The sequence below is a fragment of the Apus apus genome, chromosome 4, assembly GCF_020740795.1.
Source record: "Apus apus isolate bApuApu2 chromosome 4, bApuApu2.pri.cur, whole genome shotgun sequence".
Lineage (NCBI taxonomy): Eukaryota > Metazoa > Chordata > Aves > Apodiformes > Apodidae > Apus > Apus apus.
The window spans coordinates 104598245-104886602 of NC_067285.1; the positions used below are offsets into that span (position 1 = coordinate 104598245).

The 288358-nt window shown below is 40.7% G+C and overlaps 2 protein-coding genes across 2 annotated transcripts; both read right to left on the reverse strand.

Moving 5' to 3' along the window:
- Window positions 1–121346: 121346 nt before the first annotated feature.
- Window positions 121347–122734, reverse strand: LOC127384333 (homeobox protein HMX2-like). The gene is made up of 2 exons (XM_051618573.1): window positions 122539–122734; window positions 121347–121955 (listed from the first exon to the last, which is right to left on the reverse strand). The coding sequence occupies exons 1-2, from the start codon at window positions 122732–122734 to the stop codon at window positions 121372–121374; spliced, it is 780 nt and encodes a 259-aa protein (XP_051474533.1). The 3' UTR covers window positions 121347–121371.
- A 7982-nt stretch (window positions 122735–130716) lies between these two features.
- LOC127384139 (homeobox protein HMX1) lies at window positions 130717–133709 on the reverse strand. The gene is made up of 2 exons (XM_051618194.1): window positions 133374–133709; window positions 130717–131575 (listed from the first exon to the last, which is right to left on the reverse strand). Exons 1-2 carry the CDS (start codon window positions 133633–133635, stop codon window positions 131001–131003), a joined length of 837 nt encoding a protein of 278 aa, XP_051474154.1. The 5' UTR covers window positions 133636–133709; the 3' UTR covers window positions 130717–131000.
- Window positions 133710–288358: the final 154649 nt, after the last annotated feature.

Sequence of the window (288358 nt, forward strand, 5' to 3'; positions counted from 1 at the left end):
CCCAGGAGCCTTGTGTGGAAACACTTCAGTGAGTGTAGGCAGGTGCCTGTAGACCCAAGGCTGGGAGGTGTTTAGTATTTCATGACATAAAACCTATGGTATAGGACCTTGTTGTATAAGGGCCTATGGCTTGGAAGGGATCCAAGGTCTGGTAAGTCCTGTGCAAATTCCCATACAGGCAGTACTGAGGTCAACACCACAGGCAACAGCTATGGACACATTCCCTCAGAAACTACTCTAGAATACCTCACATTTGCCAAACTGCCCTAATCCATGGAATGACAAATTTCTGCTCAAGAACCTTCTCACCCTGAGGAACTCCAAGTCCATTTTTTGACAGAAAGAGGCAAACCCCCAGGCTATTGGCTGGACTAGGCAGCTGGGCAGCTATTGTTAGCCCTCCTGCTGAAATCAAACCATTGTTTCCTCTCATGTCTAAAAGTCAAAGCACCAGCAGGAGGGAAAACAAAAAGGAATTGGACTGCACAGCCTCATGGTTTTGGTACTCAGCTGGAAAGATAGAAAGGGACTCTGATTCCCATTCACTCTAAAAGTGAAGTGTAGCTCTAAAATATAACAAGCATCACACAACAGCTAAGAAACCACCAAACAAACAAAGATCAAGATCAAGGAGGACAAAAGATCTACTGTTCCTTTTCCACATCTGATCCTTGCCACTACATTGTAGAAAAAGGCTCCTTCCCACTTACTTTTCTCTGGGTGTAGTGAGGGCTGCTTCTTGGCTACAGGGAGGAGTACCTTCAGGAGTGGGATGTAAAAACATAATTCTTGAAGGAGACAAGAGGTCTTCAACCCAAATGGTTAAACAGGGGTGGGAGGTTGAACAGGGATGGACACTGAGGGTTGTCTTTGTGAATTCAGATTACCTCTGGAGATGTAAGGAGTCCTACATATTTTCCATTTCCCAGGCACATATTCAAACACCTACATTCAAGTATCTGTATTCTTAGGCAAAATGCAAAGTTTTACTAATCTGAGTGGATCTTAGAAATGGTGATTCTTGCCCGGTTAAAAAGCTGCAATCACAGGCTGAGATGATGTTTTGAGTGGAAAGAGCTACATATTTACAGTCTTGAATCAAATTTCTGAACTCCCTCAAGTAAGAGATCAGAAGCACTCCTGCAGTTTTTTACTTTCTATAGACAAGCCCTTAGCCCTTTGGAGATATTTGACTATTAATCAATCATGCAGGAAAGAAAGATACCCAATTTAAACACTCTAATTCTTCATACTATATCCATGCTCCTACTAAACAGTCACATCTGCTGTGTTAATGCAAAGCAAACTACTTTCTGTAGTGCAGTGTCTACGAGCAAATCAGGGGGGAAATAACTTTGTTAACACACGTACAAGGTGCCACCACTCACCATCACATATGCAGCAGATATAATTGAAAAGTAGTTGAATATCTGTAACCTGTACTGTATTTAAAATCATAGAATGACTAAGGTTGGAAGGAACCTTAAATACCATCAGGTTCCAACCTCCCTGCTATGAGCAGGGACACCTCACACTAAGCCAGGCTGCACAAAGCTTTATCTAACCTGGCCTTGAACACCTCCAGGAAGGAGGCTTCCACAGCCTCCCTAGGCAACCTATTCTATGACCTCACCACCTTCATGGTGAATAATTTCTTCTGATGTCTAACCTAAATCTACCCTCTTTCAGTTTAAAATCATTACCCCATGTCCTGTCACTAAGCTCCCTGGTGAAAAGCCCCTCCCCAGCTTTCCTGTAGCCTCTTCACTACAATATGTTGATGTCTTATCATTTTCTTTAGAGAAAATCAAGTCTGCAATCCTCCGTGATGATAAATTTCTGCTATGCCACCAGAGTGATGTGGAAGGGAGACCTGGCATCTAAGAAGTCTTGCCATTGCCCACTATTCATGTGGATGCACTTAAAGAGCAGATCTGTTGCAATTGCACTTGCTTTGTAGGTCTAAATACACTGCATGCACAAGGCAGGGGCTGTAACACACTGTAAACTTCTCTTTTCTGCTGTATTTCAACAACCATGTATAACAGGCAGGCCTTTCAAGTGGTCCACTCTGTGTTCTGGTTTCAAGCCACTGTGTATGTAAAATTAGAAGTAAAAGATTGTTTACTGTTCTTTCCCCTTCAACATTAACTTAGTCTGCTGATTTCAGACAATCAGCTCATAGTAATGTGGTAGGCAGAAATTCACCTGTCAGAGCACAGTGTTTATTTATACAAACACTATCCTGGAGATCACTGGATCACTTCAGGTATTTTCTTAATTTAAAAAAAAATACAGTAAGCTATGGGCATATGGATATGAACTGATATGCAGTGAATAGATCACAGACAAAATTCTTCTCTCATCTGGAGTAGATTCATTGGCTTCAGTGGAACTATTCTGGATTTACAGTGATGTAATTTGGAACAGCATCTGGTTTTGGATATGTAAGAAGAGCTCATTGTAAGGGTTTATACCACTGACTACCACTTATTGCATGCTTTTGCTATGCTTTTCTTAGCTCTTATTAACTACATATTATTGTGGGGTTTAGATCTTTCTCTTGTATTTCACATAAGGTCTGTAAAAGCCTTGCAGAATGGGGAAAGTGCACGTTTCCTGCAGATCACCACTGTGTGGCACCTCTCATAACTTAGTTACAGAGTCTACAATCATCTTCTTTTTTTTATTTTGGATATTACAGTATGGAACACAGAGAAAGGAAAAGCCATCTCTGTTGTGGCTGCTTGTCACACAGAGCAGGTCAGTGCAGCAAGCCAGTGGCATTTACCTGGCAAACACCCTTTAATTCATATGACTTTTCCCATAAAGCTTCCTCTCCTCTTCAAGCAAAAATATACTGTGTTGACAGGTATCCATTCTAGTCACCTTAGCACAGGTTTGTTATTATTCTCATAAATAAGTACAGGGCAGAGCCTGCCTTCTCTCAAACCTGTGGCCAAACACTGCCTCTCTACACACACTCAACATCACTGCAGGGTAAAAAGGAGGGGTAGGATGAAAGTTACTTTTCCCTGTCACCCTATGGATGTCTTTAATATGTCCCTTTTTCTTGCAAGGCTTTCAAGATCATGTTGTTTGCGCACTGACCATGAGCTCTTCTCTGCCCTCAGAATCTGCTAATACGATGTTTTGAATTGCAATGGTGAGGGTTTAATAAAACTACAAGGCAATGGGGAATAAATATGTAAATACACCAAATATAATTAAGAAACCTTCTTTTGCTATTATACCACACGCGCAACAGTTGCTTTCTGTTATGTATTGCGAAACTAGAGAATCTAAGCTTTTAATGTCAAAGCTGTACTTTGCAATTATGTTCAGAAATATTCACAGATGTTTTTGTTTAATCTTACGACACTTGTTTCTCCAGCTTGAAAATTTGATTCAAAGATCATAATTTACTTAATTAAGATTAGATAGGTAATTAATATATTGGTTTAGTTCAAGTAGCTACATGGACAGTTATGGTAGCCAAAAGCAGTATTTCTATCATCTGCTTTTCTTTGAACTCTTAAGTAAGTGGCACTTGGTTCAACAAAAATTAACATTACAGTTTATTTATTTTATTTCATTACAGCTGGTTTCCTTTTTGATAATTTTTATTGCAAATCTACTCACAGAAAAAAAATAAATGATAAACAATTATATTTTATTTTTAAAGGCTGCTCCATACTTCAGAATGGATTACAAATTTGTCACCTTGAATCAATTTTTGTTCACAAGTTCAAAAGGAAATATAAGTGCTTGAGGGCCCAGAAATATTTATTGTACATGTGGATAATATTAAAGTTTATTGAAATCCTTCACCAATGAGAATTGTTTCTGTTTTGTTTTGCAACACATACAGCACTAATGTTAAAAAGCCAGTGCCTTTATTGTCTAGAAACTAAACTGGCAACACAGCGTTGACTTTGAGGACTACCAATTCTGACTAGGGATACTAACGTATTTATGCAAGAATTCATTTAATTAAGACATGACAACTTCAGCTTGCTTAATTTAGTAAAAATGTGTTTCAACATAGTTTCTTGTGTAGCATTTTCCCATGATGACGTCTATTTTCAAATAAAAACTGCTTCTGCTAACAACATCGACAGTAATTCACTTAGGCTCTTTTCCTTGTAACAGAGCAGAGAGAGAAGGAAACTTAAGATTCATGAGAGCCTTGGTTTAAGACTTAGTGACAAGACTACATCTGGTATCAATACAGTTCCTCGGGATCTTGACCACATCTTTCGTAAAGTGGTAAGTTCCGCCAGAAGGACACATCTTGCTGGCTGCTAACTACAACCTCTGAAATGCCGAGCCTGTGCCGGGGAGGAATGCAGAAAGACTCTGCTGGAGGGAGAAAATGAAACTACATTTCTAATTACATTTTTATTAGTGGTGTTAATGGGAAATTGAGCTCTTAAATCCCCTAGTAAGACATGCTTCTTTGAAATTGTATAGCGCAGTGTCAGGAGTTAACGTGAGAGGAGTTTTTGTTGGTTTGGGTGTTTTTTTTTTCTCCTCATTTTGGACTAATTTATTGTTATACTAAAGTAATTATGCCCTTGGAAATATCTCCCCTTTTAAAGGAAAAAAATTACAACCTAAAAAGGAAAAAAAAAAAAGCAGCTCAGTTGTTACAAGCAGAAATGCATACACCATACTGGCAGTCAGATGTGACTTTTGGGTGGGTGAGGAAGGCAGCTGGGAGCGCCGCAGGCAGGGCAGTGCGGGCAGTGGCCTGGGTGTAAATTTCACTGCTTCCCATATAACATTTATTTTGTTGAAGAGCTGGACATTTTGGTGTCTACTGAGTTTCCACTGGGAATTTAGAGCATGGTTTTGTATTTTTCTTTTTAATCTAGAGAAACCTAGGGAATATCTTCCACAAGGGCTGACATATTCCAGGAAAATGAGCATTTCATGCATTCACAGGTTTGGAAGTGGAGCTTTAGCAGGGCTACCTGTGAAAGCATTTTACTTGAAAGCAGAAATGTCTGAAAATGAGGAACAGATTTGTATGACTAATGAAGATTAAGCTGGGATTTCACACAGTCTTACCAGTGACTTTTTCTCTTTCCACATTAAAGAATCAGTGTCATGCCAGCTTTGCAAAAAAAATTTTCTTCTCAAATGTATATACCAACAAAAATGTTTTTGCTTTATTCTGAAGAACTTTAGACAGACGAATCCAATGTATGTGCTGTATAATGACATTTCATTTGGAGCTTTTAAGTTCCAGTAAGGATGTTTCATGTGGCTTTCTTAGCAATAGCAGACTTAAATCCAGTTTAACTGGCCAGGCTAGATTTCTTTCATCTGAAAGCATCTTTTGCTTCCATAAAGCTCCAATCCTAACTCCTGCTCCATTTGGCAAGGAACATTAGGATTTGACCATAAATAAATTTAAATGCATGGGTTAACAGGTGCCAGAATGTCCCTATGTCTTTGACACTTCAATTAAGATACAGGAGCCAATGGTTTGCTGTCTGTGATGCTGGGGGCATACTAACTCCTGACATTGCAAGGACTGGGGGAATATACTGGTCACACAAAGTTTTCTTTCCTCTCTTCACAAGAGTGTGACCCCGCTTATTTTATACCACTTTTGTGCTGTGAAATTTGTCAAAAATAGCTGTGTCTGAGCATGGAAAGCCCCTTATTATCGCTTCTCAGCCCAGCTCCTGGTGTAATAAGGCACTGGAAGGGGAAAGTGCCCAAGCCAGGGTCTGGCTGGAGGAGTCGTGGTTCCACTGGCAGAAAACTGCTCCTGCAAACACAGTGTGCCCCTATGAGGAGTGTCTGTCACTCAGTCAGCAAAGCTGAACAGCAGAGGCTTGGTAGTAAAGTCAAGACTTTGAGTCAACTGAATATTTTGGGGTTTGATCCCAGTCAAAGACGCCCTTTTGCTATTTCACACACTGTTTTATATCTGTTGCTTTGTTGGGATGGACACTTTGCTAGTTTTAGTTTTGTATTTATATTTGGTGTTACTGAGTATGTGAACACTGAAAAAAAATCCTCTTAGGTAGCTGACTAGGAAGGCTTACACTGAGTAATGCCTACTCCATATTTCATTCCATCAACATTAAGGATTCAGTCTACATATGGGTCGCTTCAGGGTTTTAATGATGTTTTAAGGAAACGTCAAAAAAAAGTGTGAATGTGTAGGTGTACACATATCATATGGCAAGAACCTCTGATGTTTAAAGGTCACAGTTTGGTCCAGCAAACTAAATATGTGCAGCATATTCAGATTTATTAAATAAATAGAATGCTACACAGGAGTGGGTGCCTATGTAGCTCCTCTGTAAACACACACACGGACTTGATGGATTTTCACATATTGGGAATGAAGCCTATTGTGTTAAAATCAGCAGTGCTGCAGTCCTAGCCAGCACCCATTATTTACATATATTATGCATCTGGAATGTTTGTAATGTTTATATACCAAGGGAAAGAAAATTATTGTTATTAACAAGGGGAAAAATAATAAAATTGTGAAGCTTATCCGAAGTTTCCACTAGCTGTTTTTTAATTGCTGTCAGCTGAGTTCAAAGTGTTAAAGGAGCCAAGATTTTCTCCTGTGGCATTTTTTTTCCTCGCATTTCTCGTGCGTTCCCTTTTCTGTGAAACTGCTTAGTAAATATTAATTTACCCTTCAATTACTAATGACAAGTGAAAGAAACTCTTGCATTCATCAGGGCCACAGCCTTAGGACATACGTTTGTCCTTCAAAGCGTTCAACCATTCAACAATTAGAACTAATAGTTACTCCAGGCTATCGGGGCTGAAACACGCAGCGCTCCCCGAATGCCGAGCTCTGAGCAGAGGCCGTCATGGTGGTCTTGCAACCTATTGACTTCATCAGGGAAAGTTGGGAAAGTGACTTGGAAAGTGGACAAATTAGACACAGCATGATTGTCTAAAATGTGAGAACACTTAGAGATCGGAGAGGGGAACTAGTCAATTAGTTCACTAATAAGTGTTAGCTGTGTAAAAGCTCCTTTGCTTCTCGCAAGGGCAGAACTTGAAAAGCTGGGGATTTTGCTAAACAAAAAGCAAACAAAACAAATAAATAGAAAATGCTAAATTTGGAGCATAAAGGAATGGCTGATATTTACACTCTGGTATGCTCCCATATACCACCAAGGAACTTTTAAAGTGCTGCTTCTACCCTTCAGCTTTCTTTCCTGGGAGCTTCACTTTTAAATAAAGAAAATCCTCCCCACAACTGCAGAATCAGCTGAGCCATTGTGCTTGGATGGGGCTGCAAATGCATAAACACACACACACACACAAATATTTCTAACGGCCACCTTGACTTCCTACTTCATTATACTCCCAATATAACATAAAGTCCAGTTTGCTTAGATAGCTCTGGTTGCTTTTCTTTGCAGAAACATAATATATAGTTTAGTTTCTTTTGGTTTCTGCTTTCATTATTTAACAATGAATAAATTATTTCACTACAGTAAGCAGGACAAAACCATGTAGTGAAACCAGATATTACTGCAGATAGGAGCTTTGTAGCCAAACAGTATATGATCTAAGGATTTCAGGAGAATACAGATTTTGTTCTTTAAAAGTGACTGAAAATGTTAATTGCATTTTCCTTCTCTGAGCAGCTTATACATATATAAAGGGCACATAATTTTTACATATTTTTAATTAATATAATTTAAATTGACAACAAATATATTAATTTTGGCCAGATTCTTTTCATCATCATATCATTGTAGCTGAATGGCTGTAGTGTGCTTATTTGTGTCACCAGTGTCATGTCCCACCTCCACAAAGCATATACAAACAGAGGAGTAAATAACAACTCCAGAAATATGTTTAACAGGAATAAAACCTGTCCAGATTGGATATTTGCACATAAACATACAACAGAATTGCTTTTAGTAGTTCTCTGCCACTCCACAGTGTTGGGCAGGGAGCAAAGATCAAGAATCTAGCCCTTGCCCAAAGTTATTTGCATTGTAAGTGAAAGACAAGAGACAACCAATACCTGGAGATGACAAACAGCAGGCCAGAAGGTGTTGGTATTTTGGTTAGTTTCTAAGGGAACAAAGCCAGATTTAAGCACTTGAGATGAAAAGTAAAGCCACATCTTTATTTCTAGGTAATTGTAACAAAAACAGAAGATGGCTGAACAGCAGTCCTGTTTTTTGAAGATAATTCCCAACAAACCATCTGTTAACTAGAGATATCTGAGCTGTAAATGGCTACACCAAGACAGTGTTCCTTGGACCCTCTCATTACCAACCACTGGTACTTAGAGGTCACAAAGTACCTTCTGTGAAGGCTCCAAGTCATACCAAGATACCACCATTGATGGAGTCTAGTGGTCACCAAGCTTCCACTTAATTAGGTAAAATGCCATTAAACAATGACAATGAATTTTTACTTATTTAAAAAATTCCAAGTGGTTAATACGAAGACCAGTGGTAATATCTATTGCTTGGGAAATAAATAAATAAATGAATCTAGGTTTTTTTTAATGTGCAGTGAACATAAGAAAACCTGAAAAATTGATTCACCACTATAATGAATATTTCAATATGTATTACTTCTACTTTCCCGTGTATTACACATAACTATATAATAATTTCACAGATGATAGAAGAAAATAAAAATAAACAAGATTTAAATAATACACTGTTGATTTGACAAACTGAAACTGATCTCTTGCATAAGGAAGACAGAAAGAGATTTCCAGCAGCTGAGTTTTTCTGACCTCTGTAGAATGGAAATTTATAGAATGTTGTAAAATTAAATTACAGCATATTACAACATAGAATCATAGAATCATAGAATCCTAGGGGTTGGAAGGGACCTCGAAAGATCATCTAGTCCAACCCCCCTGCCAGAGCAGGGTCACCTAGAGTACATCACACAGGAAGGCGTCCAGGCGGGTTTTGAATGTCTCCAGCGAAGGAGACTCCACAACCTCTCTGGGCAGCCTGTTCCAGTGCTCTGTCACTCTTACAGTAAAAAAATTTTTCCTGATATTCATCTTAAACCTCCTATGCTCCAACTTGTATCCATTACCCCTTGTCCTATCACTGGTCTTCACTGAAAAAAGCTTAACTCCATCGTCTTGACACTCACCCTTTACATATTTGTAAACATTGATGAGGTCCCCCCTCAGTCTCCTTTTCTCCAAACTAAAGAGACCCAGCTCCCTCAGCCTTTCCTCATAAAGAGCCTGACTATATGCCCATTTGAAGCATGGCAATAAAATACAGGATTAACAGGAGGCAAATGATATTAGAAAATGTAAACAGCTAGTAGCCATGGTCCAGTTATTGAGGGATATGATATGAAGAAAAAATTGGGGTAAGCTTCTTCCACATAAAGAAAATATTCCATGTTCTACACAAAGATGAGTTTAAAGGAACAACATGAGAATGTGTGGAGGGTTTTTTTAGGATTTTTCCAGAAGAAAGAATTTCACCGTAATGAAGAAATTAAGAAAAACCTTAGACTCTGAAGCAATCCCACTTTGACATTCAGCCCTGTTTCTACAAAGAAAGTGATGGTATTTCTGTGTCCCAGGCTGCATCAAAAGAAGTATGACCAGCAGGTCGAGGGACGCAATTCTAACCCTTTACTCAGCTCTCGTGAGACCCCACCTGAAGTACTGAGTCCTGTTCCAGTGTCCACTATATAAGAAGGACATGGAGCTCCTGGGGAAAATCCAGAGGCAGGCCACAAAGATTATCCAAGGGCTGGAGCACTTCTACAAGGACAGGCTGGGAGAACTGGGGCTGTTGAGCCTGGAGAAGAGAAGGCTCCAGGGACATTTCATAGCATAGTTACCTCCAGTAACTGAAGGGGGCCTACAGGAAATCCAGGGAGGGACTTTTTACAAGGGCTTGTAGTGAGAGGACAAGGGGTAATGGAGTAAAGCTGGAAGAGGGGAGATTTAGGTTAGGCATTAGGAAGAAATTCTTCAGTGTGAGGGTGGTGAGATGCTGGCACAGGTTGCCCAGGTAGGTTGTGGCTGCCCCATCCTTGGAAGTGTTCAAGGCCAGGCTGGATGGGGCTCTGAGCAACCTCATCTAGTGGGAAGTGTCCCTGCTTATGCAAGGGGGTTGGAAATAGGTGCTCTTTGAGGTCCTTTCCAACTCAAACCATTCTGTGATTCTGTGATTACTTCTGTCAGTTTTCTAGCAATTCATCACTTGGAGGAATTAGATTTTGGGAATCCAAGGTGGCAAGCAGAAAAGGTTGGATAATGGCAAGTTGTGGCAGGCTAGGGGAAAATAGACACAAAATAATGCAGAGAGAACAATAGTAAAAGAAGCCGAGGAAAGAAGGCAGAAAGAGAGCGATTTATGGTAGCTTTTACCAATTAACAATTCTTTATATAGTCAGAAGGAGATAAGAATGGTGCATCAGGTCTGAGAAGAAGAAGCAGCATTGCAAGGATGGGTTTGTGTCAAAGAGCTGGTAGGTTCAGGTAAAATATATTGTGTACCTCTAAACTGATACAGTGGTAAAGGGAAGTTAAGGAGGAGAACCTGAACACCATTAAATGTGTTTCCCAATTTTCTACACCATATGATTTGTGAAAAAACAATATAGCTTAAATTTGCCAAGTAAAATTTTATTCTTACTTGGCAGGTTTGCTTGGAATACTGTCATAAATATAGATAAAATCCTTATTCCATTTAAACTATCTCATTCCTAAAATGGATTTATGTTTGCAATCAGTCTTGAAAGATTTAAAATTAGTTTCCTCCATTCTTATCTTTCAATAAAATCCTCATAGAACTATTGTAGTACAGTCCTATTTTAACCTATCTTTTCTTACACTAATAGGGGGGGAAAATGAGATGCAGTCCTCCTGAGATTTTGTTTTCTAACAAAACCATTGCCTCTCGAATGATTCACCCTAACCTATTCATGCAGAGGAGAGCTTATTTTGTAAGTAATTCCCCTCATAGCAGTGGTATCTCTAAACAATAAAGTTTCTTACTGTTGCTGTGTCCCAAGACATTGACACAGTCATGGTCCTTCATCTGTTCTGCTCTCTTCCTGAATCACAGTATCACTACAGCTTTAGGTCTTCTACTGTAGATCTCAATCTTATTTGGAAGCCACAGAAACATGGTGCAAAGCTCCTAACCTAAGTATCTGTTGCGCTGCTTTATTGTATTATAACTTTTTACAATTTTATTTCCCTAAAATCACATATTGCAATATTCATTGACTCAAAGAAGAGTTATGATATCCAAAATTGAATTAGGATTCAGAATATTTAAGGAATGGCACCTCCAGAGTACATAAATGTTAAGTGTGTGGACATAAATACATAGTCTGTAAATCAAATACTTGTTTGTGTGTATGCCTGTAATTCACAGCATTTACTGACATGGATCATCTTTTGGTATCATCTGATCAGTGATGTAATAATAGACAGCTACACATTTCTCTAATGTAATCAGGGCTCTAAGGATCTCAGTAGATATGATTCAGATTAATTGGATATTCAGAATAAGATTAGCTGAAATGAATCATACGGAAGACATTTTGAGGAACATTTCTTCTGCCAGATATGGAAAGTTAATAAAGAGAACTGGGGAACAGGAAAGGCTGCATGTTTTTCTTCTTTTCAAAATACTATGAGGGAAACAAAAAATTACATCTTTTTTTACAAGGAAATGTCTGTTTTCACAAAATAGATACTTTTTCCCCAGCTTTAAAAAAGAAAAGAAATGAGCTCCATATGCTCTCCAGAGTGATCAGGAGTATTTTAGCAGGCACCAACTGTGGGCATATCATTCCCAATATACATGGGCCAGTAGAAATGGTACATGTATCCTTAGCAGCACAGACTTCTCAGGGATTTTTATATAAACTCAGATAGGTCAAAAAAATCACCTTTTACAGACAGGCATCTGGAACTTCAGACCACGTCATGGCTAATGGCTTTATTGTGAAATGTTTCCTCTCACTGGGATCATTCTCAGCAAGGCTGCTTGTGTTGTTAAGCAGACTGTAAACCAGCAGTTTGATGTGTACAGCATTGAGTTCTTTTTGCATGGAAAAAAAGGAAAAGGAAAAAAAAAAAAAAGAGAGGAGAGGAGATTACTGTAGAGTGTGACTGATGTGTCAGAAAAGGTCTTTAGGGAAATGAATACTATTGCAATGTATAGAACAATAATTGTGGCTCCCAAAAGTGTTAAAGGCACCTTGTTGAATATTAAGACAACACACCTTCTTCCCACAGAATGTGCAGTTTAATTACAGACTTGGCACAAGAAATACTTCAGTTCATAAATGAAAGGGTGAAAGCAAGGATTACGATTATGAGATTGTGCAATTCTGGCATGTGCCATGAATACTTTGTATGACCCCAGCACATTTCATCCCAGACTTTGGCTGGACTATTTATAAGTCAAAGAAAGTTCTGGCCTCATCTTACTATAGTCACCAATCACTTGTTTAGCCCTCTTGTCTCCTTTTTTCCTCAGCCCAACAACAGCAGGTAACTCTTTTTTGGAAAACAAAAATGTAGCTTTAAGTCCTGTTTCTAATAAGGCCATAACTGCTGATTCATTGGTCTCTTTGTACAACTAGTAAAGACTGATATTGCTTTAATCAGAATTATTTGTATGTATTAACTATCCTTTTAAAATCCCTACTTCTGTTTTATTGAACAGAGCTAGCGGCAAACTGTGTAGCCACAGAAAGCTCTCTCAGAGCTGAACTCCTTGATAGAGCCAAAGACAGACTAAGCAAACTCTGGTGCTGGAGAACAGGCAAACCCTCTGCTCCTCTTTCCAAGATCGGGTGCTCCTAAGCATTTCTAAGACTTGAAATCTTCAACTTCTAGTGCTTTGAGAGAGATAACCGGCATCATTCCTTCCAGGTTGGTCCACAAGGCTCTGTGGGACATCCCACCTGCAATTGCAGTGCACAAGTGAGGTTCATTGCCTAGTTGTAACATTGGCCAAGCCTCTGCATGAGGATACTTGGAAGCTTCTTGGGGATTCTAAACTTGCATGTCATTTATACCTTGTATATTCACAGGTGATTTACTTCTTCATGGCCTTGGTCCTCAAATCTGTTTACCATTTATTCTGCAGGCAATTTGTAATTACATATGTCCGCAAGAACATGTTTTTGTAACTCTTCATCTGGGGACCTCTATGTCTCCTAAAAAGGGTCACAAAAGTCTCCTCAGGAGTGGTGCAGAAATGTTATATTAAGTGAATATATAAGCTGCTAGCATTTATGAGGTGTGGCGCTATATTTAAATGCAGATCTTCTGCAGTGCTTCTCTAGGCTAAAGTTGCTATTGCTTCCTACTAACCATTAAAGTCAGAATTTTCCCCATTGACTCCCTTAGGAGATTTGATCAGGCTTTGGATGAGATCTTTCTTGTGCAATTCCTCCTCCTGCAAGAGGACCCAGCTGTCATTATGAGAAACTAAATGAAGGAGTCACTGGAAGTGCTCTGGAATTTAGAATAAATGCAGCAGAAGTGTATCTGCATTCAAAGATCATAAAATGGGGTTATAATTTATTCTTTTCCATCATTGTAAGTCCAGAGTGAGCAGTGGAATATTTGTCCAGGGCACTTGCTCACTTCATAGACATTTGTGTCCCTTAGCAACCACTGCTAAGACTAATTTGACAACTCATTCCTTTAACTCATTAGTAGTAGTCTTACCTCTGCTGTCACTCATTTTGGACATTATACATTCTTTTTTTAGACAACTGCAAAACTCTTTCCATTTGTTTTATTTTTATTTTCTCTTGTAAAAGAAAAAACAGGAAAGAGTAAAGTCAACATGTAAAAACACCCATTTCTTTGGTCAAGGCTTCCACAGGACCAGAAAAATCACAGGACAGCTTTCCCTGTGACAGCAACACTTCCCAGCCCTTCACAACTGGGAAGGACAGGCTGTGCTTCCAAACTACATATGCATTTCCTTGCATATGAATGCATTTGCATTCAAGTGTGTGTTCACAAGTACTAAATACAGCATATAGCTTAATCATTTCCAATTTTGTGGGAATTTTGGCTGAAATTCCAGTTTTAAGTATTTGGAACAGTTCTTACTTCATATTAAGTTAATGGGTTTGCCTGGTTTTAATGAGCATGTTTAGTGCAGCGAGACATTATGGTCACTCAGTAGAATGTAAGTTGTTTTCTCACACATTATGTTGCAGGCCAGATTCTGACTGATTAATACATTGCAGGTGTCAGCCAAAATACAAAGGACAAGGAAGAGATTAAGGGGGTGAAATTATTCCTTCTTTCTGGCTGGCTGCTCTTGGTGGGGGTTGCAGAAGCCACTCTGCGAGTGGCTTGGAAAGAGATCCCACTCAGAAACATGGCCCTAGAAACAACACTTCTGTCATCCTTTCCATCTGCACAGATTATTCCCACTCTTTGAGAAAATAGAAAAAAAAAAAGAAAAAAGTAGAGGGGCCTTTTATGGGGCTATTGCCAGCCAAAATACAGATGCCCATTAAAGCTAGGTTTGTACCTAGTATTGGGGGATCAGCTGAAACACTTCTTGTGTTTGCTTGCCCGTCTGTACAAACAAGCCTCAATCTGTGAAGACCTGCACAGTAGCTAAGATAAACGTTGTAAATTTTCATTGCTTGATTAAATCTTGTCTGAATTATCAGTTGTATAATGAGAAGAGCTGGCTTGCTCTGAGGTGCTAGCTGTCAATGGTTATTGTTAATCATAATCTAACAAATACCAGATACAGCTATTTGGCAATTCAGAACTAACATTTTTCTTCTTTAAGGTGATAGGAATGAAGGAAACATAAATCATAACGTACTCATTTTCCCATATCTGAAGGTGCTTTAATACTTAACATTTGTCTACATTTCAAGACAACCAATTCATTGTTATTAGCAGCAAAATGTACATTTTAAGTTGTTAATACAGTATTAATAGTTTCTCAGTCTTGGGATAATTCCACTGAAGACAGCCTGTTTACTCCTATGAAGAAAGGGCCAGTTCAGCCTCCCTAAGGAGATTTGCTAAAAACATTGTAGACAACCATAGAAATAATGTATACATTAGTATGAAGGGTTTAATGCCAATTTACACTTCTGAAGAATCCTTATGCTAATTTTTCAACTTTATGTGCATCTGTCAGTAGAACAAATTTTAGTTCTTTTAATAAAGCCTTTTTACTACAGCCTTTGGAAATATTTTATTGAACCAAGTCCTGATAATGTAAATCATGTCAAGCACCTAAAGAAGCCAGCTGATAACCATTAAATAAAAATGAAGACAAGCTCAGACCTTGAAAACTTAATTTCATTGGGACTACAAACATCCTGAAAATTAAGTACACAGGCTAAACTAAGTATATAGGCTCCCACTCACAAGGGGCTTCATCTGGGTTTTAAATCACAGCATGGTGCTGTAGGCTAGACAGAGCTGCCCTTCCCATCTGGAGATATTTTGACTGACTCACAGGGTTTTCTGAATAGATCTAATGACTCTTCTTAGCATGTAATATAACCACATGCTTGCATGTTAGCATGGACAGTGTAAAGGAAACTGACCTCTTTCTGTTCTCTTTGGGGATCTGAGTAAGCTATTTGAAGCATAGTTCTGGCCTGACACAACAAAATTTTCTTGATTAGATGTAGAAATTAGTTTTTTCTACTGTGGGTTTTTTGTTTTGGTTTGGGGTGGTTTTTTGTTTCTTTGTTAATTTATTTTGTTTTAGAACCAGCCCTACTTCATGCTCTTTAAAAGCAAGAAGCATTTTTCTGCCTAATACAGCCTAGAGAAAAATTAGATACTCAGCCACTACTGAAAAAACAGGAATTTCATAAAGATATCTAATTTGCTGCAATCAAAATTAAAATGCTAATACTTAGGTAACCAAAGAGGAAATCTGGGACCTGAGGTGTTCCTCAGTTCCTACTGATAACCTCAAACAATTAAATAATGCCTTTCTCTACTCTAGAACTTCTCTCAATATAGGTTTTTTTTTTTCTTTTCCATTACTGAGAATTACAAAAACTGCAGATATTATCTGCAGGTTCACAGACATGGCTTCCCACAAGGACAGTGGGAAGTGGCCCACCTACTTCAGGACTGACAAAGCTCCAACATTATAAACATGCCACTCGTCCACTGCATTGTGTTGTGCAATTTCTTTCACCAAGAGGTCACCAACTTGCTGATCATCAGCTACCTTCCCAGCATCTAGTCAGCATGATGGATCAGGACTTCAGCACCAGACCTGCCAGAGGGTGGAGTGGTTTGCTTGGAGGACAACCACAATAACAGTGATCAGTGTTTCTGAGGACGTTTAACTGAGACACCACAGCTGTAGGGAGGCAGCTCAGAAGGAAGCTACACTCTTTTCTGACAGCTTTAGCACCACTTCCCGTTGAAAGTCTCCTTCTGAAAGAATTTGCTTTCCAGCATTCTCTGTAAACTAGTATGCCCATCATGAAATAAGAAGTAGCAAGAAAGAAGCCAGGCAATGGCCATAACAGTCACCATAGTTCAGTATTTTGAGGGAAAGGCACTTCACTCTAACAAATCCATAGAAAAATGGGTTTTACCTACATTTTGGAGAGCTGTAGAACAAGTCCTCCAAATTTGCAATAAAGAACTTTTTCCTGATTTAAAGCCACATAAAAATAGTATGACTGATCTTTCAGGAAGTTTCTGAAGGTGGAAAGGACTCTAAAGACATATGATAATAATTTTTCCCCTAATAAAGGAATAAGTAATACGAAGGTTAATTTCAAACTCGTAGCTTTGATTAATAGTATCAATACCATTGAAGTCAATCAGTTAGTGGGTGAGACCAGATTAAATCAGTATAGCTGCACTGGCTTATTTTGCAGTGACTTTCACCAACTACATTACACAAGTATTAATCCAGTTTAAATTACATCAGAATGAACATCAAGGTCTGTTACTAATGTCCTTGTATATATCACCAGCATGTAGCATATAGCATACAGTGCCTTTATCAATAACATTAAAGGTAAATATAAATTAATAGATCTACTGGCTATAAGCCCAAGTTCCTGCCAATCACTTCTATTTGATTACTACATTTCAGTGTCTGGTCTCACTAAACTCTGGCATCCCTTGGACTTGACAGATTAACACATATATGACAAAATTTGCATATTTATTTTAAACCAGATGTTCTTCAAGCAGTCAAGCAGCCAACAGCCAAATTCCCATCATCACCATAATCATATTGTGTTTTGTTAACATAATGGAGCCATTAAAATTCCACAACATACTGCTTCGTTAGGAAGAAAGAGTTATTAAAGAATTTTCCAGGTGAATTCTAAGTGAATCCTAATTAAGAATAAAGAGCTGGATCCTTAGCTAATGTTAACTGTATCCATTTAAAACACTGAAAGATCTGGCTTATATCGGAGTAAGATTATTACTTTGTTTTGCTAATAGCTGCCACTTATTTTACAGACAAGATGGTCTTATTTTACAAACAAGAAGTTTTATTGTACTAATACCCATCAGCAAGCAGTGAATAACTGGTATTATAAAATAGAACCATGGAGTCATATAATAGTTAAGGTTAGAACAAACCTTAAAGATGACCAGGTTCCAACCTCCCTTCACACTAGACCAGGCTGCACAAGCCTCATACAACCTGGCCTTAAACACCTCCAGGGAGGGGGCATCAACAACTCCCTAGCCAACCTATTCTATGACCTCACCACCTTCATGGTGAATAATTTCTTCTGATGTCTAACCTAAATCTACCCTCTTTCAGTTTAAAACCATTACCCCATGTCCTGTCACTAAGCTCCCTGGTGAAAAGTCCCTCCCCAGCTTTCCTGTAGCCCCTTCAGGTACTGGAAGGTGCTCTAAGGTCTCCCTGGAGCCTTCTCATCTCAAGGCTGTAGAGCCCCAACTCTCCCAGCGTGTCTTCATAGCAGAGCTGCTCCAGCCCTTTGATCATCTTCATGGCTTTTCTCTGGACCCTCTTCAACAGCTCCATGTCTTTCCTGCACTGAGGGCTCCAGAGCTGGACACAGTACTCCAGGTGGTGTCTCACCAGAGCAGAGTAGAGGGGCAGAATCACCTCCCTCACCCTGCTGGCCACATTTCTTTTAATGCAGACAGGTCTTAATGCTTTTTCCTAGGTCTTCCTTTTCCCCCTTTTTAAAGACAGGGACTATGTTACCTTTTATCCAATTGGCAGGAGCCTCACCACACTACCAGGACCTCTCAAATATGATGGACAGAATCTCAGCAGCTGCATCTGCCTACTTCCTCAGGACCCGTGGATGGACCCCATTAGTCCCGTAGGCTTGTGCACCTTCAGGTTCTTTAGATGGTCACAAACCTATTCTTCTCCTACAGTGGAGGTGCTTGGTTCTCTGACTCCCTTCCTTCACCTACTGTGGCCTTTGTGATGAGGCTGGAGAGAAGGCTGATGCAAAGAAGTCCTTGAGAACCTCAGCCTTCTCAATGTCCTGCCTAGCTAGTTCTCCCGTTTCCTTCAGGAGAGGGCCTAGGTTTTCCTTGGTTGTCCTTTTATCCCCTGCATATCCATAGAAGCTTTTTGTATTGCTCTTTACATCCCTGGCAAGATTTAATTCCATCTGGGATTTGGCTCTCCTAACCTGATCCCTAGCTGCTTGGACAACCTCTCTGTAATCCTCCCAGGATACCTGCCCTAGCTTCCACCCCCTATATGTTTCCTTCTTCAGTTTGAGCTTTCCTAGGAGCTGCTTGCTCTTCCATGTCAGCCTCCTGAGATTTTTACCTGTCCTTCTCCTAGTCAGAATACATCACACTTGGGCTGGGAGAAGGTGATCCTAAAGTACCAGCCAGCTTATGTTGTGTATTTTTTTTTTATTATTAATAATCCTACACACTGGATTTGGGTTTCATAATAGAATCTCTGAAATGATAACATTTTCATTGCTGCACATCACATAGCAATTGCCTTTTTTATGTGAAGATCAATATTTGCTAACATTTAGTACAATTAATCACTAAGCAATCAACTAATCCAAAGTTCTGGAATGCAAAAAAATGAGTGACATTGTTTTGTTAAAACTATAAAGGAAAGTACCACTCGATGGAGTGATAAAGAAAGAAATGTCATGTGAAGAAGGAAAGATTTATTTTCTGAGAAAGAAGCCAAGAGAAAGAGGAACTGAGTGAGGTTCCAGACTATATTCAGATAGGACCTTCTGTTTCAATGTGGCATTGTTTTTCTAAAACAAAAATTCCAGGCAGTCAGAAAGCAGAGGGTATACCTGGGAAAAACATATATTTGGAAGTGCTACATTATATTAGAAAATAAGCAACGTCTAGAGGCCAGGAACTGCCCTTTGAATTGTGGCACTGAGAAGTGAGTACACAAGTTAAAAAATGACATACTTTTTCACTTAGCATTCCTTAAATGATTGAATCATCCTTTCCCAGCTGACTGGGAGAGCTGTAGGCAGCAAAAGGAATCTCACAGGAGCTGAGACCCTGAACGTCTTGTTACAGGTCTCGTAAGACACCCAGATGCCAAATCAAGAGATGAGATTTATTGAGTTTATTTAACTTTCAAATTTGCTTAGGGGCTACACACAGTATGAGGCAGCTCAGCCTGAAGAGTAACAGGTGAGACAGAGGGAAGGAGAGGAGTATATCTCAAGTAGTCTCAAGCATGGTAAGTGACAGAGTATCTGAATTTTTTATTCTGGCCAAAAGAAGCAAAGGACAAGATACCAAGACAACAGCTCAGAAATGAGGCAGGTCTCCTAGTGTGGCAGCCCATGAAGTAGGAAATGCAAAAATGAACACTGTCAGAGATCCATTCAAAAGTCAGTGAAAAAATGCACCAGATATAATGAAAAACCAGCTTTTAGCAATAGCATGAAGAGCTCTGCAGTGTCCAGGCTTGCACCACAGCACAAACCTCAGCTGCAGGCACGTAATCTGCTGTTGCAAAACATCACTGGACATTTCCGAGCAAATGCTTAGAAAATTGCAGTCTCAGGGAAGTGGACTGGATAAGATCTACAGCATTTCATTAAGATGTGTTTGTTCAGAAGCTGTGTCTGAAATGTTTGAAAAGGTCAGTATAGGAAAGCATGATCTACTGTAGTAAATATGAAGCTTTGGTTTTAATAAGCTCTGTTGAAGCCACCGAAAAATTGACTTGAGTGTGAGAACACTTAGAAACATCTAAACAGTCTAAATCTGAATGTGGCACAAGGCTGGTGACCAGGTAAGGAAACTGTAACCAAAATGTGGTTACAAATGTGCCTTTTAGGGGACATTCACACAATTTTACTATTCACATAATTTTGTAATTCAAAAGAATAATTTCTTGGAAAAACACTTTCTGCTCTCAATAAGAAGCATTATTTACACAAATACATTGGGGTTTTTTAAATTATTTTTTTAAAAAAAATGCAGTGTAAAGATAAATTCTAAGAAAGTTAGAAACATATTTTCTAAGAAAGTTAGAGACATCTTTTCTCAGTTATCTTTACACTTTTCACTGGGTTAGTGAACGCCTGTTACAAATGAATTCACTGACTGCTTTTGTGGTGCCACCATGGTTTAATTCATGATGGTGAGGAAATGATGCATAAAACTACTAGTTCACCAATGTTTTAATTATGAAGATTCCACTTGGGAAAGATCTTCCAGTAAAAACATCAGATAATTACTCAAAATCATTTGAACAGTTTCCCAGTTCAGCTTGCACTCAATTCACTAGTGAGTTGCTGAGGAAACCAATAAGTCAGAACAAAGAAATTACCATTTCTGATCACTAAGGTTACAAAAAAATAAGGAATGTGGACACTCCCTTCAGTATGAGTTTTCCTTCCTGTGCATCACTGACTCAGACATAGACATTTTTTTAAAAAAGTTTTGCTAACTTTTCTATTTCTCACAGTCTTCAGCACTTGCTTTTTCAAGTATCACCTACAAAATTTCTTCTAGTGGTTTCAAATCAGAAGTGAATCCATATCTGTAACTAGAAATGAAAAAGGTTAAAACAGAATGAAAGAGAGTGAGGAACAAATTTTTAGAAACTTGAACGGTCTTACTGGTTCATGCCATTTTGTTAGGATTGCAAAATTTTGGGGTTAAACTTTTATTTAACCTCAGCCTTCAACAACACTAATCATAATATCAAACTCTTACCAGGGAAGTAATAGCAACAATACATCATAAAATTTCAGTAACATATGCCTGTGCAAAATTTGGCAATGCTCTGAGGTTTGTAAACATTATGCTTGGGTGTGCTCAGTTATATCCCAAGTGCAAATGACCCACAGATTTGTTTGAGTAAACACAAGCAGTCATGAAAACGGCAAGCAGAACTCAAAAACTTGCAAAAAATTTTCCTCTTCAACCTTGTCTCTGTTTTTTATAATTCAAAATTTAACTAAAAAAAAAATAGGCTGAAATGCTTCTAGGGTGGAAATACAATTTCCTTTAATTGAACTGCACAGATTATTGAATTAAATCATATGAGTCACTACACCTAGTGAGCCCAATGAGTCCTCAAAGCCTCTGGGGGTCCTAGGAGAGCACAGCCTCTTCTGAGCTTGACACCTGGACACCAGCTCTATATCCAGCCCGGGTTAGTTATGAGCCAGGGACTTAAAATCCTGTGTTCTCAGGGCTGATGGTATGAGCCTGTTGGTTTATAGCTTAGCTCCTCAGGAGCTACGACAGCACACACATGGCACACAGACTTTGCACATGCCTTTAACACTGCATTGCTCTTCCCTTCATAACGCATAGATAGAAATCTCTCGGCAAAATCACCGTCCTGAAAACAGTTCAGTTTACCCTGGCTTGGCTGAGACAGCATCTAGAGCTGGTGAAGACCTTTTGTGTCTTACTCAAGATACAGTCCATTTCTCTTCAATGTCCTCTTTGACCTCTGAGACCACCTGACTGCTTTCTCCAACTTCTGTTTCTCAGGATCCCTCTTGAGAAGTCTGAAAAAAAAATTGCTTTTCCACTTCAAACCAAAGCACTGCTCAGTGTTTACCTGTAAAGTAAATGCTTGTCATGAGGGTATTAATAGAAGTCTTACTAGCAGTAGTATGTGTAGCTTCCCAAAGACTTCTGCTGTATGGCAACATCACAGTAATAGCTCCATAACATTAAAAAAGAATACTACAAAAACCCAAACAAAGAAGCAAAGAAACAAAAACAACCATAGGATGTTTAATTCATTCAGCAGCTGCCCAAATATTTGCACTGAATTTTGTTTCCAAATTTTGCATTTTTCTACTGCTCAATATTTTCTGACATCTTCGAAGTGACATGGATGCCTTGGAGGGGGGGATCCTGCTTGGCGCTTCCTATGTAAGCACATTGCACCATTCGCTCTTGTTTTGGTGCAGGTATCACAGGGTCTTCTGATATGTCTGTGCTGGGTATGGAGCACTAATTTCAGCCCTAGAGGTCTGTAGACCTCTTCTATTAGCAGTACCAGGGGTCTTCTACTGCTTGCCTTATAATGTCACTATTGAGAGATCCACAACCTTGGTGGAACTTGTGGGATCTGCAAGACAAAAAGATGACCCCAAGGAAATAACACCAAAGCCATCCACACTGGCAGAACTTTCACATCTGTCTTCCCTCTTCCCAAGAGGGAGTCATGTCACCTACAAAACAAAGTAAACACAAGTGGAGAGGCTGAGACAAAATGGACCACATCTACAGCTCTTGCATGTTGGTAATATGGTGGAGTAACTTGGTAATTTGCACCAGCTGAACATGAGGTCTTTTTCTAACTTAACTTCGTCTTCTATTTTCACATTAGGGGTTAGAGTGATTGCCAAGCATCCTTACAGGCAGGCACAGCACATGTGGGATACGTACAGGAATCTGTGTGGGTAAAAAGAGAAACTGTTCTCCCCAGTCCTAAAAAAATCTTCAGCAACATTCTACAAAAAATACATCCTTAAAGCAAAAGCAGCAACTCTGCAAGTAGAGGAAAGTACAGTGCTGTCAGAGAGGTCAGAATATGACCCTTTTTAGCAAAAGGATACTTCAGAAATTATTTCACAAGCTTTTACTCTCTGGAACACAAGAAGTTGACTCCAGAGCTCAAGCTGCAGAGAGCAATTGTTATAGCTGAAAGTATTTGTTTCAAAGCACTGTGGAAGTAAATGAAAGTGTCATTTTGCGCTAATGTGATAGGCAGCTACTCTGCCTTGTCAGAACAAGCAAAGTCCTGTAAGCTTTATCCCATTGCCACAGGCACTTGGGCACCTCTCTGGAAATCAATCACAGATTGGCCTGAAGAAGAGCAGAGCTGAAACAATGGCACCAGAGTAGAGGACCCTTAATGAAAGCCATTTGCTAGTCCACACCTAGGCTGTCTAGACAGCACCTCCTGTGCTTTGATCACTGATAAACCATTCTAAATGTTACCAGTGCCCCTTTTTTGTTTCTGTTTACAGGCAATCACTGGGCCTCTGGCCATTGCCTCTATTTCAAAGCAGTGCTTTTCATCTGACTGCAATCAAATAAAAAAGAACAAAGAGATGGACATTTTGGATATGAGATACTTATTTTCCTGTGATTTATACAATTTCAAATGAAGAGCGAAAACAAAAAAGCAATTGTGAGTGTACATGTGATAAATGTTTCTAATTAGGCCTGTCCCCTTAATCAATTTGAAAGCAGATTTCCTTCCCAAACCAGCAAAAATTTAGTGTAAGCTTGTGTGTGGGCATGTGTGTGTATGTGCAGCACAACACACCTCTAGATTTTAGAGCCCTTTTCATCTATGTTAGAGCCACACTTTGTGGTGTTCTTTTGTGCTGCTCCCTGGTACAACCATCAGCTCCACTCCAAAAACCCCACTTGCAATAACCAGGTATTTATCCAAGTGTCTGTTTTTTTATTTAACCGGAGTAAAATTAGAACCATAGAAACTTAAAAATCTACCCCCAAAAAAATTGTGTGAAGCTTATATACTATACTCATCCAGCATACACTGTCCCAGAAATAACTTAGACTTTTTAGCTATATATCTGAGCTGTTAGTTTTTAAAGATTTGTCTAAATATTGTTTTTCGTGTGGATTTAAACATGTTTTGCCCAAACACAAGTCCACAAATACCATGTGGTTGCCTTAGCTGGGTGTCAGTTTTTTAACTTTAAGTCCTTCTCATCTTTTATCTTCAGCAACTTGAAGTAGCCTACTTAAATTCAGCCTTTGAAACCTTTTCAGTCCCTCCTTAGATATGTCATGCCAGTTCAGGCAATTTAAGCCTCAATCACATACATTCTTTAAGAAAACCTAAAAGATTGTAAAGTCATGAAGAGGTTTAATCTGATTTAAATTTGGCTAAACCAGTATATAATTTTAAAACATTTTATTTCTCATGTAGAAATCCAAAAGCTATGTGGATGCAGCTTAACAATACTAAAAAAGTCTTGTAAGGCTTGCCAGTTTTCTTTTATATACTTAAAAATACTTCTGCTTTAAAAGTCAAGATGAAGACTGACTCTTCCTGGTTCATCTGTACTGTCCTAAAATAATGGACTTATTTTCTATTCCCTCTTTTTGTCTTGCTAAAGAGATAATGAAGACATTTAATTAGGTGCTCTCAAAATTGGCAGCCTTATGGGAAAGGAAACAGATACACCCTTCTGACAGCATGCTCTACTTAGGTTGTTGAAGCAGACCTACCCTATGGTTCTGTTTGGCCAAATTTTTCACTTCGGATGCTGTAGGATAAAGCAACATATATCTACCCTTGCCCCAGAGACAAGCACAGTATTTTCACTCCCTAATAAAAATCCCATCAAATTAATAAAGATTTACCATATAATGATAGTAGAAGTGATAATATATGTGGGTTTTTCCATAAAAATGTGGCAATGCATCAAAAACACTCTCCAAAATACCATACGTCATACCTTAGAGGACATTCAAAGTTTGCAGAGTGTAAGTCAAGTTCCTATATTGTATCATTGGTTACAATAGGAGGAGTACATTATAGAAACAACTTCTTTAGAGTCTTCATTTCATTCCTTTGACAAAGCATTATTTCAGACTGACCATCTGAGGTAAGAGTTCCCAAGGTCTCAGCAACGTGAAGGTATGGAGCCGCACAGGAAAATCAATGGATCAAAGCTTCACTTATTCACCTCCCATATTTCTTACCAAAGGTAGGACATGAGTTTTGTCTGACTGAAACAGGATTGGGGCTGCTGAAAATTACGTTTCACTCCTAGAGTAATTATAGCAGTTTTAGTGGTGACCCTTTAAGATGGAACTTAAATGATGCAGGAGAACGAAAAGCCAACTGCATCATTTATAAACACGCTGTGATTCTTACACATTGACACAATGGTACTGAAAACTGCACTCATGATCCTCTTATTATTAAGAATATTCTTATTTCAGTTTAATTCAGGATCCATTCCATCTCCTTGTAGTCAAAAGAGTTAACTGGGTATAAATCTCACAGGAATAAAGGGAAATGAAACAGTGCCCCTTGGAATAAGACCAAAACAGCTTTCCCAGAAAGAAAAAACTGAAATCCTATGAGTACCAAATAACTTTGTGAACACACTGCTGCTTTGAGCCAAAAGGACATTAAAACCAACAGAACTTCACCTGACTTCAGCTTGCTTTGAATGAAGTTTCTAATTATCCATGCCTTCAAATTATACATTTAAACACTCTATATAACTGGAAAAAATAAAGAAATAAGAGCAAAGTTGGGAATTTTTGTTCTGTAGCAGTCTTTCTTCTTCTAGCTGCAGTTAGCCATCAGATCTGTCATGTGTCATTTTTCAGCTCATTAGGTGGGATTTTGGCAATTTCTGTGTACAGTAAGAAGTACTGAGCAGTTGAAACTGGAAAGGTCAAATACTAAGAGCAATGTCATCATCCCTCATCACTTCCAATGAAAAATTCTTGCATAATTGTTTAATGCCATGAGCTGCCTGCCTTTAGTGGACATACTTTTTTTGCCAATTTCCATTAACTCTTGAAGCTCACAGGCAGAAGCCAGATGAGGAAAGAAAGATACTAAGATTGGATCAAGCTGTTGTTTTGTTAATATCATTGCTGCCCCACGATAACTTAATGAGACTCTCCAGTAATGAGGGAGAAGCCTCAGAGAGTGACAACATATGGTCCAGTAAGACACCAGAACATACATCCCTTTGCATCTACAGATTATGCAAATTGTGCACAGGGCAATGATCAATTAGCATTCAAATGCTTTGGCCCCAAACCAGCAAACAATTTGCATGTGCATTTTCCTCAAGCAAGTCCCCATGAGGTCAATAACATTGTTTATGGGTAAGAAGCACGTACGTCACTGTGAGCAGCATGGGGGCCTTTTTTTGACAAACATCTGTAATGGCAAACATGGGATCCAACCCTTCCCCACTGCAAATCAGTATTCTTCTAGTGCTGGCTGTGGGATGGCCTGGCACTGTGTGTATTATGCCAACAGCCAAGAAGAGGAAGTTTTTCACAACTCAGAATAATGCTTCTCAATCCTGATTTTTTCTTCTAACGTGCTATTTGGTGGTAAAGTTGTTTCAAGAAAACTTGTACTTCTAAGAATGTTTAGATGCTAAAGGCAGAACTGACTGACTTCAAGACTCGTCAGTACAACATAATTAACTGGAATAACTCAAGCAGAACAGATTGTCCCAAGAAAGCTCTCTGGTGTGTCTCTGTAGATGCTCTAGTCCAGAATAAGTAAGTTTTAGTCCAGATCACAGTGTGTTCAGAAGCCTAAGGGAAATTACTCTGCAATAACTTAGGCTCCATTTTAGCCTTGGCCTTAAACTGCTCTCATTAAATGAGTGCCAGAAAAAACAGCCTTTTTAGTAGAATGTTTAAATTCAAATAAGCCAAACTTTATGTCATAAGATAACTAGTTTTACTTCACATTGAATTACCAAATCATGGTTAAGGGAGACTGATTTCCAGCTGAAAGATAGAAATCAGCAGCACAAGAAAATTTTTTTTTTTTTTTAACCATGGAAAATAGATAGATGACAATGTCCTTTGTCTTGTACTTGCTAAATATATGTACACAGATTTTTACATGGGCTCAGCTGATGCACAGTGTCATCATTTGGTTGGAAGCTGGTGCCTCACAGTCCACCCAGACTTTTGCAATCATTTAAAACGAGCAGCATTAAATTAAGATTTGTATTGTAATAACACATCTCTCATTCTAGACTATATATTTCAGACCTAAGATACCTTATATTTTAAGAGTGGGTTTTTTAGATAAGAATATCTGTAAAATGTACATTAAAAAAATAGACAAATAAGATTAATTTTGCAAAAGTCCTGCCTCTTCCAAAAGGATGTTTTTACACCTTAGCCCAGAAATGGAATGTCTCTTTTTTGACTAGACTGTATTTTTTTCCATGAAAATACCATCAAACAGTCTAGGCAGAGAAATACTCAAGCCTGCCAAAATCTCCAAAGTTTTGAATTTGAAAACAAAATCCTACTCATTGGTAAGAGCAAAGAGGGAATTTTATGTGTGAGGTTTTATCTTTCCTAGAAGGTTTATTTCAGTACAATGTACACTAAGTTTTCTCAAGGTACTAGATATCCGTTTTAGGGTGTTCTGAGAGAATAATCTGTATAGCAGTTTATGAACTTGTATCATTGCTTTTCTGGTAAAAGAAGAGCCTGCATTCCTGGACAGGAGAGGGAAAATGCCTTATTAAAGTATAACTTCTGTAAACATACTTCAGTCCAATTTCCCGCCTCCAGAAGAAATGGAACTATACAAATGCTGGGTGAAATTCTAGCCAGCGGGAAGCCAACATAGAGTTCACTTGACTTCAGCGAGGACCAAGCTTTTACTTTGTCATTCTCTTGTTTGTCCAGTTTCTAGTAGATATCATGGGATTTTTATATTTTTCTATGTGGGACATAGACACTTTTCTATGTCGTGAAGACATACAAGAGGATGATGAGACTGATGGCCCTGAGGCCACAGCAGGAGCCATGTATACCTCAGAAGAGGGAACTGCAGAAGTAATGGCTGAAGAGAAAATAGGTGGTTAGAGTTCTTCATTTCCAAATCAGCTTTTGAAGCTGAGGTGCTAGCAAGTAGAGTTGACATTAGGGATATTTCTTCATATGTGGGTCAGATAATAAATTCAGAGCCGTGGGGAATGCATGGGTGCTTAACTACATGCACTTATCTGTATAGCCACACAGAGGCCATACTTCTGTGTCATAACACAGCTTTGAGGAAGAAAGTTTATATATATCACTTTGCATATTAAAACACCAAACAAATTTTAATGATCTCTTTCATGCAAAACTTTATAACTTTAGACACACTTAGTGCTACCATTATCGGAGGTACATTAGTTTAGCCGTCCCCACTGGAGGCAAGTCTGTAACTGAATGAAGAGCACTTCTCTGTTGTTTTGCTTGAAAAATGCTTTCTTTGTTGAAGAAGCTTAATTAAAAGCAGATAAAAATCAAGAAAATATTCCTTGCATTCTTTCAAAATAGAACAAAATGTGCCTGCAATTGTGAGCTGAAAAGGAGCTGTCTTTCTGTTTGTTAAAGAGAGACTGAAGATGCATTGTGCAACCTTATCTGTATCTACCCCATCTGTCACATAATCCTGTTAAAAACAGGGATGCTTATTCAGCTCAAGCCCTTTTCAACAAAACTGTACTATCTTATAGATTAATGAGCTAGTACTTTTGTACAGTCCGTTTTTATAGTTTAGGTAATAGCAGCATACAGCCCTAAATGATGGTGAAAATAAAACAATTTTAGCATGAAAGGATAACCATGCAATCCCAAAGGAATAAGATTTACAGGAAAAACTTGCCCTACATGACATTCATCTGCACAAGAGATGTACCCTGAAGATACTTAAGAGAAACAACAAAAAACCTGTGATATAAATTATGCACCAGCAATCACATTTCCAAGGTGTTCTAAAAGTATGAAGTTAAAGAGGAAGCTGCATCACTGAATTTATCTCTTCATATCTGTTCCCACAGTGTCAAGGCACAAATCTTGTAGACAAGCTTAGAAAGAAGTGGTTATAATGCCTAAAACTGCAATCATGGATTCTGAAGGTACTTGTTTTACACTTTTCTACACAGTGACTGCAGAGTATCTGATACAAGGAGACATTGCTCCCAGCTGTAATACACACAACCCTGCGTTCCACGGCACTACATGAAAATGCTTAGCGAGAGTAACAGGTTAACAAAGCACTGGCAAATGTCTTCTTTGTTCACACCGGTGCAAAAATAAGCAGACAGGGAAATTGGGGCAGGGGTTTAAATTCTGTAACATGCAAACCAATTTCTCTTTAATTAATTCAGTCATTAGTAGCAGTTTCCCTGAGGGTGGTGTAACCTGAACACGATATCACAATTACAGCACTCTTTCCTATTTCAGGCTTGTCGGCATTTGACATGAAGAATTTATCAAAAAAAGACATCTCTGTTCAGCAAACTCTTAAGGCAGCTCCTGCTGACTTCCTTCACACATTATTTCTCCCTTATCCTCCAGGTAGGCAAGATCTGTAAGAGCATCAAAAGTCACTGTACCTCTTCAGTACATATATGAACTCTGTCACTGTAGAAATTGCATGCTTACCAAAACATCAGATAGATACCCTCCCAACAACTTTTGGATTAAGGCATCTTGATTTAATGGCTAATTTTCAACAGTAGTTAGGGATTTGAAATACTTTCTAAAATCTGATTGCGTGATTGGGTAATCCAAGAAAGCAATAAGAAAGCAGGGACTGCAGCTACAAGGCAGGATTATTCTGTCATTACACTTGGTCTTCATGGGTGTGTTGAGTGCACAGGTGTTTGGAGCTTGGTTGCAGAGAATAGCTTGTGCAGAGACACTAGTCCCTATTTCACTCTCTCCACTAGCCCCAAGCCAAACCACCCCCCCATTGCTCTGCTCCTAAACTGGAATAACTGGAATTTAGATAATACTAGACTATATTCTTGAAAGGCAAGTAGCTTGAGATAGAAATTGGCAAGAGCTCGCCCCCCAAAAAAGCTGAAATGCTCAGTCCTGTACTTCAGGCTCTCAGTCCTTCAGAGACCAAAAAAGAGGAGGAAGAAAAGAAATAATAAGTTGAAGAGATCAACAGAATAGAAACCTCATAGTCCTAGTGAAGAATCACTGAATTTCTCTGAAGACTTGATGCATTCTGCCCTCCTTCACATGACTTACATGGAAACATATCTTGTAAACAGAACACGCCACCTCCATTACTGAATGGTTGCTGAAAGCTCTAGGTTTTACTTCAGTGTAATACATTTAATGGTATATCAGGCATCTTTTGGCATTTCTGTGCAAACAAATAAGTCACTGCCTTGTGAGATATGTCTTGGGTCCTATACGACACTACTCTGTGCGCAAAGGTTGCCACATACTTCCACTGTGTTGTAACATTAGGTAAGCAGCTAAATACTCACAGGAAAAATAGTTTCAGGAAACAGGTTACTGCACATGCAGAGTCCAGTTAGGGCTAAATTCCTTCCCACAGCTCTAGACTTTTATTTCTTTCCTGCTTCAGCAATGGGTCCTGCTTCAGAAGAGGTCTGAAGACCTCAGTCTGAGAACATGGCACCAGGAAAAAGCTTTAGAGGTGACTTAGTCTGCCCTTGAAATAGGGTGAGTGAAACACAAACTGTGTGTCAAATTCTTTATGCTTGGTAGTAGATGGTGACACATAAAAGGCAAAGGTGTTCAACCTGATATTTTAGGATATTATAGCAACCATTAGAAATTGTAATGTTCTGACTCAAAAAAGGCATAAGAAAACTTGTTCCTTTACAGTATCAGCTGGTTAAGGAGAAAATGGAAAAGGCATTTGTGATCTGTGATTTTGTGATTTGTTCCACATTTTTCAGCTTCTCTTTGATTTTCTCATCTCCCATGAACAGTAATTCTTATCACCCATATATGATCTTTAAATCTCTAAAAATATATCTTCCTTCATATAATTCCTTCAAGAAGAAATCAGGAATGTATATAGGCAGAACAAACCTCATCAGTCTTAACTGACCATTTCCTTCTGAATAAATTAGCAAGCTGTCAAGGCTGGAGCTCTCCTCAAATAGAAGGTCAAACCTTTTATGCACATGTATGAGGATTTTGTCTGAACTCTGTGAAAATGCTCATGTGAATTTTCACTAGGTCAGGCACTTAATCACAGAATCACAGACTCTTAGGGGTTGGAAGGGACTTTGAAAGATCATCTAATCCAGCCCCCCTGCCAGAGCAGGATCCCCTAGAGTAGGTTACACAGGAATGAGTCCAGGCAGGTTTCGAATGTCTCCAGAGAAGGAAACTCCAGAACCTCCCTGAGCAGCCTGTCCTGCTAGGGCAACATTACTCCTTATTAATTAAACAGAGGAAAGCCACTGATTGAAAGCCACAAACATAGACAATTTTGGGTCACGTTGACCTTTGGTAGGAATTCAGTAGCCGCTACCAGTTTCTGAAATGGTTTCTCAATGCTCTGAAAATGCCCATCATAAAGGTATGATAAACTGCGAAAGTTTGGAATTTCTTAGTAAGAAATCTTTAAGGTACCTTTTAGAGTCTTTGCACAGAAAGTGGTGGGAATGGTGGCATCCAGAAGCACAGTAAGTTTTTCAAAGTTAGGCCATTAATTTTGTTTTGATTACATGTAATATGATTCACAGAATTTGTACACTCATTAAAGAGCCTGTAACTCATTCCATTAATCAGTAGCATCATCACCTTCACAAGAGCAGTGACTATGGCACTTGCACATTGCATGTGACCCTCCCTGATGTTTTAAAGGGGTCTTTCTGAAAATATGTGTTTGAAACATCAATGAAAAACTTTCTGATCACATTTTATAACAATAATGACCAACACAGTCAGTCTGGATTATAGCTACAAATAACAATTTAACAAGAGAATTTTATCCAATGGAAAAATCAATATCGTTTACAAGGAGTGCATGTCTTAATAGCCACAGGGCAGCCGCTAATATTGTCATTAAAGACATTCTGGCCTTTATTAATTTATGTTTTTCCTCTTAAAGAAAAATCTATCTGAGTAATAATCTTAAGGGAACACCTCTACATTCATTTGCTTTTCAAATGTGTCTAAATTATTTAGTTTCTTTAATGAATTTGTCTTGTACTAAGATCTTAGCGACTGGTCCTTGCCCTGCAGCCCTGCCTGTTACTGCTGTTGGTGGCAGTGGTGGCTGAGTGTGAACTGAGTGTTTGGGGGTAACTTTAATGGGAAGATTCCAGAAGAGAACAACCCATCTAAACCTGTGTGTTGACTAAAAACACATTGAAGTGACAGAAAGCTAGCTATGTGTTTAATCAGGAAGAATTATTGTTAATGTCTCAAAACTTGAATGTCTGAGGTTTCTACCCTGGATAGAACTAGGGAACATACAACTCTGCAAACACTGTGCAAAAATTGGGAATATACTGACTTTCATTGTCATTAAACTTTCCTGAAAATTTTCCCTGTTTGAGTATAAATTGGCTAGTCTCTTTGATCTCAGTGATGTTAAAGTGATGTGTGTCTTTAGAAGATATATATCCTAAACTAAGGCCAAGTTGGCTTCATGCATCAGGTAGGCAAACTGAAGCTCTGGAGTCTACCAAAATTTGTACAGAACCACGCACTACAGAAATATTAAGGTATATTAGCTATATTATGCCTAGATTGACTCATACATCAAATGTTTTTGAACTATAAAATCACTCAAACTATACTTAGTAGAAATAGTAGTCCTAAGGCAAATGTTGAAGTGACAGGACACCAGCTACTTAAGAAGGAAGTAGTGGTCCTCATGCTTACTGTTCCATGGGGCTCCACTGGGTTTGCTTCTCAGAGTTATCAGGAAACAAATGAGACCGAGTAAGTTGCTGCAGAAGGATATTCTCAAGTGAGGTTTCTCCTGCTGCCCCATGTCATGATCTTTACAAACTTGTTCTAAAATCTCGTATTTCTGCTTTATTTTTTCCCCAATAAAATTCAAAACAGGCCCATGAGGATTTCAGGATGGTTCAAGTTTTGTATTATCTTGAAAATTCTGTTAATATTATCCCTTATCTCAGTGGTCCCAGTGTGAGCAGAACCATGCCTATATTCTCCATGGGAATGGAGGGTTTGGAAAAAGAACTGAGGTCAAAACAATTCCCAAGAAAAATCATTCAGATTGCTTCTTTCTTGCATAGCACGACAGATTTATCATGTACCCAACAGGGGAGGGATGGGTTGTGTTTTTTCCCTAACTACAGCCCAGCTGCATTCAGCCCTGGTACCACATTTGTTCTGGAGGCGATTTGTCTGAACAGGAGGTTTGCAAAACCAAAAATACATCAGACAGACAAACACAGCCAGGGAAATTCTGGTACATATATTACTCAGTTGTACAGAGACAGACTCTTTTCCTTCCAGATTTAAAAATAACCATCAGTTTGCCAGCCCAAGTATTTACAACATTTTTAATAGGAGCTGAATGAAAACTGAAGTGTAGAAAGAGCAATACCTCTCCAGAAAAGGTTATTTACAAAACCAGCACAGGGCACTGATGGTGACAATAAACTAACAAATTCTTTGAGCATGACATGCAGTGATAAAAGACAGAAGATACTCCTGGATGCAAAAACTACCTTATGCTTCCTATACTCTACAGAGCATCCCAGCACAAGTAGGACATTGAATAATTTAAACCAAATACATGTTCTCTGATCAAAAGAAATTATTTTTCTATTCACCTATGCTGTTGCAAGTTATCAATATAAAAATGTTCATAGAAGATCATGGGTTTAAGACATTTAATTGATTTGAAAAACCACATAAATGCTACTTATGAACTGCATTTGTATTGATTCCTTGTCTTGGTTGGGAGCTCAAAGAACAGGAAGGACATTCTGGTGGTGATTACTCATTTTATCAGCTCTAAACAACTCCACTTTATTAGACAGAGACAGCTTATTCTAAAGAACACAGAGAGGAACAGCTCTTCCCTCAGCACAAACTTCCTGCTCAAATTAATTCAGGCCAATTTGCAGCTTCGAAAGGCACCTGCTGACAGGAAGGCTTAGTGGGGCTAGGATGAATGAGCCTGGGCTGATACCTGCCAGGTGGCCTGCAACAAGATTAGCTGAAATAAAATTCTTAAATAAGCAGAAGAGTAGCCTCAACATTCATCTCTGTGTAGTTGGATTTTTTTGAGACTTCAACAGCACAAGGACAGTTTTTCTTAGCTGTTGCCTTTGCCACAGACAGCACCTTGGGAACTACTACTGTGAACTGCAGGTATCAACTGACTGAGTGCTGAAACTCCTAACCAGGTACTTTGGGCTCAGAAATAAAGTTTGATTTTGTGCCTTTAACCTGTGCTGAGTATTGAGTGTACACTCATGTCATGCTTTCTGTGCCTTTTCCTTCCCTACACAGTAAAATAGGGTTGCTTAGTTGTGTGGCAATGGGAAGGGTAGCAGTACCAACCCCCTTCCCCAAGCACATGCAAATTACAATGTGAATTATATGTCCCAAATTTCTGGGAAGTATGTTGGAAATATTCAGAGGATTTTGACCCAAATCTGCCTCTGAGCAGAAAACTGACTTGCTCAATCTCCTGTATCTCTCAGTGGAACAGCCCATGGTCCTGTATTTTTAGCATACTTAAGTAGATAGTGCATTAACAGAGCTGGAATTTTTTCCAGGCAAGATTGTGACACTAACACTGTGGTTATCCAAGACCCTTTTGTGAATATCTCCCCAAAACCCCACGATGTAGGTACACAAACAAAATGCCATTTGCAGCTTATACCTACCAAGTATCATCCTCCACAAAAAAATTCCTTGTTAAGTTTCATTACGTTATGGAAAAAAAGCTGGAGAAGGCAGATAAGAAACTTGCCCACTTAAACTCTTACTGTCAATGCTCTAAAATTCCTGAGTGATCATTGGGAAGAAAACAAGTTGTCATAAGGTTGCCTGGAGCTGGAGGTCCCAGTCATTGAAATTCTATTTAGCCTTTGGTTGTGTGGCTCCTGGAAGAGCAGGAGGCTGTGTAAAAGTGTGTAGGCATGGATAAAACACACGAAGCAGACGCTTTGCTGATACTTATGCTCTGGCAACTGAGAGCCTGCTTGATTGCTAGTCAGAGCTGCTGATTTTTTTTTTATGTTTGTTGTTTGGTTTTTTTCCCCACAAGGAACTGGTTAAGCATAATTTTGCCAGAAATAATGCTGTTATTTTTAAATAAAGAATTAGAGCAAGTATATTTCCTATTGAGACATAGAGGACATTTATTTTGGTCTGAAAGACTGCTGTTTAACTTAATTTTTAAACACATTTAAAAGAAAAAGAGAGAATTTGTCTCACTAGAAAGATGAGTAAGTACAATTGTTATGGATAAAGTTACAAGACAGAAATGGACAGTAAAATTTTTGAAAGGACCATTATTTATAATTTTTAATTGATGGAAGATGGGGTTTTTCTAAGAAAATTCAATTGTTTTGCACCATAAGAAGCAGAAGGGTTTTTTAAGGACTTCATTATGTTCAGTGATAATTAGAAGGGAGATTTTCTGGTGAATAAAGTTTTTTCATTTTTAAATTTTGTACTCTAAGTTGCATTGAAAACTCCAAAAAGAGTGTTTCTAGGTGGCCAGGTTAGCTCAGAGAGGCTGTGAGCCACAGAGCTGGCTGGTCAGGGAGCTCCTTCAGAGCTGAGCAGAGGTGAAAGAGGTGCTGTCATTTCCCATGATCTGTGATACCAGCCAGCAGGCCCACACATTTCTAGGAGTTTTGGGGAAATGGGTAGCCACACCATCTCCAAAAGTCTTTGCTTCTCCAGAGTGAGCTGGCGTGTTTTGGCTCCCAGATGGCCTTGCAGACTGGGAAGCCAAAGTGGAAGAACAAGATCTCAGGCAGGTTCCCATCACAAAACAGCCCCCTTTACATCAGAAGATGTAATAGAATTGACCCATCCAGACTAAATGTTTTGATTTCCAGCGAAACACTGTGATACCACAGACATGTCCATGTTCAGGAGCCCCAAACTCCCAAAAAGAGGAGCTGATGCCAAGCCCTGGGGAGGTACCAAGGAGAATTCTGAAGACATGGTGTCCAGAACCCAACCACAATTTCTGACTCCCAGCTGTTGCTTAAACTTGAGACTTGGCCACTGGCTTTCTCAACTTACCTAAACCTGAGGTGAGTTGTAATTCTTATATTCCCAAAATTTGGCTGCCAGTGAGATTTGGACAACCTATTTCTGATAATACTTTAAAAGTTACCCTACTTGCTTCAACCGGACCCATCCTGTTTATTGCCACAAAACCAGAAATTGAACCCAGATCTCCTAAGGAACAAATATTCTACTTCCTAAAGTCACATTTGTGGGTTTTGGCATAACATCTTTATAATTGGATTTTCTCCATTAACAGAATAGTTTTCCTTGAATCCCCAACCCCACTCTCAGAAAAAGCAAATTAAAAACTAGGAGTCCATTATAAATACATCAGCCAAACCCAGAGTTACGAAGCTATCCACTGGCCTACAAACAAGGGAAATATGTTTTCAAAGCTGCTGTATTTGTTTTCAGGATTCTTTGAAAAAAAATACTGCTGAGTGAGTAATTTATAATAACGAAAGTATGTAACAAATATTGCTTCTTTTACTGTTTGGATAATTTTGTGGAATACATAGGGGCTTTTTTCATGTGTTCATTTGGTCCTTGGACTTAGTTCACACAGCTTTTTTTTCAATTTTCATTTACCTCATACCTGAAATTTCAGCTGTGTTATTGACTTGTTGGCAAGAGTAATTTTTTACGTTTCCTGGTAGACGGAAAAAAAATTGCAGCCTTTTTTTTTTTATGATACCACAAACAAAGGGAAAGAAGAGAAATTTGTTTCTGTTTTCCATCTTCATTCTGTAATATTATTTAGTCACATTATTGTAGAATTTTAGCATTCATTTTAGCAAAGCACAGAAAAAGTATGGAGTAAAGCCAAGTCCTTAAAAGCTCATTTACAAAATTTTTTTCTCCTTGCTCTTTAATCAACTTCTTAAGGAGCAAATGCTATTAGATACACTGTTTAATGAAGGATTATATTTTACCATGGGCTAGCTTTTTCCACAGTGACATAAAGAAAGCTAAGGAAAATGACACAGCCTGTCAATGATTGCCATGTTTTAAGCCGGAGGCAGCTTCTCTGCAGCAGCAGAGTAGACTTGGGAACCAGTACAAAATTCAAACCTCCAAGTGAAACTTGAATTAGAGTGTAAGTTGTTCTCAGCACACATCCCTGTATGCCTTGATGGTGAAATTTGAAGTATATTCCCAGTGGCTGCTCTTACTAGTTTAAAAATTCAAGAGCCTCACTGCATTGTTCATGTCACTTTTTACCACAGGAGTCACATTATAGTTACTGTAATTGCTCTCTGGAAGCCAGATATAAACCTGTGTTTAAAGGAACACGTTTTTATGAAATTTTAATAATGGTATTGTTACAGATTGTTCTACCAAACTAAGTAACTCAGCTTGATGTCTTTTTCTTAAAGGAAAATGTGCTGGAATAACGTTTTCTAGCTTCTTTTCAAGGTGAACCGAATTTTCAGTACAGCCTTCTGGAAGTTTTCCACAAAAACTGCAAAAATTTTCCATGTGCAAAAGGGGCAAGTGTATGTTGAATGCTCAGAATCTACCTGATGCTTGTGTGAAGGTGCTTGGATCTTCATCTGGTGGGAATGGGCATGACATTAACATCTTATGCTTGGAGTTCCTCTCACTTTTGCTGATATTGGATATGACCCATTATCAAAGAACAATTGGAAGACTGTTTTGAAAGCTCTCCTGTGTACTCAAGCCAGAGTGATGAGAACGTGTGAATATTCTGAATACCCAAGACCTCCCATGGGGATGCACAAGGCTGCACAGCATCAGTGGCTTGTCCTGGTGGTTTCAAGGTTTTTTCCCAATGGAGACCGAACAACACTCACAAGCACTTTTCTTCTTTTGCCTTTGAGCCATTCCCAACATTTCCCCTCACCACCGTTTGCTGATCTGGTGAATCTGGCTGTCTGGCTGCCAGATGAAGAATTTTGAGGTGTCATTTATAGGCTAAGATGGTTTTAGGAACTCTAGTTCCTAAACCAGCAACTTTTTATACGAATCTAAGCCAGTTTGTTGGAAGAGAGCTGATGGTTAGGTTTACCTGCACTGACTTAACCATTCACACCTGAAGAGTCCAGAGCACCAGGTTGTGTTTCATACAGTCACTTCTGCCCAGACAATGAAAACACTTTGTTAGCAATAAAACTGTTTCATGGAAATATTAGCAGCTGCAGTCAACTGGGGATTTTCACAGTGGTCCGAGTTTTGAATCTAATTCTTTTTGACTAATAAAACTGAAAAGTGTTACTACTCTGAAATGCAGTTATTAACTCCATGAAGCCTTTTATTATTTCAAATGGTATGATTTTTAAAGGCAGGCAGATATATAAAACATACTTAATCCCAAGAGTGTATTTTTTTCTAGTGCTTGTTAGCCAGCAACAAGGGAAGCATGAAATTTAGGAATTGCAAATAGAATGTGAAATATTAACTAAATGTATTTGATGCAGAATCATGTATATTATTAATTACAATCCATGATTATGACACTTTTTTACTTCTCCCTACTCTAATGATTTCTTTACTGTCGTCATGAAGTAATTCCCAGAAATATTGATTCACCTGTAAACTGCAGAGCAAAGCCAAGCTCTGTGGTTTGGCAAGGCACCCCAATTAATGTCATCCCTTCTCTGCCAGCTGCTGGCTGTTGAGGAACTACATTGGCTTCATTGATGTGTCTCTTAGTCCCAAACAAAATTGAAACTGCAGTAAGGATGTGAAAAAGAGGCAAGTATCTGACAGAGATGAAATTAAATAAGGAGTCAGATTGTTCCCTTTCATGGACTTCAGCCAATCTCATTACACAGGGAAATGGACATTTAGAAACATGTAGAAGAACCTGAACAGTACATCTAGAAACAGCAGATATATCTAATAAATATCTAATATTTCTATTAGATGTATAATATACCTAATAGATGCATCTATATCTATCTATATATCTATTAAATATAGCTATATATATATATAATAATTATCATGTAATATTATATAAATCTATAAAATACAACTCTGTGCTCTGGTTACTTTCTCAGATGCTGAAGTATTTTAAGAATGAGAAATAACTCTTCCATAACTTTGAAATTAAAATATATATATATATTATATATATATATATTTACCCTATACATAACATTACAACATTTTAAGAGGAAAGAAATTACTTCCAAAATTCTACCGATCTATTTCAATATGAAAAATGAAGTGGTAGAGGCACACTCCAGCATGTCCATTGTTCTAGAGAAGGGCTGTGGTTCCTGAGCTGCACAAAGGGTGTTCCCCAGAAAGTCTCCCAGCATGTGGTAGAGAAGTATTTCCAATAAGGTAATAACATCTTCCTAAAGAATAAGACAGAGGCAGATGTTTAAAAATGATTGTTTTATTTACCTACTCAGACCATCACCCATCCAAGGAGGTAATCTGTTCTTTTCCTTTTCTGTTATTTGCACCTAAGTTGTTTCTGCTACTTAGGCTTACTCATGTACTCTCTCTGTTCCTGTCTGCACTACCCATCACTTTTACCTTCAACCACTTCATTTTTGCCTATTCTGTTAAACAGTCATACTTAGTCTTCCCCTTTCTATGGAACATACCACATAAAATGCAGAGTAATAAAACTTCCCCCCTTAATCACAAGCATAGCACTGTTACCATGCATGTAAACCATCACTCTTGTATCTTACTGTTCTTGCTTGGATTTTGTAGTTATGCAGAAAATAATTTGGAAATTAAAATATCTCATTTGTTATATTTGTAAAGTGCCAAATAACATGAGTCTTCAATACTAGTCATGAAAGCAATAAACAACACCAAACACAAATACACTCACTCTCCACAAATAATGATGACAGGACTCATCTATCCTGACCTAAAACATACCAAAGAGGCTGTGAGGCAACAGTCACTGCTCTCTGCTCTCTCTGGGACCTCTGTGGCCAAGACTCTCCACTACCTTTAGAGTCAAAGATGGGAAGAAGCAGTAAAAGAAAATATGAAAGTGATGATACCCTTGGGATTAATTTGGAAGCTGGGTTGTAGTGGTGAAAGCCCAAAGGTCATTTTCATTAAGAAGAACTCATGATCATATCTAGCAAAATATCTTTACCAATGGTGCTAGAGGTATGGTCTCCAAAACTCACCTGGACGCCTTCCTGTGTGATGTGCTCTAGGTGACCCTGCTCTGGCAGGGGGGTTGGACTAGATGATCTTTCGAGGTCCCTTCCAACCCCTAGGATTCTATGATTCTATGATTCTATCATTCTATGAATGTGGCTCTCAGATACCATGGCATGTAGGACCACATGAACATAAATATCTTTGATATACACGGAGTCAGGTAAAACAGATTCAGCTGATAGGACATTCCTGAAAGATCAGAACTCAGATCTCTTCTTTTCCTGAATCCTGCCTCCCATTTCATCACATAAGAGCCCATTTTTCTGCTATGTCTGATGAAGACACAGTGCAGTCAGACTTCTAGTTCCAGACAAAATCCTCAGTGCACATATACAATGCAAGTAGTGAATAATCACAATATGAAATGTCTATGTTTAATATTATTTTAATTTGATCTTGGTTTTATGTGATCTTGAAGGCTATGCTTTTCTACTTATTCCTCAGATGCACTGTGTATTCTTAGTATTGAACTATATTATGTAAAAAGAAATACGTTTTCCTTTTATTACATATTGAAAGAGAGTATAAAGATAATGGAAGCCCTCAGCAAAGTAATGCAATCTGATATACTGTCTCAGCTAAGCAGAACTCACCATTACCTTTCTTATCCACATTTTACAGTTTTCACTTCATGTCACTTCTTAATAACATTACCTACATTCAGTCTCTATTATAGAATGTACATTCAGAGATGTAGACATGACATATAATTAACACAGCTTTTCTTCCCTCTTTCAGATTATAGACCTAGATTTTGGACAAGTGTATAAATTTTGTATTATAGCATGAGAAGCAATTAATCCCATTAATAAGCAATAATTCATATCATTCAGATCATGGGCTGTCACTATGAATGACTTCATTAGCCAGCTTTTTACCCTAGGCTAGAAAGCCAGCTTCATTAATTCTGTAGAAGGCTTATTTTCTTCTCTTGAAAAAACACAGTTGAACCCATTTAAAGGAATACTCCTCTTAACGACAGATATTACCCAAGAAAATAATTATTCAGCAGCAAGTTCCCATAAATATAATTTTTCAAAAGATCAAACATTTAGATCACATTTATGTATGGAATGAGTGTCACCAGAAATGTAGTTGTTATGAGTAATGATTTTCTTCTTTGTGAAGGATCCCAGTCATAGTCTGGGCTTGATAATGAGCATATCGTATCCACGTGGAGTTGCATATACTTATTACAAATCATTTTAATGATGTATTATCTTTTAATTAGATATGATGCACTTCAAATTAAATATACAGTGAGGTGAGTATAACTGGATTGAGAAGGGAAACTTGGGCAGAGGTTTCCTGCATTCATTTTATTCCTTCTGAGCTGTGACATTAGCACACATTTTACCAAACATCTTCCCTACTGTATTACATCCTGGGAGTTGCAGCAAAAAAGTATCAGGGAAGAATATGGCTTTAAACACTTCCAGGATGATGGTTTTCAATGGTGTGCCCATATAGATCTCCAGGAATGTAAAGAGAATTCTGTAAATGCCCTAAAACACAACTTGAAGAATTCACTGCCATAACACGTAAGATACGGGCAGTACATCTCCTCCCTAATTTATAATACTAAAGCAAGGTATTTATTATTAACATGAAGGGAAAAAAAAAAAAATGAAAAAAAAATTCTTAATCTAGTTCATTGAATTAAGGGAAATGGGTCTGGGAGTGAAATGTTACTCTCCTTGAGTGAAGAAGGTCAAGTTATGAGGTTGATAAAAACTGTTACCCTCCAATAAAGAAGCTAATGAATAAAATACCACATTCTACTACAGAGCCTGAAAATGCAGCTACCCTTAAAACTGGTTTTTCACAAGACATGAGTGAAACATTGTGCTTTCCTCTTGTTTGTGCATACTCTGGTGCCTGCAAATTGTCCATGAGCTATAACACACAAAATAAATAATATGTCAATAAGCCAGAATTACTTTTGTGATTGAATTATTATAAAGAACTCTCTATACATTATATATATATATATATATATTTCCTTCACTATTTATAACAAGTTGAATAATGCCCTGCCAGGCATGACACTGAAAGCTTTCCATTATATGTCCTTAATACTCAACTCTTTCATTATTCAATATGTCTGAATATTCTAATCTGCTCCTGAACAAAAAAAAAAAAAATCAAAAAAAAAGTACAACAATATCAAGCCCAGGACAATTATGCCACGTTTTTATTAAATTAACTACGGGTTGTAAATTTACCTTAATGACCACAAACATTGCCAAATAAAACCAAGATTATTCGTTGCATGATTTCTTCCAGATGAAAGGTTTGTGGATTTTATTTTCAAAGGAAATTATTTTCATGCTGCTATATACTAACAAAGTGGTGAGAAATGCTTCCTTTTAGTGAGATGGCAATGGTGTAGCAGCTGTGATACAAACACCACGCTGGATGAGCAGCAAATCTTGCAGTGTAGAATTGTTCCAGTAAACGTTAAGTGATTTGAAAAGACCTGACAGGCGAGAACAGCAAGCCCTGGAGTCATGTAAAATGCAAGAGAAATACCACTTTATGGATGCTTTATGATGGCTTCAGAAACAGAAACAACAAACTAGCTATTAAAATATAATTTAGCAATAATATTCCTCCCAGTTTGAAAACTATCTGTGAGAAATAAATTCTTTTACATTCAAGAACAATCCAAAGTCTAAAAAGATGCTCTTATTTCTTATAGATGGCTACATTCAGCAGGAATGTATGGAAATAACATTCAATTATATGCTACATTGGTACCAGTCAGAATAGCTTATAGCTGGGGAAGATCTTCTCCGTCCCTCTCTCCTTGGTGGCATATTTGTGAGTATATTTTAATAAATCCCTTGGAAATGAACAAAGAAAATTACTCAACATCCTCCATACAGTGTGAAGAGTAAAGAATATGGATGTGCAGTAATAAGCCAATTAATCAATTAATTTAGTGATGCCTCTGGTTATAGAGTGCTGTTAATCCAGAAGGTTCTGCAAATGCTGGAGGCAGAGAGGAGACATTTCTGGTGTAGCCATTTTGTAGCAGCAATTCAAATCTCATTCTGAGGCTAAGAAGCAAGGAATAAAGTGTGTTAACCAAAATGCTAAGGGAATTTAAGGTAGGCTAGGTAGAATTTATATCCTTTCTTGGACTTTGGCCATGGTACTAAAGTTGTCGCTCTGCTAGCAAAGAGTGCCTGGGGATTCTTAATGACCAGACATGGTCACGACCCCTGTTTTGCAAGTAATCCAAAAAACAACACATCCTACGTAACAGTGATCCTTCCTGCCAAGCAGAAGCACTGATGAAGGAAGGGTTGCCATGTGGAGAGCATTGCTAGCATGCAGCCCTCTACAGCTGAAGCAGGGGCGGGGGGGAAGTCTTGTGCCTCAACCTTTCTGCATCACTGCTGCAAGGTTCAGTGTTGCAAATTGTCAGTGCCACTGACCCCACTTCAGAGAAGCACTTAAGCGTGTGCTTAGCTTGAAATTAATAAAGCAGTCAGAAAATGCCATAGAACTTTGCAAGCCTTCCCTTCCTGCCATTATATTTTTTACCTAAGTAACCACCAATTTGGCATGTAGCATTTTTTGCGTCAATGAGCTGGAAATAAATAAATAAATGAATGAATAAATCAAAGGTTCTGTGGTTGTGCTCTGTATTGATGAAAAACAGTTTAATGTGATTGTCCCATCCAGTCAGGTCCATTCAATAGAGTAACTCACACATCGCCAAGTAGGATACAAGTGGACACTGCCTACAAGTGCTGCTGAAAACTGACATTTTCCAAAGGCTCAGTTCAGAAGTTCTGGGCACCTGCAAAGCTCTAGGCACCTGCATCTGTTCCTTGAGTGCAGAGTGTCCCCCTCACATTTGTTGCACACATTTCCAGTGTGAGACTCGTATGAAATCGGCTGCACCCAGTATCTAGCGAACAAAGGCTCAAGAAACTCCTTTTCTCTAGCTACTTGGACATAAGAAGTTGGTGAGTTCTCTTATGACACAGTGCTTGGTGACAGCTCTGTGTGTCTCTATTACTTCAAGTCTGGATTTAGTGCATTTTACTCCAAGAAGAACTGTACTTGGAGTCCAGACTTCAAAGGGTAAATGAGGCAGTTGTGCATTTGCTTCATAGCACCTAATTCAAAGATCACCTGACAGCTTTATGGTCTGCTCCAGCTTATACTGTTAAGGGGCTGATCACCTGAAAATTCATAGTAATTGGATCACAGGAGTATATTTTCATTCTTGTCCAGAAGACTGAACAATTCCTGAGTTAAAATGAATGTGTCTGTAGCTATAGAAGCATCAAGAAGAGCATTTAACTGCAGGATTTGCTTCTCTTCTTCCTGTAGCAGTGCCTACTCTGTGGCCTGTCAAGGCTGGGTGATCACTGACAGCTGTGATGGATGAACTGAGAAAGAAATATTTATAGATATTCATATTGTTTTTATTTCCATCCCTCCATTCACTGCTATCTTTCCTTCATCCATCCCTGTAACATGCCTGTCTTCTTTTATACATTAATTCTGAATTCAAATTCTTCCCTCTTCTTTTTTTTCCTATAATGTTATGGTCTTTGAAGATAATGACCACATCTGTTCTTTACTTATCAAGTATGTTTCTCATTTTAATTATTTCCTTTGTCTTTTTATGTATCACCTACAACAGATCTAAAGTTTGGTTGGGCTGATATTTTTCCCCTCTTCAGTTTACAAACTCTGGCTTTGTCCTGAAGAGCATTTTGCTCTTTCTGCTCTCAAGGACTTCCACCTCTTTCTGTCAGTTGCTGTTAGACAGTTGCAGTTTGGGCAAAGCAGAGCAAACCCCAGTGCTTACCTATTTCTGCTACCTTTGTCCTTTTGATTATCTGAGAAGACAAATGGAATAAAACACAGTTCACTCTCCTTACTGTAACTCCAGTGTCTGGATTTTGGTTTGGGGTTTTGTTTGGATTTTAAGCAATTGAGAAGTTGAATCTACTAAAAGAATGTTTCTGTCTTTAATTAAAAAATATGGATTACATAAGAAATCTCAGGTAGACTCATACCACTTCAGAAACTCCTCTGAACAGAGTGGAACACTGAATTCACATTCTGAAATGTCTCAGTTTTCTTTTCATTTGTTGAGTTGATTCAGCCTGCAGCCCTGGCTGGTGGCAAGGGGATGTTCCAAGCCCTTGTGCCCTGATTTTCCATTCCCTTTCCACACCACAGTTCCCATCTGGGCTGCAAGTCCATGTCTCCTTCCTGTAGTAGTGAGAGCACCAAGAACAGTCCACTTAAGGTCAGGTCTCACCTTGGTGAAGACGTGGTGATGGAAAAAACACCTGAAGCTGAGGACACCAAAGCAATGTGATATACAGGTTTTTTCTTCTAAAGCATCTGTTCACCTCTACAGATCGTGATTGAAGAAAAGCTGTGAAATGTCCCATAATTTAGTGTAATTGCTTCACTTATCCTCCTCATCCATGGCTACTCTTCTGTGTGATGCCAGGGCAAGTCACAACAGAAGACATACATCTTCTGCTTACACTGAGCCAGCACTTGCCATGTCAGCCCAGTATGTGCCAGGGTCCCAGGCCAGGCTTTCCTCTGTAAGGCACTTAACTTGCCTAATACACTTACTTGAGTTGGGCACCTACTACCAGGCATTGAAATCCCAAAACTGGCCCCTCAGGTTTCACTTTTCACATTTACATAATTAGCCTAATCTAAAGTTTCTTATACGCAAAGAAAGGGTGCACGATGACTTTTGTAAGATGCAGGTCACTCTCTCCATTAAGCTGGTGTGGTCTGAGGTTTTTTAGTTTGTAAAATGAAAACAACTAAATTTCCCTATATGATGCAATTGTCAAGATCATGTATTTCCAGAATGTTATATAAACTCATCATGTTGCCTGGGCTGCTCTGCAAGCAGCCGTCGTTTCTGAGCAGAAACTAAGAAAATCCATCACTTTGTTTCTGAAACTCAGACCTAAGCATGTGCACTGCATAGCCCTGCTCAGAGGACAATTACTTGTCATCTGTTTTTTCAAGGGTTCTTCCAGCAGTTTCAGCCAGGCAACACATTGTTCTGCCATGCAGAAGCTAATCTCCTGAAAAAATATTTGTGCATTTAAAAAAATTAGAATATAGGCTTATATGTCCTTTCATTACAGTTTCATTCTGTATTCTCTGTAATAGCCCATATCATAATAAATTCATGATGCAGTCCTGTGAATGTCATTGTTATTTAGCATTAGTTAAGCACTACCTAATAGATGCTCACCATGTTGCTGCTCCACACATAATGTCACTGAATGGAGACTTGCTCTGAACATTTTACTGACCTCTAAAAGGCTAGTTTATTGCTCTGGTTAGCACTGTTAGTCATGCCAATCAAATTTCACTACTTCCAAGCATTTTTCCTTAGGATGAGTGACAATGGAATTTAGCTCTTATTTTTTAAGCTAATAAAAGCATTTGGGTTTACTTCTATTTCTTCAGAGATTGTTATTGCCATGTCCTACCTCATGACTCTTGACCACATCAAACAATAAACTGTAGATCACAACCCACAGGAACGTGGTCCTCCTGGGACTGCCAGATTCAATGTCAGTTGTCTAACGTCACAGTTATGCCACCTTGTAGGAACTCTGCTTGGCCCCTTTCTACCACAGGGGTCACTTATTTCCCCCATCTTTCTTTTCTACATCACTGGCACTGGTAAGAAATTTTCTGGCAGTTTGTTCCCTGGTCTCTCCCATCTGCCACTCTCCCCAAGGCAGAAGTGGGAGATGGACACAATGAGGAGTGACTAAGGCTCTCAGATGAGCTTTTAATATTCCAAGGTTTCTGCTTCTTTCTACCACTGAGGTTCAGGAACCTCTGTCTGACTCTAGACATCAGAAAACCATATTTATTTTCAAGAAAAGCCAAGATGTTTCATTATCAAGAGGTACAAGTAATTATCTAACTCATGGTTGCAGTCCAGCATATTACTTGCCAGGAAAATAGCTCACTTGACATTACTTGTAGACAGTGCTCAGCAAAACATAGTGAAAAATACCTAAAAAACACATTTGGCATTATTTTAGCCTGTTTCTGCTTAGTCCAGGAAATCCCTCATTCTTTTTCCTCGTGACTCCATTTAATTTCATCTCTATATATGGAAGTCATTAGCTCACAGAAAAATAAAAATACAAGAAAAGAGTAAACTCATGGCTTCATTGAAATAACATCTTTGTCTAAAATTAAATTTTCTGATCATGGCTACTCCTATGATGTTCTTAAAATTCAGAGTGTGTGTCTTTCTGCATTATTCCCAAGCCCAGCTCAGCCGAAGCCAAGAGGTCTAGTTCAAAATCTGGGTGATGCTCTCTGGGCAGTCAGATTTTTATCACTGCAAACCTCACAGCTATGAAAGGCCCTTTGGAGACATGCCTAAGAATATGCCACGTGCCCCTAATACATACTTTTTGTCTGCATTTTCAACCCATATTTGGACTCTCATAAGCAGTTCTGCTCCATATCCTCCTTTGACCTATGCCTGAGTAGGTTACTTTGATGTTTTCTTCAACACTCAGCTAGGCATTCAGATGAGAATCTGCTTTATTGATTGGTAAAGAAGAGTTCTGCTGCATTCATCTGTTCTTCCTGCAGACCACAGTGGGTCTGTAGGGCCAAGCTGGCACAAGTGGGTAGGAAACAGCTCAGGCTGGGTGCAAAAAAGAACATGCAGAATAAAACTACAATGCCCCTTACAAAGTAAGGGCTGTTTTTTTTCTGCTTTCCAATATAACAACTGTATATTCTTCTTCATAGTATCTTGAAAATTAATGACCTATAGCGTTCTTATTTTGTACAGTGTCATTCTCTTAAATCTCTGTTGTGCAATATGGGTGCCCACACTCATTTGTACACAAGTCTACTACTAATTTTCTTTTCAGGTCCACACCATCTTAAGAAGTATTAGACTTACTACTAATCCTTCCTATTCAGCAAGGCTTTATTTTGCACAGAAGGGAAATATGAGTCTTCTGCTCGGTATTTCTTTTGGTTTTCCTCTATGCCTTCTGCTTGATGAGCATAAAAACAGTCCAATTTTCAATTTTCAAAATCTTTCCTTGTGAATGTTTCAAGTAAGAGATACTCAAACTCTCAGAGTTCTCCCAGTGCTGCTCACAAAAGACTCATTGTTGCAGACATCAGTACTCTACCATGTGTCCAATTGTTCCTGAAAAAAATGTCCCCAGTCTAATCTCATCTAACTGCCATAGGAAAGATATTTCTCCCTGTGATAGAAAAGTGGATTCAGATTCTTTTGATTACTGAAGCCTAGAAGGAAGTTCAAACCTTCTGAGCCTGCAGCCTAAAGAACTGTTGTTTCTATCTGCACTGAGAAATTATTAAAATAAATATATAATTAAGCTTTAATTAATAAAATCATTAATAAGGATATACATTTTTAATTATACTAATACTAAGCAACACAATAAAAAGTTAATATAGTCATAATGCATTATAAATTAACCATTAATTACTATAATTAGGAGATGAAGCTGATGAGCTGAGGAAGCGGCTTAGTGCAGATTATTAAGGCAGAGCTTGATCTTCCTCTTATTATGTCCAGTGGTTTTAAAACTGAGTATGGACCAAGCTATGTTTTCAAAGCTACACAGATATAAATCCACAGGAGATAATTGATTATGTACTTCCATGCAGCTAATGTACATTTTTTGAGACAAAAGTACTGTCTGGTAGTGGAAATGACAGTGTTAATGAACTTCAACACAAGATGAGATTTATAAGAGCCCTTATGTTATATCTTCTTATGACTCTGAAGGGAGACAAAAGCCAAAAGCCTAGAATAGTAAATATTTCAGCTCTTCAGTTTATTTCATTTATTCTAAATAATTTTTACTAGTTCACTCTGTGAACATACAAATAAAAAACTCAGTATTTGGGAGCTGGCAGGTTTCCCACATTAACCAGTGAAAATATAAGGCCATAAAGAAAAACTGTGATAATCCAATCTGGTCTTTCCCATTACACAAACCATGGCATCCCATGCACTGAGCCCAGGAGCTCCTTAATGAACAAATGCCTCATTTTAAATAAAGACATTCAGTTTTGATTTAGAAATCTCTGTTAGTGAGGACTTCAACATGACCCTCATAAAATTGTGTCAGCGACTATCAAAGCCCCTCTAGCATGCTTCTAAAAGCAGAGATTCTATTCTAATTGAATTACAGGGGTATAAATCTGCTGAGATCCCAGTAAAGGAGAGGAGAGTGGGACTGCGTAAACTCAAATGGTGTCAGCCTCCTTCTCCTCCCCTCATTCTCTGTACTTCACAAATCCATCCACAACATCATCATCATTTCTGTGGTGGGTTTTCCTCTCATCTCCCTCTTTCCTCACTCATCCCACTTCCCATGTCTCTCTTCTGCTCAGCCTTGTCCTTAAATTTCAAGCAACCTTAGACATCCCTGGGGCAACTCTCACAACAGGGATTGCTACATTAATTTTCTGACATGGTAGTAAGTTAAGAAGTCAGAAGCTCCTCTTAAAAAGCTACATTTTCATCACTTTATACAGCTTCCCAGGGAAAAAAAAATAAATAAAACCGTCTTTTTCGAAGTCACTTAAGAGGAGAGATGTTTCTTCTCTTACATAGTTCACTTGCTTCATTCTACTAAACCTGGTAAACAGCTGCTAAAAGTTTATAGTACTTTTTTGAAGCATACCATTCACCTCTTCAGACGATTTTTAGTGTGCCTGTGGAACTGCCTGTGTTACCATTATACTATAATCTAACAGGTTATGGACACATTATTTATCTTGCGTTCAGGACCACTTAGTGCTCTTGAAGCCTATGGGCCATTCTCCATCTCTAAATGTGTAAGTCACACATCTTTCCTTCACCCACGACTACACAGGGAATTGAAATCACAAGCTGAGCATTCAAGTACCACAGGTATGAGTGGGGCTTAAGTATTCAGATCAGCTTTGGGTCCCTCAATTTCTCAAAATAAAAGCCTCCTCTTGGACAATTTCAAGAAATTGAATGTTATTCTCAGTTTTCGATCCTTCCATCAAAAACTTCTGCAGAGCACATTGCCCTTGTATTTCTTACAAAATTAGACTTTAAATCCTTATAAATTCTGGTTTTATAATTACTAAAATAACAGCCTTGTATTATTGCTTTCATCTGTCTATTGTGGACATAAACATGGCATAATCATAGCCACATTTCTTTTTCTTTCTCCAACACTTCATTTTTATTCATGATCTGTCCCATGTAGAGGGAGAAATTTGTTCTTGGTGTGAAAGCATATGGCCCTTGGAAGAGAAAGAAAATAATGCAATGTGGGTCCAATTCAGCCAGAAAAATTCTTCCATTATGATCAAGACTTTTAAAAAAAACCCAGCACTTCAACACCTTAAGCAATGGTAATACAATATCATATAAAACTTGTGGGATGCTTCAATCTAATTCCAATTTAAAACCTATATTAATAGTGTAGTTAGCCCTTTAAAAGCACAACAGGTTCCACAAACCTCTAAATCCTAGGTAATTAGGGTTTTCAATCATGACAGTGTTCTTATTCTAATGGCAATTTTGGCAAATAGCAGGTAATTATAGCTCATTGAGGAACCACATTCTCACTTGAGACCTGCTATCACCAGCCTAATTGCTTCCCAGTGAAACAATAGCATTTTTGTTCAGCTATCATCTTTTGTTATTCTGCCTTTGGGACTGAATACTGAGAAATTTAACTTATCTGCTCGAACCTACAAAACAGCTTTTTATGACATGTTTATAAAATAATAGCGTATGTGTTTTTCTCTTGTGCTTACATAGATAATAAGCATTTATTTACCACAAGAATAGGAGGTGGGGGTTCTTAAGCTGAAACCCCGTGAAAGTTTAAAAATACAACCCATACCTGTTGCTGGAAGCCTTGCAGAGTACAAGAACTAATGGAAGAGATACAGGATCTATTACTGCACTACTTATCATCCAAGAGCCTTTATATACACAACTGGTTCCACCAGATCTATACATGCAGACAAGCATGTGTGGGGTTTTAAAGTATTAGAACTCTCTTACTCAGTTGTAAGTTTTCATATATTATTAGTATTTAGCACTGCCACTTAAGATGAGCAACTCTAGGGTAGAAACATAAAGCATGTCTGAGATTTCCCGTCTGCACAGACAAGATTGGGCAGATGGGGAAGAGCAGTAGCCCTGCAAGAGACCACTGGTAGCCACTGCAATGTGAGGACCCCATCTTCTGAGTCCTCAGTCTGGTGGCATTCATCACCAATTCAAAATATTTACCTGTCCATGTCCAGTGACTTCACAGTGACCATCACAGTGCTACAGATACTCCATGAATAAATAAACTTGGTGCTCACACTTCTTGGCATTGAATGGTGCCTGAGCACCCTATAACATTCCTGTGATGCCAGTGCATTTCCTCATTTGTTCTGTCGCTTTCCAAAAGCACGTATTTAGGAAGATTTATACTGTTTTTAATTCGGGAAAGACTATCTGAAAATACTTTTGGCCTGAATATGCAAGTATTTTTGGTTTCAAGGCCAATTGACAATCATTACCTTAGGAAGGAGAGGAAGAAACTCTTCTGTAAGTGCATATTCTCATAATGTCTTTCCCTGTGCCTACATACACTGCTGTGGAGACAATACTTGGGTCTGGATGGAGTCTTCAAGTCATTAATTCTTGTGAGCTAGCTATTTAGCAAGGGAATTTCTTAAGCTGGCTGAGCAGTACTTTTCCCAAAGCTCTTGTTTGTGCTACAGTAGCCAAGTGTGAGATCAAAAAAGCACAAATTATTGTGTTCAGGTCTGCAGTCTGCAGAAGGGACAGCTGCAGATGAAAGAAGGCTTTGCCAGCAGCTTTTGCCATGTCAACTTTTGGTGGCACAGAACAAGGTAATAGGGTTTGGACGACTTGCTAATTTAGCTACTTTTGCTAATTTTTAGCTACTTTTCTTCCTTTACTTTGTGTATCAGCTAACATAAGCATGAACCTAACACTGGGGGTTGTTATGACTCTCTATAGACCTCAGAGAAGAGCCAGAAGATTCATTTACACTGATTTTTAAATTGCTTATTTTATCCTTTCTGAAGGGCATAAGATTATAATTTTATTTTAAATTTATTGCTTTAAGACAATAGCCAGCCTCTGCTATTGTCTAAGTTGATGTGTACTTAGTATATGCTAACTCACAAATGATCCAACCCAAACCATTCTATGATTCTATCATCCTGTGATCTGTGTTAGAGACAGCTCCACCAGACAGATTCAGGGCAGTCTAAATCCCAGGATAACAAGCCTCTATTGGTTGTGTCTGCCCAGTGCCAAGGGAATGCCAGAGCTCTCCTTCCTCACTGCAAGGGAAAGCTCCCTCCTCAGTCTCCACTAAGAAGAAAGACCTCAATTTCCAGGGGAGCTGGTTCAAGACGAGGTCTCAGAGCACAGCGAGAAAGTTTTGCCCATCTCAAGAGGGGAGCAAGTTCAGAGGAGGAATTTCTGACCATGGGAGGGATGAGAGGTGGATCCCAGAAGCAGTCTGAGTGGACTTGCTCTACCTGAGCAGAGGTGCAACAGCATAAACAGCACATTCCTGAAGCCAGCTGGGTTCCAGAATTATTCTGATTTCCACCACATGGATCCCAGAGTAGATATTCTCAGCCAATGCAATTGGTCACTGCACACTCACTTGTATGCCAGGATCAGGCCAAGTGAAAAGATCAAGTGGCCCAACAATCACCTTGTATAAACCCAGCATGTTTCTCCAGTAAGACCCCAGGGAACCTGTGGCAAATAGTCCAGCAGAGATCCATGTGCCAGGGAATGTGCCAACACTTCAGGATACAGGGGACCTGGAAGAGCTTCACCAGAGCGAGTAGAGAGAGTCTGTGGATGGAAATCAAGCAAACAGCATAGAGACAGGAGGACTTATGCCTCTCTCAAGTGAGGAAGGGGAAGATGGTCTGGGAAGGGGAACACAATCAGCAGGACATCTGCCATGGCTCTTTCTCTCCAGGGTACTTTCTTTTCCCAGAATATCTTGAGGCTCCCCAAGGAAACTTTCTCAGTCCACAACAGGGCAGAAGAATCCCCCCACGTAAACTTGGAGCAGTATTATTTAAATTCTTCAAATCACTGTGAGGATTCATCTTTTACTACATCAGTACCTGAAGAATTAATTATTTGCCAACAATCCCATTTGCAATGATGAGGGGTGAAAAGGAAGAAAGTTTGAAATGTATTCTGCATTGTAAATTGTCTGGTGCTGCTCTTCTCTAGCATTACTGGACTGATCCTCTATTTTTTTTAACTGATAGTGCTCTTGATTTCCACAGGAATGAAACCTGGCCCCTGCATTTTATGGAGTTGTTCATAACTTATACCTTGCTCAGCTCATTTGGATGAAATGAACTAGGACTCCAGCTCTGTAATGGCATCACACTCTCTGGATTTAATTTAACTTCAAAAAGTAAATAGCCTGTTTTGTTTTGACGTCAAAATAGTTCTGATGCTGGAGTGGCTGATATCTGAGGGACTTGGCCAGCAAAGCCCAGTTGCTGTCATCATGCCCATTATTAAAGCCAAGTTTTTAAACTACTTTCCAGAAATACATGACAAACTACCCTCTTTCACATATGCATAATTCTTAACATTCACACTGCTGGTGCAGAGCCAGAGCTGCTGTGTTAGATGTACTCATTAGGACCCCAACTGGCTCTGGTAAAATCCATGGAAGCTGGTTTGTTCTGTCTGTCATAGCAATAGAAATCTGGGATGTAGTGGCTTTGCTAAGCAGTGCAGTGCACATATCCTACCTGGACATACATCCTGAAGACTGCTCTGGGACCCATATGAAAGAGGAAGACGTGACCTTGGCAACAGTTTTTCTTGGAGCTCTGGGAAGCTGCTTTATGTCCTTCGGCTAGAGCTGTTCTATACTGAGGACAAAAATCTCCCCTTCCAACCAGCTAGCAGTGTTAATTCCTCAACTGAAGCCATAAGAGAGGACAATTTGATATTATACCACCCTCGTTCTCTGTTGACGACAGGGCCACATTTCACATCTCAGAGGGCTCGTGGCTGTTTAAGTCTCACTCGCACAGCAAGGTTCAGTGTTGTCTGTCTCTCCCTTTCATGGAGATATTTTCCTTGCATGAGGTTTCCTTCAGATGTGACCCCTTCCAGTGAGGCAGACTGGAACAGCCATGTTCTCTTTGGCAGAGCTGATTCTAAAACACAGTTTTGAGTGAAAAATCTATTAGAACAGTAATTTCTGGGGCCACGAGTTTGATGTGAAGCATTTCTGTTTATTGATCAGATTAGTTAGACACATTCTGATTTTGATTAGATAGGAAATTTTCTGCATTTTTTTTAAGTTAAAAAATGAGTTCTGTTTAAAAATACTGTGACGAAAAAGCCAAAATAGACTGAACATATTCTCTTTCTTCCTCATTTTATCACCAATGATTGACAACTAAATTTTACTGCAAAGTTTTATTTCTGGTGGTATTTCCAAATTCTCTATCCTTCTTTCCTCATGTAACTATAAGCAAGAGAAAGTGAGATTTATTCTTACTTCTTAGCCACATTTATCCAAGCTTTCCTTTGCAAAGAGAGTTTGATGCTTCAGAGACAGATGGAAAGAGCTCAGTGAGGTTGCCCAAACATCTCATGCCCCTAAATGCCCTAAGAGTATTTGGGACAGGCGATGTGCTGGCAGATGGGATGCAAGCCTATGGAGTCTTGGACTCTTTTGGACTGGCAGCTGGAGGGGGTGCAGAATACCTGAAGGTGCTTCAGCTGCAGCAGATGCCTTTGCTACAGGGGCTGAAGGGAGCCCTGGACTCCTGCAACCAACCTCTGCCTCATGCTGTTTGCCTCACCTCTCACCATCACTAAAGAAAAGCACTTAAAACATCTTGACCTTTATATAATTTCATGAATTTGAACTTGCTCCTGGCCACTGGTTCAGTGCACAGTGAAGAGTAAGCCTAAATATTTTGAATATCCTGATATATCTTTGTTATAAAGAGGAAACAGAAAATGATGTGCCAGCTACTTTACTGGGTTGTTGCAAAATCTCTGTCTCCCCCGTGCAGCAATCATTAATGCAATGGAATCCATAAGGTAACATTCAGTTCAAGATCTTTAGCATGATATCATACGCTGTGAGATTTATTTTGTCAGAGAGGAAGAGACTTGCAAAACCCAATCAGCTGAAAACACAAGCAGAGCAGAGAGAGGGAAACTGAGCTGAGTATCAACAAAACTGTTCCTTTCAAGCACCTTTACCTCCTGGAGCATAAAGGTAGATGAGAGAGAGGAGATGCATGAATTGTCCCAAAGAGCCCGTTTAAGTGCTTTTTGTCTTGATCATCAAAGGAATGAGGAAGCAGTGGGACTTGGGTCAAGGCCAAGAGTGTATTTTAAGTGCTTTTTTCCCCTCAGGAATCATTCTGGAAAAGGCAGATGAGAGAGAAATAAAACTAGACTGAGGCATTTGTAAGTGCTCCTTTTCCATTTAAATTTCATATTTAACTTGTTACACATGGAGGAAGAAGAGACTTTGAGGCCATGAAGTCATATAAAACAGCTCAGGAAGAGCTCTTTGACATTTCTGTCTTGTTGCTTGTCATTGTAAGAGATACAAAGAACTGGTGTGAGACTGAAAGAAAAAGCCCACAGGCCCACAGACTTACTAAGATATTTGTATGTGTAGTCCCTGAGCAGATTCCAAGCCAAATTCTTATATCATTACCAAAATGAATTGTTATTCCATGCCAGCAGCTCCCACGAGTTTAAATAAGGAAGGGCTGTGTCCCTAAGAATAACAAAATTGAGCTTCCTGGCAAGTCCATGACATTTTTATGTGTTTCAGACCCTCTCTGCATTGGTCTCCTTGGCCAGTGGTAGAAATGCCACTTATTGAAAGGCAGCTTGAGAGGAGAAACAGTGGAGCACTCAGATTTAACGACTCTAGACAATATTTAGTTTTCTTTTACTGTTGCCTGAATGGAAGCTTGAGAAGGCAATAATAGTCTTTAAAAGCCCTAGGAAAAAAATTAATTTCCTTTTAAATGAGATGGAATTTTATCCTCAGGGAGGTACATCACAAATCGCCCATTCATCTGATAAAATAAAACTTTCATTTGTGATTTTTCTGCAGAGCTCCCTAAGCTACAACACAAAACAGGAGGCACACAGAAGAAACAAAAATCCTCATGCACTTTTGTTCTGAAGTTTCAAATAGAATCTTCATATTCTTTGGTACCATTGATGATGTAAAGTTCACAGTGATCAGCACCACAAATTATTCCTTAAATCAAAAGTGCTCTCATTTTCATCTGAGTAACAGCCAAAAATGAAACTAGTCAGATTTAGTTCTTTAAACACCACATTTTGGCTAAAGTCAGATGAAGGATGTTGGTGGGGTATGTCTGTAGGGAGAGGGACTTGATTTTTCTTTTACCAAACACAGATTGAAAAAAAAAACAACAAAAAGTAAACAAAAAAAAACACGAACAAACAAACAAAAAAAAAACAGTCACAAAACATACTGTCTCTCTTTTAGATCCTAAAGGCTTGTCTTCAATTTCAACAAGCATCCTTTTCCCAATGATAGTAATTGGAATAATGAAAGAGAGAACTTTCCTTAAGTAACTGCTTTAATATATATTTAGACCTTCATGGTTAAAACACATTATCATGGCAGGAGCCCTAGTAGATACACCACCAAAATAATGTGATCTTGTTTGATTTTGTGGCCACTAAGCAGGTACTGGGAGGAGAATCTCTCTGTCCACCTCACACTGTTTAGTCAGGTCTCTGAGTATTTTTGAAGTTTCTTCACACAGGGATTTATTTTAGAGATTCATTTTTGTTACTTGAATGTGTCATGTTTTCAATACAAAAAAACTACTTTTTCTTGAGGGAAAATCAGTTTTAATTGTTTCCTAAAGTTTCCATTTCTTCCAAGGATCAGTCTTTGAAAGTGTCTACAAGAAACTGAAAGGCAGGATCACAGTCCATGCTCGTACAGGGTGAGCAGGTGGAGTATGAGGAGTGTACAACCTATCCAGTGGCCCAAGCATGTTGGAGATAATTAAAATTCAAAATAATTAACCACACTTTTTGTCTGGATGGCTTCAAAAAATATATGACTCAGAACTGTAACTGGGCTTTTGGAAAGATTCTTTAGTGTGCCTAAGTTGTCCGTTCATTGACAAGAACTGGAAACCAAAGCAGTGATGTACCCACAGGTCTCAAAGTCACATAAATTATGCTACAAACGGCATCCTTACATACCTGCCTATGGAGTTCCTCAAAAGTGATTTGCAGCCTGGAAAATATTGTGACATTTTTTGACAAGAGAATTCTACTTGCTTAAGTCAAAACACTGCCTGAAGTTGCATTAAATTCAGCAAAAGTCAATTTGAAGATGGGAAGAAGAAGGAAGACTATTTTTCAAGATCCCCAGAAGGAATGCTTTTCACCTTAGGAATGAAACATATTAATGATACTATATACCAAAACTTTTCCAGTGTAGCTGAAAAGGAGTGAATAAAGAATTTGAATGTTTAGATTTTGTCAAAATGAAACATTCCAATTGAGAGTAAATGATTTATTTTGTTTAGAGTGAAAATGTTGACATTTTAAAGTTCTGTTTGTAATCCACAGGAAGACAAATGTCAAAATTGCCCAATGCCCTATGAAATGGAACTCATGCTCTCGTTCCTGTTTGCTTGGAGAAATGAGATATTAAGTGTGAGAGGACGAATTGGTTTTCATGTCCATTCAGTCCTAGCTGTCTACATGCAAGAAAAGTTTCAGTTACTTCCAGTCATGATGACAACTCATGATTAGTTCCAGCTGCAATGTTGATATCCGTCTATGGCAAGCTGAAGACACAGTCACTTCACCCATTAGCAGCGATTTAGTTGGATTTGAATTCAGCATGGCAACTTATAAACCAAAACTAGTATTTCAATACCAGCTACAAAAGCTCATTAAGCTCTCTCTGTTCTCCTGAAGATGCCAATACAATGAAGGACTGTCCTTGATATTTTGAAAAGAAGCTTGGCCTTCTCCTCTTTCCCGAAATGAGGCAATTACAAACAGTTTCTTTGTGTCTTTTCAAATAGAAAATATCTGCTCTGAACTCTCCTTGGCTTTCAAGATTTTTACCCTGTTATTGAGCTATTACAGAATTTGAAATTAGAAAGGAATGCAAACTGCTTACCTTGGATTCACTTTGATTTTTCTCCACTTTTGCACCTTTTAAAAATAACTTGGGACTTAGGAGACTTTTGGCAAGGCTTCTGAGGACCTGCCTGCCACAGCAGAAAACAAAATTACTGATCTGGTGGGAAGCAGATGGATTATAAAAGGTACCTGGCATGGAATAGATGTGAAAATGAAGAGCAGGAGAATGGATCTCTGGTTGCAGTCTTTCAGAAAAGTATCCAATTGAACATGAGGATTACCAGAAAAAGGGTCATCTATTACTTATACATGCGGTAAATATTAAGGATTTCAGGAAATCACGTATGGGTTTTGCTAGTGGATGTGCACATAGGATTTCATACTGCTGCACAATGAAGTTTCTGCCCTCTCCTGGCTAGAGAGAATTATTTTCTATTTCTTGCATGCCTCCTGGTGCTTGTGGCAGCTCCAAGGCTGGGCTCACACCATGATCTCACCCCATGACTCCTTGCATCTCCTTCATGTTGGCCAGGCCCTGGATCAGGGCAGGAGCATGTCTGTTATCCAAAGAAACTCAGGAGCAGGGAAAGGAACCCAAATGCCACCAAGAGAATGGATGGACACAGTTGGACCAAGACACATAGTGCTGAAACTTGAGCTCATGCTCACACATGACCTATGGGACCACTACAGACAGCCATTACAGACAAAAACCTCTATTTTCTGTCTTCTTATGTGGGCCCCTCTTTGGAAAAGTTCTGAGATTATGTCCTGACAAGCGGCTTCCTTTCTTTGCATGCTTGTAGAGAAATAAGTACAGCATTATATACATGACAGAAGATTTAAGAAAAATTCATCAATCTATAAACAAAAGGCAATGCAGTATTCAGTTTATCAAGCTCTTCCTGCATATCCCTACTTAAATTCATGCTTCTCTTGGATTTTTCCAGAAGAAAAAAAATATTTTTCAATAAGTTTGATGGCATATTTGGCTAAAAATATGTACACATCCTTAAGAATTCTTTCTGTACCTTATTTCCTAGGCAATGCCATGCTTTGGCTCTGTGTCTACATGCCATACTGTTCTTGTGATAACTTGCATTTTCCAAGCATGCTCAGGTTGTATGTACACAGCTGTGCCACACCTAGGCGACTACTGCCATACATTGCTAAAGTATGTTTCATTCCCAGATGTGGTTTACATGTAAACATTTTCATTATCAGAAGCTTTGCTGTGAATTTCAAACCTGTTGGTTTTCATATCCACTCAGCACCCAATAGGGCTCTGGTCTTGAGAGCATGTCTAGAACTCCTGCAGGGCTGGGATCCCAGCTGAAACACTCAAGCCTTAATTGGAGCAACTTTGATGGGTGCACAGAAGACATTTTAAGGCACCCCTCTGAACCTGAGCTGTCCTTACAGACTTAGCTTTATGTTTCAAAGTAACCTGAAGGCAGGTACTAAAAATTTACTTATTGCACTCTGCTTGGTAAAGATGGGCTGATCTTAAATGCAATGGTCATAAATCAGACCTAGCCTCACTCTGTGGCTATTGTGATGGATAAGCACTGCAAAGAAATAAAGCCTCCTTCACCACAAAGATACCTATTAACAGTTAAGATCCTAATTCTGGTCTCGCATGCACCAGTTTTCTATCAGTGTGGTTTAATTTACATCAATGGCCTTAGTCCCTGCTTTTCTGGCACTGTATGCACCTCAATGAAGCAGGGCACAGAATAATTGAAAAGACACAAGGCAGGAATAATTGGAAAGGTCCTTAGGCATTGGGATACCAGTGCTACCAAGGTCAAACTTTCCTTATGCAAGCTTAATGTGGGTATTTTACAGTGAGTCAGAGCTGAGGCATGACAGAGCAGCACTGAGTGGAGGGAAGAGGCAGATTAAGGGCAGATACATGTTTTTTCTACAGGGCCATGAACAGAGCTGCTTTGCCTTACAAGAGAAAGAAGAGAGCAGAACATCTCCCTGGACTACTCAGTGCACACTTGTGACTTTAAGGACAAACCAGTCCTCAGTACTGTGCTGACCCTTTAGAACTATATGACCCACCTCTGAGGGTTATTTTCTCAGTGAACAAGGGACTGTTCTGGACAATTACTTAAGAAAAGAATGATTTCCCCCCACCCCACCCTCTCTTTCACCTGATTTTGTCTAACACCAGGAACTGTGAAAATGTAATGTTATTGTACTGCTAGAGGCTACCTGAGGATACAGGTGAGGAAAAGTCAGTACCTGCCTCCTACCAGCTCCACTCCAGTGTCACACAGAAAGGCAGAGTCTGAAAGCCAGGCATTGTCTTTTACTTCTGACCCTAGTCATTTTAGCACTGCAAAGAAATAAAGCCTCCTTCACCACAAAGATACCTATTAACAGTTAGGATCCTAATTCTGGTCTTACATGCACCAGTTTTCTATGTGTGGTCCCTAGTCATTTTAGGACTTCACCCTTAAGAGGAGGATTCTGTGGTGTTTTTTTTTAAAAAGCAAACCATAGAAATCCATGAATTGGATGCGAGATGGAGTGAAAATAAGTTTTGCCGAAACCAACAAGTTGTTCTCGCTTGATGGGTGTCACCAGAGCATCATGGGCTGTGCTAATTTCTCAGCTTGTGAATAGACATATTTGGGCTGACAGTTGAAAGTGGGCTGCAGATTCCATTTAAAACATGTTTTTCATGCCAAGTAATGAGGGCAAAACACAAACCAATTCTGGCAGTTAAACTACGCACTTAAACCTTTCATAGTGTTGTCAAACACTATAATCCTTCAAAAACCTGAGTTTGAATAGCCTCAATATTTTATTTAATGAATTTTAAATCCTGTAATTACCATAATTAAGACACTCCTTTTGGATCATTTTAGCATGCTTCTCAAAGAGAGAGAAAGCTCTATGTGATTTTCACTAAAGATTTTCCTGAGTGTAAATTATATCTAAAGCTCATTTTGAAGTCTTCATTATGTCATATGGGAGAGCATTTTTTTAAAATGCATCAGGCAGCTTTGGTGTGGAAAGTCTGTAACACCACCAGAGGAAAGACTTTAAAAGGGCCTCATTATCTCCATACCTTACTCTTCTGTGCTGGCAGTGCACCTAATATAGATGTTTCTGCTCCTTATTTGGTAAAGCAGGATAACTGGAAAGTAGTAGAAGATTTTAGGGTGATGTGAGACTAAAAATAAATGTTAGAGTAAGGTATGCATTGATTATTTAGAAATAAGATGCAATTTATGGGATTCATATTAGTAACTACTGATCTAAAAAGCTTCTAAATCAGTCTTAAGGTCTGGGAATAAATCTGAAGGAGGAAAATGGAGAAGATTTAGGGTGCTTTTGCACTTGATTCCCTAGTCCCCATCATCCACTGTCCCCATGCAGCACTAGACCTATACAGACTCCCTCTGAACCAGAAGTGCCCAGTGCCACAGGTGGCAGCACACAGACAGTAACTCCTTGAGCAGCTTGGAGCATCCCTGAGGTCTCCAGGGTTCCCTCTCACAGCCTTCTCCATGGTCCTGGGCTAGAAGCAGCAGCCCATTCTGCCTCTGTGGGAGAATATTGGCACCCTCTTCCCAGAACAGCCCAACTGAAAGCAGGGGCTCTGAACTTGAGACCAGTTAGTTCACAGCCAAAGTAACTGGTCAAGTCACCGCCATGTAGGACACTGCCAGACACACAACCTTCAGGTTGTGAATTTCAACAACCAGCCTCATTTTTCAGGGTGAGTGCTTAAAAGCAACCCTTCACACACAGATATTTTGGCCACAAACTACCCTGCAAGAAGGATAATGTGTTGAAAAATGATCAAATAAAGGTTGTGCTCTGCTCTATGGGGGAGTTGGAGAGAAAGAGATGCTGCAAGGCTAACTGAGGTGGCCTCTGCAATCTGATCTTCATAGGAACAGGTATTGACATATCAACAGGTAGAAAATTAGGGTTCCTTGTGGCTCTGTGGCCATGAGCACTTTGCATTTCGCAATTTAAAAGGTTACACAGCAAACAAATCAATATCTCTGAGAGAGAATTCTGCTTCACACCCAGATCTGCAATTCCCAGCACTGTCAAAGGAATCTCTGAGGACTGCACATGCAGCATGATGCTCATTTGTCCTAATAGCTGTCACTAGCTACTCCCCATGTAAATTAACGCCATGACAGTATTATTAAATATCCCAAGTTATTGGTATATTTAATTTAAAAGGTTACCAAGTATGAAATAAGAATCTGATACAGAATATAAAATAAAATAAAACAATTATGGAGAAGACCCTAGGGAAAGAAAAGATGGTTATATTTTATGAAAAAGGTTATATTCATGACTAAGAGTTGAAGGCAGAAGGTCAAGACCATAATAAAAAGGTTCTTTAGCAACAGGTGCCATGGAAAGCTTTAACTGGTATTCTTTCAAGCACCTTGAAAGACTACAGGTGAAATGAGTTGTGATTTCACACCATTCTCCAGATAGTGGTTTCTGAATTAAATATTCAATGCCTTTTTCCTGGGGTGAAGATTTTCAGTGAAGCCCAGATATGTAAGATGCCAAACCTTAATGAAGTCTTCAGGACTTAGATGCCCATCTAAGTTCTAAAGTATCATTAAAACTTTGTGCCCTAAATATTTCCTCTCAGCCCCTAGATGTTGGACTACACTTTTTTTTTTTTTTAGAATGGTAAACAGCATTAAAAATAAATAAATAAATAAATAAATAAATAAAAGTTAGGAAGTGGGTGCTGAAAACCTTTTGAGAAATATCCTTGGGATGTTTTTCAAAGGTATTCAGGAAAATTAAGATACAGATACCCAGAAAGTAGGTTGTTAAGGCAAGATAGGTGTCTCAGGCCTGTGGAGAAGAGTTTGTTAAGGTTCTTTCAAAATTCACAGATTTTGGTCATCTTGGGCAATTGGTCCCTTAAGCTAGGACATACAGAACTGCATTACTGAGTTGAGCTTTAACTCCAGGAGAAGATATTTGATCTTCATGTAAATTAATTTAAAACTCAGGACCAAAAGAGATTAATTTTCAGTTACCATTTTGGCTCCTTTCTTATGTGAAACCAACTTCAATGCATGAAAAAGCCAATCAAGGTTATAATCTGATGCAAACTGGCACAGTCTTACCTGTTTAAGTGAAGTTAAGCTGATTCGCAACCAAAGGAGCCTCTGACCTGAGAAGGAAGAAAATGTTTTCGTTTATCCCAAAGTAAGATTTTAAAAAGCATTGAATAATTTTGTTCACCTTTGATTTTGTTCAGAAAACTTATATTTTTTTCTGTGATTTAAAAACCTATACTTCAGGGCATGTTTCCTACTATATATCCCATTTCTCAGGTGCTGGAGGCATGCCCTGGAGAGTGTTATTCCTTACTTAGTGTGTGTCAGACCACATTTGACACAGTCCATTACACTGTCTCAAGATTTATCCTTCTGATAAAAAAGCAAAATCTTCAGCTGGGCAAATAAACCTCAGACTGAAGTTTGATAGCTGTTCAGAATGAAAAATAAACTGGCTTTTAAAACACTGCTAGTATTCACAAGCCCAGAAGTTGTGTTTGTGGTGCCTGTGCTAGCATTAAGATATCATTTAAAAACCAAAGAAAGGCTAATTATTCTATTAGCTCTACCTCCAGGCCAGTTAGAGAGGTACTGGTTACTTGCCACATCTTTTAAAGACAACAGGAACTTCACTCAGCAAATCAGATGCTCTAATTTAAGAGGAGTCTGTTTCCTTGGTTAAGAGATTACACTGTTGAAAGGAAGATGCTGGTAGAAAAAATATTTAATCTTAAAGTAATATAGCCCACAAGAATTTGGACACATAGCACTAGGTTCCCCACTATAAATGAAATAACTTCAATACTAATAACATGATCAATTTCAACTAATAGAAGAGATTAGAAATTTAATGTTAAGAATAAACACTGAAACAGGGTCCTTCACAAATATTCCCAGAGTATTTAAAATTTCACTGAAAATGGAAATCAGCATTTTTCTAAATTATCTTCTAAATTTATTCAGTTTCTAAATTTAAAAATCTATCTACTGTCACATTTAAGTAAAACAGTAACATTGCACTAGTACTTGTGCCAGAGATCAAAGCTGATAGAAGGACAAATTTTGGGCCACATATTACATACCACTTGATTCCGTGCAATTGGTTGCATTTGGTTACCCAATTTGCATTTAGTTACCCAATTATTTACATTTAGTTACAGAACTGAGCATTTTAAGACCGTTCACAACTTGAATACTCAGAGCTGTGGACTTCATCTTTTTGACATCGTCATTGCTTTCAGTGATCAGTTTGCTTCATGGTTTATTTTTCTTAACTTCTTAACTGTTAAAAAATATTCCTTAATGCTTTAGATTTGTCTGCTCCTGAACTGGTTACCAGGTAAGAAAATCACTTAGCAAGCAACAATATCAATTCATGTAGTTTCTCAGAAATTGTAGTCAGATCACTTCTAAGACTTTCATTGTAACACAATCCTTTCAGCCCTAGGAAAATTTTTATGGTCCTGATTGTTTTATTAAACATGCTTCTTCAATATCTTCTTTCAAGTTAGGGTCCTGGAGCAAGATGTGGAATTCCACTGGAAGTAGTCTCATTGAAATCACACTGAGAAGTCATCTCCCAGTCCCTGCTCACCATTTTTGGATCTCACCTCTTGATTCAGACTGACTTTTCTCTCTAATCTCAATAGTCATGCCTTTCTAGGACACGGTCTCCTGTTCTGAATCTTACATTCCAGTTCCTAGTTTTGCTTTTTGACTGTAACTAAAGGTCTTTCATGTAAGTCATTTTACCAAGTGATACCAGGCTGTATTTCTTTGTCCTAATAAATTTCTTTCCCGATTAGTCAATCTTTGCATGATCCAAAACAGTTTTCAACAATTATTCTATAATAAAAGTTTCTTCCAGCTTTAGAGACTCAATCTAGTAGTTCCTCCTTTTCAAATAGCACTTACTTTTTGTGACCTGTTACTGCACAGTCCATTTAGTTCACACTTTTTCATTTCTATAGACTATTTGGTCTTTAATCAGACTGCCACGCTTTACTAAATCAAATGCCTTTAAAAATCAGAGTATGCTCATTTTAACAGAGGTTGATCATGCATGTATATTTAAACTTGACCAAATGGTACATCTCTCAGGACCTATTTCCACAAAACAATAATTACTAGCATTGATTACACTCCTTATTCATTCATAGACTGCATTTTACATCAGCATTTTTATTGTTTTGCCTGAGACTAACGCTGGGCTAAATACATGTCAGCGATCAAGTTTCCCCACTTACTTTTCTAAAAATATTGGCTCAAAATTAACATTTTCCCATTTTCTGAAAATTTCAACAATATTCCAAGTTTAATCTAAAATTAGTGCCTACAACCAGAATTTCTTCAGTCAAATTTCAAAACCCTTTCAGTCAAAAGTCTCTGCTGTCCACTTGCAGTTGTGCAAAGTAATACATTTATTTGTGCTTTGAGTTTACATTTTTATGTTGCTATCCTTTCTCCCATGCTCTTTGTGTGTGTGCAATCACTCAAAACCAATGGATCTGCATCTAGATGTGTTTGTCTGTCATTCAGAAATGTGGGTGCTGGTGTTAGCTAACACTTCCATACACTCCTGAAATATTAAAAATTATAGTCACCTAGGCAAAGAACAGGCGTGTACAATTAAACTGCTTATTACTCTGTTTGAACAGACTTTAGAGTCAAGGGGTAATGGCCATCTGGCTATCTAGGAAGATAACTAGATGACATTAACTTATGAAAAAATATAGTAGCTGTTTGGGTTTGGTTTATAGAAGGAGGAAGAACTGGGATATGAAGAGGAAACCTCTTGTGTGGTTTGCCCATGAAAATAACTCCTTTTGGTTATTATTTTGGTTTAACAGGCCTAGCATCTTGATTATCAGCTTTGCCTACTGTTTCATTTATCTAAAGGCTCAAGGCAATCACAGCAAAAGCTTTTTTTGTGTTGTTCTTAATAACACCCTATACCCAATCCCTAGCTAATTCAGCTGTATGAAGAACAATCCAGATTAGACTGCAGTAGTGACAAATATTCTGTATCAGCTCTGGATGGTCTGAGCTCAGCTTCTTGAAACTGCTGTTATCCCTTTGTGGTACCTGTCACTGGGGTTGTGTAGCTGAGCAACAGTGTTTAGGACCTGTGGACTTTACAGTATGCATGGGCATGGTGTCTCATTGCCTGTATAGAGGCCCGGTTTACCTCCTTCAGGTATGGAAGGTCCCCTAAAAAGCCCCCCAAATATGTACAAGTTGTTAAATTACATTATTTTTTTGTCTTTTGCCCCACTCCTCTCATTATCAGGTTTTTCAAATGTTAGAATAAAACCAAGTAAATTCTCTAACACCAGGTACACAAGGCAAGCCTGGCAGAGCCCACTGCAGCCCTGTGCAGCTCTCAGGTAAGGTGAGCCTGAAAAACAGCTGATTCCCTTCCAAAAGATGTCATTGCCTTCCTATCATTCCTGCATACTGGGGACTTCCAGGACTTACATGATCACTGCCATATAATCTCTCTGCAACAAGACCTGCCAGAGTATATGAATGAAGTCAGGTAGCAGGTGACTGTTCATGATTTCACCTCCCTCCTCATTTTCTCCCTGACTTCCTGTCACTCCTCTCTGTATTTTTTCATAATCTTCTTTTTATTTCTGTAGTTCTTTCTGCCAGCCCAAATCAGCACCCACTGCCTCTCTGTGAGGCTGTCCTGGCAAGAGAACACTTTATTGTGTCTAACACTCAGCAGAAAGAAGAAACTTTCATTTTTAAAAGTAGAATTAAAGCACTGACCAAATGTAGCACTTAGGCACAACCCCAAACCATAAGCAAATCAATAGGTCTTCTCATTTGTTCACATGCTTACAACTAAGTATTACCCTTATTGCTTCCCTGGGTTGGAGCCAAAAGACAGCAGTAACTTGAGTTGAGATCCCAGAAATTACATTCCTTTCACTGAGGCATATTCACCCTTTGTATTAGGAGATGACACATTCTCTAGTGCAGAGAAAGACACATAATCAAGCCACTTACAGCTGGGGGTCTTTTGTTTCCATTTCTGCAAGCATAGTACTTCACCCTACAATTAAATAAAGAAAAGGAGGACAGTAATCAAAAATAAGCAATGGCTTGGCACCTTTTCTACAAAAAATTGTTTACCACTGAACATGCTCTCAGGTTACATAGCATAAACAAACGCTCTTTAACGAAAGACCTCAGCAGCATGAAGGTCTTAGCAAACCAAATAGAAGGGGAGAGACAAGAGATCACAAGTAAAAAATGAGAGGCAAACTGAGCTATGATAAAAAAGTTAAAATGAGAATAAATAGGTAAGCTTGTGAAACAACAATTCTACACCTTTCTTTGCTGCAGCATATAAGCACCTTCCAGAAGTGTATTAGATAATGTGAACAAAACCTTTCACAAGTCCTTCACCCTCCTCCTCATTCTCTCTTCAAGGAAGAAACACATATACTTTAATGTCCAGTTTGGCAAACTATACAGTTATGCTGCCTCATATTTCCAGCAGAAAGAACAGAATGACTAGGTGCTGATGCCTTGTTGTCCCAGGCAGTGACAAAACTCTGCTTGAGTGCTGGAGGCCTCATTCTCTGGTTTTGCCATAGTAAGGCTAGTCCTCTCCAACCCAGTCTGCCTTCATGAGGGCAAAGCAGCAGAATGGCTGGTTTCCACCACTCCAGCCTGACCTAAATATATGAAATATCTTCCCATTTGGGACTCTAAGAGATAAAAAAGGAACATGTGACTGGGCAGACCTAAGTGGTTCTGTATTTGTATTAAAGAAAGTCAGTTAAAGAAGGTTTTCTGGGACAGATCTGAAGGTGATACGGTATGTAAGTCTTGATGTCAAGGGCCATAACTGCTCTGGATCAGTCAAGAGAAGTCCTTTAGATCAGCCTTCCAATTCTCTGCAATATTGGCATTTCCTTCCCAATTTATTTTTTTTTTTCCTGCTGTGATTTTATGCTCCTTTACTACAACTTGCAATATGTATCATTTCACAGTTTCTCCCCTCTCAGCAACCTTTTATCCATTCTTCCCAAATCTAGACCAACATCTCTGGATGCCTTATCAAAATCTTGACAAAATGCTTTGCAAGAGCCTGGCAGACATTCAGCAAGTCCTGACACATTACTGTCCTGAGAGACATCTAGACTGTTAAAATCTCTTCTTCCTACCAACTCCTGGATTTGGGATGACACTTTCCAAAGAGCTCCATCCACCTGATCTCCCTGCTTGTTGCCTTATTATAAATCCTAACAAAGAGAGGTCACACCTTCCTCCATTCTCCCTTTATCCCTGCTTGCACACTGGCCCCAACATATTTTATGCGCATATATATTGAGAGAAAGAGATGTACAAGGCAACACCTTCATATTTCCCTGTCTAATATCTCAGGACAAGCTAAATCCCTTCCATGAGTATTCCATACATATGGACTATCTCACCACACCTGTTATTCCAATACTGCAGGACTTCATGTTTGAATTCCTTAACTTCCTTTTTTGGGGCTCTTAATTTCCCTTCTCAGTGGGTGTGAAAAATATGTCAGGAGACTGTTCAAAAATAAATCTATTTTGAGCTTTTTTCATATGCCATTCAGTAGAAATTATTTTTATTCTAGAATTTTATGTTATATTTTCATATTAAGTGAAAAGAACTACTGAATAATAGCATTTTTTTGAGCATTGTGGAGAAACACACAGGAGACTTGCATGTGGTTACACACACACAACTAAGAGTGTGGGCATTTTGCCTGTATACAGCAACATTTGAATGCCTCTATTCTTCTCTGGGCTAGCAAGTAAATCCATGGATTTCAGTATGTTACATGTGTAATAGCTGACAGCAGTGTCTGGCTAGAAGCATTCAACAATCAGAGACTCTCACTCACTGCTTCTTCTACCATCACTTACAGATGCCAAATACTGGGCCAGATCCTCAGCTGGACTCAGCACATGAGCCTCAGGTTCAGTAATTCAAAACATGACAGAAACGCTTTAAGTCAGATGAGCCCTCTAAACAAAACCCTTTTTTCTTTCTTTTTCCTTTTTGTTTGTTTGTTTGTTTATATGATGGAGTTCTCTGTGGCTCAGGTATATGAATAGACTCAGATTTGACCAAATCGGTAAGAATGTCTTTAGCCTTTAACCCCATGTCCCAGTTCTGTAAATAACTTCCATGCAATTTGTTATCTTTTGCAGGGTAATAACATTCTACCCTTTAAAGAAGTGGTCCATTTTCAATCAAACCTACAAGAAAAAACTTTCCTTCTTACCAGATAATTAAGAGCTTAGACCTCTTGCCAGTTATCCTAAAGAATGGGGAAAGCCTTTTTGTTTAACAAAAGGAAGAGCACGTCTGAAGAGTAACAACCTGAAAGGGCAGGACAGAGAACATGCCCAGAGTTTTGGACAAGGAGCCTGGTTAGCTTGTCCCAGGGTCAGAGACGGGTCCCTGGACCATTCCACCACTCAAACAAGTGTGGTGACCAGCACCCACTGCAGCTGGACTCCAGTAAAATATCCCCTTGGCAGGAAACACAGAACAAGAGACAAGAAGAGCTCAACCCATCTTGTCTGTAAAAACAGAAAACTCCAGCTGAGTCTGCCCTGCCAAGCAGAGCCCTGAGGTGCTCCCACAGTGCCAGACCATTTGCCTGGCCCCAGTATCAATCCAAACCCATTTGCTCCCTTAGATAACTGCACAGAACGGAACAAAACAAACAAACAACAAAAAACACACACACACAACAACAACCAACCAACAACAAAAAACACAAACTCACACAACACAAACAAACAAACAAAAACACAACAGAAAAACCCAATGGCTATATGGAGTATCTTCTCCCGTCGTAGGTCTTTGTTATTCCTCCATACTTCTCTCTGGTATTTCTTTTTTACTCTCTTGCTGTGGATTAACTCTTTCCCCTGCATCAGCAGTTCCTGGCAGGGCTGAGACCTTCCCAGGTTCGTCCCTGGTCTGAGAGCTAGATGTGGGATCTCCTGTTGTCATCCAGTGCAGAAGCAGTTGAGCACAGGTGGCAGCTTTCTCTTTGGCCTGTGACTCAGTGCAGATTATGACATGGCCTTGAAGAAGTTCTGCAAATCCTTCAGGCTTGCTGAGCCTCTACACCAACCCAAAGCAGTTGTGTTATTTGATCAACGCCAGATTTCCACTAGTGAATCCCACCCCCTAACCTTGGACATCCCTGTCTCAATGACAGGCACAAAAGGCTGATCAAAAATACATTTATTTTATTTGAGTTCTTTATCCTCTCAATATGCAGTACTGGATATTTTGATGTTCAAGCACATTCAGGTTCTTCAAACACATTTAGAGTTAAGTTATTTAGGTTAGGTAAGCTGAAGAAAAATCATTTAGATATGTCTGCTTTGAATTTGTAGTGGAGAAACTCTGTACTGTTAGACACAGCTGGTATCCCTGTACCATGAATCATCAGAAGGGCTGTAGAAAATGTGCTGCTTTCTGCATTACAGGCTGATGACGTTAAAGCAAAAATTAACAAGAATGCCCACAATGTTAGAAGTATCGTTCGGGTTCTTGTGGAACTACGTCTTTTTAAGATGCTGAGCTCAAAAGGATGCTTTTCTCCATCTGGAGTGCTTAAGAGCTAAAAATACATTACAAATGCTTTGTGGTTAGTGTTCCATCGTTATAACTGTAAAGAAGGACTTTTGTATAAACAATATAAGAAAAAGTGCTTGCATTTTTCCTCTCCCGTTTCACTATCGTGTCCTGCCCAAATAAACTTGGTGACAGTATTTCAGTGTTAGAAGGTAGAGGTACCATATAAAATTCCTTGTAAAATTAATTTAAATTCTAATCCAACAAATGACCTTATAGCAACTTTTCAATATCTGGAGGGGGCCTACAAGAAAGCTGGGGTAGGGCTTTTTACACGAGTGTGTAGTGAGAGGACAAGGAGCAATCACTTAAAGAGGAGAGATTCAGGTTGGACATTAGGAAAAAGTTCTTTTCTATTAGGGTGGTGAGATGCTGGAACAGGTTGCCCAGGGAAGCTGTGGATGCCCCCTCCCTGGAGGTCTTCAAGGCCAGGTTGGATGGGGCCTTGAGCAACCTGATCAAGTGGGAGGTGTCCCTGCCCATGCAGGGGGGTTGGAACTAGATAATCTTTAAGGTCCCTTCCAACACAAACCATTCTATGATTCTATGAAAAACTGAATAGTTCCAGCACCAGAGCTAAGCATGTGTTTCATTGATAGATCAGGTTTCTAATGAAGAACAGTTGTTTATAATATATTGTCATATATGCCACTTTCTGTTGGTAATAAATAAATATCCTCTAAAAAGCTCCCAAAGTGCACTTGGGTAACAGAGTTATTTCACATATGCATCCAACTCTCAATTTGGGAAATTCACAAAGGTGCATTCATGTTTTCACTTGAGAGCAAATAATATTTAAAGACCTCGCCAAGATACCTTTCAACAAACAACCTTGATTAGCAGTCACCTCTACAGGTAAAAAGCATGGTTAAAGTGGTTGGTCTGGCAACATAATTTGGCACTCTATATCTATTAACTCCTATTTCTGCTTTTGCACAAACAAGATTTGCCACAGATCACTGGTTCAAACAAGAAGTCTAAATGAAGTATCTCAAATTAAATTTGAATTGATTTACATCATGAATCAATGAACCAGCAAATTTTCTTGTGTGCGTTTGCGTGTGCAGAACTAAAATACTTACAGGAGATACTGTCATCCTGGCAATTAAGGCCATTGGATGAGGAAGACCAATTTTCTCGTTTGTTTTCCCTTCTCATTTTGCAGGAGAGACAGTTGACATCCCCCCTCTTTACTTTCTGCTAAACTCATCCAGGTAAAAAGCACTCAGTCTCACAACATCTCCAAATAAAACAGCTATATAGGAAAAAAAAAATCCATGCTAAGGAAAGGGCAAACATCCAGCTTCAGTATGAAACATGCACCACTATAATGTTTTTGGAGAGAAGCATGTTCCTGCTTACTCTTTTTAATGGCATCATCAGCCTATTATCAATTCTGTTACTGAAAGGAGCACAGTGAATTTAGCAGACAGAAGTATGGTGGAACTACATAAACTGAAAATGTTGATGTGTTGCTTTGAAGCTTTCTTCTGTGATATTTGGAGAGTACCTGTACATGCCAGATAAGAGTCCAAATGGTGTTTCATAGAGATGTTTGAACTCTTTACTGCATAATAAACAAAAACAGAGACAGGCAGATGTTGAGACTTTTATGCTGAGTATGTATTTGTATGTAAGCACGGGTGTGTTTGCATGTGTGTTTCTTTCTTCAGGAGAGATTATGAGCCGTGTAGGAATAGAGTGCTTAATTGAAAAGATAACAAATGATGAAGCAGCTGTTAAATATGGCACAAAAATTGCTCCAAGCAGTTAAGGCTGATCATCATGATGGAAATAGCTTTTTGACAAGCCTAGCATTCCTGTGACAATAATTAAGAATCAAGTTTCCACCAAAAGGCTTTATAGCCAGAAGGGGTTGTAAATCGATGGGCAACATTTTTATCTTGGAATGAAAATTAATTATTCAGTGTCGAACATGCTTTCTCACACTTAACTGCCTGTAATGTCTCCTTTATTCTCCATCTTAATTCAATTAACATACCATTGTTAAAGGGGTGTTTGTCGGTAGTAATTTACTTTTGTTAAAAATTGCCATAAGGAAATATGACAAAATTGAATGGTTCTTAAATTAAGCCATAGTTCAGATTTCTTTGGCAGAGGGTTGTTAGCTGTTAAGTACTCTTTGACAAGGGTGTGGATATGAGCATTTTGTATTGCACCCTTTGAGCTTGCATAAGCACATAAAGGCCTTGAATAATGCATGAAAATGAAGTGTAGGATTTTCCAACATGCTCTATATGGCCTTAACTTCTTTCTTCCATTTAATCTAGTCAGAAAATACCTTGAATTTAATTGGAGCAGTTTCAGGACACCAAAGACTTTTGAAAATCTCATGCTCATTGAGAAGAAATGAAAATGTTCTTGCCTTTTTTACTATTACATGAAAATGAAGGCGTCTACCACAAAGCTGTCATGACACTTACAGGAAAATGATGCGTCTTTGGGGAATTACTCAGACTGTTTTGACAAGCTCTGCCATCTGAAAGTGGGGCTGGAAATGTCCTCTTGGCAAGGAATATTAGACAACATAAGCCTCCACAAAGGCAGCTCTTGTCTCATTATTGCCACTGGTATTTTCATCTTCACCACTAACAGAGTTCATAGAGAACAAAATAGTACTGAAATTGGTGTTTCATTTCGTGAAGTACTCCAGTATTCTTCCCTCATTGCCTGTATCTTCTGCTGCCCTGAGTGGTGCATCTCGATTTTCTGCTAAATCTTTCTTTATTTAAGCTCTTACTTCATAAATTACCAGAAGCCTGAAACTGAAAGTTGCTTTCTTGAAGGAGTCTGATAGTGTTTTTCTCACTCAATGTAGGTTCATTATGGTGCTTACCCTCTGAAGCAGAGAATACAATCACCCAGCAGTTTAAGAAAAGTTATTAGAATTGCAAGAGATGCAATTCCTTCAATCCTTTTTTATTATCTCATGGGTGTTTCTGCTACAGCAAAGCACTACTCAGGGAAGTCCTGGTGAGTCACAAAAAGAATGTTCTCTCTGCATATTAGGGATTTAATTCCTTTGTAAACCTTCTTAACATTATATTGGCTTTAGCTATTGCAGACTCTACTCACAGCATATGAAGCTATGGAGGATGAGCAGGGCCTTGGATTCTTGTTCTTGGCCAAACAAATGCTCCTGCTTTACTGCCTCGTAATATGTCTCTTGCAAGAGGAGAATGCTCACTTGCCCAAGATGGAGGGAAGAGGTCCACATCCACTTTTGTTTCTGGAAGCTTGTTGGTAAGCCTAGCACCAACATCAACCTTTGAGTTACTCCTCTTTGCAATCAGGAGTCTGCAACTATACGTGTTGTAAAAGTCAAGAGAGTACATCCACAGCAAACTGCTACCATGGAAGAAGAGTAAAGCTACCATGCCATGTTCTAAGAATGCTGCTGGTGAAACGAAGTCCAAAATTATTTTGTTTTCCATATTTCAACTAGTGCGTAATTTCAACCGCCTTAGGAAATTTGAGTATTGCCTCCACTCAGTCTGACTCAAGTTATCTGCACATCCTCCCCAAGCAGACCTATCACTTGCAATTCAAGAGATCAAGTTCAGGTAATTAAAGACAAACACACACGTAGTTCACACCCATAGTTCACATTTCGTCTCTGAAGACCTCTGGATGAGGTTTCTGTGTTAAATTACATGTTTTAATTGGAGAAACTTATGGTACAATTGAAATAGTAATGCCAGCTATTGATCCAGGAATTTTCTTTCTGCGTAAATTTGGAATTTAAAAATCCTTTTGTCCTTTCCTATCCTGTTTTCCACCTCACTGACCACTGATGTTTCTTCTACATTGACTATTCTAAACAATTATCTGAGAAGCATTCCTTGCAAATACCTCACTGGCCAAACACCTTTACTCAATTAGGATATTGCTTCCTCTTCAATCAACATGACTTGTTTCTGTAGGACTACCCAAAAGGAAGATGCCCTCCAAGAGAAGTGAGGCTGCCAGAAGCTGGCCCTGAGATAATCCCCTTTTGTTAATTAGATGCTTCCCCCATTTTGAAGAGAGGTAAGGGAAGGAAGCAAAGAGAGGATGCACACAGATCAACACATCTTTTAAAACACAGGCAGAAATGTCAGGATTTGACTGTATGCTGAAATTGATAAAAATCTTTAACTTCCTTTGCCAGTTCATGCACTTGCCAATACTGCAGATTAAGGGCTTCTGCACTGACTCACTGGTTTTGTTCTGTGTCAGGCCAGAAAATGAACGAGAAATAAACCACCCAAAAACCCTCATATATTTTCTGGTCAGAAAAAATTCCACAAACATGTGAAATTCAAAGAAAATGCATCTATTGTTAGTACAGACTATCAGAGCCTGCTACCATTAGTCCTGTTGGAGGGAGCAGAAGTCTTGCATGAATCACATATTAGGACAATATGTTTAATACAGAGCCAGAGTAAAATGTTGCTGGCATATTTTAATAGATATAATAATTTTGCATCACAAATCTGTCCTTGAGTTTTTCTTTCAAGGGAACTGCCCTGGAGTTAGTTGCAAAAAAATCAGTGGTCTGGAAATTATGTAATTTAACCATGTTTACCTCAGTGCATGCCAGTATTTGCAGCTGTCAAAGTGAGCAGAGCCTTGTCCTACTGAAGCTAATTCTCCTAAATTAAAAACTGCTTCTGTTCCATGCAACCCCACACATATTTAGCCTTTGTAGACCAACCTCGGGAATTTGGAACCTTTTATAAATACTTCCAAGCAAAGAGAGGCAAAAATATTCAGCAGAAGAGTCCTTTACCAAAACTGTGTTTGAATTTAACATCACTTCCAGGAATGTAGTGCAATTTTGAATAGGGAGAAGTGGAAGCATTTCATTGTCTTTCACTATTACGGTATAGCAAAACAAGTAACATACTTAAAATATGTATTTTAAAATAATTAAAATTAATTATATAAATAAGCTGTAAATTTTACATGAAACATTTCAGTTACTTCACTTGGTCTGTTGATGTTTAATGGGTCATTATGGTTATTCAAATGTTCTTAGTTTGGCTGGTTTAAAAGCTGAAAAATTTAAAATAAAATCACATCAGAAATTCCAAGTTTCCAGCTGCTTACAGTGAATCTGCACAAAAGTGTAGAGTTAAGAGGTAAGTTCCTGCACATCTAAATGGTAAAAGTAGGGAAGATAACATAATATTCTGGTCTGTTATTTAATCATTCCTGTGACCATTCTTTCACCAAAGGATTTTTCTTTAATGCTATAGAATCATAGAATCATAGAATCATAGAATCCTAGGGGTTGGAAGGGACCTCAAAAGATCATCTAGTCCAACCCCCCCTGCCAGAGCAGGGTCACCTAGAGTACATCACACAGGAAGGCGTCCAGGTGGGTTTTGAATGTCTCCAGTGAAGGAGACTCCACAACCTCTCTGGGCAGCCTATTCCAGTGCTCTGTCACTATATTTGTGCAATATGTGAAATCAGGGACACCATGTCCTAACTGTGGAAACCTATTGTGATATTTATATAAAACTGCTATATATCTCTTGTGCCTGTCTACCTTTTACCATGAAAGTTCACCAGCAGAGATGAACTGTTGGTGGTTTGTGTATCACCAAACACAGGGTGCTAATGCGTGAAAAAATAACAGACTGCAGTGTGCAAAAGCACTGGATGCAGCCAAGTAATATATTGATGGGGTGGGATGGCAGCAATTGCCAATTGCACTGAAACATGCTGCCCAGGCAGGTGGTTGAGTCACCATCCCTGGATGTGTTTAAAACTTGTCTAGATGTGGCTCTTGGGAATATGGCTTAGGACTGGACTTGGTAGAGTAGGGTTAATGGTTCGACGTGATGATCTTAAAGGTCTTTTCCAACCTACGTGATGCTATGATTCTATGATTCAATGGAAAGTTTCCCTGGACAAGGTTTGGAGCTACATTTTGTACTGTTACAGATGCAGCTCCTCACTGGGCTGACTTATGGGAGGTCCTACAGAGGCAGTTTCATGATCATGATTCTCTTTCTTTAGAAAGAGAAAAACCTCCTAATCTCTAAGACTGGAAAATATACTGAGATTCTTGTACTAGGAGTTTATTAAGAGGCCACATTGATTCAAAAAAATAAAAAGAAGGGGATTCAAAAAAGATTTTTCACTCTTGTTGATGAAAGAGAAATCCATAAGTGCAGCTTTTCCATATGACAAAGTGATATGCAATATTCACTGTGGTTTCACACAGTTGGGTCAATAAACTTCCATTAACTATGAACAAACTGTCAAAGTGACCCGCTGCCCTCACTTCTGCAGAATGACTTGGCCTTGGCTGTCCATATTAATATGAATTTTAACCCTTTGGTTTGGCATTTTAATTCTTCATCCATTAGTCTCACATTTCTGTATTATCATCTGGTGCTATTGATTTTAAAGAATACGTACAGCCAATTTGCACACATGTATTTGCAAAGGTCAGCAGAGGACACTAACGTGATTTCTGCTAGAGGTCCAGACGTTAGGCTTCCTGATGATTTTTATTATCTTTCCTTCTGGCTAAGATTATTTTAATGCAAATGGAAGTAGTACTTAACATAACTGAAGAATCGCTAGATGTCCTTGAAATCTGATTTTTAAAAGGTTAATTTGTGGGGTTTTTTACAAGAGAAATCTAAACAGGGGCAGTGCAATCCCAGAAAGATCTGTCTCCAGGCTGTGCTTCTCCTGATGTGATTGCCAGACATCCCAGCCACCTGTGCTTTATTGGAAGGAAAATACTGTGAGTTGGCACACAAAAATGAGTGGAAGCAAAGCAAGTCTGAGCCTCGGCCCTCACAGATTTGCTTATACTTTATGTTTAAAACGTACAAATCACCCCAACGACAGAAATATAAGGTTTTGCACAATTGAGATAACTTCTGCCCACACTTTTCTTCTTTTTTTTTTTTCCTCCTAATTATTATTATTAAGTGGAAGCCAGACAGTACAGATGGGTTGTACATTTGACTGAAATATTGTGGTCTGTAGCTGCAGTGTTCCCTGGAAGGAGGTTTCACAGCCAGAGCGTCTGTCTGGCTGGTATGAAACCTTTACACTGATCTTCCTCCTTTTTTACCCTTTTGGTGGAAAACTCTAATGTTCCCAGTATACAACTTTTCTGTCTGTGATCTTACTTATGGGAAGAGAAGGAACTTCTCCAACACTTAATATTTCAGCTTCAAGAGATGTTTCCTACTCAGAGGGAGTATATTGTGTTACATCTTTTGTGGTGTTACCTGAGACAGACTTTGCTACTTGGAAACTTCAAAGAAATCTCTTAAGGAGTGCCTACTACAAGTGTTTTCCTCTTACTAATTTTGGTCAGTGCTCATTTCCTCCCTGTTTTAGAGTTTTTGTTTGCACTCTATCAGGACAAGTAAATCTTCGATCACTAGCAATGGCACATTATCTACATATGTGATGGACTTGCCTAGGGATCAGTCATCCAAGGACTCACGACTATTCATGCTTCCTAGTTCTCTAATCCTCCTAAGTACCTTCTTTCCATGGTCCAGGTTTATCTATAGGTCAGATAGAGAAATAGCATTTCTTTAAACTTCCTGCAGTTCCATCTCTATTCTCATAAAAAGCAGCAAGAAGTTGTCACTGAGTGCAAGATCAAAGTCTTCTCTGGATCTGTCAATATTCCAGCCACTGCTGTAGTTAGTGTTCTGCTGGTTATGACAGTGGCAGTGTCAGGAGTGACACTTGGTGGCAAAATGGCACTAAGATGATGAAATTCTGAAGTGCCCCAGAACAAGACAGAGATTCTATCATGGGCCTTTGCTCCATTCATAAATAATCCACACCAGACATCAAGAGAAGCAAACCAGATAGAGATGTCCCCTGCTCTGTGTCTGGTTGCAGATCTAGCCATTTGTTGTTAGAAACAGAAGTAATCATTTAAATTTCACCACTGTGATTTAAAATGTAAGAGTAACACAGCACCATTCCAAATAGTGCTTTAATTTCATTTTGGATCAGGAATCAACAATGTTTCTGTCTCACTGTTGGAGTTCCTACCACAAAGATCCCTCTGGTCTATGTTATGATCCTTACAGAATGGACTTATCTGGCATCTGCCACTTCTTGCAATAAAATAGTAACTCAGTCTTCTCTGTAGGGAGAACAGAGTTTTTACTTAAATGGAAAATGAACAGAAAGCATAAAGACCAAATACTCACTGTGGGGCAAGGGGGCAACTTTAATGGAGCTACATCATATTATACTCATGCCACAGCTTCAAAGTAAAAGCAAGCCCAACTTGCTTTTCCTTGAGCAACCCTTTTGTGGGCTTTTGCAAGTAAGACAAAGGTTGGAGAGGAAGAAATTTAATAAATAGGTAGCATCGTTCTGGGACCTGTTTTAAAAACACTTTTTCATGTGCCTAGATTGTCACAAGTGAGTTTCATATGTCTGAAGTCTCTTGAGCTATTGGTATGCGTAAGTTAAACTCATACAGATGTATTTGCAAGAAGAGGCAGTTTCTGAAGAACAAATCATCTTTTCTGCATCAGCAGGAAAGCGACTGATAGCCCTCCAGTGTGCTTTAGATTTCATACTCCGTTTGTAACAAGAGCTCCATAACACTCCCCATTACAACCCAAACAACAACACAATCATTTAGTTCTGCAATCTGAGAGGCACAACGGCTATTTCAACATTCCCAAGGGGGTTTCAAATGACTTATTGATCAATTGATTAATAAATGTCAGTGGCCAGAGGAGAGAGCAGCTCTGTTCCAGAAATAGCTGTCAAAGAGCCCATAAGTGCATGAGCTATTAGGAGAGAAAAAATTAATCTGACAGAAAAATACAGCAATGATTGCTTTACATTAAATGTGAGAGAATGCATGATCTGTGTTTCCAAAACTTGTCAGATATAATAATGAGAAATAGAAGCTTCATTTCTGGAATAAAGATGCTTATGCACATATTTTGATAGGCCACATATGAAAGTTTGGAATTGATTAACTTTTCATAAAATAGCTGCCTTGAGTTATTTCTACCACAAGTTAGCAACTGATGCTCTAATCATGCTTAAGAATCTTTTTAGCTTTAATGAATAAGGCCCAATACTTTTCCTAGTTAAGTTTTAAATTGTTATTTTTGGCACAGGCACAGGTAAATTTAGTAAGTTTTTGGAAGTTTGCTTATTGGTGCTTTCTGCTGAAGATTACATTGAAATGAAGTTGTGATGTGGAACATGCGTTCCTGAAATATTTGCTGCTGTTTAGTATTAACTTTCATTTTCAGTTAAGGGGCATCATTATTGTATTTAAGATTTGTTTGACAAGAGGCATTCGCATGGGTGGGAATGGTTGTTTTTGTAGCACTATTGCACTGAGGGTATAAATGAGGGGCTGGGAGGCAGATGCTTATCTATATTAAAAATCCTTACTCACCTGAGGTGCTTAACTATAGGCAACTGAGCCATAAAAGTAAGTAAATCTATACAATCCCTTTATTTTCCCTTTAGAGTGTTTGTGTTTGTAATGATTTATCATCTGAATTTGCGAGATTGCTCTTATGGATGGATACCTTAAAGATTAACTTTCCACTAATCTCATGGGTTGAGGCTTCATTTGGAGAATTCTCTTCGTTCTCTTCCTATGCAAGACTCTACATTCTCAGCAGATCTGATGGACAGATTCAATGTGGTAAGAGGTATTACTGACTTCTAGCACCGGTGGGGGTTCATACCTGATTAAATTATTTATTTAGAGTCACACAGGGAAGGTGTGAATCAGGATTTGAGCTAATTCTCCCCAGTTGCCAGTCACCTCATGTGACAAAATCATCCTACTGTTGTCACATCAGCTGTGGTGGTAAAGCACCTATTTCATCCAGGAGATGTTCAAGGCCAGGACAGATGAGGCTTGTGCAACCTGGTCTAGTGTGAGGTGTCCCTGCTCACGGCAGGCAGATTGGAACCTGATGATCTTTAGGGTCCCTTCCAACCTTAACTGTTCTATGATTCTATGATCTAGCCTTAAAATATCACTGCTCTGTGCTATTGTACTTTCCCTTCCCTCTGGCCATCTAAGAATTTGTCTAGAATAAGAATAAATCTTCATTTTTTAACATGTTGTGAAATGGTAGTAAACATGACAGAGCGTGATGGTGTTAATATACAAAATAATCATGTGTTAGCAAATGAACACCAATGGCATTTTAAAAAAATCAGATGCTTTATTTCACTTTCCTGGATGTTCTGCTTTAAACAGTATCAACTAGATAATTTGCTATAAAAGGCACTGTGATCAAACCAGGACATCTGTTCACCAAGCTAATTAAAAGTACTGTTAGTTTGTTTGTTTTTCTGAATAGCCGTCCAGGTCCCTCTGGATGGCATCCCTTCCCTCTAGGGTGTGAACTACTCCCCATGGCTTGGTATGGTCAGCAAACTTGTTGAGGGTACACTCAATCCCACTGTCCATGTCTCCAGCAAAGATGTTAAACAGCACTGGTCCCAATACTGATCCCAGAGGAGCACCATTCATCACTTGCCTCCACTGGGACATGGAGCCATTGACCACAACTCTCTAAGTGCAGCCAATTACTCATCCACTGAGTGGTCCGTATGTCTAATCCATGTCTTCTTAGTTTGCAGACTAGGATGTCACATGAGACAGTGTCAAATGCCTTGCACAAATGCAGGTAAATGACATCAGTTGCTCTGCCACCATCCACCATCTCTGTAGCTTTGTCATAGAAGGCCACCAAAATATCATGATTTGCCCTTAGTGAAGCCATGTTGGTTGCCACCAATCACCTCCTTGTTTTCCATGTGCCTTAGCAGATTTTCCAGGAGGATCTCTTCCATGATCTTGTAGGACACAGAGGTGAGACTGATAAGCCTGCAGTTCCCCAGGTCTTTTTTTTCCCCCTTTTTAAAAATAGGGGCTATGTTACCTTTTCTCCAATTGGCAGGAACCTCATCAGAGCACCAGGACTCCTCATACATGATGGACACAGGCTCAGTAACTGCATCCATCAGTTTCCTCAGGACCCATGGATGGATCACATCACGTTCCATAGATTTATGCACGTTCAGGTTCTTTAGATGGTCATAAACCTGTTCTTTTCCTACAGTGGGGGGTGCTTCATTCTCCCATTCCCTGCTTTCACCTACTGTGGCCTTTGTGATGAGGCTGGAGAGAAGGCTGATGCAAAGAAGTCATTGAGAACCTCAGCCTTCTCAATATCCTGCCTAGCTAGGTCTCCTGTTTCCTTCAGAAGAGGGCCTACATTTTCCTTGGTTGTTCTTTTATCCCCAACATACCTATAAAAGCTTATCTTACTGCTCTTTACATCCCTGGCAAGATTTAACTCCATCTGGGATTTGGCTCTCCTAACCTGATCCCTAGCTGCTTGGACAACCTCTCTGTAATCCTCCCAGGATACCTGCCCTAGCTTCCACCCCCTGTATGTTTCCTTCTTAAGTTTTGAGTTTTTTCTAGGAGCTGCTCATCCAGGCTGGTCTCCTGGGTTTTTTTTACCTGACTTCCTCTTAGTTGGGATGCATGGCTCTTTGGCGTGGAGAAGGTGATCATTAAATATCAGCCAGTTTTCATGGGCCCCTCTTCCCTCCAGGATGTTATCCCATGACACTCTCTTTAGATGTTCTCTGAAGAGGCTGAAATCTGCCCTTCTGAAGTCAAGGGTAGTAAGCTTGTTGTGAGCCCTCCTTGCCGTCCTAAGGATCTTGAACTCCACCATTTCACAGTCACTACAACCAAGGCTGCCCTTGAGCTTAGCATCCCTCACCAGCCCTTCCTTGTTGGTGAGAACAAGGTCCAGCATCACACCTCTCCTTGCTGGTTGGCAAGATACTTGCTTATGTATTACCTAAGTTACAAAAAATAGCAATTTATAGCATTGGTAACAACTTTCAAAGTCTTCTTACTTGCACTTCCATTGTTTTGAATAATTTTTTTTAAATTAACCAATAATCTACACAAAAAATCAGAATAGTTCCGTTGTTTCCTGTACAATTTAATAATATTTAAACTTGAATTTATTGTTTTTTGTAGAAATTTAAAATTCAAAGGTTAAATTTATGGTGATTTTGATATTTAAAAAGCAACAGACAATGGTAATATTTTAATTCTCTTCTACCTGACCTCCTCCCATGACCACCCCAAAAGAAATAAAATCTAAGTCAGGAGAGTGACGAAGCTTGGCATAATTTCTCTCATACTGACTTGTAATTTTTTATTAACAAATATGGCCTGGGCTTACAGCTGAGGACCTTGCAACAGTAGCTAGGCTCAGAAACCCCTGATTCCTCTCTTTCAGCAACTTGAAGGCATTCCTTTGAAATATTACTTCACCTTCCACATGTGCCAGACAAAACTTCTTCCTTAATCCTACACCTGGCATAAGAGTACCACAAGCTGAGAGCCACAGACTGGCCACTGCTGGCCTGGCAAGATGAGAACCTGCTCTCAGCTCAAATCTCACTGCAGCTAAAGAAATAATACATAACACAAAGAGGGTAAATGTAGTGCAAATTGTTTATTGTTATTGTCATTAAAAGGTGTATAATTAATTTTTTTATCTTGAAAAAGAGTTTAGGATAAAAGTTTTGCTCATTGTATGGTGCCAAAATAGGCTGCACACAATGCTTAATAAGTTGATTATTTTTTTTTTTTAATGTTATTATTAATGAGATCACTTAAGAATCTGGGCATGTAGGTCTGTGAGAGGCTATGCACAAAAACCTATTCCCAATCTACAAGCCAAAAAACAATCAGTGAAGTTAAAACATGCTTAACATCGTTCTCTTTAAAATAAATATAAAACAATGTCATATAATCTGTGGAAGCATATTTTTGAGATGAAAGACTGTGTTCTAGGTCCCCCAGTGGGGTAGATAAGCACAGCACCAGGAAAAGAGTCAGCTCACACAAGTTAGCATCCATATTCAGCCAGAAGGTAGAGTAATACTGTTGGGATTTCCCTGGTCAAACTGGTTATTTTAACAACAGAGCTGATCAAAATAATGCTCAATTAAGCACTGAGGCATTGCCCAAAATATCTTCTAAGATATTTACTAAAGAATTCCAAAGCAAAATTACCTATAATCCAGTTTATTCTCAGTCCTTTGGTAAAGTCTTCTCAGAAGCTTTAGTGTATAAAATGCTAAGAAAACTTCTCAATTCTGAAAGAAATCTTACTATACACACATTCCTGCATTCAGTGTTTTGTTCTTTATGTGAGCTCTGTGCAAGGATTTTTGGTATTTTTTTATAAAATACCTAACTTTAAAAATATTATGTAAATAGTTACATCTATAGATGTAAATAAGTGTATTGAGGGTAGAAGCTGGGAATACCACTGACTATTGTTGTCACCTATTCCAAGACTTTGCTTTTGTTTATTTACAGCTTGAACAAGTTTCAGTGCCTAAAGCCAAATTTTCCATGTCAGATGTCATCAAAAGGCTGAAAATTTTAGGAAAAAAAAATTAACCAGAGCAGTTAAGACAACTCTGAGGAGGCTAATGGAAAAGAGGTATCAGCAAAATTAGCATTGTTCTTCAATAAATTGTTGTGATCTATTCTTTGAAGAGGTTCAATACCTGTTTTGGACCGTGGTCATGAGATTAGTAGGATGTCTGTATATGCACTGAAGTTAGGGTTTTTTTCCAAATATCAGAATTTTCTAAATATTGTTACTTTCCCTGGGAAGATTTAAAACAATTACAAATTAAAATAAATCTTAAACTAAAAATAATACTCTGATGAGGGTGGTTCATATACATTTAGTGTAGAGTGAATGGCAAACAAAAATATCCAGCATCATGAAGTTTCATTCCTGCTGTTAAAGGAAATTTCATCATGCGGATAATAGATGCAAGAAGTCCTTCTCTGAAATGAATCAGACTCTTGGCTGAGGCTCTTCTACTGGATGCCACTCCTAGGACATCACCGCTCCAGGCCTTAGAAACTGTCTCCTATTTCCAGTTTGAACTTACTAGTAGTCATTTTATTCCTACTTCTTCATGTTCTAAGATGGGTTTTCAGTTGTCCCTCTGCTCCATTTTGGCTGTGCTTCATAGAATCATAGAATCCTAGGGGTTGGAAGGGACCTCGAAAGATCATCTAGTCCAACCCCCCTGCCAGAGCAGGATCACCTAGAGCACATCACACAGGAAGGCGTCCAGGCGGGTTTTGAATGTCTCCAGAGAAGGAGACTCCACAACCTCTCTGGGCAGCCTGTTCCAGTGCTCTGTCACTCTCACAGTAAAAAAATTTTTTCTGATATTCACCTATGCTCCAATTTGTATCCATTACTCCTTGTCCTATCACTGGTCATCACTGAAAAAAGCTTAACTCCATCTTCTTGACACTCACCCTTTACGTATTTGTAAACATTGATGAGGTCACCCCTCAGTCTCCTTTTCTCCAAACTAAAGAGACCCAGCTCCCTCAGCCTGTCCTCATAAGGGAGATGTTCCACTCCCTTAAAGTGTGAAGTTGCTCAGAACAAGCACATCCTTTCTCAACCTTTGTTTCATGATGGGAAATAAGCCAAGCAACTCTCCCATGTCCACCTTGATAGCCCCTTTATGAACATGATTCAGAGGAACAAAGGTAACTGTGCACAATAAGCCAGATGAAGTATTCAAACAACTTTGTAGAAATGTTGTAAAATGTCCTCAATTCTGTGAAAAACACCTTAATTGATGTTGCATATGTCCTTTCCTTAGCCCATCCTGTTTCCTGTTCATAAGTGACTCTCTAATCAGCTAATTGAGAAAAATCTTACCCCACTTCTGCCACTTTCAGCTGATAAGTTACTTTGGGATAGAAAAGTAAACTTCATATATCCTTAAGACTACAGAATTTGTACTACTTCATCTATTTTTTTTTCTACAGTTCCCATTGTTATTCCATTCATCTTGTTCTCCATCAGGTTTGGTAAAAACTTCCAACTTTTGATTACAAGCAATTTTCATTTAGTATCAGCAAAGTTAATTAAACTGTTTTAATCAATAAAAAATCAAAAAGACCATTTCAAGAACATTATCTGAGAAAGACCAGGGCTTAAACAGAGTTGTCTGTAATCATCTTAGTTTTAGCAAGTTTTTCCCAGCTTACTCTTTTTTGTTAGTACCACTTGCCTCCTACTTGGATAGTTTCGTGCATAAGCATTGTATTAGTCTGACTAAATAAGATCTACTGCATTAATCATCTCTAAAAATGAAGTTACCTGGTAATCTAGGCAACTAATCTTGTAAAACCATGTTGTATTTAAATTGCCTTCCATTTGGCTTCCCACTTCTGCAGTTCTTTAAAATGCTTTCCAAAATTTGCATGCTATTGAGATCATACAAAATTTACCTTTTTGACTTTATGTTTGTGCACTTCCAGTCATTCCATTCAATAGATTCAGTTACTAACCTTCTTACTGGACCTGTAATTTAATATTCCAGTCCCTTCTATATTCTGAAATGGAGATTGTTTCCTTCCATATGGATATATTTACTGAAGGCTGTTCATATCTCAAAAAAAGAGTAATTTCCACATCTATTCCTCTATTTTAGTTACCCGGTAACCTCCCCCTCATGCTCATTATCTTCAATAAAATCTGAGAAATAACATTAATCTAATTCTCAGAAAAATTTTGGCAAAAATTTTATTTATGTCTATAAGAAAATTTGGACAAGAATAAGTTCAATTCTGAAAGAAATCGATCTGATTTATTATTGTATATTCAAGCCATGTAAAAACATTTAGCTTTTCAGAGGTTTCCAAGAGAAACTAGAGATTTTCAACTGAGAAACATATTTGGGAGATTTATTTGAGTCCAAAAGTCCAAAACAGAGCTTGAGAAGCAGCAGCAGAAGTTGAAAAGAAAAAGAACTAGTATCAGGTTGGTCTGGATGTCATCAGTTTTGGTTCTGGCATTAAGTTTACTACCCATATCTAAAGCCATCAACATTTGAAAACATTATTCAACCCAGATTGGTGGAGCATCTATTCCCTAGTAAGTGTAATTTCCATCAACGTCAGTCAAGAGCCTCATCGTCTGTGATTGCCCAGTCAACACTTCTGGTCTGGGATCAAAATGCTGAAGCCCTAGTCCTGTTGGTTCTCCAGATAATTGTGAACTGACCATTTCCGTCACTTTCCAAAGGGTACAGGGACAGTTTCCTGAACCACCCTTAGCACTACACTATAAACTCAGTGCTGGTATCACCAGTCATTCTTGTATTACCCTTCATTTTGACATATCCAGACTTTCTGTAACACTATACCAACTATAGCAGAGATAATAAGTGCAGCTCTCTGAAGAAATAAAATAATCTCCCTCCACTACTCTGCATGTCACCTGAGGGACCTGGAGCTGGATCTTCAGGGGGATACAGCAGGCCCAAACAGTTACAGGAAATGCTGACAAGACACTTGAGCCTCTCACCTACACTTAAGTGTCTATCTGTAATCAGTGTTGGAAGCCAGAGGAACCCGATTTTAAACTCATCTTGATTTAAAAAAAAATATGTATTTATGTACAGATATGCTGGCACTGAAAGCACGTGCCCAGGGAGTGGAATGGGCCATTTTAACAACTTCTTAACCTAAATTTGCATTCTGGTGCCCAGATGCCCATCCCAGGGCATGCTTAAATTTATTTGCTTTCAGTAAATACAGCACAGTCACAGGACCACTAGCTTTTAATTCATAGATTTACTAATGTTAAGATCTACATAATACTTCACAAGCATAATCTGCTGTGGCAGGTTATCTGAAGGAAGCTTTTCCCTTTATTTAGCCTATTATAACAGAGACTTTAACTCCTCAGTTTCTAAATCGCCAAACCAATTCCTTGACCCTGTCATCAAAGCTATCTGTGTATGTTTGAGGACCATGAAACATATGCCCTGTACTTCAGAGAACCAGGAGGAGGCACACGGTGCCACTGCAGGCTGCAGCTGAGCTGAGGCGCTGCTGTGTCCCATGGCAGCCTCATGAGGAATACCAGAAATTTTTACCTCCCCAGTTCTCATGGAGAAACGTTTCCACAAAGATGTGAATACCTGGAGGGTAAAAGAAAACCCAGTGGCCTCCCAATCTGGTTTTGTCTGGGTCACATTATACATTCTGGCACAGAAGTTGTTGCAAACTGTTTGCACACCACATACAGTTCAACCCACAATCTGGCTGCCTTGATGCCATTTATCAGCAAAATTATCAGTTATTACTAGTGTCAGCAATAACAACCTAAGACAGACAAGTCTTCAATAATACATAGCAATCATCCATAATTCAAATGAGGCCATCTACAAAATAATACTGCTAAGTCACATACATAGCTGATTTGACAAAGGAAGAGACCATAGTAATTCATTGCAAATCTGTCAGGAATCCCTGGGTAAGTAACCAGCATGAACATCAACTAACATATCCAAAAAGCATGGCTGGCTGTAACCCATCCTTTTATTTAAGAGGAGAGTGGTTCGTGCTCTAGAACAGCCTTCACACCTGGGGAAAGCTATAAAGTTTCTCAGTTTCTTGGCCATATGTAGAAAAGCAGAATTTGGCTTGCTAAGATTGCCTTGAAGGCTCAGCCTGCAAGAACAGACACATTTAAATCATTGGAAAGCTCAGCCACAAACTGAGATCACACTGGTTTTACATTTGTGACTAAAGGATACAAATGTCTTCAGTATCCTGAAGAGATAACTTGCTGAAGAGACCACTGAGACATTTATGGAAGATCATGGGAAGAAACAGTCTCACCACATCAGTCACCTACTCAATGGCAGTGTTCTACCTGAACGCATTACTGAAAATACGTATTTCAAGGAAAGTTGATATGGAGGATAGTAACTAGGCACTTATTTTACAGAAGGACCCTGGAATCAGAAAGAGGTTCAATGTTTGCCCTCATGTCCTTTGCTATCAAAAATGCATAGCGTGTTCAGGAAATTCAAAATACATGCCAAAGAAAGAAAACTGGGACTGGGGAAAAAGTGTGGAGATGAGAACATGTCTTGCAAATTGTCAGCTCAGACTACAGGGCTTGGAGACCATAACAGTGGGGATCCTGAAAGGATTAAGTTTCCATAAAAATAATATACAACAAATTTAATTTATAATAAGACATTTAGAAATGTGGCATAACTGTTCTGAGGAAAAGTATAAACAGGTTCTTTGTAAGTAACTACCACTTACTCAGTGCCCTGCAGAGGATTCATTTGGCAAATATATCCTTTCAAGTATTATTTTATTATTGAAGTCTCAAAACCGTGAAGAAGTGATTTCTAATTCTGAAAATATTTGAAATATCTGAAGTTTTTTGTGAAGGTACAATAACAACGGTCCGTAAGCAGTGCATCATCATTTGTGACTAATCAGCAAACTCAGCTGGCACATAAATTGACAAGAAATGTCATCAATGTAAATTAACGTTTTCAACCCATTAGAAAAGAGCACCAGCTTCATGTTACAACTGAAAGAATGGCTCCGTTTTGGAAAGTCATTCACTATCATGCTATAGACAATGACTCCTGTCAAAAGATTTAACAAAGTTCACAGGTCAATGCAGTGGGAGGATCTCTGCTGTCCTGACTCTTAGTAATAATCTAATCATGCAGAAGAAGTTTTAAGTGTTGATAATTTAGTGAATGAAATTCATGCCTTTTGACCCTGAATGAAGAGACAAGAGAGATTCATCTTGTCTTCAATTAAGTTTAAAGCTATTTTTAAACACCTTGTCTGAGCCAAGCGTCACAGGATCCCAATATTTTTAATGCAGTTTTCAGGCTCTCTCATAAATTAAATCTGCAGATACTGGGTGTTGGGAAAACTTTTTCACACAACAGCCGTGAAATTCTGATCCTGCTGAAGTCAATGGGAGTGCTGCCATTTCTTCAAGAGGGGCTGGATTTCAGCCATATTGTTTAAAGTCTCTGAGCGCTGTCTTGGCTACGCTACCCACATGCTGTTCCCAATGGCTTCACTGGCAAGAAAAAAACATACTGCATAAATGCTGAATGTTGCAGCTGAAGAGAGGGCAGTATCACAATCTGAAGAATGTGTCTGACTTCAGTTATGAAAATTCTAAGAAGCAGAAACCATTTCAATAGGTAAGTTGATACGTGGCACAGAACTCATCATCACAGAAATCAATGTCATTTTGTGCTAAGATACTACCTGGGGGGTTGATAACACAATGTAAGGACCCACATGGGTTAGCAGTTAACACAGCAGAAAACTGACATTGGTACTCCACCAAGGCTGTGTCCGCAGAAAATGAGCTCTGTCAAGCCAGTGATTTTGTTTTCCTGTCCAGTAAAGCATTCTTAGTGCAGTCAAAATCTGACCCACAGGCTTGTTTTAAACACCTCCCCAAGTTTCAGTGGAAGTACTTTATCTATGTAAAATCATATGTCAAGTGTTTGCAGAAAAGAGCATAAAGGTAGAAGAAAATTTACACTAAAAATAGATAAGACATAAATTGTTTATATTTTGCCTTTATCTAGGGTATTTATTTTTTTCTCTTAATTTAACCACTTAAGATTTAAGGCATCTTACCTATTAATTATATTATTACCTTACTCTGTGGTTCTGAGTGAGGCCCAGGTTTGCCCTGCTGGAGGTCACAGCCCTCCACCTACCATTGAGCTTCCAGTCACCATACGCAGAGTACCAGCAGGCTGCCTGTCCTGCTCACTGTCACCCACTGTGCCACAACGAGCCTCCTGACCCCAGATGTCGGAGAACTATGAGGTCTAGCTCATACTATTCCTTCCCTGAGACCAGCAAACATCTCTGGGCCAAAGCCCAGCCACATGTTAGCTGTTAGCTCAGGCTGCTTATAAATAACATGTTAATAGCTGTAAAGTTTTCCTGGGCTAAGAGTTCTGCTTTCTGCTTTGATACGAGCATGTTTTTGCTTGGGGAGGGTTCTTCAAGTCCGTGTTGGGATCTACCAGCTGAGTCAAACTAAAGCAACCTCACGATGTGTGTCCATGTGTGTGTGCAACAGGCAGCAGCAATTTAAAGCCCCAATCTGGCACACCCTGTTCAGATCACTTTCCCGTTGAAGTCTGCCTCCTCTTTGTATCCTGTCTTCTTTATTTCTCACACAGAAAAAAGATCTCTTCCTGACTTGATTTTTGACAAGGGAAATTAATTAGAAGTGGCTGTTGGTTCCCCCCAGAGTGCATATAACATGGAACAAACTCTGAATACTATGTTAAAGACCAAAAAGTAAAGTATTTCAAAGGCTTTTTGAAACCCCAGTTTTTAAGACTATTGACACAGACTGTCCAATCTTGCCCCATAAATATTGGAAGGGATGTACCAGAAGTGTCCACACTCTCAGCTCCTCAAGGCCCATCTGCATGGACTAAGGTGTGCTCTGTAGCCATGTCCTGGGTGCAGCCAGCAGAGCACAGCTGGTAGGGTCTACATCCTTCACCTCTTCTCCTGATAATGCCTCCAGTTTAGAAGGACAAGAAGCTTTGATCCGCATACCTGGCTGTGAAGAAGTCATTGCCTCCTGGCAGTGTGGGGCTGACCCCAGTGACTGTGCACATCAGAGCAAAAGCCCACGTGGGATCATTTCCAAAGCTGTTTCCAGAACGCACCTTTCTGAGACCATGAACTGGGCTGTAGAAGCACCACATGCAACCATTAAGCCCTAAAAACTTACAAATGTGTGACTTCCTCACTGAGGTTTCCCAGTGGCCCAGCATCATCCTGGGGAGGTTCACTGCCTGTGAGGACAGTTACTCTTCTGTTATGCTTTGAGAGGAGAGAATTTGGGTATGGCTGTTCCTTAGGGGCTCAAACAAACAGAGTGCCAAGAGGTAAAGGCAGGAAGCCATGGCCAGCAGAGCTCCATTGAATGTTGCCTGCCACACAGCCAGGAGACAGTGCTGCCATGGAGACACAGCTTTGCGAGGGATTTTGGGGCTGTGGAAGTGGAGCAGGGCACTGTGTCCTATGGAACACTGAGCTTTCCCGGCTCCCTAGCCTGCTTCCATGGGAAGTGCCCTGCCTATCCCACAGTCCCATGGGCCAACAGACCTGCCGTGCCCTACAAGCTGCTCCACGTTACAACAGCACCACTGCCCTGGCAGCTGCACCACAACAGGGGCAGAAAAGCCAGCACCCCACTGGTCCAAAGACATGGGGAGAGCAGCCAGACTCACCAGTGTGCCAGTGTCACACAGAAATGAGTCACTTGCACTGGGGCCAATGGGAGCAGCATCCATCTCCTTAGAGAACAGCCTCTCTCCTGCTGGTGAAACGCTTCCCTTCCTGAATATATCTGGCTTCTAGTAAAGAGCTCCTCAGCAAAAGTTAAGAAACATGCCATGGTCTTCAGGCTCCTCCTTGGGCTTCATCATTAGCCAGTGACAAGCAACTCATTAAGAAATATTCTGTATTTTTTCTGTAGGTTCCTGTCTTGGCACTTATAAGCTTACAGCATGTGACAGAGTGGATGGGCGTTAGCCTTTTCAGCCTGACAGCTACGAGTACAGATTGCTGCTTGAGCCACGGGGCATCTTCCGAAAGAAATCATCCTCGCAGAGCGTGATAGATGGACAGAAACTTGAAACATCTGCGAAGGCTATAAAAATCCCATGTTAGAAGCCCTTTCAGAGTGATGGAACACAGTGTCTGTGAGACAGTGATCTATAGGGGCTGCCCTCAACATGCTGCTCTGCCACAGTGAGCTGGGGTTCAGCTGTCCCTCTCCACACTTACTTGTTTCTTTTCATTAGTGTGACTGAGATAAACTGGAAACTACAAGTGGAAGTTTATTGTGTCCTTCGCTGTGGCCCAGGCAAATTCAAAACGCCAGCTGATTTCAGAGGAGACTTTCCTTCTAGGGCCTTGTCTTCCATTTAATATATTTATTATTATTAAAAAAAAAACACCAAAAAACAAACAAACAAAAAAACACCAAAAAAAAACCACCTTGATCACAGCTGTGGGAGCTTAATAGATGTCTGCCATGTAGATTTCTACTGCCCTTCCATATTTGTAGTGCTTTAAAATATGTTTGCCATCTGTTCCTGCCACAGTGTTACAAACAATCACAGTGACTCTTTACACAGAGGCCTTAGGATGAAAGTTGAATGGAGCCCACCAGATCACAAGTGACATGATGCCAAGTACAGTGAATATAATGAGTGTGTGACCAGATTTAGAGAGCTCTGTTTGTCACCCCCTTCCTTCCAGTGCTAAGGGTCATTTATATCCCTGTGTCAGTACAAAAAAAGTGCCTCGAACCAGGCTCAGAATGCAAATAGTTGAAGCAACTGGTGAAAAGGCCTGAAGTTCAATGATGTGTTTTACCCTACTGCACACATCTGAATTCCTAACCAGTCAATAGGCGAAAAGATGGAAAACAGATCAGAAACCAAGGACGCGTTGTGGCAATGTAGAAATGAACTCACATCCTGAGAGGAATTCTTTCCTTCCCCCAGCCCCACAGAGGATAACAGCTGATAACTCTTCAGGTCTTTGCCAAAAGCGCTGCACTGAACTAATGTTGATGAAGTGGCTTTTTATCTCTTCCAAGTTAAATATCATGCTCCTGGCCAAAATATTTTTTGTAACTCAAAGGCAAGGTTCTCAATTTCCTTTTGATTTTTAACATACAGGCAATCATCTGCTTCTATTTTTTAATTGCTCTCATTTCTCATTTTGTTGGAAAACCGGCTCTCAGCCAGATCCTTAAAGATGCCTCAATGTTGACAAACAAGTAATAGTGAAGTAAAAGCAGATGACCTCTTTCCATTATCCGAACAGTATCAGATGGCAGATTAATGCTATTTTCTTTGAGGTGGGTTTTTTTTCAGGTTATTTTTTCCTACTGCTAGGTGCAACTACATTTTCAGTTAGGTCCATAACATTGAACTAACTTGTTTAACCCAGAGGTTACCTTTAGTCTTCACCCCTGTTGTCTTCCCAGAGTTAAACATGAGCATTTCCATCCATTTTAACTGCTAATATATTTAAACATCTGCCACTCCCTCTTGTAGACTGGATGATGAAGCATGTAATCATACTGTTCATTTCTGGGCACACTCCAAAGAATTTCTCCTTAATTTGACATTAATGTGAATGTAGAGTGATTATAATCACAGCACTGAAGTTTCACTGTGGGAACTAGACAAATACGAGGATCAGACTCAGAGTCAAGATATTTCAAGACAAAAACTACCCTCCCCAGTTGATTTTGCTGTTCCAAGAGGTGATAAGCTCTTACAGGTTCAGGCTCTGTTCCTCACACTGCACAAATGTTTTATAGGAACATACAGGAACCATGGGGGACAGAGACTTGCTATTTGTCTAGTACTTTAATATCTACTCACATATCTCTCAAAACCACAGGAACAGAGAAATACCACATCTTACCATAACAAAGTATCTACTACAATACAGGAAGCACTTGTGGCCCAATTCCATCTCTCTTAAGAACCATGTAAAATCCATTGTAAACAAGACCATTAGGTTTTACCGCTGAGGACGAGAAGACTTGGGTCTGACTCCAAGGCCAAGCCCCTCAGCTGATATCAAGAGAATTACAGAACATTAACTAGCCCTCCAGATTTTAACAAAACTACATCATTTCCAGCATTTTTTTTTCTCCAGCCTTAATTCTCTCAGATGTTGGTATTTTTTAAAGAAATGTATCATAATCACATAATATACAATGTATCTGCTTCATTCATATTACACGTTATTTATTTGACATTTTATCAGTCACTTTGCATATCCTCTGGAAAACACTCCTGAGAACAGTTCCCCGCCTTTGAAGTCTTGCAAACACCATCCCATGATTGGAGATACGTTGAACATGACCTTCGAACCATCCTTTCCTGGGCATTTAAACTACTCTGACATTGCACTGGAAGCATACAGGCCACGGATATAATTTTTAAAGTCCCCCCGAAATTTTTTTCATTACAAACTTTTGATGTCAGTAATTTCTTTAGATGCAAGGTTTGAGGAATGTAAAAGTACTGAACAAATCTGCAGCTAAAAGCCTCAGACCAAGAAACACATTCATTCTCCAGAATTCACCAGCATGATGTTACATGGCATCACTCCTGACCACAGACTGCAGTCTGTGCCATTGTGGAATTCTAACCACCCAGTGGTACACACAACTCATTCCACAAATAACTTTCATGTGCAATTCCTTTTATTTTTTTTTAAAGTTGTTCACAAGCCATTTCCTATTTTTTTTTCCATGCTTAAAAAAAAAAAAAAAGTTTGTTAATGTCATCTCTTTTTTCTGCCAGAAGTCACAGTCCTTTAACACACAGACTGAGATTGTAGAAGTTGGCAGATGAGCTTATATGCTTTGTTTTCCCATATCTCTTGCAGAAGTGAGGTTTTAGTTCTTCCTCTTGCTCCGTGTCACTGCCCAGATCTTACTCATGATAGGTAAGCCAACCAGTATACCCTTCTTATGAGAAAACTGAGCAATTACACTGCCATAAGCCAGACTTCTGTTCAGCAAAGCAGTGATGTTCGCGAGATGGCCCAGAGCCTATTTTCTTATAAGATAAATTTCCTAATGTGTTCATGTCCTCCATTTTGCTGAATGAATCAGCCATTTCTTTTCAATGCTTTTTAAGTGGCCTTTTCCTGGTGGTTACCAGAGGGAAAGTATGAGTCCAAGTAGTGTGCAATCATATTATTATTTCTGTACTCTCCTGCATACAGGAATAGTGGTTGTGCCAGGGTTTGTATGGACAGAAAACAGAACTCTTGTAGCCATATGCTAGACACAACATGTTTGGAACTGAGTGATGGGCCTTTGATACAAATACCTACACTGACGGACAAGTCCTCTTCTCTGCATGGGCATCTTTGTGTAGGGTTTTTTTTCTCCCAGGCATTTACTACCAACTCCTCCAGATGTTTTCCTAGAAGTTTTACTCTGATGCAAAGCATCACTTAACAGAAACATAGGTTTATTTATTTGGGATAAAAAGGAAAAAAAACTGAAGACATAAATAGAGGCTAGTTTCACAGCTGTCTATGGTTTGTTTGAAGCCAAAAGACATCGGTATCACTACCGAATCCCCCCAGTAAGTTATATGTAGCATGATTCAGTCTTTCAGTGTCAGGCAACTTGTTGAGTGCTATTTTTAGTTGAAGCACAAGTCTGGAGTCTTATCTGTTCAGGAAAACTTCCACAGTTCTGCAATAAGTTAAGCCTTGTGTAAATCAGCAGTAACAAAATAGATGTTTGACTGTCCATGGCCATTCCTTGACAAATTTTATCTTTTTGCAGAGAATAATCTCTTGTAAACCTTTTTTATGCATTTTGTTCTTTAAAGAATGATTCAGCACACCTACAGGAAAAAAATAATCTTTCCATTGGTATTTGAAGATCTGTTTCTTGGTTTTGTCATTAAAGGTTATTACATGACTTATTGCTGTAAAGTCACCCTCCCACTACTCACCCCCCTTTAAAGAGCAGCAGTGAGAACAAAATCTGTTCTCCGTTATGTAGATACGGCTTTTACCCAAAGAGCTTACCCAGCTGAAGCATCTGGTTGCTGCCTGCACTAAATTTCATTTTATAGGCCAGGTGCCTGATAATTAATAAATCAAATCTTCACTAAATCTTTCAGCTGAATTTTCATTATTTCTATTTTTTTTTTCTGAAAATTAAGCTGTTTAAATCTGAAGTTCATTCAAGCCATTAAAACTGAGAACTTGCCATTTCTACTTCATACTCCAGTGGGTTTTTAATCAGCCATGAATGGCAGTGAGGAGCCAGTGCTAGAAGCAGACTTTCTGAACTGCATTCACTGCTCTTTTTTTTTTTTTTTTGTGGGGTCTTCTACAGATGTTCCAGATGTGACTGCCCAGAGTCGCATCAGAGGCAGCAGATTTACAGGCATGGCTGTTCTCTCACTTCTGCTGAAAACTGGAGAGACAGACACCTTCCACTCCAGTTACCTCAAAAAAACCCCAACCTATTGGATACATCAGTGTGCAAGTTCACCATTGTCAGAGTTTTCTGAACTGTTCTCTCTTCCCTGCCTCATTCCCTGCCTCCAAACTCCAGATACAAAGCACTGCACTGTGTGATGTGCATGCAGGTACACAAGCATAATGAGAGGAAGGTGAAAAAAAAGCTGCTCCCCCAAATTAAGACTAGAGAGGTGGCTGGACATATGTATTATTTTGCTAGTTTGGAAGGGCAAAGTTGATAATGTTGTGAAGTGCACTGAGGATATTCACTCACTTCTTCTTTTTTAACAATTCGTACCAAACCCATTTGGTTTCAGCTTCTTAGGCTTAACCATGAAAACAGCTCACATTTTTAGCTGATGTGCTCAAGTGCAAAATCCATGCTTGCTGAAAATACCTCATATATCATCTATTATCTTTTCCTTTACCTCTGACAGATATTTCCACAATCAGAACTCATCTAAACACATATAAGTTAGACTGGCTTCGAGCCCCTGCTAATACCAAGATGCAAGTAGACAGGTCTGTGACTGTGCTACCAACTCTGAAGCAGAAACTGAACAAGAGCAGAAGAAAAATACAGTGGTAGCCTAATAGAGATCTGCTCCCCAACAACATTCTACAGTGATGCAAAATGTACAGCTAAACAGATTCATCTGGAAGATGCGAATAAAATGACACATGTAAACACCTTTCCTCCACTGGGGGTGCGGGGACACTTAACCAGTATAACAATGTATGAAACAGTGAGAAGATAACTCCAATGTATAACATGTAATACTATTTCTATCATTGTAAAGGAACCTTGTTCAAAAAGAGCCTTTGAAAGCTACTGTGGAAGCAGGGGGGTGGGAAGAGACTGCCTGGAGATTGCAGAGGGGAAATCTGATGCTCAGGTTTAAAAGTGAAGTGTCTGGTGTCTATAATAGCTACAAATGAAGGCAATCAATACTATGTGCGAAATACCACTGTAATGCTCTACAGTCTTAGATATCACTAAATGAATATAGATGGCTTGTCTTCATCTGAAGTACTTTGATCAGATGGAATAGAACATAGATTTTTGTGCCTCACAAGCTCCACTCAAAACAAGAACCCAAAATGGAATGGTCCAGAAGGTCGTGTTAACCTTGTGGTTTTATAGCAAAGTGCAGTGCGGACAAAAATGGTCTGATGTTTAGAAGTTTTGCACATGAGCAGAGCCAGAAAGTCTGGCTGCTAGCTGTTATCCTAGCATTAGCAGGCAAAGGAAGAAGCGTTAATGGGGGTTTAAGGCAAAGACTGGTAACCTAATATTAGTGAACCAATCTGTCTGTCACTTTTGTGTTCATTAGTTTGATCAAGCTGTCAAAACTTTAGGAGACTGAATGATGACAATAAATCTAGCAATTCCCATTTAATAGCCAGGACTATTTCTATGTGTGTACAGTCTACTCCAGTGTTCTCCACTGCTGTGGGACCATGGCAGTGTGTCAGATGTTGCAGCATTTCATATACAGACCAGGACAGGCTGTTGAATGCTTTGAAGATGGCAGAAACAGGCTAATCAGTAGGTTGTATGTTATGCAGGGAAAATACTGAGAATTCAGATATATCTTCTGAAAACATCACTAGGTTTAATAGAAGTGGTTTTGCTCGATGCAAGCCACAGCTGTAACATAGCTGCTTCAGTTTCATATCATTTGACAAACATCAGTGGATGCGCTTTCCCAGCAGCCTTTCAGGATAAATCAGATATACATTAACAACTCTTTGGCAAACACAAACAGGATTCATTTTGCCAAAGACAGCAACCTGCATTTGAGCTTATGGCACCCCTTGTTTTTGTACCAATCAAAAAGTGAAGTGCCCGGCAGAGCCAGCTGTCTGCTTGCAGGCACAAGGCTGAGGCTCTGGGACTCCTCAGATCCTAATGTTCATTTTTTAATCAGGACACTCTACAAACGGAAACAACTGTTTGAAATGAGTGGCCAACCTTTGCTGGAGGATATCTGTATCATCCCCTGCAGCCCTGATATTCAGGTCTGCCATGTGTATCAGATGATCCTGTCCCTAAGTGGGATCGAGTAAGGGATTTCTGTAGAAATTCCAGCATTATTCTCCTGTGAAAATCCAGCTCCTGCCCTCCATACCTTGATGACCTTTGAAAACGTTTTTCCTTATTTTTTTGCAGAAACCAATAGATGTCAACAAGCCCTGCGGCTTCCACAGAGTGTCATTATCACTGCTACAATAAACAATCTTTATGGCCTCAAGCTAAATGTAATATTTCAAAGTTAAAGAGCCTCAATCAATACTTTCATTATCTGCATTATAAATTATCCATTAATGGAAACTCATTAGGAAAGGCTCCGTCTTTTTCTCCCTTCACCTCCAAGTGTTGCTGTGGGCTCACAGCTGGCAGTGCAGACTGCACAGTTTTATGGAGAGTGTTTTCCTTAGGAATGGCTGGGAAGCCTTGCTGGCCCAGACCTTTGGAAAGCAGGAAGGGAATAAAGCTAGGGATCAGCCAGAGCTCTTCTCCTCTTTCCTTTATGCACAGCAGGAAGATAAGAAATAGGTCGTAGGAGACTACTCACCTGCTTTGCAAGATTCTTGCAGGGATGAAGCTGATCTGGACATTTCTCCTTGAAAAGTGGAAAGTGAAACAAGAGCACATTCTTCCTCCTCATTCAGACAAGTACTTAAGTCAGTTGCCCCCAAGAAACAGAATTTGGAGTCTGAAATCCACAAAGTGGTCACCACGGCTAGATTAAAATACCAGAGGATATTTAATTCTGCTGATTTTACTGAGTCCTTTCTCAGATCTCTGAGGTACCCACTAATTGCACCAGAAAAGCAAACAATAACCAGAGTTGGTAGACTCAAGTATTAGATGACTTTTTTACGTCCATTGGGCCAATTAAGGTAAAAAGGGAAGTAGATTACCTTAATCAGCTATTTTCCTAACATGAAGAACCCGAATATTTCATCCACATCAATAATTCAGCTGAATTAAAAAAAAAAAACACCAAAAAAAAAAACCCAACCCAAAACACACAAACCCCACAACTAAACTTTACATTAAAGTTGATTGGGATTAAACTAATTTATTGAGAAAAGGAAGATAAATCCAAGATATAATTATGTTTGTTCAAACCACAGTATTGCAGGGAACCCTTGCTTCCTGCTCTTTGCTGGTACCCATTGGCACATTATTTTGAGATTTCAAACCCTTCATAGCTCTGGCACACTCAAGAAAACTGGAAGCTAGTAACACCATGTTAACCGTATAATTGAGAATTTTGCATTTCCTTCATCTCTGCTTGAACTCATCCTGCCTGACCACTTACCAGCTAAATAATAAAAAAACACGTCAAAGGAAAAAGCAGCAGATAACACAAAGCTGGAGAAGTGACAGGAAAACTCACTTCACCAAGCTATGTTACCTGGTTAAGACACAATGTGAAAATGTGGGAGCAACCCTGCATTTTTCACTACCCATGTGCTGCCCAGACAGCATACCAGTGTGCAAGTTCATGGTCAGTAAAAATGTTCCTAACAAGCATTTGTATTTGGGTTGGGTTTTTTTTCCAACTTTCTATCCATGCATGTGCCTTTTTGCATATTTCTAGTGAAGGAGAAACTGCAAAAAATTGTATTAAAGGTTTCTCTAACCCCAGAGCACCCCAAAGGATAGATAGGTTGTAGGGCTGCCAAAAGGAGCAGCACAGCAATGGACATTCCACTGAGTGGATGCCCCTTTCCCCTTCAGAGCCAGCATGGGCTGCATGGAAGAGGTTGTTTGAACCCCAAGGACTTGGAGAAGCATGAAAACTATCTATAATTGTTCAGCATTTGACTGCAAGTCAGAGATGCAGCAGGTTTTTTTCAGCTGTTCTAGTAGAGCAAGGGGGGTGAGAGACACTCCTGCTGCCACCTCCTGTCATAGCTACCCCAGGGACAGCTTCCAGCTGTACAAACCTCCAGACTATGCAAAAAATAATTGGTGAGGGATCAACTTCTGATTACAAACCCAAGTTTTCTTTTACATAACTAAAATCCTGGGTGGCTTTGTTCTTTTCTCATGTTATTAATAAACCATTTTACTTTCTTAAATTGCTGCATCATCCAAGGCAACTCAGACTTTTCAAAAGTCTCCTGATTCTCAGCAAACCCTTCAGCCTAGATTTGATGCCAAATGCCTTGATTGTCTAGAGGCAGATTTCCTAACTATGGCATTACAAATCTACGATTTAATTTATGTCATCATAGCACTTACAATTACACCTTTTGTGCCAAACAAAGAAAGAAACAAAGGTGTCACAGAAGATTTTAATTTGGATGTGGAAAATCAGCTGAATGACCTTCTGAAATTGAGTTTCTAAAATAACAGTTCCTAGGTTTATGCAAGAGACATACCAACTTTCAATCTGTTTTCTCAATTGAAGCAAGTGTTCCTCAGGGGGGGAAAAAAAAAAAAAAAAGAAAAAAAAGTACTAAAATACTTTTGTCTCTTTCTGCAGAAATCCAGGTTGGATGGAAAAATACTTTTCTTTAAGTTGTACACCCCAAACTTCCTAATTTTACTTTTATCAAAAATCAAAAGGAATTACAGATCACTTTCTTCTTTATAGTGCAGAAAACTCACTTTTTTGAGGTACAGAGAATAATAATTCAGTTTCAAGCTGTTTAATATTTTCAACTAGAAATAACTGTGTCATTGAATAGAATCTATTTTGGTCTATCTCTGAACTTTTTTACCTCAGTTTCTAACCTCCAGGTTACACCTGTGTGCTCCTGCCTTTCTTTCTCCCCTGCAGCTCCACAACTGTATCCTATGTTCTGAATCACTGTTTGCAGAGGTGACAATGGAGACACAGCTGAGCATTGGGGTGAGCTGTTACCACACCTGCCCTGGTTTGAAAGGACCAGGATAAAAATTGTTCATGGTTATACTGAGATATTTGTTTGTTATTGCTCCCACTGCTGCTCCTACATCTCATCTCCTCACTAGAGAAAATCATCATTTATTGAGACATGTTGCCTTCTTCTGCCTTCCCAAGGAGGACCAGCTTGGCTGCTCCAAGGCTTTTGCCAACTGTTACTGGGATGCTGGACTCCAGCATCCCCATCTGCTGCTGAGTCCAGTATAGGACTTTTGTGGTCAGGAAGTAATTTCCAACTGAGGAACATGGGTTCCATATTTATACATTTGTATACATATATTTAATTTGCCATAAGTATTACTACTTCATTAAATCTTTATTAGGGTTTTTCCAACCTTATAGCCTCTATCCCTTATTGCCCTTTTTATCTTCCTTTAGGAAGGTAGCGGGGGAAATACAGAGAGCATCTGTCACCTAGTTATTGACTGGAACTGGGACAACATCCTATGGGTCCAGGGTAGTGGTAACTCCTTTCAAAATACTCCAAACAAAGTTGTACACATCTTCCATGCATAATTTCACACTTCAGCTTTCAACAAGCAGGCCAAATTGTAAAGAAAACCCTTGAGGAGAAAGATAACATGACTGTTTTGTAGTGCATGGCCTCTCCATTTCTATTTTAACAATTCCCTTTTCATAAATCTACCAATATCAATGCATTTTAGACAGATTGTCATATAATTGTCAACTGTAAAATTCTGTTACCCCAAAACAGTGTGTCCTACACTTAACCAAGGTAAAAACATACTTCTTGACCAACACAAACCAAATCCAAGAATGAAAGTCATAAAATTATGCTTAAGAAAGCAAGGGGCATGTCAGACAGCTGACGTAATTAAATTCAGGGACAAACAATCTGCAGTTGCTGAAAGCAACCAAAATATGCAATATTCACTGTCTTGCAGCTGCTCAAATGTGCCTTTCCTTTCTGTGGCCTGTTTTTCATCACAGCTTTCAACTTAACATAGATCAAAGGCAATCAGAAGCAAACGCGGTCACTTTGTGGTATATTTGGGCAATTATTGTCCAGCCATGATGGATATAAGAGATACTTCCCACCACATATTCAGGCTGAAATGAGAAAGGTAAGGTGTGTAGATGCCCAAGCTCTTTAGAAAGCTTGTCCCTAGTGACTGAGGGGCACTTCAGAGGACTGCCATGGGGTCCCATGATGGGCACCCCATGGGGACACCCATGGACAGGCGGGTGAGGAGCTGAGCAATTCTTCTCCCACAGCAGACATCAACTCTGAATATTCATATTCTTTGTATCTGTGTGCTGATCTGTTTACTTCCTTTCTGCTTGGTTTTATATTTCCTTTCCTTGTTGATAATATTTCACCATTTTTGTCCTATTGTTTCCTTTGGTTCTGAATGGGCTTAAAGTTCACAGGGGTACCAGTATGATCAAAAGATTTGGGTCTAGCTACCATCTCACCAGCAGCAATGTTTCCTCTGCAGGTGATCACCCAAGCTGGATCTTCATCGTTTTGACTCCAGTCAGTGCACTGAATTCACTCACATTTTGGGTAATTCATATATACTTATGTCCAGCTATTTCAGAATCCATCTATTCCTTGATGAGCAGAGACACTCTGAGGAAACTAATGCTGAGACTCACCATGAGTGCTTGTGGGAGCCAGGTTTTCTCTTCGCATTCATAAATCTTCTTTGAGGTACACGACCATGGGTTCAGTATTACTCACCTGAGCAATTACCACTGATCAGCACAGATCCTGTGGAGTTTTACAGTGTTCAGGTGGACTGAATATGCAACCCAAACCAGCAGATATCTTAGAACAAATATTGAGGAAATCATGGTCTCTTTCTAGACATTTCTCTTTAAGGAAAAGGATTGTAAACCCTCTTGAGTTATTTGTGAGTTGCTCTCTGTTACAATTGGAAGTACTTCAAGAGGACCTTGTGGCACAAGCACATGGCATCTTCATTCTGTAATTCAAACCTGCAGAAGCAAAGCCAGATGGGAAAAAAATCTCCATCATGCACTGCTAAATTGTGCAAACTCAATATTAGCAGAATAAAATGGAACATTATAAAAAGGAAGTAGCAATAGCAGCTACAAGTGGCATCAACCCACAAGCCTTGTTTATTTTATGACTTCCTTAGCGTGACACAGTAAGAAATACATATTTCATTCACTGCTGCTATTGCTACTGCAGTCAGTTTTACAGATGAGGAGTCTGTTGTTGAGAGAAGTTGATGAAGCTGGTAAAATACCAGTCTTGGCTGGCAAACGTGAGAAAAAGCAGGCCTCTTAGTGAATAACTCTGGTAATAGCTTGATTCATCTATCCCCAGTGAAAAACTAGCAGGAGGAAAAGCTGTTAGGTGGATAAGGCCATGATAATTTGAGACACAGACTATAACTTTTATGTTATGAATAAATTATCTTGTGTTCCTTCACACTGTTATCTTCTCCTTGACTCAAAGTGCGACATTGTGAGGGGTCAGAACAAAGTCAGCTGGCATGTGCATTGTGCAGACCATCACAGCCTTGAGCTTTCTGGCAAATAATAAATTACAGCAAAAGGTAGAGAAGAGAGGATGGGGAATCCAAATAATGAGTATTCTCCTGCACACATGAAGAGTAAATGGCCACCTACAAATGACAGTATAAGGATGAGGATGGGCTGAAGATCAAGACACAGCCTGGTATTCACAGGGATTGTTTCAGCTCTTAGTTTTGGCAGAAAAAGAAATTTGCTTAATTCCACACACCCCTAAAAATGAAGGAGAATACACTGTTTGTCTCATTTATTTAAATCAACAGTGATGAGCAGTAAAATCTGACTTATACTGTGAGCACAAAGCCACAAAATGTATCCTTTGGGCTGGCAAGTGCCTTTACATATGCTACAAATACATTGCTATGTTTTAAAAACCAATTAAAAAATAAAAATAATTTAAAAGTCAATCTCTAGTATTCAGTTGTGGGAGAAAACAAAACAAAACAAAACAAAACATAACTCAACAATAGTTGCTGTTGATTGTCACATCTTCCATGAGCAATAGCAGGTCTGCAAGCCATAGCAACCATTTTGCTGGTTTGGGTTTTATTAGTTATTTACATTATTTTTGTTGCACAAAGAACAAAATATTACCAGAGAGTTAGACAGAAGCAGTGTCTGTCACCAAGCTATCACTTCATTGACATCACCACAGAAGGCAAATTAACCAAACAAAACACACTTTATTGTGGAAGGTTGAGTTTTGAGTCAATTTTCCAGTTGAAACACTTGTATGGAAGCAACTACTGGCCTGTCTCAGAGGGCACAGTCCAGTGCGCACGGAGGGAGGGTGAGCTCAGGACTAACAGGACTGCACTGAATAGACTGAGAGCAAAACCAGGGAATCCTGTAAACTGCACTCTGCTTTCAGCATTGGGAGAAAAAAGAACTTTCTCCAGGAAGCTAAACTGGGAGTCAATATGGAGAGCATCTAGCAGGTTTAAGGCACAGGTAGAGCAGAGCAACACAAAATTAAATGTTTAGTCAGAGGATAAATGTGTGAACCAGATCAGAGAGAAAACAGAAAGAGAAGGGGAAATTACCATCTAAGTCATAGCAAGATCTCTAAAGAGTCTGTGCAATTTCTTGGAGCATCGCAGATGTTCCAGATCCCATGTGAGACTGTCAGGATTTGTCTCATTAGCTACCACTGAGTTGTGACCATTAAAGTAATGCCTGAAATGGTTCCAGGACTGATCATGCTATGCAGAGGAAAATGACAAAATGGCACAAAATTATTTCAGTGCCACGCAGAAATTAAGGGGCTTCTAAAAGTTATCTGAATGGAAGTTGTTTAGGACTTGATCCCATCCTTTATGTGTCAAGAGGGGAAAAAAATATGCCTACACATTCTGCCATGTCTTTAAGGAGACATCAGGGCTTTAACTGGTGGATGGACAACAGTGATGTAGCATCACATTTCTCATTCAGTTTTAACATAAGACAAATGCAAGTTATTTTGGTTTGTTTTGGACTGGCAGATGCATCCATTTGAAAAAATGTGCAATGGGAAGCTTGCTAGACAGTGACGCAACAGAATGTGCAATGCCAAAGCAAACGTGCCTGTTTCTTTTCACAATGGCATTAAATGAATTGGAAATAAATCCACGGAAGTTACTGGAATTACACTCATCAAGAAACCAAGCTCAAGTGAGACTCCCACATAGTGTCTTCACATCAGAAGGGAAGATAAGAGATCCTTGTTCTGCAGATCTCCTTTACCCCTGTCTCATTAGGAGTTTTGGGCAGTGCTACGCCACTAAGCGTGGCCAAAGTGTATTCTTCCAAGGGGATTTCTCCTCTCCTACCTTTGAGCACCCTGAGTTTCATAAGAAGGAGATGACATGTTTCACTAGTCTCTTAGAATGGTGTTTACCCAAAGCCATGTAGAGTAAAGCAACATAGAACAAAGCCCACAAACTTTCTGAGTCTTATGCAAGAAACCTAAAGAAGTAAAGCACCTTCAGACTCCTTGTTTAGTCACAGACGTTTTCCCTCACCCCCACAAGCTTCTACATTAGCAAAATTCCCCTGCACCCACAACCTGGCTTTGCTCACCTCTCAAAAACAACACGTCTGTACAGTCCTATGTTTCCTACCTGGGAAGCTTCCCTGCAGGGGCCCCTGTTAGCAAAGGCCTTTATACTTCACTAAAAAGTACACAAAATCCTTTTCCCCTTCTCTAAATCTCAGAACAAGAGTTTTTGTTCTATGGCTTCTATAAATGCTGTTCATTCCCTGGAGAGGTTAAGATTATTTAGATTTATAACAAATTTGTAGGGGCTTTGCCTTTCTTGCAGACATTTAGCAATTTTGGTTGCTGCTTCTTTCAGGAAGCCTGCACAGATGATCCATGTGAAGCTTGATCTTGGGCAGCTTGTGGCTTTTTCTGCGATTGCCAGTCAGAACACTGAGCTAAAGTCAAAAAACCATGAACAGGTCTGACATTTTTATTAGAATAACTCATGCTAAGAATCTCCTGGATTCATCTGTTTCTTCAGGATGAAACTCATTTATAAAATCTGTAAAATCTTTTTGGAGACTTTTTCCAAGCCAATTTCAGGCTGCAAATCTAAAAAAACTTATCCATATATTTAACTTGATACACACGAGCAGTTCTATTGATTTCTCTGTATATTGAGTTCAGTGGAGCTACTCACATGTGTCAGGGTAACCAAAAGCATAAGTGTTTGTGGGACAGTGATTTAATTGCTCTGATCCCAATTTTTTTAGCCTTTCATGAAGGATTGACTGCTAGAGGAAACCACCAAAGGAGATAGTAAGTTTTCCAGCTCTGGTGTCTTCAAATTAAGTTTGCAAATGACTCCTGGAACCATGCGTTAACTAGCCCAAGGTTCTATAACTGGGAAGTAACTGAGTGAAGTATAACAGCCTGGATCAGGCTATATTATATATCGGAAAATCAGACTGTCAGAGTACTCATTTTCACCTTAAACATAGTGATGCTGTGCAAGATGTCTTCAGCACTAAATAGCTATCTCTAGCATCCTTTTCAGTCTATCTAATATCTCTATGGCTTATGTATGTGTACATATATGCAGCATATGGTGAAATGTATTATATGATAACACACATACTTCTGCATAATTATGTATCTACTGTGTATATTTTCTTTGGACTGAAGGTAACACAGAATATTGCACATATTAGGGAATAATCTGGCAAATATTGATGCCTTTGATTTTTCTTTCTTCTTTCAAAGCAATTACGTATTTGCTGTCCTGAAATATTGAAAATCCAGCATGAAGTTCTACCTTTCTCTCATTCTTCTTTAATGTTCAAGACTGCTATTAGCTTTTTCTCCCCCCTTGGTAGTTTGAACATTCAGAAGAAAGGCTAAACACTGCATCTATTTCTCAGTGTACACCAGCCTACCCTTGTCCTGACCACGTTCAAGAAACTGCACTAGGAATTTTCTTTTTTCTGCTGAGAAGGAGAGGATGAAGGAGGAAAGAATGACCAATTATAAACTCTGTTGTCTTTAGATGAAAGAACCTTTTTGTGGTATTCTTCAATCTCTTGTTTGGGCTGTCAACAGCAATTTGATAAAGAATGTTCCTATGTCTGACCTGTTTTTTCAAGATAGTAACCTATATTGTGTATCATCTAAAGCCAGGGGATAATCATCCATTATACTCTGTACTGCTGTTCCTGCAAGCTGAGCATAGCCTTTAAAACCCAGATAAGTTGATTGATAGTTGTGTTGAGAAAGCTGCTACTAACGATATTTTAGTTAAAGGGGGAAAAAAATTAAAGTTTCTTTAATCTGATTCTCCCCCACCCCCTACACCACACTTCAGAGGCCAAAGCTCATGATAACTGTTTTGTGGTGAATGGTCAATTGTTACAAAATTCTAATTGGTTCTGGGTCAGTCCCTTTGAAATGGCTGCTGTGCTCTAGTAATTTTTTCAATTAATTCTTAACAACTGACAAAACTTTGGATCTTGTCAAAAATCGTTCAGATTTTTATAGTAGGTAAGAACATGGAACAAGATTAGCCTGGATTAAGAAAGATTCCTACATACATTATCACCAAGGTTATAATTATAGTTTAGCTCTCTTTTTTCCTTTGCACTCAAAATAATGATTAACTAGCTCAGCGGGGTTTTCTTTCCTGTAACTACTTACTGAATACTTTTATAAGAGTAAATTGTAGAAATGTGTGTGTGTCCCTTGGTTGATCTACAAATAAATTGAGAAAATGCAAGGTTCAGCTGGGAATCTCATCAGACATATTTTTACAGAACTAGGTTTTTGGATGTAGACAAGTCCTGTGCAGGACAAGATCTGTGTTAGTCAATCTTAGGCCCTCACTGACATAAGTCAAGAAGTGACCAAGGATCTGTTTTCCAGCAGTGTTACTTAGAGAAGCCTCAAGAATAACTGTTTTTCTGTTGAGTTCAGACTTCAAAGAGGTGGAGCATGTTGAAGGACAAAGTCAGACCACATCTTCTTCTTTCACCAGAAAGTCCCCAGACAGACAGTGCAATTACCTTTAAGGTCTCTTTTCTACAGAAAAAACTGGATCTTAGTCCAGGGGCTGATTATATCAATTATTTGCCAGTAAGACAAGCAGACAAGTATGAAAAACTGCCTGAATTTTTTTAAGGGTCATTCCTTCAGCAGAAATCTTAAAAATATACAGCAGACATATCAAATCACAAGGGATGTTAAATCAAGTGTTCGTTAGTAATTCAGATAAGATTATAGACACCAAATTATCACAGAGTCTTAAGGGTTGGAAGGGACCTTGAAAGATCATCTAGTTCAACCCCCCTGCCATTATCTGTAACTATTGTCACAAATTTTCTAAGCAATCAGTAAAGCTTAATAATTTACACAGAATCTAGCTCATAGCTGTCATTTGTTCATGAAGCCTGAAGATACAAAGTTTGAGTCGTCTGCAACTCTGGGCTCTTGTGGAATCCTTCTGTCATAACTCAGGACCAGACACACCAGTGTGATTGAAGTGATCACAGCTTTATATCCTGGCACCTGATCCTAAGTAGTCATCTGCTACACTGAGGAGGGAACATCTTTTATCCACTTCACACATTTTCAGCCAGCTTGACCTGCTCCACACCTTCTGTACAATGATCTATTCTGATGGTGGTTTAATGAACTAATTTTTATAATATTTAAATTTAAAACCAGAACCTCACATTTTATAATATCCAGAGTATAGGTTATAATGTAAATTAAACATATTTCATCCTAACAAGAATAAAAGGTCACTGCTAATTCTGCAGACTGATAACATTCACTGAATCTTTATTCTCCAAATGCTATGACTATACACTGTTCACTTCCCCTACTTTGAGTTCTCTTTCCATTCTTACAGAGCAAATAAAAACGAGCATTTCTGACTTCTTTATTAGTCTTTATTATTTCCTTGGTTCCTGGTGACTGTTGATAGTAACTTTTCATATTGTTGGTACATCTTATTTTATTTTACATGCAAGTGGGGTCCTGATTCTGGAAGATTTTTCTCAGAATGACTCCAAAGGGTGTTTTCCACCTGGAGCGCTTGCAGAATTGAGCCCTTAATTGTGCAAGGAACCTGGTTTCCAACAGCAATACATTCCTTCTCAGGATCTACAAATAGAACCTAGATGGTACTCAATCTGATATTGATAGATTCCAAAAGATTTTGAAACAGGCTTCAGTCTCCTCAGGGGTGTGACAACTTCTGCTCAGTTCAGTTTCTGTATTCCAAGGATGAAACACAGCTTTGAATGGTGAAATTACTGAAAAATAATCAAAAGGGTCTGAATTTTAAACCTCTTTAATGCTTACAGATTTTTTAATGTTAATGAAATAACTCAATCCCCACAAATACTGTTGTTTTTAAAATCTTCCTATTCCAAAGAAAGCTGTCAAAAACTGAAAAATAATTACAAATATTCAAAAATCAGTTTTTCTAGTTTGTCAATAAATCATTTCTACATCAGACATTTGAAAATTTATTCTGTTGCTCTATAAATCTTTTTTTTTTTTTAAACCAGCATTATTTTAAATCACAAAATTGTCACTTGACATTTTGAAAATATTACATCTAAAAATTTTGATGATTTTTCAATACTTCCAGAAAGCCCAAGAGCCAAGTATTTCAGCCAAATACTCCCTTTCCTATGATGGGTTTCAGGTGAATCAGCATTTACAATGAAATAAATATTTTTCTGAAAAATTTCTTACCAGATATATAGCAATATACATATACTGCTGTCTGAGGGGAAATAATAAAATGAACATATGATAACAATGTCATAGTTATGATAGCGATTAAGATTGTCTTTCACCTGTGGGAATATCCAACCTCTGTCAGCTGTGGGTCTCATCCTCACCACGTCACAGATTAACCACATAACCCTGAACGGCTTGATTAGTTATCCCTCTTCTTTATTTGTTCCCTATTCCATTTTTTCATCCCTGGGTCAAAGTTACCTACTCAACGCATGGCAAGACAAGATATATCATGTAGGACCAACTTAGACTTTGAGCCACTAATGTGCCCTCAGGTTTCGACAGAGGGAATTAGATCTGCTAGTCAGAAGCAACAGTGGTGGGAAGACACCAGCACCAGCTCTGAAAACCAACTAGAGCGGAGACCAAGTTATGCACTTCTCATTTGATAGCCCATTTCTCCCAAAACAGTGATACAAGGAAATCGGCACAAATCTGAGTCCACACTACACTTTTCCTGGAGATTAGACAGCTCTCGTAGTACACGTGTTCCTCTCACATCTACCTCCCACCTTCTGCCCGAAGGAATTAAGCTTTTCCAGTCATTCCCATCTCCCATCTGTTCATGCATAACAAAGATGCCCAGGCAAAATGCTCATGCATGTGTTACATGCAGATGTAGTAAAGATTACATATGTCACCACAGAAATCTTCACTGATAGAAGGTGTTTCTGTTTTGCTTATCTCTGTGAGGTGACATGCAGGCTCTCCCTAGCTGGGCTCTGCTCTCCCATGCACACACAGTGAGAAAGTTGGAGTAGATTTCAAGTTGCTTCATGTTTATTCAGCAGGGAATCTCTGCCCACACCATCAGCATCATCACTGAGGTGTGGCATGCTTTTGTATTTGTCAGCCTTAAGATCACAGCCAAGATAGATCCCATTTTGCTATGCTAATAATAAATTATATTTCTGCTTTACCACGTTCCCTTGGACATAATATTTACAGCAGTGGGTTTACTCACAAATGCTCTTGAGAGGTTCTGCTTGCTTGAAAATAAGGGTAGGAGCCATAGATCTGCTTCTGTGAGCAAAATCTGTGGTGTTATTGATATACTGTGGTTAGATATGCATAGTGTAAGTGCTAGTGAGATAGATATCTTGACAGACAGGTGAATAGGTGAGTAGATAAAAGGATTGATTCTAGAAATAAAACTAAACAAGATATTAAAACATTGACTCTGAACAAAAATACAGAAAATGGACATTGCATTGCAATGCATTGTGTCACTGAAATAGGAAGAAAAGGGGATATAACCAACTTCTTAAAATTTTTATTGTAGATCACCATCTTGGGTACTACTTCACCATACTGTGAGTATTTCTGATTTGTGCGTTTGGAAAGAAAACAAAGCAGAACACACACAAGAAAAAAAAAATCAGGAAAGGGTAAAGAAAATTCACATCACTGGTAGAAGGATTTTACAGGATCCCAGGTTGTAACCCTGGGGATTGAAGAGATTACATGACAAGTCCTAAAGTCACTGTAAACCTCTTCAGAGTGGAGTTTTCATACAATTGTGAGGGTGATCAAATCAAGGAACGTAGCCTAAACCTGCACGTTGAACAATCCAAACCACTCATTGTGGGGCAGGAGGGAATCATATCAGACAGAGCAGTTAAGCATTAGGAGGGAGAGGTAATGGAGGTAATTGAGGCACCATCACCAGAAGTATTCAATAATAGATTAGATAAGTAGCAGAAATAATGTAGGGGAATATCCTGCATGACGCAGGGAGTTGAACTAAATCACCCAAGAGGAGAATAATTGCAATTATAGATCTGTTCCACCACCACTAGAAAACGGTGGTGCCAGGTGCAATTATTAATTTTATTAAAAACTAAACAGGAGTGTACATACTCTCAAACAGAGCCCAAAGCTCTATCTGTTCTATTTAAGAATAAGACTCAACTCCATTCCATGGACCTGTATATTGCTGTGTTAGTTTTAATTTTGGGAAAACTGAAGTTGTCTCTCACTGGAAAAGGACTTGACCTACAAGTCTGCTGAAGACCCTGCTTCTTTATTTCATTCATATTGGGAGGGTGTTGTGTTTGATTTGTAAAGCTGACATTTCATTGTAGGTTTTTTGCATGTTTATAAAGAAGACCTTGGAATAATCTGAGTATGTAAAACAATCCAAGAATATAAACAGTAATTCCTCTGGGCCTAGTAGCAGAAAGCAAAAACAGCAGTGGAAAATTAGTACACGTAGTCTTTCACAAGATGCAGAAGCTTCTCACTTACTTTAGTCATTTCTGAGAGCCTGATGTACTACACATCCCAAGTCTTGTCTCTAGTAAATTAAGCCATGGTTTTCTTAGCATTTTTACTGAGGAGTACCCAGATTATGTTTCAGAAAATACCTGATCAAAAGAGACCCTTTCCAAGCCACTTGCCTTACTTAGATATCATGACCCTATGTGTTTGCTGGATGTGTTCCTCAGCTTCCAAGCAGACTTATGGTGGAAGACATTTTCAGTTCAAGTGCAGTCCCCTACTATAACTGTCACCCTTCTAAGTAGCCCCTTCATAATATGAAGTCAGTGAATTCAAGAGAAAATATGAGAATCCATTGATCCTGGCATCTGACCGAGGGCAAAAGATTATGCAATAAAGGAACAAGCAGACATATTAGGGATGTTTCCCCATTGATTTTAATCAGAGCCAATGACATGGCAAAGAGAACTGATGTCCTAACTGTGTCAGCCATCTGCTGTTTCTGATAGTGATGGTTATAGATTCTTTGTCCTATGAGAGACGAAAGTGTTATACATGCAAATGACTGGGAGATTGAGTTTCTGTTATTGGGAGACTTCATAATAAGTGGGATTTGTCTCAAGGACTGAGTTGCTGTTTTCAAACTATTTTTCATTTCTAAATCAGAAACCTTATTTTCAAGAAAAAAAAAAGTTATTTTAGAATAAAATTAATCTAGCAAAATAACATCGTGGAAACATTAAGAAACAATTTTTGCCTGATATGTTTTAGTTCTGTGAGATTGTTAATACAAAGATGTAACTTTATTGTCCAGATACAATTTCATATATTTCAGGATGTAATCTGTAAGATTCCAATACTAACTAGACTTCTTGTTTAATTTATCTGCTGTTTTTTCATCTATTTTGCCTGGATCCCAGTTTGACAACTTTTACCTCATGGTTATTAAAAGCTGTTGTTACAAGGACATATAAACCAATGTCACTCTCCTTATCCACTAAAAAGTCAGGTTTAAGAGTCTGAGGAAGCAGACACATATGTGTAGTAATTATCTAATAATGGAAATTGAATGCAGATATTCAGTTACAAATCCACAAATTACAGGCTCTTAGAAAAACACATGCACATCCCACCACATAACATTTCCTACAGAGTAATTAGAGTTCTTTTGCATCTATAATTTCACTTTAATGACTCTCAAAGCAAACACTGAAATTACACAGTAATTTACCGTAACACCTCCAGATTGCTTCACTGGTGTTGTACAAAGAGACAGAGAGATCGTTACATCACCGTGTGTGTCAGAGAAGTTATCAAACTACATGTACAAAGTGTTAGAGGCTGCTATAAATACAACTTTTTTAACCATTCACTGGTTTCGAGTGTCCCATTAGCTGCTAAAACACATACAAATATGTCTTAAAATATATGATAATCAGTTAATTTACTCAGCTGATGACTAGGAATCAGTGTACCGATAGTATAAATCTCTGTGTGCACGGAAGAACATGGGGATGTTCAGATCTTTATCTGTTCACACGGATTCGCTGCAGCTCAGTAACAGACAGTGGAAGATTGAGTAGACATTGCACCTGTGAGGAAAGAATAAAAGATGTTGGTCCATGGTTCTAAGATGTTTATTTGCAAAATAGATCTGAAATTTTCACTTATTTACAAAAATGGGGAATATTTATTTTGTCAGGAGTAATTTAAGGAACTCTGTATATTTCATGCATATGTGTAGTGATGTACATCTCCTTGTGGTCTGGAAGTCAGAGAACATTATGGTTAGCTAGTAGTCAAATGTCCTTTCTGATCTGAATATCCATGTAACATTAAAAACAAAACAAAACAAAAAAACCCAAACCAACAACAACATGATAATTGCATATAGGGACTGTTTTTCAGTGAAATACTCCATTTGTGATGCTTAGGAAGATCTAGAGGTCACCAGTCTCTCCCGTTGTGTTGGCTGTGCTAGTATCTCTGCTTTTCTCACCAGTGGTCACAAATAAAAGTTTGAAATGTTCCTGGAGACAATCTACAGGCTGAAGAGAGGTTCCTACAGCTGCCCTCTAGCTAACTGTCAAAAGAAATGGAGAGCTGTATGTGGTGGATTTGGGAATTGGAGCTAGGAGGAAAGCTGATCCAGATTCAATCAAGTGTCAATCTTCATCAGTTGCTAGGACCCCATCACTACTTGAGAAGAGCCATGGTAAATCTAAGGTAGAAGAACTTCCCCAGTTGTTCTCTTACATAGGAGCATCCTTCATAAAGCTCATACATCTGACCTCTGTAAATTTGAGTATGGAAGTAAAGATCTAAACTGCAGGAAACTATCTGTTGCTTAACAAGTGGTCATTTCTTCCTGTATAACAAAGCACGAACACCTGATGAAAAAGCTTTGAGCAAACTGCCATGGCTTCTGCTCCAACCAGACCAACACAGACATCACTGTCCCAAAGAACACACATGACAGAAGTAGACTGTGGAGAAACAAAATCCAGATGTGCGTTTATACAATGAGGTCTTCAGTCAAAGTTCTGCCACTGCCTTTGTCTTCAAACCCCCTCATCCATTCTAGTCCGAGACAAGATCTAATTGTCCTGATAGACTTGTGATTTGTGTCTGGTATATTGGGTTGCTGACTCCATATATGGCTCCTCTCCCTCTGACCACATACTTGCTTGTAAAAGCAGCCTGTGTTGTGTACTAGGTCCTGAAAAGCTCACAGTGAGCACAAAACCTTTGCTTGAAAATGTTATCCACTGCCATCTTTTGGCCCTCTATAGAGGCCTCTTGAAACATGTCTGTGTCTTCTTCTCCGGCATTGTACCTTCTAGGTTACTGAAGATTTTCTGGTCTTGCAGGCTTCCTCTACTTGTATGTTCACAATTACTTTTTGTGCAAAAACCCTTGATCTTGATGATGCAGCTGGGAATGTTTACGGCTTCCCACTGGACATTCCTTTACATTTCATTTTTCTTAGAATGTCGGGTAATGTTTTCTGGTCTCTGTTGGATTTTAGATGAAAACCAATGTAATTGATTTGTTGAGAGCAGAGAAGAGGCAGGTCTGATTGTCCCCCTCATGTACTGATTATACTGCAATTACCTTTCCCGGTTCCAGAACACACTGTCTCATCTAGAGTTAACTTATTCTCTGAAATAAAAGGCTTCCTGCTTTTAGGGCCAGAGCATTTCCCAGGTACTACAACACAGAATGGGACCCAAGATAAATGTTCCCTGATGCTATACCATTTGGTGGTCTTTATTTTTAGTAATAGAGAGTTTCCAGGGTTGTTTTGTTTTTTTTTTAACTATTAATTTATTATCTTTTACTTTGAAGTGACAGATGAACTGGTCAGCAATCACATCTCATGACGTAAGATCCTGTTCAACATCACTGTCAAGGGAAATGTATATGTATGGAGCAATGAGTTTTACCCATTTCCAAGCCTCTCCAGTAAATCCATACGTCATTTTTTCAATATGTTTACTATTTCACATCATAACTATGAGGATTACTACTTCACATATTTTAAAAAGGTAAGAATCTTAAGGGCTCAATCTGACAAATTTTGGCTCTAAGTCAGACATATTCTAGAGGTCACATCCCTGCCTTCAAGTCATGTGTTTTGTAAGGGAAAGCAGAATCACACCCAGCCCAAGTTTAACCTGCAAAATTAGCCTACTACAGACATGATGAGGCAGAGGAGAGAGACTAATGGCCTTTCAAGAAAAAAAAAAAGTGCAGATCGGCCTGCATTGTACAGAAGATGCACAGAAAGCATTTTACTGTGTATCCTTCCAAACGAACATTTTCTTGCTCATGATGATTTTGGGTTATTGATGTTATGCCTTTCCTGCAATGCTGGGATTAATACTTATCTTCCTTAAACTTGATTAATCTTTCCTAGATTCAAACAAGTCTCCTTCAGGACATGAAGCTGTGAATCTTCTTTCTCTTCCTAATTCCAGTAATGTAAACCTGTGGTGGCTTCCTCATAGAACGTGAAAGATTGCTACATTCTGGGGTAATGCTGCAAGCCTTTTTCTAGGTACATAAAGCCCTACTTCTGCTGATGAATGTACAATGGGTTTACTAGCAAGCCCAGGAGAAGCAAGAGAATTTTCTGTACTCTAGATCAACCCGTGGCAAGGCCAAAGAACTATGCTGGGTAACTTTTCTCTCTATAGTCTATACTATACCTTCTCTCACCTTGTGGATGTAAGCACCAGCCAGATTAGAAGCAGAAGTCCAAATAACAGGGGAGATGACAAGAAGGCTCGGAACATCTTTGTGCTGGTCCATAACCATGTCTGTGTATACAGTGTTCAGAGACAGCAAAGCAAAACAAAATGGTAGCAACTTCCTGGTTCAGCCTCCTGATCAGGAGACTCCACAGGGAAACCAATCCCAGGGGAGTTTTGCAAAACCCTCCAACAGAGCACACAAGTGAGACGACTTACGCTCCAGCGCAGATAATTGGATCTTTTAATTCTCAGCATGCTCTTGAACAAGAAAAGCTGCCACATGCAGCCCTGTGATTGATCATCCTAATCCCAGGGAATTTTCAACATCACAGGTGAGATGAAAATCAAGTTTCCCACAGCTGGATCAGCCATGTGGGGCTTTTACAGAAAGCTGGAGGAGAGGTGGAGCAGCTTTTTTAAACCCTTGTATTGCACTGTTTCATGAGCAATGCATTTGTCTATGTACCCAGTGCATTTATGTATGTATCCAACTGCTTTTCAAATATATTTTCCCATTGAGAAAGGCTGTGCTCAATTAAAATCCTTCATTTGGAAGGCTTAGTGTCCAGGTCTTAACCATATCTTAATTTTCTACTCCATTTATAGAGTAGGCTGTTGCTACATATGTGCCATGCCTAACACAGCGAATGTCCTAAAACAGGTGGGGCCTATGGCTATTCTTCTAATAAAAATAAACAAACAAAAATTAAATACATAAATAAGCAGCACTCTATATGAGCTTTTAAAAAAAGAATCTCTTTTTCAATATGGAAGCACATCATGTCTTCTACTTGCTTCTAACCCAGCTGCACTACCTCTTTTTGACATGTCAAACCTCAACAGCACGTTTTTAAATCTCAGTTCGTGCAACTAATCAGCTCTAACACTGATTTTTTTTGGCTGGTTTTGGATTGAGTTGTTTATTGGGGGTTTTGTTTGCTGGTTATTGGTTTTCTTTTCCCTCTCAAACAGTTTGCAAGCTCTTACAGGGATTTTGGAGTTTTTTGTTTGGTTGGTTTTGTTGTGTTTTTTTTCATTTTTGAAGTATCCCGCCTATAGGTTAGCCAGTACTAATCTCTTGCTGTATGGTAGCTAACATCAAACTCTTGAAGCAGTAAGGAATGACTTAGAACTGCAAATGCAATTGTTTTAAGTGCTAAAAGAAATGTCAGTAATAGTGTGATCAGCATTGACTGCTCAGCTGGGAACTCTGATACATGGTAAAGTTGGTTTCTTGAGAGGAAGCCCCCTTGCCTACAGCCGTGTTACACTGAGCAGCAACAGTTTGGTTAATATTTTTGGCCAATGAACCAATACTAGTAATTTTATTTTGAGAGGGGACAAGTATTTCAGGGTGGTTATTAGCTTTCTCCAGCTACCCAGGTGTTTCAGGCATCCACCGAACTCAATGTTAATTCCTAACGGTAGTAGCTCTGGAGTTGGTCGGCAGCAAGTTGTGACATCGAACTACACGCCAGAACTACGGCATGGAGAAAACCTCTTTCTGTTGTTTTGATTGTAAAATAATTCGCCCCCGGGTCCGTGTTGTCTTCCAGTTGCCTCTGTAACTCCAGAAGCAATTCGGACGACAAATTAATAAAACAGGGAGAAGAATAAAGGTGAAAATTGTTTGATAAATGCGGTTAAAGTTGATTAAAGTCGCCTAAGAACGACTTATTTTATAGTAATTTTTTTCCACGGACACCTCTGAGGCTGCAGGCATGCAGAAGGGCAGTTTCTTTAAATGAATTTTAGTTCCACGTTAAAGAAATAAAGAAAGGGTATAGCTGCTACATCTGGTCAAAATTCCACTGGTAGGGATTTGGAAAAAGAAGGATTTTCCTCTATCGACACTGATTAATCTCCTGACAGCAATCGAGTAAGGGTGTACCGCCGTTATAAATATTAGAAGTAACAACCAAAAGGACGTTCCGATATAATCAGTTTGAAAAACAAACAAACAAACACAAAACAAACAACAAGAACAAAACCAAATAAAACAACCCACACACCAAAAAAGGAAAACGGGCGCACACGAACTATATCACATAATCCTCAGAAATAGGGACATCATCGCTTACATGGGTCTCCAAATGTTTTTAGTCACGGAGTAACTTGCGGGCTCAGAGGATCTGAATATCTTGAACTATCAATATAAAGTCAGATCAGAAAAGAGGGGTCGATCTTGTGACCCAAACCGTTAATCCGTCTCCTGCACCTTCCATGGAGCTGCAGTTTGGGGGAACCTGAGCTGCGAAGTGCACCCGGCAGGTCCCCTTCAGGTTGTCCACTTCTTCATAATGCCCTTGCAACAGCCTCCATATATTATAACTTTTCTCCAGAGCAAGGGCACCCTGTGAGCCCGCTCTTGCTACCTGACACTAAGTCGAGACGGATTAAAAAGCGAGAGGAGAGGTCAAACAGCGCTCCCAGATCATCGCAACCGTGAGAAAATTTCACAGAGCCGCTGCAGACGCTTTCCAGAGCTCGGCTGGCGCAGGGGCTGCCTTGGCACCGGCTCCCCGGCTGCATCACACCCGGCGACATCCCTGCAGCAGCACTTTGCCGGCTGGGAAGTAAATCACAACCGCGCTTGGAGCCGCGGGGCTCCCGTCTGCTCTGGGCTCTCTCCCCCCGGACTGGCCCGCGCGTCTGCAGGGCGGTTCGCTGCAAATCTGGATGAATTGCTCAAAAGAAATGGAAGAAGGATGGGAAAGGAAAGAAAAACCGCGTTTATCTACCCTAAACACCTACCGCTTTTTTTCCCACTGGGAAACTGGACAAGTTGACTGTTTTCCCAAGCACGAGTGAATTTCGTAGTGCCACGATCGTGTTTTTAACCTTTATTTTTAAAATGAAAATAACCGATGCACTCTAGGCAGTATCTTTCGTTTGAAACTGCCTAGTAGTAACTGTATTGAAAAGGCATACGTTTCATCTTTCTGAAAAGGTTTATTTCCAACCTTTGAATATAAAGCGTGTGAACTTGGAAACCAAAGGACGACAAAAGCGTTTGGAAATCCGAGGCAGGGGGAGAAAAAGAAAAAGAAAAGAAAAGAAAGAAAAAAACCCAAACCAAAACAAACAACAAAAAACCTATCACTCCTTTACTCTGTGATAGCAGATAAAAGTGTCCCACGAGATTTCGGAGGGCGGAGTTAGCACAAGAAGTATGAGAGAAAGTTTGTCTTGTCCTGCAGAAACACCAGATGAGCCATAGTTTGAGAACCAGTTAGCACAAAAGGTATGAGTGAAAGCTTGGATGTTTTCGAGAGGGGAAGAAAGAATTCACAAACGCCACAATTTAAGAACCAGATCTGAGGAAAGGTGTTTACATTTTTATAATATCAAAGATGGGGAGAAGTTAATCTGTGGGACATTACAGGTGGAGAGACTGAGGAGCACATCACAGCCTTCGCTTTTAGGACGTGTATGAAAAGGAACTCGGTTCACGGTACAGGGACAGCCACGGAGCTGTGGCAGGCGCGGGGACACAGTCCCTGTGGGATGAGGCAGAACATCGGCTCCCCGGAAACACGATCATGGGATAATTTGGGAGGGAGGCAGAACACATCCCGGTTTCTTTGACGGTTCCGTGTTACCTCCTCCGTTCTGACCAGAGAAAAAGAGCTGCAACAGCCAAGGCAGCGCCCATAAGAGGCTTTAACAACGTGTCGGCTGCCCACAGACACGGGTGGGGGGAGCCCAGGAGGTCCCTCCGTGTGCCGGGTGGGCGGCTGCTGCCGGCTGTGGGGAAGGCGGACACCCCACCGACACGGCGGGGCATAAATAACATCGAGGCGGCCCCCGGCAAGAGGAAGGTCGGGGACCGGGGAAAGAGGCTATACGTCCCCGTCCACCAGGCTGAAGTGTTTGCCCGGCCCGGGGAGGCAGAGGTAGGGGATGGCGCTGCCCGGGTACAGCAGGGGGACGGGCAGAGGCATCAAGCAGCGGCTGAGCAGGGTGCTGTCCTTGTAAAGGGCCGGGAAGGAGAGAGCCGCGGAGGCAGCGGGGGGCAGTGGATCTCCAGGGGGCTCCGCCTGCCCCGGGCCCTCGGGTTCGGCCGACATTTGTCTCTTGAGCTTGTTGCGGCGGTTCTGGAACCAGATCTTCACCTGGGTCTCGGTGAGGTGCAGCGCGGAGGCCAGCCCGGCCCTCTCGGCGCTGCTCAGGTAGCGCTTCACGTCGAAGGTGGACTCTAGCTGGAAAACCTGGCTCTTGGAGAAGATGGTACGCGTCTTCTTCCTGCCGCCCGCAGCCGGCGACCTGCCGCTCTCCCCGCCGCAGCCCCCGGCCTCCCTCCGCGGCTGCTGCCGGGAGCCGCGCAGCCCTTCTGCGCGGAGCGGGGAGTCCATACAACAGCTTTCGGCCTCCGGGCGGAGGCCACGGCTCGTCCCCTCCGCCCGGAGCCGGCAGGGCTCGCTGCCTGCAACGGCAAAGCACAGCATCAGCCCCCGCCGCCGCCGCCGCCGCCCCCGCCCCCGCCCCGCATGCACGCACTGCCCGGCTGAGCGCTGGGGAGAAGGGCCGAGGCCGGGGGGGGGAGGTAGGACGAGGAGGAGGGTTGCTGAGACCTAGCCACGACCCCCCCAACACTTTCCAGAGAGGACAAGGGTGAAAAGAGGTTAACAGGGTCCAGGGGCTCCTGGACACCGGACAAAAAGCCAAGGAGGCCAGGAGGGGCCCTGGAAAAACCCCTGGAAGCAGGTTGGTGCGTGTGCGTGGGCCAAGGGCATCTTGTCCCCTCAGTCCGCGGAGCCTCGATTCGTCCTCTGGCGGCTTGCGCGTGCGTGTAAGTGTGTATGGGTGTGTCTGCGTGTAAGTGTGTGTATCTGTGGGTGCAAGTGTGCGTGTGGCTGCCTGTGCGCGGTCCTGGCCCAGCTGGGCGGCGGGGGGCCCGCGGCAGACCCCGCCGGGTGCCGAGCTGCGGGCGGGGGGGGGTGGCTGGGTGGGGGCCGGGCTGCAAACCGGAGTGCGAGGCTGCCTGAGGATGGCTGCTGGCTCTGTACCCGAGTTGCTGGAGCTTTTATTGGGGTCTTGCTCTGCAGGCCCCTCTTCCTCCTCCTCCGGCAGGGCGCAGCGGACTCTGCCCTGCTCCTGGGCCGGGCGGCGGGGGCCGGGCTGCAGGATGCTGTCGATGCTGAAGGCCGGCGGAGGGGCCGGGGCCGGCGGTGGGGCTCGGCGGCCGCCCCCGAGCTGCCCCATGGCGCAGCGAGCCCAACCGAGCCCGGGCGAGCTGTGCTGCGGAGCAGGACTGGCTGCGGGGGGCGGAGGGAAGGATGGGCCGGAGAGGGGGGAGGGGTCGGGGCGGTGGAGGGAGGGGATGGAGCTAGAGGGAGCCAAAGAACTGAGGACGGGGGAGCGGTGCAGGGGAAGGGAGAGAGGGAGGGGTGGCGACAGGGAAGAGGAGTGAAGAAGGGAAAGGAACAAGAGCTGGAGGATAGCGGGGAGGAAGGCGTGGGGGACACACACGCCAGGGAGCCCCTTTCCTCGCTGCCGGTGAGGTTCGCCCAAAAAAAAGGTGGCCAGAGCAGCCGGGACAGTGCAGGACAGGGCAGGACTGAATGTCCTCCTGCCCAGCCCCCTCACTGCTGGGGGCGAGCGGGGAGGCAGAGCCAGACCCAAGAGAGCCCACGGGAAAGGGGGAGAGGAGGTGGGATGGCAGGAGGGAGATCTCTGTAGTGAAGAAGAAGGATGGAGGGAGAGGACTGGAAATGAGAGCAGGTGAATGGAGTGGGACAAGGAAAGGCAGTGATGGCAGGAGGGAAAGCGGACGCTGAGAGCCAGTGAAACCCTCCCGTGCGCTTGTACAGCACCTGGCACGACCCCAGGCAGTCTGCTGAGGGCGTTTGCTGGAAATTATCGATGCCATTGTAAGGGGATGGAGTCTGTGGGGAAGAGTAATTCATACAGCCAAGGTCCCTTCCCTGTGGTACTTCGACCTGCAGATCCTCAAGCCGAGTATGCAGAGTTCCCCTGGGGAGAGAGGGAGCCCCCTTCCTTCCGAGGAGCCCTGTGGTGTCAGGCCAACCCGAATTCCCTCCCTCTGCGGGTCTGCAGAACTGTCCTGTAGTTTTAAAATGCCAAAAATTGTATGAGATCCTGCACTTGGTGCATGAATTATAAGAAAGTGGTGGCCGGTTTGCGTGTATGTGTCCAAGGTGTGCCTTTTGGAGGATGGAGAAGCCCTCGCTTGTGCTGTGGGAGGTGCTGTGGGACTTGGTGAGGGATCGGTGTGTTTCTGTATGATCTGGAGAATTTTTGCTCCCCTCCACCTACTAGCACCGTAACCTTTTAAAAGCTGTTTGCACCGCTCAAGGCAGGGCAGGGCGTCCAGCAACGTTAGATTCGCCATCAGTTCCGGATCACAGGGAACGCTCTCCTTCCCTGCGCCCCTGTTTAAAGCCAGGGAAATGTTTTCAACCTCCTTTTAAGAGGCCTTTTAGTCCGAATCTCGATGTTTCCATCACGAAAACTGCTGAGGGCAAGCGAGAAGCCCTTGAAAAAGACTTGACAATAGAAGTGCTGACAGGGTCTTAAATATTGTTATGCCAGAGATTTTGTGAGCTAGAATCAGGGCATCTTAAGGCTTTGCACTGCGTTTACCTTCAACGCACTTGCTCTTGGGAGAGCGGGTTTCAGCTCTTTTTCATGAAAATCTGTTTAATTTTATAAATGTACTCAGATTTTAATGTAGCCGTTAGCTGGAGAGCTGTACATTTTCCACCAGGCGAAAAAAAACCACCAAAACTTATATATCCATCTTCCATCAACACGATTATTCGCCAGATCTCCAAATAATTGCATTTGTCTTCCTATCTCCTGCACAAGCTGGTGGTTCTGATGGAGCGATAGGTCCCATTAAGAGAGAGTGACAGGGCCAGAGAAGGAACAGAGAACAGTGGTACAAAATACAAAGAAGCAGCTGAAAAGATAAGAAGTATTCCAAGGTGGTAAAACTTGGAGTATGGGGAGTTTGGATGCCAGATTGGGTCGGTCTTCGCCGCTGCGCTCCTGTCTCGATCTCCCTTCCCCGCCGTCTGTGAGCAAGGCACGTCCCAAGTGTTCACATCTGTTCTTGCTGCAAACCATTTCCCTTTCAGTCCCTCAAAAATCAGTTTTAAAAAGCAAATACATTGAGTCAGTGTGTTTTCCTAGAAGACATTTTCTTGGAAGAAAAAGGAAAACTTGAAGAAAGCAGAAAAGAAGAAGGAAATTTAAGAAGGAGACAAAAGTTTCATGTCCTAATTTTTTACACCGCGGCTCCCTCCTCCCCCCGAGCATTCCAGGATCAGCCCTGCGAGATCCAGCTCGGTAACACCCCGCCGAGAAAAGTCTGTCTTCCTTTCCCAGTCACATTTGGCTGCTTTACAGAAACTACTTTTTTCCCTGACAAGCTCAGTGCTGTGAGGTAGCACTCTGTAGTGCCGGACTCCCCAGCCGCTGGAGCAGTTTGGAAGCAGTTCACTGCAACAAAAGGATGGGGGGCCTCCGGGGTCCCCCCTGCAGACTGAATCCTACAAGCCAAATCCGTAGCGGGCTCCCTCTCTCCTCTGCTAGAGTCCCCCTTTTCTTCAGGGGGGAGTAAATATTTGCCAACAGGTAGAGCAGTATCCTGCAAAACCCAGATAATGTTCCAGTGCACCCCCAGACAGGTAACGCTCTGCAGCGGGACTGCCGCTGCGGGGGAGGCTGCGGAGTCCCCTCGAGCCCGCTCCAGGCACCCAGCAAACCCCTCCGAGCCCCGGCCCGCCCGCATTTGGCCGCGAGCCTCTGGTGGGAAGCAGTGCCCGACGGGGCGGCGGGGCGAGAAACCTTGCCTGAAGTCAAAGACTTTTCCGAGTGACCGGCTCCCGGGGCGAGGGGGTTGCAGCCCTGAACAGGGGCTCGGCTGAGCGCTGCCGCGGGGAGGGGGCGGCTTTGGCTAGAGCCTCCGCTTTCTGCGAGGATCAGCTGCCCGGGGTTGAGCCAGCGAAGGGGGTCTCACTGCCCAGGAGGGGTCCAGAGCGGCTCGCCTCCAGCAACACTGCTCTGCATCATCGAATTTCACTCCACAGTCTGCGAAAAGCCGTCGGACAAGGTGCATAAATGCTCCGTTTAAAAGCAATAATTTTCCTTACAATAGGTAGAGATTTCCTGACACTGGTGCTTTTTAGTCCTGTGCTTCATTTGTATTTCATATGGGAGGAATCCTGTCGTCTAGGACGTGTCGTGACATGGAGGCCGGTACCGCACAGCAGCAGCGCAGGGACAGCGAACCTTTTTTGTTTGAATAACATATTATTGTATTAGAAGCTAACATTATGCTGAGTGGGAAACCTTTTACCTGGGAAAGCTTTTTACCAGAAATCACCCTGCACACGTCTTTATTTCCATTTTAGCTCAGAGAACAAAAAGTCTCTAAATCTAAATATGATGGGAATAAAATCTGATTAGGTTCTACAGAAACGCCACAGAGTCCGCTTTTGCTTGGCTTGCAGAGCAGGGTTTGCTTTATCCCTCCGTGTACTCAAGGGTAAAATAGGCCCTTTTTTAATTTCCCGTCCAGTTGCAAATCAGATGCTGCCATTGGCGGTCACACCCGCACCTTGCAGCGGTTTTCAAGCGGTTCCACTGGTTTCCCAGGACACAGCCCGGGCCAGGGGATCTACACCAGAAGCGCTGGCTGAACAGTTCATCAAAATAACTAGGTGACTTTAGCTACCTTAGCGTTACAGGTTCCTAAAACACCCTCGATTACCCATAATCGCTGGCCTCTGCGGTCTCCCCTCTCCCCGAAGGGCCCCTCCGCCGCATCCCGGCGCGGGCAGCAGTTGGGGACAGCGGGGACGTCCCTCGCCTGCGCAGGACATCTCGGGCAGGGGAAAGAAAACAGTTTCACTGGCTGGAAAGTACATTTTCCTGGAGTCCCACAGAAAGGTGGCTTCAAGTGTCACACATAAACTGGCTTTTCGGGGGAGCTGGGCGCACCAAGCTGGCTCCTTCAACCCAGAGGTGGGGGACACGGGCGGATCAGGCTGTGCTGCGACCCCGGGACAGGGCACGCCTTTTCGAAACCTTTTGCTTCCCTCTAAGGTCAGTTCAAAGTCCTCAGCTAAATCGCTTTCTTGCAACGTTTGCACTTGATACGAGAGGCTTGTGGTAAAATCCTGGAGGGGATTTCCGAATAAAGCGAGTAATGTTCTGCTGTTCAGTAGACTGGAATTGGTGAAGAGGAGAGGAGAGGAGAGGAGAGGAGAGGAGAGGAGAGGAGAGGAGAGGAGAGGAGAGGAGAGGAGAGGAGAGGAGAGGAGAGGAGAGGAGAGGAGAGGAGAGGAGAGGAGAGGAGAGGAGAGGAGAGGAGAGGAGAGGAGAGGAGAGGAGAGGAGAGGAGAGGAGAGGAGAGGAGAGGAGAGGAGAGGAGAGGAGAGGAGAGGAGAGGAGAGGAGAGGAGAGAAGAGAAGAGGAGAGAAGAGAAGAGAAGAGAAGAGAAGAGAAGAGAAGAGAAGAGAAGAGAAGAGAAGAGAAGAGAAGAGAAGAGAAGAGAAGAGAAGAGAAGAGAAGAGAAGAGAAGAGAAGAGAAGAGAAGAGAAGAGAAGAGAAGAGAAGAGAAGAGAAGAGAAGAGAAGAGAAGAGAAGAGAAGAGAAGAGAAGAGTTTTAAATTAAAAGATATTCATGTATCCCCCTACACAGAAAGTAAAGGGAAGAGTTGAGAACCTCAGGATAGTTAAGTGAAGCATTAAGAAATCCGACGTAAAGTTACATTAATGGGGAATGCGACGGGAAGTGTAAGAAAACTGTCTGGATCTAATTTGAAGAGGAGAGCACTAAATACTGCGGGTCCCATGAAGTCTCCCTCCGATCGATGGTGAGAGCGGGGTGAGCTCCCCACCCGGCCGGCATCTGCACAGGGCAGAGACTGACTGTTCCAGGGTAATGCAGAATAAAAGAAAAAAAAAAAAAAAATCGATCCAAATATATTGTTCATCCTTGGAGCCAGCCCGCACCTATGAGATTTATCAAGTATTGATTTACATGAATATTTTAGACCCATGCCTAGGAGAAAAGTTATAGGCCATCTTAAGCCGGTGAGCAATGTACCATTTGCAAAGCAGTCATTTAACAAGGTGCTTTTCACCATATCGATCCTTTTCATTTAAAGTGTAATTAATAATAACATCTTAGTGCAGCTACACCAGGAATTTATTTCAGAAGGCCAGTTCAGATAGTATTTTGATTTTCGTTTCGTTTGCTTAAAAAAATCAAATCTTTTCACTAATTATTTTTCATTAGCGCCCAATAAAGTTATCTTTGTGAGCAGTCTGGCAAGGTTTTCCTTTGCCTCGCCTCTGGAGTGCCATCTAGCTAAGCTGTTGTAGCAACATTCATTAAATAAATGTCAACAGACAAGGATTTATGCTGCATAATAATATTACAACTGTAGTATAACTGGATTTATTTTAAAGCTATTCTGAGGTAGCTTTGATCTATAAAACGGCAACGTGTGCCTCTATATGTCGCAAACAGCCTTTGTGAAACTACTTTGAGCTTTACAGTCCCCTAACGTTTTTCTTATAGCATTCTGTTTGCAGAAGAAGCACAAAGAGTGGCTCTTACGACCTTGTTGTTGTCGTTTAATAAAAAATATACCCAGCGAAGAAAACTGCGAGGAATCCGTTGTCCCTGTTTGAGAGGTGGCCTTAGGGGGTTGGGATTTTTTTCTTACTTTGATATGGTCAGTGTACGTTCATCAGTGATTACATATTCTGCTAGCTGCTTCTCTGCATATTGCAGCAATTTCTTTCCATCGGGGACAAAAAAAAAAACAAACAACAACCCAAAACTTAAAAAGCTGAGAGGTAAAGAAACCTGAGGTGTATATGTTCCTACTTTCAGCACACACTTTTAATAAGACACTATAAAGCACTTTCTGCACGTACAGAATAAGGCATAAGTAAGCACTTTTTTCTTAGATGAATTCACGTCTTGCACCTTTTAATATTTTACTATGATCATAATTTACAGATACAGTGTATGAAAAAAAAATCTGTTTATTGATATAATCAGCACGTCTTTAAAAAACAAACAAACTAATGTCAAAACACATTTTAAAAATCCGATTGATCATTTAGCCCTGCCAGTTCCTTAACTTCAATAAAAGAATATTTAGTAGAATCAGAAGTATAATAATCTCGTATGTTACTCCAAAGAAAAGGCATGTGGAGAGTGGCAGGCGTGTTAAGTTTCGCGTTGAATTACAATCTACTCTGATATGACTGTATTGAGTCAGAATTTTACTCCAGTAGGTAACACTGGGAGATCTGGGGAGCTGGATACGACGGGGGAAAGGCTCTGGCCGCTTTCTTCAAGGGGTAGCCAGGCTCTAAGTGGTATCAAATGAAGTGTTTTTGCCCCCCGAGGAAAAAACATAACCCCAAGTCACCTCCTCTGCGCATTAAAAGGCTGAAGTCCCACCCCAGCCGCTGCCCCCGCGGCCGGTGTGTCCTCCCGGGGACTGGCACCCCCAGCCCCGCCGCTTCCCAGTCCTTCTTACACTGCTCGGGGACCAGGCTTTAGAAGTTTTCGCCCCAGATTTAGGGGTTTGACGGATATGCAATGAAAATAGCTGGCGTAGGTCTCCCGGAGTGAGACGAGGGATTTCAGAGCAGTTGAAATAAAAACAAGCAAAAAAAACCCAATAACTCCCAGAAACGGGGCTCAAGACGAAAAGAGCATCTTGGCAAGTTAGCACTTTTCACAGGAACCCGGGATATATAGATATTTAATTCATTCTCGAGTGATTTTGAGGCTTTCAGCGTCCTGGCTTCAACTATGCAGGCTGATGCCCACTGCCGTGTTTCAGGCCAAAGAGGTGGGGGGGGGGAAAGAAAAAGAAAAAAAAAAAAAAGAAGGAAAAAAAAAAAACGGTGGAGGGGTTATAATCCGGTCCTGACCCTTCCTGACCCTTCTTCTCAGGTTTCCTATCAAAGCTGAAGCTTCTCCCCATCTCGGCGATAGATTTCGTAATAAGAACCAGTGAGATTGCTCCGAATACAACGCCAGGCTTAAGAAATAGTAAAAATTGGATCGACCTTCCTTCACTTGGGACAGGTCCACATGCACATACCCCCGAAGGTCAGTTCAATTACATCTGATTATGCCCTAAAACGTACGATCAAAGCTTGACCTTCCACCAAGGCTGAGTTTTATAAGATCATTTCCCCCTTAATATTCGGAAAAATAAGTTCAAACCTTTAGAAACAATGATGGATCCGATATTCATGTTAGCAGTGGGTAAAGAGGGAAACAAAACAGTTACTAAAGAAAAAAAATAGCTTGGCATGCATAATATTTCATATAACATCACATTACAGGTTAGCTTGCATAACTAGCCATACAGCTCCCCAATCTGACGCCATCTGACTGTTTTCCTTTCCTTCCTTTTTAATTTCCAGTGAGAACTATTAATCGATTACACAAACCGATCCCGTAAAAGACGGAAAAGCCGAGGTGCGTTTTCCTCAGCCTCCTCAGGAGACCGAAATAAGTGGCAAACCCACTGGTAAAACACATTATGTTGAATAACATATAAATATATATATTCAACCGTGTATTTTAGACGATAGTTCATGAGGGAAATGAAACGAAAACAAAGAAACCGAATCTTCACAGCTCGGACTTCAACGGGACGAATTCATTCGAACAATTTGCCTTCAAGTTGTTTCAAATCAAAAAGCCAGCATCGAGAAGAACCAGGGGACATCGGCACATGCTTGGGTATCGATCGTATGAAAACGAGAGTAACAATGGAAGAGGGGGAAAAAAATCTGTACGATGTAAGTGGCAAAAACAAAGGGCCCTGGAGAAGCTGCTGGAGATGGGAATTCGCCAGGGCCCCCGCTCTGCGCTGAAAGCAGCCGAGGCAGAAGGGGAATGGAAGGTTTTCCGGGCAGAAACGCTGGCCCGGGGCAGCAGGAAGGTCCCTCAGCCGCTGCGGGGTCCCCGAGGTTTCGCCGTCCGTGGGGCGGGGGCGGCGGCGGCCGGGAATCGCCCTCGGTCCAGGCGGTTCCGTACATTCGTCTCACTCTCGGCAGCTCTGAGGGGGAAGGAAGGCTTGAGGGGTTTGCTGCTCCCCGGAAAACGCCGGCCTGTGTCACCCCGGGGCCGATGAGGCGGTGAGGGCTTTGCCGCTTCAACGGGGCTGCATTTTCTTTGGATGCGTGGCGGAGGGAGCCCCGCCGACCTTCTCCCGCCTGCTGGCTGGGGTCCTCGTAGGCCTTTCGGTTCCCTCCGGCTGCTGCTCGTTGCTCCGATTTAACCCCAAAAATAAGTTTATTGCACGTTTAAAAAAAAAAAAAAAAAAAAAAAAGTCAGAAAGCAGAAAATCGAGAAATGTGTAAGTTGAAAATAAAAAGTCCAGGGAGGAAGAGGGGTGGAGCTGGAAGCCGGGGGAGGGGGCGAGGGGGCCGCGGTCCCGGCACAGGTGGGCTCTCAGACGAGTCCTGTCATCTGCGACCTTAGGAACGGGAGGGAGGCTGCGGGGAAGGTGCCCAAGGGGTAGCTGACGCCGCTGGAAAAGCCCACCAAGGGGGGCGACATGTGGGGCAAGGTGAAGCCCAAGGCGCTCGCTGGCGAGTTCTCGTGGTACAAAATGGGGACCCGCACTATCCTTTGGGCGGCGTGGGAGAGATTGGCCGCCTCCAGGTCAGCGGCCAACTGCCGCTTCCACTTGTTGCGGCGGTTCTGGAACCAGATCTTCACCTGGGTCTCGGTGAGGTGCAGCGAGGCGGCCAGCCCGGCCCGCTCCGAGCTGCTCAGGTAGCGCTTCACGTCGAAGGTGGACTCCAGCTGGAAGACCTGGCTGCGGCTGAACACCGTGCGCGTTTTCTTCTTGCGGCCGGCGGCTCTTTGCTCCGGCTCTCCTGGCTCCTCGCTGCGTTCCTCCTCCTCCTCCCGGCCTCCCGGCCCAGGCCGCCCGCCCGTCGGGCCCCTCACCGCCGCCCGCCCGCCTCCGCCCGCCCGCTCCGACGGCTCCTCGGGCAGCTCGGGCGAGTCGCGGTCGCTGGCTGGGGAGAGAGGCAGAAGGCTGGGAGGTGGGGGGTCGGGGAGAGAGAGGCATCCCCCAGCCGACCCCTGACCCGGAGGAAGCCCCTCTGCCCGCCGCCCAGCTGACCGACAGAGCGAATAACGCTGCTGCGGAGGGAGCAAAGCCGGGGCTGCCTGAAGGACGAGGAGCCCGGTAAAGGCTCCTGCAGCTCCGTATCTTGCTAAAGACTCCCAAACATCTATCAATACATACACACGCGCACGTATACTTACATCTAAGGGCACATTTTACACTAAATACACATACTCATCTATGTATATACAGATACATGTGCGTGTGTGTGCACATATCTAAGTACGGGTACGTACCTAAAGGCACACACATATATGTATATAACATAAATATACTTTTAGGTACATGTTTAGTACACATACAAGTGTCCATGTCCACGTCCATGTATATGTATATTAATATGTATATGTATATACACAGGTATGTATGTCTTGAAATATATATACTTCTTCAAATATGGATGTACACATGTGAATACATGTGTAGGCTTATTTATACATATACATGTATACATTTACACACATGTGTACACAAATGTATCTACACACATAAAAACTTAACATTACATCTCTAAGTATATTGGTGTATGTAAGGGGGGTAAGTATAGTAGTGCATGTGTGTATATAAAGACAAGTGAAAGGGAAATATTTTCTCTTCACGTTGCTCTGAACTTGATATACCAAATGGACCGGGTCAGCTACTGTAATATGGGGGCATTGCCTCTCAGCATGTCTCCGTGGAGTTTCCAACATTGTGTTTTCCATTTGCAATTTCGAAGAGGAAAAAAGTATTTCCTATTCTTTATAGAACAGAGGCAAAAAAAAAAAAAATAAAAAGGGAGGGAAACGATAAAAGAAGTCTCTTGTTTAGGCAGTACTTTTCTGTTTCTAGATGTACTTTTGAGAAAAAAAAAATTAATAAACATATCACTGTAAAAAGGAACTCTCTGAATAGCAAATAACGCCTCTTTTCCTTGTTGAGCACCGTGCAAACTCTACAGGCTCTTATAGAATTAAAGAGACGGGCCAAGGAGGAACATTTTTTTTTATCAGGATAAAAATAACCCCTGATAGCAGCCCATGCACTTTTTCAGATGTTCATTTCTGCCCCTGAACCCAGACTTTAACCCGCGGAGTCCTTTCCAGCGGGATCCCCGCACTGGCAGGCCGCTGCTGGAGGAGGGCAGCGGGGCCAGCTCTGCGGGAAGGGGCAGCTGGGGAGAAAGGGCCAGATTCCAGCGGCTCCCCTGGCTTTCCAAACTCCCCGCTGAGCTGCTAGGGACCATGCTCACAGCTTTCCGGCTTGCTGGGACGTCAAAAAATGCCCAAGCAAACAATCAAAAAGGTAAACAAACAAACAAACAAAACAAAAACAAAAAAAGGGGGGAGGGGGAACAAAACAAAAAGCTTTAAAAAAAGAGAAGAAAGAAAAAGAGAAAAGGGGGGAAAGGAAAACCAAAAAATCTGAGAATAAGCAACAACCCCTGTTTACATTTAGGGCGGCGGGGCGGAGGCTCCAGGTGCCTGACACACCGTGAGCATTTCCGGAGATTTGCTCTGGGCGGCCGAAAAAAGGGGAGGCAGGGCGAGAGCTGCGGGGTCACTCCGCGCAGCCCCCTCCGCGCCAGGCCCTGGGCGCCGCGGAAGGACGGAACCCCCTCCCGGGGGGAGCAGAGACACCCCCTCAGCCCCCCCCAGCCCCAGCCAAGCCCGACGATTAAGGGTAGGTAGGGAGAGGCGACTTACTGTCGGGGCTGGCGCAGCCCAGGAAGGCGGCGTGCGCTCGGCGGTACCAGCCGACGGCGGCGTCGCGGAGCGGGCAGCCCGGGGCTCCGAGGCGCAGCGGTGAGCGCGGCCCGCAGCGCGGACCCCCGCGGCCGCCGCTGCCCGCGGCCGCCCGCCGCGCCCCGCCGCCCGCCGTGCCCTCGGTGCCCAGCAGGTCCTCGATGAAGAAGGACGAGACGCGAGCGGAGGTGGAGCCGGCGTTTTCTGTGGCTTCGTCCGGCATCGTCGGAGAGAGCTGCGGGAGGGGGGTCCCGGCTCCGCCGGCGGCTGGCTCCTTGGCTCCCCGCTGCCCAGCGGCCGCCTCCTGCCTCTGCCTAGCCCCGTGGATGCTCTCCTGGTATAAAAGGTTTTTTTTCCGGAGTAATCATTTCAGATCGCGGTTTGCCATCATTTCCTGCAAGCTAGGAGGGGAGGGGGGAGGGGGAGGAGGGAAAGGGAACGGGGAAGGAAAAAAAAAAAAAAGCAACCCGACAACCCATCGGAGGCGCCAGATTCTGCGCGAAAACGATAATAACGAAATAAAAATGTCATGCGAGTTAAACGCTGGACACGAGAGGGGGAATCCTGCGATTGGAGGAGCGCGGCGGCAAATGGGATTTCCGCAGGGGAAGCGCAGGGCGCGGAGCGCGGCGGGGCCGGGCGCTGCCGGTGCCTGGGCGTGTGTGTATGTACGTGTGCGTGTGTGTCTGTGTGCAGTGCGTGTGTGTGTGCGTGTGTGTGTGCGTGCGTGCGCCGCCCCGGGGCTGCCACTCACGAGCTCCTTATTTAGGTCAATTAGGGAGCAAATCCCGGCGCGGGGGGAGCGGCAGAGGCGGCCCCGGCAGTCGGGCCGCAGCCAGGGGGGAGCTTGGCCTCTCCAAGTCCTGGCCCTCCCATTGGCTGGGGCTGGCTCAGCGGGCAGCCCAGCCAGCCAATCCGCACAGCGGACATCGCAGTTATATTAATATCATTAATAATAATAATCCCCCCCCGCCGCTCCCCGCCGAGGGCTTTCATGTCTGCGGTGGCGATGGACGGAAGAGATGCGCCCTCCGCCGCCCGGAGAGCCGGCACCAACCCCGCGGGCCCGGCAGCCACGGGTGCGGGTTGCCGGCGGAGCGGTGAGGTTTCCCCCCGCCCAGAGCCCCCGGGTAGGGTCGCTTGAACCGCGAGGAGCGGCGAGACAGACAACGGCCCCCATGAGCAGGCAACGTCCGCGGCCGCGGATTGTCCCGCCGGTGGAGGGGAGGGTGCGCGGCACGGGCGGGTGAGGGTCTCCCGAGGCCCGGTTGGTGACATTTAACCTTTTCCTATATACTAATATGTGTGTATTACTTCTGTATAGTTTATTTAGAAAGACAGACAGTCGCTCTCACCGAGGACGGGGCCGTTCACTCCGCTCTGTCTCCTGCCGTCCCGGCGGGGAGACAGCGACGATGCCCTCCTCAGCACCCAGCCCACGGGTCCTGGCGTTACCGCTTCGCAGCCAGACTTTTATAATTATTATTTTTATTGTAATTCCACTTGATGGAAAGCCGTAAAGCCACCCTCCGCCTGCCCCCTTTATCAGAGCCTTCTCTATCCGCTTTCTTCGGGACAGGGATCCCCAGCAAACCCACAAAACTCCCCCTCACTGCAGGGTGACGGGGCAGGAGAATTAATATCTGCCTTTTTCCTTGGGACCAGGCGGGTCAGGTTTGTAGAGGGACGCGTCGATCAAGAATGCACGTCGAAGCCCCGAGGAGGTTTAGGTGAGTACACAGATGCCCTTGCAATGTTTACATGCTCTCTCCTTCGGCTCTGCTCTGCCTCCCCTGATAGTCCTACTTGCTCCCTTGTACGATACTTCTGGACAAGCACCCTTTTCCCAAGCCCCGCCTCCCCCTCCCACTTTTGAACGGAGGCACCAGTTGCCGCCTGGCGGGAGGGTACGCGGGGCCGGGGTGCAGGCGGGAATCGAGCCGGCCTCCTCAGCACGGATCGGTCCCGCTCCCTTTCCAGAGCTGACGCTGGGGACCTTTGAGGTCAGGGCCTATTTAGGAGGAAGAAATAAACAAACAAACAAACAATCAAATGGAATCATTCAGCTTCCAAAACCTCCAGAAATGTGCGAACAGCCAAAGCTCTGAACTGGACTGTGGAAAAGTAGGAATATACAGGGAAAGGTTCGGCTCCTTTTCCTACCTGGGCAGATACCTAGAGCAGTCTGGTGAATTGTAAACCGGGCAAAAGAGCATTCGTCACTTGTTGCTCAGGAGTGATACTGACGAACATGGCTTCTATGCCCCGCGCATCTTGTTGCGTGTTGCTGGATAGGAAATGCGAGTTTGACAGAGATGCTATAAAGATCCATAAACCGTTAGGTCTGTTTGACTGGCAGAGTCAGAAAATATATGTGTGTTTTCCTGGATAAAGGGGAAAACGGAGACCCTGGCTATTTCTGTCTATTCGATATACAATGTGCTAAAGTATGCATGTATCCCGTAGCAGTATTTTATGAAGTGTTCCTGCAGTGTGGTCATGCAATTTGTGTAGTCTTCTTTGCATTCCATTTAGAAATAGTGTAATAATATCAATAAGAGTAAATTTGCTCCTGGGTTTGTTGTGTTTTGTTTGTTGTTTGTGGGTTGTTGTGGTGGGCTCTTTTGTTGTTGTTTTTCTTTTCCTTGTTTGTTTGTTTTGTTTTGTTTTTCCCCTCGTATTTCTTTATCACAAGATATAACTGGTGTGCAATAAAGCTGAACTGTGGTTGTCAAAAGTCAAGTATACTCAGACATACTCCTGAACCACAAATCCTGTACCTGCAAATAAAACACTCATACGTACATGTCCGTGTGTATCGGGGGCATATTTTTAAAGCTTGTTGATATGTTTACGGATCTTCTACATTGCTATAGTGACATGATTACTAACCTTTTGTGCTTAATACTCTTGGTACTTACGATGATGATGATAATGATCATGGTAAGAAGTGTGTTCACCGGTTGTCTCCCTGCAGCCGCCCGACCGGGCTTGGCATAGGGAGCAGAAAAATCACCCAGTGACAGTATCTTCGTAATTTCATGTTAGAAAGACATCTTGGTCCCCTTTTGGTGTCACTTGCCCAGACGTAACACGGGCAGGGGGGGTTCCCTGTGCAGAAGACATTGCCATCGCCCTGGCTGACTCCTCGGGCAGGGGCCGCGCTGGCGCTGCTGCCGGCCCGTCTTCGGCGGGGCTCAGGGCGGTCGTGGCGAGGCAGGACCTCTCCTTCCCTCACCTCCTTTTCTCCATCAGCCAACTCTTTTCGACAAGGTAAACCTCGACTTTTTGCAGGCAGCTGAGTGGAGAGGCTTTCCGTGGGCGGCAAGCCCCTGCCGGCCTCCGCTGGGTCAGCAAGGATTTCCCCTCCTTTTCGGCAGAGGTGGCTTTAAGGCCAGATTTAGACTATAGGTAGCGAACCTTATTTCCCCTCCCCCCCCCCCGCCTTATTCTATTTTATTTATTTTTCTTTTCCACCTCTGGCTCTGTTTGTCTCCCAGGTACACGTTTTTCTCCGTGGCTTCGGAAACCTGGAGATGTAGGGCAGGTCCAGGAGGTGCCGGACGGCTGCGGCCCCCGGGGTGAGAGTCTCTCCCGCGGAGCAGTCCTGGCTCCCAGCCCCTGCCAGTCACTGCCGTGGGATGCCCGTGGCATTTCCTCCCGTTATCATCTCCGGTGGCTCCTAAAGGTTTAGCAGGATTTGCTGGACGTGGGTGCAAACACGGCCGGCTGCAAGGGACAGGGAGGAGAAGGCATTTGGGGCCGGGGTCCAGAAGGAATCAGCGGGGGTGGGGGGAGGCTACTTTTGGGACCGAAAACACGTACGTGAGTGTGACAAGTGCCTCCAGTGCAGCGCCCGCCGCTGCCTTGATGCCTCCCGCACTAACTGGAGCGGGCCTGCCAGCAATGTGAAGGCAATTACCCTGCCGGTGCTTGATGTCTCCCTTTGCTCTCCTCACTGCCTAGATGTGTCGTAAAATTGAAATGAAATGAAAGACAGGCTTGGAGCTCGCTACCTAACCTCTGCTCCTCTGCTTTTAAGGAACCGCGGTACTTTTGGAGCCCGGATCCTTTGCAGGAGGCGTTTCACCCCCGGCGCTACAGGCAGAATGGCGTTCTGGGAAGGGGAATAATCCCCTTTTCCATCCTGAACAGATCGCTCAGCTCCTGTTACCCTCCCAACGGATCAGACGGCAAGGCTGCGGGTAAGGAAATTTTTGGCCAACATCTGCCTCTGGTTGATATATCGATATATATGTATGTGTGTGTGTGTATATATGGATGCATATACTTATGAATAAAAATCGTTTTTCAGCCACGTTCAGTTTAGCTATAAATACAAACCCAAATAAAGACAGTACTGGCATCTGCACTAAATTTTCGGGAGCCATCAAAATGCAAAAGCAGATACAATGATGCAAAAGCAGCGTTTTCCGAGTCTTCTCTAGAGGTGTAGAGATGGTGGTGGGATGGTTTGGACACTTACTTTAAAGAAAAAAACTTCAAATTAAAGATTAGCCAGAAGACGGTTGCACCGCCTCTAAACTTCTGTGTAACATCTTTCACCTTCCCTCGGGGAGTGCTGGGGACGGGGTTCCCTCAGCTCCCGGGGAGCAGCCCAAACCTCTCCTGCCGGAATACCTCCCGTCCCTGCATGGAGTTTGCCAGGTCTCTGCTCCGGCTTCATCACCCTCAAAAAGTCTAGGATGCGACGCAGGAGGCGGGGGTGGGGGCTGATGTCTCTCTGGGCCTTGCTGGGACAAGCGGAGGGGGCTTTTCAGAGGGGTGTCCCGTGTCCCGGTCAACCCATCTCCCCTGCCCTGCCTCAGTGAAGGTCCTGTGTGCATCTCATGGGAGTATCCCATTTTGGGCGGTCTTTCCAGCAGGGAACTCACAAAGGACTAAGACAACATGGCAGTGGGAGCCCCTCTTTTTTTTTTTTTCTTTTTTTTCTTTTTTTTTTTCTCCCCTCCTCCAGATAGAACAGCCAGAAACTTCAAATGTGTGTTGAATAGAACTTAAGTGCAGCAACACTTTGTGGAATTATCTTCTGAATCTGCAGTCAATTTTAAGGGGTCGCCGAAGACGGAAAAACAGAGTAACTGATAATTATGGTTTGGGTTTGTTGTTTTTTTCAATAAAGTATCTCTATAAATACAACCCTAGGGAATTCTTCAGCACCAGTGATACTGGCGTAGAACTTTTCCCTTTTCAAGGACGCTGCACAAACCGTGGTGATTCCCATGAATGTATTCATTATTCACAGATAGTCACTAAGTGCTTTGGATGGAAACTTCCAGCCCGCAGCATGTCCTGACTGCCCGTGATGCCTCTTTATTGGTCATTCTAGATGTCATACAATTGGGATCATGAATCTCATCGCTTAAGTGCTGTTCCCTTGCTAAGGTGGGGATATTTTAACCCGTAATAAATTATCAGACTGGGGAACATCCTTGGATACGTGAGTATATTCATGAAGAAAACACTTGAAGAATTATTTTGGAGAATACCTATGTGTTAAAATTCCAGAGCCCTTTCAGAAATATGTATTCATTGTCTGACTGGAGATGGAGAGAAGGGAAGAAAATGGGTCATCAACATATTATCTGATATCTTAAAAACTGAAATGAGCTAACAAAACAATTTGCAATCCTGCTTTAAAGTTTTTTTTCTTTTAAGGTCCTTGGCATTGATTTCCTTACACAATTTTAACTTTTTTTTTTTTTTTTAGTTTGTATGTACAGTGAGAAAATGCACGGTTTTATTGGTACTGGTTAGGGTCAGCCACAGGAGAATTATGGAGGTCATGTGAAATAGGTGCCAAGAAAGCTTTTATTATTGTTATACAGACAAAAGAGCATTATGGAAGGAGATCTTTACCAGACCTAACCATGGATATTTTGTTCTGTTAACAATCAAGCTGGAAAACACAGAGACAGAAAAAGAAAAAGAAAAAAAAAAGGTAAAAAAAAAAAAAAGGTAATTTTTCAGAGCTATTGAACATTAACCCATAAGATTTTTGGAATTGTTTTCCATCAGAAAATTAAGATGTCCAGAACTGAAGCACTGCACACAAATATTGATTTTGCCTAAAACAAATGATTTAGGGGAAAAATTGTACTGTCATCTCAGAATATAACTATTTTAATTTTGAGATAACATTAAACCTTCAATTTTTGTGTTACACGATATAAGAAAATATTAACAAGGTAGATTTTAACTCAGGCTTTCATGTACCAACAGTTCAAACTTGAATATTTTCTGCCAGAGCTGGAAGTTGAGGATTTTGAAGCAAAATTCACTAAAATGCTGTTCTCCTTCCAATCTTTAGTGGTTTTAGTGGAGCATTAAACCATTGTCAGGGACTGTAATGAACTTCCTTGCATGTTGATACACTGAATTCTTAGATCAAACTTCAAAAACAGTTGGAGCTTAGTGAATTGAGTAAAAACTCATACCTTCTTAAATCTGATTGACTCAGGAGTTTTAGATTAATTCCAGGACAGAGCCAAATTCAATCAAAGAAAGTATTAAGAACTTACAGTACAAAAAGTTCTTTGTATTTTTACAGTTGTGTAAAAGGAAAATTGATGCATAGATCAAAGTTAGCCCCCAAATAACACTAACATTGAGGTAAAAATTATACTAGCTTTTGCACTTTAATGGTCAAATGATCCAAACTATATGTATTCCAAGTGAAAGATCCAAGGAAACTTGTGAAAATTACATGGAGCTTTATTACATTAAAAAGAGCATATACTTGTGACTTATATTAATAAGAAGCAAGTGAGCTCTGCATAGAGAGAAAACAGAAAACATCTCCTTTCCTCCAACTTATAATTAATTTATCATAAAAGAAGACAACATATCAAGCTTTAAAACTGCCAGTAGATCAAGGGAAGTATTTTTCATTGTAATGTGAAAGTTATATTTTGCAAATTGCATTTGAGTGAGGCATATGGATTTACCCCCAAAAAAACCTCCTCTATTACCAATTATCTATATACAGATGTATAACCATGAATTTTTGAGTCAGTTCCGAAATAATATTAATAGAAAACAAGGAGTAGTTAGAGTTTACGTAAGTCATTAAAATCTGGGGATTAATGTAATTTTCAACTGCTTCTTATAAATGGTTTTGCAATGCTCCAGCATATGTGGAGATACGTATCTGGAGATATATACAGTTACATACATATGAATATGCTTATTATGGTATACCAAAATTACATTTTCACATAGCATGGAAGTAGTGTTGAAATGCCTTTAGAAAGGACGGAACCTAGTCAAAATTAATATTGCAATGAACTCAGATCCTAATGTAAATCCATGGAAACCCCAAATGCATTCACTTTCTTGCTCTGAATTATTGTGTTATCAAGTCTCATTAGTCTTAGAAAACCCTGCAGCAGTAGGAAGGCTGGGTCAAACAGAGTGAACTCGGTGGTAAAGCTCTGTTTGCTTTCTTCTTCTGAGATGTGCTATCTTCCCTGGGATCTCAGTGGGGCTCAGCAGGAAACTCAACGGTATCAGCTCCTTCTCATAAGATTCCACTTTGACTTAACAAACTCCTCCGGTTGTGTTAGGATGGCTCAAGCCATTTCCCACAGCAATTCCTCATGAAACCTGAACACCATGGCCCACATTCTGCCCTTGCGAGGACATGAGAAGTCAACCCAGAAATTTACTCAGCCCTCTGGCTATGAATAACATAATCTACACTGCAGTTATCTGAAATTGGAGCAGTAAGTGGACTTGCTGCAGAAAAATTTGCATATCACACTTTGTAAATCCATGTCTTACCCAGAGGAAACTGAAGTCTTGATTTAAACAAGGAGAGTACTAGAGAGATGGGCAAGGAGGACTGAAGGTGCACCTTTGTTGTGCATCACAGGGGTATGTCCTACCAACAAATTAGGAAGAAGTACTTGTCCCCTTTTATCTCCTTCCCTCATACAACATGCTCCTCCCGCATCTACTTGGGGTGATTAATCAAACCAAGTGCAGACACCTGCATCTAACCTTTTCATCCTGTGCTCCTCTTAAAGACAAAGCATATCTAGCCAATATTTTCCATGTATTCAGGGGGTAACTGTAATTTTTTTAAAAGTTAGATGAATCACTTCCCATGTCTCCTGCCAATTGTTTGATCTTAGGAAGGCTTGTTTGACATTTCATGACAATACATACCATGATGCTGATGAGTGAAGGGCAGCCCAGCAGAGAAAATGCAGTTGATAAGAGGAAGGTCCTCAGTGGGAGATGGCACTATTCTCTCTAGTGAGCACACTGTAATGGTGTGTGACCTCTCCCCTGTGAGTCACAGATGTCTTGGTCTTCTCTTTTCCTGCTTAAACACTTTGTATGACTTGGTCTTCTTGGCTGAGATAAAACAGACCATAGCACAGACTTAGGGAAATGCCTGTCCACAATCTTCATTGTAATCTTACTGTCTGACAGATTTTGGATTACCCATCCTCTTCCAGACCATGTCAGGGCATTTATAAGACAACAAAGTTAACAAACTGCTCCTGATAGGTATCACACCATCTTGTTTTGGAGTGGGAGAGCATGTAGTTTTTGGGCCTAGGTCCTGTCATGACACTTGCTCTTAGGACTAGCAGATAGGACCAGTTTCAGGTCAACCTGAAGTATCCAGAATGCTGTCATTCATCTGGCTATGCACAGTATTTTCCTCAGATAGCAGGAAGAAAATGTGCCCTGTCACTGTAGTGTGCAGGTAATGATAGTTTGGGGAGGTGATGTGTGTTTTGCAACGGGGAGTACCTCTTGCCTACGTGTTCTCCTCTCTCCAGCCAGCATCCTTGCAAGAGCCTGGCAATCACCATCACTTTAGCAGTATTTATAGCTGTATCTCTATCTGATGAGCCACTCTCTAAAAGTAGGCTAACTCAAAACATACCACATCACTGCTTGGAAATGCAGATGTGAAGGGATATCTGGTTCTAATATACAGATCACCTTATGGTGTGGCAGGTTTCAGTTTCCACAATAGAGAGTGCATTTGTGCTAGGAGTGATTTAAGCCATTTGGGACCTTCAAAAGCAGAAACCTTTTATGAACCTTATTGGAAATGACTAGACTTGGTGGAAAAAAAAAAAAAAAAAGGAAGAGAAACTAGAGGGGTGATCCAAGATCACACACATTTAGAGAATGGAAAGGAAATCTTTTCTAAAATGTTGCTCTTTGTCACAGAGAAGGTGTAAGCTGAGGGTGAGACAAGCATCTCCATTCCTTTGTTGAGCTATAAAGTCCTGATAATGCTGATGTTGGTGGAGCTGACATCTTATTGCAAAAAGACACCAGTTTTAGTTCAATACAGCCATCTTATTAAATCTTAGCAATACTGGCCATAGTATTTTCCACTGCATTTTACTTTTTGTGTTTCTCATTTTCTAAGGAAGATAGTGAGGACGACAACAGAGCAGGCTTTTGCTTTCAGATTCACCTGGTGGATTTGAGCTCTGACATTTCTCTTTCCCTCACTGCATGGAAATCCCACAGGAAGAGCAAAATATCAACATGAAGATCAGCTGTGCAGATTGGAAAGCAGAATTTTGCCCTTGGGTCCAAAAGCTGGAATGTTTTCTGCAGATCATAGACTCCATAGAACATATGTACTTAATAAGTAAGCAAACAAGGCCTGTGCTTGAACAGGGCTGCTGTGCAGAAAAGGAGAACAACATTTGGTGAGTTGGGGTCGGAGGCTGACACTTAGGTCTCTGGCACCCTAGAGCCACTTATTTGCAAATATCTACTTTTCTTCTTCACACCAACTGTGCTGCTGAGATTCATGAGAGGAACACTTCAGAAGCTTATTTCAGGTGATTTGAAATAGTGCTTCCTCATGGAACTGACTGTCCCCATGCAGAAAATAGAGGGAATATGGTTACCTTGTCAAAGAGATAGACCAGATGAGCAAAGAAGGCTCTCCCTCATTTGTATCTACTGTCTCACTGCCTGCACAGATCAGCAGGAAGGGATTGCAATGGAGGGAAAGCAGCTGGAACCACGCCAGCACTCCAGGCTTTTGGCACCCCTCTGCAGCAGCAGCTCGGGGTCTTTTTGCATCCCTCTGCTCCAGAGCTGTCAGCAGGTAACACGGTCTGTCATGTATCTCAGAGCTGCTGAAACATTATGTGCTCTGTCTCCACCTTTTGCAGAGCTTGCCTGACCCTGCCTTGCTCCTTGCTTAGGGTGAGGCAGTTTCAATCCCCTCAGCAACCCCCACAGGTCATCCAGGTTTGGTCAAGCCTAAGAAGCTGTCCTCTTATATTTAGCAAGAGACAAATATGCCCAGCATCTGCTTGCAATTGCTCTCTAAGACGCTGAGCGTAGTCTTTGCTTTCATGTGTCTCCTGAACATTTGACAATCAGGATATTCAGACAGAGCGAGATCTTATCAGCCTTTTTTGGTTGTCAGACCAAAGGCCCAAGCACTGCCAGGTCTCCACAGGGTTCAGCTAGGATGGAGGACACGCGCGCTCAACAAGCTGGCTGTCCGCAGCAGCAAGCACATGTTTCCAGCATGCCACGATCCCCACTTGAGGCAGGAGTCAGACAGAAGTCATATGTCTAGTCTGATAGATTTATCTTGGCTTTTTCAGTGCAGAAAGTCAAGAGGGGCACCTGCAGAGGGTGACCCATCTCCCCTCTCCGTGCACCCCTACTTGGCAAGGATGAACGCTGCTTCTGCAAGTTCCACCAAAGGTCACTGAAGAGGACAATGACATCAAACCAGACGCCTAACTTCTAGCTGGTTGACACTGGTTGAAATGAAGTCTATATTTGTTTTTTTCATTTTCTCACTGCTTAAAGCTTGTCTGGCAGGAATAATCCTTTCCCCTTCCTCCATTTGTGCCTTTTAGCTTGAAGAACAGCAAAAGCAGACTAAGGAATTGTCTCATCACTTCATCTTCTGCTTATCTTAAAAAATGCATGCAGATAGCCTCAAAACTGTGCCATATAAAGGTGAATGGCAGCCATTTGCATACATAAAATGGCATGTTTTGTGTCATTGTGACCAAATAATTATGTGATACCGTGAAGTCAAAGTCAAGCTCAGCTGAGGATAAAACCCACAATATTTGCTTAGATTTGTTGTTAGTTTAGTCCACAGGGATAAAAACCAATTGATTCATCTGGAAGTCTTCATTTTGAGCATAATTTTGTTTTGTTAAGCATGACAATTATATTATTCTGAAGTAAATATATTTGGTTATGTATGTAAAGATCTCATGTTCAATAAAGAATACATAAGTAAATAGACAGATAAAGAAATAAAGGGACAATGAAATGTTTCCTTGGACTTCGCAATGGCCAGTGAAGTCTTGTAGGCACTTTGGGGATCAAGAGTACGTTAAAAAGAGATTTTTGATTCTGAACCAGAAACAGCTAGCATCTTTTTGTCTGATCTTGGGTTTTTCCTTTCTGCCCTGTGCTGTTATTTCAAGTGTTCTCACATACAGATTTGCCTTTTTGTTTTATCTGCTAAGGCCAGTTAAAAAAAATCTGAAATCCACAGAGAGCTGTCTCAAAAATAATTACCTTAGCCTTATGAAGTACACATGTAAGTGTGGATTATCCTTGAGGAGCCTGAGTCTGTGGAATCTGAACTTATTCTTTCCCTAAGGACCATTTCTGCACTTTCTATGACACATGGGAAGGATTAATGGGGATTTAAACAGCACTTGCATCTTGCTCATCCTAAGCAAACATTGAGAACTTTGGGAGCCTTTTTGACACCTAACGAGGACATCTAGATCCTTTAGATTCAATTTAAATACAGATTGGTATTCCATATTAGATTACTACCATCAATTTTGCGAACACTAATAAATCTTAAAGGTATTATCTGTACATAATCAGAAATTAAGCAGGGTATGTAGACACAGGCTATTTACAATTCTACCATGCTTAAGAAAAGAAGTATACAAATATTTTTTTATCTTTCACTGAGTCTGAATCTGTGAAAAATATTAGCTGGCATGTAAGTTTATATGGCTCCCATCTAGCAAGGGCAGGTTCAACCTGGATGAGATCTGAGGAAAGTAATCCAAAATATATGCCTTTCCATATACTGGGAATTTTCCAAGTAAATGTCTGGATCTGACCTATTCAAAGACAGTGAAAGGTCACACAGTGTTTGTTCTGCACTTGACTTGTTTCTGTTCTGCAGTCTTTCTGGTGTTTCTCCCAGGTGCATATTTAGCCAAACTTCTTGGTATGAAAGAGTACATGTGTGAAGCAACATAGTGGGAAAAAATTTTGCTAGCAAGCATCATGATTTTGCATCTTTTCCTTGTGTAAAGTCAGCAAAAAAGAGCATCTGATGACTGTGCACTTATTTTGAAATAGGTAGAAATCTTTCCCTCCCGTGTAGTTTCCTCTTCTTGTCCAGAATTGGTCTTTCAAGGTATTTTAATCTGCATTCAAAATATGTGTTTGTATTTACTTGCATGAAAGAAAATGAAAATTTTATTGTAAGTGAAACATAAGTGAAAATTATGGAAGAACACCTTCGTTAACCATCGCCCACAGATATCATGTATTGTAAGTGTTTAAGCACCAGGGCGGACAGTTACCGCGCTGGGTGACTGGAACTGGGGACCAAATCGACCTGATCACAGTGCCACCTCGAGGCCAAATCCCTCCCCAAGCACAGATCTCTGCACAGTGCTTCAAACCGAACCGACGATTGCGTTTTTCTCATTTCCTTTACTAAAAGTGTAGGTAAACACAGGCCATGTCCGTGGTACTACACGGCCCCAAATCTTTCCTGGTACTTCAGAACCTATCGGGATGTTCACAGATGTTGCAAGAGCTTAGTGCGTGTCAGTGATCCCAAACAAAAGATGATTGCTGTGGTCTAGATGGATGAAGATTATTTTTTTTTTTTCCTAGCAGTTCTGTATTGCACAATCCAAATGCATCATAAACTTAGATCTGTACTTCTGCCAAAATGCAATTTATAAATAAAAGGGTTCAGAGCAAGCCAATTTTCCTATTTAGTTTTAACAGCTAATACTTTGAAAACCTCAAGGCTAATTAAACTGTTCATTGTCCTGCTGCATTCAATTATTCAGATATTGATCTAACATTTTAACACACAAGACAAAGCAGTGACATATTTTATATTTGGAAATGGAAAAAATAGGAAGCAGACCTGGTTTAAAAATGACTTAGCAGTTAATAACGGATCTCAAAGAACAGTGTTTCCAAGTGTTAATTTTTTCATGAGCCACACAGTCTTTATGTCTATTAAAAAGAAGAAGAAAAAAATATTAAAAATAAAAAGTAAAAACACCCCAACCAAACAACTACAAAATTTTGCTATAAATTCTGTCTCAAATTTCACATCTAGCTGAAAAAAAAGCTTACACTGTACATTGCCAAACCCATGTGTCCCTGCAAAGGTGAAGACAAGCCATTTGGCTTGGAAAGTTGGACCAGCACAAAGGAACAGTGGGTTCAAGGTCAGACCCTGCCTGAGACAACATTTGACCTTGAACCAATAAATATTTAACCTGACTTGTTCCACCATTGCCTGAAAACTGAGCCTCATATGTTTCCTTCTTTTACTGTTGTCTTAATTTATGTCACTACCTTTCTGATACTGGATTCAGTCTAAATCTTGTTTAGTCTTGGGACTAAAATAGAAACCTCACCAAAACAAAGGACAAGCTGCTTTATACAGGCAACCCTGGTGAGATTCTTCTTCTGAAAGAATGAGTGTGTGTTCCTCCTTGGAGTTTTGTTTTTGTTGTTTGTTTTTTTTTTATGCCTTGGAAATACTATCACATTCTTAGGAAACATTCTCATGACTTCTTTGGAAAAGCTATTTTCTCTTTCCCAACCAGAGTCTGTGAGGCCTTTTGAGAATGAGAAACACAGATGTTCTGGATCTGCCAGCATCACTTCCATTTTTATTATTACATAGAATTTCAGAATCACAGAATCACAGAATGTTAGGGGTTGGAAGGGACCGCTAGAGATCATCAAGTCTGACCTCCCTACCAGAGCAGGACCAACACAGAATCTAGGGCAGGTCACACAGAAATGCATCCAGTTGGGCCTTGAAAGTCTCGGGAGAAGGAGACTCCACAGCCTCTCTGGGCAGCCTGTTCCAGTGCTCTGTCACCTTCACAGTAAAGAAGTTATCCCTCATGTTGAGGTGGAACTTCCTGTGTTCTATTTTGCAGCCATTGTCCCTCATCCTATCACAAGGCATGATTGAAAAGAGGTTAGCCCCTTCTTCTTGATACTCATCCTTCAGATATTTATAGACATTAATAAGATCCCCTCCCAGTCTTCTCTTCTCTAGCCTAAACAGTCCCAGGTCTCTCAGCCTTTCCTCATAAGACAGATGTTCCAGTCCCTTAATCATCCTCATAGCCCACAGTTGGACACTCTCAAGTAAATCCCTGTCCCTCTGGAGCTGGGGAGCCCAGAACTGGATGCAGTACTCCAGATGTGTTCTCACTAGGGCAGAGTAGAGGGAGAGGAGAACCTCCCTTGACCTGCTGGACTACACAAAGCAGGAAAAAAGAGCCTGGGGTATTTGGAGTGGAAATCACCTACAATGTAGCCATTTACATCTGGCCTAGACAGCCTAAATGGCACAGAAACTTCTGAATCTAGCACAGTCTCTCTCATCAACAGGATCAACATTAATCAGATGCACTGAGCCTTAAAAGGGCCTAATACCCTCCACTGACTGTGAGGAGAGCCCACGGTGATTGACTGAGGTACTCATGCCCCAAACATAATTAGGTTGCTTAAATGTGGTCACTTGGTGAAACATTTGCATAGGACTTCAAGTATGACTTGGGACCTCTGGAAGACTGTGGGAGAGGGAATTTTTACAAGGGCATGTAGTGATAGGACAAGGGGTAATCAAACTGAAAGGGGAGATTTAGATTAGATATTAGGGAGACATTTTTCACTGTGAGGATGGTGCAACACTGGAACAGATTGCCCAGAGAAGCTGTGGATTCCCCCCTTCCCTGGCAGTGTTCAAGGCCAAGTTGGATGGGGTTTTTAGTAACCTGGTCTATTGGAAGGTGTCCCTGCCCATGCAGAGGGATCGGAAATAGTTGATCTTCAAGGTTCCTTCCAACCAAAACTGTTCTAGGATTCTATGAGTCACGCAGTGTCACAGCAGGAATTTTTCATGCTATATGGCTCAATCCACACTGGACACATTGCTTTAGCAACTGATTCTCACCTGCAAAGACAGTGAGACAAATGCCATCATGAATGTCTTTTTTTTGGAGGACACACTAAAAAGCAAAGTGATTAATCAAATCATAGGCAACTGTTCACTCTGGATTTGACTGTGCCTGCTGGATATAAACCCTGTGGCCAGAAGCTCCCTGGGGTGAGGGGTCATGTTCCTGCTATGGATCAAGAAAGCAAACAGCCACCATACAGCTATTCAGTTGCATTAGCAACCTCTCTAGTGACACTTAGAAGGCCATCTTGAACTTAGGTCTGGGGCAAAACTAAGAAAGATAATGAAATTACCAGAAGACAGTGAGCTGCACAGGCAGTTTCTTATGCAACTCTTTCAGGAGCTCTTCACTCCTCTGAAGTGGAGGCTTTACTGCAGGACTTATGTGGAGTGCTGAGGGCACTCTGAGGGCTTCCTCAAACAGGGCAAGCACAGACCAGAGACTTCAATGGGAGAGGCAAAGTCAAAGCTGTTACAGTGAGGGAGGACAGGAGACAGCAACCGGCTGTAGGAAGGGCTTTTTCTGCCCTAATCTGCACCGAGGTTGCATTTCCATTCAAGTCTGTGACCCTACAAGCTGTTAAGGTCCTATGGCTGGTCATTAGATAGCACTGGGATAACATATTTTGTCTGGAGGAAGTAAATTTGAAGTTCTAAAAAGCAACATGTATTTCAATACAATGGCTCAGCAGGAAGTTGATTTAAGCCTGCCAGTAGGGAGACATCCTCTTTATGCAAAATACAGCCTGCTTTGCTTTGTATCAGGAGCAAACATGGCTTTCCCCTTAACTGGGTCTAGCAGAAATTATAGGTAGAATACATGCACAGGAAAAATATGGAATAGCATATGGCATATGGTCACTGTTGCACAATTCACTGGCTGGTAACTCAGTGTGGTGTGTCTCCAACTTACAGTAACTGACACCAGATAATACAGTTGGGATTAATCCAGGCCTTATGAAGTGTTCCAAAAACTCAAAGCTAATTACTAAGCTTAAGATTCCCAGATTGGCATATGGTGTTAAAAAGCATTGTGCAATTTAGGAGAAAACATAAATTCTGCAAGAACTGTGTTTTGCCAGAAAGCTAGCTTTCCCCTCTGATTATTTACTGCTAATTGCAGGGAAGTGTCTTACATATGCCAGTGCACTTTTTTTTTGAAATCTACTAGTCCAGTTCCTGGTGCTCTTCAAAAAATAACCTTATTAAAACCATCAGAAGAAAATCTGGTTCCCAGTCTGGCCAAGAGAGTAGAATTAACTGTCATAAACTATAGCAGATCACTTCACATCCACATTAAAATCAAGCTTAATAACATTAAAGCTTGCTTGTAGTGGGAAATTCCACTTTAAATTCCTTCACCATCTGTGAAACAAAAAAAAAAATCAGACATAGTTCCCTTCAGCTTCTCCTATCCTTTGCATGCTCGATGCACAGATGCCAGTTTACAAAGGCTGTACTGAGGGTGGGCACCAGGAGGGTGAGCAGAAGCACTTCAGCCAGGCTGGAGTTGGAGCCTGACATCTGCAGATAAGCATGGGGGCTGAAATTTCAGTTTACCAGAAATGGTTTTATCACAGGGAAATGATTATAAAATCAAGTTGTTTGCTAAGCTTTTTCTCAATGTATCTCAGCTGTTTAGATTTTGGCGCAATCTGCTGCTGCACAGCTTTGGGCAGCAATTTTTTTTCATAATACAGCTTTTTACTGCAGCTGCCCGAGACTTCTGCCATCCAAACAGCACCATCTTCAGGCACATTTAAAAACCTGTCTGTTACCTAGCAGGGACCTGGCCGTTCCTCACACGGGGAATGCGCTTTTTCTCGTGCTGAAATTGCAGTTCCTGTCCTGCAGTTTTTCCCTGGGCACTGAAACTTGTCAAAATCAGGTTATTAACTTAAAATGTGGCAACCAGCTGCCCTTATTTGCACCCTCTGCGCCTGTATATAATAAAATCTTTCGACATATCTCTGAATAGTTTTTTAAACTGCTTCACCGTTATACCTGGTTAGCTATACCTGGACCAGACTGCTTGTTCCAAGCCTTTCTTGGGTTTTTTTGTTTGTTTGATTGGGTTTTTGTTTGTTTTGTTTTTGATTTTGTTTTGGTTTTGGTTTTGTTTGTTTTGTTGTTTTTTTTTTTAAATGTAATCTCCCCGACAGAAAGACCTAGTTTAATTTAATTATTATGTTCAAGTGGTGTATTTCAAGTCTCTGTTTTTTAATCTTGAGAGACACGAAGAGATTTCTAGATCAATTATATTTGATTATCTGCTTTACTTGAATATGTTTTTAACACAAGCGAAATGTAGCTAAGTCAAAATAAATACATTAACTAGTAGGCTGTAGCGAATGTCTTTGTTTAATCACAAGAAAAGACAACGATAAACACTCAGTTACACTTTGTAATGTCATAGTAACCACCTACTACAATTTTCACTAACGAAATGTCATTTAGATTGTTTGTTTATTCCCCAAATATATATCTTTTTAATAGACTATAGACAAATGAAGAGCAAAGACCCGCAGGCACAGAGGGTCCGTGTTCAGTTTGTATGGAGTTTTCTGGAGGTATCGGGAGGTGAAGTGGAAGCAGGCAAAGCTCTGTCCCTCCTATCACCCACGCAAGGTCTTTGTGACAGGAGGGTTGTAAAGCGACTTTAAATTATTTATGGGGCCCCTAAGATACACTGAACTGTTTCTGCCCTTTGTTTGCCAGGTAATAAGTAGATAAAAGTAGTTCCTCTCCCTAACCCTAACCGCCCCCCATCGCTGCAAAGAGAAGGAGGATGCTTAACGCTAGGGAGGGTCTCCACATCCAGCGTTGCCTCCTCCGTCAAGATGCCTCCTAATCCCTGCTATCCCTTCAACTGTGGGGACTGTTCTTGCAGCACTGGTGGGAAAGCACATGTTTTCCTGCCTTTGCATCATTAGATAGACCAACAACAAAGTGACACTGGAGGTTTTCGTTAGTGTTTATTTAGGTAGGAAAAATTCTTCTATATGAAAACTGCCGGATTTGCCAGTTGTCAGTACATACAGTTTTACAGCGACACGATAATTTCATCAAAGAGTTCTCATCAAAATTATGATGAACCTCTGCACGGCGTCAGTAGGAAATATTGCAGTGGGCAGCATGTTACAGATTTCAGCAGGCATTTTAAGGCATGGACTTGTCGGACACAGCCCACAGAGTGAAACGATCACCGAGGGAAAGAGAGAGCAAATGCTACCAGGGCAGGCCCTCCCTGAGGTCCCGGCTGCCGAGAAGGACGGGGCGTCCTGGACAGGGACCCCAGAGTCGTGTTAGCGGGAGGAGAGGGGAAGGGGAAATCCCAAACTTGTAGCTTTTCAGACATTGCATTCCTCTGCAGGAAAAGGGGTTATTCCGCATCCCTTCTTTGCCTCCTCCTGCCCGCAGAGCCGCCCCCGGGGAAGGGAAGCCGGGACGGGGCAAACGGGACCGGGTGAGGGGTGATGCTTTTCCTCCGGGGGTGCAGGGGGTGAGCTAGGGAGCCCCGTGTTGCGGGGAGGGCCGGGACGGGGCGAATCCTCCGGCGCAGAGCCCAGCCTGGCGGCACCGCCGTGTCTTGCTCCCCTTGGCCCCTGGTGCGAGGTTGCGTGGACAGGGGATGAATCCTGGCGTCAAAGCGGGGCAGAAGGACGGTGGCCCGGGCCGGATAGGAACTGATCTGTTCCTAATGAAGGGGCTTGTTGATGTCTTGCAGTTAACGACAAAACAATCTTCTGGTTCCCCCGCCCCAAACTTTCCTGTGCCCTTCTTCTGCGCGAGAGATCGTCTTGTGGGTTAATTTAAAGAGACGGAAGAAGCTGCGTTAGCAGCCAGGAGGGGAAGGGTGGAAAAGCACCGAGGAACGCAGGAGGGGCCGGCCGGGTGGAGGGGGGCAGAGCAGAGCTCCCCACGACCCCACCCTGTCTGCAGGCTGGTGCTCACCCCAGCCCCAAACCCGTCCGGGCCTCTTTTGGGGATGGGGAATGCTGTCCGTCTCTGTGTCCGTCCCGTCGACCAGGCCCGACTTGCACGGAGCCCGCAGGTTCCTCGGCTCCTGCAGCACCTTCTCCAGGCCCGGGGCCGGCCCGAGGGCAAAGCCTGGGGTCCTCACCGCTGCCTTTCCAGGTGTCCTTCTCCCCCGAGCGGAGCTGCCGTCGGGGTGGGAGGGCAGGAGCAACCCTCAAACCTTCTCCGAAAGTCCGGGCTCCTAACAGGACCCGAAGCGCCTGCAGCCCAACCTCACCCCTCCAGCTGCGCCGCGGGACCTGGGGTGCTGCTCCCGCGCCCATTTCCACCCCTGAGAATAATAAGGGGCAGAGAAAAGGGCTTTGTCGTATTTTATTTTATTTTATTTTATTTTATTTTATTTTATTTTATTTTATTTTATTTTATTTTATTTTATTTTATTTTATTTTATTTTAATTCATTTAATTTCATTTCAATTTTTATTGTTTCATTTTATTTCGTTTTATTTAATTGTATTTTATTTTGTTTAATTCTATTTCATTTTATTTCTTTCATTGTTTGAGGGAAAACCATTTTCCAAGTTCATTTCGTTATGCCAGACGGCCCTGGAACCCAGCTTTTCATGAAGTAATGAGGCCATTGCACCCTTGCTGACGTCTTTGGGGTCCCCACAGTAGATTTCTGTCCCCCCAGATCAGCTTCTCTGCCCATGTGGGAGGTGAATTCGTACAGTGCCCAGCACCCGGCCGGGCCACCGCTTTGTGACACTCCAGCTCCCGGGACAGCCTTCCCGGCGGGGCCCCGTCCCTCCGGCCTGCGGTGCCCGAGCCGCGGCTTCTGCGGGAAGAGTAAGAGTCCCGATCACCTGGGGCTTGTTTATTAGATCGGTTGCTCTCTTCCCCGCATAAAATGATGATAATCCCATTAATTTTGAAGGCGAACTCAGAGCAGTGCACGATACAGGGCGAGGGGATAGTCACAGAGCTCTCCTGAAGGAAGAATTCCAGATAATTTTACTCCAGGAATCTGTCTCTTCCTTCATTTGGCTTTATCTCAAACCAGGGAGATTTTTTGGTCTTTTTGTTCTTGTTTTTTTTTTTCTGTTTTTTGTGTACCGTTTGTTTGGTTTTGTTTTTTTTTTTGTTTGCTTGCTTCTTTTTAAAATTATTATTATTAATAATTTTATTATTTATTATTATTAATATTTATTTTATTATTATTACTGCCTTTCTCGTCTGTTTGGAAACCGGAAAAAGAAAAAGAGAACATTTTTTACAGAGTATTTAGTTTCGTTGAAATAAAGATACTTTGTCTTTTCTCTCTAGCACTCCCTGGGACTGGATGAACAGGGTCTGGTCTTAAATTAATACACAAAAATCAGGTGACTATCCAAGATGAAAGACACATTCCCATTTACACAGGTGTCATGTAGGAATTCCCCAAGTCCTGGTGTTCTCTAATATTTTCCAGGTTTGACTTGAAGGAAGCAAAGCTCTTTAAAAATAAGTATTGATGCCTCTCTAGTGTGTGCATCCTCAGTCATGTCCTGGCTCTGGAGCCTTGCTCAGATCCATCAGATAGGAAAATTATTATTATTATTATTATTATTATTATTATTATTATTATTATTATTATTATTATTATTATTATTATTATCATTAGTATCATTAGTATCATTAGTATCATTAGTATCATTATCATTATCATTATCATTATCATTATTATTATCATATCAGTACAAATAAAAATATTTTTCTCTGGGAAAAACCCCACAGAGATATTCCCTGCTCCCTTTGAGCCATAATAACAGCATGTGAGCATGAACACAGAACTCCCCAAGAAGCATCAGTGACAGCTGACTTTCTGCATGAGCTGTTTGTAGTAGATTATTCTCGAATCACTTCTGCATCCACACCTTCATCTTCTTTTCCTCACCACCGGGGCTCTGCAGAGCACTTCTCCACCTAAACATGTCTGTTACTACCCCATATTTTGTTTTTATGCTGATTTACCTGACTCTGACATCACTTTTTTGGGTTTTTGTTTTCTTCTTACACAGAAAATGCTGGCAGCAGTTTCTGAACTCTATGAACTTCAAATCGACAATATCTATAAAGAGGCAGATTTAATAAAAATGTTGAGGAGTTGGTATTATGCTGAGTGGGTATTTAAGTTATCAAGGGTCTCTGAAATCATATCAGTATGTGACTGACAGAATGCCTCGCCCCATGTAAAACAAGCAGCTAACTTTATCTTCTGCAGCAGCAGAGATGCCAACCTGACTCTTCTGTGCTGCAATGAAAATATCACCAAAGACTAACTTCTTCTGAGCTTGCACATATTTGTGAGTTACACACCAAAGGTCACTTTTCAGTTAGGATGGTCTCCTGGTAAGTGATATGTAGTTAATGGACTTTGGTATTAGGAAGATGCAAATCTGTTCATATTCTGAACATCTCTGAGATTTTGCATTTTGGCGCTTTTCCAGTTCTGTAAGACATTTAAGCTCCAATTTATTACTTTCTGAAATCAATTTTGGTTGCTCAGGAACTCATTAGTATCAACATGAAATATTACCTACAAAGCTCATCAGAGTGAGGAAATGATGGAATCAACTCTGCAAATTTTCTCTTTACGATCATGTTTTTGGCAAGTCAATCCTACAAGCAATTAGTGTTAAGAACACACAAAAAAATTGAAGAAGACTGAATTAATTGCTCAGACTTTGGTACTCCAACACACAGACCACATGTTTTCAGAGTCTAGGTTTGAACATTAAGCTGAGTTAATCCAGATCCGATCCTAAATATAATTATGGATAACATAAAGGACCAATTCCATGCCCCACTAGTAGAACTGCATGTTTGTGGTGTCTGCATCTTTTTGATGAGGAAGAGAATATTAAGCTTAGTCCAAGAAGATTTGTATCACTCATCTGGATGAAAATGCCTATATGATGTGTGTGGCAGCACTAGTTCTGGCCAACAAATAATTTCTTTTTCATTTAAGAGACTTCTCGCTTTCTTTTAAGATACTTAGTATGCAGATGCTTTAAACAGGGATGGCCACACTCTTGCTCTTGAACAGTCCAAATGCATCTCTCCTACCTCGGCCATATCACATCAGTCTTTACTTGCCTCGGGGGGCTACTGAATAATCCAAAATCTCAATACAGAATAAAAAAAGGTGTCTTGAGCTGCATTGTGATCACACTTACTGAGTCAATCTGGGGAATAGCTGCCCTAGATTTTCAGATTTTTGTAGGAATTCCAGATTTTTGTAGGAATCATTTTTCACAGGAACCACATCCTTCTGCACTGCAACTCATTTCCAGAGCACTAGTTCCCTCCCTGCTCATCTTTCCAAGGTACGTGCTTTGCAGCCCCCAGGCTAATGGCATTTTGGCATGCTGCTTCCAGAGTTGGGAAACTTGGCTGCCCTCATACTGATCAACAGGAAAGAGTCTATAGGATAAAGGAAATCTGGAAAGCACGAGGGGTGAAGGATGTGGCTTTGTTTAAACTGGGGGGAAAAAAAAATATAAAAAATAAAGAGTATGGGGACAACAACAGTTTTCTGTATGTAAAATGTTGCTGCAAAGTGGCTGATGACCACTTGTGACCAACTGAAGAAGACTGAGGAGTTACTTAAACATGCAGCAAGGTAAACCAGGATAATTATTAGAACACAGTCTGTCTGTTATGGTGTTCTCCAAGAAAAGGGTTTGCTTGAAATCCCAGGACTTATACTACATAAATGCAGGTTAGAATAAATATCCGTAAGAAATTATCTTAAATGATTTATTTAACTTCCACACAAGGAGTGGGATGGTGGGAGAGCGGACTGGGTGATTTTTTAAATTCTCTTTCAGTGCTTCACTGCCACAAAGCTATCATCTCTGCAGGCACGGCAACTATTCAGCTGGCTGACAGCTGATGCAGGATGGAGATTAAATTCAACTGAAGACTGATTATGGTGGTAGAAATATGTTGATTCATTAGGCTCTTAATTCTCACTGAAAATGCTGGCAGAGTTGCTGCTGACTTCAGTAGCTCAGTACCATGTCCTTAGCTGGCAGTCACTGCCTTGTCCATTTTGCTGTGTTTTGAAGAAGTATTGCAAGACTGGCCCTTTACTAAATCCATTCCAATTTTGTGAAATCTGATGGCTATCTCAGCATGAGCTGTATGACAGGCAGAGATCAGAGGGATGCAGGGAGGTAGGTAGGCTATTAAGTTCACATCTGTATTACCAAATTGAAGTATTAATATTTTCATTCTCTCCTTCATTGTTTTATTTGAATACTCTTAATCTGTATATTTGTTTCAATCATCAAGAATATTACGTGGAGAAGAACTCAAAGTAGGAAGCCCTGTACAGTCTTTATGGAGAACACTTATTGCACATATAAATGAGAATGTTGTAATGGATAACATAGGGGCAAAAGGTGTTTTAGGCAAAGTTTGAACAGAGTTTAGGAAGTTCCTCATGAACAAATTGCCTGAAGGTGTTCTCCAGTTATTAACTTACCCCCTGAGTCCTGACAATTTTCAGAAAATTAGAAAGACTAGAAAATGCTGATTCAGAGGGATAAGAAAAGCCCCTGCTGCCTGGCAGCATGGTCGGGAGACTCTGATTTATCTTACCCACTCAAGCACTTCAAGAAATAACTGGGAAGTAATGATCCTCAGCGGGTCCTCTTCACGGGACTCTGCCACTGCCAGATGCTTGCATAGAAACTGGGAGAAATCAGCTTTGTGGTTTGGCTGAATTGATTTGGTTTATCTTGAACTGGAATAGATGAGGAGCATTAATACAAGCAATTACGACACCTCTGATGTGCAGTGAGAATAAACAGGAGGGAGATGGGAGCTATTTTACTTTGTTGATGGTTGCAAAATTAAGAAGCCGTGTATACATGAAGAAGAAGGTGGTGGAATGGGTGGACAGTGGAGTGGAGAGAGGAAGAGGAAATTAAGAGGCTGGATGCACTGAGGAGGATGAAACAGCAGCAGGCTGGACAGCAAGAACCAGATAGTTTTGGGGTCACTGTGGGAAATCATTGCCAAAGTAGCTTGTGGTGGGAAAGAAAGCAGCTGAGGACAATAAGGTGAGCGATGCATGATCTAAGGGAGGAAACAGGCAGCATCATGGTCCTGGTGTGGCTGAAATTGGCACAGGGAGATGGCAGGGTTTGCTCATAACAACCCCTGAGTTTCCTGCAGACTTTGCTCCTGGACTGAAATCCCATGTCTGTGAATGGATGTCGGGCAATTCACAGCTAAGGCTTGGGGGTGGAGGGTGGGGAAGGTGCTTCATGGGGATCAGCAGGAAGGATATGAGGGTTCAAGTTAACAAATTGCTCAGCTACGAAGGGCAGGGGAGCTCTGAGGACAGAGAGAGCAGTGCCTGGGACCCTTGTTGCCCAGCTCTGCTCTCACCATGTGTTCTCTCACCTGTTCCACACACCACGTTGGGCAGGAGGATCAGTGCCATCCTTTGCTGCTACTGCTCTCACTGAGAGAGGGGCAGAGCCAAGACTGTTTATTAAGCTGCCCTGTGAATAAAGAGGCAGGAGGAACCATCCCTGCCCTAGGGCATCTCCAAGAAGGTGCAGTTCAGGTGTGTAATGCGCTGGGTATCCAGTAGATGGTCACACCTCAAAATGGGGCAAGTGAAGCTGAACTAAAAGCTGTCTGTGTGCAAGGGTTAATCCACGAGGGTTCCTCTCCCAGCAGAACGCCAGACCTGCAACCGTGGCAGAGAGAAGGTGGAGGCTGCTACAACAACCTCCTCTGAGCCCCTGCTGAAAAACGAGGTGCTTTTCATTTTTGTCTGGGAACTTTCCCCTCATTACCCTCCTGACAGGATGGGTGCAGACAGCATTAGGGACGCTGGGCTACACACTGGCCCCAGAGGAATGTCCTCCTCCTTCTCCTCCTCTGCAGCGGCTTCTCGGCACAGGAGGAGGCACATCAGCACTTCCAGCCAAACACCTTCCCTTGAAGGATTTCTTTTTTTTCCAGCTGAAGGTAGCTGCAGGAGCCTCCACCCTGCCCTCACCCCGGCTCCCCGCAGCCACACAAGTGAGTCTGGCCAATGCCTTTTCCCAGGGCTAAAGGGGATTGCTGATTAAAAGGGCCTTCTGACCAGCTTTCCCCTAAAAGGAGCTTACAAAGTCCGTTTGTTTAACCTTTTCACAGCAGCTTGACCCTGTCATGAAGAACAAATCACTCTGAAACAATGTCGAAGTGTGGGACTGGCGGAGTGGCTCCCAGCCTCTTCCTCCTCCACTGTTGCAGACCCAGGGATGAGTCCAGCTGTGACTAGGAACAAGGACCCTTTTCTGCATCCCGCTGGTCCCACAGCTTCGTGCAGCAGCTGTGAGGCTTGACTCTCACGAAAAGAGAGCCGGGTGTGGGTGGCTGTGCTGTCGGCACAGAAGTGACACAAGGCCCTGGCAGCCCATGATTCGCCTCCCTGCTAAAAGCGGGGTCTTTCACCTCCAGTATTTCCCGAATATGAAATGCTCTTACACGGCTGTTGGGTTTTTTGTTTGCTTGTTTGTTTTTGTTGTTGTTCTGTGTTTTCGGTTTTGTTGTTTGTTTGGTTTGGCTTTTTTCCTGATGCTAAATCCTTCAGCCAACTTCTGGGTTTCTATTGCCTATTGTGCACCTTTTGTGGACCGCTTAGCAGTGAAACCAGAGGACAAATAGACTCACTAGTGAGGTTTAGAAGTAAATGTTTAAATTTTGTTACATTCTTTGTTTTTATGGACAAGGAAGGAACTAATTCAGTTGAAAGTAACCATTTAACACTTACTGAGATACTCAGATTTTAAATGATAGCTTTCTTTTCACTTAATCCAAACGATCAAAGCAAAAATGCGTGAAGAATTAGACAAAAGTTATTTTATTCCAGTATTTTCGTGAAGTGATTTTCTACATGAACAGGAAAATGAATGCTAATTGCTTACCACAAAAACCTCCTCAGGCGATGGTAGGACAATTAAGAATTTTTCTTTAAAACGTACTCAAGCTAATGCAGTACATATGGTGTCATTAGCAACTTCAAACCACTATTTGGATATGCATGTAATTTAAAACAGCGTGTGCTAACACAAAACTTAGCAGTAATAATAAATGTAAACTTGGGTAAGAAAGTAAACAATGCCATCTCTGTTGAGTGCCTAAGCCATTAATCAAAATCAACAGAACCAGATTTTGATAGCAAGTAGAAGCACTATGTATTTTCTTTTATAATAGCTATTTTTTTCAATCTTGTTTTGTTTGGTTTTGTTTTTAGAAAAGTAATTACTGTAAACAATGGTCATTTTTTTACTGTATTTTATTGTGCTCAGTGATTGTCCTTACAGAGATCTTCTCCTTTGTTTGTGAATACTGAAAAAATCAACAGCAGCAGAACAAACTTTGTGTAAAATGAGGAAATGGATCAGCTTATGTCATTGTTACAACTGTGTGTGTAAATTCAAACATCATACCGATATCTTTGGGTTTTCTTCAGGCTGTGTTACCTAACGATTTTCTTTGCAGAACAGCAACGGGAGCAGTCTGGTGAGCTGAAGGCAGTAGCACAGTCAATTTAAACACCGTGTGGAAACCTAGCTATGTTAGCAATCAGGTGCTTAAATATCCTTTATGTAAAGCAAGCAATGTTATTTAATCCCTGTCTTAATCCAGACACATTTAAATTTTGTGGGAGGCTACTGAAATTAAGATTGTTCATGTGTTGAGGGTAACATGGCACACACCATTCCCACCAGCCCTTGCAAAGGAAAATGTTAGTTCCCCATCTCAATTAATTTTAGATAATGGTGTCAGTTGGCAGGAAACATAACAGGAGCAACACTGATATTAGGCCAGTAAAATAAATAACTCACATACACACACACAGGGAGAAACCAGCAGGAAGAGAGAATTTTACAAGTTTCCTTATTATAGGGGAAGTTCCCTATTTTCACAGCCCCTGTGTTCACAGCAGCCCCTGCCAGTCCTGAATATCCCTGTGGAAATTTGGGTTCTTTTTTTTTCTCTCAGAGCCTGGCCCTTGCTGCAGCTGCCAGGGCTTCCTCTGCTGCGTAGAAGGCAGAGAGAGTTGAGATGTCAGGGAGTGAGGTGGATACATGGCTCAGTAAAAGACTAGTCCTTGGTCCTCATGAGAAATGAGTCACTGGTGGGCAAGGGACCATGGCTCCTTGGGCAAGGAGCCTCAGCCATGAATCCTGCCGTGAAGCATGGTGCCCAAGCTAGCCCTGACTCATGGGGCAAGAAACAAAGTTAACAAATCACAATGCAAACAGGAAACATCTACTTGGCAAGGAGAAAACCTGGATCAAATCTCCCTCCTGGTTAAAAGGGATGAGGCTTTTGCAGTGCAGAAGAGGGCCATTGGTCTTGCAGGCATGTACATCCTGCTTGCTGGTGCTGTTCCACTTTGCATAAATTATTAAATAATCTTTTCAGCAAGGACTTGACCCTGCATCTCTCACATCCTGGGTGAACACCAGAGCAACTGGGCAATAGCATCAATCTCTTGCTTTTCTCTCTCTGGCCCAATGAATATTTAATCACCTGTACAAAGTGAAGCAGCTTCAAGGGGAGGGAGTAAAAGCCAGGCACCTTGCAAAAGCTCTGTAGCTCAGTGGTCTATCTATTCCACCAGCGTTTGAGTCCCTATGGATAAAAACCCTTGGCATGTGAGAGAGGAGATTGTGTTGGCTGGAGTCCTGAGATGGAAGGGGGCAGCTTCTGTCTTCTCACCTTTCCCATCTCTAATGAGTAGTCATCTCTACATTTTATTTTACAGCTGATTTTGATGTCCCACCCTTTGCATATTTGCCTAATTATTAGAAATAGTCATGTAGGAAGCAGGAGACCCAGACGGAACTGCATCTCCCAGGAGACTGCAGCTGCCAAGGTACTGCAGCTTGCTGCTACCTGCTGCTGTTACCCAAGTTGCTGAGAAAGTCAAACAGATGAAATTAGATGGGTGGGAAAGACCATGAGCCAACTGGTGAGAGCTTGTGCCTTGGAAAGGTCTTGTCTCTCACATAACTCCTACTTCCATATCCAGTTCCTTACTTTATCTGCTCGCTGATGCAATACACAACCCAACCCATCACAGCACTAAAAGGCATGAGGAAGAGCTGCAGGGAATAGGAATGGAATGAACAAGGTCATTCTGCCCAAGGCACATTTTGTTTTTTTATAATTCTACAGGAAACTAGGCCATCCAGCAGGTCTTTGTAGCTAATGCAGATTTTTAAAAGAAAGCACAACTGAGGGGTTTTTAAAAAATGTGCTGAGCCAGAAAAGCCACTACTCAGGTACTTCTGTAGCCTATCAAGGTCAACATGGAATGAGATGTGCCCTCTGGGAAGAAACCCTTTGAGTCTCACGTGGTCCTGAACTGCCTCAACAACCATTTTCTTCATATTTTTTTCTCATAACCTGCACAAAGAATTAAAGAACAACTCTTATTTGCAACTGCACCAGAAATCCAATAGTGAGAATGCGTAGGAAAAAGTGAGGAAGATAATCCACCTATTTAACACATGGAATTTGCTATGAATCCTCCATTTTGCAGGCATGTTGCTGTGTTTCTTCCAATGAACTTCTCTTGGGAAATTTGGTTGCCTATTGTCACCTCAAAATAAGTCAAAACATCATGTATTTTCACAAAATAAAATTTAAAAAGAGTAATTTTGCCTGGAAATAGCAACTTCTCTATCACTTCACAATATAGTTCCAGAGCTGTGTATATTGGTTTCAAATTTTATTTTACTTTTCCTATTTAAAATTATTTTTAAAACCTTAATGTTTTTTAGACATCTTTTGTTTTTGACAAAATCTAATGGTGATCAGAAGGGACATTAATGGTAAGTCTGAGCTTTAAATTCAGATGCTCAGGTTGGAAGTGAGTGTTCCCATAGGTAAGCAATGAAGAGATTTAAGACCCTCCAGGTGGCAGTTCAGTGCAGGGGCTTCACGTCATCATCTGAAGGTACCTGATTCTGCCACCTACAAGAGATGTCACCTTGACTTAATGCCCCAGATGGGCCATGAGCATATGGACTTCTCCTCTTTGAATTTCCCAATCCTGGCTGTAGGCTGCAGACCTGGTGCTGAGGCACACCCCACTCCCTTCTCCTCCATTTCCACCACAGATACTAGAAACTCAATGCTGTTGCTTACATGGTCTTGCTCAATTGTAAAACTAACTCCTTCCTTCTGTGAAATGAAGATTAAGTCTGGGGAGTCAACGATAGCAAAAGAGTTACACCTCTTTGGTCAGTCATGCTGGTAGGTAGAGGTGGAAGCAGAGGCACAGGTAGTACTTTGACTTCAGCAAAGGGCAATTCTTTGAGCACAGCCTTGCATTGCTTGCAATAAATTAATTTATCACTTGATTTTACCATTTCAGGCCAAACTTGCTGAGCCATGGATTTTACCTTTTTTTTTCTTTTTCTTTTTTCTTTCTGCAGTGAGACTCAATCCTGTCTACCAGAGAGGCAGAGAGGCAAAGAGGGCAGCAGGAAAGCGATGAGTCAAGAAGAATCAGATCAGGAGGGTCACTTTGCAGATACATTTCACAGAATGGCTGGGAGCATTTTCTCATCCTTCCCCTCTTCTAGCTGCAGAATGAGTTATCTTTGCCGAGTGTGTTTAATCCTGGAGAGGGGTTGTGAAAAGGCCTGGAAATGTAAATAGTGTTGCTACTAGTGCCCGGGATGCGAGACATACGGCTAAAGCATTATTTCAGCCACAGCCTCTTGTCATAGCCCCCCAGCACACATCATGTACATACTTGCCATCATGAGTAACTGGCAAAGGACTCAGCCTTGCCCTCTCATCCCTGATTCACACTGCACAGGCTTCCTCAACTATGCTCAGGGCATGGATTTGGCTGGTTGTAACTGGGAAAAACACATTGATTTTATGCCTTCGTCTGTCGCTGTTCATGTACTAAATTAGCAAGATGGCTTTTTGAAGCTTTCTAGTCCCTATCACCCTCCAATCTTGTCTTCTTTGTGTTCTGAACACCTGTTTGATGTCTGCAAGAAAAAGATTCCCTGCAAAGGATTCGTCACCCTCCTGTCACACTGACCTATTGCGTGGGAGCAGTTTCCAAAGCAAACCTTCCTAATACTAATATTGAGACAAGGACAAGAGCTATATTTAACCACACATTATTTAATTTGAAATGCACTGTTTTGACTTCCAAATGTACTTTAAGTTATTGCTCAAGTTGTCAGTTATGCCACCTCAGTTCAGTCAGCTCTGCGGGCAGTGCAGCTGTACTCTGCCAGTGCTCCAAAGTACCTTTCAGAAGTAGTCTTTATGATGAGTTGCCACAGACACTATCTCTTCCAAAATGTTACATATCACAAGAAGATCAAAGAGAGGGTAACTCTTGAAAATCAGCCAAATCATGCTTGAGCTCAGAGAGAGATGACTTTCACAGGTTGAAACTGGAGGCACACCCTGATGTTTGGTGGCATGAGATTGGCATGTCCAGCACGTGAATGGTATGTTGCACACACTTTTCCAAATGTGTCATGCCAAGGCAGCATGACAGGAAAGCCTGGGACTCACAGGGGTGTTGAGTACCAAGTTGACTGGCGGAGCTGGACACCAGACTGAGAGGTAGATACAACCACAAGACAGCAGTAGCATTTATTTTCTTCTTTCACTCATTCTTATTTATATCCTTTCTATGCCTGTGCCCTTCTCTGCTTTGTTTTTGTTTGTTTGTTTGTTTTTTTCTCTGCACTGTCTTCTCCTGTCAAATATGTCTTTCCCCAATGACAGAGAGAGCCTAAACCTCTATCCTTGTGCTTTTTCTTCCCCTAGATGATACAAACCTGTGTGAACAGGTGGCAGATGGGTGCTTGAGTGTGTTTCTGTATATACACAAATTGCTTTAAAGATTCATTATACACACTTTGCTCGTTCCTCATGCCAGGGTAACACAGGCTGAAAGCAGAGCTCCTGAGGAGCCTATGGTCCTGCTGTGCTCCATAAAACCACACATAACAAATGCTTCCATAACTCGATGGTTTGGGGCCATACATTATGAAATGTATGGAGGAAACGTGCTTCCTGGTAAGGAGGGGAAAAGTTCCTCAGCAATTCCCATATAATATAGATATATTGCTTTGAGCAATGTAAATGTATGCCTTTTTTAGAAAAGTCCTCCTTATTTCAGCAGGTCCTGCCAGGAGAGTACAGGGCTGGGGAAGGGGTGCCCATGGAACTAGGGCAGGGAAGGAGTTTTAATTTGCAAGACTGCTCTGCCACACAGGAACAAGGACATTGGTGTGTAAACAGGTGGTGTCATCACTGGAGGGGGAAACACAAATAACGCAGTTGGGCTTGCCTTGTGCCATCCCTCAGCTGGAGAAGAGAAAGACAAAATTCTCCCTCTCTGAGATGTTGATACCATGTATCTGTTAAGATCAATGGTGTGGTTTTGCTTTTACACAGCTCTTGCTCTTTTGTTCAGGAAAACCTGATGAAATTTGTGAATCTTTTTTTATTGCTGTCAGGGACAATAATCCAGCTGAGTCAGCACGGAGGGATGTAGGGCTTTGTGCCTTAGCCTGAGAGACAATTCACGTAGTGAGCACATTCGGGCTGGTTAAGCCTCAGCCCCAACGAGCTCTCTGTGTGCAAAAAATAACACTTCAAGTGAGCAGAGTTCTAGAAAATGAAAGAACTAATTGCTGGGGTTAGAAGAATTCAGCCAGTCTCAAGCCATTAGGATCATGGCCGAGCAGGGAATGTCATGGAGCCAATTGGAGCAAAGCTGCCAGGGTTTTACCTCGCTTAAGACCTAACCTCAGGTTGCTCTGCGATCACACGACTGCGGCTCTAACCTTCACAGGCAAATATTTCCCCCGCACCCCAGCAGCACTTCCCTCCACAGACACAGGGATGAACTCAAGGAATGCCAATTCCACAATACTCCTGATCGCCAGCAGGATAGGGACAGACAGGCCTGGAGCTTTAATTTGCCTTTTTTTCCACTAGCCCCCCCCCAGGAATAAAAACAACAAAAAGACAACCTAGTCTGTCGTGAGATTTCTGACTGATTGTGGAGTAATTTGGGCAGAATGGAATAGAGCCTGCTCAGTGGTTCATGAACAGCACTTATCCGTACTCCATTATTTTCCTTTTAGTTTGCTTTACAAATTAGAAAAGGGCACCAGTGTCAAATTCTTGATGCAAGCCTCTGTGTGAAATGATAAGCTAAATCCTAAATTGAGGTCAAAGCTGTTCATGTGGTTCCTGCTGCTAATAAAAATGCTTTTCTTTGTTCCTGCCTGCTAAGAATGTCTGCCCCACTTATAAACAAAAAGAGACACCTTCATGCAGATGTTAGGGAAAAGTTCCCTCCTTAAACTATAATCTCTCCTTCAAAATAGATTATGTTTTGTAAGGGAAAAAAAAGCAGCATTGTTGTAATGAGAGTAATGTATTTACATTAGCTAAAAATCTGATTTTCTCTGCACGTAGCATCTCAGGGTATTTTTCTGAATGGTTCACAATAAAAACAAATAATTGGCAGCATCAGAGAATTTTCTTCCAGTGATTCATCATTTGTGAAATCTCCCTTTAATTTCAGTTCAGAGAGGAGGAGCTGAGGAGCTTTTCCCCACAATTACCTTTTTTGACACTCCTTTCTGAGTCTAAAATGAAAACGAAAAAAAAAAAAAAAGAGAGAATCCCATAGTGATTCAGAACCAGCTCTTGGTGCCTGCAGAGCTCTGTCTGATGTGACATAAAAGCTGACATCATCACACCCTGCTGAGGGATGAGGGAAGAGTGATGTCCTACCTAGACATAAAATTTTGTGGGTCCAAAGCTGTGTGGAAATGACTCAGGAAAGGCTTGGTGTCCCTCTCTGAGAAAAACAGCTTCTGCCTGAGTGTGGGGTCAATTGTTTGAGCCAGTTACAATTTCATCCTAAAAATCACGACCTTAAAGTCATTTGACTCTAACGTTTTATGTGTCTATCAAAGCCCCAGGTGCCTGAATCTGGCATTTTAAGTGGGCTACTGACTTGGCTGTAGCTGCATGCAGCTGTGTCATACTTTCCTCCAGGAGGCAGCTGACCTCATCGGCATCAAACTTGGACCCCAGCAGTCACTGTGACTCTGCCTTCCCTGGTTCCGTCCCCTCTGCTGTCATTGTAAAGGGTTTGGAACCTGGTTCCTGTAATCAAACTTATTTTCAAACACTGCAGAAGATGAATCTTCAGACTTACATTTTCTTTGCTTTCCTGGGAGAAAGAAAATCAATTTACCTGTGAATACAATAAAAGGCATTGATACCTGTTGGGGCTAGACAGCTCAGAGCAACCACAGGAGCCTGGTATTTCAGAGACTGCAGCATCTGCTCTTTTTCTTCCTTTTTTCTTCACATCTCTGCTAGGCCCTTGATAACTACAGTGAGATGAATTCAAAGTGTCAGTTTGAAATTGTTGGAAATGGGTATAAATTGGAACTGTCTTGGCTGAGATGTGTGATGAGAAGGGATGGGGGCTAGAGGCAAGGGAGGATGCAGAAGGGCATGGCAGTGTGGAGCACACCAGCTGTGTGCTTGCATCTCTGTGCTTGAAACTACTCCTAGTAAAGCAGAACCACAAGCAGAGATGTTAAATCAAACCAGGGTAGATTGTTTCCTTTTGTTCTGTTTCTATGAAGTAATTTTCTAATTAGAGTAATACTAATCTGACAATGCAAAATTTCTGTATATTTATCATGAACCAGGCAAATGGGATGATACGAAGCAGTGCTTTCCTGCACTGCTTGGTGACAATAATCTTCATCAGCCTGACTTGGAAATATCTGATATGCCCAAATACACATACAGGGAGAGGCAGAGTAAGGATTAACCTGAAAGATGTTTGTATGTCTGACCTGGGAACAGTTGAAGGGCTTGAAAGATGAAAAAAAGAGAAGGAAAAGATCTACCTTCAAAAAAAAGCAGAGACAGAAATGTCACAGAAACAGGGACTGCAGTCCTCTGCCCTTCTCCTCAGGGAAACACAATGTGCTCCAATGACAATATGCTCCAAAGAAAATTACTGATTTTACTCAAACCAGGCTTGTGAAACATTTGCCTGGTAAAATAATCCAGCAGCACAACCAGCTCCAAGGCTAGGCATTTATGCATGATCTCCCCAAAGACAGCTAATGCTTGTCCCTAGTTCAGACATGTTAGGAGCTCACAGGTGTAGAGGTGACAAGCATCTCAAAAAGGTCTGGTTTACCCAACTTTTCTTCAAGGAAGTCCCAAATTAATTCGCTGGAGGGTTTTTTTCACAGCCTTTGCAAGTGTTGTTGACAAAACCAGCCATGAATTGGCATTGTTGAGCAACCAACCCATTTTGTCTCCTGTTGTACACTGTCCCTCCACAGAGCCTCCTGTCTGAGCAAGCACGGGGTGGGGGGGAGAGAGGAGCAGTGGAAGTAAAAGCCCAAAAGAGCCCACACAGCCAGTCCTCCACAAACAGCTTGGGTTTCTTCACACGTAAAACTCCTCTCACCTCCAGAGACAGAGGATGCCCTGCAGCAGTCCTGCTTACTGTGCTGAAATCCCTTGTGGAGGAGGAGAGTGAGCAGTGCTTTTAGCTGTATATTCTGGGAACAGCCCTTCCAATGTCCTACTCTCCCTGCTCACCTCTGGTCTGCAGAGACTTGGGCTAGATGTCATTGGTTTAAAAAACTGGGTTTACTGATTTTTAATACTAGTTAAGTGGGTGGGTTGAGATGTTAGTGTTGAAATGTCTTGAGGAGGGGAAGAATTGTGTATTTTCTGTTATTTGTCTTCCTTCACAGAATCCCATGAACAGATGGAATATTTTTGGTTTTCTGAACACTTTGTCACCACTACTCAGCACCAGCTAACCTGCCAACTGCTCTTGAAAAATACAGTTACACAGTTTCTGGTCCTCAGTTTTACAAGAACATCTTTCCTTCTTGGTTCCCATAAATTAAAAGAACTATTTCTTTTCTTTGAATTTTGTTTCCCCTCCTTAAGATCCAAAGACTATTTTCTACCTATCTTAACCAAGATGTATTGGTCTACATGGCAAAAACTCATTCAAAGTTAGACAGATGTTATTCTGCCACAGCAGAAAAGCTCTTGGATTAAACCAGTAGGGACTGGAATTTCTGTTCAGGGAAATCTACCCCATTTGCCAGCAGTGACTTGACAGCCAAGGACAGCCATGATTTTATTTCGTTTCCATTTGGAGTTGGTGGTTTCTGTTAGCTGTTAAATGCAGAAGTACAAAGTGCTTTAGGTGAGGGAGTCTGCTCAGTCTATCATACCTCTACAAACTTCACAAATTTTCTTTCTGTCCTGCTGTACTGAGAAGCTCAGTCTGCAGCACAGTTTGTAAGGGGCAGACATGCCTCTTGTAGAAAGGCAGGCTGTCTGCAATCAAGGACATAAAAGATGGATCTCACATGACTGCCTTTGGTAGGACGTTCCCCTGCTGAATCACCATCATGGTTAAAACCTGTTTTCTTTGCAATTTGAGTTTGTCTGGCTTCATTTTCAGTTGCCAGACATTTTTCTGTTTGTTATTCTTTCCATGCTCTTTTTCCCTTGTCCTGTTTTCTACCATCTCCTACTTTTCAGAAATCTTTAAACTATTGAAATCAACTCTGGACACAGGATTTTTTTGTCAATTCCTGCACCCTATGTACAGATACTCAAAACACTCTAATTTTTTTAAATTCACTGCTCCTCGGTCAAAAGAGTTAATAACTATCTCATGCATTTGGGCAGGATTAATGTTACAGTATTACTACCCATGCTCCTTAGAAAATCTAAGTATAGTTTGCTACCAGATTTTAGTTCATCTCTCAGACTGAAATGACAGCAACAGAAAGAATTTATAATTTTTGTGATACTTACAGTGGTTGCCCATGTCTTTGTTACCTCTACATCTGGTCTGAACTTGCCCGAATTTCAGCCTGTGAAACCAGCAGAGAGTTGCAGAGTAGCTGTCAGTTTGTTTTACATCTGTCATCTCCAATCTCCTTGGAAAAGAGCATGGGCATGGCTATAAAACAAAGCAAAGACAAATAATATTTTAATGAATTACGTGCATGTTTCCACTGGAGAAATTTTATCTAGTGAACACAGAAGAAGTTGGTGAAAATTTTATTTCTGCCATTGTCACTGGGTGGGGTCATGAATACTTTGTACTTCTACAGCATTTATTGGCAGAATTTCCTTAGAAGATATTGTTTCTTTTTCCTGTTTTCCAGACAGAAAATACTCCTCTGAATCTTGGACTGTAAATGAAATAAAAACCTCAAGAGGCACACTGGAGTGAGTGTGACTGGCCCTCTGCCCTGTTTTGTTAGGACTACAAGGGGAAGTTATCTCAGGAGGAATAGCAAGTCATGTCTCACTTGGGATAAGATTTCCTCATGCTTCAGGAAGGACAAAGGGAAGAACTTGCTTTGAAGGACTCCAGTATGATCACAACTATTTACAGGAAAAAAAAAATAATAAAAAAATAATCACAGAATCCTAGGGGTTGGAAGGGACCTCAAAAGACCATCTAGTCCAACCCCCCTGCCAGAGCAGGATCACCCAGAGCACATCACACAGGAAGGCGTCCAGGTGAGTTTTGAATGTCTCCAGAGAAGGAGACTCCACAACCTCTCTGGGCAGCCTGTTCAGTGCTCTGTCACTCTCACAGTAAAGAAGTTTTTTCTGATGTTTATGTGGAACCTCCTATGTTCCAGTTTGCACCTATTGCCCCTTGTCCTATCACTGGACATCACTGAAGAAAACCTGGATCCGTCCTCCTGACACTCCCCCTTAACATATTTGTAACCATGGCTGAGGTCGCCCCTCAGTCTCCTCTTCTCCAAGCTAAAGAGACCCAGCTCCCTCAGCCTTTCCTCACAAGGGAGAATCATAGAATTCTCCCTCATACGGATAATACACAGAATTCTCCCTCATAAGGGAGAATCATAGAATACCTCATCAGAAGGAACCTCAAAGATCATCTGGTCCAACATAATGTTCATAAAGAAATTTTATATTTTTCTAGTAATTTCCTCTTCTTTTTTTTTTTTTCCCTTTTTCTCAGCATTTAGAATCCAAGATGAGCACTCTTATCCACTGCTCCACAAGAAAGAATCCTGATAATTTAGGCAATCTATATCTGATTTTTGAATTCTGATTCAGTGAATTTCTGAATTTGCTTTATTATGAGTGTGGATAGCGTTCCTGTGCAACTGAGATCCAGCATGTGCTGGCAGACCCATGCTGTGTAAGTCCTTGACCAGGAAGAGCAGAACATTGTTAAACCTTGATACACTCATGCCAGGAGGAACATTTGGGGTCTGAGGTGTTCCTCACTAGAGAAAGGCAAGTTTGTCAATAGGGATTTGGGTAGGATGGAGATCCCTATACAGCAACACCAAGAAAAAAAACAAAGCTAAATGCCAAGAGGAAGGACACACAGGGAAAGACAATTTAAGGCAAGAAAATGAAAAAAAAAGGATCTGCTTTTGTAGGAGAGAACTTTTGTGCCTGTTGGACCAGCCAAGGTGAATAGAAAATACTTTAGGTCAGTTGAAACTCCAAGATTTGGCAAAAAATATTCAGGAAGGCAACGTTAAATCCCCTCAAAAAAACAACTTAACCTTGAAAAGTCTGCTGATGGTGAGAAAACTGAAAAAGAGAAATGCTCTTTCCTTTTTGTTGCTGAACATTCTGTATTTGTTCTCTCTACTGCCCAGGTTCAGGGACTACAGTATTTAAAAGCTTTGTAAAATGATATATGTCTGCTTCAACTGGCAAACTAGAAAGAACACCAACCCTGACATGCTCAAAAAAAATCAGAATATCCAGGGAAAAACAGCAAAGTGACACTACAAGTATATGGTAAAAATTTACTGCAGGAAGCTTAACACACTTAAAGTGTGTGTTAGCCCAACACATCAGTGTCCCACAGGTGTTCCTGGGAGCCCAGCTGCCCTGGCGTGTATCATCCTTATGGGGAAGCCACTGATAATCTGCAGTATTGGATTTTTTCTAGTGCACTTAACTTCTTCCATCAACTTCCTGAAGTTTCTTAGAAATCCTGATTGCCCAGTGCTCCCACTGAGAATAAATAAAAACCTTCTGAGCGATTTCAGGTAATTATTCAAGTATTTGATTTGGAGCTGGAGCCTTCTATCCTTTGCAATTCAGCATATAAAGTACCAAATGATTTTATATGAAGTGATGTTGTCAATAAATGTTAAAGCCAGAATGGCCATTATTGTAATCATATCTACTACAGAGCACAGACCCAAAGAGTCTATCCAGTAATTCAGAAGTACCTCTGAACCTGTCTTAGTAAAAGTTTTCTGTCCCAAAAATCAAGAGCTTTAATTTTAGCACTTCTAAACCTGATTAATGTCCAGTCAAAAACTGACCAAGTTACTTAACAATATATTTAACAAGTTAAAAACATGAATTCAACACAATCAAATTTTTGTACAGGAGAATTTCCATTGTTCCTATTCATAAAAGAGAAGAAGTTGGATTTTTCATGTTAAAATTTTTTAATTTCATATTTCAGTTAATATTAACTTTTAATTTTTAAATAGTAAAGGTAGATAATGATTTTACTCCAAATTACCGAAACAATATGTTTAGTTCAACCTAGGCTGTTCTGGGAAGATTCCTGCTACTAAAAATTAAAATTAAATATTCTGATTTAGGTAAAAACTGTTTTTCAGATCCTTTAAAAAACTTGTGAGAAGGAATCCCACTAAACATTTTTTAACTAGCTCCAGCCAGAAGACATTGGGCTTTTTAATTTGTATTTCCACTTCTGAAATTCTCTATTAAATAAGCATTTGTGCAGTATTTATAATATGAAAGCACTAGGTGGTTTCTATGTTTCTTATTATTGCCATTGCAATAACATTAATTGCAGCTGTGTTAGTGGAATATTTTTGAGCCCAGATTTAATCTTGCTTCTACCACTGTAAGTACCTTGACAAGAGATAAAATGTAATGAACCAGGGTGCTCATAGACAGCACTGATGATAAAAGAGACACTCTTTTGACTTCAGACAAAAAGAATTAACATGTGTTTGTTATGAAGATCATATTCCACAGATAAATGAATGTCTCACTGAAAGTTCAGTCTGGCAACTTGGAACAATAGTCCCAAGGACCAAATGGACTTTACTGCTTCTTTTACAGAGCCATGAAGCAGAGGCTTCCTGAAAACAAGAAGCAAATCAACAGAGACTGTCTGTACGTTGTGATGCTGCTACCAGCCATTGCTTCGGATAAAACTGTCAGAAACTTCACATATTCCATCTGTGATGCAGAAGAGAGGAAAGCTGCAAGCCTGATTGAATTGCCATTTTGAATCACAGTCACAGAAGTTCAGAAAATTAAGGTGAATTACAGATATTTCTAAATCATTTTAATATGGTAATTTATTTTTGTAATCACTAATGTAAACTACCGGGCAGACGACATGAGGGAAAATTAACTCAATTTCCTCTTTTATTCACTTAATTATAAATATCTTTGACCTGCATTGCTTTAGATGTGATCATTTGTGTGTCTGGGTAGCAGTTATGGTATGACGATTAATTATTATACTATTATCCCACCTGGTGGGATGGCTCCTATGCTGGACCATCAGAATGGAGGTTATAAACTCTTTAGGAAGAACAGGCAGGGCAGATGAGGTGGGGGTGTTGTCCTCCATGTCAAAGACCATGTGGAATGCATGGAGCTCTCCCTGAGGATGTGTGAGGAGCCAACTGAGAGCTTATGGGTTAAGATTAAGGGGAAGGCAGGGACAGGTGACATTACAGAGCGGTCTGCTGTAGGCTGGCTGACTGGGGGGATAGTGCAGATGAGGCAATATACAGAGAGACAGGAACAGCTATTAACACATTAAATAAGGCAGTGTAAGATGGGGCTTTTTTTAGGAAGTACAAATCAAAAGCAAGCAAAATAAATCACTTAAACTTTAAGTGGCATTTGTGTTAATCTTTTCCTCTCTGGCCCTGTTTGACAGACTGCTGTTGTCCTACTAAATCAATGTTAACTCTCAGCGGCAGGAAGAAGAAAGCTGAGACTTTATGTTGCTAGTGAAACCAGATTTTTGTTTTTCAGAAGACAAGAAAATGCAAACACAAAGATGGAGGGAGGGGAATAAAATTTCAGGTTCTTCTCATTGCATCTTCCACTCATCAGCCACTGCTGGAGAAATGGGTTTGACCCATAACCTGACTAGTCACCTCAAACCTGCTACACAAGTGCTAGTTCCGATTCACGTGACTGGTCTGCACTAGCAGTGGCACTGTTGGGCACAAACCAGTGACAGTTGATTAAACATGCAAATTGAAATGTAACAAAACAAAAAAAAAAAGAGACAGGAGAAAAGCAGAGACCACAGCTGTTCACAGGATGCAGCCAAAGCCAGGGAGGAAGGGACACCTTTTCTATCACCTTCTCTCTCTCTGGCATTGCTGTCTTCAGAGCTGGGGGGAATCAGAGTCAGCTGGCAGCCAGAAAGCAGAGGGGAATCAGCAGATGTGATGTGAGGGTCTGCTTCTAGGCCTCCCCCCACATTTCACTTGATCATAGGCTTCAAGTTCAGTGATTAAGTGAATCAGGCCCACAGTTGTGTCTGAAAGCAAATAGTGTTCAGCTCAATGGAAAATTATTCATGCAGATGTCTCTTCTCTATTTCTTTATAAAGATTTTGAAAATGTGAAGACATGCAAATTATGGAAGAGTACCATTTCCTTTGACTTTCAGAAGTTACTCGAGGGCCTCTGCTGGTTCCTGTGAGAAAAATCGCTTTTCAGCAGTTGACACAGACCCTTTTTTGGTCTTTTTCGCAGAGAAAGGCACTTTAAGCTCACTCTTCTGCTCCTCTCCTGCTAAGTCTGTGTAACACTGCATGATTTTCAAATCATAGTCTTTAATTAAGCTCATAGCTGTCAAGGGGACAATCACCTTTCAGAGGAAGCAAGCATCCAACCAAACATGGCTAAATAAGCACAGTGTGATCACTAATGATCTAATCTTTTTGATTCCTGTCAGCCAATACCTAGTGTAGGGTTAGCAGGCAAAGAAGATCAACAGACTATCTATTTCTTGTTCTGCTTCCTATTTCAGGGAGGAAACAGTTTTCTCTGGCCTTAGGTTGTCTAAGGGCAGTGTGCTGTGTCTAGGCAGCTGACCCCAGCACTGTCCTCAGATGTCCCTTGCCCTCCAGGGCAAACTGGAACCACCAGCCTGCAAACAGCCTACGGCACAAGGGGTTTTGTTTGGTTCTCCATGGGACACAGGCCTAAGAGCCAAGATCCTCTACAACACCACTGTAAGGGTAACAAAGCTTCCTGGTACCAACATCAAGAGCCTTTTGGGCTGCTGAGGAGGGACCTTTCTTGGCCTGAAATGGAGGGAGTTCTGCTCCCATGCCCATTACTGAATTCTCCACATAAATTGCAGACAAGGATGCCAATTAACTCTAATTGGGATTTTTTTCTTTTTTTTTTTTTAATATGTGGGCACGTGTCTGGTAGGAACCTGACTGATAGACTGAGACAAGTGACTCATTTTGCTGTTGCCATAAAGTAATCATTGTACCATTCTAGGATTCTTCAAAAGAAAAATACAGCAGACCTCATCTGCTCCCATTAAAGCCAAAGAGCTTTTCCACCACTGGAGGAGACAATTTTACCTTTGGATGCTGGACACTTGACTCAGGGAAAAGTACTGCATTGCCTTGTAATGCTTTTTTCCAGGAAGAACATCTTGTGCAATAAAAATATAGTCAGAGATATTGCTACTGATCTTAACAACATCTTGTGCTTGCTTTCTAAGTGTTTTTCAAGTTTTTCTTCTTGATGCTCAATTTAAGGAGACCCAATTTGAGCTTTGTGTCAGTACTGAAGCCTGCTTTCAATTTATTTAAATTCTTCATAAACGCTTTCCAAACACCTATCATTGATTCATGGCAAGCTGAAGACCAAAGGGTTATATTTATCTTTTAATGGGAAACCACTTGGTTTGGGCATTGGAGGAAGCTGCCAGCTTCTTTACAGACCTGTCAGAAATCAGCTGTGTTTAAAAGAGGACACCAGCCTCTGGGTCTCCTGTCCAGCATGAGGAAGTGAAGAACCAAATACAGACGCCACATAACAAAGGCAAGGGAGCCCATACACAATTTTCAGTTGTTTATGCAAAGAAGCAGGTAGCCAGCCTAAGGCATTATTCTTGAACAACTCTCTCAGCAGGGAAACTGGTTTTGAAAAATGCTGTTCATTTGGTTTTTCCTTCCCTGACCTGTGGCCCTAATGTGTGGATCACATGCAAAGGCAAGATCAGAGATGACAGATCAGTTTTGCTCTCAAATATAGTCAGGTAGATTAATAAATTCAGCTCAGAGAATGTTGGCATTTAGGGGCAACAGCTGAAAAATTTATTTTAGCACTTCCTTGACATCAATCAGTTGGAAACAAGGAGGGCTTTCTTTCAGGGCAACTAGCTACACTAGAGTCCACAGTCACACCTCAGCTCTTCCTGGTGTGGAGCACAGAACCCAGGCTGCCTGGGAGAGCTGCAGAGACAAATCTAGCTCTTGAGTTCTCTTGTACATTTTGATCAGCAGAAGTTAGGCAAGGCTCCGGAAAAAAAAAAAAAGCAAACAAACAAAACTAAACAAACCCAACCATCTTTTGCTTTTATAATTCTCTTTTTGTCAGTCACTTGATTTTAGCCAAAGTATGATGCTATGTACAGAAATCTAAGAAGTATTATTTGAGACTTGCTTAATACCACCCCTGAACAGAAGCTGAAATCTAAGGAAAACAGCAGAGTTTGACAGACTGGAGGCAAAACCAAGAATGCTGACAACAGCATCCAGTGGGATTGTGAAGGATCCCAGAATGCAGTGCTGGTTTTTCCTTCTTAACTTGATACCTCTCATCAACAAAAAGACTGCTATTAGAAAACAGTCTGTCTGCTAAATTCTTACAGGCATCCAGGAACAAGAAGGTACGGTAGCATTTCTTCACCTGTTGCCTCACCTAACCCTGTCCCAGATACTGAAGGTTGCTTCTCATCAATTTCTGCAATGGTTCACCCACCAGAGAGTCCCTTTTGCAGCCCACTAGAATAAAATATCTCCCTGCAGCACTCTGATCTTTTCAGACATGTCAATCCTCTCTAAGTTTAGGTTGGACTCTTATTTACCAAGCCTCAGTGCAAATGGCTTTCCAAAAGGGAAGCTATAAGTTTTGTCTCAGTGTTCCTCTTACATGCCTGGTGATCATGAAATGACTCAAAGACTGTGAGCCCAGTTATTTGAACTGATACATGAAAGAAATACCCTCACAATTTATTAAATTTGCATCCTTGCACAGCAGTGCCCCTCTAACAGACAGAGCACTGCTCTGCTACATATGCTGAAGCAGAGGTAGAAGTATGTTGAGTGCTCAGGTACTGAGAAAGGGAGTGTTCACAGACAAGGTTACCAAAGTAGGCATTTACTGTCTCATATACATTAAAAAAATCCAGTCCACTTTTTTCTTACATGTACTATCAGATCAGTGACTTTGTAACATATATTATGTTGCATTGCTGAGGAGCTTAAGTGATAATGCTGGTTGTAAGATCCTTGGTAAATCACAGAATTCTAGAATGATTTGGGTTGGAAAGGACCTTAAAGATAATCTAGTTCCAACACCTCCCACTAGACCAGGTTGCTCAAAGTCCAGTCCAACCTGGCCTTGAGCACCTCAAGTGAGGAGGCATCCACAGCTTCCCTGTGCAACCTGTTCCAGTGTCTTACCACCCTCACAGTATGAAATTTCTTGCCAAACCAGCCTTTGGTTTTGGCTTTGTTGTTGTTTTTGGTTTGGTTTGGTTTTTCCTGTAGATAATTCACATACACATTCATTGAACATGTAAGGATATGGTACTTGAAAGCCTATTTGCTTTGTGAAATGGATGGTTTCTCTTCCTGGCTGGATCATGGTAACTCCTATAATAACATCTCCTTTAGGCCTGCACATGGCTTTCAGTTGCTGTGGACAGGCTGATGGGGCAGTAACAGAAACCCCAAATGCTCACTCTGCTCTGAGGACAACACAGTGCCAATGGCCAGCAAGAAGAGAGGAGAATGGTTAGATGGTGCTTGGGGAACATCAATATAAAATAGGTGAGATTATCCTCACCTTTGCCTAAGTTGCTGAGAAACAGTGACTTGGCCAAGGACAGATTTAGCAGGGTTAACCCCTCATACTCACAAATAAAACCCCACTGTACTGGGTGCATGCTCAGAAATGGACTAGAATGAGCTGTATTTATACCACAGAAAATGAGAAATTTCCCTCTGCTTTTAATCAGTAAGGGGTGTAGATGAAAAGTACATGGTATTTCTATCTTGCAGCACTGAGCTACTCTCTGGCTGGAAATCTTGCATGCCAATGAGAACAGCCGCTGTGGGGTGAGCAGGGCTCTGCCACATGTTCATGGAGGTGGGTGCCCCACAAGAGGACCAGGCAGCCTGCCATACACTTATCTGCAGTGATGAAGAAACTTCACTCTCATGGTACCACCCTTTGCATCTGGAAGGGGCTCACAAGATAAATCAAGAGAGAGGCGTAAACCTTACCAAGCTGAGTGAGACTGAGCTGTTTGCATTCAGGCTACCAACAGCTCCCAGCCTCTGGGAAATGCCTTGTGGGGCTCTCACCATACACAAGGTAGGTCTGGTTGGCCCCAGGATGATGCCAGGCAGCATCTCTCAGCAGAGCCAGAAGAGCCCAAATCATCAGTAACTCTATCTCACCCATGATGTTGCTCGTGTGTTTGTGCACTTCTTCCAGGTGGTGAGCAGGTCCCAGATGGTGAGCAGCTGCAGACATGTGCTGTACCTGCTCCTAAAGCAACAATCCTCTTGCAGGTATGGCCACACATATGCTTGGGTGCCAGCCTGGGATGTAAGAGCTCCTTACTCCTTGTCACAGTTTGACTCAGGATTGGCAGTTAAACCACTGACAACAATGCTTTTAATCCCCTCCCGCCACCCAGCCAGGGAAAGGAGAAAGAGAATAAGGAGAGAGGCTTTCCAGATTGAGAACTAAACTAGACAGCTTTAATTAAATAAGAAAATATGTACAAATATATAAAAGCACGTGCAAGAATGTGCAAAACCCCAATCACCTCCCCTATGCACAGCAACTCCCACGGCATCTCCTGAGCTGTGAGCAGTTCTGAAATGACCCATAGCACTTCCAGAGAGAGCAGCAGACTAGACAGGAGCTGGGGGGAGAGTTGTGAGGGTCAGGAACACATAGGCTTAGGGATAAAAGGAGATGGATAGGTAGAGTCCTCCCTGGACAATGGCCATGAACAGAAGTGAAGAGAGGAAGAAAGGGCTTGAATTCCATGATCCCTGAATTTATACCGAGTGCCAAGTATATTATGGGATGGAATACTCTTTTTGACCAGTTTTGCCATCTGTCTACTCTGCCCCTTCCTACAGGACAGAAGTAGATACAGCTCTTCTGTTCCTTTACCGTCTGAAGCAGCAAATCCGATCGTAGAGCAAGAGTGTCCTTGGTCTCTCAGCAGTAACTATAAACATCAGACATTACCAGCCCACCAGCTGGAAAACTTGCTGCTAATTTCAGCAAGTGTGCTGCTTAAAAGAGAGTTCACTGAAGAAAAAAAAAAAAAGCAAAAAAAAAAATCAGTAAAAGGAAAATTGGCTTCATCCTTGCTCAAACCAGGACATTCCATCCCTTATTCCAGACCATATATTATGCATAGACTCTGTGTTCTACCAACAGTAAAATTAGGGATTGTCCCCCAAGAGTTAGATTTCCTTGAGGTACATATTGTATTTCACCGTCCTCCATCATCACACACCAAGTATGTCCAGGTCCCTGAGCAAAATCAACACCCTAGACAGGTTTACCTTTACCCCACACAGGAAAAACACAAACACTTTTCCCCAACAGATTCCTTTCACATACCATGAGACTTTATCCCCATCTACTGTACGTAAAAGGTCTGACTGAGCAGAACCAGCCCAATTGATGGATTCCCTGGTGTTAACTAACCAGGTGGCTTTGGCCAAATTTTTGTCCCAATTTTTAAAAGTTCCACCACCTGTTGCCTTCAGGGTAGCTTTCAACAGACCATTGTACCATTCAGTCTTCCCTGAGGCTTGTGCATGGTACAGAATATGGTATATCTGTTCGATACCATGTTCTTTGGCCCAGCTAGTCACAAGACTGTTCTTGAAATGAGTCCCGTTGTCTGACTCAAGTCTTTCTGGAGTACCATGTCTCCGCAAGAATTGCTTCTTAAGGCCCAGGATGGTGTTTCAGGCTGTGGCATGAGGCACAGGATATGTTTCCAACCTTCCTGTACTTGTTTCCACTATTGTAAGCATATAACGCTTACCCTGTCTGAGGGTCTGAGGCAGTGTGATGTAGTCAATTAGCCAGGCCTCTCCATACCTGTACTTTGACCATCTCCCCTCATACTGCAAGGTTTCAACCGTTTTGCCTGCTTAATTGCAGCACGTCTCACAGTCGTGGATCACCTGCACAATAGTGTCCATGGTTACATCCACCTTAGTCACAAGCCCATTTGTACGTTGCATCTCTGCCCTGGTGACCTGAAGTGTCATGGGCCCACCAAGCCAGAAAAGCTCACCCTTGTGTTCCCAGTCTAAGTCTATTTGGAACACTTGAGCAGCCTCATCTGCTCGCTGGTTGTGTTGATGTTCCTCAGTGGCTCAACTTGGAGGTACATGTACATCTACTTTATGCACTTTTACAGCCAGTTTCTCTGTCTGAGCTGCAATGTCTTTCCACAGCTTGGCAATGTCCAAAGCCAGCTGGATGGCTTTTACGTCTGCAAATTGACTTGATTCACCTTCTCCTTCAGCTGCCTCTGCAATTAGTCTTGTAGGACTCCACATAGCAACTTCCCACTTCCAGTGGTTTCCTAACAGATGACAGGAGCCATCAGTGAACAGATCAAATAGTTTCTCAGTCTCTGGTAGGTGATCACATGGTGGGGCTTCTTCTGACTGTCTCACCACTTCTTGTGCTGGCATTTCACAGTATGTGTCTTTTGGCCAGTCTGTAATCGTTTCTACGATTCCTGGACAATTAGGGCTTCTTATTCAAGCCCACTGAGTGCTAAACCAGTCCATTTACTCCATGTAAGGAGCTCCTAAGAAATTAAAACATAAAAAAGAAGCAAGGAGAGATGACCCAGGAAGAACAGAGACAGTCTGAGCATGCAGGGATGGGACCAACTCCCATTTCAAGATGAATTTGCCAGTAGGTTGAAGGAGGTGATCCTTCCCCTCTGCTCAGCTGTCCAGTGAAACAGGAAGCAATGAGTGTAAACTGAAATACAGAAAAATCCATTTAACTATATATACATACACATCTCTCTGCACATATCTAAAAAACATATTTTTAAATACATACATATATAGAAGGCTTGTTTTTTTTCATTGGAAAACAGGTTAAGAATAGGGAACAAGTTGTCCAAAGAGATTGTGGAGTCTTCACCCTCAGAAATATTAAAAACCCAAATGGCCCAAATGGATGAACAACTTATCCTAGCTGAACCTGCTCTGAGCAGTGGAGCTGAACTAGACAATCTCCAGAGGTTCATTCCAACCTCAATAATTCCATGAGATAGTGTACAGGCACATATAGCAATATATACAATGTATACAGAGTAATGAGAGCCCAATTTATGAGCAGAGATCCCCAAACTCATAATAATACCCGAATATTTAATCTGATAGGGGCTCGCATCAGCATGCATTAGAAATCAGTGTAAGAAATAAGGGGGCAAGGGAGGAAGGGCAGAGAAGAACCAAAAAAAGAAATAATAAAAAATTGCAAATGGAGAGAAAATTTCTGCAACCCAATGATACATTTCACACTCAGGAGATCTTGGATCCAGTGTTGCTTCAGATTTTGCTTCAGCTTATCCTCTTTAAATGGAACAGTGCTAACAACAACTCCTCACCCTAGACCTCCCCACAGTTAACAGGGGAGCCTTCACTCCAGACCTGTGCTTCAGTTCAAGCAGGAGAATCAGACTTTTGGGTCTTCAAAGCATTCTTTAATTGCTCAGCAAATTAGTAAAATACATCAGCTGTGTCAGACATGACAAAGCAGGATAAAGGAGCCCCTAGAGATATTCCGTATGGTATGGATTGTCAGGCCTGGCCTTCTCCTGAAATCTTGTAAATAGAAAGAGGGAAGCAATCCCCCTGCTCAGTTTGTTGCTCTTCCAAAAAGTTGGGTTTTTGTTTGGTTGGTTTGTTTTGGTGTTGTTTTGTGTTTGTTTGTTTGTTTTTTCCTGGGTGCTGGCTGAGAAACTTGAGCCTCTCTGATTGATTCCTCTGAAGATTCTTAACCCTAAAACAATTTGGCAGCACTGCAACAGACAAATCCTCCTGAGGATTTAGGCATCAGGGACAGATACCCCCTAAGGAGACAAAAGGCATTATTCTGCTTACCAGCTCTGTCCTTACATGAGTTTAACAGAAATCTTTTAAACATAGGCATTGGGATAATCCCATTCTTATTACTATTATTAAGAAAAGCACTTAAAATCCTCCTAATACCATCTATTTCATAAGTCAAATACAGCCATATATTTCACAGGATCTTCATCCAGCTTCCACTGAAATAATACAGGATTTTTAGGGGACTGCTCAGCTTGTTTTGGATTGGTGGTTTTACCTGGTAGTATAGAAGTGAAAAGTGCACTCATCACTGCATTTTGTTCTACCTCCGCCCAACATGTATTTTGCAATTTCCCAGTTCAAGGAAAAATCTCACTTTAAGGTGTAACTCTTCCTGTTATTGGTCCAGTTGCTAACACACAAAAGATGCTCTAACTGATCATCTTGGTAACCATAGCTGCAAGCACAGAGTCCTGCCCTGAGATATATTCCAGAATGATATCTCGACAGTTTTGGTTTTAACAGTCAATTTAAAACTGAGATTAATTCTGTTAATTTCCCTTTTCATATTTCTTGAGACTATTAAATCTGACAACTAATCCATTGCTTAGAGGGGTGCTTCTCCCTGCCTGCCTGAATTAGGCCGTTGCGTGAGAAGACTCCAGCACAGAAACCCGTGTCCTCTGCAAAACAGACAGCCCTGAGGTTTAAGAGATTATACAGGATGAGTCATTACACAAAATTCATTTCTGGCCAACTGTTTCAACAGTTAACTACGCTTCTTCAACGTAACTATGCTACCCAGAAACTGGCACCTAACCTGCATTTGCTAACCTCCTCCTAAAGACAGGCCCCCAGCAAGCAATGCCACCAGGCATCCCTGCCAAGAGCTGGTAAATACCAGGATTTGTAAACAGCAGTGAGAGGGAGCTGTAATGAGATCAGTGTCGAGGATTGCAGTAAAGGGCCTATAAGGCAATTTAAAAATGGGATTTCCTGCAACAAAAACCAGCTCCCATTAACCTTTTCCAATAATACGAGGTGAAAAGGTTTGGATTTGAATTACAATATCCCGTACTAAGGCATGGACAGACAGCTTTATGCTCTTCTTACAGGCCACTGCTGAGGTGATTTATTAATCTCTCATCAGAAAAGAAATCTTGAAATTAATCTGTACAGGTACATCCAGGCCCAAATTACTGTTCTGGGAGTATCCAGCATTGTGTAATCAAAAGGACATGAACTTTCCCATCATTTTTTGATGGGAATTAAACAGAATTGAGAAATAAAGTCACAAATAAGAGCAAGCAGCGAGCACAGCCATGTTTGTTTCCCTTTCCCGATTTCATTCCAGATCTAGCTCTCAAGGAAAAAAGCCCAAACAAACAAACAAACCTAAACAAAACCCTAATAAACTCCAAGAAACATATCTGAAACAGATGCTTTGCGTTCAAAAAATTCAAGGCACTATAACGTCCCTACTGAGGATTAGGCAAAGACTTTCTTACCTGGGAAAAAGACCCTGCATCTCTCAGAGCTGGTCTCTTCACAACTCCTGCAAACTCTCACTTCCAGTCAAATCTTTGATACTTTGCCGACAGAGCAAAAAAACCACACTATTATAAAGACAGGGCGGCGAGCTGGGTCGCAAGGGTCAGCGACCTCCCTGCTCCCAGCCCGGCACGGAGCGGCTCCTGCCAGCACCCGCTGCCCTCCCTGCAAAACTCCGACCCAAACCCGGGTATGTTCCCGCGGTGTAAAAAGGACAGCAGCAGCAGCAGCAGCCCCAGCCCCCCCGGCTGCCCCCTGCCCCAGGGACAGCTCTGCGCAGCTCCTTTGCGCTGTTTTCGGAGCTGCTCCTTCTCAATTGCGCGCTTCTGCACGGGGAACTGCCGCGGGTTTTCCCGTCTTTTTGCAATTACATTCATGCTAAAACCAAAAACCAAACCGTTTGAAGTATATTTCTTTTTTCCCTTTTACTCTAAAAGAGGGCATTTTAGCAGAGAAAGCGCCTCTTTACGTACATCTGGTCGTGATTTTCCGACACTGCGTTCCCATGAGCCTGTAGTTAAAAATAAATCAAAGGCAGGAAACTCGGAGAAGGGAGTTTTCGTATTTCACCGCTGCCCAGGCGGCTTGCTGGTCGTTAAACCGAATTTGTAACACTTGGGGATTTCTTTCCACGTGGGGGCTATTAGCGCCGTATTGAAGACCTATTAGCGCGGGGTTTGTTCTTGTGAATGCTGATGCCTATTTAAAACTACATGTGGCTTCACAAACTTTTAAGTTACTAGCCTCCTAGTCCCGAAAGGTGCCCTTAGGAAAAACAACTGTTGGCGCTCACTGCTTCAGGTCTTCTCGACGCGGGGATGCTGCCTGGCGTTGATACAAAAGCGTAAATCCCGGAGAGCTTTTGCTTTATTTTAAGAAGAGTGATTGCCTGAATTTTACTGACCAGTAGGAAAATCTCAGGAAGGTTATGAAGTAGAATTTACCACCGCTGTTGACAGTACACCTGAATTTAATCTGGAACGAGAACTAATAGCAAAGGCAACCAGAAGGGATATTTGTGCATTCGAGCTGGGTCTTTTTTCTTTTTCTTGTTTTGTTTAAGTCTTACCCACCGCCTCTACTGGGACAGAGGGTTGTTCTTTGCTTGTTTTACGTTTCACCCTATAGAAACAACCTAGTGGCGTTTTCCCAAGTGTTTTGGGGACCCTGTCATCGCCGGCGGGGCCGCGGCGTCCCCGGGCTGTATCTCCCGGGTCTATACATATTGTATCACGACTGAGGCCGGGGGAGCCCGAAAATTTTCCCGTTTTACTCATCTTCAAGCTGCAACCGCTGGTGCTCTCTCTGCTGTCCCCTGGGAGATTTAAAGCTTCCTAGGGGTGACCCTAGTTCCTCCTCCCGGGGCCCTGGTCCCCACGGGACTGTCCGGATCGTCACTGACCGTGACTGTCACCGGGTGTCCTTTCGCCTTGTCCTCCGGGAGGTGGGATACAAATCGGCCTGAATCTCTGCTAATCGCTTCCCTAGCTGCTCTCGGGGACACGCTTGACACTGAGCGAGGGCTGGCTGCTTTTCGACGAATGGTAGAAGGGGAGATGGAGTGGGACGTCAGGTTCATCCCTGGAAAATAGCAGGGGACGCCGTGTTTGCCAGGTTTGCAAAGTGGAAGCAGGGCTGAGCAGCAGCTCCTCTCCCCCCCTACCCCCAGCCTATGAGAGAAACCGCCCCTTTGCCCTGTTCCTCTCCCTGAGCCGACCCGGTTGAGGATGACCAGAGTAGATGGGGCAGAAAGGGAGGGGTGGAAGGAAGCAAATTTGCTCATTAAAGAGGCTTCAAACGTGACACAAGTCTATCAAGCCGCTGATCCGAGCTCCCTGTTCCGCTTGGGAGGGTGGTTTCCCCCACCCCTGCGTTTAGCCAGAGATCCCCGCAGGTGGCCTCGACTGGGGTGGGGATGGTCCGGGCGGGACTGCCGGGCCGGTCCCTGGTCAGTGCAGCCCGGGGGCTGCGGGCAGAGGCTGCCCGGCCTGCGGCTGCTGCCTGCCCGTGGAAAGCTCCTGCTCCATTGGCTCTTCCCTGGCCCCGCAGGGCTCTGCGGCAGCGCACGGTCCTGGGTGGGGAGAGGGCTGAGGGACAGAGACAGGGCAATCAAAGAAAGAAAGAAAGAAACAAAAAGACTTGGGCTGAACTGATGACTTGCAGCCAGCCCTCCGCAGGCTGCCACGGCCGCCGAGGCAGGGTCTCCTCGTTTCTTGCAGTGCTGGGAATGCGTGCGAGGAGCGATGGCTGCGGGAGGAGCCGCCGGGAAACGCGCCTGGAAATCCGCCGGCGCTTCCCCAGCGCAGTGACTGGGGGGAAGGCGCAGACAGAGGAAGCCTGACAACTAATCAATAGGCGCCCATTAACCAAGGCTTCCAGGAAATGGTGTGAATCCTCCTCTTTCTCCTTTTGCCACTGAATAGTAGAGCAAACACAAAAACAGTATTGCAACCCAGCATGACGGTATTCGTACAAAACCAACAAATCAAACCTTTTTCTTCTCTCCGTTTCTAGTGAGAATGGCGAGAACAGCAATCCTGCTCCCAATGCCCGAAAAAAGCCTACAACCCAAACCAAAAGAACGAACCCCCAATCAGGCCTACATATCAAAGGTGCCCAGAGACGAGCAGGCTCTCAGAGAGGCACGTTTGTGTACCATGTCAATGCCACAGATGGTTTCACACACACAGAGATGTGAAAAGACCGCGGTGAATCCCACCCGGACACACAGAGGAGCTTCAAGCACCATCCGCGGAGCCGCGCTGGTCCCGCGGGTCGGGCTTGCGCGGCCGCGGCTGCCTCCGGCAAACGGGAGCAACATCTCTGCCCAGGTTCCAAATGTCACCAGAAAACGTTTGACCACCTGCTTATCCCAATTGCCTAAGAGAAAGCAGCTATTTAATTCTGCCTTTGTATTTACATTCTTTCTATCTCGCCCTTCCTTTATTTCCTTTATTCCCTTCCACCTTTATCTCCCTATTTCAGTCTTTCATCCTGTTTCTCTCTCATTCTTTCGTTCTTTCCAGTGGTTGGTTCTGGCTTGAAGGAGATCCGATGTGATTAAACACACGGGGCGTTAGAGGGCAGAGGTAAATTAAGCCAAAGCGACAGAAAAGATGAAAAGAGCCCTGCTCGACTCGAGGGCCCGAGGACAGCCGCTCTCCTCCTTCCTCTCCGGGGTCACGCAAGCTCCTCGCCGCCTCCCCCGGGACTGTTCTCCCGGTCCTGAAACGGAGATCTTTCTTTCGATCACGTTGAAAAAGGATTTCCCTCCTTCTTTTTACCTATCCCCCCTCGGGGCGTGTGGAGGAACCCGCCACCGCTGCCGTTCCCGACTCACCGGCGCAAAGCGGGGAACCGGTGGGGGATGCGATCGGATGCAGTGAGGAAGGGCGGGATGAGATCTGCGGGGGCTTCCCGGGGGACAGAGCCCTGTAAAGGGGATGTCTGCTCTGCAGAAAGGGCTAAGCTGCCGGGGCCTGGGTCTCTGGGGGCCGGGAGTCGCCGACCCCAGACAGCGACAGGCGGCCCGAGGCTTTGCCGGGCTCCCCGCCTGCATAAAAAAGGGGCTATAAAGAAAGGAAGATACGGTCCTGATTCTTACCTTCCACCAGACACAAATGCCATTGAAGTAATTTAAACAATATTTTTATTAGCGTAGAAAATAATAACAACGACACCCCACAACCAAACAAAATAGACAGACTTCTACTGCAATTTAAAATCCTTTCTTGCAGAGCAAACAGTGGATGTCGGTGCTTTTCTGTCCAACAGGAGGACCTTTAAATATTAAAAATGTCTGGGAACATGATAAAGATGTCCCGAAATGCAGCGGCTGAAGAAGGCAACCAAATTCGTTTGCAAATTGTGGTGGATCCCAGTTTATCTTTCGAGGAATCAAAAGAAAAGACAAAATGCCGGGACCAACGAGAACAGCTGCAGCCCAGAGCAGCGAAATCCCGAGGCATAAATAATTTTCAGGGTATTGGTATGACGATAAAAAGTAATTTAAACGGACACGCAGCTGAATTTTGAAGTTGGTCTATACGCCACGACCTGCTTAAGAGGTCGGCACCTTCAAAAACAATCCGTACTTTGTTAACTTCTCTAAAATAAAAAATAAACCGAGTGGTGAGTTTTCTCTATAACCGTAACAAACTCAAGGTATGGAAATGGAGAACAGTTTTATCCAAAGATGCTGGGATGCAGGTCTAATATCAGCCCGAGTCGAAATACATCAAAACCTCTGCTCAGTGAAATGCTGGGGACTTTCAGAAGGATTAAAAAATACAAAACAAAGCCAAGTTGAGTTGTTACTTCCCTTCTCAACTATTATATATTTAAGATGAGGAGAGGAGAAATTGCATTTGGGGTGATCAATTCCGTGTTGCAAAACCCGTGGCACAGATTTGTGTAGGGCTGGAAAATTTGTTCCGTGTTATGAACGTGTTTTAAAGCGAAACGGGACTTAAAGGAGGTAGATAGGCTTTATTTATTATATTACAGTCGGAGAAAAATAGCCAAGCAAGTACAGAGCAGACTTTTAGTGGAACAGCAAATTAGTCGGGTGTGGGATCGTTCGTGCATTGATTTATTTCTCTCACAGATCATTTCTCCAGAGAGTTATCAAAGGGAAACAAAAATAATGAGGTGGATTTTTCCCCGTGAAAGAAGGTCTTGGTAAAAAGACAGAGTTTCTCTCCCGAGCCCTCACCCCTCCCCAGCCACGGGGCTTTTCGGGCTAGGAAACCTGGCGTGATTCGCAGCACCCCCGCAACTGGCTCCCGGTGAACATTCCCTCCCTGCCCGAGTCGGCTTAATTTGTAAATAAGTTTCAGGGCCCCTTTTCACAGAACCCAGTTGAGCAGGTAATTTGTTGTTAGTGCTTGTTTAAATGTTGTGAACCATGCACTCAAAAATAGGAAAACTATACACAAAGGAGGCAAACATGGGAACACAACTGGAAATTATTGAGTTATAAAAATGTCAAAGAAAAGCAATTTGCAAAGAGGCATCAGTAATTGTCTCCTACAGTAACGGAAATGATTTGCCAAGCCCAACCCTTTTGTTCTTCCCGGGATGGAAGGCTTTTCGCCATCGACCTCAATGGGACTGGATCAGGATCTTTGCATCAGACTCTCAGACCACAAAGGTGCTCAGGGCCAGGGGTCGGATCCTGCCTTGCTGACCTGCAGTCCTGAAGTGTGTTTTCAGGGGGAATCCAGTGGATTTAAGGTAGGCTGTCTGGATGGGAAGAAGATGCGGGCATCTGAGCCTTAGTTTTGAGGGCATCTCCCAAGGATTCAAGGAAAGCAGTCACAGCTGCACTAACAGGAGCACTGAATGGAAAGCACAGGTTGATGGGAAGGTCTTCAGCAGGCCTGGGAGAAACAGACCGAGGCCCTGCTTGTGCTAGCATGTGGTGATGTGTTGTGGCCAGGCTAAGCCCCTGGGATGTTCTCCCCTTGCCTGGAAGAGCCATGTTTCCTCTCAGCCCAGGAAGGTTTTAGCAAGTCCCTCCCTTCCTGTTTAGCACTTTCATCTCCTCCAAATCCCATTGCATAAATGAACAGCCATTTTAAAGCCAGTCTGGCTTCTCAGTCTGCAAAGAGTCCTCTTCCCTACTAGCATGGGTAAGATATTTTTTGCCTCAGGCTCAGCCAGGGCAGAAAATAAGCACTCGCTAATAGTTGCACAGACAGACCGTTGGTTTGTGGGGTTAGGTTTTGTTGCTCACTCCTATTCTGCCTTATTTAGACACCTCAGACTTCAGAATTGATGAGCGAAGAGACAAGTCCCTGCATTCAGAGCCATTTACTCCAGACTCTGCCATGCTGAACCTGCTCCCTTATCCTCAGTTTTTTCTTTTTCCAAAAAAAGTTAGGTCCACACAGTCTAAAAATTAAGCAAATCCATCCCCCCCCTCCCCGCCAAGCTAAAGACTGATGTAGTTGTATGACTGCAGGTGTCAGGCTGTGACTTGTATTTATGTGTGAAGCCAGACAAGGTTCAGAGTCAGTTTCTAACTGTCTACATTGACTTGTGCTTGGCTCTGCCCAGGCCCTTGCTTTTATTTTGAGAGGAAATATATTGCACAGCCTGGGTAACAGTAAAGTGTATCTGGTGTTAGGGCTGCCAGAAAGGTTTTATCTCAGATTTGCTTACTATCCAGGGAAGCATAAAAATGGACATTCACTATACAACATTGCACTGTGAAAAATACACTTTATGAGTTTCAAAGCGTTATGATTGTTTAAATGCAGTGTGTGACGTGTTGCTGCTCTGAGCTGCAGTAAACCCCTTGCTGACTGTAGTGAGGCCAGGGCTTCACTGAAGTTTCTGCCTGCTGAAGATATACCAGCCACAGCTGAAGGTATTACCAGTCACTCATAACCAACAGCAGGAAGATAGCTCCAAGTATATTACTTCCCTAAGATAATGGTCATTTACCTTCTTAATGAAAAAAAAAAAAAAGGTAAAATAAACATCCAAAAGTTCAGATATGAAGTTATCTTTAATCACTGGATTAGTATTGGGAGTGTTTACCAACTTAAAAAAAATAAAACTGAATATGATGAAATGGTACTGATTTCAGGTAGAAATTCCTTTCTCCCTTCTACCCTCCAGCTTCCAGTGGATAGTTTTTAAACTTAAAAGCAAAAGGAATATTTTACACTTAGCCTACAGAGGATTTTTTGCTAAGCTGATTTCTTCTATCCCATGAACAGTATTAGGCAACAAGATAATATGGATTTTCCTCACTGAGACCTACAAGATAGGATTAAAGGACTGTTAAGGGTCTGATCCTGTCCTCCTGCCTTTTTCTGACTGATATGCCTGGTACTGAGGAGCCGAGAGGCCAGCAAGTCCCTCTGGAGCAGATTCCAGCTCAGAGTCTCCGAGCAAACAGCCACTCTGCAGGTCTCCCCACTGAGAGCATCATCCAGCCCCCACAGCTGAGCAGGGTGCCAGAATGCACACTCCACCTGGAAACACAAATATTGTTAAGAGTCATGCTTCGAAGAAATGTGACATTAATTTTCTTTGATTTGTGTTATGCTTCTGCTTAGGGAATTCATGGAGAACTAGATTTTCACATCCTTGTTCACATATGCTGCCCTTTGCCTTTCAGTGACAGCGGGACGGTCTGAAGAAAATCTCAGCACACGAACAGGCTCTTTACATGGAGAAAACCCAGAATTAAGCTGGCAGTTTCAAACTTGGCTTTTGATATTTGACACATGGGTAAAGTCAACCTTACTCAGGATCCCAAGTGTGTTAGGCAAGGACTGGGTGTTAGTGAAAGTAGCTGAGGCAAAAGGAAAACTAACTTTGGCTGTTGGACAGATGCTTGAAGAAGAAGAAAACACAGGCAGAATGGATATGAAGACAAAGTTTGCCTGACATTTCCCACTTTTAGAAAACTTTGTGACCTGCTGCTTAGAACATTTGCCTGAATTTTACTGGACACAAAGTGAAAGGAATATTTTGGTAGGGAAAACCAGAATGTGTTGAATATAATTATAAACTGTGAGGATTACTGCAAATGACCAAACGATTGCTGCAATGAAGCAAATACATTTTCTAGGGAGCACCTGTAGTTGTGATGCAGCTTCTAGAAATACTTCAGAAATAACAACAAGAACAATAATTGTAACTGTAAGAATAATTTACAGTGGAAAAAATATCACTACCATCACTACTAGGAACCCCATGTTTTCACTTAGCTGACAGCAGCCAGGCAACTGTCACACACTGAAAAAATGTTCAACAGGCAAGAAAACCAAATGTGTAAAAATAAAATGAAAAAAAATTATATATATGTTGTGTAAACTCTTCTGAAGAAGACAATAATTCTTTTTGCACTACAATGTAAATGTAGGTGAAAGCTTTGTAAGGAGGCAAAGGAAATTAAGGCATTTAGACCACATTTATATTTAATGTCTGTCTTAACTCCTTTAGATAAATTTGGAAGTTGTGCTGTAAAACTTGCAGCAATACCTCGATCAGCCAAATTCATCAGTCAGCAATGGGCCCCTAATCTGAGGAAAGATTTCCAGTTCTATATCCATTTGCAATTGATTTATGAAGCCAGGATTTAATCCTTACCAGCAGAAGGATTTTCAGTTTCGGATACACTGAGTGTGTGATACATTTAGTGCACTGATAGTGAATGTTACATACTTTTAAATCTCTTCCTTTCCATGAGAATAAAACTACATCCAAAAAAAAAGAAAAAAAAAAGAAAAAAAAAGAAAAAAAAGACTAGGTGATTTAAAACTGTTTTTAAAATGAAAGTTTCATTACCTCTCACTGAGTTATATAATTGGACAGAAAAAATAAATTAAATATACACGTGTGTGTGAGTAGGAAGAAACCAGCTATCTTCTGCAGATCATTTGCTCAACAGGATTTTATATATAACGAGTTGTTTGGAATTATAATTTGCACTCATTGATTGGCATAACTGAGAAACTCACTTATTTTCCCCTTTTTCTAGTTTTTTTGGCTGGGTTTTTTTGTTTGGTTGGTTTTGGTTTTTTGGGATATTTTTTTTTCCACCAGAAAGCTAAGATTCATTTTTTGATCTACCAGTTTGCCCTTTAGTCACAGCATCTTCTTAAGAGTTTTGGTACTGCTTCAATAATCCTCTCACAACCAGAAGCACCTAATGGTGACTCAGAACATGCTGTGCTTTCTACCTTGTGTCCTTATCAGGAGTAATTATGCACATACTGCTGCCCTTCAGTCTGAGCCTTCAGTGATTCAGCTGTATCTGCAAGGTGCCTGTATTAGGCTGCTGTGGGTCTCTACTGCAATCTATGGCTGCCCTTTTACCTGAAAATCTCGATATATTTCTTTGTAGAAGGTTGCATGAGACGATTATTAGGTACCAGAAACAAACTGGGATGCTCTGTATGGTCTGTCTCACAATAAGGTAAAACTTATTTGTTTTAAAATAAATAATACATATGTGGAACATGATTCTCTAACATAATGTTTTCAGAGGTACTTCTGCTTTCTTGCTAAACAAATGCTTAGTTTTAATGTCTAAATATTTTCCTTCCCACTGTTAATTTTCAGCTCTAAAAATTCCAGTTGAGACTGTTCTTCCTGATTTAGTATCATCCTTGCTAGCAAAGTCTCAGATCTAAAAAGTACAATCCAGAGCTGTGAGCTGGGTGACTTGATTTCCTATACCACATCCTCAACTATGTCCTCATCTCATCGAGCCCTAGGCTGTCTGAGTAGACATTGTAACCACCTGTTTGTAAACTACATCCAGTATTTCCAAATTACTTCTTTTTGAGATATGCTTGTATCAAGCTCAGCAAGTTTACTTAAGCATGTGAAATGCAGAGACCAGGAGGTCAATTCTTTCTCCAGTGCAAGAGTTTTTGTTCTCTAATCTGTCCTCATATGGGAGTAATTCTCCACATGCAATGGTCTGTTTCGAACTTTCATGTATCTAGTTTAATAAATCTTTTCTGAGGTGAGATGGTTGCATGCAGTATTCAAGTAGTGTGTGTGCAGAGTGGGTTTATTAAAGTGGCATCATTCCATATATTGATGCCTCTTCCTAATGTTTCCTAACACCTCCACTATTTATTTATTTATTTATTTATTTTTACCACAGCTGTACACTGAAATATTTCTTTCAAAGATTTATGTAAAGTGACTCATCATTTCTTTGCAGATGGTGAGAGCTGGGTGAAAACCCAGCACTGTGTCCATATACTTGTCAATATGCCTTTATGTATGTATATACATACATACGGTTTCATTACTCACTATGTGCACAGCTTTTTATTCTTCAGTATCAAAATTGCCATTTTTTGGTCCATTTTGTATAAAAAGATACTTCTGAAATGTTTCATAGATGGTTTTAATTCTCCAGACAATTTCGTATCATTAAAAAAACCTGCTACCTCATTACTCACCTTCTTTCTATTCCATTCATGAATATGGTGAACATCTGGATGCCTGTGGGACTTCATTAGCAATTACCTTCTACCATTTATCATTACTTTTTGTTACAAATCTTTCGAGCAGTTATTAATCCAAAGGAGGATCTTCCCTCTTATCCCATTAAATCCTATCTACTTTAAATGGTTCTGATAACTGACCTCATCAAAAGCTTTTTAGAAATCTAAGAACATTACATCAAGTATGTGACCTTTATCCACAGCAATATTTTCTGCTTTGAAGAACTTTACTACACTTAGGAGACATAACTTCTCTCTGTGAAAACCATTTCAACTCTGTTTCTACCAATGCTTGAGACAGAAGTCAGACATACAAATCTCCACTTCTCCAGGCATGCAACAGATCCTTTAAAAAAATAGGTGTCACTTGAACCTCTTTCCCTTTCTCTGGTCATGAGGCTGATTTTAATAACTGATTTAGGAGTTTCAAAGATACATTTCATTGGGACTCTTCAAGGAATGCTGGCTGACCTAGAGAATTTGCACCATTTAGTTTATTGAGCTGTCCTTTAATTTCTGCTGGCACTGGGAAGAGGCTACAGACTATGGCTAGGAATCCATATGCAGGGGAAGAAATGTGGTCAAGCGGTTGAAGGAATGGGATGTAAATCTCCATCTTCCAGCACGAGAGCCTTAATCCCTATTAACTACCAGCATGTGTAAGCTGCCTTTTGTGTTCTGCTGCATTTTACTAGATCAAACCCTTTTTGAGGTGGAAAGGCTGAGGAACAGCTATTGTACAGATTTGACTGAGTTTAGGCAGAAGCTAAAAAGCCCAATCCTGTAAAGGCTGAGATGAGTCTGAGCACAGATGCAGAACCTCAGTTGTTTAGGCACTTGGATGTTACAAGTGAGGTATCTGTAGAGTTTGGGAGCTGTGCACTTGATTTCTATTTGTTATCTCCATATCTGCCATGCTATTTCTACAACTACATTCAGCAAAGAGGAGTGAACTTATGAAATGCACAAGCTTTTTTTTTTTTTTTTTTTAAGAAAATTCATTTTTGCAAGGATGTGCTTTGGTGAAGCACATGGAAGTGGAGTAATGAATTTTTCATAATTAATACGTTGCTCAAATACATCTCATACCTGGAACTGTACTAGTACAAAGAAATGTACCAGTCACTCATTTCTACAGGAGTTCATGCCAGACTCCTGTTGAAATCTGGCCCTGGAACTTGCAGTGCTTTAAAACAAATGTAAATGAACGCAGCAAAATGTCCTGGCTTTTGAATGCTTTGGGTGTTGGAGAAGTGTACAGATGTTGTGGATTATGCAGAAGAAACACACTGTCTCCAGGATGCTTTCAGGGAACAAAAACCAAAAACCAAAAACAAAACCAAAAAAACAGGTACTTTTTCATTTATTTTTTTCCCTTCCCCAGTACTGGAGCTGCAAAGCTGTATCACTGTTTACCCTGCAGCATTATACATACCAAGATGAAATCCCATGCCATGCATTTGTTGTTAAATGGACTTCGGCAATAATTCCTGTCTACACATAACCAGGTATTTCAGGCAGAGCCATTAGTTTCTGTTTACTGGTTAAATGCTTTATTTGATTTCTGAAGAAGCAATATTCAAGGTTACATCCAGAACATTCCTCACTCAGGATCTGAGTTGTTTAAGCAAACAGAAGTTACAGCATCATCTGCAATTTGATGTCTGAGGGGCACTACAGAGCAGCGTGTGCAAACCAGCCAGACAGTGGATCCTGCTGGGACCTCCATGGAGTGACACGCCTGCCCGCTGCACAGTTCCCAGCTGGCTCTCTACTTTTGTCAGCCCAATGCAGATGGACAACTTCTACATTTTGCAAGTGTGCAAATGATTGCGGACTACTGAAGGTGACATTGTCAAATGTATTATTTTATTCTTGATCTTAGTCTAGATGTGAGAGTGTCCCTTTACACATATGCTTGAAAGGGCTTAATCTAAGAGGCAGCCTGTAGCAACAGCTTTCACTGTCTCTTGCTACTAGACTTCTGTGATTTCACTAACCATGATATGCATAATGACCTAATAGCACAATATTATCTTACTATTGTGATATAGAAGCAGGACATATTTGCAGTCATGGGTATTCATACTAAAATATTGTGACCAAGGTTTTCAAAAGCAGGCAGCAACATTTACTGTCACCTGAATTCTGCCTTCATTTCATCAGGAATTAAGTTATCCTTTCTCTCAGAACAAACTTTACAAATTTTTAGCTCTGCTCCTCAAGCCTGACACTTTTTCATGAAGTACTGAAGGGGGGGAAATTACTTTATGTCATCCAACCTACGAAATCCACAACAGACCCACGTGGGCATGTTTTTTTAGAGCATTATGACTTCACACAGGGAAAGGTGTCATCAGTGGTCAAGATAGGGATGCTGACAGAAGGAAGAGGAATTCTATGCCTTGTAGTAGGACTTCTATTGTCATGACAAAGAATCCTCTTCAAAAGAAATACAAATCCTGTAACTGTAGACATCCAGGTTTCTGGCCTGTTTTAATTCCAAGTCCTAAAAGGAAGCAACCTAGCTGGTACCTCACATGTGTGATGAAGTCTTCATTTAAGGGTTGCTAAAAGCCATGTAGAGTCTCAAAGTCTCAATATTCCACAGCTTTCTTTTTGAAGAGATTGAATTACGTGCTGAGTAGAATTACTTGCACTGAATTCATTGATTATGTACAGAAACAGGGCAGAATTAAAGCAAGGACAAAAGTGTTTGAGGGCCTGAGGAGCTGAGAATGGAAAGGACAACATGGTATTTTTGACAAGGAAACTACGGTAATACATATAATTGTGCTTAAAGTGTTTGGTCTGAGGCTAAGACTGCAGCATAATAAGGTGCGGTGTGGAGTCACCGTGCTGTGGAGAGAGGAAGGAACATGCCCGTGTGGCTGCAGAACTCCCTGAACTGCTGCTGCATTCTCCACCGTGGTCTAAAATGTCTACAGACAGGTAACTGCAGAAAACCCTGTAGATATTTGGGAAAATGTTGTGTTGATGGCTCACTTAGACCAATAGACTTCTATTCTGTGCAGCATAAAATAATAGAAAACTGGATGTAAAGAGATACATTTGTCCATCTCCTGTCCCAAACAGGCAGGGTTTTTCTGATGTTTTCTCATAAATAATATTCTGGGGAACAAAAATACTCGGATGCTACTTACAAAAGCCACTTTTGCTTTAAATATGTGGCTTAATTTTAATTTGACACACTGTAGAATACAAATCATGGCAGATTATACCTATGATTTGTGGAAACACCATCTCAAATTTTACAGTAATCAGTGGAAATCTGATTTCTAGCCATGTGCAAACCCTTGAAGCTAAGACTCCTGCACTGGTCTTGGCACCAGTCGTGTGTGCTATGGGTGAAGGTGAAAGATAATTTTTCTGAATAATTCTAGAAAGGTGGAGTCAGCTTCACAGGACAGTAAGTTAAAAAAAATAATAATTAAAAAAAAATAGAAAGACAGAAATACATGGAAACATAAACAAATATTAAGATGCCTAACTGAACAGCCTGATTTCTAAGTGGTGGGCCACCAGTAAAGACCCTAAAGATAGGGATGTCCCAGTGTGTTTTGCAGTTTTTCAGATAAAAACAGAAAATACTGATTTAGACTAAAGAATGTTTAGAGTACAAGGTACTAAGGTCCTAAAGACATGAAGACATGACCTGCCTGCTTCTTCTTCTGAAAATCTTTCCCTGGAACTTTTAACTTGGGTATCTTTTTTTTTTTTTTTTTAAATCTTGACCTTACTGCATTCCAGGGACTATTAGCAATGGATTAAGGGCATATTTAGCTGTGACCAATCCATTAGAGTTGAACTCCTGGGTTGTCTGCAGTCTTCTGACTAGTGCAAATTGATGCTTACCAATGCAAATCTCTGTCTCTGTAACCTGTATTTACTCCATGATGCTTATTGCCACACTAAGTTTGTTTCTGACTTATACTTTGAGATAGAGGATTTTTTTTTTTTGTGCAAATTTTTCCATTTTCCTAAAAACTATTGGAATTTTTATTTACTGAAATTACAGGAGTAAAAAAGATGGGCTTCTTTTAATATTAATATTTTTTTTAGTAGTAGTTTTGGCAATGTTGATTTTCTTTTTCAACTCATTTAAACTGATTCGCATGTTAAAACAGAAATTCTGGTCCACTTTGCTTCCACCCTTCTCCTAAGCAGAAGAACAGTACAATTTTATTGAACTATGAAACTCCTTTAAAATTTGTGGAGGACTTATGGATTTATGGTCATATAATTAATCATTTGAAGAGAGAAACTACATGCTGGGATAGCTTCCTAATCCCGAGATGTTCTTCTCTTTAGGTGAGTGTGCACAACCACAACAGAGACCCGTATACCTTGTGAGCTTGGGAGGAAACTGGTGGGGTCCCCTTATGTGTGGCTGCACTAATGTGGGTTCATTACAACCCAGGAAACAGAAACTGAATTCCTGGGCAGTTGATGTGTGTTTTTGAGGAAATTAAGATTCTTGAGTAGCCTTGATTTCCACTTCAAAGCATTTAAGGCTGTTTAGAAAATGCTTTTTTCTTTATAAAACTGGACATCCACAAATCTTAGCACAGTGCTGATGACCAGCCCTACTTTCAGCAAAGTTTAGGAGAAAGGCAACCCTGGGATTAGACTGTTTCTTGTGGAGTGGCACTGAAACACATTGTACTCTGTGCCTTCATTCAGGTAAAATCAGAAATAGGTTAACATCTACTAAAAGTCAAAGGCTGCTGGTTTTTCAGTTCTCACAGGGATTTGCAGGGGGTTGGAACTAGATGATCTTCTAGGTCCCTTTCAATCCAAACCATTCTATGATGATTCTACAATTTTCCCACTGTCCTGTAAGTAAATGTTACCAGAGCAACTGCAAAGAACTGCTACCACTCTAAAAAGAGAACTCTAAACCCTGTCTTCATCAGTGGATGATTTGCCATAACTTCAAAGGATTCCAGAATTAACAGATAATGGGCTACTTATTTATTTACTTATTTGTGTTCATCAGATAACAACTATCAGATAAATGAAAACCTCAGTGGAATAAATCTGAAAATGTTCAATGTGCTTACCAGTAGTTAATAGAAGAAGAAATGATAAATCCATTAAAACCAGTATTTGTCTTTTCTTTCACTCCTGTCCTTGCATTTTTCTTATTGAAACATTTCAATTACAAAACCACTAAACGTACTTTTAAAAAAGTGTTTTCACGGCTTCATCCTGGTTTCCACTTAATCTCTCAGATTCAAGCCTTGGTATTGAAAAAAAGTCAGAAATGCACGTATTCCCAGATTTCCGACAGTCTCCGCCAGCTCCGGGTGGTTGTGGGCAGAGCCCTCAGCCCCGTTGCCCCGCTACTCCGCTCTCCTTCACCGTAACACCCCTGACATCTAGTGGCTGACTCACAGCCTGCACAAAGTTGTAAAAGAAAAAACAAACACCAAAGAAGAAATCCTATCTGTCTCCACCGTGTCCGTAGGCTTCCTTTCCAAACTAGGAGAAGCTTTCACAGCAGTTTCCCACCCCGACCTGATCGCAACGGCGCTTCTAAAACTGCAGTTCCCATGAGAAATTTCACCCCGTGTGCTGTGTTTTTAGGCTGGATAATATCAAAGAAACTCATAACCTGTGAATGAATACATGGAACTTTTAGGACAGAGAAGTTTCATCGTCCAAGGTCAAGCAGTACAATCTCCTGATGATCAAGACTTGTCTTACTGAACAATAACTCGATTCCCACAAAACCAAGAGAAGACTGAATGGAAGACTTTGATCTGCCAGCTAAACTCCAAACATTTATCACTGAGAAGCTTTCCATCTGAATATCTTTTAATCTTCTTTCTAATTTACACTGTGGATTTAATGTCTTTACCCCTCCCTGTGGAAGTTCTTGCTGATAATACAGCAGCAGTGTCTGGGAGGCCCAGACCCTGACTAGGACATGAAGGTACCCTGCCAGCAATGAAAGGCTGACCTACACCACACAGCCCAAGAAAGAGGTTGGTCTCTGGAGCCCATCTTCCCAAGACCTCCACTTGTTTGTTGCATTGTATCTGTTGGCATCCAAGATCCATCAATGATACTGAGCTTGGACATAATGCCCTTTATTTGGCATCCCCCTCAGAGAATCTTCTCTGTTGCCCTCTCTTTGCTACAGTCACAGTACTAATAGTAGGTACCACAGCCATTTTGGATTGCTTTGTTATGTTTTTCTAGGTAGCAGCTCCATTTAAATAGCCAGAATATATTTCTGAAGTGCAAAAGTCATGTATGTCCAGTAGAGGAAAAGGAAGCATGATCTTTATACATAGATCTAAGAGAGCTCTTTAAAGAGATTAAAAACTTGCTGTTTTATTTTGAACTCTGAAAGATTAATAGGATCATTTTACAGGCCCAGTCCAGCAATGATCACTAACCTAACTCATAACTGAAGGAGAACAACAATTCTCAAGCTGGTTCAGGTACAACCCCCAATAAATTGTTGTCAAGTAGAACAGTGGAATCTTAAACTCATCCATCGTTATTAGCTCATGTACAAGAACTTTCAAACTGTTGAAATGGAATTACTCCAAGCCTTCTTAGCAAGATTTAAATGCTCAGAGAAAGTTCCTCTTATGTGACCCTAGAGAAGAAGCCAACAGGGAATTTCAGACTGGGAAGTAATGCTGCTTCCAAACAACCAACAACCAGCACCAGCATCTCTCTACAACAGCTGAATATGCAGCAGTAGAGCTGTCTCTGAGGTTCTCCCAACACGAGCAAGTTGTGCTCCAGGTCTTGTGCAAGGCTTCCTCTTAGTTAGATTTATACTCTGTATTTCTCCTGCCCCTCACCTAGCTCTTCAAAATGCATTTATTTGCAGCAGCTTCACTCAGTTCTCTAAGAGAAGTGTGAGGACAAGATTTTTTAATATGTTGACAAGTGTATGAGTAGAAAAGGAATAATTTTTAGACTTTAGATAAAAGAGGAGGAAAAGTGATGAAACAAGATGAGCCTTGAGCAAAAGTGTATTTAGAGTTGAAGTAATATGGTCCGTTTCTGCACAGACTGTACCTCATAGGTGCATTTAAAGAGGGATGTTGCAGAGCAGACTAGACAGGAGTCAGCACTGGTGGAAAGTACTGAAATCTCTGTTATTTGAAATGAAACACATCATACTTGGAGGATGCTTATGGTTGATGACCTCTCATTTATAGAGAAAGAGAATTTGGGATTATAGGATGATTTCAGCTTTGCATGAGTTCACCTTAAATAATAGAGGTCACCACTAAATTCTTGTTGTGATTTTGGCCCATTACTTGTCCTGTCAGCCACAGACATGGAGAACAGCTTATTCCCTTTGCTTTCTTCAGTAGGTTTTTCTGTATTTGACTCTGCATGTGTCTCAGTCCTCCTCTCAGCTTTCTTTCCTTCAGGCTACAGGACTTCAGCTCCTCCAGCCTTTCTGAATCTCTTTTCATGCTTCTGAGTGAATTCTTACTGGTTTCACCCAGGCTGTTTTCAAACATTCAGCACATAAACTCAAAAAGAGTATTCCAGCATGGAGGAGAGGAGAATACTGCCTATATTTCAGCCTGGGTTGTTTACATACCTTGACATGTTGGTGCAGCAGGATGCTGTTAACTCAGATTTGCCGTGTGTTGCACCACCATCCCACATACTCCTATATAGCCAGTGTTACCCACCCATCCCCACTTTTCTCTGCTTTATTGGGATGACACTGAATTCTAAACCTGTCATCCAAACTTCTGAAGAAGAACAGCAAATTTTGTGCTGTCCACAAGACAAAGACTTACTGAACAGAACAGGAGACAGGATCTACCTCTTATGTTTTAACACTAAACTGCTGAGAGCTGCTTAGATATTTTTCCTCACGGGTTTCAGATCCACCCATGGAAGTTCTATCAAGACAAAGTTTCCTTTGGTTGTTTAGAAAAATATAATGCAAACCTTCCACTGAAGTTCACTACAGCCAGGAGATACCAGATCTACTGCTTTCTTATCCATGAAACCTGCTGTTCTACCATTAAAGCAAAACAAATTGAATTATTAAGTAATTTTTTTATGAAAAAGAAAATGCTTATATACAATATGTTAAGACTCAAGCGACCGGAGGTAAGGAACATCTGGGAATTCACATCCAAAGCTTTTAGTGAAGTAACCAACTCTTGTAATCACATAAAAATAACAGCAGATACATTAAGTATATCGCAGAGTGACAATTCCCACATCACATTTCCTTACACTTGTTACCCTGGATTACAAGGAGTTGGACATTTATTTCCACCTGTATTCCTAGCCTGAGTCTGTCTCCAGAGTTTAGCTAAAGCACTTTCTGGTTGTTTGCACTATACTTAAAATTTATTGAGTATTTATACTTAATAAGATTTCATTTTCAAGAAGGGCTCCAGAGCCCAAACTAACTCGGCTCATTTAGTTTATTGATGGAGACTATAAGGACCTTAATCAATCAGGCAGACAGTTGCTCATTAGAAATGCAAAAGGTGTTGGGAGTCTTCTGCAGTAGCTGCAGCAACAAGATGGGGCAAGGTAACTCAGGTTTAAACACCCCACTTGCATCTATAAATGAACCAGCAGAAAGTGGTATATGTTAACAGATCATTGCAAAAATGTTATTGCTGTAAGTCACTTTTTAAAAAAAAAATCTTGTTACTATTACCATGGTCCTCCAGTAATAATAAACAAGAGTTTATTTTCTTGGGCATATTTTCTTGTCTTTCTTCTTTGTCTTGCTTGTATACCATGTGAAAAGCCATTTCGAGCAAAACTAAAGATTCTGGCTATACAGACCAACATTAGAACAGAGCAGACCAGACCAGACAAGAATATTTCAGTTTCAAGGTACCTAACATAATCAAGTTTAACTGCCTGAGCACTTCAGCTCTGACCAAGTTGAAGCATGTTGTTAAGGGCATTGTCCAAATGTCTCTTAGATGCTGACAGGCTTGGGGCATTAACCACCTCTCTGGGAAGCCTGTTCCAGGGTTTAACTATCCTCTCAGTAAAAAAAAAAAAAAGCGCCTCCTAATGTCCAGTCTGAACCTCTCCTGGTGCAGCATTGAACCATTCCCATGTGTCCTATCATTGGATATCAGGCAGTAGAGCTCAGCACCTGACTCTCCATGTCAGCTCCTCAGGAAGCTACAGAGAGCAATGAGGTTTTCCACCAGCCTCCTTTTCTCCAAAGTAGACAAACCCAGAGTTCTCAGCCACCCCTTATGGGACATTCTTTCCAGCTTTTTCACCAACTTTGTTGCTCTCTAGATGCATTAGAGTACCTGAATATTCTTCTGAGATGGAGAAATGCAGAACTGCACACAGCACTTGAGGTGAGGCTGCACCAATGCTGAAAACAGGGGACAATCACCTCCCTTACCTGTTGGTTTTGCTGTGTTTGATGCACCCAGGAACTTAGGCTGGTACATGTTGCAGCTCCTGGTGAAATCAACGTTTTAGTACATGAACATGCTTCTGTAGCCAAGGACGTAGAGGAGTAGAGTCCTGTCTGCCTGATACCTCTGCACTTCTGTGCAATCTAGTCCTCAGCTCAATTGTCCTAGTTCTTTTGATTGGCCTAAATTTGGGCTCAGTTATTGATCTGAAATTTGTATCCAGAAAAGCACAGGGATATTGGTTCAACACAAGCTCTCCAAGACTTTCACTGTATAGTACACTAATTTTTCCCCTTTTCCTCTATTAATTCAGGCATATGTACAGTGCTTATATATCTATATATACATATACACACACACTCTAACATTGTTTTCTAAGCTTAAATGCTTGCCTCATCCAAGGATGTTGTATTGCTGTTTGCTCTTTCTCAGCAATTTCTGGCATTGGGAATACTCCTGTTCATTTACAGTCAAGTTCAAGCAAATGATTTTAAACCATACACAGCCAAAAAGGGTCTTGGCTGAGGAGCACAGTGCCTGCTCACTTCCAGTTGAAATATCTAACTGTTTCCTGATTTGCTAAGTATGTCCCTGAGAAAAAAGCTGACAGACAGATCATGCTACACAAACTGTGCAAACATCCACAGGTCAAAGAAAGCTGTGGAGCAGGTGAAGCATTTGTTAAGAAGTTCTGGTGGTTTCTGGCTTTCTGCTTTTGTTTTGCACACAGAGGAAATGTAAAGCACAAGAGGCTGATAGAAAAACAAATAAATAACAAACCGGTCTTCATGGGTTTTACCTGTGCTTAAAACCTTCAAGTCTAACTGAGATGCTGAGGACTGGTTTTACATGGAAATGGTGAAAGAGCCTTTGGTCAAGGGCAGTCATGGAACACAACAGAAATTTTTATCATCACAAGATGCAGCTAACAACAGAAGTAGAAAGAGGTGATTAGGAAATTGAGTAAAAGTGGTAAGAAGTGAGTTTTCATATATTCAGCTAGTTACTCAGATGACACTTTCAGAATGACAGATGGCTTGCAATACATTTAATCTAGCATGACAAAGAAGTTACTGTCCCTGTGGAAAATAAAAATCTAGAATATGAAAGCTGAAGTTCCTAGTCCTTGTGCTGCCATAAGTGTATTCACAAGAGGCTAGAGAATGAGAATCTGTTTTTCAACTGAGAAAGTAACACAAAAAACATGGTTATTCAGAGGGAATATAATTAAAGAACACTGGTAAAAGATAAATACAAGAGTTTAATATAATGACAAAGCAGTCTTTAATTAGATACCTGAGAGTGACTCCCCAGTAGCTGTATCATATATTGTACCATCTAGACCAGCCCAGGGCCAATGGCACCCCCACAGGGTCCTGTTTCTAAGTAGTAGTGACCATAGACTGGAAGAATTAATGTTTTCTGCAGCTGAGCCAAGAGCTCTCAGTGTCCAGCATGGTTTCATCCTGATGCCCACAGAAGGTCCTTTCATGGGACTGCACATGGATGTTTGTAGATTGTGAAGAATGAAGAGCTGAGGAGCTGTGTCCAAAGGGTCTTTGTGTGTTGCATTTGGTGGAAATCCTCTGGATTATTGTTTCTCTAAGTAGTGCTGATTGATGCTAGACCCAGGTAAGTGAACTTCGTATCAGGCAAACAACAATTTTCATAGTGTCTTCTTACTGCAGGACAGTATGGCCTTAACAAGCAGACAGAACCTTTAGTTTAAAACTGGATTTAGATTCCTCAGTTTTCTATACTTTGGTTTTCCTCTTGAATTTGGAAATAATTTTGTAAAATGCTAAACCTCAGGCATTTCTAGTCTTTTTCTCTGCAGAATTACAGGCTTGTCAGTGGGAAAGATTTCAATGACACCTATTTAAAGACTTCAGAAGAAAAAAGCAATTAACTAGGTGACAAGAGTTTTTTTTTTTAAAGGAATCAAACTAGTTTCTTCTGAGCAATTAAAAAGTACGTTTGATCTGCACAGACAAGAACACTTCTATTTAATTATAGATCAGCTATCTTGCTTTAATAAAACCTAGAGTCCAAGATATTAGTTATGGACTATACATACCATCCAGTGAGTAAATTGAAGAGTAAGCAAGAAAACTCAGTATTTTTCAAGTTTACAGAAATATCTCTAGACATGATTCTGTGTTTCTCCCTTAAGAAGAAAGCAGAAGATATGACCCTGTTGGTACCAACAGCACAAACGTTAAAGCATAGTCTGATAAACCATTGTAGAAGGTATCTGAGAAGGGGTTAATGAATGTTGAAAACAACAGTAAAGTTTACATTGATTTCCAATCTTTGTGTTAGAGCCCTATCTGTAAGAAGAGAAGCTGCAGATAAGCACCTAAAGACTGAATGCCTAATCCTATGTTATCTCTATCAAACTGGCAATCACCATCACCACTGAAATCTGTTTTGAAGGGAGACACAAAGATGAGCATAGAGTAATCTCCTAAAATGTAGTTTTTCATCTTGTAATTGAAATTAGTGTCAGCTTTCATCACCCAGAACTGTAGAAACTTCAGGATATTCACGAGAGTGCAGAACCTGCTGCAGGATCTCTGCACATCCATCCCCTTAACCAGAGATGCAATATCGAATCAAAGTCACAATCCCACCAAGATCAAATGCTTCAGTGTGTTAACTGTCAAGCAGCAGCAAAACCTTTGGCTTAAGATGTGAAGTTATGGGGTGGATGCTTAAGGAAAATCTTCCTGGATTTCAGGAGCCATTGTACAAAATAAAAAGTGGTTCTTCAGCTACTACTCTTTTTCACTAAGCTCACACATGCTGCAGTCTACATACTGTTTCTGTGCTTTCCACCAGCAGCTACATAAATATTGAATCCATCTGGTAAATGCAGTCTTTGTTGACTTTTTGCCTCTTTAGAATGCCAGAATATGTTCTTGCTTTGACAGAGACTTAAACTAGAGAATATCTTTGCAAAACAGTACTTTGCAATTCAACGTTGTAAAGAACTGGTTCTATTTATCTGTCATACCAAGGGTGAGGAACTTGAGTCTCTGCTACTAAGTTGCTGTAGGTTTCTAGTCTGTGCTTGCTGAGATTTCAACAGGAGGTTTTCTGGCTCATAGAGTCGGTGTGTGCATTAGGTACCTAAGCCATCTCTAAGAAATATTCAGTTGCCTGGTTTTGCTTCTCAGTTCATGAAAAAGAAAGTTCAGTGATGAGGGCATTCACTCATGCTTTTCAATGACAAAACAAATAACAGGCTGTGCACAGCTCCAGGCTTTCCACAGCAGCAATAGCTGTATCCTGTTAGCCATTATTACTGAAATACAAGGCATAAATAATTTAATGAGTTGCACTATAAAGATTCAAAGTACTGAATACCCAAACACCTATACATGCCCTTAGCAAAGGTCTCGAAGACTTAAACGGTGCTGTTTCATGCGACGGGTTTGAACATGTATTGATACAGCTGATCAATAGAGGGCAGCAAATTCCGTGTAAAGTGCGGACTAGATTTAAGGGATTGCCTGAAAACGTAGAGCAACAATTACATTATTTAGATTCAAAAAGCAAACAGGGAAATACGTAAGTATCTGCTGGTAACTCAGCAAATTCTTAACTGTTAGGGCACATCAGCAGTCCTTGGCTGATGAAGTATAACAGCTCCAATTCAACAGAGCACTTCCCAACATGCTAAATTTCTCTTAATGAAATTTCAGCTTGATTAAGTGTCTGTTTTACTTTAAACATAGATTCTTTAAACTGAGAGAGTGAACGTACAGGAGGAGTTTATATTCGACTCAGGAAAAGTGTTATCTGCTGGTGTAACATATTTGAATTTGCCCATCAGAGCAGAAAAATGTTTAGAATAGAAAGATATGAGGCTCATTTAAATAATCAAATGGATAGAATTAAAAATTGATATAGATAAAAAAATAATAGTGGAGACTATTATGTATATTTAAAAGCAAGAAAAATATACATAAGGAAATATTTCCATTCAATTATTTATAAACCTTCCTTCTTCTCTCCAAACCATTAGGTATTTGTAAGACAGGCTGTAAAAGAGCAGAATTTTTATTTATTTAGGGACCTTAACATCATGAAAAGCCTGTTCTCGAAGGTGTGTGCCTACCCTTTCCTATAGCTTAAGTATTACTTTTTCATTAGTTTTGTTTTGGTGTTTTGTATTAATGAAAATGACACAGAATTAAAGACCAGAACATGAAAAATAATACAACCTTATTTATTTAGAAAGCACAGTAGGAAGAATAAAGAAGGCAACAAATCTAAGTAATTCTATCTGCCATGGGTTGTTTTTTGTTCTTTCTTTTTTTTCTTCTTTCTTTTTTCTTCCCTCATTAAAGTATTTTAATTACTTTTATTTATCCCACTTATACTCTCCTGGCAGGCACCTTAGGAAGGCCCACATCAGTTACATAGAAGGATTTCTTATTCTCCTGCACAAAACCCAGATCTAGCACATGGCTTGATTTTGCCCTACTGATAGCACTAACGTGCCACAGACTGATGCTGCAATGAACCAGTTGTTTAACAGCAGCTTTAACATCCATTGCAAAACCTAGTGATGTTGAAAATGCTGAAGATGCTCTGACAAGATATTCCCAAGGAAATATATTATAGAACTACACTTATTATTCTCTATTCAATTCACTACAGACACAGATGATGGTCTCATTGGTACTTTATTCTAAAATCAAGTTTATATTGACAGAGTCCAAAAGGATCCCTCTCTAAGCACTTTGCTGTGTTGTTTGAATCAAGAGACAAGAAAATGCAACAAAAAATTCTTAGCAGGGCCTATGCCTGCTCTTCCCCCCAAGCATCTCTATCCCTGCCCATTCCTAACCCTGGGCTTTTAAAGGAGAGGGCTACATCCCTTAACAGGATCAGAGAACCTTCCTGACTTTTCTTCAGCCTAATTAACATGCAAGAAAATAATGCAAGTTTTAGACAAATTGGGCAACAATCCATAACAATAATCCTAGTAAAAACAAACACAGGAACAATATGAAACATACCTGAATACAACATCTTTAAACAGTCACTTGGAATAGAAAGTAGATTAAATGAAACTTTAACAGGCAAAAGACCCAAGAGCTAAATAAAGCCTGGACAAAAAAGAAAGCCAACATTTGGGAAGTATATTAAGTGGATGTGTTTGGGTCACTATACGCAGCAACAGACTCCCAGTTTTGCTCCTGAGCTCTCTGAAGAACAGAAATGTAGCAACCATGCAGCTCCCAAATCCAACAAAGTTAATAGGTGCCAGTGATGCTCCTTTGCCCAAAGCAGAGCCAAGATCAGAGAGTTGTTAAAAGGCAAAGCATTTAACTTCTGATGCATATTATAAATGCACAGACTCCTCTAGGTGTAGTGTAATGAAGGAGTGTTTATAAAGTACTAATGAGAGATTTCCTGCTAAAAAGTCCTTCCTAGCTGCAGAGTGGGAGGTCAAGTCCCAGCAGGTGATGGAAAGTCCTAGTTAAACCAGCTGATATAAGCAGGTGCAGCAGTGCCTCCCAAAATTTGGTCTCTTAAAATAAAGGGAGGTGAGTACAAAGTGTTCTCTCTTGAATAAAAAAGTAGGAGAAGTGAATAGTTGTCTGAGTAAGCTTGTGTTTAACTTCTGCTTTATTAAGGTAAGAAGACTGTATAAAGCAATTATTTTATTAGGGAATTTGATCTGAGATTTCTGATTTATGTGGATTAAAGTAATATAAAGAAACTGGAAGCCTTTCTAATGAGGTTTTGGTGCTGTAACTTGCAACAGACAAAGCTTTTATCAGGGTATCTGTAAAATTGTAAATTTAATTTTTCTCTTTTATTACCACAAATGTGAACTTGGATCCTCATATTGTGGGTTTCAGAGGCTGTTTCCTGCAGTGAGGTACTGTTTTGCACTTAAAATGGATAGTCTGAGATAAGGATTGTTGAATGTATTCGTGGATCATGCAGAAGACAAACTGGTAAACTATTGAGGTGCTAGTGTTTTGGTGCTTGGCTTTTTTTGCGTTTAACTCTTTGTAATGCCTAGTAACTTTCAGTTATTGGTGAGCAGGTGAGAGCCAGCAAGACTGAAATAAGTAAAATTAAACCATCATCCAAAGGTCCTTTTAGGGAAGCTTTGAGTATGCCTTTAGAAGTATTGTGTTGTGGTTCGTTTTTGTTTGTTTGTTTTTTAAAATTGAATATTAATGGTTGAGCTTTATCATATGTCATCTGTTTCATGTTTTTAATCACGTCTCTCAACTACTTAAATGATCACTCTCTAGGGAGACAAAGTTTTAGAAAAGAAACTTAAAAATTACATTAAATATATTCAGCATAAAATCTGCTAACCTGATTATCTCCTTTTTGACTGTAATGACTCACATCTCACTTGATAGCAAGCACAGTGCTTTGGGGGCTGGTTGCTGAGGCAGTTCCTGTGTAATCCCTGATGTCTCTGTCCTAACTAAGGAACTGTGCTTTAAATGTGCATCAGCCTGTGTTGGTGACCAAAGGGCAGTGAATCCCTGCTATTCTTTTCTCCTCTGCTATGTATGGGTAAAGGCACAGGGCTGTGGGTGGGCAATGCTAGGGAGAAAGGACAGGTGTTCAACCTATTTAACTGGAAAATAGAGACTATATTAGTGAAAGTGCAAGGAATCCTATGTAAATTAGCTGTAGGAGGAGAGGCAAATTCTGATGTGAATATAAGCAGATCATACATCCACTAGCTCCTATGCTGATGTGAAAAACCTGAGGATTTGATAACAAAAAGGCTCATGAATGTCTTAGCTGGGTGACTGCAGTGTAGGCTTTGTCAGTGATATTGTTATACATATGGCTGTACAATCATAGAATCATTAAGGTTGGAAGAGACCTTAAAGATCATCTAGTTCCAACCCCCCTGCCATGAGCAGGGAACTCTGCCACTAGATCAGGTTGCACAAAACTTCATCTGGCCTGACCTTAAAAACCTCCAGGGATGGGGCATCAGCAGCCTCCCTGGGCAAGCCATTCCAGTTCCTCACCACCCTTATAGTGAAGAATTTCTTCCTAATATCTAACCTAAATCTCCTCTCTCTCAGTTTAAAATTATTGCCCCTTGTCCTATCACTATATTCTCTGATGAAAAGCACCTCCCCAACTTTCCTGTAGGCCCCCTTCAAGTACTGGAGGGTGCTATAAGGTCTCCCTGGAGCCTTCTCTTCTCCAGGATGAACAGCTCCAACTCTCTCAGCCTGTCTTCATAGCAGAGGTGCTCCAGGTCTTTGATCATCTTGGTGACCTTCTCTGGGGTCTTTGATCATCTTGATGGCCCTTCTCTGGACCCTCTCCAACAGGCCTATATCTTTCTTGTGCTGAGGGCACCAGAGCTGTACACAGTATTCCAGGTGGGGTCTCACCAGAGCAGAGTAGAGGGGCAGAATCACCTCCCTGGCCCTGCTGGCCACACTTCTTTTGATGCAGCCCAGGATGCAGTTGGCTCTCTGGGCTCCAGTGCACACTGGTGGCTCATGTTGAGCTTCTCATCTACTACCACACCCAAGTCCTTCTCCTCAGGACTGCCCTCCAGCCATTCTCCCCCAGCCTGTATTTGTGCCTGGGGTTGTGCTGACCCAGGTGCAGGACCTTGTATTTGGCCTTGTTGAACTTCATGAGGTTGACACTGGCCCACCTCTCCAGCCTGTCAGGGTGTTTCAACTCTCCTTTTTCTCTGCTTGCAAATGTAGAACAGATTATTATTTATACAGTACTGTAGTTTAGCGGAGACCTTATGTTCAGTGCCAAAGTACTTTGTCTTAACTTAGAGCTTAAGCATATGAGCACTTGAGCACGTATCTAGAATTACCCACACGAGTAAAGCTGTTGACTTCAATGTTATTGACCACCCATATGAGTAAAGCTTTCATAAGGTCAGAGGTCTGGAGCTATTAGTTTTGACTGTGTAAGAAAAGGAGGCCCAGAAAGCTGTGGCTTTTGTAATGTTAGCAGATTCTTTTAACAGATAAGCATCTAAAATGAAAATAGTTTTCAGTATTGTTATTGCGGAGATGTCAGGGGTAGAAGAGTGAAGATATCATCAACTTCCAAGGATACAGCTCAGGGTGTTCAAGTTACTGTATGCTATGACAGAGCTTTTTGGTAGAACTTTTTCTGAAGAATCTTCTCTGCAGACCTGGTATATTGGAGCTGGATCCCAACCCTGCCAAAAACAGTCAAAAAGACTTTTCTTCTGTTTAACCTAAGGAACACGGGAGTCATATCTGACATGACTAACCTGATGCTGCTGAAAGCAACTCTAGCGTGGGACTTCAGTGCTGTATAGAATGATGTGTCACAAACCCTGAGGTAAAAAATATCCTAAATATCTTCTTTAGAAAGCCTGTCTTTTACAGAGTAAATCCCAGCATTTTGTGCTGAAAGCTATCTGAAGTATTCACTTCTGTGTGACTAATAGATTCCACTGCTACCAAGAGCCACAGCCAAGATGACAGAGATTTCTGTCATGAGATCTTCTTTGTGAGACCACAGCAAATTTAAAAATAACAACCCCAAAACTGCACAAAACAAACAAAAAAACCCCTCAAAAACACTCAAAGAACAGACACAACTCCCACCCTTTTTTAGGTGAAACACTCTTAAGAAAAGAGCTATTCCCATATGCTCTCCCCATCGTGAAAAAGGTCAAGAAATGGTCTGAGTTGAGAATCTGGAGGAGGGGAGGAAAGGGGAATCTGTCAAGCTCCGGGTGAAGTGTCTGCAGTAGAGTCTCATGGGAGGAACATTGCTCCAGTTTTACATTTTTTGCCAAGGACTCAGGAGTTCAGAAGGGTGACGAGCCTGTGGCTTAGCACTAATTCCCTTGTTTGTTTGGTTTGGGTTTTGTTTTCCTAGAGATAGTACAGGATATGGAACTGTGTGATGCTGAGAGCCAGGCTTTAACTCTCACTTCATTGAAACTGGAGAGAACTGAGAGCTGAGGCCTGCAACAACTTCCCTCTGGATGTATGCATCTGAACTGGATGAGGGGCTTTCTGAGATTGTATGTGCAGAGCAAGCTAGGTGTGCACTTGTGTAAACATAAGGCAGCTGAGGGACCTGGCAAAGGCTGCTTTGTCATAGTCTAAGGATTGTCTCCATCTGGAACTAAAGCTGGGATCTCTGTACAGCATTGCATTTTGTATAAGCAAGTCTCTTGTACTGAGCAGAGCATGGACCATGGTGCTCCCATGTGCAGTTGTTTCATCTCAGTTCCAAGTATCATACTGTGGCCAGGTTAAGAAGTCTTTAGAGCAAAGTCCCATGACTGCATTTACGTTTGTGTTAAGATGTGGTTTCATAAGAGGGAATACAGCCCTATATCCAGGGAAATTTCTGAAGGGAAAGAATGGCAGGTGACTAACTGGATAAACTACAAATAATAGTTCAAATATATGTTGGTGAAAAGAGCTTGATGTTTGGCACAGGCTTGTACTTGGAATATGCAAGGTATTTTCTAAGAATCCAGGTAAGAAATGTGGTAAAGAGGTGTTAAACCAAACACTGAAAGTATAATTGGAATCCTCTTGTATTTATCTGAGGATGGAGATGCTCCGGTTAGGCAGTTTCTCTTGACTGTGGGCAAGCCAAGAAAAATCATGTCACTACCTGATAAGGACCACCAGCTCTGATCAGTTGCCTCCAGCTCACAGAGGGGAAGAGAGAGCAAAGACTTGTTGACTAGTTGGAAGGATAAGAAAGACAATATGTGTGCCTGAAATTACTCTGTATGAGATTCTTAAACACTGACTTACGGGGAGTTCATGGTCTTAGTTCTCCAGCCTTCTTGTGGTTGAGTGATGCAGTGTAATTGCTGTCCTTCAGTCCAGGAATCAAAGCATATATTGACTTGCCAAAGTACAAACAGGCACTCCTGTGGGAACAAATGAACTCAGGTCTCCTGTCCACAAGACTGCCTCCTTTTTTTCTCCCATCTAGCTATCATCAATCACTCTCTGTCTAGCCTTGCCTATCCGAATCATTGCAGGGACCTTCACAGGAAGGAAGAGAAGGGATAGTGACCAATAGAAGTGGTTTTAATAATTTACTGTTTTTCTTCCCTGATTTAGTTGATGAATCGCTTTGATAGAAAAGTAAAACTCTAAGAGCAGCCTCTTAATGGTAATACCTTCTACTAAGGAGCTGGACTGACTTTGTGACCCGTTGACTTCATCAGGAGTGGGGGGGAAAATGTGTGTGAACTGGTCTGTTCTTATGAGGTGTCCTGCAGCTGTTCTGAAACCTTGTCTGTGCTCCTGTTTCCTTACTCCTTGAATTCCCCAGCTTTGTGAACGGTTCCAGCCTCCACCTCAGAACAGCCTTGATGTTGTTCTGCCTTAAATCTCATGAACTTTTATCTGCGGGAGCGGGGAACTGAGGAAGAAAACTGCAGGTAGGTTTCAGGTCAAATACCTTTATGACTAACAGGTAACCAGACATAAAATTCATTTAATGCATGAACATACTTGATAACAGTGTCATTTCTTCTGTGAAAATATTTGTAGCTGAGTTCAATGGTGTAATGGCTTTAGTTTATTTGTGTGGGGCTATGTAATATTGCCCAGCCTCCTTTCCTGCAGAGTGGCCCTTCCTGGTGAATATCCTGGTTTACTTGCTCTCTGTGCCTGTAGGCCTCAGCTGATGCCAGAAGTCAGTATCAGGGGGTTGGGTGGTGGTTTTGTTTGTTTTGTTTCTTTGTTGTTTTGTTTTTATACTTGGATGGTGCCTCTTCCCATAAAGCTGCAGCTCTAACAGGGGTGGTAAGGATGCCTGAAAGTAATTTATGTGGTGCCAGTTGTGGATGTTCATTTTTGCTTATTGCAGGACCCCATTCTTACAGGATGTAGTAGAAGCTAGAGCTTGCTCAAGGCATGAAAGGAAGCTGGACCAGGTAGCACAAAAGAAATCCATAAAAAGATGTTAAATGCATTAAAATATCTGAGTTGGGAAGCTACTGAGCTGAAAAGTGCTGGGGAAATACACTGCCCTTGCTCTTCTCCAGGTATTCACAGTGGTTTCCGGTGAAGAGGGTATGTAGAATGGGCCCTTGGTCTGACTAGATAAAGTACTTGTCATTTAAATAACAGGTAAATAGTCCAAGTACAGTCTCTGCTGTCAGAGCAATGTTGCTACCTCTCAGTATTTGTCTTGTAAAACACTGACTTACCAGTTAGGATGTCATATGCTGTCACAGGCCTTAGGGCTTTGGTGGGAGTAGCTGCACCCTTTTCTCTGGAAGATGGAGAACAATGAGTCCTGTCTCTTAACTCTTCTCAAAGCTGGGTTATTCCTGTAAAATGGCTATTCCTTTTCCATGAAGGACTGCCCTCTGAAGGGACAGGAGGAGGTTGGCAGTGGATTGATCTTAGGAAAAGATGCTGCCTGAAAGGTCAGTGTGACAGCTAAGGTAGAGGTAGAAGTAGCAACAAATGCTGTCAGGCAATGCTAAAGTAATACCAAGACTTACTCATATTTAGATTAATACATTTAGGATTTAGTTGCTAAATTAACATTTGGCTTTGGCTAACATAGGCATAATATGGGGCCAACAGCCAAAACTGCTGCTAAGAAGGTTTCTTTTATTACATTTTAGGTGCATTGAGACAATCTGCTTAACTGCATCATTCTGGGAAACAGAACAGTGTTAACTTTCACCTTTTGAGTGTCTAATAATTGTATAATTTAGAGAATTGAATCTATTACAAGGCTAAACAATACTCCAGTGATCTGGTAATTAGATTGGTTACATTTGTTTTTAAATTAAATAGCAAAACTTCATAGCATAGGTAGTAAACTGATGTAGACAAGAACTAAAATAACCTTTGATGTAAAATACAGATTGGTGTGCCTAGGGGGAAAATATTCTATAATATTTTCAAGAGCTCTTAAGGCCAGAAAAAGAATATGTTTAATTTGATAGGCTGGTCTGATTCTCACCCTCAGTGACCAAATCCTATGTGTCACTGGGAACCAAAGGGGCTTGAGTAGAATAGTTGCTCTTGAACTTTTTACCCCAAAAAACTTTATACAACTTGGGCTGACGTATAAGGCCACAAGGAGCCAATAGAATGGCTGAATAAAAATAGAAATGGGACCTACGGGCTTAGTCGGGTAGAACTAAACATATAAAGGACTTCTGCATTTCTCCCTTGAGTTCCTATCTTTCTTTGATTAAAATGTGTTGTTCTGACACAGGCTGCAGCATGCATAGCTACAGTGCAAAGGAAAGGAGAGAAGAAATTGTGAAAGGAAACTGGACAGTGTGAAGAATACAGCTGTACAAGGGTTCCTATACATTTTCTTTGTGTCTGAATAAAAACTGAGGAAGATAAGATACCTCCTGAGTAAGAGGAGTCTGCTCTACAAATTTCATTAAACTGCTTCCTGCTTGGCCATTTACTTCAGAGAAGCCCAAAGGGTTTTGAAAGAAAAGACTGAATTTTTAGAGGAATTCAGAACCTTTCACAAAACAGTTGAAAGTAGTATTGTCTTCCTTTGTTTCTCTGCTTTTCAGTTTGAGGATGTCACTTAAACCACAAGCGATGAAGTTGATCCCTTCCCTTTTCATGTTCCCCTGGGGAGAAACTTAATAGGCCCCAAGTTAGAGGGCTAATGGATATGCCAGGATGGTATCTTGCCAAAAATGCTGTGACTTGCTGTTCTAGTTTTACAACTAGAACATAACTTTAGGTCAAAGAGAATCTCTGAATATTCATTTGGCTGGAAGACTGATGGGGGGTAGGGGTAGAAGAAATGTAGTTCTCAGTGAGCTGTTTTCCATAATGATTTATACAGCTCCAAAGACTGTTTGGAATATTTAAAAACTGAGTTTATTCTTCCTAGCTGCTTTTTTTTTTTAATTTTGGGTTCAATATATATATCGCTAGTTGTTTGGACTCGCCTGCTTCTCATGAGAAACAACTGTCAACCAGTTCTTGCAATTCTTAACCTGTCCTGCCTATAGCTTACCTTGGAGAACATCCTGGTGCCTTGGAGTGCAGGGAAGTTGACTGCTGGGAGAGGTGGACAAATGAAATTTGCAGGTCTGATTTCTGTGCTTTGTCTCATGATCTATTTCATTTAAAAGGAGATAATAATTAGGCTCTAATCCTCTTGAGTCTTGATCCCTCTCCATAAAAAGCAAGATTAACTATTCTGGGTCACCTCTGACTGCTTGTGGAATTCAAACTATGGAAGTTTATAGATTTATATTATCTGCCTAAGTTTGTGAGACTTCGTTTTTGTTTTGTTTTTTGTATTCACCAGAAGAATTTGTAAATGTAAACAACTTTAAAGGGGGAGAAAAAAAAAAATTACCCACAATTTTAAGCTTATTCATGAAGACCAAAGGCAGCTGGCTGGGGAAGGGACTGGTTCTTCTATTTCTAACTGTTGCTTCTGACTAGAAGGCTATGATGTCTTGTCTTTGTTAGCTCTCCTCACGGTACATAAAGCAAACCTTTATGTATTCCTTATGCTTTTTAGGCTTCTGATCAATCATACTCTGGACTCTGCCCCACTGGCATTCACATATTTTAAAGTGCTGCTGTAATAGATCTCCAGTTTTGTACTGGGAAGAACTTGGCCAAACTAAATAACTGCAATATGTTCCTGTTTACACATGCCATTGTGGTGCTCCTCTCAAATAATGTCATGGCACTGACCTGTAGATCATGAGCATGACCTTCAAGCTTTCTCCACAAGAATGGCTCTTAGCCAGCTGTTTCCCATGCTTAAAGTTACAGTGAGGTTCTTGAACAGAAATGTCTTGTGCATCCATGTTTATACTGTGCAAGGCCAAAGTGTATTTTTACATTCCTATAGTTCCTTGTACTGTGAAACCAACACACTTATTGGTGCACAATCTTGTGCATTATTACCCAAATTCTTGAGTTTTGTAAGTGGGATTTAGTTATTACACTGGGTGCTGGTTTAAGATTGGAAGATAGCTTTCAAGTGCAGAATTAGTTTGCAGGGTTTTCAGTAAAGGCAGTTAATTAAAGAGGATAATTACTCATGAATGTTTTCATGTACCTGAATGTTGTCCAGGGGCGTTATGATTCACCAGAGTATTAATTATTGATGATCCTATAGGCAAGAATTTGGTTATGTATTAAAAAATATTCAAAGAACTTTATTAAAATAATACGTTGAAGTGGGATGCTATACACTTATTAATCAGCTACAAATGTAAGTTGGTTTGATACACTGTTCAAAGAGCTGGAATATCATGCAAATTAAAACCAGTCAAAACAAATTGGTGAATATTTATCAAGTGACCACACCTGAGGAGCTATTAGGGATATGTTCAGTTTACCAGATAAAAGAGAAGTTGGGTTTTAAACAAAAATCTGTTTGAGAGCAAATAGTAAAAGCTGATATAGATCATGACTTTAAAATAGTATTATGGAGCTCTCTGTTGCTGTAGGCATTATTGTATATGTTTTCCAGGTGGCATTTTGCAGCTTTTGGCTAATCATAGAATCATAGAATCATAGGGGTTGGAAGGGACCCCGAAAGATCATCTAGTCCAACCCCCCTGCCAGAGCAGGGTCACCTAGAGTACATCACACAGGAAGGCATCCAGGCGGGTTTTGAATGTCTCCAGAGAAGGAGACTCCACAACCTCTCTGGGCAGCCTGTTCCAGTGCTCTGTCACTCTTACAGTAAAAAAAATTTTCCTGATATTCCTCTTAAACCTCCTATGCTCCAACTTGTATCCATTACTCCTTGTCCTATCGATGATATAGATTTGCTTAGTTACACTGGCTACAGATTAAAGTTATGCACAGATTTACAGGCAAACCTGTTTGATTTACTTTAGACAGCCACGCTGATTTAGACTTGAGTGTAGTACTGATCTGTAGGGGATCTGACTGATGGTCTGTCTCCTAGCAGTGATAAAGATGGAAGCTTAAGAAATACTACAAGAAACTGCATGTGCACACAGGCAACAGATACTTTTTCTTCTCTGCCACTCTAGGGAATTTTAAGTCCAATTTCTGCTCCTGCTGTGTTACTTGTTGATGGATCGGCCCTCAATAAACAAGAATCAAGGCACATACAATGGGCTTTTTGATTAGTGTTTTACATACAGGGTTCAAGGTATATAAACAATGTTATCTTTAGTGATCTTGAATAACCTGGAAACCTGTAACATGGAATCACGGGTTGGTCAGAGTTGGAAGGGACCTCTAGAGATCATCCAGTCCAACTCCCCTGCTAAAGCAGGATCCCCTAGAGCACATTACGCAGGGCTGCATCCAGGGGGGTCTTGAATATCTCCAGAGAAGGAGACTCCACAACCTCCCTGGGCAGCCTGTCCCAGTGCTCTGTCACCCTCACTATAAAGAAGTTTTTTTCTCATATTTAAATGGAACTTCTTATGTTCCAGCTTGTGCCCACAGCACTCAGGAGTGTTGGAATTATTTACTATTGACTTCAACTCAAGTCTTTGTGCTCAAATTTTCAAAAGTGAACACTGTTGTGTATCTGGTGATACAGGACTGTGGATGATTAGTTCTTTCACAATATGTAATTGATTTTTTTTTTCTTTTCATTCTTTGCTTTTGTGACAAATAATGGAAACAGTTCTGTTTTTCTTTTTTTTTTTTAAGGAAATGCAAAGCTTTAAACCTAGGTAGTGTACATTACACCAAATATATCACAATTTCTGGAAAAAGGATACTTTATCTGCCTGACTAACACAGAAATCTATTTGAGGTCTGTGGTGGATTTAACTTTGTCCTTAATTTTAAGCAGCTTAATTCAGTTGGTTTTGGTTTGGGTTTTTTTCAGCAGAAGCCTTCCATTTTCTTATGAGCTCAAGTGAATGTTGCTTGCTCTGCTGCCTGTCCTTTTCACCTCTAGCTATTTCAAATAAGGTCCAGCTGTGGTGTATCTGTTAACCACTGGAACAGGCTTCCTAGTGAGGTGATCAATGTCCTAAGCCTGTCAGTGTTTAAGAGACATTTGGGCAATGCCCTTAACAACTTGGTCAGCCCTGAAGAAGACAGGCAGTTGAAATAGTTGCCTACGGAAGGTCTCTTCCAACTGAATTATTCTATTCTAAATTTTTATTGCTCTTTAGGTTAAAAAAATTCTACAAACATTATTAATACAAAAACCTGGAAACAGACAAAGACTGGCTTTGCTCATGGGGTAGGAGAAGTTGTTCAGCTCCAGTACCAGAGACCCAGCACGTGATACAGAGGAGGAGATACTTGTTGATAGCTGCAGCAGAAACATTAGCAGAACACCAAGTTATCAAGCTGCTCTCTTTCAGCCTGCTGTGGCAAATTCCAGGAAAAGGCTGGCAGGTTGGCTGGCCACAGTATTTCAGCTGACACAAATGCCTGTTGGGTCATTGCAGATTACCAGATTAGTTGTGTGCATTCTATCAAATAACAATGAGTGGATTACGATTTTTTTTTAAATTATCCTCTGAGAGTTTTTTTATCTGACAACCTGCATACTTATTAAAACGTCAACAAAAAAAAAATACTTTGCAAATCCTTTGGGTCCCAGTCGCCATTATTCCTTGTAACTTCAAAACCCTGTTCAATTAAGTTTGGTACTCACTTGGTGATGTTTTTCTTCATAATTACTTAAGCTGACCAGAAGACAATTTTATGAATAGAAAAACCTGCCAGTTATTCTTCCTCAATGCAAATGCATTCCAATTTCTACAATGTGATTTCTACTACACTTCATGCATGCTGAAGCAAGGAATTTACTTGATCACTCTGGGTAATATTTTACATGTTATGAGTCCCTTGGTGATCTCAAACTGTGATCATTGAATGACCAAATACTTCTAAATTACCTTTTGTCCATCTACAACTTTGCTGGCTGCTTATTCATACCTACTTGCCAGCAGTCTGCAAGGGTTATGCTTTTAGGCAAAAGTAAATTTTTAAGAGTTGAGCAGGTTATTTTCCTTTGATAAAACTGAAACCAAAACACAGCTCTTTTTTTCATGGGGATAAACTTGAGAACTTAAGGAGTGGAAGACTAATTCAGTTCAGTGTGAGGAGAGAAACACTAGATGAGATACTTCAAATGTAATCAGAGGTGTGAAGTTAGGCATACATTTCTTGATAGGTTTCCATTGTTGTGGTGTTGTGATTACCTAAAATATTTTAACTAGTTAATCAGAAGTGAAAAAATATAAGTATGAAGATATGGATACTAATAAATAAGACTTGTAAGACTGTAAAATTGTTAATATTACTACTTTTCACATAGGTATTTTGATATTGTGCTGTTTTGCTTCAAAACTGAATTCCAGCAGATTGAAAGGCAGATTCCCTTGCTTTACAGGATGTTTTTCATTAGTTTTGGTATGTCTTGGTATTTATAAAAATGACAATGCCAGTAGGAACATTAGATTACAAAGGTAACTCTGAAAAGGTCAGCAGGTCTGACATGCAATTTATCTTGTTCAGTTTGGCTTTATATTGATATCCTGTCTGTCTGATCAATATGGCAATCACTTCAAATATAAATGATGTGTGGGAAACTATTGTATGTTTTTTGTTTGAAAAACAATCAGAACCCCAAACAATTCTAATGAGAAAACTAAGAAACATTTAAGGTACAGTATGTGATTCTGTGTTGGCTTTGATCATTAGCTCTTGTAGTCTACTTGATTTAGGAATTTAACAGGCAAAAGAAGTGTCCAGATGTGGCATTTGTAAATGAGTTAAATACTGTCTGGTTTTCATTATTTATCTGAATGAACAGATATCCAGAATTAATCAGAAATGTGTGAGGTGTATGTGTTACATCTGCCTTAATCTAGTGCCTTTTGCCATGATTCAGCATGATGTTGCAAAAGTCAAAATATATTGACCTGTATAATCCTCAAAAATCCTTGATCCACATATTAACTGCGTATCTCATGTTGTTCCATGCAATACAAAGAACGGCTGCCTACATTGATCTGTCAGGAGAAAAGGAGGAGAAGTGCCTCAAGTTTAAATAGGTTTAAGCAACAATTCGTGAGAATTAGAATTTTTAATCCAATCCATTTCAGTTGTCTGTTGTGGCTTGCCAGTTTCCAAGGATTTTTATCATTTGTGGTAACTTTGAGTTCAAACAATTTTGAAGTTAAATCAGAAATTATAAGAGAGCAAGATGTGATCTTTCTTGTGTGGTCACAGAAACCTGCCTGATTATTTTGTGGAATGGACCTTCATCTTAATGAAAAAGGAATGCTCATTTGGAATTCTGTAGTACAAGAGAACACTACAGGAATTCAAGTTAATTGGAATAAAATGTGTGAAGGTATAGTTCTTGCTAGTCTTAATGCTACTAAGGAATGTAAGAGATTATCATAGAATCATAAATGGTTTGGGTAAGAAGGAAATCTTAAAGATCGTTGAGTTTCAGCCCATCTGCCATAGGCAGGCACACCTCCCACTAGACCAGGTTACTCAGAGCCCCATCCATCCTGGTCTTGAACACTTATTGGGGCTGGAGGGTCATCCACAGCCTCCCTGGGCAACTTGTTCCAGTGTCTCACCACCATCACACCAAATAATTTCTTCCTAACGTCTAACCTAAATCTCCCCTTTTCCAGATTAAAACCATTACCCCTTGTTCTATCACTACAAGCCCTTGTAAAAAGCCCCTCCCCAGCTCTCCTGTAGCCCCTTCAGGCACTGAAAGGCCTCATAAGGTCTCCCAGGAGCCTTCTCTTCTCCAGGCTGAACAGCCCCAACTTTCTCAGCCTGTCTTCACAGGAGAAGTGCTCCAGCTCTCTGGTCATCTTTGTTGCCCTTCTCTGGAAGGTCCATGCTGGTCCATGTCCTTTTTATATTAGGAGCTTCAGAACTGAAAACAGTACTCCAGGCGGGGTCTCATGAGAGCAGAGTAAATTAGTATTTGGAAGAAATTATTATGCTTCTTAAACCTTCCAAATCATATTTAAAACTAGTGTTTGAGCATTCTTTTATGGATTTATGTCCACGATGCCACTGAAAGTTTGTCTTAATACTCTTTTAATGCTCATTTGGAGTCCTTGCCATTTTCAGTCACTTAAGTATTGATATTATTTATCAGGTAATAGAAATTTACAACTTTACTCTAAATTATTTTTAATTTCTGTAAGAGTGATAACAATGTTTAAATATTTTAAAGCTACTTTAAGCATTGTCTCTTCTCACTGTAATTTGACTCTCAAATACTCAAGAAACCTGGCTGCCAGAGGGTCTTCTTTGACCCTGGTTGTGCAGTCAGGTTTTGGGAGCATCAATCAAGTGAAGAAAAATAATGTGCTTCTCTCAGAAGTGAGGTTTCAGCCTGGCCTGCTAGTGTTTAACATGGGTCTGTGTCCCAGACAACACAGTGATTCTTCCTTTGCTTTTCTTGCAAATGATGAAGCCTGAACAGTAATTCTTAAATGAGTCTAAAAAAGTGCTGCTTTCCTCAGTGAAAACTTGCTGTAGGAGTTCACATTTCTTGTATGATTGTGTCAAGAACTGAGAAAGAGACTCTTTGCTTGTACTTCAAGAGTTCTGAAATATAAGGATACATCCTGTACCCCTCTCTTGTTGCAAAGGATACAATGCTGTTCAGGAGACACTAGTTCTGCTACCAGTAAGTTTGCAACATTAGGGAAAACACTTTAAATTCTATTCACATTACGGATGCCTCAGCTCTAATTGCCTAAGCAGAAGTGCTGAAAAACTATTCCTTTAAATACAGAATGGCAGAACAAAAGGAAAAGAATGCTCTTTAAAACTCTTACTGTGTTTTTCTACACTGTCCTTGAGGGATCAGAATAAACAGGTGAGGAGAGGTGTTCAAATACTTCAAAGATCCATTTGTGAAGTAGAAAGTAGTATTTTATTAACTCTGAGTCTTACTGCTCTGTAAGCTTGTCAGAAACTTGCAGCAGATTGGAAGAGAACTATAAAAATGTTCCAGTGACTGGGAAAAGTGGCCTTAGGGAGAACACTGAGGGGCTGTCAGTGATTTTAACTGGTCTTGAGAGATAATCTAGGTGTAAGTTACCATGTCTGGAGTTACTTAACAGGTGTGTAGATGCAGTGTCTAGAGACATGGCTTATTGGTGGATTTGGCAGTGCTAGGTTAATGGTTGGGCTTGATGATCTTAAAGGTCTTTTCCAAACAAAATTATTCTGTAACTGCCTTTACTGAGGGAATATATCTGGAACTAAAGGGCTCTTACTCTACGAGAGCAAAACTTTAATGAGAACTAGTTTGGGAAGCTGACCCAAGGCAAGGCTGGTATGTCTAAACAAAAAGAACATTTTTGTCCCCTCTTCCTTCCCTCAAAAAGACTAAGGTTATTCCAAAGGCTAAAATAATAAACATTAAAAGCCCCTTTGGAAAAAATAAATGGTAACCTTATTTTAATTCTTGCATTTGGCTTTTACTGACTCAAGCATCCTGAAGGAGAAAGATTAAGACTTACATTAATATGCAAAACATTAATGTAATGAAAATGGATATATACCTGAATGGTCTTTGTTTCCTACCACACTAGTTTCCCCTTCTTCGGATAGAGTGTTAGAGGTGAAAACTTGCTTTTTTCCATTCAGCTTTATGCAAAAGCCAACACTTAAAAGTAGCAGGAATGTGGGAAGGAATATATTTTTGCCTTCTCATTAGATTATATGTAGCTGATGAAATCTTACTGTATATTAAAATAAAAATAGTTTTAAAAGATGAATTATCACACTTCAAACAGAAGCTAGTTCTGAACAGCATATTTAAGGACATTTTTAATCTACACAAATGTTTTAAGGTACTTTAGTAGAATGAAGGGTTTGCTAGTGGTCTTCAGGCAGAAATTAGTACAGAGGGATTTTGTCTTAGAAGGCAGAAAGAATACTCACCCTTCTTGTGATGTAATTCTTTTGAATAAAAATATTGCATCCACATAACTGCCCATCCTGATGAAAAAATTCAGAGTTCTAGTTTCCTGAACATACTAAAAGCGTTTAGTGAAGCCCAGGTGTCTGACATTAGTCTGTCTGTCTGTTAAAAACAGCACTTCATGGAAACATATACTGTAAAAATAATAATCATAGAATCCTAGAATGGTTTGGGTTCGAAGGGCCCTTAAAGATCACCTAGTTCTGACCCCCCTGCATAGGCAGGGACACCTCCCACCAGACCAGGTTGCTCAACATCCCATCCCAACCTGGCCTTGAACACTTCCAGGGTGGGGGCAGCCACAGCTTCTCTGGGCAACCTGTTCCAGTGTCTCATCACTCTCACAGTAAATAATTTCTTCCTAATGTCTAACCTAAATCTTTCCTCTTCCAGATTAAAACCATTACCCCTTGTTCTATCACTACATGCCCTTACAAGAAGTCTCTACCCAGCTTCTTCAGGCACTGGAATTGCTTAGAAGACATGATCTCCTGAACATTTTGGGTGACTGTTCAGTTTTGAACTAAGTACACAAGTAGCTCTGAGAACTAGGCAACAGCAGGCTCTGGGAGGACTATCCTTCAAGAGGAGCCTTACTTCACCTCAGAACTTGTTTTGTCTGTAAGTTAACTGCCAAATGTGTCAGCCCAGCAGAGCATTTTGTGCAAACCTTTTTACAAAAATTGACTGTCTTTGTACACATTCCCTCCCCACCAGACCATCTGCTGTTGGCCACTCTTGGGAGTGCTACATGAACTGAAAGTACAGACCCACGATGGATGGCAGCTTGGTGTTTGGGTGGATTTTTCTGGGCATATTTTGCAGGGTGGGAGGGGAGAAACTTGGCATCATTCTTCATCCCAGTAAAGATGAAACATCCAGATTCTCTGCAGGACAATCTGGTGTGGGTTTTTTCTGGGAAATCAAGCATTTTATACTTGAAATTATTTTGATGGGGGATAAATAACAAGGTATTTTGAAAGAAATGAAACCCGATTCTGGAAATATGTTAAAACCTCACAGTAGTTGGAATTTTCTGTGGAAAAAAAAATTGAAATTCTGGCAAAATTGACCAGACTTCAGCCTTAGTACAAGAAAAGGTTTATTCTAGGTGCACATACATTTATTGAAGTCTCCAAAAGAAATTACAGTAAAACCTTAACATTTACTCCTTGGTGAAGGTTGTTCCATCAGTAAGTTTTTCACTTGTTTAGCAGTTGATAAAGATATTGCAATATCTCAGCATTTGGCAGGATCAGCTGTGCCAGGCATGTGCTCTCTAAGCTAAAGGTAGTATTAGATAAATTGTTCTTGAGAGATTTTTGGCAAAGGAGCCCATCAGGACCTGATGTGTTTGCCAGCACAGCTGTTAGGATGTGACAGGTCAAACCTGCCCTGTGAGGGCTTATACCAAGGAGTGTAACTGCTGTTATCCTTCATTGCAAGGGATCCTCAGACAGGAAGGCTTCTTGATTCTGACAACAGCCCTAAATTTCCATGATGAGAAAATAATTGTAGTATAGAAGCAGTAGCAACAACGGGTAAGCCTGTATATCTGATATTGGGCAGTATTTTGATGCAGTGGCAGGCTTCCAGTTGTTTTAAAATAATAAAGGAACACTGACAAAACCCTACTGACACTGAACACCTCCAGCATCAATGGTGAAGACCTTCACGTTACCTATAACTGAGGTTGTAGCAATTCAAAAATCTTCTGACAGTTTAATTAGATTAACTAGGGCCTGACTGAAATGATGATGCTGGGGAATCTGTGCTGCAGTGATGGACTTCTATGGCAATTTTTGGTTTTCTTTGTTTGTTTTTCTACTCGGTGATTGTGCATTGAGTAAGGAATAACAATGTTATTTTCTCTACTGTTAGAGACCTGAAATCAGTGGGCCAAATGTATGTGGGGAATATTTGTTGAAGGACTAAGACTATATTCAAACTGATATTCATTTTTTCTCATTGTCATGGGGTAGCAGTTACATGTTTTTGTCAGCATAGAAGCCAAGAAAAGACATTATTTCCTAGTATTTTTTCATTACTTTACTATTTCTACTTACATCATGGACTCTTAAATGTAGTGCTTTCTGGTAGACTCTACCAGTGCATTTGTGTTAGTGGTCTAAGATACTTGGTTGCTTCAAGCCTTTAACATAGGAGCTCTTCTAATTTTATCACCCTTTTTGTAAGACAATATCTTGTCTTTCTTTGGCAATTATCTCTATTTAGTTGATTATTTCCATGCCCAACTGAAATGATGCAACAGTTTAATTAAATTAATAAATCCTATTTAATGTTCAGAATTGCACGCAGATTTTCTAAGTCTCAGTTTAAGATGTTCTGTGAAAGATCATTCACAGTTTCTGGAATGAAGCTGTTTTGGGCAGAAAAGCTAGGTCTGCTTCTTAATTGATAGCTTACTGCCTGGCATACTTTCTTGTTGAGCAACAAGATACTTCCAGGCAATGTCTTCACTATTAAATAACACAAGGCCATGACACAACTATAATCGCTGGATCACAACTGTTCAGTTTGTCAGAGTAATTTCTGTTATCCTCCGAGGCCCCTAGCAGTCCAGATTTCCACCAGAACCACTTCCACATGCAAATCTCTTTCACTGATAATTTCAAGTACATATTTTTAATTTTTTTTTTCCAAATATGAAGGTTTGCATATGGATGGTGGGCTTCTCAGGACCAGGATGGAAAATGCACAGCTCAGTGTTATACCTTGAGGTATGGGAAGGTAATTGCTGATTATGCCTGTACCTGCAAGCTTCTGCAAACCATTCTGAGTTCATGGTTACTTGGCAAGAAGAGTACCCATGTGCATAATGCTGCTCTATGAGGCTAAGAGATCTAGAGACAACCATAGAATCACTTAGGTTGGAAAAGACCTTTAAGATAATTGAGAATCATCCCATTTTGGATCCCAGAATTGTCTACCAAATAGTTTGGGGGCTGGACCATGGAGAAAGACTATGCACTTCACCATATTTGTCATGTCACCAGAGCTGACCATGCCACCTTGCATGGCAGCAGAATCCTGATCCTGTAGGGAGATGTGATATCTTTTGCCCTTGTTATCCCTGAATGAAGTGATTCCCAGGGACTGACAGGAGGGCAGTATCTCCTGGAACAGCTCCTGGGGTGCCATGGGCAAAGTACTGCTTGTACTGGCACAGACCTCTGTGACATGACCAGGTCCCACTCAAAGAGAAGTGGTTGTTCTGGGAGACAGAGAGCACTTTGGTTAGGTATGTGGGTGTTGGCATCTCCTGAGCTGTCAGCAACTTGCCCAGCTGGGCAGTGCTGTGGTACTTGACCAGGTGGGACTGGAACTCCAGGCTGCTGAAACAAACTGGGAAGGATAGAATACTACCTCCCTTTTTCTCACCTGTCCCCATGCATATCCTGGATGATATGTATTTTAAAAGCAGCTAAATATGGTGGGTTCTCCCCTCCCTTCCTCTCCTGCCCAGCCCTCCCCAGCGGTGATGAAATAGATTTTCAAATTATTATTTGCAAAGATAAGTTCTAAAAGCTGTGTCATAGCTTTTCAGTTGGGGAGTTACGGGGACTGTTGCTGGTGGAATGTTAGTGGGTACTTCTGGAGAGCCATAGAATGGTTTGGGTTGGAAGAGACCTTAAAGATCATTTAAGGGTAGCATGAGTAGGGAGGCAGTAGCAGGTTGTATGTGAAGAAGAATAGAGAAGAGGGGATAAGAACTTAGACCCTCAGTTTTAACAATGGTCAGTGTGATGATGAAAAAGAATTAACAGTAGGGACTGTCAGCCTGAAATAATCTGTTCCATGCATATGGCATTGTGGGAAGGCAAGGCAGGGCACAGCACAGCTAGAGGAGTTGTGTTTGGGGAAGGAGGAGATGAATGCTGCTATGTGCTTTTGAGGATTTTGATGGAAATATGCATAATTCAAATTGCCATCTTGGGTTCTGGAATTAGAAGAGATAGACAAATGTGCATGGCCATCTGTGCCAGGGAGGCCAGGCAGTGTGTATGGGAACATGCCCTGCTGGGATCCCTCTGTCTTGCATGAGATGCTGATGAACCATTTGGGTTGTGCAGAAGGCAATGGTCTTATGAGCACTGTTGGTGGTATGAATTTCTAGGCTGTCCCTCAGTGTTCACTGCTTTGTGGTCAACCAGCTGGACACACACTCCACAGAGATGGTTGTTATTGGAAACTGGACCTGTGACCTATGGGGTCAGAGGGAGAGAGCAACATTTTGTGTTTTACAGAAAACAGTGTTCCCAGCAACCACCTACTAATTCCAGGCATAAAGAGCATGTATTACGAGCACTGCTATTGCCCCAAGCTACGAAGTCCCGTGGGAGCTGCAGATATGAATAAAATTAATCTGCTATGAAGCCCCTAGCTGAGGGGAGCTTGCCTGTCTCCAGTCTAAAGAATGAGGCAGGACTACAGATGGGTCATACAAGATATCTAAAGATGTCTGACAAGCGTAATGAGAAAATGCAAGAATAGGCAGAATATTCCTGGCAGGCTGCAGGATGCTGTCACACCTGGTGCCCAGCACAGATTTCCAGCCTGCAAGCATAGAACGAGATGTGCTGAAAGGTTTCATACCCTGTTGTCCGCTCCATCAACGGGGGTAGGTGAGTGTGACCACCTATGTTGTGAGTTTGTGAGGATTCATAAGGGCCAAAGCATGTTAGAGTTGTTTTGAGCTGAGGCTGGCTGTTAATTTTTAAATTGGATGCAATGACTATATTTTGGGGGTGACTTTTAGCAGAGTGGATATGAATTAGTCTGTGCCGTGGATGGAGGGAATCCACATCTGGAAGGGATGGAATCCACCTCTCAAGAGAGATGGGAAATTTTGGCGACAGTCTGGCTAACTTGGTGAGGTAGGCTTGAAACTGAAGGACCTGGAGAGGGGGGAGGAATCCAAATGGCAGTGATCACTCCACCATTACCCCTACAACTGTTTGGGGAATAAACCAGGCCAATCGGAGCAATGTAAAATGCACCTCAGCTGTCTCCTTAAATGAGAACCAGTCCCCTGATGAAAATCAGCTTTCTGAAGTGTATGTACACAAATGCATGCAGCCTGGGAAATAAGCAGGAGGAACTGGATCTCCATGCCCAGTCAGATAGTTATGATATCATAGGAATAAGTGAAACATTGTGGGATGATTCACACAACTGGGGGACAGTGATAGATGCCTATAGGCTGTTTTGTTAAGACAGGCAGGGGAGCAGAGGAGGAGGAGAAGTCATGCTTTATGTTAAGGAAAATCTGAAAAGTATAGAAGTCAGCTATGGTAATTGTGATAGCCCTATTGAAAGCCTCTGGGTCAAAACCAGAGGGGTCATCTCCAAGGGTGACCATAGAGTAGGCATCTGTTACTGACCCCCAAACCAAGAAAATGTGGCCAATGAAGCAATACTCAGGCCACTCTGGCAAGCTTTCGGTCAACAAAACCTGGTCCTTATGGGAGACTTTAACTACCCAGACATTTGCTGGAGGAACAACACTTCAGTTCACCTGGCATCTATCAAGTTTCTGGAATGCGCAGAAGACTGCTTCCTCACACAAATGTTGGATGTGACAACCAGGAATGGGGCACAGCTGCACTTAATACTAACCAAAAAAACCTGCTTTAATATCTTGGTTAGTGACAGACTTGGCTGCAGTGACTACAATATTGTGTAGTCTGGCATACTGCTGAGCATGATGAAGGTGAATTCAAGAACAAAGGTTTTAGATTTTAGAAGGGCAAACTTCAGCTTGCTCAGGGCTGAGTTGGAAGGAATCCTGTGGGACATGGAAATCTTCCATAGAGGGTAAAGGAGCTAGTGAGTAATGGGAGTTTTTCAAGAACACTCTTCTAGATGAGCAAAACCAGTTCATCCTCTCAAAAGGCAAGGGAAGTAGGCTGGGCAAGAGACTCCCTTGGCTTAACTGTGAGCTTCTGGGTCTGTTCAGAACCTAAAGGGAAATGTACCAGAGGTGGAAAAGTGGAACATTACTGGATGGAAATTACAAGGGCATTGCCAGGGTATGCAGAGACGCAGTTAGGAAAGCAAAAGTTCAGCTTGAGCCGACATTGGCCAGAGATGTAAAAAACTTCAAGAAAAGATTCTTCAGATATGTTAACATCCTGGTGGCTTTCTTTGCTGCTGCATCACACTGTTCACCAGGATTCTGGGCTGCATCAACAGGGCCATCACCAGTAGAGATGAAGAAGTCATCATCCTGCTCTACATGAAGCTTGTCAGACCACACCTGGAGCATTGTGCTCAGTTTTGGTCCCAGCTCTACAAAAAGGATGTGGACAGGCTGGAGAGGGTCCAGAGAAGGGCCACAAAAATGATGATGACTGGAGGACCTGCCATATGAGGAAAGGTTGAGAAGACTGTGTTTGTTCAGCCTTGAGAAGGCTTTGGGGAGACTTCATTGCCATGTCCCAGGACTTAAAGGGTGGCTACCGAGAAGATGGAGACTCCCTATTTACAAGGAGTCACATGGAAAAGAAAAGGGGTAATGAGCACAAGTTGCTCCTGGGGAGATTCCAATTGGACACGAGGTTAACTTTTCACTGTAAGGACAGTCAAACGTTGGAATAATCTCCCAAGGCAAGTGGTAGATTCCCCCACATTGGACAATTTGAAGTCTCAGCTTGGCAGGGTGCTGAGCCATCTCATACAAAATACATTGGTACCTAGAAAAGTTGGACCAGATGATCCTGGAGGTCCCTTCCAACCTGGCATTCTATGATTCTATTATTTAGTCTTGGAGCCCAAACATCCTTGGCCCACTTTTGTCAATGAAACCAAATTTGTCTGGGCTTTTTCTCTTGTTGAGCTCATTCTAACTTTCTGTTCTCAGAGCTGTAACTGCAAGTCTTTTATAAAGTGTACAAAACTGGTGGATTATGAAAGAATAAGAAAGAGCAGCCTATAAGAAAAGAGAATTAGTGAAATTATTGACTTGTCAGCTTAACTTCAATTAAGAGAAAAATTCTGGAATGGAAAAAATTCAAACCATCTGCAAGCTCCTGGAAAATCATTAAAGAGAGGAGTAGCTGCCAACATGGTCCATTTATTCAACCCAGTTCCCTTCTGTGACAGAGTAATTGGCTGGTGGACAAAGGAGACACATTAGATGTCACATTTTGAGATTAGTAGCTTTGCTACTCCCTTGCATCACACTTTTGCAAATATGCATGTAAATTAAATTACAGGGTGGAAAGCCAAACCAGTTAGATAATCATGCCCAGAAAATTAATCTGATATCTGACCCAACACAGACATCAAATGTGGTTTCATAAAGTCTTTTGAACAGAATAGCAAGTTAGCTTACTATCTTCAATTTTAATAGCTAGAAGCAAGCAGACTGGTTTTATTGCTAAGCTAGTCTTTCCATCTTGATAAACTCAGAATATAATAAAAAATAGAATTTACAATAATGGAATGGTTTGGGTTGGAATGGACCTATAAAGGTCATTTAGTCCCAGTCCCCAGAGATGACCAGGGATATCTTCAACTAGACCAGGTTGTGCAGAGCCCCATCCAACCTGACCTTGAATGTTTCTGGGAATGGGACATCTATAACCTCTCTGAGCAACCTGTTCCAGTGTTTCACCACCCTCATTGTAAACATTTTTTTCCTTATATCTATTCTGAATCTGTCTTCTTTTAGTTTAAAACAGTTACCCCTTGTTCTATCACAACAGGCCCAACTAAAAAGTCTGTCCCCGTCTTTCTTATAAGCTCCTGTTAAGTATTGAAATGCTGTACTAAAGTGTCCCAGAGCTCAGAGCTTTCTCCAGGTTGAACAGCCCCAACTCTCTTTCCTCAGGAGAGGTGCTCCAGCCCTCTGATTATCTTTGAGGAATTCCTCTGGACTCGCTCCAACAGCTCCTTGTTGGGGGGTCCAGAACTGGACACAGCACTGCAGGTGGGGTCTCACCAGAGTGGAGTAGAGGGGGAGAATCTCCTCCCTTGACCTGCTGGCCACACTGCTTTTGATGCAGGATATGATTGGCTTTCTGGGATGTGAGCACACTTTGCCAACTCATGTCCAGCTTTTTATCCACCCCCACTCCCAGTCCTTCTCTTCAGGGTTGCTCTCAATCCCTTCATCCCCCAGCCAACTCTGGGTTGCCCTGACCCATGCGCAGGACCTTGGAATTTAGAGGGGGAAGTGTAAGGTGTTAAATTAATTTGAGATGATCAGTGGAGAAAATATGGTGGGTGGTTCAAAAAGCTTCCTGGAAAAGGAGATGGGAGAATTATGGGATTTGGTGTGTGGTATGAATCAGGAGCACCGTGCTGTGTTTCTTTTTGGCACCAGAAGGAAGTAAATGTTGTATCAATAAACATTTGTATTGCCTGTAAAATACAGAATGTACTTTCATTCTGCTCAATATTTTCAATACCTTAGTTGTAGTGATATGTCCAGTTTTTGGGCAGCATACTTCAAAGAAAATAGGGAATATCTGGAGATTTTCTGGAGGAAAAGACTGGAGTGATCATCTGATTTAGAACTGCTGCTTTTCAATTAGAAAAGGCTGAACAAAATAGGTCTTCTAATGACTAAAGCTGTTGTTGATCTGTTCAACAAGCCTGAGACACAGAGGATAACAACTTCTGTTAATGGGTGCAAATCATAGCAAGGAAGATCACTACATATTTTCACTTCCTTTTTTTCCTGAGCTAATTGGAGACTGTGAAGCAGTATGATGGGTTGCTGGAAGAGTCTGTGACACCTCTGCTTTGGAGAGCTCACAGAAGAGCTTAGGCCAGTGTTTTGTCTGTTTTGCCTAGAACTAGCTGTTTAACAATTTTCACTGTGATATTGCTAGCTTATATAAGGGACAAATTCCTGTCATATTAAGTAAATACTCTTAATATCCCAGGAATCTTCTGACTGAATTTTAGACTGGATAAGGAAAGCAAGACCTTCAGCCAAATAGAAGAAAATGAAATGGGAGAAATCCTGAGTTTGGACTGTATTTTCAGCGAGAGGAGAAAGTACTGGAAATTTTGGTGTTTCAGTTTGCCTGGTGCTATTTGTCACATTTCATGCTATCAAAATGGTTCAAGGTCTGACTGAAATACTGTATGGTGTGTGACTATTAGTATATAGCTACACAGCATGTTATGAACAAGATAAGGGACATCTGTACAGTGTAACACAGCTCTCAGGCCTCAGAGCAGCTGATACCTGCAGGAAAAAAAGGACATACCACTGATACAACCTAAGCAAATGATTTGAATGTCAGCTGCTCAGGCTTCCCTCACACTCCAGTTGCTGTAAGTTTTGGCTGTCCACTGAGTAGTGACAGTTCAGATGGAAAAGCTACACAGAGACATGAGAATCTCTTCTCTACTGGTTTGGATTCTCACTAGGTGATGAGCACTTTGGAGACAGTTCCATGCCTTCCTCTTACTGAAAGTAGAGGCCTGGTCACTTCATTCGAGCCTGTTGTGTATCCTAATGAATTTTAGAGGAGCAGATAACATATTCTATGCATGATGTGTCCATTATGTGCTGAAGTGGCAAGCAGATTATGTACAACAATATCTAGACTATGCACCGAGCTAGGATTTTTTTTTGGTCCACTTTGGTGTCATAGTGGGGTTACAGCTAGTACACCCAAAAAAAGGGCCATCCAGTCTGCAGTACTTGACTGGATGTGATGGAATACTCTCCTTTACTGATATGGTCCACAGTAAATATCAGTGCTGTTTTATTGGGATGACACAGTCCTTCCTCAGTTTGGTGCAGGAACTTAAATCTTTGGGGACACTGCAATGATGAACCTCTTCCCCTCCCCCCAACCCTGATAAGTCTGCTGAACCAGGGCCAAGTTACCAGGCTTCATGCTGCCACTGTCCTGCCTAGGCGAAGGCAGAATATTTTGTGCAGGTCAGTGGGGAGGAGCAGCATTTATATCCATTGCTTTCAGCTGAGCACATCTCTTCATATTGATGCAGCTGTCATTAGCTGGCCTGACTGCATAGTCTAGGCTGAGACTGTGGGGTGCAAGCAGGTATATAATTATTAATCTTTGTTAATGCACTAGAAGAGAGGATCAAGTGTGGAGGATTCAGTAACTTTTACCCAGAGCAGAGCCAGAGCTTATGAAAGCTTGTCTCAGCTTCAGTTAGCGGCTAAAGACCTTCTGAGGTCGAAGTTTATTAGGAACAGACCAGTCAACTCAAGTGTTCAGGGGCAGACCACTACATTTCAAAAAGCCTGGCACCTGTTTAGGGCCCATTGTTTTCCCTCCTGTCTGCTCTTTTTCTGGGGAGAAGTAGAGCCACTCCAGGCTGAATCATGTAGGTAAGAGAACATGGAGTTTAAAAACAGGTAAAAAAGAGAGTAAGAGGATTTAGGAGAACATGCTCATGTGAAAAACTGGAAATTTAACCAGAATTGCTGTGTATCTGTTACCCAGTGAAGACCTGCAAAGTGAAGGGGCTTCCAGCCTGTGATGTCCTGGCAGGGTGTCTGTCTTTTTGAAATGGCAGAAGCACAAATGCAGCTTAGCTGGTGGGATGGTGTCACTACTGGTGCTGTGGTTTACCTTTACAGAAGATAAACCCACTACTGTCTATTTGCTAGGTCTGTGGTCAGGTCCTTCAGACCACAACATGACTAAATTCCTGTTGAAAGAAGAGATCAGTATGCCACATCATGTCCTACACATTGCAGGACAGATTCCCTAGTTTACATGGTTTAACCAATTTCTACTGTCTATATAAGCAGACTAATGTTCAGCTCTGCAGAGCTAAGTTTACACTAAAAAGCTCTTGAAAGTCCCAGCTTTGCAGCCTCAGTGTGTAAGTGTTTTTATTCAAAAAACAAACAGCCTCTGGAATCTGTAGAAGATACAAACTATGTCATAGTGTAACCAGTAAGACTGTTACTACAACATGTCTCTTCTATGTTTATTGCCTTGATGGAGCAAGTTAGGTGTTGTTTGTCCTGAAAAACTACACTACACTGGCCTCCCACAGAGTGGAAGTGAGTGGGCATGTGTGTGTCTCCTGTGATCAAAGTAAGAAGAGGCCTTGGCCCATACTGTTTTCTGGAGCTCTGAAATTGCACTTAAACTGTATTACTAGTGTTCATTTAAGTGCAGAATACAGGAGGGAGAGTGCTTAAGGTTATTGTGTGCCATAGCTTTGTTTTTATGAGAAGTTTTAGTGTTTTAGTTCTCCAGAGTAATCTGCTCTGCCTTTAAAGGGAATGGTTTGTACTTGTGTGATTCCAATCTAACACATATCCAACATGTCAGGAATGACATGGTTGGAGTCGAGCTTTTTGACATGGGAATAGTTCAGATAGACAAAAAGCTGGAAAAAGGTCAAAGCTGCTTTAAGCACACACTATAGATTTTCTATTTAATGTTACACCTGATTAATCTAAACATCATTATCCAGTTCTGAGAATTGATTCTTCATCGTTTGGTGTGTTTGTGGCTTGTTTGTTTGTTTGTTTTTGTTTATACATTTGAAATGGAAGCCTCTTTGTGTCTGTATCTCAGACACAACATTTTATGGATACTTGTAGCTCTTCTGGAAAATTAAAAATCTTTTTTTATTACACAGAAAAGCTCAAATTCCTTCTACTTCTGTCAAATTTTAGAATTTTTATAACACTGAAAGAAAAGAGAACGTATTAACTGTTGCTGTAAACATAGTTATCTCTGGGAGAGACTTAGCAGCTCTTTGAACTGAAATGTTGCTTACAACACTTGCTGTACTTACTTGGTAGAAATCCATTGAAAAACCATGCACAGTTAGCATAGACTTCTGGCTGCTCTTCTGATGTCCTCGAGAAAAGTGATCTGCTCCATCTTGAACCTTTCTTTTCAGCAAACAGTCAACAGCTGTGTTTGAGAACAGCAGTGTTTTTGTACTATTCTTTTTACTGTCTTGGTATCCCCCTAGCTCATGAGGGGGGAGAAAGTTCATCACAGCAAGCTTTTCCTAAAGGTGTTTCATTCAGTAGTTAAAAATCAACTAAAATCCTATTGATTAGGCCTGCACTCATATCTTTACTTTTTAAAGTTTTCTAAGATGGGTTCAGCATCAGAATGGATTATAAAATTGTAGATAACGGAGAGCTATGGACTTCATACATCTAGCATATATTTAGACCAATGCAGTTGTTCCACCAATTCCAGACCAGGGGACTTTTAGTGGCAAACATATTTTGAAGTTTATTTTTACCTAATTCAAATGGATTAATGGGTCAGGGACTAACTATCAGAAAATTAGAGTTAACTCTTTGTCATGAGGGAAGCTCAAAATTTGTCTTAGATTTCTCAGCTTGCAAGCTTAAGGTTCAGCTTGAAAGGAGAAAAATGCTGTTATTTGAAACAGCTGCTAAGTGGAGTGCTGATGTCTTCAAAAGCATCCTTCTGCTGACAAATGCTTGTGGGCATATACTTTTCCTTTAGGTTTTGAAAACACTAACTTCACATGAGGTGCTACCATAGTGTTAGAAAATATAAAGTCTTTTAATTAAAAAAAAAAAGATACAATTACATTTTGGTTATTTACGTTTGCAATATAATCAAAGGGAAGATTTTAGGCTGGTTAGGGATAAGACCAACTCAGAGGTATCTGTGCCCAATGTAAGTTTATGCAAAATTCTTCAAGGAAAGAAGGAAGCGGATAGCCCTATAAACTCGGTTCTTTTACAGGCTAACTTTGCTTCCCACTGTAGGCTGATGAGGTTTTCCATTGATCCCAGACAGTGTGTGCTGCAGTCACAGGAGTAAAACATGTCATGGTCTGTCTCTCATTTTTAAACACAACAAGAGTGCAAGTCCATCTACATACCAGCAAGGAGAAAAAATAAATAAATATATATACTCTACTCTCCCACTAGTCAAGCAGCAGTGCACTTCTGTCTCCCTAGGAAGAGCTTTTTTAATTTAGAGAGCTTCCCTGTGACTGACCTCCTCAAGTCACTGTCTGAGAGAAGAATCTACTGCATGCTCTCTTCCTTGGGAGCTGGAAGCCACTTTAAATCTGCCAACACTTTTGCTTAGCTTTCCTTTTAGAGCAGAGCCAGCTGTTCTTCTGGGTCTCTGGCGTATCCATATGCTCTCTTTAGCTTTCTTAATAGTTCTGTCTAGAAAATGGGGACAGTAGCTAGACTGTTTCCCATACAAAAAGTTTAACAAGCTTGGGTATTACTACATTGCTCAGACATGCCTGTGGTCATAGTTCACTCCCTCCTTCTCTTACATGTCCAGGCTGAGCTCATGGAGCAATGGTGGCTTGCGTCAACCCCCTGACACAGCCCACTGACTCCTTTTGAGAGGTGGTAACAATTGAATGACAACTGGTTCTTCTGTCATGATCCATATCTCACCCAGGAAAAAAGTAGAATTGGTTATGTTCTCAAATTAAATGGGAGTTAACGAGGCTTGCTTGAAGCCAGCAACAGAAGTCAAAAAGCAGCTGGTGATTAGAAAGGCTGTAGAAAGTGCTTTCTTTAGCCATTAATTGAAGGAAAAAAAGAAAACAAGTTATACTGATCCAGGAATTTTTTCCTCCCTTTTCTAAGTCTGAAGTTCTTGTTTAGGATTAAACAAAGCTTCTTTAGACACGAGATAGAACAATTTTATGAAAGATTAACGATACTAAACAGAAGACAAAGGAAATCAGAGGGTGGCAAGTTTTATTCTGCTTGTAATTTTGAGAGTTGCTCATTGGCTGTGGATTTTGTTCCATCCCCTCTTGAAGGATGCATGAACCTGTGCTGCTGGTCTCCTGTAATTAGAACTGTTGAGACCAAGCCATCATCTCCTAAATAAATACACAACTTCACAGACTTTTTCTGCTCCTGCTCTCAACACAAAGAGTGATCAAATATTTTACCCCTGAGTTAGGGTAAGATAGAGGGTAATTTCTGAGGCTCTCATAGCCTGCTCTCTCTGGGATATCCACCAAAGATGATATTGGTGTGTGAAAGTAATGCAAGTGTGGGATATACTAAGTACTACTGGGCTGTTCAGCAGCTTCCAGCATCCTACAAGGATAGAAAAGTAGCCACAGGATGTGATTTCAGCAAACCTGAGCATGCTACAAGAGACTGGTTTTTGGGTTTTTTGTCATTTTTTGTTGTGGTGGGGGTTTTTTTACCTTTTTTTTTTTTGCTTGTGGTTTTTGGTTTTTTTGCCCCCCTCCTCAGGGATTACAGCTGATTGAGTAAAGTGAATTCCCTGGAGTGATTTCCCCACCCTATCCCCTCTTCCTCAAGTATGGAAAATAACAAATGAATAAATTTGTATAGAGAGGAATCTCTCAACTAAAATATTCACCTAGTGTCCAGGTACTAGATGCAGGAATTTTCAGTTAGGTTTACCTATTTTTCTTTGGTCAATGCCTTTTTAAAAATGGACAAATTCTCAAAGTGAATGTGTTTATTCATGTTACTGATTTCAAAATATTTGTGTTGTTTTTTGTTTTCTTTTCTTTTCAAGTGCTTATCTTCTTGGAAATAATCCCTTCTACAAATGTTCATACTCATCCATTGATATGCCTGATCATGCAATGAAAATGTCTGCAAAGATGACCAAAGCAAATTTAATTTTCTCTTTTATGAGTAAACATTACTGAAGTGTTTGTCCAGTTCAGACAGAGACATTGTTTTTCCTTGTTTTACCTTGTGATTTTGATGTTGGTTCCATAATTTCTTGCATTTCTGCTGTCTAGAAGTTCTGAACATTTTAGCAGGAGGGAAGAAGGGGGAGTGAAGAAAGCTAATTAATACTTTTGCAAGGGAGAGGACTGGGGAAAAAGACCTGGGAGTCGTGGTGGACAGCAGGCTGATCATGAGTATACAATGTGCCCTCATAGCCAAGAGGGCCAATGCCACCCTGGGGTGCTTTTCTAAGAAGACTGTGGCCAGCAGGTGGAGGGAGGTTCTTCTCTTCATCTGCTCTGCCCTGGTGAGGCCTCACCTGGATTATTGTGTGCATTTCTGTACTCCCCAGTTCACGAGGGACAAGCAACTACTGGAGACAGTCCAGCACAGGGCCACTGAGATGATTAAGGGACTGAAGCATCTACAACTGATGAAAGGCTTAGAGAGCAGGGTCTGTTCAGCTTAGGAGGCTGAGGGGGGATCTCATTAATGCTTATAAATATCTAAAGGACAGGGGTCAGGAAGATGGGTTCAGACTCTTCTCAGTGGTGTCCAGAAACAGAAAAAGGGGCAATGGTAACAAACTGGTACACAGGAGTTTTAAACGAAATATAATAAAATATTTCTTTACTCTGAGGGTAACTGAGCACTGGAACAGGCTGCTTAGAGAGGTTGTGGAGTCTCCATCCCTTGAGACAATCAAAACCCACCTGGATGTGCTCCTGTGTCATGTGCTGTAGGGGATCCTGCTCCGGCAGGGTGGTTGGACTGGATGATCTCCAGAGGTCCCTTCCAACCCCTAACATTCTGTAATTCTGTGGAAGCATAATGCATAAGCAGGAACTCTGGACCTGCCAGCCAACAGTGGCAAGACCTCCCTTTCCTACACCCTCTTTTATTACTTTTCTTGGACTTCAAGTAATGAACTGAATAAAGTATTCAAGTAGTGTTCTGTATCATGATTTTATGTAAATGACATTGCATTCTCAATTCTCTCTCCTTAATGAAGCCTATTTTTGACTGCTATGCACTGAACAGGCACCCTTGGTAAGCTGCAGAGTGAGAGCATGCCAGGCTTTCCAGTGAAATATGAACTGTTGATCAGAAATTATCTGTATGGGGCTGTTTTTTACTCCTTACCACTCCTTGTTCCCTTGTATTGAATTTTCACTGACTAGTTTATTTTAGCTTTCTTCATAACCCTGCTGTAACCTCTGTCATCAGTAAGGTATATTTTTCCCCTCCCTCATATGTCTCCTCTGTTTACTCCATAGAACTGAACAAGACCAATGTTGATCTGAATGTCTATTCACAGCTACGTTTACTGGCAGCATTTTCCCATAACAAAATTGTTGTTTTCTTTGGCTTTTAACCAGTTTCTAATGTATAAGAAGACTTAATTTTCTGACCTGCTTTCCCCTCCCCAATTTTCTTTACCAGTTCTGTCCAGAATTAGGTTTATATATGTGGAAACTGCTTTTAGACATCTGCCTACTGTCTTCCATGATTTTTGACTTCTAGGGAGGACCTCTGGATTCACTGCACCCAGAATAAGGGAAGAGATATCCAGCCTAGGATATTTAAGGCAAGCATTGGTGACCATACCATGCTGCAGTCGGTCTTCCATAGTTGAGAGTGAGAAAGTCACTTCTTCAGGAGACCATAGACATGCACTTTCCAAAGTCATAAGACTCCTACTCTCAAGGATACCTACTTCTAAACATTTAATTCAGCCATGTTAATTCCGCCTAAGGGGTTGACTTGTCTCTGAAAACAGGGCTTTCTCCATGTAGTGGACAAGCCTCCATTTTTATAGGACAAGGCAAGGCAGCCCTGAAAACATTGATGCAGCAGTTCTTCCTCTTACTCTGATCTGATAGATGTGCAGTGTAGCAGGAGGCTATGGAATTTTCTTCTGCTTGGGTCTGCATGCCTTAGGGATCTCCTGCAGTCTGGATCATTCAACCTAGAAAGTGTAGTTCAGAAGAATTTCTACTGAGTTGTCTTTTACATTTTCATATACACAGGCACAATTCTTACCCTCATTAGCAAATTTCCATTGGGGGCTTATATTAATACACATTTATGAATTCAAATGATCTTTAGACTCGTATCTGGATTATGTAGAGGTATACAGGAAAACTGAGAGAAATATGATATTTCATTAGGTGAAAGGAACTTTGTGGACTTTGTGTAGAGAACAGACCTTACAAAGATGTTGACTTGCAGTGAAAGCATCTGGTATCTGGGTATTTCAAAACCTTTCAGGAGGGAGGAATTTAGGCTCACTGTAAAACCCTGACTGAAACAGAGAGCAAACTGAGTGAGATCTAGAATAATGTCTCTAGTTTGCTATGGGTGTGAGTGTTTAACAAGAAAAAATGTTTTTCTTCTTTTGTGAAAATTTTTAAATGATCTAGTTGTTATGGTCTGGAATAAAGAAAGTACAAGGTTGTCTTGCCTAATGGAATTATTGTTTTCCATCTATTCTGCATGGTGATAATTCTTACCAAAGAGCACTTGACAAGACAAGAAAACTTTGTCTTGGTTGTTTTTCTGCCTCTGCTCATATATCAGAGAAGTGCCATTTTCACACTGAGTGACAGATGAACTTACCTGTCCCAAAATGCAATCACAGGTAAAAGAGACAGCAGAGTAACTAGTCTATTAAGAGAAAGTCTATCAGGAAAGTCATTGGGGAGTTTCTTTGAGTAACCTTCTAACCTATTTAAGTGGGATATGTGATACTGATATTTAACGAGTAATTTGCTTTGTTTGTATGAAATGTTTTCTGGGTGATAAACATAATTGAACACCAGTTTTCTGCAGTTACACTGCAGGTATATAAAAAAATGAGCTATCTGTACTTAACTGAAATAATACTGGATGCCCACAGGCATTCTTTTAGAATAATCCACCTCCATGGCTTTCACTAAGTTATCTTTGATAGTCATATTCCATTCAGATGTAACAAATCACATACAATGTGCAGAATTCAACCATATGACTGTAAGATTCATAATATCCTTTCTGCTTTATTCTCTGCTTTCTGAAATGGAGAGCTAATATGAGCTAATTAATTTTGAAGTCTTAGACAGCCAGTTGTAGCTTCCTATCTTACTTTGAAACTAAATTTATTGTAAAAGTGCTGTTTCAGATTTATGAGTCTGGGGAACTTTTCCACCTCCTTCCCCTTGTCCTAGAAGTGGCCATAGCTACTGTACAAGTTGTTTTTCTTCTCTTGCTTCTGAATACTGTTCTTACAGATAGCTTCTGAGGGAAACATTATTTTTGAGCCAAAAATAACTCAAATTAGCATGAAAACTGGATTCACCTAATACTTCAATCTATTCTAAATCAAAGAGGTTGCAACCTTTATTTCAGTGTTGTCTGTACATGCCTCTAAAACTCTTGCCCAATTTCTGTTTGAAGAAAATAAATTGTAGTTGAGCAAACTTGTTTATGAGATTTTGAGGTTAAATAGTTTTGGAACCATGTCTTGTTGATTTGAAAAGGCTTTTTGAAAAGTGGCTTACTTGTAATAACATTTGCTGTTGAGAATCTTTTATCATTTGACTCAGCGACTGAAAAATGTGTGTTGTATTTTGGAGCACATCTCCATTTGGATGCTTGCACTTCCAAACTTATTTTCAAACTGCATATCTTATATCATTAGTGTTTAATTAAAGCTGTGTAGTTTAGTTTTCAATCCAGCCAAGTCTTTCTCTTTTTCTGTCTCTCCTTCCCTACCTGGGTGGGAGGGGGAGGGGATCGAGAGCATTGTTGTCAGACCTGAGTCAAACGGTGACACCTGGTTTACCACAGCATGTAACTGGGACCTGTTTGTTTAGCCTCCAAAGTTGTTTGGGATGGAGATTGTGTTTCTCTCTTTCAGTATAGCAGCCAGCAGAGCTTCAATGTGTTGTTGTGATGCTGATAATGTCATACTGTTACCTGGCTTCCAGGGCAGCCAGCCCTCAAGCTGGTGCGAAGTGAAGGCTCCTGCCTGCTCTAGGAGGAGGAAAGTACTGATCTTGTATCTCCAGGCTCTTTATTGCACAGAGACCAGATAGCCATAGTTAAGTCCATAGCTGCAACAGTGCTATCTTTAGGGCTGGCTTTAATGTGATTGTTGATACTAAGGCAAGAGGAAAAAAAGTATACCCTCTCACATCTTGGAAGGAGATATAAGAATGACTGAGGTGTCTTCAAATCTGAAATGTCTTAGTTTAAATACAGATTTTGGAAAAAAAACTGGGTGGTTTTTTTAGTTTTTGAAGTAAACAAACAAATATGTGCAGTATTTCACTGAGTCCTTTGGACTGCTAAATAACATCCATTGTAGCACTGAATTTTAAACCTTAGCAGGTATTGAATTTGGCCTCTATAATAGACTATCTGCAAGACAGAAACAATTAACAGGTTGAAGAAATATCCACTCTTGGAAAGGGGTAATATTCTTGGTTAGCAAAGCCAATAGGAGAAAAGACAAAAGTAGACTTGGCAGATGTAGTGTTTGTATTCCCAAATACGAAGGGTAATTCCAGTGTTTGAGGGAGTGGGAATCACACTGGGGGGAATATTCTTTGCTCTTTGTAAGAACTGTCCCATCAGTTCATTCCCTTTGAATTCATTCGCTTGATCAATATAGTAATTTTTTTTTTTAATCTGTTTAGTCTTTTTGCTTGCTTGATTTTTTTTTCCTTTTAAGTTTTTCTTCCCTGGATTATTTACTGCTTCCCTGGTGTAGAAAAGCATTGAAAGGACAGGCAAAGTCACTCACTAAGAAAGGTCTGTATCAGTTTTCAGTCAGCTCTCTGGGAATTTGTTCTGTGGGAACCTACAATTTCAGCTTCTTTATAATTTTGAGGTGGAATGAAACTTTGAAATTCAGCAACAGATGCAAAATGTCACAGAGGTGTTTTTTTCAGATAGCCTGTGCCTTTCAGTAGAGTTTGAGTCTTATACAGATGTCAAATGGGGATAACATAATGATGGAAACCTAATCTCATTTAGGTGGAGCAGGTTTAATTGCCATTTAGACTCTTTACCAGCTTATTAACAATTGCAGCAGGTGCCTCCTATTTGTCTTAAAACCAGAGCAGGAATAACTGCTATTTTCTGAAGGGTCTGGTTATCTTTGTGTAGTTCTACTGAGTCTGCCTGATACACAACACCCTTATTGTGCCCAAGGTCCTACTTTGATGCTAGAGCAGAGTAGTTGCAAGTCTAGAGAAGAGCTCAAAACAAAACTGTAATTACTGAGAGAAATGAGAAAGTCAAAAAAAGGAGGCTAGCCACTGAGTATGGGCTCAGGGCTGCTAAACTTGGCCTGGAGTTTTAAAGTATAATCTTAGATATCAATACTTATTGCTTAATTAATATGAAATAAAGTAATTATTCTAAAATAAAATACAGTAACAATAAAGTAATACTTGTTCTAATTTAGATTCATTGTTTGGTGATTACAGAAATGTCTTCCAAATCTCAAAGAAGTTCTACATTTCTGAGAAGTTTGGCAAATATCTTAACTTCCCATTTTCCTGTAGAGTAGCACTGGGGGATAAAGCCTGGGGAAGGGAAAGGTTGTAATTTTGCTGACAACAATCTAGAAGCTCCTAAATCAGGATAAAGTCTTCATGTCATGTTTTGTTTTGTTTTTAGGATCCTGAACTTGTTTTGAGAAACCATTTTTTTCCCTCATCTTTGCAAACTGAAAAATTGAGTAGATTGAATAGATGTTGATGTGGAGTACTTGCAGAAACTATTTTTTATAACTTACTCACTTTAAATGCAAAACAAACATTTGTTTGGAATGTAAGGACTTACTTAAGGTCAAACTAATCTTTTTTTTTTTTAAATTATTTTTGCTGTGAACAAAACACTTCAGCCTCAGATTTATTTATTTTTTGGCAGCTGCAAAAATGCTTATGTCTTCTGTTCTACGTGCCAGGACTGACATGTGAAAAAAGAACTTTCCAATAATGTACTTTCCACAAAGAGAAGCTTGTACTTCCCATTTTGGTTAGCACTTAATTTTTTAAATCCTCTGGGAGGTCTTGGCATTTCCTTCTCCTTTCTATTAAAAATATTTAAACTACCTATACAACTTTTTAAAAAGAGTATTCCTCCTCAGATCCAAAACTCAAAATCCTGTAACAAACACTAGATGTTGCTTAGCAGCCTTAATCAGCTTTTGCAATCAAGCTGCCAAAAAAGAAAATCACATTTGTGTGTGACTTCTGAAACATGAGAACAACAAAAAAGTATAAAATTGCTTGTTTTCAGTAAACTAATGAGCTTTAACAATCAAAGTGAATTTACTACTTTTCCTCTTCAAGTCTCCAAGTATTTTGCCCACTTCTACTGTTTAGCTTGCCAAGTGATGTTTGAATTTTTCTTGTTCTGAACCAAATTATTTTTGCCTCTTGTGAGATCACAGAAAAAGATTCAGTTAAGTGAAATAGTTGTCACATCCTTTTCTCTGTCTAAAAGCCTTGTTCTAATTTGTTCCATGGGTGTTCATTTTATTTTAGGAAAAATTTATCATCTAAGATGATGAAAGCTGTAATTATCTCAGCAAGCTGTCAAACAGCAGTTCTATTATCCTGTCATTTACATACGAAATGTCTGTTAGAACTAATAATAAATTTGCCTTAATTTTAGTAAGTATAGTGATTTCTTGCCATCTAAAGGAAGACTGTACAATGCTATAGGGAAATGCAAACTGAGAAGGCAATGACTGTCATTTTAGCCCCTCTTTTGTTATATGGGAAACACATCACAATCTGAACATGTTTATTGATGTATGTAAAGTGGGGGAAACAAAGACCTGCCTGATCTAGAGTTCATTTAACTACTATAATTTGAGTATAATCTCAAGTAAGATAATATATGCTTGAGTATGTTAATTCCTGTGGACTGCTGGGTTAATAAACAATTAATGTGAAAGGGTATTCACCCTAAGTTTATCACTGCTATTTGTTTTTTGTTGAGGTTTGGTTTTTTTAGTTCTTGCTGTGAGTATTCCTAAAAGACAAGCTTTTATGTTCACCTTAAACATTTGAGGGAGACAGCCATGTGAGCATGCTCATTGTAAATACATAAATATTTCTATTTCAGATTCTCTTTTTAGTTTGGGAATGAGGTTAGTGACAGGGAGGGGGGAGAAGGGTGAGCATGCAGTCATCTGGAGAAAAGATTAAATGCTCTGTGATCACAAGCAGCAGGACTGATCTTCTCTCACTGTGTCCTGCAGCTCTGATTTTAAAGTCCTAGAGCTGAAAAATACACAGCTGCTTCTTATCTCTAGTAGCAGCTTATGTTACCTGAGACGTGGAGGGCTGTATTTCAGGAAGGCTTGAAGCAGGACTGCCTTGCCAAGGGAGGAGGCTGCTGTCTAAGAGCAGGCCCAGTACCCTCACAGCCCTCCCAATGTATCTGGTCTTCGTGGGGCCACAGCTGAAATCAGAAGGTCTGTAAAACAGCGATCCTATGATGTCCCACCTCATCATAGGGTTTAGGTGTTGAATGGTTTTATATAAAGCTGTGAAAAGTTGGAAACGTCTGAACTGCTTTGCACAAAATACAAGTCTTCAAATGGCAGCTTTTTGTATAGTATGTGCCTGGGATTGTGCAGATCTGTGGCATTTGGGGAACACCAGCAGGTGTCTTTACTCTCTGTGTAGGAGGTGGGTAAAGCTGAACACTAAAGAGCAGACCAGAGCCACCCTGGCCAGGCTATAGGAAACACTTAAGGCAGGGAACCATCATGAGCTGTGTTTCTCAGACAGCTAACTTAACTGTGCCTCCACTTGTAATTCATGGCCTAAAGGAAGGAATGAAAACTTTCCTTACAGAAATGAAATCAAGAAAAAAATTAATTTCTTTCTGTGACAAGAGCTATCAGAATTTTAAGTGTGAAACTCAAGTTTGTCTTTTGCTACTGAAGGAGTAGCCAAGTGTCAAGGCTGTGCCTGTGTGCATGACCAGTGCACTTCAGTCATAAACTCCTTGGATGACTCAAGAACTCTGGGGTTCCTCATAAGCACAAGCGAGACAACTGCTGGTTTGAAACAATGGACTGAGTTGAAATAAGGTGATTTCCTGCACAGATAGTGACCTTCTCAGCAAAATATTTGAATAATTAATGTAAGAGTTCCTCTCTAGGTGGGAAATTCAGAATGACTTGAAGGCTCCTTCCAGTCAGATCCTGCTGTGCCTGGGCCAATTCCTGTGCTTGAACATTTTGATTAACCTCCTAGGTGGCCAATCTGGCCCTTCCTCCCACAGACTGCACTAGAGGATCCTGTTGTGAAACTGAACACATGTAGCTAGGTAAGATGCTTATAAATGGTCAGTAGAAACTTTTCTTGCATATACCAGGAAGAGTTTTTGTATGTAGTTACAATGATCTGTAGCCAAGGGTCCAGCATATGCTGCAGTGGTCAGGTAGGACCATGGGCCAACTGGAATACAAGAGTTCAGGAAAACAGTAGTTCAGGTAGTCTCACATAATCTAGTCAAAGATTCTTGCAAGAAAGACGCTTGTTGCCACCTGCACAGTAATCAGCCATGCTGTTCAAGAGCTGGAAAAGACTAGTGAGTGGCATCAAAGTCTTAGCCTAGGTCCCGGAAAGTTGGTTAAGTTTTTTTTATCAGACATGACTGACTATGTAATGTTACCTCCAGAAACTCTCAGCCCTTTTAATTGTACTGTCCAGGCAGTCTTGAAGTAGTCTTTGTGTCTTGATGGATGCTTCACAGTCCTGGCTTGAGCTGATATTTGGAGGGTATGAGCTGAAGAGTGACTTGTATAGGTTGCTGGGCAGAAAAGAACTTTGGCCCTGTGAAACTTGTTTCTGACTTCAGCTTTAGCAAGTGATAGTAACACTTTTTCATGAGAAAAATTCCAATCAGTTCTACTCACAATAAAAGTGGAAATAGAATCACTTCCAATTTCTCCATCAGGTTTTGTCAGACATGACATATTCTCACAAAACTTCACTTTTATTTTTTTTAATAGTGGCCAGACATCTCAAAAAGTAAGCATTTGAAACTGGAGATTTTATAGAAAACTTGGAGGAGTTAATGAACAGCTTACAGGCAACAGTAGAAGACATTTCAAATAACAGTTATTTGAACCTATTGGTTACTGACAGTTTAGATCTGTTACTGTTTTGTTTTCCTTGTTTATATTTCAGGTGTGCATGGCACTGTGCTTGGAGTAGGGGTTGTAAACCAGAATGTCTCCCACTTTCTGGAATTTTCTAAATTACCAGAATAAGAAGCTGAACAATTTTTTATGACAGCTTGCTGGATCAGTAGATCTCAGTTCTGTGTCCTCCACTGTTGGTTTTGGCTGAAAAAGATGTAGAGATGGTGTCTTATGTCTTACATGTATTATTTTATTTATCCTTTATTTCAGTAGGAAAGATATAGTTACCTGCATTCAGGGTGTTTCAGCATGGACTTTAAGACCAAAAAAAAGAGGGAGGGAAGAAAATACACATATGACCAATCACTCCTGTGCACTAGAAAACAAGTTATTGAAGTATGCTTGTCTTGCTGACATTAACTAGAAATTAAGAAATTTTCACATTTTTTAGCTTCTAGAGAATAGAGATCTCCAGGAACTGAGACAGTACACTGGTTTCTTGAATGGGAATTGTTTAGCTTCTCTCTTCTCCTATGCCCTAGCTCTTTCCACCTCCTTTCTGATCCTTCTACTAAGCTGTTACATTTTCAGTAGCACTTCCTTTGAAGGGATATTTGTAGAACAGTATTTTAGGCTCAAGATTTACAGTGTTGTAAATTATGTTCCAATTCTCCTGCAAAGCCCTGAAAGTCAACATAATATTTAATGTGCACTTCTGAACTGCTGTGGAAGGTGTTTTACACCTAAAACTGTTGCTGTTTAAAGGTGTGCCTGCTTTATTTTGTTTGTACAAGCAGCTATGTTTTGGTTTGTGGGGGTTTCCCCCCCCTGGGTTCTGTTTCCTGTGCAGAAACAGAATTTCAAGCAGTCTGATTAAGGTTTCATTAAGAATTGATTGAACTACTTTTCTTTCCTAGTACAACAAAATTGAATAAATAATTATAATATAGATACCAATTACTTTTTAAGAAATGTTTATGTTGTTCAATATCTGTTCATTCTTTTTGTTTAATTCATTGTGTAAATAAAGTTAGCAGCAACCACATGCATGACATAATTCTCCTTTTTGGTCTGTTGTTGGTTGTTTTTCCAATAGGACCTCAGATTATAAATTCCCTTCAGATCTTGGCAGACACTTCAAGCTCTACAAACTCCAATTAATGTTTAACATTAGGCCAGAAGGGAACCAAAAGGCCACAGAATGCTTTGCATTCCCCTGTTCCCTCTGTCCTTCAGCTGTTTCTAGTACCACAATTATATCCGTGTGTGGTGGTTAAGTATAAACCTCATCCACCAAACACCTGGTGGGAAAGAACTACTCTTGCTACTGGAAATACTGGATCATTATTTTATCACCCATTTATACAGGAATTCTTTTTTGGTCTTTTCTGGCTTTGCAAATGCTTGTCACAGGTCTACTTTGGAAAGAAGAATTAATTTTTTTATATTGGATTGTGGAGATGAAAATATTTCCTATCTAAAACTTCAGAAATTGGCAAGCATTTCTTGTTTCCAAGCAGTCAGCACTTCTGTCGTTGTAACTGCCAGGGATCAGCTCCTTTCAGGCCCAAAGGAAAGATTCTGTACAGCTAAATGTGCCTGTCTAAGAAGAAACCTGGCTCAAATTGTTTGCTCAACTGCAGAGTTTGTGTGAGACTTTGAGTAAAATGAGCTTTGCCTCTGAAAACATTTAATAATAATAGAAGTAAAGCATTTCACCAGCCTCTCTGCCTCATTATTTTTTTCCCCAATCGAAACAGTGCAGAGCTTATTAGGAAAGACAGAAAATATGACTTTTCTGTAAGTACTGCACACAGCTTAAAGGGTAGGAAATGCATTGGGTCAGTGTCCACCAGAGCTACTGCCTTGGGATTTGCCCTCTGTGCACTTGTTTCCTGGTTTTGGTGGGGAATGGAAATAGGGGCACTGAAGGAATCTGCTCTCTGATTCTGTCTGCTTATTGACTCTAGCAGTGCTGCTCCCATGTTTGTACCTCTCTAGAGGGATGGGATTTTCTGAGAGCCTGGATTTATTGTGCCTGTGTTCAGTGGCGATAGAGCATAATGAATGGAAAATTCTAAGAAGGGATCATCATGATGGTTTTTGGCTGTTTCATGTGAATGTGTTAAACTATTATTAGGCCATATTCTTAGAATGGAATGCAGGTGAGATCTTTGGGAAAGATTTGGTTTTTTCTGTCTTTGTTATCTGTCAGTACACTCTGGTAGGTTATGTCATAGTTCAATAAGAAAAAAGCTGAACAAAGTCTATATTTTATTTAAATTTACTTGATTTTTGTACATTAAAAATTGTGGCTTTGATTCTTTAAAAGAAGTCTGAAAATAGTATTTTAGACTGCAAGGTGGTGATTTGTTTCTATCCTAAAACTGAGGTTACATTTCTCTTGCTTGTTGCTAAGTAGTAACTCTACAATTCTGCCCTGGTACGCAAAGCAAGGCTTGCTCTAAGCCCCTCAGTGTTTGGTTTTGGGGGCTGTTCATGCCTGACCATGAAATAAATATATGCACTTAAATAATTCCCTACCTGGAAAGAAGATCCCAAAGTCAAGTTGCACAGTGAATTGTGAGAGAGGACAAGGTGGCAACTATTTCACTGATCTGTTTGGCACTGCTTGCTTTGGCTTCCCCCTCTCCAAGTTATGTGGCACTACCAACTTCTTTCCAGTGGCCCCAGAACTTGTCACAGCTTCCCACGTGTCAGTTTAGGCCACTAACCCAGCAGAAACACTATTTTGTTTTTTCTCCTGGGCTGCTGAGCTGAATCTGCTCATAGGAGCTGCCAGATCTGTCATGTGAAGTTGAGACCGAGCATGGCTGGCAACGTGGAAAGAGAAAAAAGATGGATGGGGAGAGAAAGGTCAGAAATACCTCCTGACAACTTTTTTTAAAGGCGATTGGCTGACTTACCTTGTACTGAGGAACAGCCCTCAGTAAGAGAAGCCAGCAAAGCTAAGCATTTGACTATGTGTGCTCATCTTTTGTGGTTCTCAATAGTCGCTGGAGAGGGGAGCATGCTCTAGGAGATGATTTGGAGAACAAGATTAATTTTAGTGCTCTGGTGCATCTCCAAGGGACAAGTGTTCCCTCACTTAGTATTTTTTTCATCCAGAGCAATCAACATCTTATCAGGAATTAGTCTTTACAATGCTTTCCCTCATGTTATGTTCTTTAGTGTCTCCCTTTCTAGCCATTGCTGCCTCTGGTGGGGAAGGCCTTGTTTCCTGGGCCTTTCAGGAGAGCTGGGCTCTTCTGACTGCTCTGAGCCGGGGGAGCTCACACTTCATACTTCACCTCCCCTGTGTCATGGCAGAGATAAAGAGTTTGCCGTAGTCACGCAAAAAATGATAGTCCAGTTGTCCTTGTAAACTGTCCCTTGGCACATCTGTAGACAGTAGAACTGTGATAATATTACCATTATTCCACTATATATATATATATTTTTTTTTAAATTATGATGACTCCTGGCCTTCACCCCCTTTTGGCTTTCAAAATACTAAAACTGAAGAGCTTCAATTGGGTGACAGAAGGTTACATTCACAATGACTATAGAGGAAAATCTGAGCAAAAGTGTAACTTCTATCCAACATCTTTGATGCTGCTTTTTAAACATAACCCCTTTATTTTAGTACCACTTCAGTTGATGCATGAAAAAATTATCTAACTTCACAACTGGCTGAAACAGAGGTGTGGTTGTAATTTTAACTATTAAAAAGACCCCACTCCCATGAGGCCCCTAGCACTGCTGCTGAAAACTATGATGGCTTTTTCTCTCCTCTTGTCTCTTCTGCAGCTGAAGGCCAAGCTTATAGACAGCATCTAAATATTTTTCAAAATGAGAGGAGAAATGAGTTTCTTCTGTTAAACGGCACAAACACAGCCATGCTTAATAAAGGCCATATTTACAGTCTCAGGTCATGTCTTGTTCAGACAATGGTAATAGCTGCTTTGTTTGCTTACCAACATATTGCCTTTTCATATTACAGCATGCTCTGAGTCAGACAGCTGCTTTGATCTTTTGTTGCTTGTTTCTCTTCTATAACCCTGCTACTTAAATATCTTCAAGGTCTACTGATATGTGTGTGTGTGTGTTTTTTCTGCATATACATAAAACGCTGCCTTTGAATGAGAGAGTAACATTAAAGTCCCCCTGCTCTGGAACAGTGTAATTCCTATTCACTGCAGCTTCCAAAATAATGTGGACCATGTATTTCTGACCTATCTCCAGCACCTCTGTTCTCCTCCTCTGCCAGTTGTAAGTACTTGCCTTTGGCTGCATCCTGTGCTTGGTGTGGAATTCCCAAACACTTTAGGTCCCTATTTTCCAACTTAGGCTTTTAAGCTTTGATTTAATTTGTATTTCCTGAGCAATGTGATGTATTGGCAATTCTTAAGCATCATAAAAACTACAGAGACAGAACTGTTACAAAGGTGCGTTCTATTTTCTAAACTCTTAAATAAAATGTTTTAACTTTCTTCTACACATCACTTGACAAGGTCATATAATTTTTTTGGTTAATATAGCAAGGAATTGAAGATTGAGCCATAGGAAAAAAACCCCAACAAGCACAACCTAATGTATGAAATCCAGATTCATGTGGAAGAATAGTTAATAATTCATAGCAAATGGAAAGCTAAAGCCTGAAGATAACTTGTCTGCTTTGCTTTCTGTAGGTCAGGTGCTCTGTGCAAGGGGTTTTACTGAGGCTAACAGTAATTGTCAAATAAACAGTCTCAAAGGTAAGCAGAACCAGTTATTCAAGGTATTTTAGTATCTTTTCAGAGGGACCAAAACAGAAAGTGGATGGAATTAAAAATGGACCAAAATATTTTCTATTTTCTTAATGTTCATTTAACAAAAAGGTGGAATCTGCCTTGCTTATATTGCTGCTACTGCTGCAGACACACAGTATGAGAGCCCTGAATGCATCTTCATGAGTGATTTTGAAGTGTTGCTGGATGAGGCACAGGGAGAGTAGGTGACCCAGATGACCCATGACAATCCACACAGCGGCTCCACAGCCCTGAGCCAGGGGTCAGATTTCTTTGAAAAACTAAAAGAGAATTAGCATTCTGGAGGTAGAAATGGGAAAGGCTGGGATCCTGAGCAGAGCGCTGATTCTTACAGCTCTATTGTCAACACTGCCAGGCCTGTGTCTTACTGGGTCTTCTGCTGTTGTCCTGGATTGACTGAGAGAAGACGATGGTGATCTGGAAAAGCTGGGAATACACTGGCTAAGGTTAAGCTGTGCCTGACCTGCCTGACTGCCTTCTGTGACAAAATGACTAGGTTTATGGATGAGGGGATGAGCAGTGGATATTGCTGACTTAGACTTTAATGATGTTTTCCACACTATGTCCCACAATATCCTTGTGTCCAAGCTGCAATGTCTCAGTTTGGTGGCTGGACAGCTAGGTGGGTTGATAACCAGTTGGGCAGTTGAGCTTAGAGGATAGTGGTTGAGGAGTTGTATTCAGCCTGGAACCTATGATAGAGGGAGTACTGCAGCAATCTGTCCTGGGATATCTCACTTGGAGCAACTTGGGAGCTGAGAGATGGGTTTGTTCAGCCTGGAGAAAAGAAGGCTTTAGGGGGACTAAATAGAAGGTTATTGAGAAGAGGTAGCCAGTCTTCTTACAGTGGTGCATGGCAGAAGGTTGAGAGACAGTGAACTGAAATATAAGGAGAACTTTTTTTCACTGTAAAGACAGTCAAGTCTGGAGCAGCTTGCCCAGTGAAGTTGCAGTTTTCCTCCTTGGAGTTTTTCATGTCCTAGCTGGACACAGCACTAAACAACCTGGTCTGATTTCATGCTTTGAACAGGAGACTGGACTAGAGATATCCTGAGGACCCTTATAATTATCCTAGGACTCTGATTCTAATGTCTGAGTGCACAACTGATTAGCCAGTTAGCCCGACCCCACATTTGCCTTCATGCTGACAATAGGGGGACATAAGACACTTTATCTGATGTGATAATTCTGTAGTAGCAACCTTCCTGTCAAAACATGGTTAGAGAGCTTATTGTAAAAAACATGAGGTTATATCACATTGTGTTTTCTGCTACACACACACAAAAAATAATTTAAAAAAATAACCAAAAAAAAGGGCTTTAACTTAGTGGTAATAATGGAAACTATAACACAGTACACCCACAGCTGTCAAATTAAGGTTTCCAAGTTGCCTGCCTTCAGTATTTCATGTTGGGTACATCTTGGACTACATTTCATCTTAAATCCCACCTTCTCTGGTGGGAGTTTTAGATTTTGGGATTTAGATTGCTGCAGCTTTCAAAATGTGTTCAAGGTCTTAATGCTCATGCTGAGTATTTTTCTACAGAAATGTAGGAATTCCTATGCTTGCTTGTTTGTTTGTTTGTTTTGGTGCATTTTTTTTCAATCATCTTGTTCCCCAGGCTGTGTATGTTGTGGTCATAGGGGTGGTCGTTTGACCTTGTGTTTTACCTGAAGTAAATTTACTCAAGGATGGCAAAGATGGAATTTATTCACCAAGCTACATTTGGGTTCTTGGCTTTTGGGTGAAAGACAACTTCCATAGTTAGATCATTTAAACTTGTTGGGACAGCATCAACCAAATCCTGCCCTTGGGATGAAACATATGGAGGAACTTCTGTCAAGGCACCCTGACACAGTCCCAAGGGAGGACTTGTGTTGTGCACCCATGCATCAAGGTGCTTGCATCCTTAGCACATAACAGAATGGCAGGCACTCACCTGGCCTGAAAATACAGATATATTTTGCTCTGATGTAGGACATTTTGTCAGTTTCTCTGGCTCTAATCCCTCACCAGAGTTGTGCATGACTTTGGATGAGTAAGAATGAAAATTTTCAGAATATTCACTCCAACTACAAAACATAAAACCATCTTTTTTTCTTCCCTCCTCCCCCTTATAAAAAGCAATGTGAGGCTATCTCAGGCTGCCTTCTTCCTTAGAACTTGAATCAGTCCCAGAAACGTCTTTTTTTTCTACATCTAAGCTAGCAATCCTGAGACTTTCTATAACAGTGCCATCAATCTCTCCAATTAAAACAAACAGGAGGAAAAAGCCTGCTTTTTGTCTTTCTAAGTTTTTTTTTTTTTTTTTCAAGTCTTAGTCTTGAATTTTTTTATGTGGTAAGCAAGAAATCAACTTTTTATTCTGGAATCTTTCTCACTTTTGACATCCTCAAAGACTAAAGGGCTTATTAGCTCATCTGGTTTGACCTGTTCTTCAATCCAGATCATTAAGTCTCCTCAACATATTAGAAATTAATTTTAACTAAATCTCTTCCCCCCTTAAACATTTTCATTATATAAAGAAACTTCAGACAGTAGTTTTCAGCTTGTCTTTAGCAAGATGACTGCTACTTTTGGAGTGAAGAAAAGCTTGTGTGCTCAGAAGTCTCTTTTTTTGTTGTTTGATGGTATTTTTCACCTCTAGCAGCACTGGTTGGTCTAACATTTTTTTTCTTTTCTTTTTTTTTTTTTTCTTTTTGTCTGAGTTTTTTCTCTCTTGTGGTGAAGTAGAATACTTCAGCAAAAACAATGAGTTAGGGTTCCAGGTGCTGTGAAGTAGCAATATGAGCTCCAGAGACACTAGCAGCTTTGGGCACTGAATGGATGGCCAGGCGATGCAGCAGACAGGCATCTTGTGGTTCAGAGAAATGTGGGAACTAACATCCTTCTTACCTGATGTAAGAAAAATATTTGCAGGACTTCTGAGCCATTTTAATGAAAGTAAAGAAAATCCTTTCTCACTGCAAGGAAATAAAACTTATTCATTGCAATCTATGGTGTCTTACCATCTGTTTCTTTGCAGACTGCAATACTCAAACTTCAAATGAAATATAAAAATGTTTCATTACTCACTTTTATCTTTCTTTAGAGCACACTGGAAAATAAGCATGCCATCTGAGGCCCTTTTTGTGAGGTTACTAAGAAATACAAACTGATCTAGTCCCTAGTGTACTGTGTTGTCCATAAACAGAACAAAAATACCCTTATTTTTCCCCACAAAACTAGCTGTGTAAACACAGGAGGTAACAGTTGCATTTGGACAAACAGAAAACTGCACCCAAAGAGCAAAACTGCACTTGGGAGCAGACATGAAACAGTCTTTACACACCAGCCACCAGGCTTAGTAGTCCAAGCCTGGTACAAAACCTGAAAGGCAGCTCTGCACCACACTATGGTACCTGCTGCAATTGAAGAACATTACCCGTCTATGTGGGAGCTGCTGGCCCTTTGCCAGATCTCTTGTGCTGCCCTGGTTCTGTGCCTTTTACAAACGCTCTTAAAGCTGCTTATTTTTTATTTATTTTTTTAGACTTTCAAAGCATCTAGAAAATTAAAGGTGAAAATTTAAGGTTGGGGAAGCAGAACCAGGTCAAAAATGCACCTGATTGGTCTTGGCTCTTAGTGATCTCAGCATGCTCTCCTTTGCTTTCAAGAATTTCTTTCATTAGCATCAAAAGATGCAATGCCTGTGTTTTGTGCCATGCTTCTTAGGTTTTTAATGGAACTGCAGTGCACTCCCGTCATTCCCTGCAGTTTCTCTTCTGCCTTCCACAGTACTTTGAAGAGGATCTTTATTTTAGAATTAAATGCATAAACGCATTTGTGTGTCTCTTAAATGTCCAAAACTGAGATGAGTCTGAGCCACATGCAATTCATTTTGGTGTCAGTGGGTGCCGAGTACTTCTAAACTGACAAGGAAAAACTTCTGAGTGCTCAACTGTTTGCATCTCCTTATATTAGCTTCACGGTGCATAATGCCAACTGAAATAATTGACTCCACTTCCCTGTCATGTGGATAGCCTTCCAAGGGTAATAATATTATATCAGCAAGGATATATTTCCAAGCTAAACTACCCCCTTTAAACTAGAAATAGAAGAAAAACTCCCAGAGCTGAACTACCACTAGGACTTCATGGAGTAACAGCTATAGCCTGTCACTTACAGAGCACTTAACAAAATATTAACTGCTAAATGACTATTTCAGAAGATTGATTTTCATCTGCCATACAGTTTTTTGACCCTCTTTTGATGAATAGAAGCCTTTGAGTGGAAGGAATTTATTTCACAAGTATTTTTCAAAGTATTTTGCTATTATAGGCTCTTGGAATATAAAAGAACCTAAGCATGAGGGAACAGTAGATGTAATAGGGGACTACTGGCCCCAAATCAGCTTTCAAATGACTGGTATAATCACAAAGATTAAGAACAAAAATATAGAAAAAAAAATTATATGTCTTAAGATGCAGTGTTTTTTCTGTTTGTGGTGGGTTTTTTTGTTTGGTTGGTTTTGTTTTTTGCTAATCTCTCTTTCCCTCCTCTCTTCCTGCCTGCTCTTCAGGTGCCTCCCTCTGCCTGCTTCTCCCTCCCTCTCTCAACCTTCTTTTCCTGCAATTTCCACAAAGGCTGACCCTCACCATACCCACTATGAATTAAAACAGATGTTAGAATGGAGTTGAAATTAGAGGAAGTAAGATTTTTTTGCATCTAATTAAAATTATTGTTTATTGGTTAGTAGATACACTAAACAAATTATCTGTATTTAGCAGCAAAAATGATAAAAACTGTTAGAGCACTGATTCAGTTTGTGTTCACTATTACCATTTTGGCTGAGGAAAATAATGCAAGTTGGAGATGCTTTCATTACTTTTTCCAAGAAATTGTTAGCATATTTTCTAGGTCAGCTTAGTGATGCCAAAACCAGCAGTGCAACACTACAATGTGATATGTTTAAAAAAACCACACAAATCAAATAGCACACGATTGCAATGTACTCATTATGTGTTCTTTTTTCCCAGGTAATGCTCATGAAGTTTTTTTCACTCTCACTGTATCTACCATCAACAAACATCTGATAGGATGTAATGTTTTGTGATATACTGTAGGAATGTCTCAGACCTCTTATTTACACTCCCCCAGGCAAGCTTTTCTTACTTATTTGTGCTTCTCCTCTGCCCCTGCACAGACAATTTATTAGCAGTGTCCAGCATCCATGTCATGTACTACAGATAGATGCAAAAGTACCAGCAGTTTTTTAATTAAGGAACATGTGTTTATTTTGCAGGATGATAAAACTGAAGCCTTTTCTGAGCTCTCTTGATTCTGCTTCTCACTCTGCTCTTTCTACAGCACAATTTGCAACATCCAGGGAAGCCCAGCATGGGTGTGAGTCAACAGCAGGCAAGGACAAGGCTTGCTTAGCACTGGCTTGTCACACAAATGTTTAGGACATACATTTCTGCCTATTTTGTGAAGCTGAAATAATTCAGTGTTTATAACTCCTAAATATATACTTCTACTCAGTGAATTCTTGTGAATTGAAGGTTGAGAGGATGGAACATGTTTTAAAGGAGTCCTTCAAATGCCCTTTGAGTCAACAGTAAAGATGGATTTTCATGCTTTTTTTTTTTTCTCTTGTATTGTTGGATACAAGTAAAATAAGGTTATAAAGGGAGATAAATAAATAGATCTAACAGCAGTAAACACCTTAGCAGTTGAGATGCTACCTCTAAGGAGCTTTTTAAGCTGCTAGTTGCTAGAAGCAGGAAGAAATGGGGAAAGTATCCCTCTATCAATTCCCAGTTGCTTATATGCTATCTTAGACAGTGGTCAGTGCTGAAAACAAGGTGCCAGAGGCAATGGACCTTGTTGTGTGATGCAGCAGGGCTATGCTCTGCAGTTGGTACATTTCTGCTTATGAATTGCCTGAGAATAAATCCTTTCTCCTCATACTTGAGGGATTACTTTAGACTTTTCATTTTTTGACTTTGGTTGTAACTTGAACATTGTAACGCAGTTGTATTCGGTAGAGGTGGTGCAACTACTTGTAGTCTGAAAGACAGGAATAGGTTTCTTTTGTACTAATAGTGTTGTCATAGCTGTGACTGTCTAGGAGCCTGGCAAGCTTTTTAGATAGAGCTAAGAAGCTAGATCAGACTAGATTTTTTGGTAAGTGTAAAGGCTTAGTTGCTGCATTCATTGAAATTGTTATTTGTAACCCTTCAGAACCCCCTCAGGGTATTAAGGAAAAATAATTGAGAAAATTAAGTTTTCCCAGATTTTTTTTTGTGGTGGTTACAGCTCTTCCAGGGAGCACTTAGTAGGCTGGACAATGAGAGGTGAGTTTGATTTAGGAAAGAGATGTTTAGTAGGAGAGATGGAATTTGAGTTGGGAAGCAAGCTGCTCTAAGAATGTATGTTGAAACGGGAGTGTTCAAGACACGCTGGGATCCAAACCATGGAAAAGCTCCTGGACCTAGGAACAGACTGTGTGTACCCATGTGGATGGTGACTTCTGTCTGTTTTTAGTTGGTCTCTGAGGAATTAAGTATGAAGCAGCAAGAAGAAAGCTACTCAGCCTGCCTGTTAGTTCTTATTTTGTTCTTCAGTTATTGAAGGTTGTTCCTGCTCTCACTGAATGCAGTGAAAGTCTTTGCTAACAGATGAGTCTCAACATTGTAAACAAAAAACCTCATTGTAAGTTAAAAAATTAAGGCAAAGCAAAACTACCTCTTTCCCCCCTAAAAACTGGAGTCCAATAATTATATGTTTCTTCCTAGTCACCTGTTTTCTTCAAGGGAAGGAGGAGAACATAGGCTGGCTGGGAAAAAAATCCCATGAATTAGAGTTAGTCACAGGGATGGAGATGAGTGAAATTTAAATAAGAAAGATGTTTGCTTAGCAGCTAGTGGGTCTTCTTAGAAGTGATGCTATTGAAACGGGAACATAATTATAGGTTAAGCATCCTGAAATAACATAACTTTTTTTTTCTTAGTTCAGCTAATGCAATGTGAGGATCGTGAAGAGGAGTTAAATTAAATACCTTCTAAAAACCCTAAGTGAGCTGTTTCCTTCCTAGATATTATACTTTAATAACAGCATGCCTGCCATCTAGGAGAATGATATTCAATGATGGTACTCATACAGACATAAATGCTGCATATTTTTGTTAAAATCAAATTCACCAAGGCAGAGTTCTGATGTGTTTAGCAATACACTACCTGAACCTGTCATTTTTTAAATGATACTTCAGACTGAGGAGAAAGCAAAATAAAATTTACTCATGCATCTATTTTGTGTGGAGAGGCAATCTCCTAAGTTTTCATTCTTTGAAGGAATGAGACCATGTGGCCTCATTTTGTTGGTCATGGTGGTGTCAGGGTGGTTGTTTCCTGTGTACTTGGGGATGGAAATAAAATGGCATCTGACACCACAAACTAATCCAACACAAGAAAGACTCTCTTCAGTCTCTCCTGTCAGCAAAGAATATTTAAAATTAATTACATTCAATTCTTAAATCTCTCTACCTCTCCCTTCAAAAGAAAGCTGCTTCTTCTTCTAATTTTTTTGCCACAGAACAATGGGATACAAGTGATGTGAATCAACATGGAAAGTGGCATACTGCTAGATCAGCTTAGATTCAAAACAGGCTGGAACAAGCATTTGGGGTTTGGATGCTTATCTGAAGCTTTTTCAAATTTTCTCAGAAATTAGGTTTTATATCTGAAAAGGCACTCACAGTTCTTCAGAGGTAGCTGTAGTTTGATGTGCAGTGGAGATTCCTTTTATTCTCCTGCTTCAAGGAGCAGTGTCTCAGTCAGAGTTCTGTGTGTCTCTGTACACATGTGAGTGGAGAATGATGCCAATCAGAGCCAAATGTTTCACAGTCTCCACAACTAAATTTAAGCTGAGCTTGTTTGTACAGCTGAACGCTGGCTCCAGAAGGGATATTATGCATGAGAAGTTGGGGGGTTACTACTTTGCTCACTAGTAACAGGTTTCTCATCACCACCTTAAATGCCCTGGGAGGCTGGTGGGAGTAAGCTTGCAGTGTGCCTGGGTTGTCACACAGCTGGTTTGGGAGAAAAATCAGTCATTTCAGTTACTGTCATTCTGGCACTCTCTCTAAGCATTCCCTTCACTGAAAAAGAGTAAATTTATTATTGCTTTTTTTGTGACGTTTTGTATCTGAATCCAGGCTGAGCATGTTGCAGATGTAACTGCTTGGCATCAAGGCTAGCTAGGAGCTCTCATTTTCACTCTCTGCTCCTAAAAAAACCAAAACCTGCAAAACCCAAAAATTGCAAACCACCAAACACCCCCAAAGTCCAAACCCTGTCTTTTCTCAGTCTTCTCTGATACCTCAAACTATAGATTCATACTCATGTATTGATATAAAACTCAGCCTTCCTATATTCCCAGCAGCAAAAGGTACATATGGTTAGTCACGATTAGTCACTTACTCATCATGGTTTCCCATAACCAAACTGCCTTACTTCACATGTTTTTCCCATCCATGTGAAGCTGTACAGTATGTTGTCTTGGTACAAAGGGATATTGAAGTCCCTCAGATGAAGTTAGATATTACTTGATCAAATCTTATTTTTAAATGAGCAAACTGCATTTAGCATCCCATAACATTCTGTTAGTGCACTAAGTTTTAGTTTGGCCGAAACACGTTAGTAATTTATAAGAAAGCTTGCACTTATTTTTTGTCTTTTATTTAATAACTTGTAATAATAATTTGCAGGTGGATCTAATTAATTTTTTACATCTTAATTTAGCAAAAGTTGTTTTGTTTTGTTTTTTTCTGAACTGTGATCTATTTAAGAGCACTTGTGTGTCTTAGTGCTAGAAGATATTTGGACAGATAGATATATCCTTTCTTCCCCCCACAATGTATTCATTATTCATAAGGAATTCACAGAATATTTCGAGCAACCTAATTGCAGCTTATGGGTACTTTTTAAATTATTGAACTAGACTATCAGGTATTTGTGGCATGTTCTGAAACAAACTCTTCAGTGACTGAAACTGGACCTTACCAGTTCCAGAAAAACTAAATAGGAAAAATGCGAAATTATAAACAGAGGATTTATGCTATCAAATTTTATTCAAATAAATTTATGCCAATCATTGTAGACCTTAAATATTTTGCTGAACTGGTTTGATCTTGTAAAAACATTGTATGTGCCTTACATGCTTGACAAAAACACTGGAAGCTTTCTGTATTTATTTTTAATCTAAAGGCAGAAAAAGTAAAACAACCACATCTTTGAAGAGAAAATGTATCCAAAGAAGAGCAATGAAGCTCTGACTGATGGCCTGTTGGTACAGGACTGGTGCTATATACATTTCTGATGGTGGGATACAGCAAGAGACAAAACTAGGCATGACTTTCAATTCAGGTGAAGCATTCCTGTGTGAGTGAAATGCAATTTTGTGGAATTCATGGTTGCTTTACATAGCTGCAATTTTCTTCCTGCAAGTGAAATACTGAAGGAGAGACTCTCCTAGCAGGCATCAGGGGATCTGGGAAGCTTGGTACTGGGTTACTTAATAGGTTACAACAAACAAGCTACTTACCATAACCATGAGGAAGGATGGTGAAAGCACAGTTGCACAGCCACAAATTGAAATTAAAATATTCTCCCTTCCTAGGGAAGCATACCCTGACAGTTACTAATTTTAACTGCTGAAGTTCTGTTTAACACTAGCAAAACCTCAAGTTTCAATCTCTGTAACTTTCACTGTTGTTCTGATGTAGAGTGACTGCATCCAAATTCTTTCCAACTACACACTACTGTGAGCCAGAGCAGAATCCAGCCTTCAGTGAGGGAAGTGGATGTTCCTTGTCCATGTTGAGAAATTATTTATCTCTCCTTCCTATATTGTAGACACAATAAAACAAGCTCTTGTTTGTTTAGTAAAGACAACATACATTATTAAATAGAGAACCTATTCATATGTGACACTTTTGTTTATTAATTTCACTTTTGCAAAAACCTATTCACACACATCCTTTGTGGGCTTTTTTTTGTTTTGGTTTGTTTGCTTGTTTTTTGTAAGGTGGTAAAATATAATTGTTTTCTCCTTATCCTTATCCATCATGGTAAAAGGCCATAGAGCACATTTTGCTTCTCTGCTCATAAACTTAAAAGAAACATTTGCTTGACTGATTTTATTATTTCTTCAGACTTATTCCAACTCTGTTCTAAATATGGATAAGTAATAAGATAATTGTATCAAAGTTCAAGTAATCAAATGTGTAGGAACAATCTGAAACTCATATGCTCAAATCTTAGTAATGTTTGCCATTAGATCTACGTTTTCCTTAACTCTGCTGATCCCCTTCCTCTGCTCTTAGCTCAGATCTTATTACCTTTTTGTATATCACAGGCCAGATCTTGTTTTATTTTTTGTCTTTTTTACTCTAAATCCATTTCAGGAAATGGGCCTTGTAGATTACAGAGGAGATTAACAAATAAATGTCGTGGAAAGAACGTTCTCTGTACACACCTCATGAGGATGCAGAGCCGCAGGCAGCTGCTGTTTTCAGTCTGGATGCACTAACATTGTTATCCCAAACTTAGACGAGTGTTTGGCTTGAACTTTCTCTGAGGGAAACATGCTGCCTTTCCATGTTTACCGTTGACTCTGAACTTTCAAGATTCCTGTTGGACTGAGCAGGCTTCTGAGCCAGTGGAGGTGGATTCTGACCCTCTGCTCCTTGGCACAGGCTGTTTAGTGCTGCTTTCAGATGGTTTCTTTGCACAGAAGAGTAAATGCCCCAGGCTCCCCAGGCATGTCGCTTTTCTACCTATGCTCTCATCTATGCTCCACACTAGGATAAATGCTATTACATAGTTTAAGCCTCTAAGAATGGGTAAAACAAGCCTTTTGATAACCCTTCCCAGACCAGCTCAAGAGACTTACAAATAGGCAAAACCCAGCAGTCTTTTCTTCCTTGATTTCTCAGTGTTTCAAGAACCCTTTGGGATTAAGGGCAGTGTTTCCTCAGAAAATCCACGACTCATCTGCAGCCCTTTCCCTCCTCTTTCTTGTGCAGTTACATTGTCTTCTACAGAAAGACATGTTGAAGTAAGAGTATAATCACTGAACTGAGGCCCTCAGCATTGCTTTGGCTCCTGCTTTCTCCTCCTCTTGCTGATCCTTCTGCTTGAGTGTGCCAGTGCTGCCACATGGCACTCCTGAAACAGCAGCTACAGTAGCATGGTAGGCTTTTTATTGTGCCAGTTATCACAGACAATATTTGACATGGCTCTAACTGATCAGGTTATGTGTGCAGGATATTGCCTCCAATGGTTAACTGTGAGAAAACATGGCTTGCCTCCCATATATGGGAAAGTTCAGCAGTACAGTCAATGCAGGGAGTCTTGGAGCATGAAAAGTCAAAGGGATCTGACTGATAGCTTCTGCCAAATATTGATGGGGCAATTAAGACATTATCAGCCCTGGTTCTGGATAGCTCTGTAGAATTCAAGGTGGAGCAAGGCAGAGAGAGAAGAATGATTTTTCTGGCTAAGCCACTGAAAACTGGCCCCATTATTCTACAGTCATGGTGCTGGTTGGCATATCCTGTGGAAACATATAAGCCTTTTCAGGTTAGCAGTAGCCAGCAGATTCTCAGTGAGGCAGACTAAAATGATGCTCACATTCACAGAAGCACGATTTTAGCTTATTGATGAGGTTGTTTCTAGCTCTGCTAGACTAGACTTTATGTAAATAAGCAGACTAAGATCCAAGATGAAAGTAAAAAAGAAAATTTTTTTTTCCTTTTCAAAATTTTCTTCCCATACTCAATACAAAAGTGAACTAGAGACTGATTTCCTGAGAAACAGCATGTAGCCTATGCCATGGAAGATAAGAAACAAATGAAAGAGAGAACAAAATTCAGAACTGCTTTTTGTGGTGCTCAGTGCACTGCTTGTCTTTACCCATGGTATGGGAAGGATGTGTGTATGTATGGGCTTGAGCATATGATCAGATTAAACTTCTAAAAATAGATCCATTACTTCAGTCTGAAAGTGGTTATGCATTGTGTTTTTGGATATATATATCTAAGCTATATAGCTGTGCTTGTATCTTTGTTTAAGTCACTTAGTATCCAAGACTTAACTTCACTGGAGTGACACAGTTCTTACAGCTCTTGGCACACGATATTAGCTATGAGGGGGTAAAAAAGGATGTAGTCTTGATAACAGCTTGAAAAAAGAAGTCTTATTCAGGGACTTTAGAGCTTGTGTTTGCAGAGGCTGGCTGGCAAAGTCAACCTGTAGCCCTGGCTGAGGAAGGGAGTGTGTGCATGGAAAAACTGCAGAGCTGGAAGACCTGAGAGAAGCTGAGGAGGAGACACAGAATATGTGACTGTCAGGTAATCAAGAGATGGTGATGATGAGGTGGAGAAAAGAGCCCATTCCTGTGTGCTCTGAAATAAGCAGCAGTTTTGCCAATGACAGCCTGAGAGTTTATTGAATGAGGTCTTGTCAAGGAAAAGAGAAGAGAAGAGAAGGTGAAGGAAAGAAAAGGAAAAGGCAGAGGAATAATTCATATAGCAAAATTAATACATGAAGTATTTCAGAGGAAGACAAACAGAAGGGAGTGGGAGGAAGAGAAAAAGAAGGCAAAATTCAAAACTTACAAGTAGCAGAACTATCTAGGTTTTTGCTAATTATCCCTGGTTTGTGAACAGCTAGTGTATTGTGAACACACTTAATATCTAGTAGAGCAGAACTTGTGCAACTGGATGCACAGAAGTATAACTGACTGGAATGGAAGAAGGAAAGAAATATCGTCTTTTATTTTTATCTGTAAGGCTTGAATAGATGAGGGGATACTCTTCTAGAAAAATAATTTGGGCAGAAGATATGGAGGCAAAGTAGTCAAATGGCCTATGCAAGGTCATCTCACAGGCAACAGTCAAAGCTAAGAAGCTCGGAGTTATGTTGCACAGTGAAAGAACTCATAAAGCTGACAGGGGGCTGGCATGCTTTAATTCAGTTCTGTGTTTTCTTCCTCATTAAATGAATTTAAAACATCAGGACGTTACTTTTTCTCCCTTCAGAAACCTGTTTAATTTTAGAATGCAATGGATGTTTCAGTACTGTCGGAAGTCTTATAATGCTGCCTAGGATGGTCCTTCCCAGTGTATTCCTCCCATCCAAAGCACAATACTAATAATTAAGGAAAATCCCTCTTTGCTTTAAAGCATGGCTAGAGGTATTCTAAGCTATCTAATGTATCTTCAATGATCGGATGATTCCTAGCAAAGAACAGAAAGTGATACAACAGAGTCATTCCTGCCTATGGAGTTTCCTGGCAATGGCTGCTTTCTATGGCTATACTGGTTAATATTTCTAAAGGCAACAAGTAAGGTAACCATCAGCCACTGGAGGCCAAATTTCAATCTAACACAAAAACACTAGTCAGAACTTGAAGCAGAATTCAGCTTAGAATGTATTAACCTGAGAGAGGATACCTTGCAAAGAGAGCCAAGTGAAGAGGTACACATATGCAAGTAAACAGCAAACAGTATCTCCCTTAAATAGTATTAGTGCTCAGAGGTTAAAGCGTTAGGAGTTTATATTAAATAAACCCCCTGACAGTGTGTGTTTCCAAGTGACATTTTGTTGAGTCTTTTATTGGAACTACAAGATTTTTCATTGTTAGGTCTATAATTTCTTAGGTTAGTCCTCATAGTGCAGTTTTAGCACGAAGTGTCATCTAGGGAAGGAGACATTTGAATCTTTCTCATGTGTCCCTCGAATACTTTGCTGAATCAGCATATCATTCTCACAGAAAACCCTGTTGATTATGAAACCAAATCATTATTTATGATAAACACAAAGCCTTTTTTCTAGTGAAGTCACTTGATATTAATCAAAGAAGATCTCTGGAAAAAATTATCATTAGCAACAAGAATAGCAGAATAACAGTGGATTGATTACTCACTCCCCATCACTGACATTAACAGACTAAAGAACCACATTATTTTATGGGTTCACATGTGTATTTTCCTAACCTGTTGCTGTTGCACAAAATTCTATTAAATATTGTTTCTAAATAATTTTGTTTCTTTTATTGCCACACATGGCAGAGTATAGATAATTAAAAAATAAAGTGAAGACTTGTTATCATGTACTACACAGTATTGTACCAAGATTAGTGTAACACCAGTGATTTGCAGAATCTTATGAACAGAAACATTTTGAGTGATGAGTCTATGATATCAATAATAGTCCTGCCAATAATGAAACTATGGGAAAACTGCTGTGTTTATTTAAAAATAGGGTTCTTAGGTTATATTTATATGCAGTTCTAATGAGGATACCAGTGTTCATGCTGCAAGTAAGACATAGTATACAATATGAAAAGGATAGTAGAAATAGAATATTAGTGGTGGACAATGTTGTAATCCAGGTACCAATAGTAGAAGTGCTGAAATATTAGGAGGATTGAGCTCAATGGGGAATATTTTTTCAGGAATGTAGAAACCAGTAAACACGGAGTAATGTCTTGGGGTATCTGGAAAATTTGCAGGGTTCTGAGGAGCCATTGCAAAACCCTATGAGGGCATCAGGTGGAGATGTTTTTAGACAAACATTGTGAGTCAAGAAGGAGATCTTTCAGCTGTTCTCCAGTGGCCGCATTAATTTCAGAACTGATGGTTCTACTGCTGTCATCTCAGGACTACAAACCTCTTGGCAAAGTATTCCTGTCTTCCTTTCAAATGACCTGAAATCAATCCCAAATATAACTACTTTAAGACTGAAATATACAATCCACTTTACTTGACCTTTCATGCTAATACGAAATGGAGTCATGAGAAAGAAATTCAATGTCTCTATCTCCTCCAGCCAGAGAGAATCTAATAGATATTCAAGCATAAACTAAATTTTAAAAACATTGGCTAAAGCACACACATGGTTTTAGAAAGAAATTAGTTTCCCTTCTGCAGATGATAAATCCCTTCTGCAGATGATAAATTCCAGTTCTGTGTTTACAACCACTAGCTTTGAGATTACTTTATTTTGGGGGCAGAAGGCTTTTTGAGTCAATTTTGGGATTACATTAATGTAAATAAATGAAGCCAGGCTTCTACAGGCTTACTTCTGGCATAGACAGTTACATGCAAATGATAACATAGTCTTGCCCATTTAATGTGCTTAAATGTGAAGTCTCTCAACAAATTTCCTAACCAAGGCACCAGCTACGGATTGCTGAAAGCTGTTTCCCCACTTCAGACATCACAGGCAATCCTTCTGTCTGTGTATGACATCCTCTGCCAGATGCCAAGGTGAAGTGCATGAACCTGAGCAGTTCCCATACTACTCTGCAAATAAGGTTCGGGTGCCCTTCTTCATGCTGGGCAGTAATTTACCCAAGCAGCATTTTACTCCTAAATAGTGATACCACGTCTGTCAGGAAGTCCCTAGTACAGACTTCAGTGCAGGTGACAGACTATCTTTAAAATTCACAGTCTGGGCTGCATATGGATTCCTCACTCTTCTAATAGAACTCGACATCAGAAGTTTTGCATTTAGACTCCTGTTTGAAAAGGTGTTTATTGTGGCCTCTTTCGTCAAGGTTATTAACTGTGAAGTTGTGACCAGGTTTTTAAAGGCTTCAAACATCAGTCCTCTTTGGCATTCTGGGTGCTGCACTCCTAAAGCAGCACTGTAACACCAGGAACTATTCATTCATGATGACACGTCATTATATTGAGACTTCAGCGAAGATAGATTCCAAGAGTTATTTGAAGTATGGCTATTATAGACGTACTTATGCTCTTGGCTACATGGGGCTTCACTGGAATTATTTTGGATTTACGTAACTGTAACTGAACCCAAAATTTGTCCCCATGGCAATTAAACATTTCAGAGTGTCGCTTGCTGGTGATTAGTAAACTAGCACTTCTGAAAAACAGCTCACACAAATATATATTAATTGTATTTTCAAATCCAATAACAGGATCAGTTTTAGCCTGTAGGGAAATACTTACTCTATATCACCGTTTTCATAATTAATGCTTTCTAAATGAAGATTATTTTTAGTTTGTTTTTCAAAACAGGAGAATGACAAGTCATTCCTTGAAAAAGGAAGATGAGAAAATTTGACAGGCTTGAGCTACTATAAAAAGCTAAAACCTAAGGTGTGAACATACAAACAAAAAGAAATAATATGGGTGGGAAGAAGATGTATACCCTAAGCTAGCAAAATGTAAGTTAAAGCAGTCAAATTCTAAGCAATTTCTTAATGGAAATGTCAGCATAGCTGTAATCATGGCAGGAGTTCCAGGCACCAGTTCAAGAAATAATCAAATAAAAAAGAAAAGTAAGACAGAAGAAGAAAGTAAAATGGTAATGTACAATGTGAGACAAGACTTTCTTTATAATCTAACTGCATGTTAACTCCATTAAAGCCACTTCTCTGATAAATCAGATGAGCACATACACCTTAACTACTTACAGGTTAAGGATGCTTTATTTCTACTAATTTGTAAGTCATATAAAATTATAGAAGCATAAGACTGGAAGGGGTCTGGAATATCAAAAAATCCTTTCTATAATTGTAGCAGTCATATAATAAATGTCATTCATGAAAAATGTGCTTCACACACCATCACCAAACCTGTTCAGAGACCTAGACTGAAGGAGCAGCCTGAAGCTAAAATACATGCAGAAAAGAATTAAGAAAGTCTAAATGCTTTCCCAGTTATCCATGTTTTTGCAATAACAGGAATTTGTTAAATACAACTCCCCAGAGCAAAACTCCTATGGACTCAACTGCTCTGACTCAGGGGAATGAAAAAAAATTCCTCCTGACTGTACATTTGGCAGTGGGGTTTTCATCCATCGTAATAATTTTTTGCTTTGTTAATGAAATGCTCATTTCCAGCCAGTAAAATGGGTGCATCTCACTAATGCAAGATCATTTTCACTTCCAACAAAGGTAGGACTCATTTTTTCTTAATTGGCTACATCATCAGCTTGCCTTGGCTGTAGTGAACTAGTGATTACAAATTGACTCTGGGGTAACTGGTCTCTCTCTTGGAAAAGGAACATTTTTAATCATGTTTTCATTTTCCCATGCAGTAACTGAAATTGTGCACATGCACTCATAAGCAGAGAGTAGACTTTATTTTCTTTGCAATTTAGCCAAGATCTGAAGTTTCTCCAGCAGCAATTAATCATTCCATCTTCTTTAGACTTCAGGAGAGAAAGGCAATCTTATCCTGTTGTGAAAGGAAGTGTTTCTGTATAATTACTTGGGTAACAGGAGGATCAGAGTCAAGTTGCATATACTGATGATTTATTTGATTCATTGCTGTCTGTGTATTGTGCCTGTAACAATGGTATCCAAGTAGTTCTCACTGGTATTGAAATATCTCTCATTTCTCTTTCTCCTTCCCTTCCTCCTCTCCTTATTTTCTGCTCCTTAGCAGCAGGTGGAAGAAAACAGCTTGTTTAGATTATAGCCCACTTAACTTTTGTATACAGATTTTTATGTTCCTTAGCAGCAAGTGGGAGAAAATATTTACATCCTCTTTACTAAACTTTTGAGTCTTTAAGTGTGTGAGGGCCAAACCTAACTGCCATTCACATCCTCTGAATTCATTCTGTGAATTTGGAGGGATCAGAAACTACATAGAAACAGTTTGTAGTAATGCTGTGTACAAGTTTGGATCACTGTACAGTGCATGGAGGGAATAAAGTACTTTAATTCACCTGTATGATGAGTAGGAGCTCCCTACAGCAGAGGAATCTGAAAAACTGATGACAAAAGAAGGAGCTTCTTGTCAGACAAGTTATAAACTTGTGTCTCTCACCTAATGGGAGAACATGAAAATATGTGGCCACAGGTCAGGGTGTGAGGGGTTCACTCCATCTTTCTTTCAAAGTGCTGGACATCCATCAGTCCAGGAATTTCTGAAGCGAAGGAAACATTTCAGCAGCCAAAGCGGATGTCAGCATATTGTTGTTAAATGTCTCAAAAATAATGCTGTCAAGAGGAGGGCAGGCATAGTGCCCTTACAATTCCAAATATGTTCTGAACAACTTAGACCAAATTGGGCTATCTTTCTCATAAATACTCAAAGTGGCCATGAATTTATATCTAAGATCACATTGTCTTACTTTAGTGATAATTTTATTTTATTTTAACTGAATTTTCTTTGAATTCTTTTTACTATTTAAGTTAGAAATCAACTCTATGGAGAGTCTCTAAAGCCCTTCAATTAAAGTTGCTAAAGAGGAGCAAAAGCTCTTTTAACACTTTATGTTATAAAGCCAAACCAAAAGTTAAGTCAGGAGTGAATCTCATTCCAGTCAAAATAGATTTATATTTTTCATTCATTTAATAGTGATTGAAGAAAAAAAGTTAGCTTTTTCGTGTTCATATTTCAGGATTCTTCATAACAGACACGGAGTTGACAGCTGAATTGCCATTGCTTGAGAACAACCTCAATAACATTGTTTAAGGCAATCTCTGCACCCTACTATGGGAAAAAAAAATCTCTGAATAGTGAATCTGCTTTCTGACAGGTTCCCCTTCTCTGTTATATCCCCTTGTTATCAGAGTTCAATAATATCCTCCCAGGTTGCATTTCATAGCACTCCTGACCAATTTAAGAAGCCTGCTGCCCATGTGCAGACTTCTGAGTCTGTAGCATCATAAAGATAAGCACAGATGTTGCCAAGAGAAGCATCTCTGTCTCTCACCTAAGCTTTTTTGGAAAGTGGACAAAGTGAGATAGTAATATTATGCTAAATGTAATATGGTAATCACACTTGTCATCTCTGAAGCATTCTGTCAGCTGTTCTTCTGTGTCAGACAAGGGAACAGTCTTCTCATTTTCTTCCATGCTTAATCTTTTCAAAAGCAAAAATGTAAATAAATTTTGCAGGGAAAAGGGGTCCTTATTTAGTTTCAATCAGTGATTAAAGGATATTCTACCATGTAAACCTCAAAGGACAGAGTGTGTTTTGCAGGGTGCACCACCATGTTGAGTTTGTCCCTATAATCGGTGTGAGACTGACCAAAAAAGGTCTCCATGTTAACATGATTAAGCTTGATTATAGATAAATTCACAGGAAATACCATAATTCTTGGTGCTCGCCCTCTGGTCAGTCAATCCTCTGTTTATGGTGCCCTTCTCCAGCCTGATTTCAAGGCTCTATTTGTGGCCCAGATCCAGCAAAGCACTTAGGCAGATGCTTATGGTTTAATGGGCACCTAATGTTGTGCTGGATTAAAAAAGTATTAGAGCTATATAATGCCATCATTTTTGGCCAGCAGTCTTTATTAATGCCAGTGGAGATTTCTGCATCAGTTTGTGGTAAGTGCTTTGCCATGGGCACCATACAGACAGACAGCTGCATCCTTCCATGTTGGAAAGGTTATGTTTGGAGGATATAATTTCTATGAATTGCAGCAAGGGATGTGTTTAGGATAGTAACTCCCCTATGATGCATCACACTAAGAAAGTATTCGGGTCTTACACCCAGACCTATTCTCCTAGTAATCCACTTAATTGTTTATGAGAATGGCTCGTTCTGCATCCCCATGTCCCTGTGTATGTGCTCGAATACCTGACACAGCTCAGGGAGAACTTAATGAAATTAAAACTCTCAAACAAAATAAAATCTTAAAATACTAGAATCTGAAGCAAAGAAGCAACAGTTTGCACAGTGTATCTGTGATTTCTGTACCACTGTAGATAATACAAAAAGTGGGTAAGAGGCAGTGGTGAGATCTGACTGCAGCTGAAAACATCTGAGGTGGATCAAACCAAGGCCAACCAGGTGCTCTTTGAGCTACTAATCGGAACCAGTGTTGTGCAAGGGCACAGTCATAAGGGTACTTCACAGCCATGAACTTCAGAAAAGCTTTTTATAAAACAAAGGCTTACCATGCTTTTGCCTAAAAGCCTTTAGGCACTTAACTTTTGAATAAAGCTCTAACCATAGCAACTCAAGGAGTAGGAAAAGAATAATAGTTTTCTGGCATTCACTTACAGTAAAGGTTCAGGATCTTCTGCTGATAGTGAAAAGTCCTCTGACTTTCTCACTTAAAGGACAGATGCTGAAAGGTACTGAGCATCTATAATTTCCACTACAATCAACCTTGAATGTTCTGAACCTTCAAGGACTTGGCAAAGAGACTTCCTAGAGTAGAAGACATAGGAGGGACTGGCTTTTGACAACCCACTAGAGAGGTAAATGTTTTGAGGTGGAAGGCCAACTGATTAGAAAAAAACATTTTTGATGGTTTCAATCTTTAATGTTACTTCTGAGTAGAGAACAGTATGTCCCAGATTTGCCCTGTGAGGGGAAAAGAAGTGTCTTGTCCTCTGAGAAACCTGACCACCAAATGAGTTAGTGGGAACAGACTCTGCATAGAATTGTCCTCACTTTGTCTTGGCTGGGAGAATCTTGTCTTTGTCAAGTAGCCTTGGCATTGTGGAAACAGAGAGACTGAGGAAAACATATGCAAAGCACAGGCAATGCCAACAGGATACAAGACTGGGTCCTTTTGGCCGGGCTGCATTTGATAGTCTGACCCCTCAGCAATGAGGCAAAGGTGCTTTGAATCTCAGCAAAAGAGAAGGAAAGATATTTAAGGGACAAGTAAAAATGCAGTAGTGGCCTAACATAGTAGTCCTATGATTTCATCCTGCAAAGTCTGCAACAAAGTATATCCTGAATTTGTAATGGGTTTTGAATCCTGATGATTTTGGAGCTTCTGCAAGGTTGAAAGTAAAGAAGTGATTGAAATGTAGATAGAATGACCATCCAGGTTTAACTTGGGTAAAACAGTTTTGTAAAGACTTTAAAAACAGTTTAAATGAAGTTGACTTGGAAAAAAAGTATAAATATATGTGGTTGTTGGAAGTTCCAAGCAAGGAGATCACAGACAAAGGCAAAATCTGAGGAGCAGGATTTAAAAGACACAACTTAGAAGGAATTTTCCTTTCTTTTATGTCCTGCTTTATAAAGGGAAACAAAAATTGCTATTTGATCAACTGGGTGCACTGTACTGCTGAGCTGTTTTTCAGCATGTAGCCTTCAATTAAAAACGAATTAGACAAATGTAAAGCTTCTAAGTTTCTGGAAAAAAACCACACCAATACTAGCATATAATTATCTAATTGAATTATATTTTGGTGGGTTTACTGAACTACCAGATATAGTTTCAACAGAGAATTGTATTTTTGAAAAAAGGATATAATTCTTGAGCTGAAATCTATGGATTGGCTCAGAAAACTGACCTCATTAAGATTTTTCTCATTAAAGAAAATCCCGTAAAAGAAAATGCAAATGTATTAATCTTTATGTAGTGAACAAAAAGCAAGGAATGCTTTCAGTAGCAGCCAAAGATTTTAATAAATATGATGAGATTGGTTGGCCAAATACTAGTTTCCCATGAAAGATAATTGGCAATGTTTTGCATTTTTTAAGAGGTGCCGAAATTTATCCCTCTCGTGTAAATGTGCCTCTTTGAAGTCAGTTACCTCCCAAATACCAAATTTACTTGGGAGAACAGGGTTAATGAATTTCTCCAGTGCTAAACATTGATATTAAATATGTTGCTGTATGTTAGAATTTCCTGCCAAAGGCACTTGGAGGGCAGTCCTTCAGCGGTCATGCTGCCTTGACCCCTTGAGAAGAACAAGCTGACAGACCCAGAGAAAGAGTGTGTGAAGATAAGTTATTTGCCTTGACTGCTAGTGACTTTTGGTGGTCCTGGGTTCTGTGTCCACACTTTCCCAAGGCCATACAAAACACAAGGCATAAAGATGTGGCCTTTTAAATGTCTATTTCCTACAGATTCCTAATTAAAGCAAAGAACATCAGTGAGTGCAATGCTGTCCTCACATTCTAGTAATAAGTAAATAATCAGAATAAAGATGAATAGCAGTAAAAAAGTTCTTTTTTTTTTTCAGTGTTACAAGTTTTCCTTAAGTAAATCTAGTAGGGGAAGTGCACTGTCACTTGATTTTTGTTATCATATTTCCTACCCTTATCCTCTAATAGGGAGTCTCTTCAAGGGCTGTGAACGTGAAATAATTGCACTAGTGAGTTAAATGACAAAATATGCAGTATCTGGTTCCAGAGGCTGCTTATATCTGAAGAAAAGCTTCATGTGGTATGAGAGGCCTTTAAAAATAACTGCATATTAAGTATCAGTTGATGTTAATGAAAACTTGCTAAGTCGGTTTGGTTGTTTTGCAACTGGAAAATCTTACGTTTGCAAGGGTTTTCTTCCTGCTTGGCCTTCTTTATTAGATGCTTGATAATATAAATACACCTGAAATATTTAGCCTATCCATTGCTACAGTGGCTTGAACTTTTGTGTTTGTTTTGCACATTTTGCATCTTTTAATTTATTGGTAATTTGTAATAGTCCTTTGTAAGAGCTGTTTGGTAATTAGCCATTTCTGTGGGCATTTTCATTTATAGAAGATTAAAAAATAAAAGGAGGGTTCTAGGCAGAGCTGCCAGCTGAAGTGCCAGGGTAGGCAGGGCTGCCAAGTGCACATCTCTCATCAGTGAGAGCCAGCCCATCCACAGCTGGTGGGCAGCACCTGTAGGAAGTTAGTCAGCCTGGAAAAGGGCTACCTAGAAGTAAAAAGAGGGGACTAGATGGGCAATCAAGAGGCTGGAGAAGTTCTCCTCTGCATTGGGAAATCAGGAAGCTGGGCATCTGCAGGAATATTCTGTTAAATGTTTTTGAGATCATCAAATGATGTTTTTCTGGCTGGAAAATTTGGGACCTGAGGAGGATCATAGAGTTGATGTATGTATGTAGGAGCACTGTGGTTTTGAATGACTTCCTGAGAAAGCCTGTGCTCAGTTAAAATGGATGGGCCAGATAATGCTTGATTAAAACAAGGGCTTGCTGTCTCTGAGCAGTAGCTAGCCTTTACTTGCTAGGTCAAAGATGAGATCCCACTGGCAACTAAACTTCCCTCAGTTTAATGAGGTCTGTAGTATGTGAGATAACCCCTGAGGCTTCTCAGGGCTTCCACTTAGTCTGCTGCAGTTTGCAGCTGGTCAGGTTACTTGGACCACTCTGGAATCCAGTAGCATTACTAAATGTTTCCTCTTTACCTGAAGACAATTACCAGATTAACACAGTAGACCCTTCAATAGCAGAGCCACAGAACAGAAGCTGGATTTTAAGTGAAAGCTTTCAGCTGGCCTTTCTTAGTGTAGGATGCTTCCACATTTCCACTAATGAAAACCACCTCCATATGTTAGGGAAATGCCCCGCAGTTCTTGAGAAAGGCTACAACCTGTCTGACATGTGAGACCCAAATCTGATCACCTCTCACTGAATACATGATCCGCTCCTTTGTCACAGTAGACCTAGGCACTTTGCAGACTGGAATGTAACAAAAATTGCTGGGGGGCTTCAGCTGCATTAGCACCAAAAGCTGCCAAGAGTCCCTGAACTGCATCTTTGTGCATCTTCATGCTTTTGAAAGTGCAGTGGGCTTAATATTCCTGTGGAAGCATTTTCTCTGTCTTACTGTACCTTTAAATTACAGTCAAAACCACAATGACCTTTAAGCAGACTTGAGATTATTTTAAAATATTGTATTTAGATACTGGTAGAATGCTAGCTCTATACAATATGCCTTAAAGCTGTATAAATTCATCCATAGTCATCACATAATGAAGGGCTATGGTTGCCCTTGTAATAAAGTACCTAAACTAGGATGTTCATTTTACTGAAGTCTGTGTTGAGATTGCTGAAGGGCTGATGAGAATCAAATACAGACTTGCTCTTTGAATGAAAGCAAGGAGCTTTTCCATAAAAATCAGTTCAAAATGTTGAGGGCTGGTGGGTGCACTATATCTCTCAACTGGTGTGGGCAAATTAATGTCATTTTCTCTGCTCTTTACAGAACTCTTTAATGTAGAGGCATTTTCTCCTGGGTTCTTGGACTGATCCATGTCTCCAGCTATGTCACAGACCTGAATCTTTGCTTTGTCTGCTCATCTATTCAAGCTCTAGGCTTTGGTATTAAGAAGTAGGAAAACACGTATTTTACACGAGGCATTCATTGCCTGTTCTCCAGAAGAGCTGCTGAGGCTGTGTCCTTTCTGTCTAAGTTCCTTTCGTTGACAAAGATATTTATAGAGATCCCTAGCTATGCTGTTGCCACCTCTACTGCTTTCTTCTCATCAGCTGGCCTGCCTTGCTGTCACAAGCCGGTACCAGGGGGCTACCAGTTTCCCACACTTGCCATTGAACTTCATGGCATTGTGTTTATTTTGCTGGTGTAACGCTTAACTTTTTTGCACATATTTTGTTGATTTCTAATACCTTTAGAGGTATAACAGATTCCTTCCTTCCCTTCTCATAGCAGATCAAAGGGATATTTTTAGGCTTTCAGTACTTTTATTCTTTTCTTACAACATCTGAAATGAAAAAGCAGTTTTTCACTCTAGCTCGTGTTGTCCTCGTTTCCTGGAAGGATCCTTCAGATCAGGATTCAGCTTCTGGCTTTGCTGCAGGTCCTTTTGATACTCTCTGCTAGTAAACTTCTCTGTTGCTATAAATGGGGACGATTCAACTTCTTTTCTCCTCATCTTGTTGCCTTTTGAAATGGCTTTACTGGGCAGGTAGGCTTTCCTCCACTGTGTTTGTAAAGGACTTCACACAGAATGAGATGCCAGTAAATCAATACAATTACCCTGATGAGCATAGCTGGGAACACTCCTAAAGGTTCTTTCATTTTTCTCCTGATACACTCCTTCATTCCTTCCATTTTTATTTTTTTAAAGATTATTATTATTATTTCAAGCTTGTGCATTTTAATAATGCTTTCTGTTCAGTAGATCCACAAAAGGCAACATTTTGACAAATAATTATTTTACAATATTAATTTTCTAAAGAAATAGTTTTGTATTACAGGAGGAATTTCCACATGTATTTAAGATAGTCCCAAGAGCTGCAGCAGACTATACAGGATTACCTTTTGAATCATAGTGTTGTCAGGTCAGAGATGGTGTTTTCAATAAGCCACTGGGAATCAATTAAAAGTGTTATGTCTTTTGACCTGTTTTAGCAGTGGCAATTCCTGAGTTCAGGTTAGACCAGGTTTGTTCCAACCGACTATACTTTTTCTGTGCAAGATTCATGTGAGAATTCACAGGCCATTGCACTGGTCTTTGGTAGGAAAACCCTTACACAGGCATTTTTAAATGTGAGAGAAATGAAGGTTGCAAGGACATTTTGATCTCTGCTGTGCCCATATTGTTACTATTGTCAGACTCTAGCTCTTTGCTTGTTAAAATCCTGTATTATTTGATAGATATTTTGCCAGATATTATTTTTCCTGCTTTCCAAACAAGACCTATTCCTGTGGACATCTTGGTTCATGATATGTAGAGAGCTTGAGAAGGCAGGGGTGCACCAGAAAACAAAAGACGGAAGAAAGTTCTAAACCCAATCAAAGAAAAAGATGAATCTTATATTGTTTTTTCTCTTTTTTCTAGTATCCCATCAGAAAAGGTAGAAATCACAGGATCATAGAAACATTAAAGTTGGAAAAGACGTTCAGGATCATCAAGTCCAATTATCAGTCTTACACCCCTGTGACCAATAAACCACCTCCTGAAGCACCATGTCTACCCATTTTCTTAACACCTCCAGGGACGGTGCCTCCACCACCTCCCGGGGCAGCCTGTTCCAATGCCTCACCACTCTTTCTGTAAATAATTTTTTCCTAATATCCCATATGAACCTCTTCTGGTGCAACTTGACCCCATTTCCTCCTGTCCTGTCACTAGGGAGAAGAGGCCAACACTCACCTCACTACAACCCACTTTCAGGTAGTTGCAGAGAGCAATGAGGTCTGCCTTCAGCCTCCTCTTCTCCAGGCTGAACAACCCCACCTCCCTCAGCCTCTCCATGCAAGACCTGTTCTCCAGACCCTTAATTAGCCTAGTTACCCTTCTCTGCACCCTCTCCAGCACCTCAATGTCATCCCTGCAGTTCCCCTTACAGGCCCCTGATTCTTCCCCCAGGCTCTGTCTTCTGTCCGGCTCTTGGTTTTCAAGGGAGTTGTAAATTGCTTTGAGATCTTCATCCCCCTCCCATTAAAATGTGGTTGAAGTAGTCGGTGCTGTGTATCAACTGGGTGAAGAAGCAGTGTGTCTTAACACATCACACTTATTTCAGGTGGTACATGTAGACACGTAGACTGAGCAAGATGCCTACAAGGGCTTGTAGATCCAGAAAAGCCTTGTAGTCCTGGTCCTTCACAGCGTTTAAGTAACTCCAATAAAAGTATACAATTAATTGCAGTGAAACTTTTATTATAATTACCTGTGGTAAAAAATTATAAATGTACCATATATACAAAGGACTTTAATAGAATAATTGCTTGGCAAAATCATAGAATGGTTAAGGTTGGAAGGGACCTTAAAGATCATCAGGTTCCAACCTCCCAAAATGAACTGATTTTTCAGATATTTCAAAAGAGATAGATCTTAACCTTACATCTACACAATATAAAAGTTTGAGTTAAGTTTAGGAGTATTTTCATTGCCAGATTGGCCTTCACTGCAGAATATTTTCAGAGGCAGAACTTCAGATACTGGAACTGAAGCTGCAATGTGAATATTGTAAATTGCTTCAGAAATAGTCCAGTAAGACATCTCTTAACAGGGCAGGCTATTTTTGAAGGTACTCTATACATGAGTTTACATGGCCTGGATTATTAGTTAGTTGTTTTGGAGCAATTGCTGCATAAACCAAAGTTTCTGGTGTTTCTGCTTACTCATGACAGTGCAGTTCAAAGCAGCAGGATGAAGCTGGACGGTGTTAAAGGACAAAGGGTTTAGGATGAGCCAGAGTGTGTGCCTGAGCCAGGCACTGTCTCAAGGCCATCTCAGACACAAGCCTATCAGTGGGGAGCAGAGATTTGTCGTTTATAGGCAATATGAGCAAACCAGCATATTTTATGGAGAACAGTCTGAGTGATCCCATAAATTCTAGTGCTACCCGTAATCACTATTTATAGCTCCAAATCAGCTTTTTTATTTTTTTTCCCCTTCAAGTGCTCAAAAAGTTTCATTGCTTTGTTTGTATAGGGGGGTGTCCGTGTGTAGGCACATGGAATGATTTGGAATTGGTAGGGACTGATTGGAGTCCTCCACAAATTTCACAGTGATATTTTAATATTCAGAGCTTCAGAGCAACTCCACTTCCAGTATTGTAAATCTGTTCATTCACAGGATGTTTGCATACAAACCAAATGTGAGAACCTGGTCATTGTATTTCTCCAGTCTCAGTACCACTTGCAATTTATCCTCATTTTCTTCTGCAGATGTTACAAATTTGCTGTTTATTTGACATGATTATATAAAATTGGGTGCAGCAACAACTTTAGAATAATTCACTAGATGTTTTGGACAGTTGAAGAATCGGGTAAAAGTTGAATTGAGAAAGGAACCGGCTGAGGAGGGAAATGACACTTACATGGGAGGATGAATGAAGTCTGAAATACCTTATTTGATATTTTCACTGAAATTCTCTTATGTGTGTGCTAACAAAATATTCTGATAACAAAAACTGAGGTTTTATCAATAGGTAGGTAATGAAAATACAGTACGGAAAAAACTAGACAGCTGTGAGAACTGGAATACTGACAAGAAAGTAAGAATTCCAGGTTATACTCTGAGAAGTTAGTCCTACAAAGAAATCTGGTGCTGGCAATTTGCAGCAGTGGCTATGGAGAAGACCTGCACTTATTTTGAAATTTATTTCCAAATTTATTTCAAGAAGAAATAAATACAAAGCTCTTATGAATTTGAAGAAAAACTTCTTTCAGTCTGCAGTGTAGTAGCAAAGTAAAACTCCTTGACGGATTTTGATGAATTTGAATAAGATGACATGACTATGACACAATTCCAACTCTAGCAGGGCAGATGGTAGGCATTGACTCAAAAGTATTCTCAAAATACAAAGTTGTTTGTTAGATACTCACTTTTCTTCAGCCTTGGCTGTGGTTATATGTATTTATATACGACAGTAATTCTGACCAGCCTGGGAGACAGTAAAATCAATTAATGTGGGTGAAAACTGCAGAAGAGAGCGTGCTGTCTTCACCTGGTTTCATTGGTATTTTATTTCTCTAATATTTTAATGCTTATTTTTATTGATATTTTATTGATAAGTTTAGATCTGTGATTCCCAAGTAGTTGAAAACTTATAATGTGGTGTAAGATCCAATTCTCTGTTCAAAACCAGAAATCATCTGGCTTTGGCTTTTGTAGCCCTGAAACAGTCATGGACTGTCTTGGCCGACAAGGTTAAATTATGACAACAGGACTGTGGATCTAAAACAAAATTATAATGTATATAGCTAACTTGATTAATGAACTAAAGGTCATTATTCTAGGAAGCTACTGTACAATTTCACATCGTTACTGACTCACATCCATTCCTTGGTATGGATTACTCATGTTTCTGTTAGTGTAATTGGGGGTGGTTTGCAATTGGGACTGTTTGACTGCTGTCAGCTATGATAGAGGCACTTATTAACGTTGCTTTAAGGGTGAGTGGGTGTGTGCATATGTTTCAGAAACATCTCAGTCATGGAACTGAATTTGGAGCTACGCATCTAAAGAATCTTGTATTTGTTTCAGCTGGACACTGTCATGTACATGTACCCGAAGTGCACCTGTTAACTGGTGGGGATACAATCAGATCCTGAGCACGTGGGAAAAAAATCTGTCACGATGCTAGTGAATAGTTTTAAGATACTTTCAAGATGATTGATCTACTCCTTTTTTATTTCTAAAAAAGGGGATTTCAAACCAATAAACATCACAACATGAAGCACAAAGAGACTGTCAAAGAAAATTTGTTCATGTCTATAAAAATTTCAGTAGAAAGGCTTTCAAATCGAATATTGATCAGTTATTATTTTGATTATTGACTCTTTAACAAATGCCTCTGTGTGGTGAAAATTATTCTGGGGTGGGCTATCCATAGCTTCAGTGTGTGACCTATCTTTCTTCTGCTGAAGTCACTGCATGCTTTTAAGAAGTCTACTGATTCATTCTGCATGTGTAGAGCAGGCAGGGTGAGCTGCCAAACTCACCAGAGCTCCTTCCAAAATCTATTTCCACTTGCATGAGAGTATGGATCAGTTAGTGATTAACAGATGTGAGAATTTTGTGAGTCCTGTGAGGTCATGAGCACACAGGGACTGTTGAAGCTCATGGCAAGGAGTGTGTTGTGTCCTGTATCAATCTGTAACTCAATGACTTTGGTCTATCATCTAACAGCCACACCTTGTGATTGGCTTAAATTTGTATTTAGAATAATCAAAACCTCAGAAGAAATAATTTTAAACTCAGATGAAATATCCACGTTCTTGTTTCAATATGGAAGTTAAAAGACAAAATGTTGATGTGTAAATAATTGTACTGGCTTGTTCAGTCCCTCGTAGTCTATTCACAAAAGAGCACTGTAGTCTAAAAGTTCCTTTTTATGACACAAAATATATTTCATTTGCTCATCACTCTACTTCAGCTAAACTCCGCTGTTTATGTAACTAATTTTTTTGGGGGTTTGATACTCAGCCTAAATATGCCAATTATCCTTAATTTGGAAAACGCATGAACTTCAGAAATAATCAGGCAAGAAAGCGAAACCCCAATGTTAATGGATGTTGTTTAGCTACTTATTGTTGGAAGGAATTATTAGGACAGTAATCTGCTGTCCTCAAAGGGTGAGTTGAACAACATTTTCTTGCACTTGCTATTCATTTAGACCAATTGAAACAAAACCATAAAACTAGTGTTCATCAGCATCTGGCTGGTGGAGGACATAACAGCAATTGCTAAACAGTAAGCTGGAAAGGGACTTAGTCTGTAAATATTTGCATAACATATTTTGTCTATTTTTGACCTGCTGTGTTGAAAGAAAAGACTAACTGTGAAACAGCATTCGAAGTGGGTTTTTCCCTGCTCAAAATAAAAGCTTAGAAAAATGATACAAAGCTATAGTGTCCCTCATTCCCACCAAAGGTAGCTTTAACACCGGGGTGAAATTCTGCCCTGACCATGTAATATGAAAACTCGGAAAATAAGCTGCCAATTACATTTTTCTAACTGAGAGGAAAACTTGCTTCATTTCCCAGTTTAGTTTTACATTAACTGAAGTCCTTTTCCAAACATGGTCCATTCAGCATTGTCTGAATGGCAAAGCCTTTTCAAAATCCTCAGTGTCGAGTACTTTTCCAAGACAATATAGTTTTAATTTCTTACCTATATTTTGAGCTCAGAGTTGCTGTTAGAATTTGTCTTTGTCTACCGGGTGAAGACAACCCATAATTTCTTTACTCCAAAATAGATCTTGACTTCTCATGGCATTTTGCACATGGGAACATCTCCCTGCTATTACTGTCTGATATTTAAATAGTACGCGATCTCGCACAGGAAGGGCTTGTTGGGAATGTTGAAACTCCGAACACGCACGACTTTTTCTCATCAGCGTTGAAGTCCACCCACTCATAGAGTGGGAGCCTCAAAACACAGGTAATTGGAGCGTCAAGTGCTGCATAACCAGGAGGAGGAATGCTTGGATGAAGGCACTGGGACATGCTAATGCTTTTGAAAGCCTGAAGAAGGCACTGGGACACGCCAATGCCATGGCACCCTCATGAAGAGCAGCAGTCTCACAACTTATTCACAGTGCTCCTTTAAGGTCAAACTTCCTGCAGATTAGTTATGTGGATCTGAACAGTATCTGAACTGGACATTCACATTTTTGTATTATCTTTTCTTCATGGGAGAAGGGAAGAAGTGGCTAACTGACTAGTGAGTTAGCAGGTTCCACTTCTGTGCAAAAAGTCCTCGTAAGTCTTGTTTCAATCAAATCCCATTTGCTTGCTATAAGTTGACTGAGTTTCTGCAGGTGTGCTCTTTTTTTTTTTCCCCTTTTAAATTGAGTGAGAGAACAGTCCTCACAATCTCTGTTTCTCGTCTCTTACGCAGTGTGTTTAACATTCATAAACCACAAACTGCACCAGATTCTTCATCAGAATCCTATTTTTTATATTTATTACTCTTACAGCAAGAAGCTGTAGGACTTCACCATGATGCAAATGTTACTGAAATGATTTCATTCTTCATTCAAAATACTCCAACGATGTTAATGAATAGTTTAAATACTACATAAAGAAGCAGATCTTTTGGAGCTTGTATTTATATCAACTCCAGATCTTGCTATGAGAGCAATGCATAAATACATCTAAATATGTTGCAAAATATGTAAACCTTAAAGCATTCTTTTGGAAGGAACAAAAAGAACAAGAACAGGCAGCATTTGCACTTTTTATTGCCCACTAGAGGTTAAGAGAAAAGCAGAATAATGTCCAGCTTTTCAGTATTTCATACAGTTTTCACATTTAGACCATTTTAAGGTGTTGGCTAACTGTGATTGAGGAAAGGTGTACACTGAGCTTTATTTTAATTTTGCTTGATTTTGTCTAGAGAAAACCAAGGCTTTTATTATGGTTTTTGCTTTTTATCAAAGAGGCTGCTACTACTGAGCATACAGAAGATTCAGAACTTCTTTTTACTACATGTGGTGACTCAGTCTGTGGTTTTGAAAATGACAGTAGCCAAGATTAAATCTGAGGACTGCCATGTAATAATCTGGAAGGGATATCCCTATAGTCATGTACACTTTTACTAAAGATGCTCCAAATCTATGTTGTGTTAGCCAGAACTTTTCTATACAGTATTCTTTCAGCCTTCTCTTTGCAAAATACTCCTACCTCCTATGTTAAGAAAGAGTAATATTTTCTAAAAGTTGCTCAGGTTACAGGTGTTCAGTTTTTGCTACAACATCAAATGTTATTTGAAGCATGTATTTCAGTGGTTCACACCCTCTAAACACCTTTGTGGACAAGAAATATCCCTGAAAGTCTCCAGGCAGAACAACATCAGTCTCTACAACTACCTGAAAGGCCATTGTAGAGAGGTTGGTGCTGGTCTCTTGTCTCAGGTAATTAATGACAGCACAAGAGGGAAGGGCTTCAAGCTGCAACAGGGCAGGTTTGGACTGGACATTAGGAAAATTTTTTTCACAGAAAGAGTGGTTAGACACTGGAATAGGCTGCCCAGGGAGGTGGTTGGGTTGCCATCCCTGGATATGTTTAAGGGTCATTTGGACGTGATGTTGGTGGACATGATGTAGGGGAGAAATTTTTAGAGTAGGGATGATGGTTGGACTCGGTGATCCCAAGGATCTTTTCCAACCTGAATAGTCCCATGATTCTATGATTTTATGATTCTAGGAAATTATAATAAAACAGCTAGAATAAAAATTGCTTGTGCCACTTGAATTCCTCCTGAACTATGGATACACTGTGGTATTGGATGGACTTGCATGATCATATGTTTTCTCCAGGCAGCCCTGATCCCTTCTGGTACAAGATGGAGGCACAGAATAGAAAATAATTCATGCAACAGGGATAGCTGCAATTCCCTTGTTTTCAAATTTTAGCCTGAAACCTGAACAAGAGTGCTTTGACAGAAAGGATTTCTTGTTAAATACAATTTAATGTTTTTGAAAGCCATCTCTTACCTTTACTTAAGTGAGGGAGAGACCTGATTTTGATTGAAAGTAAGATTAAAGAAGGGTTCAACTGAGAGAGGACTGTAAATTCTGGTGGTACTAGCTGTACCATCAGACCATTGGAAAGTACTGTTACTTACCTGAGCAACCTAATGAATTTCATGGTTTGACTAGTTTTCCAGCTAAATGTTTTCATTATTATGGGTGGAGATATTCTGTATGTACTGCTGTGTAACAGCAGGCCCACCTGTTAACTAGTATAACCTGAATCTCCCACACAGAGCTTGTATCAACAGTGTTTTGATGAAAGCCATTTTTAATTACTATAAGCTGTATATACTACCCCTCTACCAGCTAGATGTACTTACAGAGGCTTAGCATGGTATAATTAGAAGCTCTGTTATGCTAGATGGAGGAATATCTTATATTAACATTGACATTTTTTCTGAGACTAGTCCTATGAAAAACAAAATGAGAACACGAGTGTGATACTAAATCTATCTGATAAACATTTATCAATATAAAGTCACCTTTCTAACATCCTGTTCACGTTAACATATCAGCTGTGGCTCCAGAAACTTCCTAGCAGTACTGCTTGCCTCAACAGTGAAACACTGTTATGAAAACAACTTAATACAATAATTTTGGGATTTAATGGCTTACAATAGTCTATGAAGATGCAACTAAATGTTTATTTAATACTCTAAGACTGTTAAATTTGTCAAAGTACTGGCTAAATTCAATTATGCATTTCTGTTATGTTTATATGTCCTAAAACCAAAGAAATAGTGTAATATCCAGCATTGCTTAGTGTCTGGGTAGAAATAACTCACCCAGAGGTGGCCTATTAATGTTTGTCGTGGATATATCGTGGAGCTAGACCTCTAGGCTGCAGCCATCATATTATTGGAGTGATTCCTTTTTGCTAGAAGCAGTATCAGTGTGGAAAGGAAGGTGCTCTGCCTGCATGACACTCATCTGGAGTGGCATTACTCAACACCTTGCATGAGGTGTGGGAAGGCAGGGAGTTTGAAAAGATGTTCTCCCAGCACCTTGCAGTAATGGAGCGGGAAGGAGTAAAATGATTCTGTTGAATCTTATATTTGCAAATGTGGGTGGAATTCTCTGAATAATTTTGGCTGAAATGAAGCTTTTGCTCAGTTTCCTCCCCTGCCTGAGGGAAGTGAACCCACACTTCCTTTGGGAATACTTCAGTCAGAAGGCTACCTCTTCTTCTGGGGTTGGGCTCCCTCATGCCTTGGTTTGCATGAAATAATGACATTATTTTGATAATGAACAAATAAGTTGGCTGGGTTGAAATAAAATGGGAGTGAATCTGCAGCCCCGAGATTAGTTCACTCATCTGGGAAACATTAACCAACTTGTCTCTGGAACAGTTAGAGAGTAGAGCTGAACCATTTATTCACCTGGCTTCACAACTGATGCACATCAGGTGACATCCACTCTGGTACTTGGAGGTCACCATGAAAGAAGAACAGTGCATAACAGTGCAAAATAGGCTTGGTGTTGCTTCTAAAATTATTTCAACAATTCTTTCACAGAAAGCTCTGATTTTTGATATAAGAGATAGTGTCACCTGAAAAAACCCTTTGCTATACCAGATTTTACTTCAAATATGTTATTAACCATTTTAGCATATGTTTCCCAAAAAGTTAATGATTTTGAACCTTGTTGCAAACAATGGATGTTACAGGATTGTTAGACAATTTGAGATCCATCATTTCTGCAGCAAATAATCTGCAAAAGAAAAAATGCCTCATTAAAATGCATGGGCCAGCATATTATGGCTATAAAGCATTTTGAAAATGTATTGATTTATCACACAGAACATCATAAAAATTAACTGGCTGTCCAGATGCTTAGAATGGGTATATTTCAAAACAAACAATATTATCTAGATTTCTGTATGGCACAGGTTGAAACTATACTTTAATTTTATGGTTTATGATACAATGTTAGATAAATATTTGGGATTAATTATTATTTATTTTTTTCAAAATGTAATTGAATAACATTAATCTCCTTGCAAAATATGAATTGAAAAAAGTTTTTCATATACAATTTACCAGTCAAATGCTGTAGCTATCTGTTGATCTTTATACAGTGGCTTTCATAGTGTTGCAGATTCCACAAGTTCAAAAGCAATGAGTTGTATCGTACTGTCCCTTACAAAGAGTAACAATCCTGGCCATGGGTTTAAAAATAATGGCATGCAGTTATTTCTTTGGATGGGTGGGAATTACCTCCTGATTTTTGAAGCTGTCTAGGGATGTTTCTGGACTCTAAAATATGTGCAAGAGAGCTGAAGCATCAAAATCCAAATGCAGACAGGTGTGCATGAACTGTCCTCTGCTTTGGCTCACCAGAGGAGTTATTTTGGGGGGGACATTGAAGATGGGGGACCAGCCCTTCAGCCTCTCTCTGTCACCTCCACCAATGTTGGCTGTCCTTGCCTTTGCTTGTATTCCTCTCCAGGTGTAAGAATTTTTTAATTCTTTATCTGTTAATCTCCTCAGGCCTTGTATGTCAGGGAGGGCCCCCTAAAGACAAGGATCTTTGTATTTTCCTCCCCCCCCTCCTTTGATATTTTCCTCCCCAAGCAAGGGGCAGAGTCCCTCTTCTCCCCACCCATCACACACCCTCCAGTTTCTTCACTAGAGCTTTGCAGCTCTGTGTCTTGACCCCAACTTGCCTACCCCAGATAGTGATACTAACTTCCTTTCTGCTGATGTCTGGCTAGAATTCTGGGATCCAGAGTTCCCACTTTTAGCATCTCTTCTCAAGACATCTTGCTGCAGCATGTGAAAAAATATGTCATTTGCTAACATTTGAAGCATTAGAGGATAGTCTGTGAAACATCTTGGAACCTCTCACAGAAATCAGAGATGTTTGTTTCTCTGTTCCTGGTAGTGCTAAATTACAAGCTCTTAAAAATTGAACACATTTATTGCAAGACTGATTGCTTGAA

Excerpts from the sequence above, each read along its gene's own strand:
- LOC127384333 (XM_051618573.1), bottom strand. The coding sequence starts at position 122,734 with ATGGGGCAGCTCGGGGGCGGCCGCCGAGCCCCACCGCCGGCCCCGGCC. Across the intron at positions 121,956-122,538 it reads TAAAAGCTCCAGCAACTCGG|GCAGCGAGCCCTGCCGGCTC; the intron begins GTACAGAGCCAG and ends TTGCCGTTGCAG.
- LOC127384139 (XM_051618194.1), bottom strand. The coding sequence starts at position 133,635 with ATGCCGGACGAAGCCACAGAAAACGCCGGCTCCACCTCCGCTCGCGTC. Across the intron at positions 131,576-133,373 it reads GGGCTGCGCCAGCCCCGACA|CCAGCGACCGCGACTCGCCC; the intron begins GTAAGTCGCCTC and ends CTCTCTCCCCAG.